Source organism: Pseudophryne corroboree, chromosome 1, assembly GCF_028390025.1.
Source record: "Pseudophryne corroboree isolate aPseCor3 chromosome 1, aPseCor3.hap2, whole genome shotgun sequence".
NCBI classification, from domain to species: Eukaryota; Metazoa; Chordata; class Amphibia; order Anura; family Myobatrachidae; genus Pseudophryne; species Pseudophryne corroboree.
Window position 1 is genome coordinate 512,835,354 of NC_086444.1, and position 285,404 is coordinate 513,120,757.

Sequence of the window (285,404 nt, forward strand, 5' to 3'; positions counted from 1 at the left end):
TGTTGCCATACATTTAAATAATCTGTATGTTTAATCCTTTGTTTCTTGGATTTTATCAGACATATCCTTAACCTTAAGTTCTGTAATACCTCTGGTTCAAAGCTGCCCACTCTAGGGAATGGTACCCTATCATTGTTAGTCATACATACCCACTCATTGCATAAAACTTGTGTGTGTGAACCATATTTTTCGCACATGATAAACCTTGCTGAGCCTTTTGGCCACAATTCTGCCTGAACCCTGTCTAAACGTCTCTTACTTGAGCAACTGGCTCCCATATTTGTGGGTCTTTTCTAATAACTTTAAAAAATTCCCACAAACACCAAAATACTCCATATAAGTAGACGGTGGAAGTATCCCTGAGCGCCTTCCACTCGCTCTCGCTGGCCAGTACAACGATACACTGTTGGTAGCAGATCGCAATGTATCCAATTTAGGGCTCCTATCAGACCTTACAACACCGTAATTTCTTTCGGTGGAAGTTCTGTTTGGAATATTTTCCTGAGAGAGGCAGCTAAAAAATTCATTTTTGGTATCTTTCAACTGGAATTGTTTGTAGGGTGAAAAACAGAAATTAGATAACTGTCCTTCACCCTTTCCAGTGAAGCCCACCAGGGAGATTTCCTGACGTTGTCAAAGAAAAACCCCTTTGTCTATACAATCACGTCTGCGTATGCTCTTCCACAGCGCATATGACACAATAATATCACGTTGCGCTGTGCAGAACAAACGGACATGTGATGCAATAGCACAGCCTATAGATACTAGTTATCTATATGCCCTACGATTGCTGTAGACTACTTTAGACCACTTCAGTTGTATGGGATACCACTTCAGACAACTTTAGTCCACTTCAGACCACTTCAGTTGTTGGTAATGTCCTGCGCCAGCGGGTGCTGCTAGTGGCCAGGGAGAGAATGGAGTCGGGCAGCAAGCCCAGAGCTGCAGGGAATGCTGTAGTTGCCGCGGTCCGCGGCTTCCGGGTTCGGGGAATCTGGCTTCCGGTTTCGTTCCACCTCCGTTCCACAGTCGTGTATTCTCCATGGATAAAAGAGCTTGAAACCTACCACATATGTGTATATCATATTATTGTTATTATTTGATCCACAATTCTTTATTTACAGAGGTTGCAATATAAAATATCTCCCAAATTCACAATGGGCTTCATATATTTGGTTTAATAAAACTGCTCTTCTCAGTCAAAGGTCATGAACAAAAACCACACTGGGGTCCACTACAATGGCATCCAATCAAAGCCATAAGCTAATTTAAGTAGCCAGTTTGTGCAAAATTCACAAATTTCATTTAATTGCGGAGTTAAAATCCATTAGAGAACAAACTCTAGACACTTGGATTCAAATCCTGAAAATGGAAAACAAAACTTACTTTTATTATTAAGCCAATTAGAAACCTCTTTAAAAATGAATGGAAATGCAATTCATACCTAGGGGTATATTCAATTGCAGTCGAAAACTGCCGTCTGTAGAAAAAACAGCAGTTTTCGACTTTTTAAGGTCGAATCCTGATTCGACCTATTCAAAGTTTTTCGACAAGTCGAGGCATTCGACTTGTTGAAAAGCACGTGGATTGGCAGAATAGCTGCCGATCCACATGTTGATGTCAAAAACGGGGCCAAATCTGACAGGTTTTGGCCCCGTTTTCGACCATCTCAATCCGACATCAAAATGATGTCGGAATGAGATGGACCCATAGGAGGCGAAGGGGGGGGGGGGGGAGTCGCAGGGAGACAGCCGGTGGGCATAAAGGGGGATTAGCGCTACATTAGTGCTGCAGCTGGATGTCACTCACCCGCAAGACCTCACGGCAGCTTCCACCTGGCTCCAGCACACTGCTGGGGCCGGGTGGAAGCTGCCGTGAGGTCGGGCAGCTGAGTGACATCCCGCTGCCGCCGGCTGTCCCCCCGCGGATCGCCCCTCCTCTCCTCCTCTGGGTCCCATCTAAATTCGACTTGAAAAAGTAGAATTTTAGATGGGATTGAATAGGGGTTGTCGGATACATTCCGACAAACAAATGTTGGAATGGATCCGACTTTAATTGAATATACCGCCTAGTCTTTTAATTATCACTTTTCTAAAAGTAATGGTTTCATGTGTCATGATGGCTGAGCGGTCTAAGATGCTGCGTTCAGGTTGCAGTCTTCGCTGGAGGTGTTTGTTCAAATCCCACTTCAGGCAATGTCATTAATTTTCTTCTTTGATCTACAGTTTCTATTTTGTGTTGCTTGTGAATAAAATGACTTTAGAATTATATAGTCACTGCAAAACTGTTTCAATTTCCACCATGAACATAATGCATCAATCATTTGATTATTTCCCCATGTTGCAATAAAAGATCACATTGTATTCTCCCTGGATAAAAGAGCTTGAAACCTACCACATATGTGTATATCATATTATGTTTATTATTTGATTGACAATTCTTTATTTCACAATGGTGGAAATCTTACAGGCAATCTAAGTAACCCTTAGAATGGGGTTCCCTCAAAGTGGCAGCTAAGTCCCTCCTTCACGCCCGGGTGACATCAGTGGCAGCTAAGTCCCCCCCACGCCCGGCTGACATCCGCGGCAGCTAAGTCCCCCCCACATCCGGCTGACATCAGCGGCAGCTAAGTCCCCTCCACGCCCGGCTGACATCCGCGGCAGCTAAGTCCCCCCCACGCCCAGCTGACATCCGCGGCAGCTAAGTCCCCCCCATGCCCGGCTGACATCCGCGGCAGCTAAGTCCACTCCACGCCCGGCTGACATCCGCGGCTGCCAAGAGTGTCCCACCCCCACCCCGGTTACATTAGCGGCAGGCAAGTTCTCCCCCCCCCCCCGCGCCATCCGCGACTGACAAGTCAAGTCCCCCCGTCCGGCTTACATCCGCGGCTGCCAAGAGTCGTCGTCATCCCGGTTACATCCACGGCTGGCAAGTTCCCCCCCCCGCCCCCCCCGTCCGACATCAGCAGGCAACCAAGTCTGTGTCGTCCCCCCCCCTCCAGCTTACATCCTCGACTGCCAAGGCACACCCCCACCTTTTCCCCGTCCGGGTTGTATCTGCGGCTGCCAAGCCCCCCCCCCCCCCCCCCTCCTCCCCTCGGTCATTCCTAGCTGGAGAATAAATCAGATTCAGCAGCATTACCTATTTTAAAGCCGCAGGGAGAACAGAGCTGCATGGGAGGTCCTGCCCCCTTCCAGGGTCGCCAACTGCCACACACAGCGCCAGCTCAGGGGAATGTCTGTGGGCTGCAGTGATGAGGCGGCCACTGCTGCATGCAGGCTGTAAAGCTGGTGCGGTGGTGCGGCGCCACCAACCTCCCCAAACTGATCGCAGGCCGTATCCACCTCCGTGTTCAAGCTTCCCAGGGAATAGATGTGTGAACTCAGCTACCAGAGGAGCGGAACCAGCGCCGTAACTAGGTGTGTGCAGAAGGGGCATTGCCCACAGCGCACACCTAGTTAGAGCGCATATTCCCCCTGTGCCGGCCCGCCCCATACGCCGACTACGCGGCTGAGTGAGGCGCCTCAGTTAGGAGGGTTGTCATGGAGACAACAGCGCCAGCGGACTTTGGCTGCGGCCGGCGCCACATTTGAATCAGATGCAGGTGTCCCATGCAGTGGCGGTACTACCGGAGTTAATAGAAGCAGCTGCCGCCGGGCGCCAGGCCTTAATGGGCACCTCCTCCATTGCTCCGGTGTCAGGGAATGGGATATATTGCCTGCAGTATCAGTCCCACATTACCCGTACCATACTGCTGTCCGTACAGGAGAGGAAGCAAGGGGCGGGTCGCTGGTGGACTCGGAGCCTGAAGCTCATTGAAGTCCGTGTCTCCATACAGGTACTATGGTGTAGGCGGAGCGGCACTCGCTGCTCCCGCCACGCCCACTTTCTTCTGTGTGCATTAGGCTCATCATCTGATCTTCTTCCCCACGTAAGATCAGCGACACAGTTCGGACTCAGAGGGAATACTATTGCTTCGGGTGGAGCAGATCTGTGTGTTTGAGAGGAGGCAAGGAGGGAATTTTTTGAATAGGGTTGTGTCTGGGTAGCTGTGTGAGGGGGATCTCATGGAGGATGGTACACTGACTGCATATGTTTCAGGGGAGGAGAACTGAGGGAGGGAGAGGAGCTGTGTTGGTGAGTGTGGGGTGGTGTCTGTGAGGAAACCAGCTATTTGGGGGGGAATCTGTGTGAGGAAGGGGAGCTGTGTGTGGAGGGATCTATATAAAGGTAGTGCTCTGTGCTGTGTGTTTGATGGGACTGGAACTGAATGACGGAGGAGAGCTGTTTTTGTGGGAGGGAAGGGGTCTGTGAGAATAATGGACAGCCGTGTGGGGGAAGGGGTCTGGGTAAGGGGGGAGAGCTGTGTGTGGGGGGTTCTGTATGAGTTAGGGACAACTATGTGGGAGGGTCTCTGAGTCAGGGTGCTGTGCCAGCGCAGTAACTAGGTGTGTGCAGAAGGGGCATACACTACACTTCACTACAGTACACTACAGTATATTACACTACACTACACCACAGTACACTTCACTACACTACACTCTAAGGGTGGTGGTGGGGGGGTGTAAGAGGGACTCTGCCTGCCGTAACGTGTAAAAGGGGGACGCTGTCTGCCGTAATGTGTAAAAAGGGGACGCTGTCTGCCGTAATGTGTAAAAAAGGGGACGCAGTCTGCCGTAATGTGTAAAAAAGGGGACGCTGTCTGCCGTAATGTGTAAAAAGGAGGCACTGTCTGCCGTAATGTGTAAAAAGAGGACGCTGTCTGCCGTAATGTGTAAAAAGAGGACGCTGTCTGCCGTAATGTGTAAAAAGAGGACGCTATCTGCTGTAATGTATGAAAAGGGGATGCTGTCTGCCGTAATGTGTAAAAAGAGGACGCTATCTGCTGTAATGTATGAAAAGGGGATGCTGTCTGCCGTAATGTGTGGCGTAATTTGAATAATTGAGACTACTGTGCACCATTACGAACTGGTATTATTTTGTGGCCACACCCCTTTCCCGTGAAGCCACGCCCCTATATATTTTTGCGTGCACTGCCGCCGGTTTACGTTAGGGGGGCGCCGATGCCGTTTCTTGCACACAGCGCTAAAATGTCTAGTTACGGCACTGAGCGGAACCCATCAGCTGTCCGAGTGTCCGTCCACCGTGAGCATGGAGGAAGCAGCCGGGACACGGGAGCTGCAAAGAGCAGGTGAGATCCTTTTCTAACTTATGCTTATGGTCTGCGGGGGTCTCAGTCACTTCCCTGGGGTCCCCACACTGCCTTGACGCTGGGAAGCAGCAGCAGCAGGCCTCCCCCGGCACCTCCTCCTCCTGGAAGGGGGGTCGGCATCTGCGGCGGGGGTTTTGGCGGGTTGTGGCAGGCGGCGATAAGAAGCCCATAGGACACCATTTTTGGGGGGTTTTACGCATTTTTCCTTTAGTACATCCCGCCCCGAGTCCCTTCCACTGCCATCCTGCCCACTTCTTCCCACCAACACTCCTATTACTTCCTGCCTGCCCCCTACTCTGCACTACTGTTACTCAAATCATGTCCCCAACCACTTCCATCCTTCCCCCTGCTACTACTCTAAGTTGGGCCCCTGCTCCCTACTACTACTACTCCCAGCCTGCCCCCACTGCTCGTTGCTACTACTACTCTTAGCCTGCCCCCACTGCTCGTCACTACTACTACTCTCAGCCTGCCCCCACAGCTCCTCACTACTACTGCTCTCAACCTGCCCCCTGCTCTCCACCACTACTACTGCTCTCATCCTGACCCTGCTCTCCACCACTACTACTGCTCTCATCCTGACCCTGCTCTCCACCACTACTACTGCTCTCATCCTGACCCTGCTCTCCACCACTACTACTGCTCTCAACCTGCCCCTGCTCTCCACCACTACTACTGCTCTCAACCTGCCCCCTGCTCTGCACTTCTACTGCTCTCATCCTGCCCCCTGCTTTCAACTATTGTGTACAGAGCTTGTGCTCCATGCCTCACAGTACACTACCCATTCTAAATAATGGGTGTAGTATGGTTTGCAGGAGGTCGGGGTCCCGGCGACCAGCATACCGGCGCCGGAATCCCGACCGCCGGCATACCGAGAGCTGGGCAAGAGCAAATGAGCTCCGCTTGCCACGCTGCGGGCACGGTGGCGCACCACGCTATCTATTCTCCCTCCAGGGGGGTCGTGGACCCCCAAGAGGGAGAAAAGATGTCAGTATGCCGGCGGTTGGGATTCCGGCGATGGTATGGTGGTCGCCGGGAGGCTGGCCGCCGGCAACCTGAAGACCACAACTAGTTAACACCCCCGTCCTCCTGAACATACAGTACCCCTTTAGGCCAGCGGGTACATACACTACCCACTTTACTACCTCTTCCTCCCCGACTCCAGGGACACACATTCTCCACCCCACACACTGGCCCCCTAGACACAGTACATCCCCACAATGGGGCAGTAACCATTAGCAGTAGCTGGCATTGGCTTGGCAGCGGTAGGAGTCTTCGGCGGGACTCAACAGACATTATGGCTGCAGTGCCTCACCAGCCACTGACCTCACCGCACGCCACTGTAATCAAAGACTGTTGGCTCATTAATGCTTACACCTCAGAATGTGCATGCCTGTGCAGTAGACAGGCTGCTATATATGAGACTGATTAGAATCTGGTAATAATAATTAGATAATCAAAGACTGTTGGCTCATTAATGCATACACCTCACTCAGAATGTGCATGCATGTGCAGTAGGCAGGCTGCTATATATGAGACTGATTAGAATCTGGTAGTAATAATAATTAGATAATCAAAGACTGTTGGCTCATTAATGCCTGCCACTCACAATGTGTGGCACAGAAAACATTTCACTGCCAAAAACATTTTCAAAGACTGGTAAATAGCAGTGTGAAGAACAACTACACTTGTAAACTTAGTTTACGGATAATTAATGATGTTGTATAAATTAGTAAGATGCTTACAGGACAATCTGTAGTGTCCAACATACAATTACTAACTCATTGAATTGTTTTCTCCAAACAGAAACCACTACATATGTATTTTATTTTTTGGGGGCCAGCTGCTTGGATGCTGCTTTGCCTTTACCACTGTCGTGAGGGTGTGTTCTGGTGGAGCGCCTTGGTGGTGAGGCCACAGGTGATACAAGTGGAATTGTAGTACCAGAACTGGTGCTTTGTTGGTGTTGCTCCTGGGAGGTTAGTGAGGGTGCATTGAATTCACGTGTTGCTGCAGTGTGATTCTCCATGATGCGGGATATTGATTCAATGAGCATTTGATTTTTTTCTAAAATGGTTAGGTAGCTTTGCTGTTGTCTGTGATGTTCATCCATTAGGCATTGTAAGTTTCCCATTACATGTGTCATGTCTGCCCGCATTATTTCCATGGTGTTTGCCATTTGCGTGGTTGGTTCTTTTTGTCGGCTGATATTTCGGCTTATTCTTTTGAGGTGATTAGGCAGGCTTGAGAAAATTTGTGTCTGTCTATGCAGGCAATCCTGATTAGTGGCCTGCTGTGTAGCCCAATTGTCCCAATACACTTGATCAGGCCCTTGTGCTACTGGTGTTGTTGGGCTGTGTTGGGGTGGTGGTGTGTTTTGCGGGGGAAGGTGCACTCACAGGTGCTGTGGGTGTGTTTGCTTCAATTATTGGCTGAAGTTGTAAAATAATTGTCTCATCCATGTCACTGTCTTGCTGGTGTGTCGGAGGGATGCTGGTATTGTTAGTTGTTTCTGGAAGGACAAAGCATTTTTGGTTAGCTAGCCATATATGTTTTACAAATGTTTAACAAACAACGGCCACTCTGCACATGTATGTGAATGCATATTGTACATATTCTGCATTGCAACAACATCACTACTGCCTTTAAAAGCTGCACATGCCTCTCTCATTGTTGCTTTGCTGTGTACATCAATGTAAAAGCAACCACATTATTTGTCTGGTATATCCTACATACTCCATGAGAAATGTGTTTGTTATTTTAAAAAGTGTTGCCTTTTACCGTGAGCGACTAAAACATCAGTATTTTTCATGTTGAAGCGAATGTATGCAAAAGAATCAACACACAACAATGTTTACAGCCTTACTCTTTGTCAAGCTTGGCCATCTGTTTCTGTTGCAGCATCTTCCAGACCACCTGCTACTGTATGGCTGTAGTGAACATACATATCTTTAATGGAGGCGGGAATCTACCTTCCACTTTGTGGCCATTTTGTGGTTGGTGTTCTTCTGTACGTATTGTTGGTTGTGCCGTGTCTCCAGTTTATGAATGTAAAATAATGGTTAATTTATAGATGACTAATCTATTTTTAAATTTTAGATGCCTACTCACCATCCAGATGAGGGGAGTGTGGTTTGCGTCTTGGTGGAGTGTCCAAGACTTGGCGTGGGTGTTTGGAAGAAACTATTGAAATTCTTTGTGGCGGTGTAGACTCCTGTGGTTTGGACAGGACATCCGACCTTGGTCTCTTGGGTGCCACATGTGGTCGCTTTTTGTGGGGTTCAGGAGGCAGTCTTCTGCTCGTAAAGCCTTGTGTTGAGGGACCCATTCTTAAAGATAAAAATATTGTATGTCCATTCCTTAACAAACATAACATGTACTACAATGGACACTTTACCTGCTGCCGCAGCATCATCAGATGTCGTGGGACTTACTGGAGGTCGGCCAGTTGTGGTTTTTTTCGACACTGTACAACCAGGAAAAATATTTGGCAAATGTTGAAATTGTACAATGCAGTTGCTAAGCATTTGTGACATTATGATTATAAAGATAATAAAAACTTTTTATTTTGTGTGCTTGTAATTTTCTAATCATTGGAGCATATAAAAAAACATCTGATGTCGACCCCAGACACACAGCCATTAGCAAAACCATATTGGCCAATAGGCATGTGCACTCAGGAAAATGCTACGCATGACAAAATGGAGAGGACACAAACATGGCCCTACATTCCAACTAGATAAAACAACACTACAAAGCATATACATATTGATTATAAAAGCAAGAATCAATAATAAGAAAGTAAATTTGTGTCAACCTGTGTGATGTGTCACAACAAACACACACTAGTCCAACATCACAACAAAACTAAGGAAAACATTAAACAGATTTATTAACCATCCAAAGACATAAGCCACTGATAAAGCAGTGTTGTGATGCTTGCCGGCTGCATTTGTCACCTTCGCCAATATATGGTTGCTTATTTTTGGACCAGATTAAATGGTGCTTCAATTAGCTTGCACGTCACTGGTTTATAATTTACTTAGGCCTACTCCAGCCTATAACATCTGAACCACTGTTTGTGAAACCTTGCACATGGATAACTGCCTCAAAATACAGAGTATAGTGCATTTTGTGGCAAATGTGCTGAAGGTCAAGCTTGGTGTTTGCAAATTAAAGGCCGCCCAAAATAACAACTTAACACTCCAAATACAAAAATAAATTTTAAGACACATTTCACATACACTACTGTTATGTGCTACATTGGTTTTTTGATTAGCCATTAACAATGCCAAGGGTTTTGCTGCCGTGTAATTGAAGATGCGAGTAACGCGCTAGGCCACATGACATATATTAACCAAAATCAAAGTTAACCCAATAAAAAACAGAGTATGTTATTAACAAAAAACATGCTCACCACCCTTCCTGGGCCGATCGGAATCACGGACATGGGTTGCTGACACAACTACAGGAGGTATTAAGCTCAGCATGGGCTCCTCGTATTCAAGATATCTGGCAATGAAGGGCTGACCGCCACCGGTTTGTCGAGCCGAATTCGCCTCCTTGGCCATTTTGCACTTCACACGCCGCTTTATATCATAGTACCGTTTGCGGCACGTGTCCTCTGTCCGCTTGACCACCCCCTCAATATTTACAGCAACAACAACTTTAGCCCACAACACCGTCTTCTTCCATGATGTCACCTTTGCGGACTCCGGCCCAAATAGGTACCGCTGATATTTCATCAGCTCCCGCATCAAAGCCACATTCCAAGCATAACTAAACTTGACATTGTGGCCAGTCTTAGTAGTGGTGCGTGGCTGCAGAGCTGCTTCACTGTCACTATCACTAGAGGCTGCAGCACCAACCTCACCCACCTCCTCCACCTCACTAACCTCCTCCCTCTCACTCACTTCCTCCACCACACTCACCTCCCCCACCTCTGAGTCAGACATAATTAGGATAAACAACAATTTACACTGAAAAAAAAAGACAAAACAACACACTCCTCCACTACACAACACACACAAAATCTGACAAGAGACTCTAAAAAGACAAACCAAAAAGAAGCAAGACTACAAGAATGACAAGACTACTTTCAATCACAATACAACACTCAGAACTCGCCAAAAATACTACTCAAAATCACACCTACTCACCAAACTCCACAGCACAACCTCTCTCCTCACCACTAACTAAACCCACGAGGTGCGGACGGTTTGGGGCATATTTATATTGTTGCACACTGACACTCCTACATCTGAAACACAACCAATCACGAACAAAGGTTAAAATCGAAAGTAAAAGTGGAAATGCGGCCGTAGTTGCAAAAAAAACCTGCCGCGTTTAAAATAGTCACAATCCATGGAAAAAACACAAATTCACGACCGAACAAGTGATTTGCGGCCAGAAAAAAAAAACCTCGAAAAACATCGCCATCAGAAAATACGAAAACAAACTCGACAGCATAGTAAATTAGCGTAGTTTCAAAAAGTTGCATGAAAATGCGTCCGATAAAATTCGAGTTTAAACTCAACACAAAGTGACTCAAACACGAATATTAGTAAATAAACCCCCTTGGTTTCCTATCAGTCTAGATCAGAATTAGTACTTTCCTAATTTGTAGTTTTGCTTAATTTTATTTTATTATACACTTATGCATATCCTTTAATTCATATTATATTTTTTATACATATATGTAATGTCTTTATCTGTGTTTGTACATGTATTTCCATATTAATTTTTTAATACATTATTTTTCTCCAACTAAGTTAATTTTTCCTCTCTCTGTTCTGTAATTATATCATTATGTAATACAATGTAGATTTAAATATATAGGTTGAGTATCCCTTATCCAAAATGCTTGGGACCACAAGTATTTTGGATATCGGATTTTTCCGTATTTTGGAATAATTGCATACCATAATAAGATATCATGGTGATGGGACCCAAATCTAAGCACAGAATGCATTTATGTTTCATATACTACTTATACACACAGTCTGAAGGTAATTTTAGCCAATATTTTTAATAACTTTGTGCACAAAGTGTGTGTACATTCACACAATTAATTTATGTTTCATATACACCTTATACACACAGCCTGAAGGTCATTTAATACAATATTTTTAATAACTGTGTATTAAACAAGGTTTGTGTACATTGAGCCATCAGAAAACAAAGATTTCACTATCTCATTCAAAAAAATCTGTATTTCGTAATATTCCATATTTCGGAAAATTTGGATATGGGATACTCAACCTGTATTAACTCAATTCTGGTTTTATATAGACATCAGGTTACAAATCCGTTGACCAATATAATCCTTTTTCTTTTATTCGATTGTTGTGTTTAACGCATCAGATTTTCTTTCGTTCAGGAAGCACTCCGCTCATATGCGCTTTCTTTTCAAGGTCACTGGGACATGCCAAGTGCTGTAACTAGAGACAGCTCCACCACTGCTGACTTCACCAAGTCATCGGGACCTGTAAAATATACCACTTCAACTGCCTTAGGGGCAGATTTATCAAAGCATGGAGAGCAATAAGCACTAACCAAACAGCTCTTCCCATTTTTCAAACACACACAACCTCTAACACGGCAGTTACAGATCTGTGCTCATTCATATTTGCTGCAGTCATGATAAACAGCCTCAATTGGCATGCCAGGTCGCGTGAGAATCTTCTAGCGTTGGGTGTTTCTTTTTTGCATTGTTGTTGAAAATGCAGCTTTGCAACAATACACTACAACTAGGACGCGCAAGGAGATTGTGCTTATTAATTTGATATCTGACACTTGTATATCTGTGTGCGACTGAGTCTCTGAATCTGTATATGACATGCTACAATGTACAGTAGCAGATGCAGGTTTTTTCCAATACAAGTTCTGCTCCATATACAGACTCATTGCATTGCAACCAAGATACATTTTCAGCAGGAAAAAAAAACAACAACCTAAAGTTAGCAGAGTTTTACAGGACCTGGCGGCTTACTCATGACAGTCATCTCACGCTGCATGGTGTATTGAGGATAGACGTATGATTACGCATCGGTAGGAGCTGAATGGTTGGTACTTTATCACTCTCAACTTTATCTGTCTCCAGGCTTTGATGAATCTGATCCTTAGTCAAAAACAACTTACTTATCCACTGTGAGTTTTTAACAACCCCTGCCACAAACACATTGAGCAGGTGTTCTGGGTTTCAGTTTCCATCATGTCGGTCCACTGCACTTGCTCCTGGACATACATACAGACTGAACTGCTTAACCTGCCTATCTGTCCACAATAGAATCTTTCAGTGCAAACTAGGACAGCTGAGATACTGCAACATATAGGGTTGAGCATAAGGCTCCCCTTGGGTTTAGTCACAGCTTCAGTAGAGCAATTTGAGAGAGATGCTGAGAGCTGCGGAACATATAGACCTCATTGCTGCCAATTGCATCTTCCAGCTGGGGCTCTCCAATTACAGCAATTGGATTACTGTAGTGACAGACAAAACACTTAGACCAAATTTATCAAGCCTTGGAGAGTGATAAATTGCACGGTGATAAAGTACCAGGCAATCAGATCCTAAAGGCCAGTACTCACGGCCCGATTTGGGAGAGATGTGTGCTGAGCGAACCGCTCAGCACACATCTCTCCCGGCGCTCAGCACAGCGCGATCTGTGCTGAGCGTGCGGGGGGAGACGGGGGGGCCGCTCATTTCACCCAGCGGGTGAAGTGAGCGACCCGCTAGATTGGCCTGCATGCAGGCCAATCTAGCAGCAGCGATAGCGATGTGCGGGGCCGTGCATCGCTATCGCTGAGGGGGCTACACACGGAGCAATGTTGCTGAAAATCTAAGCAATCTAGTCAGATTGCTTAGATTATCGCTCCGTGTGTACCCCCCTTTACTGCCATGTTACACGCTGTGTTTAAAAAAATGACAAGAGCCGATTGGTAGGTAAATTTTCACTGCAATTTATCACTATTCAAGGCTTGATAAATCTGGGCCTTACTGTGTTAACTATCTTACATTACGGCTCTCTATCGCAGAATTAGTGATAGCTCTTATTTCTGTCTCTGCATTTACATCTACCTGCATTATATCCACTGATGGCAGTGTTAACTAAGATAGTGGATTATATTCAAAAAGGTTCATGGTATCTGCTCCCTCAGGTACAGCTGTATTACCACTCTGTTAAGGTAATTTCGAAGCATCACGATCTATGTTTACAAGAACAATTCTACACATTTCTACCTTAAGGGCTGTATTCATGGCACGATTTGGGGAGAGATCTGTGCTGAGCGTGCGGGGGGAGACGGGGGGGGGGGGGCGCTTATTTCACCCAGTGGGTGAAGTGAGCTACCTGCTAGATTGGCCTGCATGCAGGCCAATCTAACTCCAGCGATAGCGATGCGCGGGGCTGCGCATCGTTATGAGGGGTACACACGGAGGGATCACTGCTTAAAATCTAAGCAATCTAGTCAGATTGCTTAGATTTTAAGCAAGGATCGCTCCGTGAGTACCCCCCTTTAGTGTGCATGCTTTACTACACTACGGTTTTATGTTACAGTATTGGCTTTTGATGGTGGTTAGGTTACTACTTACTGCATGTGATTGTTTGGCCACGCTAATGAACTGAACATTTACTAACTAATCAGTGTCTACAACTCTGCTGTACTAACCAGTTTAGTACATGACAGCATATATTTATTGATCAGTGACTTTTTTTTCTGGCTATGCTTTCAACAGTGCTCTATTTACATCAAAAAAGAGCACTGATTATTTTTCACAAGGACAGACACATTAACTTTTTGTTATATTGAGATATCTGAGAAGAACTTTTTTTTTTTTTTTATTAACCGGTTATTTATCAGTCTGTGTGCACAAAGCTGTTAATTTGTTGTATCTGTTGTCTTTATTTTCTTTTTTTTATTGGAAATTGGAACTAAGGATTCAGTGAATTTATTTGTAGTTTTCTTGGCACATAAAACAGATGTCTGTTCAGCCAGGAACCTCAAGGATTGACTGCATCAAATTATTTTGGTGGTGTTCCAATGTAAAAAAGACAGTAGAGGAGAAACAGAGAATCCCCTCCCCCCACCAAAGCCCAGTCCAGACATGGTGCTGTCCATAGTATGAGGCAGCTGTTTGAGGAAGCCCCTTCTGGTCTTCCCTAGTACAATGCAGGGTATAACTGCAGGTCTGACAAAACATGGTAAGGAGAGACTGTAGCTGCTAACTGCAGTAACCAGTGTATCCCTGAGTGAGAAGCTGGACACCCACATCAAATGGTCCCCGAGAGACAGGGGACTTACGTGAACACCCCCATTTGAGAGACTAAGAATCAGAGCAGGGAGGCAATAAATTAAACAAAGGGCTGATTGGTGGAACGATGTAGGGTGTAAGGACATGGCAAAATACAAATTATAGGTTTGTAGAAGTGTCTACTCCTGGACAGAGCCCTCTACACCCTTTGCCAAGGAATACCAGTGTTTTCCAAGTAGGATGAAATCTAAATTACACTTTAATGATATTAAACAAACAGATTATGAACCTTTATCATGAGGCCTTACTGTAGACAAACCACATGGCCCTAAGTAAGCACTGCTATTAGGTAGTGTAGTACTGCTGACGGGTTGGGATCCTGCCGGTCACCATACAGATGCCAGGATCCCGGGGTTTAGAATGCCGGGGAGTGGGAGCGCAATGAAGCCCCTTGTGCGCTTGGTGGCAAGCTGCATTTGCCACAGGTTCTATTCCCACTCTATGGGTGTCGTGGACACCCACGAGTAGGAAAACTTCCTGTTAGTCGGCTTGCCGATTGTTGGGTTTTTGAAGGGGCAGGATGCAGGTGTCGGTATTGTGACGCCGGTCACATAACTACATCCCCTGCTGACACCAGAGAAGCCTTGACACAGCTCAGCAGCTTTTCCATGTATTTGCAAATTCATGTAACATATCTATGAAATTCGATTACAAGATAGATTCAGGTATTGTTGCAGGTATTAGTCAGTGTGTTGGGGGGATACCAGGGGGGAGGAAAGCATCCTCTCCCTCTGTATTTGCTGTGACCCCTCCCCTTTTCTAGCACCAAATTATCTCCAGAATTATTGAGCTGCTGCCACTGTTTGTTTGCATGTGTGAGAAGGCATTGAATGGTTTCAGCATTTGGACGGCATGCTGGTCCTTGTAGTGGTAATGGAAGATTTTAGGGGTGGCTCTCAGGTAAGCTAGCTCTCAATATGGATATCATTTTGTATGAGCCTTTATCATGAGGCCTTACTGTAGACAAATCACATGGCCCTACCAGATAGGTTCAGGAATTGTTGCAGGTATTGGTCAGTGTGTTGGGAGGATACCAGGGGTAAGGAAAGCATTGCCCCCCCCCCTCTGTGTTTGCTGTGACCCCTCCCCTTTTCTAGCACTAAAGTATCTCTAGAATTACTGACCTGCTGCCACTGTTGGTTTCCAAATTGATTAATGACGGATATCTGAGGGTTCCCTTGACCTCCATTGCATGCCTGTCGCATGCCACATATTGTTACCTAGACTGAAGTAAAGTCCAGATGGGGAATGTAATAGCTTGCGAGAAGTACGAATTGCAAGACTTACATAGAAACATAGAATTTGACGGCATAGAAGAACCACTTGGCCCATCTATGCTGCCCATGTATAAAAGTTACAAGCAGCGACTGCATACTTGCTTGCTATTAAAAATAAAAAAAATTCAGGGAGATTGTGAAAGTAACAACTATAAGCACGTACATGTACTGCTACATCATAAAAATTACTTACATCAAATGTAACTGAGCCCCAAAGCAGTTCGTAAGATCTACGTGATGATGACTTTGTGCAAGTTCTCCCATATTTTAATTTTTTTTCAGCTGTGATCATATATACAGCTTTAAAAGAATGGGAGAACTTGCACATCTTGATTCCCGCAGGCTATTACATTCCCCAAGGTCTGCACCAGTGAGAGCAAATATCAGATTTCCAATGGTGACAACTCTACTTCTGAGTAACATTATTTGAACATAAAGTGGATTCCTGTATTCCATAGTTAAAATTAAAATGTAATCAAAGTTGTAATTTAATCAGTTTATTGATAAGAAAATCTAAACAGACTGGCAGACTAAACATTTACAAGTCTAACTTTGTAACAGTCAAACTGACTGGTCAATTTTAAAGAAGTTTGCAAACCAAATCATTGGAGACAAAATAACACTAAAAACAGCCATGATTTCCAAATTGCTTTGCATTCTTACAAGGCAAGTTTAAGACATTTCTGCAAAAAGGCACTTACAAAAGGACCATTTTCGGAATGTAGTTTCTAAGCATGGTATCTTTTGTCATAACAATCCTATACAACAAGGATGGCCAAACTTTGATTATAAACATCTGGACTTCTAAATATCCAAAGCATTATATGAGCTGTTAGTTCAGAAACAAAGTGTGTTTAAAGTACCTCTGTCGTACAAGCTGTGTTCCGAACCTAATCCAACACATTCAAAAGCACAAATTATCATAAAACCACATGATATATTAAACAGACAATACAACTTTTCATTATGTAACCCTATGAGTTGTATTTACATTGTACCAAATAGCCATTCTGTAGATGTATCTTCCAGTTTGAATTAAGTATTCAAGCATCTGCAGTATGTTAAAAAACAAGTTAATTACACGGAACAAAGAGTGCAAAATGTCTGTATGTACCTGGCCACAAAATAGGTTTCAACAACTTAACAAACGGCAGGTTTAAGCAACAGTATATAAAACAATCTAAGTTCATGTATATATTTTGAAATGAACTGTACATTTTTAACCAGTAGATCTTTTGTGCAGCAGTTCACAGCTCAGTATCTCTGTATTTAGATGGTTGTGCATAAAATCCACGTTTCGATTGGTCAGCCAACTGGCGTCGGTACTCTGCTTCCTCTTCGTCACTTCCATAACTTCCTGCCTTATCTAAGTAGGACCAGGTCGGAGGCTTCTGAGGCTCTGGAGGCCGAGAACTTGAGTGGGGGAAACACAATCAGGTAAAACGACCATCAATAAAATATTGTGCATTTATTAAAAAATTATAACAGATAAAAGCATTTGCTTTGTACTGCTGTAAGAATTGTTTAAGAAACATTTTAGTACCATTAACTTTTGCTTGAACAATAGAATATTAATGTATTAATGTATATCTGTGCATGGTCATACAGCTATTGTATATTTATGCAATTTAGCAGGAAAACATTAACTTTATTACATTTCTTCATTTGATCAGAATTAGTCTAGGCCAGTGGTTCCCAAACTTTTTGGAATCACCGCACCCTAGAGTATCAGAATTGTTTTCACGGCACCCCTAGGCCAAAAGTTTCTTATTGCGAAATGTAGAAATATTAAAATTACATAAATTGTGTTTATATGTCATCTTTATGTTCAATTGTGTTGTGAGGGGCAAGATTTGCTTCTGTTTGTCCACATATGTTATGATAGGAAAAACCTGCGCTGGTGGCTGTCAGTTACATTGACCATAAATAATTTGAAATAGTGCTGGACCAACAACCCGAGGCACCCCTGAAAGTGTCCCAAGGTACCCCAGGGTGCCGCGGCACACAGTTTGAGAACCACTGCTCTAAGCATTGGGAATAGCATAAGGGATTATTATCTGGTGAATGCCTAATAACTTTGTTGACTGTATATACAGCAGTGAGCTTTGAATAAAATTGAAGAGAAACCCGACGTCACAGTTTTTGGATTTCGAGTGTAGTCATTATGCCTTGTATCCCTTAATACTACCTGCATTTGATCAAATCTTTTTTATATGCTATTATTGTTTAGATTTATATATTTTAGTGATGAGTGGTTCAAATTCAGAGACATAAAACTGAAATGAATTGGGGGGTTTTAAATAGAACAGAGTTATTTTCTCAGACAACTAGGATCTGGTGAGTTTTGGGATGCATATAGAGTCCCTCCCTCATGAGATGCATATAGAGACCCTCCCTCATGATCTGCAGAGGTTGTGGGCCGTAGCTGTCCAGTAATACTAGTCACCAATAAAGAGAGTTGTAGACATCTTTAACCTTTGTCAGGGTCAGACACTAGCAACTGCAATCATGCTCCTGTCACTGTGTATGTTTGTCAGACACTAGCTAGCAACTACATTCTGTAAACAGGCTTCTGTGTACGCTACTGCATGTTTGTTAGAACTTGAAGCGAGATGTTTTCATAATGGTAGCTATCCACACTGCAATATTTTTTTTTTAAAGTACATTTTTGAGATGCAGCGTATATTACTTTATTTACTGGGTATAGCTATCTTGTCAGGTGCTCTCCAAATTAATAAAAGTTGAAAAATAAATGTTTTTCTTGTTTAAAAAAAAAATCTAAATTCTTAATAAACCTGCCTGGGAACAGTCCCACAATTCCCTATTTTATTGTATGTTCACTCGGTGTGGTGGCAGATACATAAAAAATAAGTAAAAAATGCCAGTGATCATGGATCAGTCAACAGAAGAACAGGGGCAACCCAGTTATAGTGCTGGCAGTCCCAGTGCTTCAACATCCACTAAAGAAATCCAAGATGAAAGAAGGTGAAAGGGCACATCAAACCTAGACAGTATTTCCAAATCTTAAAAAAATAATAATAATCACCTAACTATGAGGGGAGAGGTTACTGCCAAAAAACATCAAATTTCCAACATGCCATACACCACATGGTCCTGCTACTGCACTTTTCAAGCAGTAAAATAATCACTGAGCACTGCCAAAGCCGGCCCCAATCTCTATCGGGTAATCAAAGCTTCAGCCCCACCCCCACATGCAGGCACTGATCACCAATGCAGTCTATAGGTGTATCGGTGCATCTTCCCCCTTCCTCCTCACATGGACCGCACTGACCTCCCGGATGCAGTACCCCTGTAGGTGCACTGCTATAGGGTCATAGAGTTTATGAAACTACCACCTTTCTGACACTTCTATGCCACTATGTTCCATAGATGTGCTATATATACACGTTTAAACTGTCAAGTGCTTGTGCTGCTGCTCTGTCGCTTCGTTTAGACAGCCAGCTGCAGTCGTTGGCCAATATTGGTGAAAACAATATTGTGAGTTGTGAGGTTGCCAAAATTGACTGGAAACTATTATTATTGATGAATGCAATTAATTTACATTATTACTCATTTTTATAATTATATTTAATGGATAGATACCAGTTTAGACTTTATTTTTAATTCATTGGTTCTATAATTCAAATAGATGCAATTATTCTAAAAGAGGCTTTTATTGTCATTCACTTATTAAGTTACTGAAAAAGGGCCAACCAACATCTCTCCATATAAAAACTCTCTGTTTCACTTGCACTTCCTGAATTCAAAACCATTCCAGAACAATAAAAAGACTAGAACACAAAGACTAAGCATACCACCAAACCACTGATAGCTGGACAGGTAGATCAGAAGACAACACATCACATCACATGAAAGTACTGAAACACTGCCTCCTTGGAGTTCGAAGGGTGACTTCACAAGGATGGCATAACTAGACAAACCGATATAACCAGGGAACTAGAGGGGAAGGTTGAGATTTAGGTGGAGATGTACTAAGCAGTGAAATGAGTGGAGAAGTGAGCCAGTGGAGAAGTTGCCAATGACAACCAATCAGCTGCTCGGTATGATTTTAAAGTATGCAAATTACAAATGCTACTTCAATGCCGATTGGTTGCCTTGCTCACTTCTCCACTATTTTCACTGCTTAGTACATGTCCCTCTCAATCACAATGCTATCTTTGGAACTTGAGTCTAGATGTTGTTTACAGAGATAGTAAGCATATGAAGATTTACCCATTGCAAAGTACAAGGTCTTTTCTTCATGGTTTGAGCCATATGTTGGTCATTCACAGCTTTCAAATAAGCATTTACTGTAATTTTAAATCAGAAATGCCCAGGCAGGAACTATTAGGATTTTGTGGGAAGTTGACAGATTGTCTTGACCCTATCCTTTTCACCTCAAAAGCCCACCAAATACCGGTCCAAGCTATTCCATATAGGTGGCTAAATGGACTAAAGAAGTTTGCAAATCAGGTAGAAAGCTGCCTGCAACCAGACCATAAATGGAAAGGTCAATGACAGACTAAATGAGAAATATTTACCAGGAAGGTTTTTTGGGCCCTCCACCTGTTCATTGCATATGTAGGCAGGATATTCAATCCAGAGACTATGTGATGGATAAGAACCACATCAGCTCAAGCATTATCTGGAGGTTCTCAGTGCCTGCAAGTGTCGACTGAGACTTTAGTCTGGTGCGTACGACAGAGACCTACATCCCTTCCTCATTACAGGTAGTCGGGGGTCTGATCTGATTTGCAACTGAGGCCAAAGAAATATTTTGCAGGTTTGTAAACTAAAGACAAATGTCATACCTTGCTGGCTGGGATCGATTCGGATCCTGTTTCTGTGGCTTTATAGGTACAGCATAAATATCAGGGAGTTTCTGTGCCAGCTCCAACTTAAAATAAAATAAAATACAGAGACTTCAGATTTTAAATATGCAAAAAAAAATGTAATTGATGCAAAACAGAGGGAATTATAGGGATGCAACTGACAGGAGTAGATGGAAAGTATACAAGACTGATAGAAAGGTGCAAAAGAAGAGAATGGACAGAGCTGTGGGAGAAAATAGTAGGTGTAGATCAAAGTTTTCTTTATGGTTAAAGCGTCCATCCTGAATCAAGCCGTCAGTTATCTAAATTAAAGGTAAATTATTTCCTAGTAGACTAAATACAGGTCTATTTTTGTTAACAGTAAGATTTTGGTGTCCGCACAAATTTGCGGAGGGTCACATACAAAAGTATGAATCATCTAGTTATGATAATGATTGGTTAAGTTAAAGTACCATTAAACTGGACACAAATGCAGCTATTTTACACCTAAATAGGTCTAGAATTCGCATATTATTTTCCCCAAAATAATCACCCAAACTAATCAATACCAAAATACATTGTGTGCTATTTTGATGGGACAAAGCTGAATATCCTGTCACTGCACTGGCCTATGTGTAGTCATTAGACAGCACATTCTATTAATTTGTCTGATCAATTATGCATCCAGATAAGTTCTGTGGTTGGGCTGAAAAAAAAGACCATAGCATTATATATGGTGTGATTAGTCAAGATGTAAAATATAAATAAATAAAAAAGGAGAGATTGTCACAGATATTGAACAAAGTGAATTGAATTCTAAACTTCGCCATGCCATTCACTCTGTTTAACAAACAGAAATTGTCCAAAAATCTATTCTACTGAATAAATGTGGCTTCTTCGTGGTCATTCTGACAACTATTTTTTAAGCTTCTGCAACAGTACTGTATATGAGGGTTTTGCGGAAATGACCATAAAGAGATAGTGGCAGTAGGCTAAGCCCCATGGTACTGGGTGGCAGATTTAATCGTTGACCTATATGTATGTAACTTGTATGCAGGGCCGGTGCTAGATTTCTTGGCGCCCTAGGCAAAGCTTCACTCTACCACCCCTGCTTTCCCCAGTGTGTGCGTTCAGTAGTTACACACACCCTATTACCACCGCACCAACATAAAACAGAATTTTCTGAACGCCTATCGATGTCAACACACTTGCCGGCAGAATTACACACAATGGTGCCACCCCACAGTCAATGGTGGTCACAAAATACTGTACCGCCATGCTGTGTGGATACAGGCAGATATAGCTCTGGTATTAATTTTGCTAAAACTCTGATTTCACCCTACCCTACCGTCCATTAGTAGACCACCTCACCTTACCCTGTGTGCCCGCTCTCCAGGCTGCCATTCAACCTGTGCTACCTCCCAGTGCCGGATTAAGGCTAGTTGGGACCCTGGGGCAAAGAGATGTGGGGCCCCCACCCACCCATCCCCACTGCTGTCACTACTATGCTCCTTAGGGGAGCAGGAGAGAGTGAGGGGAGTAACAAAGAGGGTGTTAGGGGTTAGGGAGAGACAGGGGAATGGGGAGTAGCGTGGGAGAGATTGAGAGTATTAAGGAGAAAGATGTGCGAGAGAGGGTGTCAGGGTGAGAAAAAGAGAGAGGAGCAAGAAAGGGGGGGGGGGAGAGAAATGGGGGTCAGAGAGAGAATGAGGGTTTAATGGAAAAAGGGGAAATAAGAGAAAAAGAAAGGGGCTAGAGTGAAAGAGAGGGTGTCAGGAAGAGAGAGGGGAGTGAGAGAGTGAGGGTGTCAGGCAGAAAGGAATGAGAGAGGGGAGAAAGGGCATCAGGTAGAGAGCGGGTGTCAGACAGAGAGAGAGATGGAGGGTAGCGAACAGCAGTGTGAGAAAGAATGTCGGGGAGAGAAAGAGAGAGCAGGGAGCAGGAAAGAGTGAGAGTGTCGGGGAGAGAGACAATGTCAGAGAGAGGGAGAGAGACTGTGTAAGGGAGAAAGAGAGGACAGAGGGCCTAATTCAGACCCGATCGCACGCTGCAGTTTTTAGCAGTCGTGCGATCGGGTCTGAACTGCGCATGCGTGTTACCCGCAGTGCGCATGCGCGTCGGTGCCGGGGGTCGCCGGACAGCGACGTCTTCTACGAAGAACGCAATTGCACCAGCGATCACAAGAAGATTGACAGGGAGAAGGCGGACCTGGGCGGATACTCACCATTTCCTGGGAGTGTCCAGACGAACGCAGGCGTGCCTGGCCATTTCCAGGGAGGGATCCTGACGTCAGCTCCACGCCGGATCATCGCAGTGGGCGAGTAAGTCCTGAGCTGTGCAGAGACTGCACAAACTTTTTGTTTGTGCAATTCTCTGTACAAGCGATTGCTCCCCTGCACAGTCCTAACCCCCTTCCCTGTAGGTGACGATTACCTGGTCGCAGCAATGCAAAAAATGGCCTGCGTGCGACCAGGCCTGAATTAAGCCCAGAGAGAGAGAGAGAGAGAAAAAGTGTCAGAAGAAGAGAGAGAGTAGTGTCTGGGAGAGGGAGAGAGACAATGTGGGAGAGAGACACTACCTGATTCTACAGCACTGGTCTCTGATGGGGGCGGGCACTTCACGGATTTAAGCCCCGCCCCCTAAACACCCGCAAATCGCGGCACAGCATGCTCTGCTGTCTGGACCTAGACAGGCAGGGCAATGTTTACCGCAGTGAGGGGCCCCTGGGTGATCCGACCCTGCTACTGTTGGAGCTGGCATCTATAGTGTGAAGAAATTCCTACAGCTGCTCATTACCGCTACACTGGCTGCATTATTGCTCGCAGCCCGCTGCTTCTGCTGACTTCCGGCTTCTGCCTCTGTACTACTGCTTCCAGGGCTTCCTGGATCCTCAACTGCATCATACCCAAGCACTTCTTCAAACCGTGGCAGCCAGTGGCAATCGGTGACCTCTGGACCCATCCTCCACACCTCTCTCCGTGACTGCTGCTATTGTCTGGTGCCCCTGTGAGGCACTTTACCGTCAATGTACTGTAGGATGCCACAACTTCCGCTCTTCCCTGGGTCCCTGAGGCTGCCTCTTGGTGACACACCAGCAGGAGCTGTGGCTGCCGCAGGTCTCCTGCTATTCTCTGTGCTATCGCTGCAGCTGAAAGTCTGAGACATTCTGAACTTTTTTTTTTGCTAGCAGGAAAGTGCAGCGCCCTCTACGGGCTGCCGCCCATAGGCAGCTGCCTAAAGCTGCCTAATGGTAGCGCCGGCCCTGCTTGTATGCTTGGTACAGGTTTAAACGGGTGGTCTTCAGTATGCCGGCGGTCGGGCTCCCGGCGACCAGCATACCGGCGCCGGGAGCCCGACAGCCGGCATACCGACACTTATTCTCCCTCGTGGGGATCTACGACCCCCCCCCTGGAGGGAGAATAAAATAGTGTGGCGCGCGTAGCGCGCCACCGTGCCCGTAGCGTGGCGAGCGCAGCGAGCCCGCATGGGGCTAATTTGCGCTCGCCACACTGTCGGTAAGCCGGCGGTCGGGCTCCCGGCGCCGGTATGCTGGTTGCCGGGAGCCCGACCGCCGGCATATCGTAGTGAACCCGTCTAAACAATAGGTTGTATTATAGATTAATGTTTTTGCAACTCAGTTCCTCTTTTCAGTTAAAACACAGGTGCTTAAAATTATACAGAAATAAACCACAACAAAAAACCTTCCTCTCAGTAATTCCTTACCCGTGCATTTTGTGCTTCATGTAGCTCCTGTATCCTTTGCTGCCTCGCACTGTGGTCCATTTTCTCAAATATTTTTACTTTCCCCAAAACAGATTTTGGAGTATTTGATTCATTTTTGTTCAGCTCATCATCGTCCATTACCACAGGAGTATTAACAGAAACTGTAGGTTTCAGTATGGGCTTTGCACCAAACACAGGTTTAGCAGCTGTGGGTGGAGGCATGGCCTTGCTGGATCCTCCTGAAGTTCCACTGCTAGCTACACTGGAGCTGTTTCGTTTAACATCATAACTGTAAGTAGAGTCGGAGAGTTCCTCATTGTCTTCTACTTTGACCTATTAACAACAAATGCAAATAGATTTAAATAACTGTCACATACAGCACTTGAGATATTTAAATTCTTTTCATCACATTAAATATTAAGGGGTTAATGCGGAATTGGCTGCAATTGCTCCCAAAATCGCAGAAATATAAAGAATTCAGGAAAAAAAGATGCAAAAGTTGCAGCTTTAGCAAAGTATATAATCTGGGTTAAAGGCAAAAGAAAGAGGTCCTACAGTACAGAACCTCTGTCTTTTCTCTATTTATTTATATTACGTACTGTTTCCCAAATTAATTGGCCAATCGTGTACTAAGGTACTGATTCAGAGGTGGACACTATTGTCGCCACTGCTGAGACTTTGTGACACAATAGCTGTACAACAATATGCCAATGCCACAGGAGGCATCTTGTGTACATATACACCTCCTGCCGACTTCTCTGCTATGGTGCTTTTTCCAAGGACACAACATCAGCGTGAACATAGGACATCTGATACCCCTTTCAGACAGACAGCTTGTAACCCGGGATATTACACATGAGCGCGCAGTAACCCGGGATGCTGTGCGGTCAGAAAGGGCCCGGGGAAATATCCTGGGTAGCGCCCAGGGTTGAATACGGATTCAACCCTGGTCGCTGTGCAGTGTGAATGGGTTGCCGGGTCAATGCGACCTGTTTCCCGTTCACACTTTATGGAGGGGCGGCGCTTGGAGATCATTTGATCTCCAAGTGCTTCCTCAGCACGCGTCACCGTTGAAGTCATCAACCCGGCAATATGCCAGGCTGGGGACGTCAGCGTGAGAGGGGAAGCACCAGTGTACAGCTCCCAGGTGCGACCCACCATTTGCGGACTGAAAGGGGTATGAGTAACCTTCATGTTACTCTGGCTGCCCAGGGAAATCACACTGCCAGGGCCATTCAATGGCTTCGAGCCCACTCATAAAACGAGGCAAAATTCCACCAAATTTTTTAAATGTTCCCAGTCACTGCTCCCAAACGTCAGCAGCATATCAACAATACTGTGGCTTTTTGGGCACTGTGACCAACGTCACAGACATAGATCTGCATATGAGCAGTGCGCCGCCTGCGCAGATCTGCAAACATCAGAGATGTACGTAAATATCGAATTTACTCAAATCTCTGAATCATACATTAAGTCACTAATAGTGTACTAAGCTAGAGCTAGGTACCAACAACATGTATTTGCACCTGCAAATTATATGGCTCGGCTAAGTGTAAATCCAGCTCTCCATCGGTCTGCACCTGTAAGCAATTATGATTCATGGCCTTACTGTACTTGGAATAGGTTAGTCCTTCCCTCCACTGTACTTCCACTTCAGACACAGACAGTTATACCAGAAGTATCAGATTCATGGAAATCTGCATGGGCGCTTACAAATGTGTTTTCTGCTCAGAGCAATTTTACGCTAGACAAACTAGCATAGGTCTCACTCTGCATCAGCACCTGAGTGTTTAACCATTCAACGTAGAAAATCAATAACTTGGAGCAAAAAAAGTGTCATTTATAATGTACAATGAGCCTTATTCAGGTTGGTTAGCAAACAAAAAAAGTAAGCAATCATGTAAAACCATGTTGGTCAGGTTGGGCAGATGTAACATGTGCAGAGAGATTTAGATTTGGGTGGGATGTGTTCAAACTGAAATCTAAATTGCAGTGTAGAAATTAAGCAGACAGTCTTTACCATGCACAGAAACAATATAACTGACCCACATCTAAATATCTCTGCACATGTTACATATGTCCCACCTGCAGTGCAACAAGGTTTTGTCCAATTGCTTACTTTTTTGGTTTGCTAACAACTCTGAATAACTCCCAATGTACTATTAGATGTATATACCTTGGGTGGTTCCGGTTTAAATGATGGAGGTGGGCTGGGCTCTCTGAGGACCTCTCTACTTCCAGCTTTTTTCATTTGACTTCTTACCTCTGCAACTGGCTTTACTATAGGCTGAGAAAATAATAACACAAGGGCCTTAATAACATTGACAAATACAAATAGTTGTACTGAGCTGAGCATGCAATCACTGCAAGCCCAAAGCAAAACTTGGAAACTGTTAAACAAAGTCTATTCACTAATATGTGTTATTAAAATGTAGCAAAAATAAAAGAATGTTTACTGAATTTGCCAGAATGTAGGAGTTATTATGGTGGCCTTGGGATAAATGTAATAGGATCAGAGTTTGGCAAATGTATAAGTTTAGCGCTAAACTCGCACATTTTGCTGAATTCACAAATGTAATAGGGTGCTGGAACATGCAACCTTGCACGTTTTCTACAATCCCAAAACTCGCATACAACCCGGGCAATGTAATAGGGTGCGAGTTTATAACTCGCATATGGGGGTTAATTCAGAGTTGATCACAGCAGCAAATTTAGCAGTTGGGCAAAACCATGTGCACTGAGAAGGGTCAGACATGACATGTGCAGAGAGAGTTAGATTTGGGTGGGGTGTGTTCAAATTGAAATCTAAATTGCAGTGTAAAAATAAGCCAGCCAGTATTTACCCTGAAATATAACCCACCCAAATCTAACTCTCTCTGCACATGTTATATCTGCCCCTACCTGCAGTGCACATGGTTTTGCCCAACTGCTAACAAATTTGCTGCTGCGATCAACTCTGAATTACACCCATAAAACATTACCAAAACTCCCAAAAACAAAATACCAGCTTTTGGCTGGGGAGTTTAGACAGAAGCATCCACATATCAGTGAGATCTTAGTTATGAAATAAAAAAAATAAAAAAAAGTCAGCCAATCCTGGTTGAAAAAATACATGGAAAAATTTGACTGAGGTCCCCGTGTATTTTAACCACAAGCACAGGGCTTTTAGACGTATCCAGGTAGCAGTCCCCCATATTTTTTAAACTGGGCTCCACTATCCAGATCTCCTCTGACTCCCCGGACCACATTCAGTGATGCAGTGGTCTGTGACTGCCGGAATCATGTCATGCGAATGGCATTCTGGAGCACATATGTCGGTGATCATCAAAGTGCGAGGAGGGGAGCACTATCCGACTGGACTGTGCAACTGCAGAGAACAGGTGCAGCAGAGGTACTAATCGTCAGTTCCTCAAGAGAGAGAGAGAGGGAGAGGGAGAGGGAGAGGGAGAGAGAGAGTGTGTGTGTGTGTGTGTGTGTGTGTGTGTGTGTGTGTGTGTGTGTGTGTGTGTGTGTGTGTGTGTGTGTGTGTGTGTGTGTGTCTCTCTACTACTGGGAATGAAGACCACTGGAAGAAATTTGGGGGTCTGTTGCCAGTATGTGGGTAATGGGGGCGTGCAATACACCACATACATATATTTAAATATTTTATGTAAGAATTTTATATATATATATATATATATATATATATATATATATATATATATATATATATATATATGTAATGTAAAATACTTTCTAAACTTTATTTGATAAAATTTTAAAAAATGACAATTTCTGAGCACTTTTGTAAGAAAAAAAAGTGTGGTTAACATTTCTTTTTTCCAATTAATCAGACTCTTATGCCTTCCTAATACCCCTTTCACACTCTGCTTTGCATCCGGGCAAAAGCCGGGTAAACAAGTGCCATGTGTCATTGTAAAAGGGTCGACCCAGGTAGTGTGTGCCAGGTCCATGACCTTGGTCATGACCAGGGTTATTCCGGGGTCTCAGCCAGATACACTGCTTTTGTGAAAGGGGGACCCAGGTTAAATCGACCCGAGTTATATTTACAAGCTGCTCATCAAAAGTGCATGCCTCATCGTTGTGAACCTGTATAGTGCACTTTTATTGCCTCACACTAGTGATGCAGGACAGACAAGTGCAGTGTGAAAGGTAACGGCCCAGGAATAATCTGGGTCCAAGGTGAGGTGTGAAAGGGGTATGAAGAGCTGTAACATGGGTGGAAACAGGTGTTCATTAACCTGGCTCGAATGCAGGATTTAGGTCTGAAAGCGCTAGAATTAACAGTGTGGTGGTAAATTACTGGAATGATTTACTTCCTTTGGCAAGAAAACTTAAAAACATTTTTTTTGCATTAGAAAACTTCAAGTCATAAAACAAATTTGTTATGATAAAGCATTAGGGGCCCATTTATCAACAAATTTTAACATTGTAATTATGCAGAGACTGCTATTTCTGCATAATCTTATATATAGTCCCAATATGTACGAACAGCATAATGCAGATGATCTCCAGAAGGTGTATTAGCATTGCCAACAGCAGTCCCTATTATCATCAATAGGGACTATGGTTTATCTCCTATTTTGGCTCCACTGGTTTTACGCCATGTTCATATTGCGTAAACCGCTTTATGCCTATGCAGTAATGTAATAATTGCACTATTGCCATCAGCCTCAACTATAATTTTAAGAGGTGAAGAGGAGGTAGGGAAAGGCTAAAGCTTGCAACATCATCACTAATCCACTGCTGTGTTTTTACATTTTGTCTTTTGTACGACTCCAGAATCCATACCTCTTCTGGACGTACAGGTTCAGATGATCGACTGATAGCAGAAACTGGAATGGGATCATCAGCGGGTTCATCTAATTCATTATCTGTGTATGCTCCTCCTTCACCATCAGTATCTTCAAAGTCACTGATTAATCGGCTGTCACAACTTAAGTAGTCTGCTCCCAATGCGGTGAGATAGGACATGCGGTCATCATCATCATCCAATCCATCTGGCTGTGAGTGTCATCGGAAAAAAGGATACAATTTTAACTTTAAAAAAAAAAAGATTCAAAAGTATAAAACAAATGTTCTAACATATTTAAATGCTAAACTACATTAAAAAGAGACTTCTCAAGCAATGAAAAAAATAAAAATTCTGTAGTAGTTACAGGAAAAGGTCCAGATGCTAAAAAGGATAATAAAACTCCACCAGATTAATACATTTAATTTATTAAAGTGAATTGAAGTAACTACTTAATATGGAAACAAAAAAAGATACACAACACGCCCCCACACACCAAAAAAATAAAAATAAATCACATCTACCTTTCCTTCAGATACCCAGACAGCTTCTGTCTGTTGAGTTTTGATCACGTCCTTCAAGCTTCCATACCAGCTGTCATTTGAAGAATTTAAATTAATAGTTGCTGTAAGAAAAAGCAAAAGGAAGTGAGTCAGTAAAACATTAAAAACACTTCCTGACAGAGAATTCAAAACATCTGACAACTGTTGCTCCTCCTTACAGTTAACATTATCTGGACACCTAGGATAATGGACACAAGACATTAGCAGAGTACAGAAGCAAGATACACAAAATTGTAGTTATAGTTGCTCTAATCAATTTATAGGACCATCAAAGGTGCATGTAAGGGAGGGGTTAATCTAGACTAGAAAAAAATAGGATTTTATTACCTACCGGTAAATCCTTTTCTCCTAGTCCGTAGAGGATGCTGGGGACTCCAAAAGGACCATGGGGTATAGACGGGATCCGCAGGAGACATGGGCACACTAAAAGACTTTGAATGGGTGTGAACTTGCTCCTCCCTCTATGCCCCTCCTCCAGACCTCAGTTATAGGAACTGTGCCCAGGGGAGACGGACATTTCGAGGAAAAGGATTTTTGTTAACCAAGGGTGAGAAACACACCAGCAGCTCACACCACAAAACACTGTACAACATGGTTTACAAGCAATACCAGTTAACAGTATGAGCTAAAAACAGCAACAAGCTGAATATAACCGATACACAACCTTCATGTAACCAAAACAACTACTATCAATACCACTGCAAGTACCAGTCCGCACTAGGACGGGCGCCCAGCATCCTCTACGGACTAGGAGAAAAGGATTTACCGGTAGGTATTAAAATCCTATTTTCTCTTGCGTCCTAGAGGATGCTGGGGACTCCAAAAGGACCATGGGGTCTATACCAAAGCTCCAGACCGGGCGGGAGAGTGCGAACGACTCTGCAGCACCGATTGAGCAAACATGAGGTCCTCATCAGCCAGGGTATCAAACTTGTAGAACTTAGCAAAAGTGTTTGAACCCGACCACGTAGCTGCTCGGCAAAGTTGAAGCGCCGAGACTCCTCGGGCAGCTGCCCAAGATGAGCCCAACTTCCTGGTAGAATGGGCTTTCCATGACTTCGGCAACAGCAATCCCGCCGTACAATGGGCATGCTGAATCATATTACAGATTCAGCGTGCAATAGTCTGCTTGGAAGCAGGAGCCCCAAATTTGTTGGTAGAATATAGGACAAACATAGCCTCTGATTTCCTAATTTGAGCCGTTCTGGCGACATAAATTTTCAAAGCTCTTACGACAACGAGAGATTTTGGCATCGCCACGGCATCCGTAGCCACAGGCACCACAATAGGTTGATTTATGTGAAACGAACAAACCACCTTCAGCAGAAATTGTTGACAAGTCCTTAATTCCGCTCTATCCACATGGAAAATCAAATAGGGGCTCTTGTAAGACAAAGCAGCCAATTCCGACATCCGTCTTGCGGACGCCAAGGCCAAAAAAGCATGACCACTTTCCAAGTGAGAAATTTTAACTCAACCTTTCGCAAAGGTTCAAACCAGTGAGACATAAGAAATTGTAACACCACGTCAAGATCCCAGGGTGCCACAGGTGGCACAAACGGAGGATGGATGTGCAGCACTCCCTTCACGAAAGTCTGAACCTCTGGAAGGGCGGGCAATTCTTTCTGCAAGAAAATAGATAAAGCTGAAATTTGAACTTTAATGGAACCTAATTTCAGGCCTGCATCCACGCCTGCCTGCAAAAAATGAAGGAAACGACATAGCTGAAACTCCTCCGTAGGAGCTTTCTTGGCTTCACACCAAGACACATACTTTCTCCAAATACGGTGATAATGCTTCGCCGTGACCTCCTTTCTAGCCTTAAGGAGAGTGGGGATGACTTCCCCGGGAATACCCTTTCGAGCTAGGATTTGACGTTAAACCTCCACACCGACTAACGCAGCCGCGGTAAGTCCTCAGAAGACGCATGGCCCCTGTAGTAACATATCCTCTCTGAGAGGAAGAGGCTAAGGATCTTCTATGAGCAATTCCTGAAGATACAGATACCAGGCCCTCCGTGGCCAATCTGGAACGATGAGTACCGCCTAAACCCTTGTTCTTCTTATGATCCTCAACACTTTTGGAATGAGTGGAAGTGGAGAGAACACATATACCGACTGAAACACCCACTGAGTTACCAGGGTGTCCACTGAACTGGCTTGAGGGTCCCTTGACCTGGAACAATACCTCAGAAGCTTCTTGTTGAGGCGAGACGCCATCATGTCTATTTGAGGAATTCCCCAACGACTTGTCACTTCTGTAAAGACCTCTTGATGAAGACCCCACTCTCCTGGATGGAGATCATGTCTGCTGAGGAAGTCTGCTTCCCAGTTGTCCACGCCCAGAAAGAATACCGCTGACAGAGCGCTCACGTGCTTTTCCGCCCAGCTGAGAACTTTTGCAGCCTCCGCCATCGCCACTCTGCTCTTTGTTCCACCCTGGCGGTTTATGTACCCCACCGCTGTTACGTTGTCCAACTGAATCAGGACAGGTAGACCCCGAAGAAAGTGTTCTGCTTGCAGAAGGCCGTTGTAAATGGCTCTTAATTACAGAACGTTTATGTGTAGACAAGCTTCCTGGCTTGACCATTTTCCCTGGAAACTTCTTCCTTGTGTGACTGCTCCCCAGCCTTGGAGACTTGCATCCGTGGTCAGCAGGACCCAATCCTGGATCCCGAACCTGCGTCCGTCTAGGAGGTGAGAACTTTAAAGCCACCACAGGAGAGATATTCTGGTCTGGAAGATAGACTTATTTTCTGGGTGCATGTGCAGGTGAGACCCGGACCACTTGTCCAACAGGTCCCACTGAAACATCCGGGTATGAAACCTGCGAAACAGAATGGCTTCGTAAGCTGCCACCATCTTGCCCAGCACCCAAGTGCATTGATGAATCGAAACCCATGCCGGTTTCAGAATCTACTTGACCATAGTCTGGATTTCCAGAGCCTTTTCCGCTGGGAGAAATAATTTCTGCAGTTCCGTGTCCAGAATCATGCCCAGGAAAGACAGCCGAGTTGTCGGAATCAACTGTGATTTTGGCAAATTTAGAATCCAGCCATGTTGTTGTAGAATCGTCAGGGAGAGAGCCACTTTTCTTAGCATCTGCTCCTTTGATCTCGCCTTTATCAGGAGGTCGTCCAAGTACGGGATAATTGTGACACCCTGCTTGCGTAGGAGTACCATCATTTCCGCCATTACTTTGGTGAAGACCCTCAGGGCCGTGGAAAGACCAAACGGCAACATCTGAAATTGGTAATGACAATCCTGCACCGCAAACCTCAGGAAAGCTTGATGCGGAGGATATATTGGGACATGTAAGTAGGCATCTTTTATGTCAACTGACGCCATAAAATCTCCCCCTTCTAGACTGGAGATCACTGCTCGAAGAGATTCCATCTTGAACTTGAAAGTTTTAAAATACAGATTGAGGGATTTTAGGTTCAGGATCGGTCTGACTGAGCCGTCCGGCTTTGGTACGACAAAGAGGCTCGAATAAAACCCTTCTCCCCGTTGAGACGGGGGTACCGTGACAATGACACTCTGTTGACACAGCTTTTGTATCGCAGCACTCACTACTTCTCTTTCTGGGATAGAAACTGGCAAGGCTGATTTGAAAAATCGGTGGGGGGGGCACCTCCTGAAACTCCAGTTTGTACCCTTGGGACACTATGTCTAACACCCAAGGATCTAGGCCCAAGTGAAACCAGACCTGACTGAAGAGTCGGAGACGCTCCCCCACCGGTACGGACTCCCGTAGGGGAGCCCCAGCATCATGCGGTGGACTTGGCAGAAGCCAGGGAGGACTTCTGGTCCTGGGAGCCTGGCACTGCAGGCGACCTTTTTCCCCTTCCTCTACCTTTAGAGGCAAGGAAGGATGACCCTCTTCCTTTTTTGTATTTATTAGGCCGAAAGGACTGCATCTGATAATGGGGTGTCTTTTTCTGTTGTGCAGGAACATAAGGAAGAAAGGATAACTTACCCGCTGTAGCCGTAGACACCAGATCAGCGAGGCCGTCACCAAACAAGACACTACCTTTATATGGGAGAGCTTCCATAGCCTTCTTAGAGTCAGCATCAGCATTCCATTGATGAATCCACAGCGCTCTCCTGGCCAATACTGCCATGGCATTGACCCTTGATCCCAAAAGGCCAATATCCCTCGCCGCATCCTTTAGGTAAGCTGCAGCGTCCCTGATATAACCAAGAGTCAAAAGAATGTTATCCCTATCCAGGGTATCCATGACAGATGCCAAATTATCAGCCCACTTACCAATAGCACTACTCACCCATGCTGATGCCACGGCAGGTCTGAACAGAGCACCCGTAGTGACATAAATGGACTTTAAGGTCGTTTCTTGCTTACGATCCGCAGGGTCCTTAAGGGCAGCAGTGTCGGGAGACGGAAGCGCCACCTTCTTGGACAGCCATAATAGAGCCTTGTCCACATTGGGAGAAGACTCCCACTTTTCCCTATCATCAGAGGGGAAAGGATAAGCCATTAGAATTCTCTTGGGAATCTGCCATCTTTTATCAGGAGATTCCCAAGCTTTTTCACAAAGAGCGTTCAGTTCATGAGAGGGGGGAAACGTCACCTCAGGCTTCTTTCCCTTATACAAACAAACCCTTGTATCTGGAACAGCAGGCACTTCAGAAATAAGTAACACATCTTTAATTGCCACAATCCTGTACGGAATACTCTTAACCAATTTTGGATGTAAAATGGCCTCACTATAGTCGACACTGGAATCAGAGTCCGTGTCGGTATCCGTATCCGCCATCTGGGTAAATGAACGCTTTTGTGACCCTGAGGGGGCCTGTACCTGAGACAAGGCGTCCTCCATGGATTTTCTCCACGTTTGTGTCTGAGAATCGGATTTATCCAGTCTTTTAGTCAACAACGCAACATTTGCATTCAATGTACTCAACACATTCACCCAATCAGCAGTCGGCGGTGCAGACAGAGTCACTCCCAACTCCTTATCTACGCCCCCAGCAACATCCTCCGGGGAGGAGCACTCAGCCTCAGACATGTCGACACACATGTACCGACACGCACAAACACTGGCTATAGGGGACAGACCCACAGGGAAGCCTGTTAGAGAAACACAGAGGGAGTTTACCAGCTCACACCCCAGCACCTATTTCAGTACTGAAATCAAATATCAGATGTCTGCGCTGTTCATAAAAGGGTTAATAGCACCAAATTACTGTGCCCCCCCCCCATTTTGCTCCCTGTTACTTGTTCAGGAGAGTGGAGGTCCGGGACAGCGTTCTCTGCCGCCTGTGAAGAGAAAATGGCGCTGGTAAGCTGTGGGGGCTAAGCCACGCCCTCACTGGCGCACTGTATTCCCGCTCAAAATCTTAATATTTATACTGGCGGGGGCTATAATTTAGTGCCTAGGCACTTATAACATATATACTTTGCCAGTTTTATCCTTCAGTAACATGCTGCCCAGGGCGCCCCCCGTGCCCGCTGCACTCTACAAGTGCCGTCTGTGTGTGGGAGCGTGGCGCGCAGTGCGACCGCTGCGTGGTACCTCGTTACTGAAGTCTTCTGCCGTCACTGAAGTCTTCTGTACTTCTTTATACTCACCCGGCTTCTTTCTTCTGGCTTCTGTGAGGGGGTTGACTGCGCAGCTCCGGGAACAAGCAGCTAGGCGCACCAAGTGATCGAACCCTCTGGAACTAATGGTGTCCAGTAGCCTAAGAAGCAGAGCCCTTAACTCAGAAGAAGTAGGTCTGACTTCTCTCCCCTCAGTCCCACGAAGCAGGGAGCCTGTAGCCAGCAGGTCTCCCTGAAAATAAAAAACCTAACAAAGTCTTTTCAGAGAAACTCAGGAGAGCTCCCCTAGTGTGTGTCCAGTCTCTCTGGGCACAGAATCTAACTGAGGTCTGGAGGAGGGGCATAGAGGGAGGAGCCAGTTCACACCCATTCAAAGTCTTATAGTGTGCCCATGTCTCCTGCTGATCCCGTCTATACCCATGGTCCTTTTGGAGTCCCCAGCATCCTCTAGGACATAAGAGAAAGGAGATTTATGTTCTTACCTGTTAAAATTATTTTCTTCAACTCCAAATGGAACACAGGAATAAACTGGGTATAGGCTGGTAAGCTGGAGTCTGGGTACCGAACAGTTGAGATTTTTCCCAGCAGCCCAGGATCCCTCTCCCCAATACCCCACTCCCACCCCCACCCACAGGTATCCAGTCAAAATAACGAACCCAAGGCAAGGAGCAAGAGGAAGGAGAAGGCAGACCGGCACATGCAGTTCAAAACACACAGTGTATGTGAAAAGGGGAAACAGTAATAGTGCAAACAAAAAACCAAGCCAGGTAGATCAGAGTGGGCACCCTATGTTTCCTATGGATTAAAAAGGGATTTAACAGGTAAGAAGATAAATCTCTTTTCCTTTTTAGCCATAGTGAATAAATGGCATAAGCTTAGTGGATAGACAACCATCTGGCCAAAGTCTGCTTAGTAGCTGGCCAGCACCATTTGTGAAAGTCATACAGAACAAAGAGAATACGTTTTATAGACATCCAAGGAGGCCTCCTCTGGTAAAGAATCCAGACCATGATCTCCTGATATCAAATCTGGAAACTACCTTAGGGAGATAGCCTAATCACGTCCTAAGAACAGCCAGGTCCGAAAAAAAAAAAAAAAGGTGAGCGACAAGACAAGGTGCTAAAGTCAGACACTCTATGGGCCAATGCATTGACAAGGAAAAATACTGTTTTCCATGTAAGCCAGCAGATGTCTAATGTGTCCAAAGGCTCAAAGGTGGATGATGAAGAGCATGAAGAACCAAAGATGAGTTCCATGGAGCCATCGGGGGAGCAAATGATAGTTGCACATGGAGGACACCATGCAAAAAAGGTCCGTACATCAGGCAAAACTGCAATCTGCCGGAGGAATTGAACAGAGAGAGATAAAAACTGTACTTTAACAAGGGAAGGCAGAGGCCTAAATCCATACTTGCCTGCAAGAAATACAGGACTCGCGAGTGTCAGAATGATCTAGGGTTGAAGCCATCCATCGAATACCAGCTAAAGTAGGTCATTTAAATCCAGTGATAAATCCTGACAGAAGATGCTTTCCAGGCATTAAGCAAGGTACAAATGACCGACCATGAGAACCCTTTAGCTCTCAGGAACAATGTCTCAAGAGCCATCCCATATTACGAAGTCCGCCGCCGAATTTTGGACCCCAGGAATGTAAGCTGCCAACAGAACTGGAAGATGAGGTTTTGCCCATTGAACAATGAGACTCACCTCATTCATGGTGCACAGACTGCGAATTCTGTCCTTATTGTTTATGTAGGCGATGGCTGTCACATTGTCGGACTGCACCTGAACAGGTCAATGCTAGGCAAAGAGCTCTGTAGACAGCTTGAAGCTCCAGAATATTGATTGGTCAGTGGCTCTCCTGAACTGTCCACCTACCTTGAAATGTTCGACGACATGTCATCCCCCCTCCCTGAAGACTGGTGGATCCACCACAAAAGGGAGTGACGTACCTCTTGAGAGAAAACAATAGTCTGTGACCTGAGTTTCAGATGGGACTTGTTGCAGCGGGTTAGAATCTCCATTTGAAGAGGACAGGAGTGAAGCTGGATATATATCACCATGTTAAAGGTGGAGACTGGAGAGCCCAGGATCTGCATGCAAAAGTGTACTGATACTTGATGGTGGCCAAAAAATGAAAAAAAGTTGGTCTGTAAGGACCAAAGCCTGTCCAAGGGAAGGAACTCCCGCTGGACCATGGAATCCAGTAAGACTCCTGAATGTGGCATCTTCTGAGATGTATTTAAACCAGTTGATGATCTATCCATAATGCTGAAGGAGGTCCACCGTGAGACAGATGTGATCCTTGTGGACATCCGTTGACTAGGCCAGGAGACGAAGGTAGTCCAGATAAGGCTGGATTTTGACTCCTCTGAATCAAAGATGTGCTGTCATGACCGCCACCTGTGGAAAGTTCAAATGGCAATGCCTGAAACTGAAATTGTTCCTCCTGTACTGCAAACCTGAGGAAGTGCTGATGACTGACCTGTATGGGAATATGCAAGTAGGTATCATGCATATCTAGGGATGCCATGAAATTCCCCTGGTTTGCATGTACAAATAAACAGTAGTCTGTGCACATAAAGTAAGGAAAACAAACAGACACAGAATAGAGGCTAAACACAGAATGCACTAAAATGTAGCGCCCATGTAGAAAATAAATATAGTACTCTTAAAGACTTAAAAATACATGCATACAACATTCAATGCAAAAGACCAATGGGGAAATAGCAAATAGCGCCCAACAATCCAAACCCAACAGAGAAGGAAGGAGCTAAATGTACAACCTGACTTGCTAGAGTCAGGAAGAAAGCAACCCATGCTTCTCTCTGTTGAGGTGCTGAGTGAGGCAATGTGCTAAAAAGACTGCCGCCCAGCGTCTCATGAAGGGAGAGAGAGAGAGAGAAGTATAAACAGTGGCAAGATGCCTTCCGGAGGGAAAGCTCCAAAGGCGGGCGGGTAGGACGGGCTATCAGGGAAAGTCTACCTCCCACATATGGCCTGGAACCCAGGGTAATGTCCACTACACAGTATAGTGCCCTGCTACCATAAGAATCACCCTGGTGGTTTATTGGGGGTGTGGAGACAACCTGTACCCCCACTGCCAGCAACACCGGTGGTGTACCTCACTTGCATTGACAGCCGCAATGTGTACGGCTCCCTTTCCTGTACCGGCTGCAGCTTCCTTACTGTGTTCTGGTACATGGCCTAAGTCATTGATTCAGTCACCAGTGCTGTGGTCACCGGCGCTGGGAATAGTTGGAGTGGCAGTATGGATGCCTCCGGCGCTGACTCATTGCCTGCTTGAGTAAATGTAAAATAAAAGTGAAAATAAAAGAAAAAGAAAAACATATGAAGAAGCTGCTTAAAAGCAGCCACTGTAAAAACAATGCCCTTCTCCACGAGGCAACAAACGGAAACTGGATGCCTGTGGCTGAGGGGCGAGTATAGGCATTGCTGGACTGGCCATACGGTACTTCTGGTAAATGCCAGAAGGACCGATGGGCTGGTTGGCCGGTCCGTCAACAGAGAGCTAAGATGGCTACTTGCAGCGCAGCTTACGGTTCTCTGGTTTGTCTCCCACTGCCACCCATTGCTAAGCAATATGGGGGCATGTCATGAGTCCATGTCCCCTAACTCGCGGCACGCCTCCATGAGCAATTACCTCGTAACCCTGTTACGTTGCGCGTACCCCATTGCTAAGCAATATGGGGTCATGACACAAGTCCACAGCCCCTGACTCGCAGCACAGCCCATTAGCAGTGTCTGTGCGCACCTTTTACATCGCACATGGATGCCGGGGCCGAAAAGAGGTCCCAGTCCATCCCTGGGTATAGGGGATAGGGAGCCTGGGCTGCTGGGAAAGAAAGCTTAACTGTTTGGTGCCCAGACTCCAGCCTATACCCGCTATTATCCATGTGTTCCCTATGGCTAAAGAACAAAAACAAATTTCCCCAGCACACAATAATGGCCCAGCAAACGAAACATGTATCCTACATAATAATAGCAATGCAAAGATAGCAGTTACATACACATTCAAACATATGGTAAAACACCAACCACCGCAGGGTGTTTCTGCTCTGGTGGTTTAACGCTACATGATAATTGCACCAACTCTGGGTAATGCATTTATGTATTTCTAAATTGAGCCTCATGCACTGAAAAGAAATGATACCGAATGTTGTGGTTTTTTTGTTTTAAACATCAGCTACTATTTAAATATTTAATTCACAATCATAAAAAACGTAAATGTGAGGAGCGCTTATGAAAAATTAAAACTAAACTATCCGTATGTATAATATATAGATAATGGTGAAGAATGTATGTAAAAATTTATATAAAAATGCCATACCTGTAAAATAAAAATGGTTAGTATAGCGTTTACAGCTCCTTTATGAGTAATTGGGGAGCAGTGAGTCCATGCATTTAGAAGGCGGGTTCCGGTGTATGAAATGTCGGTGGCTGGGGCCACATACGAGTGATCAGAGGGATGCAAGTTGACTACCTATCCCTAGCTTTTACTAACCTCTGGCGACATCGATCCTCCCACCTGCTGGTTCCCTCACTCTTCAATGTGAATTTGAGCACTGGTGGTCAGCATAGCGCTTTGGTGTCACTGAGCGTCTTGCGCGCGGCGTCTAGTGGGTTTCCAACGCGTTTCGGGCTTGTAAGCCCTTTGTCAAGGATACCGCCCCTGATCTGGGATCTCCTTTTTATAGTTAAAAGGTCTCTGTTTTAGTAGTATAATTAAAAAGCAATTAGCTTATTAGGTAAAATATAGCAGCAGGAGCGGGATAGTTTATAATCCCCATCACCTGTATTTATATCAGGTGTTAACCTGCATAAAAACGTGCATCAAAAATGTATCAGGTATTGCACTAAGGTGTGTAAGTTTATTGAAAATATAGTAATGATGTGAAAAATAGAAACAATAAATAGAAGATTGTTGAAGACTATGTGTCCATTATTTGTTACAAAAAGGCATCTAAATCGAAGTCAATGTTTAATCCATTGGGCTGCAAAGTTTGTAGAAAAATATCCATTTGGTTTTCTTTCTTGGTAATTCTTTACAATAGTCTCCACCTCTCCAATTTTTCCCATAAATTTAAGGTCTGTTTGGTTTTTATTCTTGACATCCAGAAAATGTTTTGAGAGGCTGTGTGTTGTTAGTCCTCTTTTTATATTATTAAAGATGTGCTCTGCAATTCGGGTTTTAATTTTTCTCTTTGTTTGTCCAATGTATTGGAGCCCACAGGAGCACTCGAGTAAATAAATGATGCCTTCTGTATTGCATGTGATTTTTTTTCTTTCATTTTGTATTCTCTGTTTGTGACGTTTGAATGAAAATCACAAATTCACAATCATATCAATCATTCTTGACAGTTCCAGTATTTTGTCTTTATATTTTACACAGTATGGAATATAGCCCCATGGAGGAACAATATGACACCTGCTACTGTTGGTAAGTAAAAAAATAAATGAACAGTCCGCTTTTATATGAAGGCTATATTTTTAATCATAGGGATTGTGTACTAATATTCAGGCCCTTATGGTAAGCACCAGTGTCACTAAAAGTCATCTTAATATAAAGGAAAGCAGTTTGTGAAGTATAAAGAGAGACTGCAGATGGATAAGGGAAGTTTTGCATACATTGGAAATGGACTACAATGTGATACTATTACTTTGCTTTAAAACAGTCCAGTGACAGGGTAATATAATTTGGTTTAAAAATGTACTGACCTGTAATAAGATGAGCACATGTCTTCTTCAGCTTATTTGCCTGGTCATATAACTTGCGAGAACTTTTGTTTGACATCGGACACAATCTATTTCTCATAGTTTTGACTCCTTGCTTGCTGTCAGGGATGAACAATACTACTATAGGGAACCACTGAGTATAGTTTAACAGGTCTACTGCTTTAGGGGTCACATCCATTAAAGCATGTTTATCCTTGTAAATAGAAAAAAGTTAAAGTATATAAATATTAAAAAAACATGAACCAGGTGACGTAAAAAAATTTTTTTATTAAATCCTTTATTAATACGGCTTATTTTCCCACTCCCGACCACCAGCTGCATATAAAAGCAATGTAAAAGTTACAGCAATTCTGGGGATCCTCTATTAGTGCTACGGATTTAAGCTTGGGAATCTTGGACATGGGAAACTTAGACAAACCCCATCTTGCAGAATTCTGTTTACAAATAAATATATAGATAGATGCCACAGCTCCGGACCGCCTACTCCCCCTTGGGGCTCCTTGCTCCGGTGCTCTCCACTAGGGACAAAACACCAATGCAGAGAACAAACAGAGACAGCCCCCTGAAACTTTGTAGAAAAATCAAGCTGGTGTATTCAATGTTTCGTTGAAGTGCTGATGAAAGGGAGCATGTCCCCGAAACATACAAAACGACGTCCCGTTGTGATCAACGTTTCAATGAAGTATTTGTGCCTTTTCATCAGTAAACTCACATATCAGTATCCTGATGAAAAGACACAAATAAAGCGTTGAAACGTTGATCACAACGGGACATCTTTCATTTTGTATTTAGCTGTCTAGAGTGCCGCCACACGCTTCCATACAACCGGACCCTGCCGGGCTCGTCAGGGTTTCCAGGAAGGCACCAGGACGCAATTGTTGAGTGAAGCAAGGGAGCGTTATGTGTGTATTATATGTATAATCTTTCTTGCACCCCTATTGTCCATATGTAAATTAAATGTTAAGAAATTCCCCAGGTGTTTTTACTGATATGCTTGGGTGTGGTTCCTGTCTCTTTAAAAGAGTGGGACAGGTCCTAAACACATTATAATAGCATGCTGTGTATTTAAAATCCAAAAGATGCCTGTGAGCATTGCTCAGATTTGTGTAAGTCAGTGTAGGGACTGACCAAATGGGAATTAGGCGAGTGCTGAATTTGTATGATTGATTTATATATATATATATATATATATATATATATATATATATATATATATATATATATATATATATATATATATATATATATATATATATATACATACATACACATACATACATATACATATACACACACATACATATACACACATACATATACATATACACACACATACATATACACACACACACACACACAATGCATCTTAGGTTCGGCACTCAGCTCAGAAACCGAAGAGGTACAAACACAAGGTTTGATAATCAACCTTTCAGTGCTTTATTGGCACTATCATCAAGATACCTATATATTATATAAAAACAGTTTGTAACAACTAAAACTTGTGCCATGCATTGGATATCCACTGGGCAAAGAAATTACTTAAAGGAATGTCATGAACATGCAATCAGGAGCCCGTGCTATCTTATCATATGTCAATTCTACTTTACATGTAAAGCATAAAGGCAGCAATAAGAAAAGTCCATCCATAGTAATCATGTTAGAATTCACAATTTAACCTAAATCTTCAGGCATAACAATTCCTTTACATAATACCAAACGGATTGGCTGTTACCACTTACCTGTTCAATGATCTGTCTAACTGTATTCAGCCGCACTACTCCATTCGACTTGTCTGAACCAGCATCTTTAGGCTCAGTCTCTGGAATAGTGAAATAGAAATAATGCTCACATTTGTTCTAGACTGTATACTATAATAAAACAGACTGGCACTGCATGTGTGAACAGATCACCACTTACTGGCTATTTGATATAGATCTGGCATGTCGTTTGCAAGTTTCTCCATTGCTACATCTGAAATTGGCCCAAACACCACAACCGGTCTTTTAAAGCCAGCTGCAACAAGAACACCAACATAACATTAGTTGACATTTCCAGTTAATGTCACTACAAACTGAAATAGCCATAGGCCCATGTGATCTTTCTAGCAAAGTGTTATAGCGGTTACCTCTTCAATGGCAAATACTAATTGATGGTGGAAGAAACGTGTGTGTACATACATACATACATACATACATACATACATACATACAAACAAACAAACAAACATACACACATACACATATATATATACATATATAAACACACACATATATTGCATATCTATATATTTGGGCAAGACACTTTCACCTTTGTCTTCTCTACATAACTATGCTGGCTGCTCATTGTATTTATATATCTATCTGAATTTATATACAGTCTGTACCTAAAGAATCCTTGTGACGCCTTATAAATAAAAGAGAATAACAGTGGCTGACCATGGCTAACATTTGAGTAAAGTTTGCAAAATAGATTTCAGATTATTATTTTTTTAACTTTTTGAAGAAAAATAAACATGTAAATGCTCTCTCATACCTTCCCGCAGCAGGACTCTCTCATAGGAAGGGAATTTGGTGCTGATCCATGACATGGACGTTAGGTCATCTCGCCCCTTTTTTGCATTCTTTTTTGCCCCTGCCCTTTGGCCTCGATTTTTCCAGAAGTCTGCCCTGTCCCCAGCTGCCCCTCTCTGTGCATTCTGCACACTGGCCAACTGGTCAGCTCTAAAACATAAAAGCATAACTACACTATAAACACAAATTATGGTAGCCAAGTAATACGCATCGCATCACACACTCACACAACAAAATAAAGCTATCAATTTGAAGGATATGATAATACGACATGTATCAAATGTAAATACACACAGAATATTAAATATTCTCTGGCTGTAGTTCTTTAAAGTAGTTAATGATTTAAAAAAAAAAAGAAGCACAACAATAATGACAGAAACAGCCATCTAATGCTGGGTACACACTGGACGATAGATCAATAGAGCGGACGATTTATCACTTGCAGATTGGCAGGTGTACACAACGTCGTTCACAGACATATTGCATCATCCATGCAGCACAGCCGATGCTACCTGATTTACCGGCAGGTATATCACTGCATCTGGCTGTGTGTACATACAAATGCTGCAGGGACTGACACTACAGCTGGGTGGTCAATTTCAAATGGCCACCTAGCTGTGATATTAGGACCGACATATCGAGTGGCCGATTGGTAGGTGGGTGTAAATTATGTATTTGGCTGCTCGGGTTGGTGCAACGGCGGGTCAGGGGACAAATCACTCCAGTGGGTACCCAGCATTAGGAACATTAATGATCCTGATATAAATCATCATGGGCTGGCATGGTACCAAAATAATGTACAAATTAAATCATACTGTTTATGCAACAATTTATTTGTTATGAATTCAGGTGTCAGCAATACACCTGCTCTTGAGAAAACCCATGCACTTCAGGACTGACAATGTTATAATTCACAAGCATGCATTACAAGTTGAGTATCCCTTATCCAAAATGCTTGGGACCAGAGGTATTTTGGATATTGGATTTTTCCGTATTTTGGAATAATTGCATAGCATAATGAGATATCATGGTGATGGGACCTAAATCTAAGCACAGAATGCATTTATGTTACATATACACCTTATACACACAGCCTGAAGGTCATTTTATACAATATTTTTTATAACTTTGTGCATTAAACAAAGTATGTGTACATTCACACAATTCATTTATGTTTCATATACACCTTATATACACAGCCTGAAGGTCATTTAATACAATATTTTTAATAACTGTGTGTATTAAACAAAGTTTGTGTACATTGAGCCATCAAAAAACGAAGGTTTCACTATCTCACTCTCACTCAAAAAAGTCCGTATTTCGGAATATTCCGTATTTCGGAATATTTGGATATGGGATACTCAACCTGTATATATATTAATATGTAATACAATCTTTGTGTATCCAAACTTGTGTGTGCTTTTATATTTTGACCTTCATTTATTTTTAACAAATTCAAAGATAAAGGAGGATATAAGGAAATCAATCAATTAGAATCATGTGGACAACTGTTCTAATTAGCTCAGATTGAAAACAGAGCTCATCCAGTTTCTAATAAAAGCATAATACTGTAAGGACAGAATTGCAAGAAGAAGCATTGCAGTGGTGAAAGGAGTGAGGTCTCCTAGACCAACTGTTCTCAACTCCAACCGTCAAGTGCTCCCAGCAGGTCATGCTTTGTGGAATTCTGACTGTGGGTACAGGTGGGATGATTACTATCCCAGCGCCGAGTGCAGGGGATACGGTGCACTAATTGGAGTTCCTGGTCACTTTACGAAGAAAACGGCACACACAAAAAAACCTCAAGTCAAACTTTTTCCATGGCGACCTAGTCCATGGCCGTGTTGACCTAGTCGCTGTCGACCAATAGTGGTCGGCCTAGTTACTGTCGACCCTATGAACCACACCCCTTGAGGACTGAAGTTGAGAACCACCATCCTAGATGGTACGCATTCACCATGTCAGCACCCAGAATGTTGAATATTAGGATGCTTACATGGTTAAAATGCCAAAATCTAACAGGTTAACTTGGACAAAATGTGAACATATGACATGTCGACATTGCCACTGGGGTTAGATTTAAATATTGTTAACCTGTTACAAGTCAACATTAAACATGCTGATAATAGGATTTTGGTACTTACCAGGTAAATCCTTTTCTTTGAATCCATAGGGGGCACTGGAGTACTCTTGGGATATGGACGGCTTCCGTAGGAAACAGCACTGAATATTTAAATTTAGCACACTCCACCCCTCCATATCCCCGAGTACCTCAGTGTGTTTTTTACTGAGCCGAACAGGAACTATAGAGAGGTTGACAATGGAGTATTACATATAACATAACGGACAACAACGAAGTTGACACATAACGTTACTGACAACTAAACAGTTGACACCATAACCAGCACTTGATAATTTGAACCAGTCGGTGAGAGTGTGTTACCATAAGATCCTCAGAACTTACCACAAACCAGGTAAAACTGCTCTGGGTGAGCGTCCAGTGCCCCCTATGGATTCAAAGAAAAGGATTTACCTGGTAAGTACCAAAATCCTATTTTCTTTTTCATCCACTAGGGGTCACTGGAGTACTCTTGGGACGTACCAAAGCTTCCCCCGTGGGCGGGAGAGCTGTTTGGCACCTGTAACACTAGGCGGCCAAAGCTAGATACTGATGCCGCAAACGTATCAAACTTGTAAAAGCGCACAAACGTGTGCACTGAAGACCATGTAGCCGCACGGCAAAGCTGCGTCGTAGAAGCTCCCCGACCAGCTGCCCATGAAGTTCCCACAGAACGTGTGGAATGAGCTGTTACTGATGTAGGCGGCTGTAACCTAGCATGAAGGTAAGCCTGACGTATGGTCAGTTTTATCCATCTGGATAAGGTTTGTGTAGACGCTGGCCAACCCATCTTGGCAGCATCATAGAGAACAAACAACGTATCCGTCTTACGAACTGAAGACGTTCGGGATACATAAACGCGTAATGCTCGTACCACATCCAGAGTTCCAGAATGTGCTGTCAACAGAGGAACTACTATTGGTTGATTGATGTGAAAAGATGACACTACCTTTGGTAAGAAAGCGGGATTCGTCCGAAGTTCCGCTCTGTCATCATGAAACACCAAATACGGTGGCTTGCATGACAAGGCACCCAAATCTGAAACACGCCTTGCCGAAGCTAAGGCTAGAAGAAAAATTGTTTTCCAAGTGAGAAACTTTATATCCACTTGCTGTAAGGGTTCAAAATATGAAGACTGTAAGAAATCTAAAACCAAAAACCAGATTCAAGTCCCATGGCGCTGTATGTGGAATGAATGGAGGCTGTACTCTGAGGACACCCTGCAGAAAAGTGTGTGTACCGACGGCAACAGAGCCAATCGTCTTTGAAAATAAATTGACAACGCAGATACCTGCACCTTTAGTGTAGATAAACGCAGTCCTCCATCCAACCCCGTTTGTAGAAATAACAGAAGACGGGATAACTTGAAAGATGATGTCGGAAACTTACGAGTTTCACACCAACCTATATAGGCACGCCAAATTCTGTAATAATGAGCTGCCGTAGCTGGCTTCCTAGCTCGTAACACGGTTGGTATAACCGATTCTGGAATGCCCTCTCTTCTTAAGAGGGCGGTCTCAACAGCCGACCCCCCGTCAAACGCAGCCGCGCTAAATCGGGGTAAAGGAACGGACCCTGTTGTAACAAGTCCGGACGTAGAGGGAGCGGCCAAGGTTCGTCTGCGAGTAGTCCGCGGAGATCCGAGAACCAAGCTCTTCGAGGCCAATGAGGCGCCACTAGTATGACTGTGACAGACTCTCTTTTGATCCGTTTTAGCACCAGAGGGAGTAACGGAAACGGTGGAAACAGATACACAAGACTGTACGGCCACGCGACGGTGAGAGCATCCACCGCCACTGCCTTTGGATCTCTCGTTCTGGACACATACTGGAGCGTTTGGTGATTGTGTCGAGACGCCATCAGGTCCACCTGAGGATAACCCCACCACTGAACCAACATGTGAAACACTTCTGGATTTAATGCCCATTCTCCTGGATGAAAATCCCGACGACTGAGATAATCCGCTTCCCAGTTGTCCACTCCCGGAATGAACACTGCCGACAATATCACCTGATGGCATTCCGCCCAATTGAGGATTCGAGCTACTTCCCGCATTGCCATGCGGCTTCTCGTTCCTCCTTGTTTGTTGATGTATGCGACCGCCGTCGCATTGTCTGACTGCACCTGGACAGTGTGAGACCGAAGCATGTGCACTGCTTGTCGTAGCGCATTGTAAATTGCGCGGAGTTCCAGGACATTTATAGACAGCAATCTTTCGTGATCCGCCCAGAGACCATGGAGCTGACAATTTTGAACTACAGCTCCCCAACCTCTGAGACTGGCGTCCGTCGTTAGAATTATCCAATTCCAGCCGCCAAACAGTCTCCCTGCGGTTAGATTGTGTTCCTTGAGCCACTAGAGCAGAGACACCCTTGCCCTTGGCGACAACCTCACCCTGTGGTGAATCTGCAGATGCGAGCCCGACCACTGTGCGAGCACATCCAGTTGAAATGGACGTGAGTGAAATCTTCCGAACTGAAGCGCTTCGAAAGCTGCCACCATTGTGCCTAAGAGGCGAATGCACAAATGTACCGACACTGTGCGTGGCTTGAGCACTTATTGTACCAGATGTCGTAGAATCTGTACTTTCTGTTGTGGTAGGTAAATTCTTTGATTGACCGTATCGAAAATCATACCTAGGAATTGCAGGCGTTGAGACGGAATTAGATGTGATTTCTTGAAGTTGACAATCCAACCGTGGTGAACCAGTACATTGTACGTTAGCAGTGCATGTTGGAGAAGTATGTGTTGAGACGGGGCTTTGATGAGCAGATCGTCTAAATACGGAACTATTGTCACTCCCAGGGATCTGAGATGAGCTATCATCACAGACATCACTTTGGTGAACACCCGAGGCGCGGACGATAGGCCAAACGGTAGAGCCTGAAACTGGTAATGGTTTTGGCCTATCGCAAACCGCAAGAATCTCTGATGAGGCTGCCAAATCGGAATGTGTAAGTACGCATCCTTGAGATCTAGCGCAATCATGAATTCCTTTGGCTCTTAACCCGCAATCACGGAACGCAGAGATTCCATCTTGAATCTGTAGTAAGTTACGTACCGATTGAGACCCTTTAAGTTCAATATTGGTCTGACTGAGCCATCCGGCTTTGGTACCACAAACAGACTGGAATAATAACCCTGACCCTGTTGATGTACAGGGACCGGAATCAAAACTGCTGAATCCAGTAGGGACTGAATGGCAATTTGCAGAACCGCCCTCTTGTCGTCCGACAGAGGCAATCCGGTCTTGAAAAACCGCAGTGGCGGAAGACAGTCGAACTCTATTTTGTAACCTTTTAACACTAAATTGCGGATCCACCCATCCGCGGATGTCTGGAACCACGCCAACTGGAACGTCTGAAGGCGTGCTCCCACAATCAGAGAACCGAGATGGGCTGGTAGCCCGTCATGCCACTGGCTTGTCGGTAACCTTAGCGTCCTGACGACTTGTGTTGGTTTGTTGGAAACCACGTCCACGACCACGTCTACCAGGCGTGGCTGTTCCTCTGCCACGTCCTCGAAAGGACTGAGGTCTAAAGGATTTGAACGAAGGTCCAGAGTACCTCCTTCTTGGTACCGGTGGAGGCAATGGTAAGAAAACCGACTTTCCTCCCGTAGCCTCAGCAATCCATGTGTCCAATTCAGGACCAAACAACTTCTTGCCATCGTAAGGTAACGTCTCTATACCTCGTTTGACCTCTGCCTCCGCTTGCCAAGCACGCAGCCAGAGTGCTCGTCGTGCCGTAACTAGCGACGATGAAATACGAGAAGTGAGCTGACAGACGTCAGTAGAAGCTGTACAGAGATACTCTGCAGCCTCACACATTTGATCAGCAAGAAGTATAAGGTGTTCGTCATGTAAGGCAGACTTAAGTTCTGTTATCCATACTATGAGCGCCTTAGTGACCCAGATACCAACCAAGCCAGGTCTCAGCAGCACTCCTGCTGCTACATACATGGACTTTAGCATAGTTTCTATTTTGCGGTCTGAAGGGTCTTTAAGCGTAGTAGCCGCTGGCACTGGTATGGTTAATTTCTTTGTAAGCTTCGACACTGACGAATCAACTATTGGTGGATTCTCCCATGTACAGGTCACCGAGTCTGGAAACGGGTAACTAGACTTAAATCTGCGAGGTATAGAAAACCGTTTATCTGGAGTCTGTCGTGTTTCTACTAACATCTGATTAAGAGACTCCGACACAGGAAAACTTATTGGAGTTCTTTGTCGTTTAGTAAATACGACCTGATCATTTGTGAGAGGCTCCTCAGTTTCTGTAAACTTCAGAGACTGACGCACCGCTCTGATGAGATTATCAATGCCGGAACTGTTAAAATCCTCACTATCTGACTCCACTTCGCCCTCCCCACCCTCATCTTGTGCCGTGAGGTCTGGCATGGAATCGTCAGAATGCAACATAGCAGAAACGGGTAAATCATAAGACATATGAAATTTATCCCGTCTACCCAAAATGGATTTGGACCTTTCGCAAGGCTGAGAGACCTCCGGTAGTTCTGGCGGTCTCACCCTAGACTCAGCTCTTGCCGTTTCCCGCTCCTGTCGAGCGGCGGTCAATTCTGATTGCAACCCAGCCAGTACATTGGCTAGCATTTCCCAAGGAGGGTTCGGGGAGGATATTGGCTTTAAAACCGGAGCCGAAATTGTATTCTGAACCGAATCCACAAAACATACTGTACATGTGGTAGATCCATCCGGTAACACACTGCTACAGACTTTGCAATTATGCTTTTTAGTTTTTGCTGGTGCCTTACTCATTATGGTGACAGACAATACAATACACAAAAAACAGACACTTGCACGACTCAGTAAAAATAGTACGAAGGTGTCTCTATATATATATATCTGGCCAAGTGCAGTACACGTGGCCAGTACTATGAAATGTGATCCCAAATTCCCTCTAACACCCCTGCGCCTCCGGTGGAGTAGAGATGTAGCACTGGAACGTTCTGGAATCACAGAGGAAGACACAGGAAGCATGGTTAAAAATGGCTGCCATGCTTAAAGTTATAATCACAATACAGGTTACCACCTTAAAGTGACATTTATCCTGCGTAATTAACCCTGCAGCCTAGCATACTGCTGTTGCTGCAGGGTATCACCCCTCGTGCCGCTTATTGTATATCACCGTAATGCCCCCCCCCCCTGTACTCCGTGCAGTGCGGGCGGCAGCGAGCAGCGTGTGGGGCCGCCAGCGGGAGCCGGGTATTGGGAAGCAGGGACCGACAGCGGGGAGCGCGTATTGAAGCGCTCTGAGCAGCGCCGGATCAGCGGTGAGGGCCGGCGACGGCCGGAGCAGCGGTGGGGGCTGGCGACGGCCAGAGCAGCTGTGGGGCTGGCGACGGCCGGAGTAGCGACGGCCGGAGTAGCGGCGGCGGGCTGTAGAGGGATCCCGGCGTCAGCATATAAACAATGTCCCCACACAGCGGGGCGGCAGCTGACCGCCCCGTTCCACATACCTTCACTCCTGCTGCTGTGGTAAGGCTCCGACGGGGCTTCTCAGTAAGCGCCGGCCAGCCTGTGTGCAGGAGATCTCTGTGTGGCTGTGAGGGAGCTCATTTAGTGAGGACCGACACGCCACTGCTGCTATCAGCAGCCTTGCACTATCCCTGACCCTGCCTTTTGGAAGAGGGAAAGGGATGTGTATAAAATAGAAAAAAAAATATCCTAAAAAAAAAATATTCAAAGTAATTGTGGACTCAGCCACAGAGCTGTTACTACTTCGAGCACAGAAAAAACACTGAAGTACTCGGGGATATGGAGGGGTGGAGTGTGCTAAATTTAAATATTCAGTGCTGTTTCCTACGGAAGCCGTCCATATCCCAAGAGTACTCCAGTGAACCCTAGTGGATGAAAAAGAAATGTACTCTGTCAGCATTATGTATGTAGTAGCATACTGTATGTTACATTATAGCCACCAACAAAAACATATGTATCCTCTCCTAGACTGTCATGCATATTACGTGCACAGTTCTGTTTGTTGGGAGATGTCACCAGAAAGTTTACTTTAAAGATAAACTATCCTTTAAAATGACAACAACAAAAAAGTGCTTTACTAACTGCTAAACATATAGATAATATAGATAATAATTATCCAACTAGTCTGATGTATACATTTATGAAGAAAAAAACGAGTGAAAATATTAGCTAAGATTTTTTGTACAAGCTACAAATGTGAAATGTAACAAAAAGTCAGCTGGGAAGTAAAAATGTTATAATGAATACCTGCTTTTACTTGGAATAATGCCTTTTTCCAGCTCATTGGCAATTCTAACGGCCAGCCAGCTGCCCAACTTCCCATCATATAATGTATCAACCACCCTGAAAATCTCGCCTCTTGTGAATCCTAGGAACTGTGGAGCTTCCTTTTCATATTCAAAATGAGTCCTTATGAAGAATGAATCTCCTCGGCCACAGGCAAGAATGTTTTTGTATACTATAAAGAATGGAAAGGAGTGTTAGATTAGAGTTCTATCCAAGGATCAAAGAAATGATTTCTATCAGTAGTAAAGAAACGCAACTTGTTCAGTACTAACAATTAGCTAGGGCTGTCCATATTCATCATCACTGTGAACTTGCATCAACCCTCCGACACCTGTGGATCTGCCTCAATTGCATATATGAAAATCCTTAGTGTACTTGCTCTGCTTTAGACTGCCCCCTCACTCCACATTGCGTCTCAAAGGAGACAAACGGTCAGAAGCGAACAAATCAGAATATACATTAGTGTCTAATTTCCAATGTCTACGTACATTATACACTAAAGCATATTTTATGCTAAACAAACCTAGCCCTAAAAGGATCTATTTAGCAAATATAACGGAGATCCTAAATAACCATTTGATATGTACATGCTAATAAACGGCCTGATTCAGATGTGGTTGGAGGTGCAATTCGCTGCTGCTTACACGGAAGCAGCAGAGATGCACTATTATGTTAATGCAGCAGGAGGCAACTGACATAAGTAGACGCCTCCTGCTTGCATTAGTGATCTGTGCTGCGCCCCAGGGGCGCAGCATTGGATCACCTGAGACACCAGTGGACAGCTGCATGACCCATGGGGGTTGTACAAACCAGATACCGCAGTTACTACAAAGAGGCCAGGAAATCTCCTTCTTCCAACAACGATCTTCATTTTTTTACCAAACATCTGCCTTCACCATTCCGCAGTATAAAGTTCTCACAGAACAGTAAAGAATTCTGTTTATAGCTGCAGCAGTTACTACATTTGTGGTATGAGCCATTAACATTTTATGACCACTGATTACTATTCTTTGAGCACAGACTTCCAGGTAGTTTTTTTTTTAAACTAATAGTTAACAATCCCTCAAACAGTTTGCCAATCATAGATATTAAGGTGATCATTCTAAGTTGCATGCAAAATGGCTCTACTAACTTATGCTAATACAAGGTTCCATTTAGCTAATGCAGGGGTCGGTGCATCTGCAAGTGGAAAAGCTGGGAGGCCCACTGATTTTACACCATCCACCACAAATGTTATCATTAGTATCTTGCACCAACCCAATGCTACGTCTCCATACGCATGAGAAAGAACTGCATGGAGATTTAGAAAGACTCACATTGTTGCGGCCCCAAAATACCCAATTACATGGAAAGACAGGTCCGACCAAGTTGCGTAAATTCTTATCTGCGAGTGCGCTGTATGAAAAAAACTTGCCATTTGCACCAGCAAAAACAGATCCATTTGAATTTTGTAGGAAATCTTTTAACATCAGAAGAAATTATTTGACAATAAGTGAACCTACTGAGGACACACATATTTGCTTCATCCAGTCCAGATGTTTTATTCTCATTAACTTTATCCAATCTTTTTAAGCCTAAAAAGTCTGTCAGCCATGATTGCATCTTTGGTATGGTGTTAGGAGCATTATTATACTACATATAAACATTCCTTTTGTACAGGGGTCAGAAAAAAAAAACCTATGTGATTCGGTCATAAGTGACAATGATAACTTGTGCATTGTGAGATACATTTTTGCGAATCCTTTAAGAATGGGGTTAAATATTGGAAATTGTTGATTTAGAATACATGTAATGCAAAGAATTAACTTGTTCTGTTGAGGGCAGTTTAAAAAGTTTTGTGCCCAGTAATTTCCCTGCTAGTGATTCTTGCAAGCTAAAAAAAAAGTTAAAAAAAAAAAACAACGAGAAAAAGATTCTACAGTCGACAATTGAAGAAAAAAAGAAGTCATGAAATTCTCCATTTAATAGCCACAGTAGTAATAATGCAATATTACCATCATATTTGCTCTGGACTAAAATGGTTACTTCGTCTCCTTTTGGGATTTCCAACAAATAAAGAACAGCATCTTCTCGAACAATGCATCGGAAATCCTGTGTGTTTACCTATGATACATGATGAAACAGAAATAGGAAAATAATTCACATTTCCACCACTCTCCATGACTATATAAAACTAGCCTATATTTTCAGTCTCACTTTATATTTGCCTAATGTAAACATTAAGTGATGAATGCATTCAAAATATATTTGTTCTATGACATCAGCTAGTTTCTGTTTGTATTATTGTTCCAACTTCCAATAATCAATTTTTCCTCTCCCAAACCTTTATTGTCAATCATATTGAGATATTATAATCCAATCAGACTATAATAGCTGGGTGGCGTGACCTTGTGGTAAGGGATGTGTCAGACAATCTTGTGCATGAGACAATTTTGTGATAATACTAACAATAAGTATATATATATATATATATATATATATAGATAGATATATATATATATATATATATATATATATATAGATATATATATATAGTGAGCCTTTTTGTTATATACTCTGCTTGTGACATGAAGATACACATGGAACCAAGTTTTTGTGAATAAATGACTTTATTGCATATATTATAACAAGTCTGGAGAGTGCTATCTTTCCCCACGGTTAATGTGGAGAAACGCTGTACTCGTACTATATATATATAGATATATATAGATATAGATATAGATAAGGCTATCAAATGACCGGTTCTTACTTTACTTATAGTAGACAACAGGAGCCTAATCAGAACTTTTTAGGCAACTTGTCTTGTAGGTCTTCTTTGTCCTTTGTCCTAGACTACTCAGCCAAAAATGGTCAACATTATATGTTTGGTAAGGAATACCCAAGTAAGTATTTTGCAGGACATCCGTGATTTCTCCCACTGCTGTGCATAAAGGGATTATTTCTCTTTGAGGCAACTGTCTCCCCTCCCCATTTAGAGATTATAAAGTCAGTGACCTATTTCTGGTAAAGCGCAGATGAGAACTACCTTAATATGACCATGCTACACTAATTTGCACAGTAACCCCACTGAGAAAGCAGTTTCCAAATTCAAAAACAGATCACTCTGTTTTAGCAGCTGGAGACCAAGGTATCAAATCATATGGTTTCCAGGTTCATTGCTAAAACCAAATCCCAGTGTTGCACTGGCCCACCAGAGTACTGGGGAAATCCTTCATGAGCACACCTTGCACACTGTTCCCTGTAACCTTTGCACGGACCACAATATTATTAGGTCACATCATCAAAGTCATCAGCAGAGGGGAACTGCAGAGGGAACAGGTAAGTAAAACCAACATGGCAGTTGGAAAAACATTATAGGAGGGGGGCCAAGTGATGATAACCACAGAGAAGGTGTGTTTTGCAAGGGGGAGTGGTGACAACGATAAGGATGAGGTAGGTTGAGTGGTAAGAACAGATGAGGAAGGGTTCACTCATTGTTAGCATTTTCAAGATGTCATGTAGCTATCCTTTTCGCCAAACAAAACTCTAAGACCCAGTGCAAATTCACACGGGATAAAATTATAGTCATGCCCTTGCATTATGTCCACTCTGGCAGGATGGGTTGGAAACCCTCCCTAGAAATCCTGCATTAGCCTCTGTCATACTTCTGCTCAACCACACCATGTATTCTACGCATTATGTTGAAAATAGGATTTTAATACCTACCAGTAAATCCTTTTCTCTTAGTCTGTAGAGGATGCTGGGGACACCATTAGAACCATGGGGTATAGACGGGATCCGCAGGAGATATGGGCACTTTAAGACATTGAAAGGGGTGTGAACTGGCTCCTCCCTCTATGCCCCTCCTCCAGACTCCAGTTATAGGAACTGTGCCCAAGGAGACGGACATTTAGAGAAAAGGAATAATTGTTAAACTAAGGTGAGATACATACCAGCTCACACCTCAATCATGCCGTACAACGTTGCATGCAACAGAACTCAAGTCAACGACATGAACAATGTCAGCAATGGGCTGACTATAACATGACACAACCTGTGTGTAACCATAACTAATAACTGCAGATACAGTACGCACTGGGACGGGCGCCCAGCATCCTCTACGGACTAAGAGAAAAGGATTTACCGGTAGGTATTAAAATCCTATTATCTCATACGTCCTACAGGATGCTGGGGACACCATTAGAACCATGGGGTTTCTACCAAAGCTCTAGAACGGGTGGCAGAGTGCGGATGACTCTGCAGCACCGAATGACCAAACTTGAGGTCATCATCGGCCAGGGTATCAAACTTGTAAAACTTTGCAAAAGTGTTTGAACCCGACCAAGTAGCTGCTCGGCAAAGTTGTAACGCCGAGACCCCCTGGGCAGCCGCCCAGGACGCGCCCACCTTTCTGGTAGAATGGGCCTTCATCGATTTCGGTAATGGCAATCCAGCCGTAGAATGAGCCTGCTGAATCATAGCACAGATCCAGCGTGAAATAGTCTGCTTGGAAGCAGGAGCCCCAACCTTGTTGGGATCATACAGGACAAACAGAGCCTCCGTTTTCCTAATCTGAGCCGTCCTGGCGACAAATTTTTAAAGCTCTGACCACGTCAAGAGACTTCGACTCCACTAAGGCGTCAGTAGCCGCTGGCACCACAATAGGTTGGTTTATGTGGAACTATGAAACCACTTTCAGCAGAAATTGTTGACGAGTCCTCAACTCTGCTCTATCTTCATGGAAGATCAAATTAGGGCTTTTGTGAGACAAAGCCGCTAACTCAGATACCCGCCTTGCGGATGCCAAGGCTAACAGCATGACCACTTTCCAAGTGACGAATTTCAACTCCACCTTCTGTAAAGGTTCAAACCAATGTGATTGAAGGAACTGCAACACCACTTTAAGATCCCATGGTGCCACTGGGGGCACAAATGGAGGTTGGATGTGCAACACGCCTTTCACGAAAGTCTGAACTTCTGGAAGGGAGGCCAATTGTTTTTTAAAGAAAACCGATAAGGCTGAAATTTGTACTTTAATCGAACCCAACTTTAAGCCCGCATCCACACCTGCTTGTAGAAAATGGAGAAAGCGTCCTAACTGAAATTCTTCCGTAGGAGCATTCTTTGATTCACACCAAGACACATTTTCTCCAAATACGGTGGTAATGTTTAGACGTTACTCCTTTCCTAGCCTGAAGAAGTGTGGGAATGACTTCACTGGGAATACCCTTTCAGGCTAGGATCTGGCGTTCAACCACCAAGCCATCAAACGCAGCCGCGGTAAGTCTTGATACACGCACGGCCCCTGCTGTAACAGATCCTCTCTTAGAGGAAGAGGCCAGGGATCTCCTATGAATAATTCCTGAAGATCTGGATACCAAGCCCTCCTTGGCCAGTCTGGAACAATGAGGATCGCCTGAACCTTTGTTCTTCTTATGATCTTTAGCACTTTTGGAATGAGAGGAAGTGGAGGGAATACATACACCGACTGAAACACCCATGGTGTCACCAGTGCATCCACTGCTATTGCTCGAGGGTCCCTCGACCTGGAACAATATCTCTGAAGCTTCTTGCTGAGACGAGATGCCATCATGTCTATTTGAGGAATTCCCCAAAGACCTGTCACTTCTGTGAAGACCTCTTGATGAAGACCACACTCTCCTGGATGGAGATAGTGTCTGCTGAGGAAGTCTGCTTTCCAGTTGTCCACTCCTGGAATGAAGACCGCTGACAGGGCGCTTGTATGTCTTTCCGCCCTGCGGAGAACCTTTGTGGCCTCTGCCATTGCCGCTCTGCTTTTTGTTCCACCTTGGCGGTTTATGTACACTACTGCTGTTATATTGTCCGACTGGATCACTACGGGCAGATTGCGAAGCAGATGTTCCGCTTGAAGAAGGCCATTGTAAATGGCCCTTAACTCCAGAACGTTTATGTGTAGACAAGTTTCCTGGCTTGACCATCTTCCCTGGAAGTTTTTCCCCTGTGTGACTGCCCCCCAGCCTCGGAGACTCGCATCCATGGTTACTAGGATCCAGTCCTGGATCCCGAACCTGCACCCCTCTAGGTGGTGAGAGCTGTGCAGCCACCACAAGAGTGAGATTCTGGTCTTGGAAGACAGAATTATTGTCCAGTGCATGTGCAGGTGGGATCCGGACCACTTGTCCAACAGGTCCCACTGAAACACTCTGGCATGGAACCTGCCAAACTGAATGGCCTCGTAGGCGGTCACCATCTTCCCCAGCAAACGGGTGCATTGATGGACTGACACTCTTGCTGGTTTCAGAATTTGTCTGACCAGGCTCTGAATCTCTAGAGCCTTTTCCACCGGAAGAAAAACTCTGTAAATCTGTGTCCAGAATCATTCCCAAAAACGACAGCCGTGTCGTCGGAACCAACTGTGATTTTGGCAAATTTAGGAGCCAATCGTGTTGTTGTAGAACTGCCAGGGAGAGTGTAATGTTCTGCACCAGTTGGTCCCTGGATCTCACCTTTATCAGGAGATCATCCAAGTACGGGATAATCGTGACTCCTTGCTTGCGAAGGAGAACCATAATTTCCGCCATCACTTTGCTGAAAATCCTCGGAGCCGTGGACAGATCAAACGGCAACGTCTGAAATTGGTAATGACAATCCTGAATTGCAAACCTCAGGTAAGCCTGATGCAGAGGATAAATGGGAACATGTAAGTAGGCATCCTTTATGTCCACCGACACCATAAAATTCCCTTCCTCCAGACTGGAGATCACTGGTCGGAGAGACACCTTCTTGAATTTGAATTTTCTTAGGTAGAAATTGAGGGATTTTAGGTTCAGATCGGTCTGACCGAGCCGTCCGGCTTCGGGACCATGAACAGGCTCGAATAAAAGCCTTCTCCCCATTGTGACGGGGGAACCTTGATAATGACCTGATTGTGCAACAACTTTGTATTGCGTTGCATACAACCTCCCTGTCCGGAAGAGAAACTGGTAAGGCTGATTTGAAAAATCGGCGAGGAGGAACGTCCTGAAACTCTAGTTTGTACCCCTGGGACACTATTTCTAAAACCCATGGGGTCCAGGTCCGAATGAACCCAGAACTGACTGAAGAGTTTGAGACGTGCCCCCAATGGTGCAGCCTCCCGCAGAGGAGCCCCAGCATCATGCGGTGGATTTGGCAGAAGCCGGGGAGGACTTCTGCTCCTGGGAACCTGCCATGGCCGGTGATCTTTTACCTCTTCCTCTAGTAGCAAGGAAGGAAGAACCTCGGCCTTTTCTGTATTTATCGGGCCGAAAGGACTGCATCTGATAGTGGTGTGTTTTCTTTTGTTGTGAAGGAACGTAAGGCAAAAATGATGACTTACCCGCGGTAGCTGTAGATACCAAATCAGCGAGACCGTCACCAAACAAGACACCACCCTTATATGGGAGATTTTCCATATTTTTTCTGGAGTCCACATCAGCATTCCATTGATGGATCCACAATGCACGTCTAACTGAGACTGCCATGGCATTGGCCTTTGATCCCAAAAGGCCAATATATCTCGCCGTTTCCTTCAGGTAGGCCGCAGCGTCCCTGATATGACCCAGTGTCAAGAGGACGCTATCCCTATCTAAGGTATCTATTTCAGATGACAAGTTATCTGCCCACTTTTGGATAGCACTACTCACCCACGCAGATGCAATGGCTGGTATGAGCAGCGTACCCGTGGTGGCATAAATGGATTTTAATGTATTTTCCAGTTTGCGATCCGCAGGGTACTTAAGGGCTGCCATATCAGGAGAAGGGAGAGCCACCTTTTTAGACAATCGCGATAGGGCCTTGTCCACAATGGGGGGTGACTCCCACTTTTCCCTATCCCCAGAGGGAAACGGATACGCCACCTAAATCCTTTTGGGAATCTGAAACTTTTTGTCAGGGCTTTCCCAAACCTTTTCAAAAAGAGTGTTTAGTTCATGAGAGGGAGGAAACGTTACCACAGGTTTCCTTTCCTTATACATACAGACCCTTGTATCAGGAACAGCAGGGTCCTCGGAAATATGTAATACGTCTTTTACTGCTACAATCATGTACTGAATGCTTTTTGCTAATTTTGGATCCAATCTGGAATCACTATAGTCGACACTGGAATCAGTGTCCGTGTCGGTATCAGTGTCTGCCAGCTGGGTAAACGAAAGTTTTTGTGACCCCGAAGGGGTCTGGACCTGTAATAACACATCCTCCACAGATTTCTTCCATGCCTGGTTCTGAGATTCCGATTTATCTAATCTCTTACTAATAAGAGCCACATTAGCATTCAAAATATTTACCCAATCAGGAGTCGGCGGTGCCGACAGGTTCACTCTCACAGCTGTTTGTGTCCCTAATACAGTCTCCTCCTGGGAAGAGCACTCAGCCTCAGACATGTCGACACACGTGTCCCAAACACCCACAGACACACCGGGTATATAGGGGACAGACCCACAGTAAAGTCTGTCAGAGGGACCCAGAGGGAGTTTTGCCAGCTCACAACCCAGTACCTAATCACCGGTTCTGAAACACTAAATGAATGCCCCAGACCTGCAGCGCTTTTATAATAACATATATTGCACCAGTATTACTGTGCCCCCCCCCTTGTTTTGCACCCTGATACTTATACAGAAGTGTGAGGAAGGACCAGCGTCTCTGCAGCCTTGTGGAGAGGAAAATGGCGCTGAGCTGTGTGAGCTGTGAGGACGAAGCCCCGCCCCCTTGATGGCGCGCTTCAGTCCAGCTTTTTTGAAATATATTTTTATACTGGCGGGGGTTAGGACAGTGCCCAGGCACTTATGTCCCCTCTTGCCAGTCCATTTTGAGGTTTTTCTGCTGCCCAGGGCGCCCCCCCACGCCCTGCACCCTGTAGTGCGATCGCTGTGTGGTACCTCATAAAGCCGTCACTGAAGTCTTCTTGATCTTCTACTCACCTGTCTTCTGACTTCTGGCTCTGTAAGGGGGTGACGGCCGGCTGCGGGAGCGAGCATCTAGGCGTACCTAGCGATCAAACCCTCAGGAGCTAATGGTGTCCTGTGGCCAGAAGCAGAGCCTTTGAACTCACTGGAAGTAGGTTATATTTCTCTCCCCTTAGTCCCACGAAGCAGGGAGACTGTTGCCAGCAGTCTCCCTGAAAATAAAAAACCTAACAAAAGTCTTTTTCCGAGAAACTCAGTAGAGCTCCTCAGTGTGCATCCAGTCTGCCTGGGCACAATTCTAAAACTGGAGTCTGGAGGAGGGGCATAGAGGGAGAAACCAGTTCACACCCCTTTCAAAGTCTTAAAGTGCCCATGTCTCCTGCGGATCCCATCTATACCCCATGGTTCTAATGGTGTCCCCAGCATCCTCTAGGACGTATGAGAAAAGAAATAAGAATCACTGTTCCTGTCACATGAGCGATTCTTTTTGCTTTTAGACACTGCCAGAAACAAGGGACAGTCACTCCGGTGAGGTGATTGGGGCAGTTATTTTACTTTGCTTCCACTACTTTGGAAGCTAGACACACTGGGTGGGAGTTTTTTTTTAGAACTGGTGATGTTGCTCATAGCAACAAATCAGATTCTACTTAACATTTATCTAACTGCTTCTAGAAGATAATAGATAGAATCTGATAGGTTGCTATGGGCAACATCACCAGTTCTAAAAAACTTCCCCCTTAGTAAATTTACCCCACTGTTTCATGGGCCACCACAATTACTTTCACCCAACGGTCCCTTCTAGTCTGGTGTTCCAGCATAAGCAAGAGAATCTGAACTGTTCACATCTTAGCTGTATGTGTAATCAGGAGGGAGTTTTTGCTCAATAAGGGGGAAGAAGCGGATTGATTGCTTTGTGAAACGACTTCACTTTACCACTCTCCAAGACTTGATACATCTACCCTTAAACATCATTAGGCACTTTAATAAAATAAGTTTACTTTTCATGTTTACCTTAAGCAGTTGATCACCCTCTTGAAGCCCTTCCTGCTCAGCAGCGCTTCCTTCCTGCACACCAGCAATAAATATGCCCACATCATTGCCACCAGCAAGGCGCATACCAACACTTTCACCTTTCCGGAATTGCATCATTTTTGTATTGGCTCTAAAAGAAAGCAAAAAGCATATTACTTTTATATGCAACAAACTCAGATCCATAAGTGCTGATGCTTGTAGAGAACTTTGATAGTTTTCAAAGAATAAATACTAATAATACTAGACACCATTCAAGCAATATATTCTGAAATTCAAGTGGCGTTAGTCCAGAGCCAGCTACAAATGAGAAAGATGATGTATAATATCATCGATAAGTTGTTTTAATTTGTGACTAATGCATTAGAACGCTGTTTTTCTAGCCAACATAGAAAGTTACAATGTTTCTGCATTTAAAATAATTAGAGAAATTCCAAAACGACAGATTAGACCTTTTTAGAACATCTGTTGTTCCATATTTATTTTGTATATCTACAATCACATAAAAATAACGAGATCTCATTTGTCAAAATAATAAATAAAATAGAAAATATTAAAATCAAAGCAATAAAGGAACTTTGCAGTACTGATCTGCTACTAATGAAACTGTTCCAAGTGCCAGCACTTCTCATCAAATGACACAATTATTTCTGTATACCTACCCGTAGATCTCCACATCTTCTGAACTTGGTTCCAGAAACACCTTGGGAGTTGTTCTAGGCTTTTCTACTGTATAGGATTTAAATATACATATATTAAATAGTTAAAGATACAATAAAATCCCTGTATCCCGGGTTTCTAAATGATACATACTGTGTATACACACAAATTTGAGGAGTGAAAGAAAATAAGGACATCTCTATGAACTAAAATTTCTAAAGACAGTTCTTTATGGGCTCCAGGAGTCCATGCCAGAGATAATAACACCCATTTTATCTTTTTTTTTTTATAATTTTGTTTTTGTTTTTCTAAATAATAACTTTTTTCCCATTTTATCTCTTTATCCCATAAGTGTCCAGATGTTGCTAGTCATCCTGTGCATATGAATGGCTGTCTTGCCACAGAGATGACTCAAAGAGTTTGAGCCCAAACAGGTTCTACACCTATCCAATACCTTCAACAGCAGGAATATGACTGCAAACTCTGTGGTCTGTATATTGGTTTTCTGATCTAATTAGTTCACAAGATAACCCTTTAAATAACACCACAAATATGTGCAAGTCCATGGTTCTGGAAATATAGCTGTTAAAAGTAAAGCGCCAATTTGTTTCAAAGCAAAACCAGGTTGGCTTTGCCGTAAAATAAACTGTGGTTTTAAATTTAGACAAAATCTCACAGGTTCCCGAAAATCGGAACCCATTACATAAACCCTATAGTTTTATGACAGACTGGGAAACTGCAATCCACCCATCTTATAATGCATTTTTATAGTTTCTCCATTGATTTCCAGTTTCTTAACCACTTAACTGACAATTTGTTTTGCCAAAAACCGCTCTGAAATAGTCAGGGTTTTTTAGGAGTGAATTAGGTGAAGAACATGAATTTAACCCTATCCCAAATGATTTTAGTTAGAAAAAATAAATATTGTTTTTGACTTTTTCTCTTCAAACATCGAAACATCGATCGGGAACATAGCGACCATTGGAACATCGGAAACACTGCGGCCATCGTGGCTTTAATTATGAAAGACCAGGTCATACAAAGCACTTGCAGGCATGGTCGCATCTGATGCGACCATGCCAGGCAAATGTTTAAAAGACTCATATGTAGGAATTCATATCCAATAAAAGAAAGTGTTCAAACAGAGGGATGTGGTACAAAACATCAACATTCATAATGTCAACGTGGATGGGATATCGACAGTTGGCATGTTGACAATGCAGTTTCCTGTAAACTGACAAACTAGCCCTAAAGCTACAATCAGCAAATTTCGCCAATGTGATTTTTGGCATTCTGAATGATAGGAATCATGATCGCATATGCACATACCTATACCCAGGCTAGCCTTCAAGCCTAAAATCAACACACTGGGAAAAATTATCTTGCGCAAGCAGTAGGGGTAGTAAGCTTAATTGCTATATATTCTATACACCTATCTATACGACTATCATGTCATGTGAAAGCAGTATTATTGTTAAGATAAATGTGGAGGGATTAGGTTTTTTAAAAATATATGATTAGGAGTGTCGCTGATCAATGCAATATCTATAGTAATCATCAATCTGCTCTGATCCCATCTCTGACGAGGATGGATATGAGTGTTTTGAGTGCGCTGGTCCCTTACAGCAATATGGCTTCTTTGAAAAACCTTGACAAATTTTAAAGAACTAAAGGGGACATTTACTAAGCAGTGATAAAAGTGGAGAAGTGAGCCAGTGGAGAGGTTGCCCATGGCAACCAATCAGCATTGACGTAACATTTATAATTTGCATACTATAAAAATATACAGAGCAGCTGATTGGTTGCCATGGGCAACTTCTCCACTGGTTCACTTCTCCACTTTTATCACTGCTGTACATGTCCCCCTAAGATCAATAAATTTAATGTAAAGACAATTATTATAAGATGGATGTGGCTAATTTAAAATCCAAATTGATATGTATGAAAGGTGAAGTGTATACAGAAAATACAAAACATATGTAGTTGCTGACCTGGAAATTCCTCTAAATAAACTGCATCTGTGCTGGTCTCTGGAACCCCTGGGCTTACTGCAACAGGAGCAGGTATTTCAGCCTGATTCATCAATTTAAAAGGAGTGGGCATGGCTCCCATCTTGGCAAGTCTTTTGGGTGGATCCTCTTTAGTGCTAAAAGCAAGGATAAAAAGAAAACAATTATCTATATATGCAACATTATTTGGCATCATGACTTTTTTAAAAAGGAAACAAAGGCCTACATTGGTAAGGTAACTTCATTACAAAGCCCAAACAATACCGCCTGGTAATTGTATTAATACGTTTCTTACATTGGTTGTTCTTTCAGCTTTTCATTGGAGGAATAAGAGTCTGAATGCTTTGATCTCCTGTCCTCTTGAGGAGAGTAGGAATGATTGGACTCTATCTCTGATATATCTGTATAACATAATATAAGTCAAACACAGCATGGTATAAGTTAATAATATACATAAAAACAAACAATAAACAAAACACATTCCCAAGTTTCTTGGTTGGTTGATTTTTTATTAATTTTATTTTGCATTTCTGTATTGTGTGGCAAAGGAATTTTTTATTCTTTAATCAGAAGAAAAATATTAAATATGAGACATTTACAAGTACATAAAAGGCCCTGCTTCACATAGCAACCTAAAATGCCATTTACATTTTAAAAACTGTACTGGAAAAACTCCCAAACATTTTCAGTAAATGCTTTGTACTCTGAGACATATATACATGTACAGCACTCACAATAGTGTAAATAAGGTTTCTAGCAATATTTAAGATATAGACCAAATAAAAGATCTTAAACTACATTAAAAGTGGACAAAAATAGAACAATTCGATCCTATGGCACCTGAATTTTCTTTAACCTCTATTACATTCCCCCACATGCCAGGGGATGTCTGTGGACCTCAGTTAAGTTGCACTCATTCTGTGATGTGTGGTCGTAGCGCGCTGGGTAAGGGATACCGGCGGTTGGGATCCTGGCAGTCAGCATACCGGCGCCGGGATCACAGCCGCCAGAATGCCGGCAGGGGTGCAAGGGCAACGAAGCCCCTTGCGGGCTCGGTGGCTTGTTACGCTCGCCACAGATTCTATACCTACTTTATGGGTGTCGTGGACACCCACGAGTGGAAATAGCCCTCACCCCCTGACGGCAATGTAAATGTGGCTTGCTCAATATTAATGAGCTGTAGCTAAATGCATCTATTTAAACTAGCAAAAAGCTATGGTTTCCACTGTAGATATCACAAAAGATGTATTTCTGCTAAATCAATGAAAAACTCACCTCCTATGTCAGAGTCACTATCATGCACAGAAGGTATATTAATCAGGGTTTGCCTAGAGTCTCTCTGCACAACCAACTGTAGTTTCCCTCTTGACTTTTCAATTATTTTCCGGGCATCCACTAAAGATATATTTTCTGTCACTGTGCCATTGATCTGTAGCAGAAAAAAAATTCAATAGAGATGTGGCTACTAAAGTTTCACAGTAACATTATTGGTTCATCATTTAACAGACCTACAGTAGTTAAATTGGCAATAATCAAAACATGAATTAGGGTATATATACTGTAAATCATGTAACAATGTGGAAAGTAAGTTGGAGTATGGGATTCGTGGAGAATAGGAAGTTATAAAATCGTAAATGTGAGCAGTGCAAAATGCCTAAAGATGGAAGACAAACATAGTAAAACGCTATTCTCATGAACATACTGCAAAAATGAAAAAATATCAGGACAGTTTTACAAATACAAATAAAATCCTCTCCTCCCATGCTTTTTAATTCTTTAAGTAATAAAAAAGAAATCAGGTTATTGTGACTAAATACAATGAAAGATATGGTTTAGTTGATCAGCTAAATAGGAAGTTTTCTATTTAACAATTTATTTCATGGTCTGTAGCTTTCACCTAATACTTTCATGCTTTTTAATACAACAACAACAATAATAATAATAATAATAATAATAATAATAATAATAAATAATATATAATTAAAGTGTTAGAATTGGATTAGACATATTTAATGGGGTGATATTCTTTCATAGAGCAATGTGATTTGTAGATGGAAGATCATTGACTTGCCCCTTCGTATATTGCTAACATGCATAACATTTTTCTTGCAATACTATCTGCACTTAATATAAATTGATGTTTTGTTAGGTACAAAAGGGTAAGGCACAGGGTTTATATACAAAGTGCAGGCAATGTTTACCCCTACAAACAAACCACGAACGATCATATAAAATTGACAATGGCGTGGCCAAGCTTGCGGCCGGGCTGGACGTGTCCTACAGGAGCTCCTGAGCATTTATTCTTCCCAACTTTCTCAACTCACTGAGGGCTCCACATTCACCCTATTCATTGCCCCTCACCCTTTTCTACATGTTCCGACTGAGATATGAGGTCCACAGAGCCGAAGGATGTCTCCAGTGCTCTAGCAGTTTGTGGCCTGCTCGATTGCCCAAGGCCTGGATGGGGCCAGATCTGGCAGCGCGACTTCTGGGTGTGAAGTCGCAATCGTCTCATCCGCAGCACTGACGCAGCCATCTATCTCCTGCTGCTCCCCCTCAGGACCCAGCATCGTCCTTCAGGCAGTTTCTTCCCCGCTGCAGAGGCTCTCCCATATTCCCGACAACCGGAAGACCTGGGTGGTGTGGCCGCGCACGCCCACATCCTGTGGGGATTCCCCAGCCTGATCCTGTTCACTGGAGACTGTCTGCAGTGTAGTTGGGGGGAGCTGCTGCAACTGCCACTATTGCACAGCACCTTCTGGTTTAGGGCTTACTCCCTGAGCTCACGGAGATCCAGCTGCATCAGGCAGTGACTGACGCTTGGCTGAGCTACTAACAGAGGTGGTGAGTGCATTTACCTCTCCCTTACAGTTGTCCCAGACAAACCACTCTGCATGGGCAGTCTCCCAATCCAATACCCCCTGGGACAGACACTACGAGTCTGGATATTCCAGTGATAAGAGCCCCTCTGATGTTGTCATAACTGTACTTACTGTACCTTCTTCCCCTGAACTGGTGCTGTTGAGCCCTGTATTATATATGCACTATTTCCACCACTGAACCCTTTCTTTTTTATCCCAATACATTAGTGTCCTCTGAGGACCATAACTAATATAGCACAGGTCACATATATAAATATATTTTTGTTTTCAAGTTAACTTCACACTATTGCTCATCTCTTCTATGTAGTACACCTGCTACGTGAGATGTGACAAGTAACCCACCCCACCTGAAAATGTGGTTGCTTGCTCTGTGATGGCTGGCTAGACATTTACCTCTGGGGATTGGTGCTCAATATTAGCTCTCATATGTAACATCTACACAGTTGCATTCTACCTGATCATTCTACGCCTTACTTCACATTTTTCCATAAATATGATCAAGGACGGAAAAAACAAGCACAAAAAAATAAGACCACTCTCTTCCCGAGGTCTCTGCATCTCAATCAGATATGAGGCCTTTCTCCAACCCACTGCCTCTAAACAGGGCCAAGAAATAGATGTCCCATACCCTCTGAGCCCGTCCTTCGCTGACAAATTGGTCCTCCAACCTTCCTCCAAAATTGGAAGTGAGCTTAAGGATATCCTCCCTTACATTAAAACACTACCAACTAAACAGGACCTGCAAAACACCATCATATAAGTAGCAGCGTCTGTTAAATGCGATCTTTCTCTACTCTGTGATCGACGTATATACTTAGAAGAGGGCCAAGAATCCCGAGATCCAGCCCTTTCTAAGCTGAAAGACATTATTTCTACTCAGTCGGCTGAGCTGCAATCCTTAAAATCTAGACTAGACAACGTGGATAACAGAGGGAGGAGAAACAACATCCATATTAGAGACCTCTCGAGGATGTCACACTCAGGCTTAGTCAATGTCCTGACAGAGATTTTTAGTAAGATCCTAAGCATTGACTCGAATGATAAAATGATCTATGACAGAGCTCAACGAGCCCTTCAGCATTGCAGACTCTCCTCTGATAGGCCTAGAGATGTTATCTGCCATCTGCATTTTTTTCTCAAAAAGGAGGGGGTAGTCATCAACAGTGACATAATTCATATCTATTAGGTGTTTTCCTGGCACAAGTTACAACAGGGTAGAGCCTTGAAACCACTAACAGATGCACTCCGCAAGCGTCAAATAAAATAACGTTGTGCCTTCCCCTTTCACCTCCAAGTGGCCTTCTCTGGTAAAATACATTCCTTACATGGGACATCTGTACTTTCCTTCTTTTACTGTACCTCTCTTAGCAGACTATTAAGTAGTTCAGAAGACGACTAAGAAGCTCACCTGATCATCCTGAGTCTGAGGCTACCTAAGGATTTTGTTAAGATATGCCTTCACAAGCCTTTCTACAAGTGTTCTCTCAGACGAGACTGGGGTCATGAAATTTGTACGTATCTTTTCAACATTTATTTTTCTACTGGACTTTTTGCTTCATATTGCTATTGTTATTTTCTCTCATCCATCTCTCCAGAAGTGATGTAGACCTCCGGAAAACCTCCCTATGGTTTACTCTCTCCCCTATGGGATAAACCTTATTACTATTTTCACTAATTTATTGGATGTCAATCTTTTCTACATACCTTCTTTGCATAATTACATATTGATGTGTTTTTTACACTGTGTTCTTAATAAATAAGATAGCTTTGTTTTTGTTTAATCTCATTTACTTCAGGAGCCATGTTTGATACCAATCCCTTCAATCCCTTATGCCCCCCTACCCTCAACTTGTGTTATTAACCAATTGGATATTAGATTATGTCGCTCACCCCAGTGTCTCGGATGCAGAAATATAATTGTTAATGTACCTTAATTTGCTTACCTATTTATTTTCCCCTTTTCTTAGTCTTTCCTGCCCCCGATCTATTCCCCCCCCCCCCTCCCTCTCTTGGTACAGTGGACCACTCAAGAGTCCCATACCCAATTTAGCAAATTACTACTGATGGTAAACTCATAATTATTTCTATCAACGTGGTCCAAATTGCTTCAGTCTTTATGGGCATGTAAGATTGATGTGGCCGATATTCAGGAAACTCATTTCAAAATTGGTCCACGGACCCTTTCTCTATGTGTCGGTCTCTTCCCTACTGCCTTTTTTACCAACTGTTTAGATGGGAAGTCCAAATGGGTGGCAATATTGTTCTTCCAGAGACTTCATGTTACAGACGTCACTAGGCTGGTCTCAGGTAAGCTTCTACTGATAACATGCTAGATCTTTAACCAGGCCTTTACATTTATTAATTATGTTCCTAAATAAACCCAACATACTTTTCTCAAGCCCAACCTTGACCATTTTAATACTCTGGCGAAAGGCATTATAGTCTTGGGTGGAGATCTCAATTACACTTTAGACACTGTCAATAACTAACCCCAATTTTCTAATGCCAAATACCATCAAGTTAGGGGGAATTTTTCATGCTCCCCAGCCTTCAAAGACATAGTCGCCCCTATTCCTTTCTATGCCCTTAGACCTTATGCTTTTCCATAGACTCACAAAATTCAATTTTCCTGTCCAAAGTAAAGTATTTGACAGGATCAGTTGGACTTTTATGTGGTCTGTCCTCAGCCACGTGGGATTGGGTCCTCTTGCTACCCATAGAATCCTGGCACTTTAAGCAACCCAATCGGCCAGAGTTCGAGTCAACAGTACCATGTTACACTCCTTCCTTATACAAATAGCACTTGTCAGGATTGCCCCTTATCTCCACTGATTTTCGTTCTTTGCATAAAGACTCTAGCGAGAGCAATTAGAGCCAACCCTCTCATTTCTGGCATCCATGGTTGGAGGGGAGTATCACAAACTTACATTATTTGCTGATGATTTCTTAGCCACCGTCTCTCACCCACACTTGATGCTTGATTTTGAGATATTTGGGCATTTAAAAAACTAAGATTAACTTCTCGAAGTCTATGGACCTTAACTTCTCCACCTCCCCATTTACCTGGAATCCTTTCCATATTACTTACTTAAGGATTAATTAACTAGAGACCTTTTGCAACTGTTCCACACACTTTACCCCTCTTTTATCCTCTATCTGCTCTGATTATCACAGTTGGCACTTGCAGCAGTTGTCTTGGATTGGTAAAATCAATGCGGTTAAGCTAAACATGTCCCCCAAGCAGCTTTATGTCCTTCAAGCCTTACAGATAACTGCACCCGATTTCTGGTTTCATTCTTCCATTCCCTGATTTGGTAATTTATTTGCTGCATGAAAAGACCTAGAATCCGGCGTGAGGTACTATCGAACCCAAAACAGACAGGTAGCCTCCAACTACCAGGAATTAAATTATATTACTATGTCATACACCCAGGGCTGCCATCAGAAATTGTGGGGCCAAGGGCTGATAAAATAGGCAGGGCACACACAGACCCTCATAGGAAAACAAAACATCACACAGGCCCCCCATAGGAAAAACAAACGTTACACAGGCCCCCCATAGGAAAAATAAAACACCTTAGCCCTCATATGAAGAAAAAAAAAATTACATAGGCTTTGCATGAAAAAAGCCAAATGCACACACATGCACCTGCAGAAAAAATACAATACACACAGGCTCCCGTAGAAAAAAAATGAAATGCATACAAAGGCCACTGCAGGAAAAAATATATGCACACACAGTTTTCATAGGAAAAAAAACTAAACGCACAGACAGGCCCCCGCAGGAAAAAAAAATTAACGCACACACAGGTCCAGCAATTAAAACTCAAGTGCGCACACAGATCCCTGTAGGAATTAAAAAAAAAAAAAACACACATACACACAGGCACAGGCACCTATAGGGAAAAAACTGCTGTGGCGTGCTTCATGCTACCGCTTGGCTTTAGTGGCTAGTGTAGAGACAGGGAGCAGTGACGGCTCTCTGCTCTCACAATTACAGAGCTGTCTGTGCCAGCACCTCCTAAATGGCTCCTCCTGTCACTTCTGTGCACTCAATAGTCAATACCACAGCATCCGCCCTACTCCACTCCGTCGAGAAAGTACCAGGCCGAGGACTCCGTAAGTCCAACTGTGTGTGCCGGCCACGGCTGACTGCAGTGTCTGCGGCTGCCACCCCGAGTCCTGTCCTCTGAACAGCCACAGCGGTAGGCTGTCAGAATGTATGAGAGGCGCACAAGGATCAGTCAGTGCCGGAGGCATCGGGAGACGCTGGCGGGTGGGCAGCAGCCTCAGGTCATGAATCAGTCACTACACACTGACTGGCTGCGTATGGTATTGTGGTCTGAGACCTTGCCACACGCAGCTGGTACTATGTGTAAGCCAGCCAGCTATGGTTGTAGGAGCCAGAGGCGGGACCCCTTGTGTCCTGGCCTGGGATTGCAGTCCCCGCTATCCCCCCTTGATGGCGGTCCTGCATACATTACTAAAGTTCTGGAATGGACCAGGAATAGGGACATAAAGCAATGGATTGTTAAAGAGGGTAACTGCATGAAACAGCATCCTGAAATTGTACCGTGGTTGCCTTTTTTCCCAAAATGTATGCTCACCACCCAATGATATCCCCCACTCTTTCTGTCTGGAAAGTTCTTCTGCATCTCCATGTTGTGCCCTCTGGCTCACTGTCCTTTTTCTTAGCTAGCACTGTTTCCCACCAAGCCTAAATCCTACCCACTTTCTAAACTGAACATATTCAGGCAGCTTTAGAGTTGACCAGATGGTGACTGTGTCAAATATTAAACAGTTTTCATAGATTCAAGATAAATGGACTATTCCCCACACCGTTTTGTGGAAGATTTTGCATATTAGAAATTTTCTTACCACATACAATAGGATAACTATGACCGGGACGGACCTAAACCCCTTTGAGAAACTCTGTGCTCTCTATAAACTGCTTTTAGAAAACCATTCCCAGGGCTTAGGGAAAAAGATCTGTACTTATCATTATCTGTTTAGGAGTGGAAAATTATCTTTCTCAATGCTCACTCTAGCTCCATCTGTATTGCTGTGAAGGAAACCCAGTATAAGATTTTAAGGCAATGGTATAGATACCATTGCTATACACCATGCTCGCCTCCATGTTTGGCTATTCCTGGGGGTGTTCCACTAGTTTAGCTACTCTACTTCAAATCTAGTGGGAGTGTTCACGCTTAACTAATTTTTTGACTGATGTTATTACTATCTCCCAGCAAAATTGTAACTATATCCTTGGCTAATGACCCTGCTTTCTTGCTTCTTAAATATTCTCCTATGCGGTTTTCCACATACAAAAAGTAATTTCTTCGTCACCTGGTAATGCGGCTTGCTCGGTTATTCCAGTACGTTAGAATTCTACTTTACCCCTTTCACATGATTGGTTATTTTAGGTCAACGGAGGATATTCTAGTTTCCTCAACAGAAAAGCCATATGACGTTACCAGTACCTGGTTTCCGTGGCTAGAATATAAGGCTTTGGCTGACTACAAAACTTACATGTCCGCGACTCTACCAATGGAGTAACTTGAGGTCCCCGGTTTCTGAAACTTTTCTACCAATTATTCCCTACTACTTTTAACTTTATGATAGTTCACTTCACAGATGCTGGTCTCCTTACTACTCTTTCCCCTTTTCCATCCGCCCTTACTTACCCTACTTAGCTTCTTGTTCTCTTCTTTTTCTTACCATGTATGCTATGTAACTTTCTAGATAGCTTGCAATGTCACTCACGACTTATTTCTGTTTTACTCATGTATTTTGCATTATAGACATAAAATGATTTGTTTATTTTGTTTGTATGCATTTTCAATATTTAATAAAAACAGAACATACAAAAAAATGGAAGACTGAACAAACTGAATTTTCTCTAGAATTACTTTAAATCTTAATCTGTGTTTTTTTTTTTTTAATTTTAACACACTGGAAATACACTGGAGTTACTTAAAAAAAAACATATAAAAGAACTCACTTTAAGGACAATGTCTCCTTCATTCAAGATACCGTCTCTCATAGCTAATCCAGTATCAGTCATTTCTTTGATAAATATTTGGCTACCAAGACGCAAACCATATTCTGATAGAAATTAAACATATGAAAAGTTTGTTACTTATCTGTAAGTATTGTGTGTATGCATTATCACAAAGCATTTATCAAACATATCTATACATATAAATTTAAGTCCAAAAAAGAATATTGTAAAAACTAGTACATTACAAAATTAATATCATTACATAACACATTACTGAAAATAACATAATTACTTGGAAAACAGTAGAAAAGAGTGCCCAGCTCGGGGGAATACAAGCAAAGAATGTAAGAAACTAGTAGTCTCAGAATGGGATGATTCCCATTCTTCACACCAGAAGAAAGGGAATCATCCCCAAAATGTTACAAAATAAAGCACGCCCCATGGGGCTTTTATGCACGTTATTCCCATCGTTTAGGCAGTCCCTGAGTACCGCCTACCACAGTGAACCTTTGCATACGAGGGGCATTTACCCCCAGGGGAGGGCACCGGAGCCGGGTAAATAGAAGTCTGGAGTGCCGGAAAACATTGCTATATATATATATATATATATATATATATATATATATATATATATATATATATATATATATATATATATATATATATATATATATATATATATATCAAATTTAGCACAAAAATCTGCCCACATGCTGGGCACCTGTAGAATGGACAGATTTTGCTTTACCGTCTTACCTTCATTCTGTTTCTTTTTGCTGAGAAGCACACTGATGGGTTTTTCTTGCCCCTTTCGTGCAGAATTTCTGTATGGTTCAGGCGAGGGGCTGTGGGATTCAAGTCTCTCACGGCTGCGGCTAAGTAATTCCTTTTCATTCCTGTAATCGGGTTGGGATCTTCTGTTACTTACTCGATCTGGGCTAAGGTCTCCACTGTAGCTACGTTCAAATGATTCCTCCCTGTCCACACTTCTTCCCCGATCCCTCTTGTACTTGCGCTCCTCGCTCAAATCCTGACCGGCACTTCTGTCTTTAATACGTTCTTTTCTGTATCCTTGCTCATCATCTAGATTACGTTCTCTACTTCTCTCACGGACATAATCTGGATCCCGATCATATGAGCGACCTCTTTCTTGGTCTCTACTATAGCTTCTGTCTGGGCTGGATTCTCTGCTGCGGCGACCATTACCACTCTGCCAACTTTCACTGTAACCACTGTGTGCACTTCTGCGGTCAAAATGTCCATCATCATCCATGATGTCAAAAGCTCTAGGTTCAGGCTCAGGAGTGGGGGATCGCCTCAATGCTGTAACCGGAACTTTGCAAGGTCTTTTCACTACCTGTTTCACAATCAAAAGGGGTAAATAAAGTAAAACACTGATGGTTATTCCAAATATCCTGACAACTCTCAAAGTTGAAAAATAATCTTAAATTTGAGCTATGTATGGTCTTGTTTTCAGTTTTGCTATATCCAGTAATCACTGACACCACCACCTGACACCTGCCTGTACAGAACCCCTCAATTCAGACACCACCACCTAACATCCCACTTTTACTAACTTGGCCATTTTACCCTAGCCAAAGTACTCCACGCATAGTTTTTCCTGGGGCTATTCCAATCCACTTATAGACTTAAAATACTCCTAAACACTAAATACAAAAACTGAAAAAGAAAAAAAAAAATGTTTTCATAAAAGCACCACAAAGATGAAACACAGATGTGTCCTCTTACATTCTTGCTGCAGTCACGCTAAACAGCCCCTGAAGTCACGCCATGCCATGGTGGGACTCAGTAGCACTAAGCGTCTTTATTTGCATTTTGTTTTAATCAAAAATGTGTCTTAGATGCAAAGTAATGTAATAGAAGGCACAAGCAGCTTCTGCTGATTAAAATTATATGCGGCATGCCTATATTCTGTGTGTAACTGCGGCTCTATCTGCATCCGAAATGCCACATTACAGTGTTTTCCAGGAAAACACTCAAGCATAGCTTTTTGTATGCAAATACAGTCGCAGTCACACACAGAGTATGATATCAATTTTAATCAGCAGAAGCTGCTTGTGCGTCCTATTACATGACAGTGTTTAAGACGTATTTTCGTAGAAACAACACAAAACAGATACTCAGCGCTACAGAGCTAAAAGGCACTCACGCGTTATGCGTAACGTGACTTGTAGCGCATGGAGCAAAGATGTAAGAGGACACATCTCTACACTGTTAAGTATTTACTACAGTTCTGTGAAAAAAAGAAAGTATTACCTCACTACTTCATTACGGGATGGGGCTGGGTGACCGGCGGTGGGGATTCCAATGGTCAGCATACCAACCCCGGCCGCAGAAAGCAGATGGGGGGGTGGAGGTGGTGAGCGCAACAAAGCCCCTTGCTGGCTCAGTGACCGCCGGGATCCCAAGCACTGGTCACATGAACGAGTCCCCTTTATTACACATAGCTAAGTACCTTCTGCACCTTTAAGTAAATGGGATAGGATACAGAGAGAGCACAAAAGGCAGTTATATGAGCTACTCTAAATTTGACAACCGGTCAGTCTCTGACTGCTGCTGTGCAGTCTATTTCATGGCTACCTGCTACAAATGAGTACAGAAAAAAAAATCATGATGTCTAAACATGAATTTTATTTCAAGTAATGCACAATTTTTTTATTATATTAAAGCTACATTTCATTTGCAGGGTGTAAAAAAAAAAAAAAAAGCTTCCTCTTAGACAGTGTCATCACAATAGTTAAATGAAATGGTTAAAGATAATCTTTTCCAGTTCTACACCACAGAAATGGCAGAGAAGGATAAAAGAACAGGTCAGTGAAAATGTAATAAGCAACAGGGAATGTTGTTTTAATGCAAAAAAAAAAGAAGAACTTGCATATTAAGGGCACTGAATTTATTTTTTCCAATATAAACATATTTATTCCCCACAGCACTCATTCCTAAAGTTTCAAGTGCTCTAATACCACAATGGTTAATACTGCAGTCTTACAGTGCTGGGGTGTAGGTGTTCAATTTCCTCTATGTGGAGTTTGCGTGTTCTGCCTGTGCGGGTTTTTCTCTAGGTCAGGCTAGGTGATCTCTTTGCATCCCACACTATAAAGACTTTCTGGTAGGATGGCTGCTGACAAAATTAACTCTAATACCCAGTGGATGTTATATAGATTGTGAGCTACACTGGGGCAGTGATTGATGTATGATTAAATATTCTATGGAAAGTGCTCCATATGAAGGAAAATATCTTAAATAATAGCTGCTGACACTCTTGTTTGGGGAAAATGCTGCATTAGGATTGCTGCTGGTAAATTTAAATCTTACAATTAGGTTTACTTGAAATTGCTTTATTTTGAACACTAGAGTTTAGAGAAAAGTTTTCACAAGTCATACTCAAACAATGTAATAACTGATCTTGAAAAAAATTCAGAATCCTGAAAACCAGAACAGAGGGACTTAATGTACTTACAATCACAGCAGTTTTTCCACACTTTCTTAATTGTTGCACAGCAAATGAATGGAGTACATTTTCCATAGGTGTTCCATTAACCATGACCACTCTGTCATTCTCTCTACAATAAAATAAAATAAAAAATAAATAAAAAAACATAAGAAACTCCAATCAAAGAAAACAGGGGTGTTATAGGGCAGTAGAGCTTGTGTAATGGTTGGTATTGCTGCCTCCCAGCACTGACGTTTCAGATCCCTACCACAGCCCTACCTGTGTAGAATCTGTATATTCTCCCTGTGCTTGCGTTGGTTTATTCCCACACTACAAACATATACTAGGTTAACTGACTAGCAAAAGAGATTTATATCCTACATACAAATATAAACTGCAATTTCTATTATAATGCAGGATGTAAATATCCTCTGTTGGCCTATTTGCTGGGGGAATTTTTTTCTTGTCTAAACTAACCCCTCCCTTAGATGCACATGTTGTGGGCCAATAAACTGATTTGAGCTACTTTCATTCTGTGCATAATGGAATAACTGTAAGCTCCACTGGGGGGATGTGGATCATTGGGTTGACCAGAATTAGTTCAATAATCAGTAGGTTGACATGGTCAAAAGGTTGAGATGTAAATGGTAGACTGTACAAAAAGGTGACAGGTTCAAAATGTCGACATGGAAATAGTTGACAGAAAGGTCAACACTTTTGTTTTGGGTTTTTTGGGTGCCATTTTCTATGTTAAACCACATGTGACCACAGTTAGTGTAGCGCTTTACTCACCAAGCTTCAATGTTACTATTCCCAATTGTAATCCACGTGGATGGTAAATGATGAAAAGTCGTAAAAAATGTATTATAATCAAAGAAAATTTGTGACGACCATACGTCTGTCGACCATTTGAACATGTCGACCTTTTGTGCCTGTCAACATAATGGATGTAGGCCTAATGACTGTTTACCTGTCATACAGATAGTCCACTGGGGTAAGGACTGATGTGAATGGTCAAATATGATCTACAAAGCGCTGCAAAATATGTATGCACTATGGGTCTAATTCAGACCTGATCACAGCAGCAAATTTGTTCTTTAATGGGAAAAACCATGTGCACGGGGGGGGGGCAAATATAACATGTGCAGAGAGAGTTAGATGTGTGAATTGGGCCCTCTAGACATAGCTGATAGTAAATAAATAACAGTCAGAACACCAATTACATTTATTCTTGAAAACTCTGCACACAGCATGTGGAGGATGGAGTTTGGGGGGCATTGATGAAGGTTAGAGCTCTGGAATATTCATACATAGTGGCAGATGCTCAATTAGCTTAGTGATATCATTCAGGTGCTTTAAAGGGAGGGGTATTTCTAAGCAAGAAAAAAAAAAGGTATTTTGTTCCCCCCAGCAGCTACCCACCTTGGAGCAACCCCAGAATGCTCCATATGGCATGTCAGGGCCTGCACTTCCTACTAATGCAGGAGCCTCTCTGTCCCTCCTTTTCAAGCACCTGAATGATATCACTAAGCTAATTGAGCATCTGCCACTATATATGTCGGTTGTGAGATGCAGAGAGGTTCCTGCATTAGGAGGTGGTACAGGCCCTGACATGCCATATGGAGCATTATGGGGTTGCTCCAAGGTAGGTAGCTCTTAGCTTAGATATATTTAAGTAAGGAGCCATTATCATGTGGTTCCTTGCTGTTTAATCATAGACCCAGATTGGGGTAATGGAGGTGTGGGGTGTGGTGCCTCTGGACTGGCTGAGCTGGATGGCTTTAGTGTGGCATACCTTTACATACTATTAACACTTACTAATTTTTTTTAACACTATTTCTCCATTTTAATTACATCTCATTTTTGTATCACTTCCTTTATAGCTTCGGCTTCCTTACAATAATTTATTAACACTATAGTTTTTTCACTGGTATGCTGCACTGGGATTTCTTGCTTATGCTGATTTTTTGGGGTGCCACACCCTGCACCTAGATATAGCGCTAGGGACCCCAAATATACAGAGAGGCCTTGATGCGGCTTTGGGGCTTATTCATACATTTGTGCAAATATATGTAACCGAGATCTCTGAATTCCAATATTGTGTGGGATTTAAATCTGGTTACGGTGATCATTCAGGGTGCTGGGGGAAACAAAATGCCTTTTTTTTTTCTAGCTCTAGAATATTAGCAGAAGAGTAAGATGAGGTTCCAAGAAGATTGTGCCATTAAACACCTTTTTATATGAAGCATCCATTTGTGTAACTTTTTTTATATAAAAAACTACTTACAGTTGACAATCGATGAAGTTGATTATTTTATTACAAACGTCATTCACATTGGTCCGGAGCTATGCCGCCTATTTTTTCATTTTGTCATATTTCTCCCTCTTTATCTCATAAATACAACATTTAAATTATTTCAGTAAAAATACTCACAGTAGGTATCCATCAGCGGGACCACCAGGAAGCACATCAGAAATGACAATAGATGGTTCACCATTATCAAAGAGGGGGTTATCTTTTCCACCAGAAACTGCAATGCCAAAGCCCTTTTTGCTATCCTGTAAAGTAGATGTTGCAAACACAGAATATTTTTATTGGCTTATGAACCTGCGAAAACTGACAGGAACACAAGTAATAAGCAGACACTTTTTTTTGCAGCACCAGAACAATTATTAACATTTATTGTTTAGGTGTACCTCCTGCAAAGTTAACGTAACCCTCACTTTATTTTTACTAAGAAGATATCTTCCTATTAAAAGGGAAGAAACCATGCCATTACCCTTATTACAGTCAGCATAAAGTTCTCACGTAAGGTAGGAGTGCATCCCAAAGTCCCATGTGCACTGCCTGGTGTATGAATAGTATAATTCTGGTAATTTGGCAGTGCCATAGCCAAAGAAAATCCTACAATCTCTCTTTCTACAATTTGCATCACTATTTATTTATTGTTTTAATTAGCTGGAATTCTGCTCTATTCCATAAAAAAATAAAATAAAATAGGATTTTAATCACTTACTGGTAAATCCTTTTCTCGTAGTCCATAACGGATATTGGGGAGACTTAGTACGATGGGGTATAGATGGGTTTCAAAGGAGCCACTGCACTTTAAATTTCTTCACTGGGTGTGCTGGCTCCTCCCTTCTATGCCCCCTCCCACAGGCAGTTATAGGTAAAACAGTGCCCGAAGGAGAAAGGACATACTTAAAAGAATGAATATAACAACAAATGAGTGGTGAGATTTATACACCAGCACACCACTAACATAAAACAACCAGCAAAGGCTGGTAACAAAACAGCAATAGCTGAACAGGTAACCATAAAAAGAGAACCTGCAGAAAAGTCAACGCACTGAGGCGGGCGCCCAATATTCCTTACGGAACACGAGAAAAGGATTTACCGATAGGTAATTAAAATCCTATTTTCTCTAGAATCCATAAGGGATATTGGGGAGACTTAGTACGATGGGGATGTCCCAAAGCTTCCAGAAGGAGCGGGAACGTGCAGAGACTTCTGCAGCACCGCCTGCCCAAACTGGGTATCCTCTTTGGCCAGGGTATCAAACCTGTAGAACTTCACAAAGGTGTTCTTCCCCGACCAGGTAGCAGCTCGGCATAGTTGCAAAGCCGAGACTCCACGGGCAGCTGCCCGGGAAGACCCCACCGATCTTGTAGAATGGGCCTTCAGAGACTGTGGAACAGGTAAGGCTGCCGACACATAGGCCTGATGGATAGTAAGCCTGAGCCAACGAGCAATAGACTGCTTTGGGCAACCCTTTGTCTGTGCATCATATAGCAGGAACAAAGAATCCGTCTTTCTGATCCAAGCCATTCTCTTGACATAGATCTTCATGGCACACACAGCATCCAATGCCTCCGGAGGAGCAGAAGTGCCAGAACCTGACGGAACCACAATAGGTTGATTCAAGTGGAATGCAGAGACGACCTTCGGCAGGAATTGCTGCCTAGTCCTGAGCTCCGCTCTGTCCTTGTAAAGACCAAGAAGGGACTTTTATATGATAAGGCCACAAATCTGAGACACGCCTAGCAGAAGCCAGTGCCAACAACATCACAGTCTTCCACCTGAGGTACTTGTCTTCTACTGTCATCAGTGGTTCAAACTAGGAGGACTGTAGAAACTCCAAACACAACATCCAAATCCCAGGGTGCCGTGGGCAGCACAAAAGGAGGTTGTACCTCTTGAAAAAAAGGTCTGAACTTCTGGCTACACTGCCAATTTCTTCTGGAAGAAGACGGAGAGTGCTGAAATCTGGACCTTAATGGAACCCAGGTGTAAGCCCTTGTCCACACCAGCCTGCAGGACATGTCCCAAGTTGAACTCCGCAGGCGGGTACGTGCGGTCCTCGCACCAATAGACATATCATCAGATATGATGATAGTGTTTTGACGTCACAGGTTTCCTGGCCTAAACCATGGTAGCAATGACCTTCTTGGAAAGGCCCTTGGGAGCTAGGATGTTCTGCTCAACCTCCATGCCGTCAAACAAAGTCGCCGTAAGTCCAGGTAGACGAACGGTCCTTGTTGAAGATCTCTTCTTAGTGGTAGAGGCCAAGGGTCTTCGACGGACTACGCCCTCCGAGGCCAGTCCGGGGCAATCAGAATTGCCTGGACTCCTTGATTTCTGTTCCGCTTTAACACACTTGGGAGCAATGGAATCGGAGGAAACAGGTAGACCAGCCTTTTAGGCTAAGGTGATGTCAGTGCATCCACTGTCCTCGCCTGAGGGTCCCTGGTTCGGGAGCAATACCAACGAAGCTTCCTGTTGAGTCGAGAAGCCATCATGTCTAATTTGCGGGCAGCCCCACCGGTCGATAATCTGCTGAAACACCTGATGGTGGAGCCCCCACTCTCCCAGGTGGAGATCATGACAACTCAGAAAGTCCGCTTCCCAGTTGTCTACTCCCGGAATGAAGATTGCTGACATTGCTCTTGCATTTCTTTCTTCCCAGAGGAGTACCTTTGATACCTCTTGCATGCAGTTCCTGCTTTTTGTCCCACCTTGCCGATTGATGTACGCCACTGCTGTGGCATTGTCCGACTGTACCTGGATCGCGTGATCCCACAGTAGAGGAGAGGGCCTGAAGCACAGCACTGTAGATCGCCCAAAGTTCCAGAATGTTGATCGGAAGGAGGGCTTCGTGAGCTGACCACCTGCCCTGGAACTGAGTTCCTTGGGTGACAGCTCTCCATCCTCTCAGACTTGCATCCATTGTGAAGAGGATCCAATCCTGAAACTCTGGCCTTCCAGGAGATTGGAAGACTGCAGCCATCACAGGAGGGAAATCCTGGCCTGAGGTGATAGCCGTATCATCCGGTGCATCTGAAGATGTGATCCGGACCACTTGCTCAGGAGACCCAATTGAAATGTTCTGGCATTGAACCTCCCATATTAGATCGCCTCGTATGAGGCTACAATTTTGCCCAACAATCTCATGCAGAGATGGATGTATATTCGAGCAGGTCTGAGAAGTTGCGGACCTTCTCCTGGAGTGTTCTCGCCTTGTCTTCTGGGAGGAACACTTTCTGGTTCACAGTATACAGCAACATTCCCAGGAACAGGAGCCTCTGAGTTGGTTCCAGGTGGGACTTCTGTAAATTCGGTATCCACCCATGGTGCGACAGGAGCTTAATAGTGTGGTCTATATGAAGCAGTAGAAGCTCCCTGGATCTCGCTTTTATCAAGAGATCATCCAGATAAGGGACAATATTGACCCCCTGGACCCGGAGTTGGAACATCATCTCTGCCATCACCTTCATGAACACCCTCAGCACTGTGGACAAGCCAAAGGGAAGCACCTGGAATGGGTAGTGATTGTTCAGCACGGCAAACCTCAGGTAAGCCTGGTGAGGTTGCCAAATTGGGATGTGGAGATAGGCATCCTTGATATCCAGGGAGACCATGAACTCCCGGTCTTCCAGGCCCGCAATCACTGCTTACAAGGATTCCATCTTGAACGGAAAAACCTTTAAGTAAGGGTTCAAGAATTTTAGATTCAAAATGGGTCTTACCGAACCGTCTGGCTTCGGGACCACAAACAGGTTGGAGTAGTAACTCTTTCCCTGTTGTTGCTGTGGCACTGAAAAAATGACCTGGGTCTGGACCAGCTTTCGGATGGCCTGTTGCAGTGTAACACGCGTATCCTCCAAAGCTGGTAAGCTTGATTTGAAAAACCGTTAGGGAGGAGCGCTGTCGAACTCCAGCTTGTAGCCCCGAGAAATAAGGTCCTGGCAGGAGCCTTTCCAGATGCAGCTGAAGTGACACAGCTGAGCTTCCACCTCGAGATCCCCTCGGGGTGGGCACCATCATGCGGAGGCCTTGGAGAAAGCTGAACCTGTGCTCTGATCCTGAAAACCGGTAGTTGCTGATTTTCTTGTCTTACCTCTGTTGCCTCTTGCTGCATTAGAGGCACCTCTGGCCCTAGAGCAAAATCTGTTAGACTGAAAGGACTAAACAGATGACCCTGGGTAGGTACGCCTAGCTGGCGAGGCCCCAGAGGGGAGAAACGTGGATTTCCCCGCAGTAACCTTAGAAATCCAACTCAACCCCGAAGAGCCATTCCCCAGTAAAGGGGAGAGATTCTACACTGCGCTTGGACTCTGCGTTCCCTATCCATTGATGCAACCATGAGGTCCTAGCATTGATATTGCCCATCTCCTTGAGAAAGTCACACAGGACGCGTGCAGTGTCCTGAATGTGCTTCAGGAAAGTTACCATAGTGACCAGGGGCATATACCCGGAGAGGTCCTCCTGAATTTGAGTAGCCCACGTATGAATGTCATGGGTCATCCAGCAACCTGCTATGACTGGCCTTTGCGATATACCTGCGGCTATGTAGATAGACTTTAATGTAGTCTCTATTTTTCCCAGGGCAGGCAGCACCGCCTTTTTTTAGACCGTCGAGAGACTGATACATCAACCCCCGAGGGTTCTTCCCAGAATTTCCTACCTTCAGGAGCAGATGGGAAAGTGTGCAAAAATCCTTTTGACACTTTGTATTTTTTGTCTGGATTTTTCCAGGCTAACTTAAACAGGTCATCTAACTCTGCAGAATCAGGGAAAGGGACATTAGGCTTGTCCTCTGTAAAGATAAATGACTGCTGTGATGCAGCGTCCTCTAGAGGGAGTTTTAAAACATCCCGTATAGCCAAAATGAGGGGTTCAATACCCTGTGCAGAAGTGGAATCCCCACTAATGGGATCCAAGTCCTCCCCATCCTCCTGTATTTCTGAATCAGAGAGTAAGGCAGTAAACCACGGTTTTTTGGTCCTGAGTTAGAGAGGGGGGGTTGTGTAACATCAGCCCTGGCAGCTAGGTCTGCAACAGCCTGCTGTAGTAGCTGAGTTTTTTGAGCATTGGCAGTGAGTTGTGATGACATGTCAGACATCATATTTTTAATAGCACCTAGCCAGGAAGGCTCTCTCCCCCAGCCCCCTCACTAAGTTGTGAAGATTGACTGCATTATTCACATGATACAGAATCAGTTGATAAGGGAGAGAATCTGGTGTGGCATACACTGCACAGTTTGTGTTTACCCTTGTTCACAGTAAATCACAAGGACATACACACAGACAGTAAATACTCAGCTAGCCTGCCTCTACTGTATGTGAGAGGGAGATGTATAGAGAGAAGAGACCAGCACACCCCAGCTACACAGCCCCAGTGAGGCTGTCAGCTTGTTATATCACAGTGAAAACCTAGGAGTACTGTCCTTTAGAGGACGCACATTGTGTACAATAGCGGCTCTCCCCCTTTGCTACACCCTGTAATAGTTTTCAGCATGTCTTGAGTGTCAGGAGGAGCTGTGTGTGTCTGCTGCTGCAGTAAGCAGAAGGCGCCAAAATGCCGCTGGTCCCGCTCTGAGGTAGCTCCGCCCCCCCAATGGCGACGCAGTTGCAGAGTTTTTTATACTGGCAATGTCTCCCAAAGTGCTTAAAATCATCACACAAGTGCTAGTTTAAGCCATTACTAGCCAGTTTACACAGGGGGCTATAGCGGGTACCCCTCAGGAGGGTCCCATATGCATCTCCTGCGTGTTATACGCACTTTGAACTGGGGGACCACCCTAGCGGGGCCTCCGGTTTGTACTCACCACTGTCGTCACCTTCATGCAAATGTTAGGGGTGTACGGTGTGCTGCGATTGCGACAGCTAAGGCGCAGTGCCCCGCTGAACAAACAATCTCTCAGGACGGTGGTCCTGCAGCGGGGAATTGGCTCTGGCACCTTGCAAGGCTGGTGACCACCCCCACCCCTAACTCCCACGGTGCAGGTATGCTGTTACCCAAACAGCATATCGAAAACAACAAAGATTTAAAATAAACTCTCTAAAGCTCCAGAGTGTGCATCCTCTCCTGAGGGCACTTTTTTGTAAACTGCCTGTGGGAGGGGGCATAGAGGGGAGGAAAATGAGAGACGTGAGCCTAAACAATGTAGAAGAGCTGAAGGCCACTATTGAAGCATCCTGGTCTTCCATAACGCCACAGGCTGATAGAATCCATGCCACACCGCATTAAGGCAGTAATTCATGCAAAAGGGGCCAAAACCAAGTACTAAGTACATATGCATGACTATACTTTTCAGAGGGCCAACATTTCTGTATTAAAAATCCCTTTTTTTATTGATTTTATGTAATATTCTAATTTTCTGAGATTTTGGATTTGGGGTTATCTTAAGCTTCACCTTTTAAAGTTGAATTACTGAAATAAATGAACTTTTGCACAATATTCTAATTTTCTGAGTTTCACATGTATTAGGTTTTCCAAAGAAACTTATGTGAATGATCACCGAGGGAAGTGTAAGGGAAAGTGAATGCTAGAGTGCCCACTTACCACTCTATTAAAAAGGTTGTTGAGCATCACTGCAACAATTGCTAGACATGCACACTGCTCCTAGACACCCAAAAGTACTGGAATATATCAACTTGTTCTGCAGCTGGGAGAGGAGAGAGCTGTCTACGTTTGAGGGACTGTTTATACTGCCAGGACAGGAAAAGGTAGTAAAACCAGCTTCTGAAAGGATCAGCTACTAATTCATTCTATAACACAAACATTTGTCTGGATTGGTGTTGGCAATGAACAGCTAAACACAGGTAATGGTTGGGTACCAAAGAAGTACATTGGGCTAATAGCAGTAGTCCCTAATCAACAATGGTTTCAAATCGAACACTTGTGTATAGTGTTACTTCTAGAGAACAGAAAAACAATATCATGTAACTTACAGGAGGCACCATTCAGGCAAGTTCATGCATAAATATTATCACAGATAAACACACCAGTGACCCCCTTTATATCTACCATTTCTAACTTAATTAATCATTAAGCATGCTTATTGGCATGTATCTTTACAGTGCATTTTAAGGATTATATATTTGGGCAGCAGATCTACACACTGTACAGATGCAAATTAAGCAAACACACTGATTATTTCAGTAGCCAAAGGCAAAATAGTTCAATAGTGTCACAAAATACCAGACATGTGAAATCATGCAGCAGGTGTTTGAAATGAAACTAAAAGCAGCTTTTAGTGCTCACCTTTTGCAAGGTCACTGTGTACTGCTCCCATATGAGCTCTTCCATGCTGGTGGGCTGGATCAAAGGAGAAGGTAAACAAATATTAGGCTACAAATAACAGTCCACCATGCAATTTTGTACAGGTCTATACAAACAGTAATATTTAGGGAGCTATTTATTAACGCTCAGAGAGAGACAAAGTACTAGCCAATCTGCCTCTGCCTTATATTTTACAGGCTGGGTTTTAAAATTGCCAACTAGGAGCTGATTGGCTAGTACTGTATGTCTCACAATATTATCTCTCCGAGCTTTGATAAACACCCCCTTTTGTCATTATAACTACAACATGAGGATAGATGGTGGTGCACTTACATAAAATAAAAGAATCCTGTACAATACTCCTCTATCCAATTGAATTTAACAACGAATTAATGCTACTTTCGAGCCATGTCGCATTCCATATTTATTTTTTTGTGTTAAAATGAATGAAATAATAATGATAATGTTTTTATTTTGCAGTTACAAACTTAAGGAAAACATTGTGAGGGCAAAAGAGCTAAAATCTTTGTATTAATATTTAACTTTTCTTGTGACACATATGGTCAAAAGTGATGCAGAAACAAGGGCCTTTGCGAATGTATGCTTCTATTCAGTACTACCACATTTAGCCCGCCACATGTTTTTACAGGTGCCAATTTTAGATACTATTAATAGTATAGGATGAGATCACCGGATTCAGTATGATTTACCGGCGGACGGGATGACGACTGTCAATATCCCGACAGTGGCATCCTGCCCACCAGAATGCTGGCAGCGGGGCGAGCACAAAGAGTCCCCTTGCGGGCTTGCTGCGCTCGCCACAGGATCTATTCCCACTCTGTGGGTGTCGCAGACACCCACAGGTGGAAATAGTGCTGGTGCGCCGGGATTCCAGCTGGCAGCATTGTCTGCTGTCGGAATTCCGGCGTCTGTATCCTGACTGCAACACAAAAAATATTTTTTTTTTAAATGTATTTAATTGAAATAGGTGTTGTTATTATTATGGCTATTAGCAGGCAAAAAATAAATCAGCCTTATTAGTAAATAGACCCAAAAGGGATACATCAATCGTCTGGAATGTGCAGCACAATGTTTAGCTACAGTATGGTACTCAAACATCACACATTTTCTGGTACACCTCTATGTGATGCCTTCACCTAATTGTTCTGGGACACATTTTGAAGCCATTCTGGAGCCCCCAAATTGGAGAATTGACTCAGCTTAAATGTCTCTACTCTGCGCAACACCTGGTCATGGAAAAACAGCATAAGTGAACAGTTCTCTCTAAAGCCAAAATCCTCACACAAGTATCAGTTGGGGCTTGTTCCCCGTGCCTCATCTACAGTTACACCTCATTGCTGCCCCACCCTACGTGGTTCTCTATAAAGTCCCAGTAACAATTCAGTAGAATTTTCAAAGGATCCCACTGACATATATATAAAAAAAAACACTTAAATATAGAGAAGCGCAGTAACTAAAGAAACCAATCATATTTTTCATTAACAATAATTACAACTTATGCAGATTAAAAAGATCCATTCCAAAACTTTCACAATGATATGTCTTATATGTAATTGAAGATTTCTTTGAACTGTGTGGTTATTTCTTATATAACAGACAATATACTATTAGTCATATCCATTTAAAAAGATATGCATGATTGCCAGAGAGATAGTTTTACACAAAAAAAAAAAACCAACACACTGGCTCAGGATTCCTGCGGAATGAAAAAAAAAAAAAAAAGAAAGAGAAAGTTACCCAGGACTGCAGACTCTTACACTTTGAATGTAGTGTTTATTAGGGGCTATATAAACCTATCATGCGTGCCGCAATTTCCACTTAATGTTGAGGACTGTGCAAATGGACAAATCATCTGCAAACTGTAGTTGTTGAACAATATATACATTGTATCACAAACTATATTAACAAAATATATGCTGGGTACACAGCACAGTATAAGATTTTGCCAAACGATGCCAACGACTAGACTGAGTCAGACGGAGAAAAATATCCAGACAACTGGTGATCTATAGTGTACACGCTGTGAACTTGCTGTTGCTGCATATGTGTTCGCTACAGTGAGCATCCTGCGAGTTCAGGAGAGGATGGAAAGAAGGCAACTACACATGCAAGCATGTCCTGCCACAGTCCATGTTGCTGTGAAAGGCATGCTGAGATGTGTAGTTCCACAGCAAATGAGGTGCCACACACTACCTTCCCCTGCTCTACCGAGATAATGCCTGTTTGTCTGCTGATGAGCCGAGGGAATTCACATCATAGCAGAATAAATATAAACATGTTTATGAAAAACGATAGTCAGACATCGGGCAGAGGTCCGTGCACACTGCACTTTCTGAACAATACCAAAACAATAGGATCGTGCAGCACACGCTACACCTGGAGCTGATCCAACGGGTTTTAGACAGACCGTCGGGCCCTGATGCTGCGTACACACCACAAAATTATCAGGTCGAGCCGAGAATTGCATAGCATGTGCCCAGCTTAAGTCATACAATCAGGAAGAGGATAGAAGGGTATGGGTCGTTGGGTCGACTCGACTTCAGTTGTCGGCAGTCATTAGGTCAACCACTGAAGGTCAGCATGCATTAGGTCGACAGGTCAACAGGTCGACATGGGTTTTTAGACTTTTTTTGGTGTCGTTTTCTTCGTAAAGTGACGGGGAACCCCAATTAGTGCACCGTGTCCCCTCGCATGGCGAGCAAGCTTCGGGCAAATGACCGTTCCCAATTGTAGTCCACGTGGATCGTAAAGTATGAAAAAGTCAAAAAATTTAAAAAAAGATGTGGAAAACTCATGTCGACCTGGTACATGTCGACCTAATGACCATATCGACCTAATGCACGTCGACCTTCAGTGGTCGACCTAAGTGGTGTCGATCTAACGACCGTATCCCGGTTAGAACTGCATATTCCATTCACTGTCCTTCTCTGCAGCAGTGTAGATTTTCAGGGAAGTACAAATCTCTTTATTATGCTACTGATATTTTCTTACGTCTAATTACTTATACTGTAGACCTGGTTTCTATATCTGCTTTCATTTGTAATTATAGTCAGCAATAATGCCACAAAGCTCTGTACGAGCTCCTTAGAAGGTGGTAGAGTTGTAAAATAAAATAGTGGCAGAAGTCCCTGTGCATTATTTTTTAATATATCTCAGTAATTGGAGTTCAATAGACTAGTACAGGTTGAGTATCCCTTATCCAAAATGCTTGGGACCAGAGGTATTTTGGATATCGGATTTTTCCGTATTTTGGAATAATTGCATACCATAATGAGATATCATGGCGATGGGACCTAAGTCTAAGCACAGAATACATTTATGTTTCATATACACCTTATACACACAGCCTGAAGGTCATTTAATATAATATTTATAATACCTTTGTGTATTAAACAAAGTTTGTGTACATTGAGCCATCAAAAAAACAAAGGTTTCACTATCTCAGTCTCGCTCAAAAAATCCTGTATTTCGGAATATTCCGTATTTTGGAATATTTGGATATGGGATACATAACCAGTATTAGTGCCGTTACCTTTTTCACCAAACATATTCCTGTTTGGTTTATTTTTCTATCTTCTGCAATCCATACCTACTAAGACAATCTAAATGTTCACTACAGAGAGAGTTTGGAGATTTATTTTCAGTGAGAAGTGTATTTAATTTTAGTTGTTGAGGTGTTTTTTTATTTAACAATACAACACATTGCAATTTCAAACATCTAGGACCCCACATGTGATGTGCTAAACACACAATATATATATATATATATATATATATACATACACATATACATATACATACATACACACACATATAATATATATATATATATATATATATATATATATATATATATATACATACATATACACACCCATACATACACACAGTATATTTATTATTTTCCATTATATTCTCACCCTCAGATTAATAAAGTGCATGAAGTTTTGTTTACCTCATCTTGGAATCTGACTGTCAGCTTTCCAGGCCATGAGTAAGCGCGGCCCCTCTGCTGTTTTATGCCTGAAGACAGTTTCCGAACAGGCCTGCTGTCTATCTGCATTGCATGTTGTGTTGTGGACAGTTGTAGAAGAATACAAGGGAAAAACCACTATCATCGAATCCAATGATTTCATGTTAATAATTACTTTAAAAGGCCCGCCTCTTGTAAACTGCACTTTAAGTAATCTGATCCTGCCTGTTTGACAGGTCAATAGCACAATTTGGTTTTCAAATGCAAAAAGAGTCTACAATATGGGTAATTGAACAAGGTATATTCAAAAAAATATATATAATACATTTTTAGAAAGAGTCTACTGTTTCTTTAACCCTTTTGGTGCTGACACAGGTGATAGGCACCTACTTTCTATAGACAAACAGTGCACTGATCTGAGAAACAGGAAGGGAATCAACATCCTAATGATTTTTTTTAAGAGTGTTATACTAGGGTCGCAGTTAAAATGCCAAAGGACGGTATACCAGCGGTCAAAACACCAATGCCGGAATCCTGACTTGCGGCCAAAATACCAACGTCAAATGGCAACAAAGGTGGGATTCCTGGCGTCAAAATACAAACGCCTAGAATCCAGAACATTCTCTCAGCAGGACGCACTGGCGTCATGTCGCGCGTGTGGTAGGGGTTAGGTTTAGGCACTTAGACGGGGAGATTTTGGTTAGGCGCCCACAAGGGAGGATTAGGCACCCACAAGGGAGGGTTAGGGTTAGGAACCCACAAGGGAGGGTTAGGACTAGGCACCCACAAGGGAGGGTTAGGGTTAGGCACCCACAAGGGAGGGTTAGGCACCCACAAGGGAGGGTTAGGCACCCACAAGGGAGGGTTAGGCACCCACAAGGGAGGGTTAAGCACCCACAAGGGAGGGTTAGGCACCCACAAGGGAGGGTTAGGGTTAGGCATCCACATGGGAGGGTTAGGCACTCACAAGGGAGGGTCAGGGTTAGGCATCCACAAGGGAGGGTTAGGCACCCACAAGGGAGGGTTAGGCACCCACAAGGGAGGGTAGGGTAGAAGACAGGTGAAGTTTAGGGTGTTAACTACGGGGCTGTCAGGTTTTTGATGGACGGGATGCTGTTGTCGGTTTTCTGACCGCCAGCATCCCGTCCATCGGGATTACATACTGAACCTTTATACTACTACGAATAATGTTTATTTATATAGTTGCTTTTCTTCTCAAAAGACTCAACTCTATATGTTAAACATTATCACACCATAAGCAGTAATATTTTTTCCTCCATTATTACTTTTAAAGTAACATGTTAGTCAAGCAGTACTGCACTACACATTACATCCTTACAGTGTGTTCTTACATAAACAGAGCAAGGTCAGAGACTGAAAGAATGCCTTTATTGCTCTTCTCTGAGAACACACACTGTCCTGATTCTTCACAAGAGCAGCAAAAAATAAGTATTGTACTATATGAGCGTCCATTTCACATAGCTCCATATGCCCCTTTATAAGACTATGATGGAGGAACATGAGGCTATGTTTGGGTCATACATATTTTTTTTCTCATCCACATTACAAAAAATTAAAATAAAAATTACCATACTGATTATAAAATAGACATCATTTGTCCCATGGGGATGCGGTCATGTGACCGGCGCTCAGGATCCCAGCGATCACCATGCAGACGGTGGAATCCCGACCGATCACAATGCCGACACACATGGTATATTCCCACTCGTGGGTATCCACAACACCCTGTCAAAGTCGAAAAATATTGCGGTACACACATCACGTACGAACTACACACAGATGGCCTCCGCGCGTGTACTTGTTCTGCTGTGCGTGCACATATTCGCAATTTGCGTATGGTCTCTCCCGCGGTCGTGCGCATCAGCGCGTGGTGTGGGTATTTACGGTAGTTTGTGAACGCATGGAGAGCTATCAAAACATATTACATATTTAATCCAAATAGTGCACAATGTACACATAGTCCCCCTGCACCACACCAGAAAATAACAACAGTTTAAATGGTTTCAGAACAAGGGGATTCACCTTTACAGAATAGGAGGGGACAGAACAAGGTCATAAGGTGGTGTTTGGTATCCAGCTGTAGGGTATTTTAAGGGTAACATTCCGATGTTGGTTTGAGGAAGATCGCATGTTCCTGCGGATAGTTATGTGCAAAAGCAGAATATAGATATGAACTGTATTTACTGTACATTATGTATGCGGCGGGAATCGAGAGGAGACCACCCACAAGAGCAGTTAGAACAGACATCGCCTACCAATTCAAACCGACCTATGACCTCTCCTGTACTGTAAAAGTGCATTCCTGCGTCCAATGGACAAAGGGATTACAGTATCCATTGTATTGCTTTTGGAAGAATTGTATAAATAAAGCCTGCTGCAGCCTGGTCTGACACAAGACTCACAATGTTATCTATTAGATTACGGAGGACCGGACCAGGAAGCGCATGCGAATATACTCACGTATGTACCATTGACTGTACCATTATTCTGTTATATTGTCTTATATTGTATTGTATATATTGTAACCCCCTTTCAGCAATATTACGCTGTGGTGTCGGAACCCAGTGATTTAACTACAAATCGGTGTTGTGTCTTCCTTTCCCCGCTAAGGTTTAAAAGTGTATTAGTAACGCATTGCATTGCTGTATAAGGTTTAAAGCGTATTCATCGGGTGTGTACGCGCCGCGGGTGCATTGTACTGTCAGCACGGCGTTTGTACACAGAGTCCGTACATCGTACGGGACTCTGTACGCTATTAGTGTAAAAAGTACGTAGTGTGTGTACCAAGTATAGCGGCCGCAGCGGCTAAGGTTTAAAGTGTGTTTAGAGTGTATAGAAGGTATAGCTTTTTGTTCCTGTATATAAATCGACATTATCAATTGGGGGCATCGTCCGGTTTTCCACATATCCACAGCCTAACAGGTCACAGCAGACTTAACCGATCAGCAAAAGGGTGGACAGGTATCCTACGTATCCTTTTCTTGGTCGATGGATGCACTGAGAAACCCTACTTATTTGCTGATTAGATGACGTCTGCTCTGTATGGTTTGTAGGGATGCTGGTAGAACTCGTAAGGTGAACAGGAAAAAAAAGCTATTTAAAATCTGTGAATTTATTTTTGGCGCCAAATGCGTACACAACAAAAGCGTACACCCATACTCTTTGTACACCTACTCACATTGTTGCCATAGGACTGATTGCTAGATTCATAATATAAATATTAAGGAAGTAAGTGTAAAACACAAACGGAGGCTGGCCTAGTTATAAAGGTTTATACAGAAAGAAACTGTGTGGCGTGTTAAGTGAGCGATTATAGTTAATATTGCTCACATTTATAGAAATTGTGTGAGTTGTTTTATTGCGTCCGCATATTGGTACACGTGGTACGGAACGTGAGGACAGCGTACACAAAAACGTACACGTGGCACAGAGGTACGCAAGCTTGCGTAGCGTTGTGTGCGCAGAATATAACCACACGATAGTTTGTTTAGTTTAAAGGTGGGACAGTAGCCACGCTACAATAGAACAAGATTGCCCAGTTTCCAAAGTTTAGTATAAAACTCTTATTTACTGTATTGCCTCTGGGAGTAAAACTGCTTATCTGAATGATAATTTTCTGTACAGAAAAACCAAGTATACCTGAGTGAGCGAACATAGGAGTGAGTGAAATTTGAACCCCGGAATTCGGGATCCCGTCGTTTGGTACATCAAGTGAGTGGAGACTTGGTGGCGTGAGGCGGCTGACTCACGTTAGTATAAGGTTTAAAACGCAAATCGTGAGGTAATTTGTAAAGGAGCGTGATAGTGCATTATATTGCGAAGTATTGAAGTTAAAAGGTTTTTGGTATTACGCTCCAGACTGATTGCTAGCCTCGGTAGTGAACCTGAGGTCACGGTTGATGTAGCTGGTATACCATTACCTTTTCTTGTAGACACAGGGGAGGCCAAGTCAGTGTTAAATTTGACTGTAGGTATAAAAACCAATTGCGGCAATGGGAGTAACAGGAACAGTGCAACACTACCCTTTGAGTAGACCTGCAGAGATTACGATAGGGCCCTTGCAAACCAAGCATTCTTTTTTGCTGGCTGCAGCGGCTCCGACTAACCTACTTGGAAGAGATTTATTGTGTAAAATGCGGTGTGTCATATACTGTACTCCTGAGGGTGTCTTCTTGGATATACCTGAGAATCACGTTCAGGAAGTACAAGATATATTAGACACCCCTCAAAGGCTAATGTCGCATTCTGCTGTTATAGACAAGTGTCCAGCAAAAGTAGAGGAAATGATCTCACAAATACCAGGTTCCCTTTGGACCAAAGATGGACAAGACACTGGATTGATGGCAAATGTAGCTCCGGTAGTAGTGCAAGTAAAAGATGGTAGGATGGCTCCAAAAATCCCCCAGTATCCTCTGAAGCCAGAGGTAGAATTAGGAGTGTACCCCGTCATAGAGTGGTTGCTACAACAGGGCATACTAGTCAGGACATCCAGCACAGCCAATAGTCCCATCTTCACTGTAAAAAAGAGTGGGGGGAGGGGTTACAGGCTAGTGCAGGATCTAAGGGGGATAAACAAGATAGTTGAGAGCCAATTCCCCGTAGTGCCAAATCCAGCTGTCATCCTCATGCAAATTCCCCCTACCGCAAAATTTTTCACTGTCATTGACCTCTGTTCTGCCTTCTTTTCTGTCCCTCTGCACCCTGACAGCCAATACCTCTTTGCATTTACATACAGGGGAGTACAGTACACCTGGACTCGTCTCCCCCAAGGTTTAATTGACAGCCCAAGTATTTTCTCCCAGGCTTTGCATGACTGTTTACAATCCTTTCAACCTGAGAGTGGATAAGTGCTAATACAGTATGTCGATGACTTATTGTTGTGTTCTGATTCACTCGAATCATCCTTGAAACACGTAACAGCTTCTGTTTCATCTTTCCCAAACAGGACAAAAGGTTTCAAAGGATAAGTTGCAGTTGTGCCGGACCAGGGTAAAATATTTGGGACATTGCTTGACTCAAGGACTTAGACATCTCACCGCTGATAGAATACAGGCGATTCGCGACATGACTCTGCCACAAACCCAGCAACAGATCCGCACTTTCCTTGGAATGTGTGGGTACTGCCGAAAATGGACCCCAGGGTTCTCCATGCTTGCTTTACTTTGCAAGAAATGGTCTCTTCGAACAAACCAGATCGGATCTCGCACACAGATGAGTCCGAACTGGCATTTGAGAGAGACAAACAGTGCCTATCACAGGCACCTGCATTAGGTATGCCAGATTATGGGAAGCCCTTTGAATTATACGGTACAGAAAGTGCAGGGTGCGCGGCAGGTGTCTTAACCCAGAGACATGGTGATGCCAGCAGGCCGGTAGCTTACTACAGTGCACAGTTGGACACCGTAGCGCGGTCTCTCCCCACATGCTTGAAAAGTGTTGCAGCGATAGCTTTGCTAGTAATTAAAAGCGAAGACGTAGTGTTAGGACACAACCTGACCATCCATACACCTCATGCAGTATCAGCCTTACTAAACTCCGCCCAAACCAGACATGTCTCATTGACACGATTTACAAAATGGGAATTATCACTGATGGCCCCTGTAAACATCACCATTAAGAGATGCAGCGCTCTAAATCCTGCAACTTACTTGCCAAGTGTGCCTGGACAGGTACAAAGGGTGGAGGATGAGAATGATGGTGAAGGAGGATTTAGTGCAGAGACTGATACGCATGATTGTATGGGATACCTGAATCAGACTTTCACTGCGAGACCTGACATCAGTGACAACCCACTGGAAGGCGTAGACTTTACCTTTTACACTGACAGTAGTTGCCACAGACAGACAGAATCGGGAGACTTGTGTACTGGATACGCAGTTGTAGACGACAGAGGTATCATAGAAGCTGAACCCCTGGGCCCACCGCACTCAGCACAAGTTGCTGAGCTGGTCGCCCCAACCAGAGCGTGTGAATTGGCCAAGGGTAAGTCAGCTAATATATACACAGATTCTAGGTATGCCTTTGGAGTGGTGCATGATTTCGGGGCCCTATGGCGCCTCAGAAATTTCATGACGGGAGCTGGCACACCTATAGCGCATGTGTCCCACATAAAAATGCTTCTAACAGTGATACAAGAACCAGAGTGACTGTTATCAAGTGCAAAGCACACACTAACAACCAAGACCCAATTTCACTTGGTAACAGCCGGGCAGACGAAGCTGCTAAATCAGCAGCCAGCACCCCCATACAAACGAACATCACATCACTGATGACATTCAACATAATCAACACACAAAAATTAATTGAAATGCAAAATTTGTGTTCCTCACAGGAAAAGGCGGTCTGGAGGTCAAAGGGGTATGGCCAGGAGTCCTCAGGACTCTGGACAGGTGGACACGGTAAGCCAGTGGCCCCCAGAGCATATCTTCCAGGTCTAGCTGGGGCGGCACACAGTCTGACTCACCTAGGCAAAGAGGGTATGCGCAAGCTAGTGAGAGCCTACTGGTGTGCGCCAGGATTCTCTTCTCATGCAGGTAAGAGAGCAATGACATGTTTTACTTGCTTGAGGAAGAATATTGGAAAGTCAATACCAACAGAGCCATACCTTATCCCTCCGACAGACGGACCTTTTCAGGTAATACAAATTGATTTCATACAGTTACCACCCTGTAGGAATTTAAAATGTGTTAGTCTGTATTGATGTATTTTCCAATTGGGTAGAAGCGTTCCCTGCTGCCACAAATACTGCTACGTTCACTGCAATGAAAATTGGCCCTCATTCCGAGTTGATCGGTCGCAAGGCGAATTTAGCAGAGTTACACACGCTAAGCCGCCGCCTACTGGGAGTGAATCTTAGCTTCTTAAAATTGCGACCGATGTATTCGCAATATTGCGATTACTAACTACTTAGCAGTTTCAGAGTAGCTCCAGACTTACTCTGCCTGTGCGATCAGTTCAGTGCTTGTCGTTCCTGGTTGACGTCACAAACACACCCAGCGTTCGCCCAGGCACTCCCACCGTTTCTCCGGCCACTCCTGCGTTTTTTCCGGAAACGGTAGCGTTTTCAGCCACACGTCCCTGAAACGCCGTGTTTCCGCCCAGTAACACCCATTTCCTGTCAATCACATTACGATCGCCGGAGCGAAGAAAAAGCCGTGAGTAAAAATACTTTCTTCATAGTAAAGTTACTTGGCGCAGTCGCAGTGCGAACATTGCGCATGCGTACTAAGCGGATTTTCACTGCGATGCGATGAAAAATACCGAGCGAACAACTCGGAATGAGGGCCATTGTGCAGGAATGTGTGTGTAGATATGGTATCCCTAGAATAATTGAAAGCGATAGGGGTACCCATTTTACAGGTGAAGTCTTTCAGGTTATGTGCAAACTGATGGGAATTAATAGCAAGCAGCATACTCCATACCGACCACAGGCGAGTGCGAACGTGGAGAGAATGAACAGCACTATTAAGAACAAGCTGAGCAAAGTGATGGCTGAGACTGGATTGTTGTGGCCAGAAGCTTTGCCACTAGTATTGTACAGCATCAGAACCACTCCCAGGTCCCCCCTTAACCTATCACCCTTTGAGATTCTTTTTGGCCGACAACCTCATGTAATGATAGACCCCCAGGATGATTTGAAATGCAATAATGAAGTGACTGTGAAATATTTGGTTGGGATGAGCCAACAGCTGAGAAATCAAAATAGAAATCTAAAGCTGGTGATTGCTGACCTAACGAACAGTAATTGTCATGACATTAAACCTGGGGATTATGTAATGATTCAAAATTTTCTACGCTCAGGTTGCCTCATTGACAGGTGGGAAGGACCGTACAGAGTCTTGCTAACCAGCACAACAGCATTAAAGGTTGCTGAAAGAGAGACTTGGGTCCACTCGTCCCACTGCAAGAAGGTCACTGACCCGGAGAAAACTCGTGACAAAGAGCAGAGTGTAGAGAACCTCGTATCACTAGAGTGTTTGTTCCGGGAAAGCTGAGAGGCAGGACTGTTGAGACGGCACCTGAGCGCGGAGAACAACAAGACCAGAGATGGTTGTCGCACCAGTTCTTCTTTTTCCACCTCCCACTACCCTCCTTCTCTTTCTCCCCCCCCCCCCCCTTCTTGTCTCCCTTCTCTTCCCTTAACAAGATGGATCTACCCCAAGAGACTGCGTTTCGGGTTTTCCTGTTAATCCTGTTGTTGACCAGGACAGTCTGTTACGGTGAGGGTACCAGAGAGGTCGAGCAAGGATCTGGAATGGGTACTGATGGCGAGGATGGATTTGTAGAATCTCAGGAGCAACACATCACTCGAGCAAAGGCGGGTATCAGAAAGCGCTCTGGTAGTCAGGGAGCTCGGAGGCACTGTGAAGGGTTATTGTCTGGGGAAAATTGCATTTGTAGGAATTGTGAGAACATAGTCGAGGATGGGTGCATCCAGAGATGTCAGTCCAGCCTTAACATCGACATGGACAGTCATCCATTGAGTGATTACCACTCACTAGTGGGTAAGGTCTTAAACCAGACAGAATGCTGGGTGTGCTCACAAGTACCTCAAGGTCAGAGCAAGTCAGGATTAGTACCGTACCCTTTAGCAATAGATGAGGTACTCGAATTGCGGGGTGGGAGACCGGTGGACAAGAAATTCAATATTTCTAGGCCCCCTAGTTTGAAGCTCCACCAGTATCATGTAGATAGATCCTTATTGTGTATTAATATTTCCAATTACCGAAAACCGGGAAATTGGGAAGTGACGTGGAATAACCAGACAATTACCTTTTCACACAGAGCTGATAGGATACCCATAGACTCTGAACTTGTACGCCAAATAGCCAACAGTGGAAGATATTTTTGGTATAGGTATACTCGTGAAAGCAAGACCATGTGGGTTGGAAAAGTATCGCCAGGGTATTGTGCTCATATCATCCAGCCCGATACTTGTACTGAGCAGATGGGAGAACTAGGGATTGGGTTTTTCACGTGGAAAGTTTGTAAATATGGTGATGTCAGATTCTGTTCCCTATGTTCTCCCGGATGATGCCTATTTTGTATGTGGGAGGAAGGGCGTACAAGTGGCTTGCCCCGAGCTCAGAGGGATTGTGTCATATTGGGAGAGTACTGCCAGAGGTCATGACCATAACCCATGATAAGATGAGAGAGGTTCACCGCAGTGCTCAGGCTCCTTATACTCATACTCACTATGAACACATCGTCAAGAGACACCTCATAGATAGGACAGAGCACGCAGCCTCTGATTTGATCCACGAATCCACCGAGATTCAATTCCTTCTTGCATTAGACATCACCCGTACTGCCAGAGGAATTATAAATTATAGGTATATCCATGCGCTAGCGAACTTGATAGATAATATCACTGAGATGTATGACGACACCTTCAGGTATACGGGAAGAGAGTTACAAGCTTACAAGAAGGAACTGATCCAGCACAGGATGGTCCTTACTTATATCACGGCCGTGATGGGTGGGTACTGTGTCACTTTGGCAACTCAATATGGTGTGAAGTGCTGTACGTATATTACAAACAGCACTGATGACCCAACCGAGATTATCGATCAAAAGATGGACGATATCTTGCAGTTGAAGTGGGAGTTCCGGAGGAGACACAACATTACCCTGACGGCTGTGGGTAATGAGCTGACCGGCTGGGTCTCATGGTTGAACCCACGAAATTGGTTCTCAGGATTAAGAGAGTGGGCTCAAAATGTTGTTATGAGTGTACGGAAGTTTCTCCTTTGTCTCCTGGGAGTCGTCATAATTATTGGCTTGATATTTAGGTGTGTTCGAATTCTGACGCGGCGAAAGCACGGCACAAAGCTGATGAGTCTAAGGAGCGAGGGCATTGTTTTAGCAGCAGATTTAATTTACGACCCATCCATACAGAGAGTGTTATGAGAAGGATTGCAAATGAATTCCATGGCCTGTTTCTTTCACCCGTTTTTCTTTTGTCTCCCCCTCTGCCCAGATACACCCATCCGGAAATACATCAGCCCTACCCAAGAATGTAATGTAAATGTTTATGTGAATGTATTTTAGATATTTGTCTTATCTTCATCTCTACAACCTCCAGTTAATAGCACACATAGTCGACAGGTGATATCCACATATACTAGCACTCACATATGTTCCCCCTCCATGTATCATCAACTAAATGTGCACCCCATTTGTTGGAACAAGAAGCCGAAAAGAGCTCGGTAGTGTTTGTTGGCCCATTTACAGACCCTTAATACGGGATGAGAAGGATTTAATGTATACTTCACAATACCTCAAAGCTTATTTAGAACATATACGGCACGATGATACATGCCCCTCAGACATGGATTCATACATACATGCTTTTTACTATCCCACTAGGTCATACATTTCCTACCTACCACTCTCCCCCGACCATCCAAAACTTCTGTAGATATTGTGTAGATATGTTTCTGTTTAGTGATTAGATAGTGGCAGTTATTGGTGACTGCCAAAGGGTGGACTGTCAAAGTCGAAAAATATTACGGTACACACATCACGTACGAACTACACACAGATGGCCTCCGAGCGTGTACTTGTTCTGCTGTGCGTGCACATATTTGCAATTTGCGTATGGTCGCTCCCGTGGTCGTGCGCATCAGCGCGTGGTATGGGTATTTACGGTAGTTTGTGAACGCATGGAGAGCTATCAAAACACATTACATATTTAATCCAAATAGTGCACAATGTACACATAGTCCCCCTGCACCACACCAGAAAATAACAACAGTTTAAATGGTTTCAGAACAAGGGGATTCACCTTTACAGAATAGGAGGGGACAGAACAAGGTCATAAGGTGGTGTTTGGTATCCAGCTGTAGGGTATTTTAAGGATAACATTCCGGTGTTGGTTTGAGTAAGATCGCATGTTCCTGCGGATAGTTATGTGCAGAAGCAGAATATAGATATGAACTGCATTTACTGTACATTATCTATGCGGCGGGAATCGAGAGGAGACCACCCACAAGAGCAGTTAGAACAGACATCGCCTACCAATTCAAACCGACCTATGACCTCTCCTGTACTGTAAAAGTGCATTCCTGTGTCCAATGGACAAAGGGATTACAGTATCCATTGTATTGCTTTTGGAATAATTGTATAAATAAAGCCTGCTGCAGCCTGGTCTGACACAAGACTCACAATGTTATCTATTAAATCACAGAGGACCGGACCAGGAAGCGCACGCGAATATACTCACGTATGTACCATTGACTGTAGCCATTATTCTGTTATATTGTATTGTATATATTGTAACCCCCTTTCAGCAATATTACGCTGTGGTGTCGGAACCCAGTGATTTAACTACAAATCGGTGTTGTGTCTTCCTTTCCCCGCTAAGGTTTAAAAGTGTATTAGTAACGCATTGCATTGCAGTATAAGGTTTAAAGCGTATTCATCGGGTGTGTACGCGCTGCGGGTGCATTGTACCATCAGCGCGGCGTTTGTACACAGAGTCCGTACATCGTACGGGACTCTGTACGCTATTAGTGTAAAAAGTACGTAGCGTGTGTACCAAGTAGAGCGGCCGCAGCGGCTAAGGTTTAAAGTGTGTTTAGATTGTATAGAAGGTATAGTTTTTTGTTCCTGTATATAAATCGACATTATCAACCCATAGAGTGGGAACAGAACCTGTGGCAAGCGCAGCATGCCACCGACTCCGCAAGGGGCTCTGTTGCACTCGACCCCGACAGCATTCTGCTGCCGGGATCTTGCGGTCAGTATGCGATCCACTGGGATCCCAGGCGCCGGCAATGCATTACCAACCCGTCCCATGCATGCTACAATACAGTCATTTTAATGGTCCTTTAAAAAAGGGGGAGGGGATTTATCAAAGCTTGGAGAGAGATAAAAGTACCAACCAATCAGCTTCTGTCAATTTGGAAACACCACATGCAAATAGCAGAACCTCATTGGCTGATGCTTTATCTCTCACAATGTAATCTCTCTGCCGAGCTTGAGGTTTTTTTTTACCAAATGATGATTATCAGGTGCATATCCCCAGGGGACATTTTATGATGTACACCTGCTCGTGAAAAGCAGATATAAGGCCAAGTGCTTCAATGGCTACTAAAGGTGTGTACACATGGTGAGATTAGGGCTAACCCCGATTCTCACTATGCGATAGGGGCTAGGTCGGTATCGCAAGCACATAATGAGTGTGCCTGCGATACGGACTATGTGCGATTTTGGCTAAGTGTCAATTTTGACTGTTTTCTGTGAGATTGTCAAAATTGACTTGCCTGCACAGTCTATCTAGGCTTGTGATGGCGACCGCGCATCAGCATCGCATCGGGATTGCAAGGTGACTTTCACCTTGCGATCTGCACTAACTTTTCTTACGATTTTGACTATAGTCAAAATCATAAGAAAAAATCTCACTGTGTGTACACACCATTAGACCAAATACTAGGATGGGGAATAAATGTTACCTAAGTGACTTAAACCATGTAATTATTGTTGGTAGTAGATGGGGTGATATAAGAATAACCGAAACTTCAGATCCCCTGGCACTTTTCACATAAGTGTCTCAGAGACTAATGTGAAAAAAAAAAAACATCCAACGAGCAGCAGCTCTGTTAGGTGAAAGCAGCTTAAATCAGAGGAGAATAATCAGAATTGTCCAGGCAGACTGTAAGGACGACAGTGGTTCAAATAAACATGCATTACAACAATGCAGCATTATGATATCATGTCAACAGGGACAAGAAACTCTAAGGAATGTTTTCAGCACCTTACTAAATCTAGGTTGTTCTGGGGGCAATTGTGGATATACTATTTATTATTAGAAAGATGTATTTAATAAAATAGTCACTGAATGACCTTACCATGCACTACGTCACACTGCTGTATGTAGTAATGGAACAAAAGAATTTGGCATCTGTATAAAGTACGTATCCCAGATTTTATGCTATATTGGTATTTGCAGAAAAGGGGATTTTAACCACTGAACCATAACTGTAAATTATGTTAAACAATGACCAGACATCACACTGCAATATCAGAACATGTTCATCAACAAGTATTCAAGATGTAACGAGATACTGGACAGTTTAAGTGCAAAAAAAAACAATAAGTAGTAAATGCTTTCTCTGTATGAAATACCAACACCGGAATCCAGACATTGCTCGGAATACCGGCGCCGGCATCCAAACAAGGTTCACAAACCTACCTGACAGCCAGGATCCCAAACAAGTGTAAGGTGGGCCACCGGAGAGGTAAGCTGCAGGGAGGGGGGGTTAGGTTTAAGTGAGAGGGACGCAGGCCCTGAGCAGGTAGCAAAGAGTGAGAGCACCAGTGGTGAGAGCGTGAGAGGTGCAGGGGATGAGCGATGGATGCAAGTAGTATGAAATGCAGGGGGTGAGAGTCAAGCAGGCCCTGAAGGGGTAGCAGGGAGGTGAGGGAGGGATGGGAGGAGTGAGAGGTGCAGAGGGTAAATGAGAGAGAGACTGACTGTGATGAAACACAAAGGAGAGCATGTGGAGAGAGGTAGAGAGTTACCTGGGATGAAGATAGTGGCACATAAGGTGACTGGCAGCCCCAAGCCCCCCTGCCATTATATTCAAATTTTCATACCCCCACCTCTAAACTCCCACTTAGGCGGTATCTGAGTACTTTACAGCTGCTAATAGGATCGCATGGCACTATCCTATTAGCCCGGATGCCGGAATCCTTTTCCCCTAATGCCGCCACTTATCGAGGATTATGCTTTGGGATCCTATGTGTTTCCTATGTTGATGACTGGTCCAATTTCGGCTGATCAAAACGACCTCTAATTGGATACCGCGATAATGACCATCACTCATTGACCGCGATATCCAGCCATTTTGAATGGCCGAAACGGCATACGGGCTAATAGGATACCGCCCGTAGAGAGCTGTATCTGCGCGCAAAGAAAAAAAAGAGCAAGTCATTTTGCACATAAACCATGTTGCAATGCAAAGGGTGCAAATATATTTATTTTTTTGTTTTGTTTTTGCATGTAACAAAACACCTGCATGTTTTCCACAAATGGTGGACATACTGCAATTTGAGTTTGAAGAAGCCCCTCCGAAATCTAAATATCTCTGTACATTTGGGAAGGGGGGAGGATTCCATTATTGTTTGGGCGCTTATAGGTAATTGGCTCCCAAAGGTAGCTAAACAATTGTTTGCAGATTGTGCGTGATTTCTGCTCACAGCCTTCTGTCGGCTGTTTGGGAGCTCAAACTGCCATTTTGAGAGTGCTTACCAGGACTTTGCAAAGGTTTAGCTGCCTTAAACATCTAAATCCTGTGGATATATGGGTCAAGCACGATGATAAGTAATGCAGTTGCACCCGACTGCCAAAACAATTGAATAGCTCCATAAAGCTCCCATTACTTATCGCTGCCCAAAATACAACTGATTTACCACCTTTTTAAATCTGCCCCATCTACAGAACAACTAGGTGCAAAACTCTTAGGAGGGAATTCAATGCTTTTATTACATGGCGCTAATTGAATGGTCCCTGAAGTAGCAATTTATTGTTTTGGGTGCCCATTAATTATTGCGATTCTCACACCTAAACCCATGTAAATTACTAGTTGGGGTGCCTAAATCATGGGCTTTTTAAACAAATCTCTGCTTACCAACTCGGAGGCTGCGAGCTGAAAGGTGTGCACCTACTGCATTTATGTCTGAATGGAGCAACAATTGAATTGCTATGTCGGAGGCTCATTACCCACTTGCCTGGGATGCTCTCCACACCGGCAAGTGCCTTATACGATCTGGTCGCACAGGATGCAATCAGTCATAAAGACAGCGTGTGCAGCTGCAGGGAAAAGAAACTTCCAGCTGCTGCCGCTTGGTACCCAGGCTCTAGGTTGACCATGTAAAGGTCGACAGTCTTTAGGTTGACAACTAATGGTCGACATGCAGTAGGTTGGCATGGTCAAAATGTAAACATGGGCAATAGGTTGACATGCTTATGGTCGACACACGTCGACAAAGCTTTTTGGGTGGTTTTTTTTTTAGCATTTAATCAACTTTTTCATACTTTACCAACCATGTGGATTACGATTGGGGATAGTAAACTGTGCTGGGTGCAGCAGAACGAGGCACCTTGCCCGAAGCATGGCAAGCAAAGCGGGACACGGTACACTAATTGGGGTTCCACGTCCTTTGATGGTGAAAACAACATAAAATAGCAACAACTTGAAAATGTTGTGACAACCATTTTTGTTTCAACCTTATCAAGTGTTGACTTTTTGATCCTGTTGACCTTTTCTATTGTCTATTTTTTAGTTGGCGGACGTCCGATGGTCGCAAATATTTAAAAAAAATATATATATATATTTTTTTTTGTTTTTAAATAAAATCATTTTGGAAAAGTTTAAATACATGGGGGTAGCTGCAATTGCGGTCGAATTCCCAAAAATGTCAAAAAAGGGACATTTTCGCCCCCCCAAAAAAAAAAAAATCCACAATGCAATTCAGTACTTTTCGTCAAAAAAAAAAATCGGACTTTCCAAATTCGACTTTTTGAAATTCGACATTTGACAAATTCGACATTTCTGCAATGGTACAAATGCGGCATTTCGACAAAAGTATATTCAATTGAAGATTGTAAATTCGACAACAGTGCTTTTAGACAGTAAATTCGTCATTTTCAATCCGCCTCACTTTGCTGGCGGAATCTAATAAAAAAATTTAAAAACATGTTTTTTTGTGTGTTTTTTTATTGGTAATAGCATATCTATTTACATTAGAAGGAATTAGGTACTTGGTTTGTCTATTTAGGAGGCACAAGTATTTTTTATATATTTTTGAAAATTTATATTTTTTTTTATGGAATGGGTTAAAAATCAGAAAAAAAATGCGTGGGGTCCCCCCTCCTAAGAATAACCAGCCTCTGGCTCTTTGAGCCGGTCCTGGTTGTAAAAATACAGGGGGGGGGGGGGGAATGACAGGGGATCCCCCGTATTTTTAGAACCAGCACCGGGCTCTGCGTCCGGTCCTGGTGCCAAAAATACGGGGGACAAAAAGCGTAGGGGTCCCCCGTATTTTTGGAACCAGCAGCGGGCTCCACTAGCTGGGGAGATACTGCCACAGCTGGGGGACACTTTGATATCGGTCCCTGCGGCCGTGCCATTAAAACCCCAACTAGTCACCCCTGGCCGTGGTACCCTGGAGGAGTGGGGACCCCTTCAATCAAGGGGGCCCCCCATCCAGCCACCCAAGGGCCAGGGGTGAAGCCCGAGGCTGTCCCCCCCATCCATGGGCTGCGGATGGGAGGCCGATGGCCTTTTGTGAAATGAAAGAATGTTGTTTTTTGCAGCAGAACTACAAGTCCCAGCAAGCCTCCCCCGCAAGCTGGTACTTGGGAGAACCACAAGTACCAGCATGCGGGGGGAAACAGGCCCGCTGGTACCTGTAGTTCTACTGCAAAAAATACCCAAATAAAAACAGGACACGCACACCTTGAAAGTACAACTTTATTACATACATGTCGACACACACACATACTTACCTATGTTGACACGACGTTCGGTCCACTTGTCCAAGTAGAATCCACGGGGTGTACCTGAAAATAAAATTATACTCACCAAATCCAGTGTCCAGTGATATTTGTAATCCACGTACTTGGCAAAATAAAAAAACGCATTTACCCGATCCACACGGACTGAGAGGGGTCCCATGTTTACACATGGGACCCCTTTCCCCGAATGCTGAGACCCCCTGTGACTCCTGTCACAGAAGGTCCCTTCAGGCAATCAGGTAGCGCCACGTCCTGGCACTCTCCTGATTCCCTATGCGCGTCTTAGCTGGCAGACAGCGCATCGCACAGCACCTCCATTAGTTTCAATGATGGGAACTATGCGGTCAGCGGTGGGGTGACCTCACCGCTGACCGCAAAGTTCCCACCATTGAAGATAATGGAGGGGGCTGTGCGATGCGCGTCTGACAGCTCCGACGCGCATACAGCCAATCAGGAGAGTGCCACGACGTGGCACTCCCTGATTGGCTGAAGGGACCTTCTGTGACAGCAGTCACGGGGGGTCTCTGCATTCGGGGAAAGGGGTCCCATGTGTAAACATGGGACCCCTTTCAGTCCGTGTGGATCGGGTAAATGCGTTAATTTGTTTTGCCAAGTACGTGGATTACAAATATCACTGGACACTGGATTTAGGTGAGTATTAAGTTTATTTTCAGGTACCCCGGATTCGTCGACATTGGAGACGTGGCAGTTGGCGTGTCAACATAGGTAAGTATGTATGTGTCGGCATGTGTGAAATAAAGTTGTATTTTCACGGTGTGTGTGTCCTGTTTTTATTTGGGTATTTTTTAGCAGAAGAACTACAGGTACCAGCGGGCCCGTTTCCCCCCGCATGCTGGTACTTGTGGTTCTCCAAGTACCAGCTTGTGGGGGAGGCTTGCTGGGACTTGTAGTTCTTCTGCAAAAAACAATATTCTTTCATTTTAACACACAGCTATCAGTCCCCCATCCGCAGCCCTTGGATGGGGGGGGGGGGGGACACAGCCTCGGGCTTCACCTCTGGCCCTTGGGTGGCTGGGGGGGGGACCCCTTGATTGAAGGGGTCCCCACTCCTCCAGGGTACCCCGGCCAGGGGTGACTAGTTGGGTATTTAATGCCACGGCAGCAGGGAGCGGTAGAAAAGTGTCCCCCGGCTGTGGCATTATCTGTCCAGCTAGTGGAGCCCGGTGCTGGTACAAAAAATACGGGGGACCCCTACTCTTTTTGTCCCCGTATTTTTTGCACCAGGACCAGGCGCAGAGCCCGGTGCTGGTTGTTAAAATATGGGGGATCCCCTGTCATTTTTTCCCCCGTATTTTGGCAACCAGGACCGGCTCAAAGAGCCCGAGGCTGGTTATGCTTAGGAGGGGGGACCCCACGCAATTTTTTTTCGGGTTTTTTACCGTTTTTTTTACATTTTTAAAAATCGAATAAAAATCCGTCAATTGGCCTGTTTTTCGACAGCGGGACTGTCGAATCCGGTTTTTATTGAATATGTCGAATTCCGGCACCCGCCGGCCGGAATTCGACGGTCGAATTGTGTCGAATTAAAAAACGGGCGAAAAATTGCCGCAATTCGCCCGGAATTGCATATACCCCATGGTCTTTACCTAATTCACACAAAAATTTAAAAAACCCTGACAATTTGAGCATTTTTTGGGGGGAAAAAAATTGTCAGTGTAGTCATTAATTAGCGTTGCATAAAAAATAACAACAGTTAACCCCAACATTACATTTTATAGCTTGCGGAAGAGTGATTTCTAGAGATGAGCGCCTGAAATTTTTCGGGTTTTGTGTTTTGGTTTTGGGTTCGGTTCCGCGGCCGTGTTTTGGGTTCGAACGCGTTTTGGCAAAACCTCACCGAATTTTTTTTGTCGGATTCGGGTGTGTTTTGGATTCGGGTGTTTTTTTCCAAAAACACTAAAAAACAGCTTAAATCATAGAATTTGGGGGTCATTTTGATCCCAAAGTATTATTAACCTCAAAAACCATAATTTACACTCATTTTCAGTCTATTCTGAATACCTCACAATATTATTTTTAGTCCTAAAATTTGCACCGAGGTCGCTGTGTGAGTAAGATAAGCGACCCTAGTGGCCGACACAAACACCGGGCCCATCTAGGAGTGGCACTGCAGTGTCAGGCAGGATGTCCCTTCCAAAAAACCCTCCCCAAACAGCACATGACGCAAAGAAAAAAAGAGGCGCAATGAGGTAGCTGTGTGAGTAAGATTAGCGACCCTAGTGGCCGACACAAACACCGGGCCCATCTAGGAGTGGCACTGCAGTGTCACGCAGGATGGCCCTTCCAAAAAACCCTCCCCAAACAGCACATGACGCAAAGAAAAAAAGAGGCGCAATGAGGTAGCTGTGTGAGTAAGATTAGCGACCCTAGTGGCCGACACAAACACCGGGCCCATCTAGGAGTGGCACTGCAGTGTCACGCAGGATGGCCCTTCCAAAAAACCCTCCCCAAACAGCACATGACGCAAAGAAAAAAAGAGGCGCAATGAGGTAGCTGACTGTGTGAGTAAGATTAGCGACCCTAGTGGCCGACACAAACACCGGGCCCATCTAGGAGTGGCACTGCAGTGTCACGCAGGATGTCCCTTCCAAAAAACCCTCCCCAAACAGCACATGACGCAAAGAAAAAAAGAGGCGCAATGAGGTAGCTGTGTGAGTAAGATTAGCGACCCTAGTGGCCGACACAAACACCGGGCCCATCTAGGAGTGGCACTGCAGTGTCACGCAGGATGGCCCTTCCAAAAAACCCTCCCCAAACAGCACATGACGCAAAGAAAAAAAGAGGCGCAATGAGGTAGCTGTGTGACTAAGCTAAGCGACCCAAGTGGCCGTGTCTAGGAGTGGCACTGCAGTTTTCTAGCGAGAGGATGAGTGCTTCCATCCTCATGTGAATCTGAACCACTAGCCATGAACATAGGCCAGGGCCTCAGCCGTTCCTTGCCACTCCGTGTGGTAAATGGCATATTGGCAAGTTTACGCTTCTCCTCCGACAATTTTATTTTAGGTTTTGGAGTCCTTTTTTTACTGATATTTGGTGTTTTGGTTTTGACATGCTCTGTACTATGCCATTGGGCATCGGCCTTGGCAGACGACGTTGCTGGCATTTCATCGTCTCGGCCATGACTAGTGGCAGCAGCTTCAGCACGAGGTGGAAGTGGATCTTGATCTTTCCCTAATTTTGGAACCTCAACATTTTTGTTCTCCATATTTTAATAGGCACAACTAAAAGGCACCTCAGGTAAACAATGGAGATGGATGGATTGGATACTAGTATACAATTATGGACGGGCTGCCGAGTGCCGACACAGAGGTAGCCACAGCCGTGAACTACCGCTCTGTACTGTGTCTGCTGCTAATATATAGACTGGTTGATAAAGAGATAGTATACTCGTAACTAGTATGTATGTATAAAGAAAGAAAAAAAAACCACGGTTAGGTGGTATATACAATTATGGACGGGCTGCTGAGTGCCGACACAGAGGTAGCCACAGCCGTGAACTACCGCACTGTACTGTGTCTGCTGCTAATATATAGACTGGTTGATAAAGAGATAGTATACTCGTAACTAGTATGTATGTATAAAGAAAGAAAAAAAAACCACGGTTAGGTGGTATATACAATTATGGACGGGCTGCCGAGTGCCGACACAGAGGTAGCCACAGCCGTGAACTACCGCACTGTACTGTGTCTGCTGCTAATATATAGACTGGTTGATAAAGAGATAGTATACTCGTAACTAGTATGTATGTATAAAGAAAGAAAAAAAAACCACGGTTAGGTGGTATATACAATTATGGACGGGCTGCCGAGTGCCGACACAGAGGTAGCCACAGCCGTGAACTACCGCACTGTACTGTGTCTGCTGCTAATATATAGACTGGTTGATAAAGAGATAGTATACTCGTAACTAGTATGTATGTATAAAGAAAGAAAAAAAAACCACGGTTAGGTGGTATATACAATTATGGACGGGCTGCCGAGTGCCGACACAGAGGTAGCCACAGCCGTGAACTACCGCACTGTACTGTGTCTGCTGCTAATATATAGACTGGTTGATAAAGAGATAGTATACTCGTAACTAGTATGTATAAAGAAAGAAAAAAAAACCACGGTTAGGTGGTATATACAATTATGGACGGGCTGCCGAGTGCCGACACAGAGGTAGCCACAGCCGTGAACTACCGCACTGTACTGTGTCTGCTGCTAATATATAGACTGGTTGATAAAGAGATAGTATACTCGTAACTAGTATGTATGTATAAAGAAAGAAAAAAAAACCACGGTTAGGTCACTGGTATATACAATTATGGACGGGCTGCCGAGTGCCGACACAGAGGTAGCCACAGCCGTGAACTACCGCACTGTACTGTGTCTGCTGCTAATATAGACTGGTTGATAAAGAGATAGTATACTACTAATATTATATACTGGTGGTCAGGTCACTGGTCACTAGTCACACTGGCAGTGGCACTCCTGCAGCAAAAGTGTGCACTGTTTAATTTTAATATAATATTATGTACTCCTGGCTCCTGCTATAACCTATAACTGGCACTGCAGTAGTGCTCCCCAGTCTCCCCCACAATTATAAGCTGTGTGAGCTGAGCAGTCAGACAGATATATAATATATATAGATGATGCAGCACACTGGCCTGAGCCTGAGCAGTGCACACAGATATGGTATGTGACTGAGTCACTGTGTGCTGTGTATCGCTTTTTTCAGGCAGAGAACGGATTATAAATAAAAGTGGTGGTCACTGGTCACTATCAGCAAAACTCTGCACTGTACACTACTGAGTACTCCTAATGCTCCCCAAAATTAGTAAATCAAGTGTCTCTCTAATCTATTCTAATTCTAAACGGAGAGGACGCCAGCCACGTCCTCTCCCTATCAATCTCAATGCACGTGTGAAAATGGCGGCGACGCGCGGCTCCTTATATAGAATCCGAGTCTCGCGATAGAATCCGAGCCTCGCGAGAATCCGACAGCGTCATGATGACGTTCGGGCGCGCTCGGGTTAACCGAGCAAGGCGGGAAGATCCGAGTCGCTCGGACCCGTGAAAAAAAACATGAAGTTCTGGCGGGTTCGGATTCAGAGAAACCGAACCCGCTCATCTCTAGTGATTTCTCTAATAAATCCATCCATGTCTAATATATGCGCCTCCTACTAAATCCAGACATGCAGTTATTTACACATAGTATGGAGCAAATCACAAATCAATAACCAGAAGCAACAAAAAACAAATGAAAACACTAACCACATTGTCTACTTGCTGATTAACAAAGTCTCACCAGAAAAACAAAACACTTAGCATAGAATGTCCACACAGTATCTACCCTCCAAGCCAGTGCACAGGCAGAAACAATAGAGCTATTCTTGTCATGCAAACACTGCTTCTCTTGACTGGTGTACAATTCATTCCTGACATGCTTTCAATCCAATTAGTATAGAAACCTTGACGGGAAGAAATTCAGATTTGTAAACTACTAAGAATAAATAAATGTTTCTGCCGACACATTAACATTTGTTTGATCTTTTCCTAGACAACAGTCACTTTGGCTTGGACTGTAAAACAGATATGGCTGTACTTTAAAATCAATCAATCGTAATATGCACATTAGAACGCAGACCTCTTGCAAGAAGTGCAAACGAAACAAGAATCTCATTCTATGGCTGCTTCTTGTGCAGCATCTTCAAAGAATAAGTACTGTAATGCTGCCCTCCACATAAACTCAACAGTTTTACACCTTTATCTAAAGCCCACCTGTCACTTGCACACGTAGCATTATTAATAAGTACTATTTTTGCTATACTACAGAGATTTTTTAGTGGGGAATTTGTGTGTGGGCACAAAATTATTTCTGCTCACACCCACCTGAGGTGGCGAGCAGAAATGCACAAAAAGTTTAGCTTTTCGGCACTTAAACAGCAGTTTCGTCAGCGTGTCCAGTAGTTTAGATGGGTTTAGCCACTTTGCACGGCTAAACCTCGTGAATTTGAGCATAAGCAAAGGGCGACTATTTGCATAACAACTAAATAGCTCTATCGGGTGTCCTTTACATAGGGGTGCACAAAAAAGAACACCGTGCATCGTAGCTTGCTGCACATGGGGCTGCATAGTCATAGGGTAATGGGGTATCTATTCAGATGGTCGACAATATTAAGGTCGACACTTATTGGTCGACATTGGCATGGTCAACATGGACAAAAAAGGTCGACATGAGTTTTTCACATTTTATTTTCTTTTTTGGAACTTTTTCATACTTTACGATCCACGTGGACTATGATTGGGAATAGTAACCTGTGCCGAGCGCAGCGCTGGCGGAGCGAGGCACCTTGCCCGGAGCATGACGAACGAAGCGAGCCATGCGAGGAGACGCGGTGCACTAATTGGGGTTCCCAGTCACTTTACACAGAAAACATTAAAAAAAAACAACAACAACCTCATGACGATCTTTTCATGTGTCGACCACATACCGGAACCGGAGTCCTCATGCTGACCACTGTCTACTGTCGAAAGCACTTCAGAGGTGAATTTGGGGATTAGGCCGCCCCCAGGCACAACATTAACTGTCACCCCCCATCATGTCATTGCCCCCTTCATGTTGGCGAGTCCCAACTGCCAAAGCAGAACTAACCTCACTCCCTTCCACCACCACGATAATCTGACCATTGCCCTCTCCTCCCTCACCAGTTAAAAAATAGGTTGCAATGACAAAAACAAAATAAAAAAACAGCTGTCCATCAGCCTCGTAGGGCTCTCATGCAAGTGAGCATGCTGTGCCACCCCCTCAGCAGGAGTCACCCCTAGGTGGGGTGTGTTCAAACTGAAATCTAAATTTCAGTGTAAAAATAAAGCAGCCAGTATTTACCCTGCACAGATACAATATAACCCACCCAAATCAAACTCTCTCTGCAAATGTTATATCTGCAACCCCTGTAGTGCACATGGTTTTGCCCATTAGAGTACAAATTTGCTGCTACGATCAAGTCTAAATTAGGCCCTTCTCTATTTAGGTGCCCACTAACTACATACATACATACACTGGTAAAAAAGAAAATAGGATTTTAAAAACCTACCAGTAAATCCTTTTCTCGTAGTCCATAAGGGATATTGGGGACAGATTAGTACGATGGGGTATAGACGGGTCCAAAGGAGCCAGTGCACTTTAAATTTCTTCAACTGGGTGTGCTGGCTCCTCCCCTCTATGCCTCCTCTTACAGGTCAGTTATAGGTAAAACAGTGGCCAAAGGAGAATGACATACTTGAGAGAAGGAACATAACAACAATAAGTGTGGTGAGAGTTACATACCAGCACACCATAACATAACACAACATAACAGGGCCAGCAACAACTGGCAACAGGAACAGCAACAGCTGTTCAGGTAACACCTAACAGAGAACCTGCAGAAAGTCACCGCACAGAGGTGGGCACCCAATATCACTTATGGACTACGAGAAAAGGATTTACCGGTAGGTATTTAAAATCCTATTTTCTCTAGCATCCATAAGGGATATTGGGGGAACATTAGTACGATCGGGATGTCCCAAAGCTTCCAGAATGGATGGGAATGTGCGGAGACATCTGCAGCACCGCCTGCCCAAACTGGGTATCAAACTTGTAGAACTTCACAAAGGTGTTGTTCCCCAACTAGGTAGCAGCTCGGCATAATTGCAGTGCCGAGACTCCACGGACAGCCGCCCAGGAAGACTCCACTGATCTCATATAGTGGACCTTCAGAGACTGCGGAACAGGTAAGGCTGCCGACACATAGGCCTGTTGGATAGTAAGCCGAGTCCAACGAGCAATAGACTGCTTTGAAGCAGGGCAACCCTTTTTCTGCACATCATACAGCACGAACAAGGAATCAGTCTTTCTGATCCGAGCAGTCCTCTTGATATAGATTTTCAAGGTGCGCACTACATCCAATGCCTCCAGAGGGGCAGAAGTGCCAGAACTGGACGGACTCACAATAGGTTGATTCACCTATTCACCACCTTCGGCAGGAACTGCTGTCTAGTACGGAGCTCCACTCTGTTCTCGTAAAAGACCAAGCAGAGACTTTTACACTATAAGGCCCCCAATTAAGCAGAAGCCAGGGCCAGTAACATCACCGTTTTCCACGGGAGTAAGTTTTCTTCTACCATCATCAGAGGTTCAAACCAGGAGGACTGTAGAAAACGTAACACCACATCCAAATCCAAAGGTGCCGTAGGCGGCACAAAACGGAGGTTGTATGTGAAAGCACCCCTTGCAAAGTCTGAACTTCTGGTTGAAAATTGGTTGTAGAGGGAACCGCACAGATTGAAAGAATTATAATTTGTCAATAATAGTAATAGTCTGAAAACAACTGATAATAATCAATGAAATTACTTCATAGTCAGGTAACCAAGCACCTTATGACTTTTCTTCACCTATATAGTGTATATAGGTTAACCCTCAGTGCAGTGGCGGTTCTTGCCACGGGCAAGCGGTACTTTTGCCCGGGGCGCCGCCTTCCGGAGGGCGCCGGCGCCATCCGGAGGGCGCCGCACCAGGGCAAGATCCGCCACTGTGCCCCCCGCAGTGCCCTGCTGTGCCCCCCCGCTTTGAAGGGAACCAGACGCGTAGCGTCTAGTTTCCCTTCATTGAGAGGACCTTAGTTGTGCGGTGCGCGATGGCGTCATCGCGCACCGCACAGCAAAGGTCCTCTCCATGAAGGGAAACTAGATGCTACGGTCTAGTTTCCCTTCAAGTAGAGGACCTTTGCTGTGCGATGCGTGATGACGTCATTGCGCACCACACAGCATAGTGGCACACACACTAGGGGTCATAATTGACCTCTAGTGTCTATGCTGTTCTATGGGAGAGACGTAATAACGTCTCTCCCATAGATCGAAGAGAAGAGGGGAGAGGAGAAGAGCGGCGCCGCCGGCGGAGGGGGTCTGGATCAGGAACGGGGATGGTAAGTATACTTTTTATTTATTTATTTTCTTGCAGCGTCGTGACCACGCCCCCAATTGAAGCCACGCCCCCATATTTTGCCCGGGGCGCCACAAGTCTTAGAACCGGCCCTGCCTCAGTGGTGCCCCCCAGAGTCAAAAAATTTATCAAAGTAAATACAAAAGAGGCAGAAGAACAGTAGACTCTTGTTGGGGAGCACTCAGTTTCAGACATGCAGAGATTTGTTATAAATATCTGTTAAGCTCATCATTTTTTATTAGTTTAAGGTTAATAATATGGGAGTTCAGGTTTTGCCAATACGTGCAAAATTATAAAAATATATTAAACATGATAAATAGCTTTGGCTATGATAAATAAATAGCCGGATTCCTGGTGTTGTAATTAGTGTAATTCTGAGGTATACTCAATGGGGGTAATTCCAAGTTGATCGCAGCAGGATATTTTGTAGCAGTTGGGCAAAACCATGTGCACTGCAGGGGAGGCAGATATAACATGTGCAGAGAGAGTTAGATGTGGGTGGGTTATTTTGTTTCTGTGCAGGGTAAATACTGGCTGCTTTATTTTTACACTGCAAATTAGATTGCAGATTGAACTCACCATACACAAATCTATCTCTCTCTGCACATGTTATATCTGCCCCCCCCCCCCCTGCAGTGCACATGGTTTTGCCCTACTGCTAAAAAATTTCCTGCTGCGATCAACTTGGAATTACCCCCAATAAAGTGGTATCTTTGTGTTACAAAAAGGTTCTTATGACCATCATTTGATCTGCATAAGCAACTTTAAAGAAAGGTTATTGCAGAGGATTGAATCATAGGTCATGTGTCCAATTGTCGGTGTCCTGTTTTTATATGCTACTTCCTGTTAGCAAGTGAGTGGATCTAGTAAGCAGCCATAAATTGCAGTACCTGGGTGTTCCAAGGTGGTCTCCCATCCGAGTACTGGCCCGGCCCTCCACTTCTTGGCTTCCAAGATCAGATGAGATTGGGCATCTCCAGTGGGGTATGACCGCAAATTGCTGCGCTTAGACCTCTCGTCTGAATAAACAGTGGTAACAAGCCTTAATATTTATCAAAAAAATGGAAGGAGTATATACTATTACTCAATTTAAGCAGTAACTGCTTCCACTTATGAAATAGTCTGTGCAGTGATCACTGCCCGATAAATATTTTCACATGTGTATTGATGATCACAAGTGAGAGTGCAGGGAGTAGTACTAGATTTCCTGCTTTAGAAGTAACACAGTACAGTGATTATGGTCTCTAGGATTGTGACCATAAATATACCACAAAAGTATGATAAATCATAATATTTCTATATACCTGGAATTTGAAACAGTCCTCCAGGGATAACAATTCCTATGTCATAGGATTAGTTTAATGCACCTGTATATGCATAAACATGGGATAATGTGCCACAATATAGCTCATATACTGTTAGAGCTGAGAATTAATACCACAAGCTGAAATTTAATTACTGTTGGCGCCTAAAGTTCAATGCCATACACAGTATAGTCTCTCATTCAATGCTAAAAATAGCAATTCATGTATGAACCAAGAAACTCAAAACATAGATTAATAAGCCACAGTATAGCCCATATACCGTTAGGGCATAGGGTTCAGTGCCACACACAATAATTGTGGCTGGAATTTGATATCTCTTATTTGATGCCAAAAAATGGCAATTCATATACAAGGCGAACAATCATAAGCAGCAATTCATATCTGTCCTTTGTTCCCCACATTCAATCCGTCTCAAGATCATGTTACATGCATCTAAAAAACATATCCAAAATACGACCATACCTTACACAAGACACTGCTAAAACTCTAATCCACGCTCTCATTATCTCCCGCATTGATTATTGCAATAGTCTCCTAACTGGTCTTCCCAAAACGAAACTCTCACCACTACAATCCCTTCTGAATGCAGCGGCGAGGCTTATCTTCCTCGCTAGACGTTCATCATCTGCAGAGCCACTCTGTCAGTCCCTCCATTGGTTACCTGTACTAAGGGCCGGTTCAAGCCCGCTCTGCGCCTCGAGCAGGAAACGGGGGCGTGGCTTAATACAGGGGGCGTGGTCAATTACGCCCCCTGTACAGTAGTAGCGCCGCTTAAATGCTGAGCGGTGCGCGATGACGTCATCGCGCACCGCACAGCAAAAGGTCCTCTCCACGAAGGGAAACTAGACGCGTAGCGCCTAGTTCCCTTCGTGGAGAGTACCTTTGCTGTGCGGTGCGCGATGACGTAATTGCGCAACGCTCAGCAAAGGTCCTTTCCACGAAGGGAAACTAGACGCTATGCGTCTAGTTCCCTTCACAGGAGGCACAGCCGGGGGACACAGCGGGCAGCGGAGGGCACAGCAGTGGCGGATCTTGCCATGGTGTGGCGCCCTCCGGAAGGCGCCAGCGCCCTCCGGAAGGCGGCGCCCCGGGCAAAAGTCCTGCTTGCCCGTGGCAAGATCCGCTACTGCCTGTACTCTACCGCATTCAATATAAAATACTTTTACTCACACACAAGGCCATTAACCAAACTACACCAACGTACATCACTTCGCTTATCACAAAATATCTCCCAACCCGACCTCTTCGCTCTTCACAAGACGTGCGTCTCTCATCCACACTCATTACTCGCTCCCACTCACAACTGCAGGACTTTCATTGGGCTGCACCCACTCTGTGGAATGCCCTACCACGCACAATAAGACTCTCCTCTAGTCTCCAAACCTTCAAGCGTTCCCTGAAAACTCACCTCTTTAGGCAAGCGTATCAAATTCCAGAACCGCCCACATAACTTTCATAAACCTTCCTATCAAATTGCATCCACTCTGTACAGTCCACACATATCCTCACATGTCTTCTCATTCTATGCAATAGATAGGCATATGTACACAAGGAAAGGTGCTATTTCCCTATAGATTGTAAGCTTGCGATCAGGGCCTTTCTACCTCGGACTGCTATCACCCAGTTTGTTAGTGTTATTTCAAATTGTAAAGCGCAAGGGAATTTGCTGCGCTATATAAGAAACTGTAAATAAATATCACTCAGTGTAGCTGAAAAGTTCATTTGCCACACAGTGGTTATAGCTGAAATAGATACAATTTCCTATTCAGTGCTCAGTATAATGATACATGTGTTAAATGAAACAATTCACATGTAGCAATTCAGATGCCATGAAAAACATTCACAGATAACGGTTGCTGAAAAAATAATAACAGGCTTTCATTCAGTGCTCCAGAATAGCAATTCCTATGACAGAACACACAAGAAACTCATCTATAGTCACTCATAATTTCTTCCAATAGATATGCAGAAATACAACCAGTATTTGGACATGAGCAGAGAAAAGTGTATATGCACATTAATGATTATTAGCATGCTCTGAAAAGATAAACGTAACATATGCAAATATAACACTGAGTTAAAGGATAGGGTATCTTGGATAATTGGTGATATACTTCTAGAAAGTGTGAGTGTGGATCTGTGAATAATCACAATCACATGTGTGTCTCTTATTATACGAGTGACAGCTCCAAGGAGACATACCCACGCTGTATATGATGGTCTGCTTCTGAGAGACACACAATGTGTAAAAAAGAAAAAAAGATGTAATTATCTATTATGCATACGATACCAATAGTCCTGCTGTCTGCTCAGTGTGGCCAGACTGCGCTACTATTCCCAGCGGGGTGACACTCGTGGTGCATATTGAGCACACTGGTGTTACCTCTGTGCTGGGAAGTAAAGCGCTCTGGCCGTGGCGTCCGGGCTGTATGAATGCAGATGTCCGGAGAGGAGCTCCGGAGCCGTAGGCTAGTGACTGTAGGATGGCTCCCGGCGTTCCCGTTCCCGGAATCAACGGCTAACTCCATTCACGTTCCCGGAATCAACGGCTAACTCCGTGTGCGCATCACGTGATCAGATTGTCCCTTCCCTGTGATCAAGCTACCACTGCGAAACGTACGTCAGGGAAGGGACAATCCGATCACGTGATGCGCACACGTGGCCGGAGTTAGCCGTCGATTCCGGGAACGTGAACGGAGTAGCATTGAATGAGAGACTATACTGTAGGGCTGGCCAAACCGGTGCTCGAGATCTACCAACAGTTCATGTTTTCCAGGCCTCCTGGAGATCTGTAGAATTGTCAGTTAGCAATGAATGCAGCACATCTTAATTACTAATGACTGCACCTGTGCACTAGCTAGGTGGTCTGGAAAATGTGAACTGTTGGTAGATCTCGAGGACTGGTTTGGCCAGCCCTGCTATACTGTGTATGGCATTGAACTTTAGGCGCCAACAGTAATTAAATTTCAGCTTGTGGTATTAATTCTCAGCTCTAACAGTATATGAGCTATATTGTGGCACATTATCCCATGTTTATGCAGACACAGGTGCATTAAACTAATCCTATGACATAGGAATTGTTATCCCTGGAGGACTGTTTCAAATTCCAGGTATATAGAAATATTATGATTTATCATACTTTTGTGGTATATTTATGGTCACAATCCTAGAGACCGTAATCACTGTACTGTGTTACTTCTAAAGCAGGAAATCTAGTACTACTCCCTGCACTCTCACTTGTGATTATCAATACACATGTGAAAATATTTATCGGGCAGTGATCACTGCACAGGCTATTTCATAAGTGGAAGCAGTTACTGCTTAAATTGAGTAATAGTATATACTCCTTCCATTTTTTTGATAAATATTAAGGCTTGTTACCACTGTCTATTCAGACGAGAGGTATAAGCGCAGCAATTTGCGGTCATACCCCACTGGAGATGCCCAATCTCATCTGATCTTGGAAGCCAAGAAGTGGAGGGCCGGGCCAGTACTCGGATGGGAGACCACCTTGGAACATCCAGGTACTGCAATTTATGGCTGCTTACTAGATCCACTCGCTTGCTAACAGGAAGCAGCATGTAAAAACAGGACACCGACAATTGGACACATGACCTATGATTCAATCCTCTGCAATAACTTTTCTTTAAAGTTGCTTATGCAGATCAAATGATGGTCATAAGAACCTTTTTGTAACACAAAGACACCACTTTATTGAGTATACCTTAGAATTACACTAATTACAACACCAGGAATCCGGCTATTTATTTATCATAGCCAATAGCTATTTATCATGTTTAATATATTTTTATAATTTCGCACGTATTGGCAAAACCTGAACTCCATATTATTAACCTTAAACTAATAAAAATGATGATCTTAACAGATATTTAAAACAAATCTCTGCATGTCTGAAACGGAGTGCTCCCCAACAAAAGTCTGAACTTCTGGCAGGATAGCCAACTTCTTCTGGAAGAAGACAGAAAGAGCTGAAATCTGGACCGTAATGGATCCAAGACGTATGCCTTTATCTACTCCAGTCTGCAGGAAACAAAGAAATCTTCCCAAGTGGAATTCTGCAGACGGATATGTGCGTTCCTCGCACCAAGAGACATATCTCCTCCAGATATGATGATAGTGTTTTGACATCACAGGTTATCTGGCTTGCACCATAGTGGCAATTACCTTTTTGGAAAGCCTTTTGTGAGCTGTTCCGCTCAACTTCCATGCCGTCAAACAAAGCCGCCGTAAGTCCAGGTAGACGAATGGTCCTTGCTGAAGATCTCTTCTTAGCGGTAGAAGCCAAGGGTCCTCTACGGACATGTCCAGAAGAGCCGTGTACCACACTCTTCAGTGCCAATCAAGATTGCTTGCACTCCTTGATGCCTGATCTGCTTGAGCACCCTTGGGATCAACAGAATCAGAGGAAATAGGTAGACCAGCTGGTAAGGCCAAGGTGACATCAGTGCATCGACTGTACTCGTCTGAGGGTCCCTGGTTCGCAAGCAATAGCAGCGAAGCTTCATGTTGAGGCGATAAGCCATCATGGCAATCTGTGGGTAGCCCCACCCGTCGACCACCTGTTGAAACACCTGAGGGTGCAGTCCCCACTCCCCAGGATGGAGATCGTGGCGACTCAGGAAGTCCACTTCCCAGTTGTCCACTCCCGGAATGAAGATTGTGGTCAGTGCTCTTGCATGTCTTTCTGCCCAGAAGAGTATTCTTGACACTTCTTGCATGCAGGCTCTTCTTTTTGTCCCCCCTTATCGATTGATGTACACCACAGTCGTGGTGTTGTCCGACTGAACTTGGATCGCCCGATCCCAGAGCATTGGAGAGGCCTGAATCAGAGCATTGCAGATGGCCCGAAGTTTCAGGATGTTGATCGGAAGTAGGGCCTCCTGGGCAGATCACCTGCCCTGGAACTGCGCCCCCTGGGTGACAGCTCCCCATCCTCTCAAACTCGCGTCTGTCATGAGGAGGATCCAATCCTGAATCCCAAAGCGACGACCTTCCAGCAGGTTGGAAGACTGTAGCCACCACAGGGTTGAAATCCTGGCCTGGGGTGACAGCCGAATCATCCAGAGCATCTGAAGATGGGAACCGGACCACTTGTTCAGGATGTCCAATTGGAAAGGTCTGGCATGAAACCTTCCAAACTGTATCACCTCATACGAGGCCACCATCTTTCCCAACAATTTTATGCAAAGATGAATGGATACTCGAGCAGGTCGGAGAACCATGCGAACCATTTCTTGAAGTGTTCTTACTTTGTCCTCTGGGAGGAACACTTTCTGTGCTACTGTATCCAGTAGCATCCCCAGAAACAGGATCCGCTGAGATGGTTCCAGTTGGGACTTCTGCAGATTGAGGATCCATCCGTGGTGAGTCAGAAGTTGGATAGTGCAATCTATGTGGGGCAATAGAAGCTCCCTGGAACTCACTTTTATCAGGAATTCGTCCAGGTATGGAATTACGTTGACAACCTGGACCCCGAGCTGAAAACATAATTTCCACCATCACCTTCGTGAACACCCTCGGAGATGTAGACAGGCCGAAGGGTAACGCCTGAAACTGGTAGTGATTGTTCAGTAGGGTGAACCACAGATAGGCCTGATGAGGAGGCCAAATGAGAATATGGAGGTAAGCGTCCTTGACATCCAGGGACACTATGAATTTGTTGTTCCAGGCCCACAATCACTGTTTTCAAAGATTCCATCTTGAATTTGAAAACCTTTAGGTAAGGATTCAAGGACTTCAGATTCAGAATGGGTCTCACAGACCCGTCTGGTTTTGGTACCATGAACAGACTGGAGTAGTAACCTTGTCCTTGTTGTTGCAGACCTGGGACTGGACCAACTTGTTTATGGCCAGTAGTAGTGTACCACGCATATTTTCCAAAGCTGGTAAGCCGGATTTGAAAAATCATTGGGGAGGAGCACCGTCGAGCTCCAGCTTGTAACCCTGAGAGATAAGGTCCCTTACCCAAGCATCTTGGCAGGAACCGTCCCAGATGTGACTGTAGTGATGTTACCGAGTTGCCACCACGAGATCCCCTCGGGGTGTGTGGGCACTGTCATGCTGAAGTCTTTGTGGAAGCTGAACTGGTGCTCTGTTCCTGGGAGCCGGTGACAGCCGTTTTCTTAGGCTTACTTCTGGTGCCTCTAGCTGCATTGGAGGCCCCTCTGGCCCTAAATCGAAATCTGGAGGACCGAAAGGACTGAGTAGATGGGCCCGGGTAGGGACGTCTAGCAGGCGGAGGCCCCGAAGGGAGAAACGTGGATTTCCCAGCAGTAGTTTTGGAGATCCATGCGTCCAATTCACCTCCAAAGAGCCAGTCACCTGTGAATGGAAGAGATTCCACATTACGTCAGCAATCCACTGACGCAACCATATGGCTCTGTGCACCGACACAGCCATAGCCGTGGTCCTAGCATTAATATTGCCAATCTCTTTAAAGGAGTCACAGAGGACCCTAGCCGTGTCCTGAATATGTTTTAGGAAAGTTACAGTAGTAACTAAGGACATATCACCCGAAAGAAGACCTTCCTGAATTTGAGTAGCCCAGGAATGAATGGTATGTGTCATCTAGCAACCTGCAATGACCGGTCTTTGAGCTACACCTGCAGCAGTGTATATAGATTTCAGAGTGGTTTCCTATCTGCAGGGACCTTTACTGTAAAGGAACCTGGAGCAGGAAGTACCAGGCAAGAGACTGAGATGTCTACTGCTGGAGATTCTTCACAGAATTTCCTGCCTTCAGGGGCAAAGGGGAATGTATGTAAAAACAGTTTGGACACCTGATATATATCATCTGGATTTTTCCAGGCAATTTTAAATAAATCATCCAACTCCTTGGAGTCAGGAAATGTGACTGTCAGTTTGTCTTGTGGGAGGAAAAATTACTGCTGATTATTAGCATCCTTCAGGGGGAGCTTTAACACAACCCGAAAAGCCAATATGAGGGGTTCAATACCCTGTGCAGGGGTGGAATCCCCGCTTATAAGGTCCACATCATCCTGTATATCATCAGTATCTGATAGAAGTGCAGGTAAAGCACGTTTTTGTGCACCTGTAGTGGACAGTGGGGGATGTTTAGTAACTAGATTTGCCACTGCTTGTTGCAGATCCTGAGTTTTATTGGCATTTGCAGTGAGTTGAGATGACATATCAGACATCATAGTTTTGAGAGCCCCCAGCCAGGAGGGCTCTGGACCAGGGGCTGGCTGGCAACTTTCAGCCTGGGGGGCAGACTCAAGCAAGTGGCCCAGCTTTACACAGCGAATGCAGTGAGAAAATGGCCCCAGAACACTTAAATTGCACTGCCCCCCTGCCCAGCCAGCCCCTGCTCTGGACTCTCCACCACATTGTTATCAGCATTTTGTGATGACTGACTACACTGCTCACATGATAGTGAACCAGATGAGCTAGGGGAAAATCTAGCATTACACACACTGCATAACTTCTGTTTTACCATTGTGAAGAAGAAAAACAGGTATAATGCACATACAACACAGCCTGAAATACAATACAAGCCTGCCCTATTGCATGTGAGAGGAGACACAGGAGAGAAGACACCAGCGCACCCAATGCTGCACAGCCCCAGTGAGGCTGTCAGCATTTCACATGTACATATAAACAGTGACACTGTCTAATGAAAAATCCCTAAGAGGGATGATATTTGTGCACAATATAGCAGCTCTCCCCTCTACACCCGGTACCAGTGATTCAGCATGTGACCGTTATGGAGGGGCTGTGTGAGGCTGCTGCTTATGCAGAGGAAGGCGCCAAAAAGCAGCTGAGCCCGCTCCGATAGAGCTCCGCCCCCCGTTATTGCGCTAGAACTATTGTGTAATCTTTATACTGGCCATGTCTCCTAAGTGTTTGTAGCCTCACATAAATGCTTGGTACAAGGTATTTAGCCAGTCTCACGCAGGGGCCACAGCAGGTCCCCCCAGGAACGACCCGTACGCCTCACCCGAGCTTCTGCCACACAGTGAACCGGGGACCCCCATAGTGGGGCCCCCGGTGTGTACTCACCATCGATGATCACATTCAGGCAGCGTTAGGGGTGTGCGGCATGCTGCGGCTGTGACAGCCAAGGCGCCATGCCCCGCTGAACAAACAGCCCCTCAGCGGGGAAGCGGTCCTGCTCCTCAAGAGGCCGGTGACCGTGCCCACCCCCCTAACTCCCCTGGTGCAGGTATGCTGTTGCCCAAACAGCATACCTAAAGAAATAAAAGTTTAAAAGAAATTGAAGAAAAAAGAAAAACTCTGGAGCTTGCAGAGTGTGCATCCTCTCCTGAGGGGACTTTTTTCTAAACTGACCTGTAGGAGAAGGCATAGAGGGGAGGAGCCAGCACACCCAGTTGAAGAAATTTAACGTGCACTGGCTCCTCTGGACCCATCTATACCCCATCGTACTAATCTGTCACCAATATCCCTTATGGATGCTAGAGAAAAATTACTAAGCACATCACTTTTATTGTGAATAGAAAATATACAGTCCTCCTGACATTTACTTTTTAACTGTGACACGCTTTGGATTCAGGAAAACTGCACAGCAGCACATATTAAATTAAACGGAAAATCACATATGTGATGTCTCATTTGGTAGAATGGCTTTTATCTTCACATTTGCTTACATGTGCTTATCTTGCTTTAGGAACACATTTTTAAATGTAGAATTGTGACGTCAGTTAAAGTAGGCTTTGGGCCAAATGTAATTGCACATGGGTTGTTGATAGTTCTGATGTATCAACAATTTAGCCGCAAGATTTTTTTATTTTATTTTTTATGTTTTGCCTTTAAAACAAATACCATTGATCTCTGTAGTCCAAACTGTGATTTTATTGGCATGGTTTTGTAATTGACATTGAGAAAATTAGAACACGTTTTTCAAGTCTTGAAAGTCGGTTATCTCAGAGGTGAGTTGACAACGTAGGATGTATATAAAAATAATGGAAACAAATAATTCAATGATGTAGATGTAAGTAACATTTCAGAATGAGCAACGTGGGAATGGTACATGAAATTAAGTTACCCAATCTGGAAATGGGTGCGACCAGGTTGGGGGTCGGTATTACATCATTGATTCAGGATCTACAGGCTCAAAATAGGAAGGAGAGTAGGCACAAAATGACAGTCACAATTCCCTAAGTTTGCTCATAACCTGCACAAAAATCTTTTTTGTATAATTGAGAAAATTATATTGTTGAACCTATTAAATCTTCATTTTTTTTTTATGTGCGCGAAAGTTACATTTGCCTTTTCTTATCTATGAAGTGTTAACTTGGTGTGTGTTTTATTTTTATTAAATGTGCTCAATGAATTTTATAAAATAAGCCATTTCTAATACAGTCTATAAGCTATACAGCATCAGACTGACATAAAATACAAATATTTAATGTATGTGGAATGCTTTTGTAACACAAACCGTTCTTTTAGTTTTATACAATCCACTCCATACAAAACCTCACTTGCACACACACAAAGCCAGTAAGGAATGGTATGTGTAATGTAAGGAGCAAAGAATATAGTCGTGTGAAAAAAGCAGTACAACCTCTTTCAACTGTTCGGTTTTTGGGTTTTTTTTGGGTGTACTTAAGAACATACTGTTATTTTATAGTCTAATTTAGCAGAAATAATGAAGTCATTTTTTTAATCGGTTTATTGTGTTGTATTTTAGATATATTTTGCATCATTCCTTGAGAGTATTGGCTTGGCCTTTACAAAACTTTGATTCTTTTTAATTCATGTAGATTTAGTAGTGTTCTTAAGAACAATGGGGGTCATTCCGACCCGCTCGCTGCAGTTTCTCGCAGCGATCGGGTCGGAGCTGCGCATGTACTAGCGTCGTTGCCTTGCGATCGCCTCTGAGGCAGAGGCGGTCGCTGGGCGGGAGGGGGCTGGACGGTGGAGTTAAGCCGCCGTTTAGGGGGAGCAGTCCGGCCAACGCAGGCATGGCCAGACCGTTGGGGGGGTGGACCGCGGCGGCTGCGTGACATCACACGCAGCCCCTGCGGGCCAGGGAGCGACGAGTAGCTCCCGGCCAGCACGCTAAAGTAGCGCTGGTCGGGAGCTACTCTTGAAGTGCAAAGGCATCGCCGCTGTGCGATGCCTTTGCACTTCTGCAGGGGGACCGGCACTGACATGTGGGGTGGAATAGCTCTGTGCTGGGAGTCCCCACACATGTCAGTGTGAATGATCGTAGCTGTGCTAAATTTAGCACCACTACAATCAACTCGGAATGACCCCCAATGTCTTGTTGCATGATTATCAATATGTCCGAAATATAGCCTAATTTTTCACTAAAATACTCTTCGAATAAAGAGCAAAGTGCTCATAATGATTGTAAGTTATCCAGATACTTTGGCTCCATCCATTAGGGTTAGGCACCATCAGTGAGGGGTTAAGTTTAGGCTGTAGTAAGAGAGGGTAAGGGTGTGAGGGGAAGCATGCTTCGGGATTCTGAACAGAGGGTTGGTATTCTGACCGTCTGCATCCCACCCACTGGCATTTCAGGCCAAACCCATATATATATAATTTTATACACCAATCAGACATAACATTAAAACCACCTGTCTAATATTGTGTAGGACCCTCTGTGTCTCCAAAACCATGCTCTGATCCATCATGTCATGGACTCCACAAGACCTCTAAAGGTGTCATGTGGTATCTGGCAACTGATTATTTAAGTCCTATAAAATGATGAAGTGAGGACTCTGGGAAATTTGGAGGTCGAGTCAACACCTTGAACTCTTTATCGTGTTCCTCAAGCTGTCCCTGAACAATTTCTGCAGTGTGGCAGGGTACATTGTTCCACTGAAAGATGGCACTGCATCAAGAATATCGCTGCCATGAAGGAATGTTCTTGGTCTACAACATTGATATCTAAACAATGTAACATCCACATAAATGCCCAGAGTTTCTCTGTAGAACTTCGCCCAGAGCATCGCACTGTCTCCATCAGGTTGCCTTCTTCCCACAGTGCATCCTGGTGCCATCACTTCCCCAGATAATTGATGCACAAGCACTTGCCGTCCACACAATGTAATAGAAAATGTGATTCATCAGACCAGCCCAGCTTCTTCCTTTGCTCCATCACCCAGTTGTGATGCTTGTAACCAGTGGTGGATTTTTCACTAGACACGTGGGGCATATACCCAAATCTAACTCTCCCTGCCTCACTTGTTGTGCCCATTAGAGTAGAAATTTGCTGCTGCGATCAGGTCTGAATTAGGCCCAAAATGCAATCTGGCCTGTCCAAATCAGGAATCATAGGTCATAGAGTTTACATGGACATGGCAAATGCTTCTACATGTTTATTTATTACCAGTTATTCATATAGCGCACGCATATTCTGCAGCACTTTACAGAGAATATTTGTCCATTCACATCAGTCCCTGCCCCAGTGGAGCTTACAATCTATATTCCCTACCACATGTACACACAGACACATTCACGCTAGGGTTAATTTTTGTTGGGAGCCAATTAACCTACCAGTATATTTTTGGATTGTGGGAGGAAACCGGAGTACCCAGAAGAAACCCACACAAGTATGGGGAGAATATACAAACTTCGCACAGTTAGGGCCATGGTGGGAATCGAACCCATGACCTCAGTGCTGTGAGGCAGTAATGCTAACCATTACGCCATTCGTACTGCTTGGGGGGATTCAATGGTTTCCCCCGGTGGTGCTGACTAATGGGCACTGACAGAGCAATTTAATTGTTGCTACATTCAGGCGCCCATTATCAGCAACAGATACATTTCTACTCGCAGCTTCCCAAGGTGGTGAGCAGAAATTACGCAAAAAGTGTTCTGTTTGGGCACCAATATGGCACTTTTCCTGTTGCACCCAGCGTTTTAAATTTGGGTTTAGCTGCGACAAGCATGGAAACAAATTGGGGTCTTGCTCCAGACCAAGCACTAACTTGTTAGTTCAGGTGCAAGATGAAATAACCAGAAAGTGATTCTGCCATCTCTTCCTACACTTATCAACAGAACAAGGCTGTACTGTGGGGGTCATTCCGAGTTGATCGTTCGCTGACGATTTTCGCAGCGCAGCAATCAGGTTACAAAATAGAAAAACTGCGTATGCGCCCACACGTCGTACAGGTACAAAGAGCATCGTTGCTGTGCAATGGTTCTAGCGAAGAATCCATTTGCACAGTCGATAGCACGGAGATTGACAGGAAGAGGGCGTTTATGGGTGTCAACTGACCATTTTCTGGGAGTGGTAGGGAAAACGCAGGCGTGCCCAGGCGTTTGCAGGGCAGGTGTCTGACGTCCATTCCAGGACCTCCGACGCTGGATTCATCGCACAGGATAAGTAACTACAGGGCTAGTCTTGTTTTACACAAAATGTTTGTGTACCGCTCGGCTGCAAAGGCCTTCGCACACTTGCAAAGCAAAAATACACTCCCCTGTGGGCGGCGACAATGCATTTGCACAGCTGCTAAAAGTAGCTAGCGAGCGATCAACTCGGAATGAGGGCAAGTACACAAAATGCAAAGGCTACTGTATTTTCAATGAACTATACAGAAAACTATACAGAATGTATTTGTAAAATGCATCATGTTTTGTTGAATATCTGTCTGGAACGTACAGTGGACCTGCCACCTACACATAATAGAGACAGCCCCACTGGCAGTTAACAGACCTGAAAATGCAGACATGAAGGTAGGCCAGAAGTAAGAAAAGCCTGGAACACTTGAGAATATAGGAATAGTTAGGTTGTGTTACCACTTTGCAGGTCACTAGTAATACCTCAACTTTCCAATACAGTTCTAGAGGTCATTAACTCCAAAAGCACATTTATTAAATTATAGCAATAGTCGAACCCATACAGTTTAGGGGGCAGTAGGGACAGAGGTGATATTGTAATTAAATGCAGACATTTAAAGTGGTATTAATAGAATCCATGAGTATAATAGTTTTAAAAATAAGATGACTTCTACGATCATGGGTCACATTTTTTGACCCATGATTGAAGGAAGACTGAAAAGGTAATATAAGGAGGAATATTTACAGGAAAGGTGACAGCTCACTACAATAACTTTACAGCACATGTGGTGGGCACCAGGTGGGACTTAGAGGGGGCAATTACAAGCCTATCCTGAGACTCAGGAGTGGTAGACTATGAAGGGGCAGTAGTATATTATTCAGTATTTATTTTAAATATCACAATTTTCAGTTGTTAGGATTTACACAGTATACAACATGAATAATTTCTAAACCACTTAAATGACTAATATTTTTCCAAAAATGTTCTCAAAATTGACAAAAAAAATTTATTATTATAATCAAATTAGGTTAATAAATAGCCATTTAAACCTGATTCAATAAAAAAAATTGTCAACAAAAATTTTAAACAAGTTTAAATAGCTATTATGTACATAGGGAGGTATCCAATTAGCTGCGGTGACTTTCCGTTGCTAATGAATTCACTGGGGGCTATTCGATTAGCCTTGATATGGGGCACTTATAAGGGATTATACTCAAGCACGCCAAGTGTAATCCCCGATAACAAGCCGTCAGAGCCTTGATAACACATGGCTACCAGAAGTTATCCCAGATCACATGTGTTTTGACCCCCCCCCACACACACACACACACACATTGTGATTAAAAAAAAAAAAACAGTTTTGAGGACATTTAATAAAATAGTTTTAGCAAATAAATACATTTAAAAAAAAACTATACAGAGTGGGGGAGGTGATATATCGGACAAAGGGGGATCGGTGGCAGGGGGTACGGAGAGTTGAGGATAGAGAAGGAATGAAGCAGTGTTGGGGGAGGAGAGAGACAAGCTGGTGCAGTTGTCATAGCAGGGTTGGTGCAGAAAAAGAGGTGGCGGGGTCAGACAAAGCAGGGCAGGGTGCTTTTCTGTAAGCTGGCAGGGATGGCAGGGGTAGGGACAGGTTCGTGCACAGAAAAACAGGCTCCTATTGGTCCATGTGATAAACACATCAACAGAAAAGTTTGCAAAGGAATCATAATAAGGGATCATGCAGGAACAACCCCCTTGGCACCACTATGTGCATCATCTCCTTTTGCCATCAATGAGCATACAGCCTGTTGAGCACCAAGAAGCTGTTCTGCAGAGTGGCCTGGGTTTCCCTTTAGTAACTCAGAAACCTTGTACAAAAAAATAATTCAAATAATGTAAAAAAAACAGACATCTGGCTACTGACAATATGTGCTAAAATAGATGTAAAAAAAACGAAGAACAAAACATAAACAAATGTACAAAAATATAAAGAACATACTAGGTGGGTTATGTTTCTGTACAGAGTTGACCCAGAAGACTGTATTAAGGAACAGGTCCACTTTAAAGTCAGATATAAACGAACAGTTGTCATAGTGATCTATTGACCACATATTTAGAGGATGTTTAAAGTAGGACAACTGTAATTTTTCTTTGTGAAAATAAGAGCACATCACAATAAATTAACATCTCAGTCTCCAAACCTCTATTACAACGCCTCACAGAAAAGTCAAAAGCATAACTAATTCCTCTAGAATTGTATATAAACATTATTTATAATCAAATACACTTATATTAACGATTGTGTGCCGATATAGTTTTGCACCATTGTTATTGAAATTGCATAAACTGCAAGGACATTACAATGTAACACATTCATCTTTCCATGTTGCATCAATGTATCGCCGTCCTTTAAGAGAGGAAGCAATGTATCCTTGTGGTGTCACAATACCTGCAGTAAAGTACAGGATCAGCACTCACACCAGAAACAAGTGCATTATAGATGAGGGTACAGACTGCACTGCAGTATTCTCATGTAGTAATGGATCCCTGGAAATAGGACTTGCTTTAGCACATCTATAATCAGAAATCCCGGCCAAATGATCACCCTAAATGCGCTCACATGTAATCAAACATTATACTAAAGTTTCATGCACTTCCAGACAAGTTGTAGCAGTAGCACCCATCCCCCCTCCTTCCCAGTCTATGCTGGGAATCGCCCCCTCCCCGATGTTTGTGCACATGATCACCTAATGGCTTTCCTTCTACCTGCAGACATGACAGGGCTCACCTCTGCCAGACATAAGACGGAGGTGTGCTGCAGAGTACTTACGCCAAACCATGCGGATAGATCCTTGCTATGCGGTTGGGGTGGATGGTGAAATAACCTGTCTCCTCTCATGGGCATTATTACAGTATGGGATGTGCTGGTTGCAAGTACTGTAGTAGCCCGACGTCTGCGTATTCCAGCACGCTGATCTCTACTGCATTTGCGTATTTAAACTAAACGTAGACAGAATCCGGTGCAGGCTGGTGACTTCTATGTTACTTTTGTGTGGCTGCACTGCAGCTGATACAACCTGCTCTCCTCCCTGTTCCCATGCATTCACCGTGTGTACAGGAGGAGGAGGACTACTGATCCCTCCTCAGTTGTTAGCCAAGTGTAAACTCCCCAGGGGCAAGCTTCCAGCGGGCCTGTACCATCACACAAAGAGGGGTGTCTTGCATCCTTGTTAAATCAAGAACGGTGGTTGCCAACCTGTAACACGACTTTTGCTGACGCTCAAGCGTTAAACAATGGAAGCTAAAAGCTGTTTGCTCTAACACGTGCATTCACCAGACTACAGAGAACTTCTTGTTACTGTGCTGGAAGTGGTGACCTCCAGAGCTAGTGGCTTAGTCCAAGTGCTCAAAAGCTTGGAAGTTTCAAATCAAACAGAGGGAGGGGATGTTACACCCTGCAGTGTCCGTGCTCAAGTGGGAGAGGGTCACCAGGTCCTATTTAGTATGATCACACTTTGTTTGTGCGTGTTCAGCTTGCAGCCTGACTGGGAGTCGGGAGATGTACATTAGACTTGAAGTAACCAGAAATGGTCACTAGTTATTAGAGCCGGCCATATGCATAGGCAAACTAGACAATTGCCTAGGGCATTTGATATGCCTAGGGGCATCAGCAGCTTCTGCTGATTAAAATGATATGTGGCATGCCTATATTCTGTATGTAGCATTTCATATGCAGATACAGCCACAGTCTCACACAGTATATAGGCATGCTGCATATCAGTTTAATCAGCAGAAGCTGCTTGTGCATCCTAGCCACATAACAATGCAAATAAGATGCATTTTTATAAAAAAAGGTGCCCGACGTTAGCATTGATGCAATATTTGGGAGGACACATCTGTAGCCAAGCAGAGGTCACAGTGTTAGTGGCAGTGTGAGTGCTGTGTGCATGTGAGTGGGTTGGTTGTGCAGTAGTGTTTGGAATATGTGTAAGGAGCATTATGTGTGTCATGTAAAAATGCATTAATAATGTGCAACATATGTGTAAGGGGCACTAGATGTGTCATTATGTGTATAAGGGCATTAATAATATGCGGCATATGTGTAACAGGGTACTACTGTATGTGTGTCATTATGTGTATAGGGGCACTAATAATGTGCAGCAAATGTGTAGGGGGCACTATGTGTTTCATTATGTGTATAAGGGCATTAATAATGTGCGGCATATGTGTAAAAGGGTACTACTGTATGTGTGTCATTATGTGTATAGGGGCACTAATAATGTGCAGCAAATGTGTAGGGGGCACTATGTGTTTCATTATGTGTATAAGGGCATTAATAATGTGCGGCATATGTGTAAAAGGGTACTACTGTATGTGTGTCATTATGTGTATAGGGGCACTAATAATGTGCAGCAAATGTGTAGGGGGCACCATGTGTGTCATTATGTGTATAAGGGCATTAATAATGTGCGGCATATGTGTAAGGGACATTCTGTGTAAAAGGGCATTAATAAAGGTTGTCATAATGTGTAAGGCACATTATGTTTATAAGGACATTAATGTGTCTCATGTGTAAGGGGCATTACTGTGTGGAATTATGTGTATAAATGCATTACTAATGTGTGGCATTATGTGTATAAGGTGCTCTACTATGTGGCATTGCGTATAGAAAGGGCACTACTGTGTCGTCTAATGTGAATAAAGAGCAATAGGGTGTGGTGTAATGTGAATAAGGAGCAATTTGGTGTGATGTAATGTGAATAAGAGGCACTACTGTGAGGAGTAACGTTTATAAGGTAAAGTGATACTACTGTGGGATGTAATGTTAATTATGACACTATCGCATGATCAAATGTGAATAAAGTTGCAGTACTGTGTGGCGTAATTGGAATTGGGGTTACTATTGTGTGGCCATGCCCCTTGCCAGCAAAAACACACCCCTATTTGGGCTGTGCGCCAAATGTGCGAACTGTTCCTTTTTAAAATATAGGGGGTACAAACACCAAAATAAGGACTGCTACGGGTGAGGGGTGATGGTGCTGGGAAAGAGGTGCAAGGTCAGAGGCGGAACCAGCTGTGGTGCTAGGGGGCACCAGCCAAAATCTTGCCTAGGGCATCATATTGGTTAGGGCCGGCTCTGCTAGTAATGAATAGCTTTATATATATTATTCATATTCAAATGGTGATTAGAATTGGCATCATTGTAAGGTGTTAAAAGTACAGGAGGTGGGAGATTTACTAAATGTCGACTTTGGATGATTTGCCATTTTTCTTTTGGGGGGGAGGGTGGGGGGGGGGTTACGAAAAAGCAATGATTTAGCTAATCATGCAGTTGCATGTCAAATGCGACTTTCAACTCTGAATTGCCGCATATCACCATTGCTACAAACATTGGTGGTCATTCCGAGTTGATCGCTAGCTGCCGTTGTTCGCAGCTCAGCGATCAGGAAAAAAAATCTGCATTTCTGCGCATGCGTACGGGCCGCAGTATGCACACGCGAAGTACTTTCACACAAAACTATGCAGTTTTACACAAGGTCTAGCGGTGCTTTTCTGTTGCACGAGTGATCGGGGAGTGTTTGACAGGAAAGGGGCATTTCTGGGAGGTAACTGACCGTTTTCCGGGAGTGTGCTAAAAAACGCAGGCGTGTCAGGTAAAAACGCAGGCGTGCCTGGGGAAATGGGGGAGTGGCTGGCCGAACGAAGGGTGTGTTTGTGACGTCAAACCAGGAACTAAACTGACTGAAGTGATCGCAAGGAAGGAGTAGGTCTGGAGCTACTCAAAACCGGCATGAAAATATTTATGAGCAGTTCTGCTAATCTTTCGTTCGCACTTCTGCTAAGCTAAGATACACTCCCAGAGGGCGGCGGCTTAGCGTGTGCACTGCAGCTAAAAGCAGCTAGCGAGCGATGAACTCGGGATGAGGGCCATTGTCAAAATAACATTGGTATCAGTGGCATTTGCACATTTAATAAGGAATATCTTTGCAAAATCGCTCCATTTTATACCAGAATCACGACAAAATCGCCCCTCAATGCACTGGCTTTTTTTTTTTTAGTGTGTTGACATATGTGAACCAGTTTTTGCCCAAAGTCCCAACTAAAGCCCCTCAAAAATCACAGAAAAATGCACCACTTATAAAAGGCAAAAGGCGCAAACCATTATAATTAACACTAAACCAATCAGAATGCTAATAAAAGGCCACCAGGTTACGTGCAGCACTCACTTTCTGTGATTTCATATTTCCTGCACCAGTTGATTGCTTGGGGATTTTGTTGCATGACGGCGACTTGTGGTGCAAATTGAGGCATGAGTTGGTTTGTGCAGCCATGCGACTTCTAAAGCATTCTACGACAAATTATAGCGCATTCAAATGTGACTTCCCACGGGAAAGCCGCAAAATTAACACCAATCGCAGATGCAAAAAAGGGACATAAAGCCAAAGATCAAGGCGCAAGTGAAAAAAGCTTGTTAGTAAATGTGTGAGTTTTGTTGCTGCGATTAAGGGCAGGATGTAATCAGTAGCGGATCTTGCCACGGGCAAGCAGGACTTTTGCCCGGGGCGCCGCCTTCCGGAGGGCGCCGCACCATGGCAAAATCCGCTACTGTGCCCCCCGCCGCTGTGAAGGGAACCAGACGCTACGCGTCTAGTTTCCCTTCGTGGAGAGGATCTTTGTTGTGCGGTGTGCGATGACGTCATTGCGCACCGCACAGCATTGTGGCACAGACGCTAGGGGTCATAATTGACCTCTAGTGTCTATGCTGATCCAAGGAGAGGAGCGGCGCCGGCGGAGGTCTGCAGCGGTCTGGAATCAGGAGTGGGGATAGTAAGTATACATTTTTTTTTCTCTTTCAGTGGGGCTACAGGGGGCACAAATGGGGGCGTAACTAACCACGCCCCCGTAAGAAGCCACGCCCCTATCATTTTGCCCGGCCAGACACTCCTCCGTTTCTCCAGCCACTCCCGCGTTTTTCCCGGAAACGGTAGCGTTTTTTCACACACACCCATAAAACGGACAGTTTCTGCCCAGAAACACCCACTTCCTGTCAATCACATTACGATCACCAGAACGAAGAAAAAACCTCGTAATGCCATGAGTAAAATTCCTAACTGCATAGCAAATTTACTTGGCGCAGTCGCACTGCCGACATTGCGCATGCGCATTAGCGACTATTCGCTCTGTTGCGACATAAAAATAACGAGCGAACAACTCGGAATGACCCCCATTATGCAGACACAGAATATAATGTCAGATGCTATATTTTCAGAGGAAATGTATGTTTCTATTAAAAGAAGATGGGTATAAATGATGGCGTCCTTGTATGATACTGTTAAGAAACAATACAGTGATGATTGAAAAATAAGCCATGCACAGCTAATATTAGGGTTGTAGTATGGTATGCCGGCGGCCGGGCTCCCGGCGACCAGCATACCGGCGCAGGGAGTCCGGCTGCCGGCATACCGACAGCGTGGTGAGCGCAAATGAGCCCCTTGCGGGCTCGCTGCGCTCGCCACGCTGCAAGCATGGTGGCGTGCTACGCGTGCCATGCTATTTTATTCTCTCTCAAGGGGGGTCATGGACCCACACGAGGGAGAAAAAGTGTCGGTATGTCGGCTGTCGGGATTCCGGCACCGGTATACTGTGCGCCGGGATCCCGACAGTCGGCATACTGAAGACCACCCAATATTAGTTACCAAAGAAATGATATGGTGGATTTCTAGGCATAACATAAATACTGCCTCCTTTATGTTTCCCCATTATGGTAAATTACTTTGTGCCGGATTCAGAGATACATGCAAATCTGTGATATCACTTGAAGGTGACATGCAAAAATATGCTGATGGTTCAGCCAACATCTTGTGCACAGACACCCACTGCTGGCTTCTCACATCCACCGCTCACATACCATCGGACGCACATCGGTCGTATGTCCGGACCTCTGAGAAACCTTATGGTGTCTCAGACTGAGCGGCTCTCCTAAGATACCGGGGCCTCTTTAGCTGCGAACGGATTTGCAGTGGCTGACTATGGGATGCTCAGATCGTAGTACCGACACACCTGCATTTTTCTAGCCAACCGTTACCTCTCCCAAACACTGATTACTTGCCACTCGCTTTGAAAATGAATCCTGTGTGCATGTACTATCACTATTCAATCACTGCGCGTGCATAGTGTCACAACGTAGCTCCGCTGCGTCCAACATCGAGTTTGCGTACACCTCAGAATAAGGCCCTAAAATACTTAGTAAAGGGTATCTTGGATGAAATAGTTCTCTGCCAGCCCAGAAAAGTGTGCCTTTACATATTTGCAGGATTCTTGCATATACCTTGCAAATAGATAGAACGGTTATAGGAGGTAGGGGTAGTGATGACCATCGATGTTTGATGGTTTTAAGCCATCGGCAGAAACCCATTGATGGTTGAGCCATTGATGGCTTTGTATTGACATGGTCAGACCTGCAACATCGGGCCGCCAGCTCTGATGTTCCTCAGCATTGAGCCGCTAGTGCCAATGTTCCAATATAGGTGGCCGGCCATCGATGGTGGAAAAACAAAAACCACTTGTCATTGGCCATAGACCATTGATGGCTGCAAAACAATCCTAGGTAAGTGGCATTTGAGATAAAATAAACTTGTGTATGCATAATTGCAAACAGATGCAGGCCAGGACACATCCCTCAAGGATAAAAGCGGGAAATGGAAATAGAATTATAAAGAAGGTTGGAGGAGGAGGGTACTATCATCCTATGACTCTCCATTCCCAGTATAAGACAGGAACTCAGTGAGTGCCATCCATGCTCTGTTTTATGGGAGGGAAGACAGAGGAGATGATACAGTCCATCCGGAAAGTATTCACAGCGCTTCACTGTTTCCACATGTTATGTTACTGCCTTATTCCAAAATGGAATAAATAATTTTTTTCCCTCAAAATTCTACACACAATACCCCATAATGACAACGCAGTGGCAGCATCATGCTGTGGGGATATTTTCAGCGGCAGGAACTGGGAGACTAGTCAGGATAGAGGGAAAGATGAATGCAGCAATGTACAGAGACATCCTGGATGAAAACCTTCTCCAGAGCGCTCTTGACCTCAGACTGGGGTGACGTTTCATATTTCAGCAGGACAACGACCCTAAGCACACAGCCAAGATATCAAAGGAGTGGCTTCAGGGCAACTCTGTGAATGTCCTTGAGTGGCACAGCCAGATCCCAGACTTGAATCCAATGGAACATCTCTGGAGAGGTCTGAAAATGTCTGTGCACCGACAATTCCTATCCAACCTGATGGAGCTTGAGAGGTGCTGCAAAGCGGAATGGGCAAAACTGCCCAAAGATAGGTGTGCCAAGCTTGTGTCATCCTATTCAAAAAGACTTGAGGCTGTAATTGCTGCATCAACAAAGTATTCAGCAAAGGCTGTGAATACTTATGTACATGTGATTTCTTGTTTTTTTTTATTTAAAAAAAGAATCAGCAAAAATCTAAAAAAAAAAACAACTTTTTCATGTTGTCATTATGGGGTATTGTATGTAGAATTTTAAGGGGGAAATTCCATTTTGGAATAAGGCTGTAACATAACAAATGTAGAAAAAGTGAAGCGCTGTGAATACTTTTTGGATGCACTGTAAGCAGTTGAAGCAGAGAGAAAAGGTAGCAAAATTCAGGTAGATCAGGCAGTATGTATGCAGTTGTTGTCACGCTCGGCGTAAGTTGGGGCTTTGACAACTGAGTTTTGGCTGAAGGGACAACTACCTGTGAGGAGAGTAAATGAAGTGGCTGAATGTAATTCCTCCTCATGGGGTGGAGGCCAAACTAATTGTTAACGATGGCCGGAGAGCGTAAAGGAAAAGGAGGACTCCGTAGGAAGGAAACTGTAGTTTTAATGAATAACAGGCTGTACACGAATATTGGAGAAATTGACGAAACTGGAAGAATTAGAGTCTTATGGTTAAATGACTTGAAGAGTGAAGCTGAAGAACTGAAGACTGTGATTAAAAGACGAGGCTGAAGAACTTGGACTTTGAAGAAATGAAGACTTGTGATTTGTGATTGAAAGACGAGGCTGAAGAGCTTGTACTTTGAAGAAATGAAGACGTCTGCGAGAACGTCCGTTAGCACCTGGAGCTCCTCTATGACCTGGGACCCCATGAGCGCTTCCACAACTGGCGACGGACTTAGACAGCAGGACTGCAGCAGCATTTAGGTAACTGATAGATGGGAGCAACCAGGACCAGGGCACAGGAAGTAACCTGAGAGCACAGAGCTGGAGAACCTTTCACAAGGAGGTAACTTGAAGCACTGGTAATATCCCTCTGGGCCAGCCCAATTTTGTAAGGGGAGAACATGCAGGATTGGCTGGTCACAGAATGGGAACTTAATTGGTAATGCTCTGGTCTCCAACATGGCTGCCCCCAGCACAGGAGACATACTCAGCTGTTAGCACACAGCTTTAGCCAGCTTCTGACTCTGACATACTATACTATGTCACATTAGAGGAACTTACCGCAGCGATCCCCGCCGCAGCGCCCAGCTCTCCAGACCCTCGGCCCCATAGCCCTCGGCAGCCGCACATCCATCCAGGAGGACCCACCGCCAGCAGCTCCCTGCCACCAAAAGCCGCGCCAACCAGTGGGATGGCAACCCCCGGGAGCACCCGCCGGAGGTAAGGCTCCGGAGCCTGACAGTTGTGTGTATATGTAATCAGGTTATTCTCTGCTTTCTTTTGTGTTGGTCGCACCTACTGTTGATTAGTGCCACTTTCATAGTGGGTTTCCATGACCACATTATGGGGGTTATGCAGACACATACAGAATACAAATGTTAAATTGCAGTGTAACTGCAAATATTAAAATACAATCACTCTGTTGCATATACACAAGATTGAAGAGTTCTAATTAGCAAAATATAAATCATATAGTATTTCCAATTCCATAATCCTAATGCTGATGTGGCTAATTTACAAGAGTTGCTAAAATGTATCACGATATGGATGTCCAGAGCAAACAGCGCTGATGAACGTACCATTCTCTTATTGCACTGGACACAGGTTTTAAGCATACCAAAACTTGAGCACAGGTGACTTAGGGCCTTCTTAAGAAATGGACTCGATGCTGATGTTCCACGCAACTGAGCGATTATTGGCAGACTACGCATCTGCCGTGATCACATTGCACATGTATCAAGGTGCCGCTGAGATCCCACTCTTAGAGTAAGGTTTTAACCACACAATTCTTGAGAAAAAGTGACCGTTTGGGGGAGTTAATGGGGAGTGCTTGGAAAAACGCAGGCTTGTCATGGCTATTTTCCATCCGTGTATCTGCCAGTAGCTGCAAGCTGTTACGTGCAAAGACATGGCGCCTGTGTCCCTACTGCCATTTCCAGAAAGTGTATTTATAGGGCTACCCTTAAGCTCTTTTCATTTCTGAGCGCTAACTTCACTTGCTGATATTGGCAATTGCAAAGCTGAAAAAATCTCACTTGCAACCGCTTTAGCGTCCATCTCTGAATCAGGCCCTTAATTAGTTTTCAGTCAATTTGATTTAACTATCTGGACTCAAGCACGGATATACTTTAAAACCATGGACTGTAATGGTGGAGTTTGGGAACCTCTGTACTGAAATTAGAGACTGGCTGGCAAAGGGGCAGGGGGGCATCTGCTCCCTGGGCCAGTAAAATGTAAGTGATCCAGGGCAACCTGGCTGCAGGAGTCAAAAAGAGGTCCTCCTACTTCCGTTTAACACCCCCCCCCCCCCCCCCCCCCCTTTGCTTGGCTGCTGAACAGCAGGGGCTAGCAGAAAATGGCTGCCCCCATAGCAGGCTATAAGAAAATAGCCACCGCTGACCAAAGGCCACAAGGCAATCAAGGTGGCTGCTTAGGGCCCTGTGGGTCTCGGGGGGGCACTGATATGACTGTATGGAGGGCATTTCTGGTTGGCCACGACCTCCGCCGAATATGTCAGCGCTGGGCCGGCTGAATACTCCTGGCAGGCTGCCAGAGATTAAATAGCTGTTGGGTGCCGGCTTCAGCGCACGGCTGTGTCTCCAGTCCTGCAGTATTGTGCGTGTGACCCATCATGACACACGTGTTTATGACATCACACATGCAGAGAGAGGAGCCTAAGCGTGCACAGAGAAAAACATGAGCTTTTCCAGTGTACTTTATTACAGTATTTCTCTGACGTCCTAGTGGATGCTGGGAACTTCGAAAGGACCATGGGGAATAGCGGGCTCCGAAGGAGGCTGGGCACTCTAGAAAGATTTATGACTACCTGGTGTGCACTGGCTCCTCCCACTATGACCCTCCTCCAAGCCTCAGTTAGATCTTGTGCCCGGCCGAGGTTGGATGCACACTAGGGGCTCTCCTGAGCCTCTAGAAAGAAAGTATAGAATTAGGTTTTTTATTTTCAGTGAGACCTGCTGGCAACAGGCTCACTGCAGCGAGGGACTAAGGGGAGAAGAAGCGAACTCGCCTGCTTGCAGCCGGATTGGGCTTCTTAGGCTACTGGACACCATTAGCTCCAGAGGGATCGACCGCAGGCCCAGTCCTTGGTGTTCGGTCCCGGAGCCGCGCCGCCGTCCCCCTTACAGAGCCAGAAGCAAGAAGAGGTCCGGAAAATCGGCGGCAGAAGACATCAGTCTTCACCAAGGTAGCGCACAGCACTGCAGCTGTGCGCCATTGCTCCTCATGCACACTTCACACTCCGGTCACTGAGGGTGCAGGGCGCTTGGGGGGGGGCGCCCTGAGCAGCAATAAAAACACCTTGGCTGGCAAAAATACCACAATATATAGCCCCAGAGGCTATATATGTGGTAAATACCCCTGCCAGAATCCAGAAAAAAGCGGGAGAATAGGCCGCGGAAAAGGGGCGGAGCTATCTCCCTCAGACACACTGGCGCCATTTTCTCTTCACAGTGCAGCTGGAAGAAAGCTCCCCAGGCTCTCCCCTGTAGTTTTCAGGCTCGAAGGGCTAAAAAGAGAGGGGGGCACTAAATTTAGGAGCAATATTGTATATACAAGCAGCTATGGGGGAAAATTCACTCAGTTATAGTGTTAATCCCCACATTATATAGCGCTCTGGTGTGTGCTGGCATACTCTCTCTCTGTCTCCCCAAAGGGCTTTGTGGGGTCCTGTCCTCAGTCAGAGCATTCCCTCTGTGTGTGCGGTGTGTCGGTACAGCTGTGTCGACATGTTTGAGGAGGAGGCTTATATAGTGACGGAGCAGATGCCGATAAATGTGATGTCGCCCCCTGTGGGGCCGACACCAGAGTGGATGGTTAGGTGAAAGGTATTAACCGACAGTGTCAACTCCTTACATAAAAGGGTGGATGACGTAACAGCTGTGGGACAGCCGGCTTCTCAGCCCGCGCCTGCCCAGGCGTCTCAAAGGCCATCAGGGGCTCAAAAACGCCCGCTCATTCAGATGGCAGACACAGATGTCGACACGGAGTCTGACTCCAGGGTCGACAAGGTTGAGGCATATACACAATCCACTAGGAACATCCATGACTTGATCCCGGCAATAAAAAATGTGTTGCACATTTCTGACATTAACCTCTAAAAATGGGTTTTTATGTTTGGGAAGAAAAAGCAGGCAGTGTTTTGTTCCCCCATCAGATGAATGAATGAAGTGTGTGAGAAGCGTGGGTTCCCCCTGATAAGAAACTGGTAATTTCTAAAAGTTACTGATGGCGTACCTTTTCCCGCCAGAGGATAAGTTACGCTGGGAGATATCCCCTAGGGTGGATAAGGCGCTCACACGGTTGTCAAAATAGGTGGCACTGCCGTTTTAGGAACGGCCACTTTGAAGGTACCTGTTGATAAAAAGCAGGAGGCTATCCTGAAGTCTGTTTTTACACACTCAGGTACTAGACTGAAACCTGCAGAGCGTGCTGCTGCAGCGTGGTCGGTGACCCTGTCAAACATACTAGTTTGCTAACATGAGAACATATTAAAGACGTCGTCTTATATATGAGGGATGCACAGAGGGATATTTTGCCGGCTGGTATCCAAAATGAATGTAATGTCCATTCTGTCAGGAGGGTATTAGAGACCTGTCACTGGACAGGTGATGCTGACTTTAAAAGGCGCATAGAGATTCTGCCTTATAAGGGTGAGGAATTATTTGGGGATGGTCTCTGGGACCTCGTATCCGCAGCAACAGCTGGGAACAAATATTTTTACCTCAGTTTTCCTCACAGACTAAGAAAGCACTGTATTATCAGGTACAGTCCTTTCGGCTTCAGAAAAGCAAGCGGGTCAAAGGCGCTTCCTTTCTGTACAGAGACAAGGGAAGAGGGAAAAAGCTGCACCAGTCAGCCTGTTCCCAGAATCATAATTCTTCTCTCGCTTCCTCTGAGTCCACAGCATGACGCGGGGGCTCCACAGGTGTAGCCAGGTACGGTGGGGGGCCGTCTCAAAAATTTCAGCGATCAGTGGGCTCGCTCACAGGTGGATCCCTGTTTCATTCAAGTAGTATTTCAAGGGTACAAGCTGGAATTCGAGATGTCTTCCCCCCCGCCGTTTCCTCAAATATGCCTTACCGACAACTCCCTCAGGCAGGGAGGCTGTGCTAGAGGCAATTAATAAGCTGTATTCCCATCAGGTAATACTTAAGGTGCCCCTACTTCAACAAGGACGGGGTTACTATTCCACACGGTTTGGGGTACCGAAACCGCATGGTTCGGTGTGACCCTTTTTTATATTTAAAATCCTTGAACACATACATAAAAAAATTCAAGTTCAAGTTGGAATCGCTCATGGCGGTTATTGCAAGCCTGGACGAGGGGGATTACATGGTATCCCGGGACATCAAGGATGCTTACCTGCATGTCCCCATTTACTATCCTCGCCAGGAGTACCTCAGATTTGTGGTACAGGATTACCATTACCAAGTCCAGACTCTGCCGTTTGGACTGTACATGGCACCGAGGGTGTTACCAAGGTAATGGCCGGAATGATGATACTCCTTCGAAAAAGGGGAGTTTTTAATGATCCCGTACTTGGACAATCTCCTTATAAGGGCGAGGTCCAAGGAGCAGTTGCTAGTCGGGGTAGCACTATTTTGGAAAGTGCTACAACAGCACGGTTGGATTCTAAACAGTCCAAAGACACAGCAGTTTCCTACGACACGTCTACTGTTCCTGGGGATGGTTCTGGACACAGACCAGAAATAAGTGTTTCTCCCGGAGGAGAAAGCCAAGGAGCTGTCATCTCTAGTCAGAGACCTCCTGAAGCCAAAACAGTTATCGGTGCATCATTGCACGCGAGTCCTGGGAAAAATGATAGCTTCCTACGAAGCAATCCCATTCGGCAGGTTCCATGCAAGAACTTTTCAGGGGGACCTGTTAGACAAGTGGTCCGGATCACATCTTCAGATGCATCGGCTGATAACCCTGTCTCCAAGGACCAGGGTATCTCTACTGTAGTGGCTGCAGAGTGCCCATCTTCAAGAGGGCCGCAGGTTCGACATACAGGACTAGGTCCTAGTGACCATGGATGCCAGCCTTTGAGGCTGGGGGGCAGTCACACAGGGAAGAAGCTTCCAGGGACTTTGGTCAAGTCAGGTGACTTCCCTACATAAATATTCTGGAACTGAGGGCCATTTACAATGCCCTGAGTCAGGCAAGGCCTCTGCTTCAAAAGGCCGGTCCTGATCCAATCAGACAACATCACGGCAGTCGCCCATGTAAACCAACAGGGCGGCACAAGAAGCAGGATGGCGATGGCAGAAGCCACAAGGATTCTCCGATGGGCGGAAAATCATGTGTTAGCACTGTCAGCAGTGTTCATTCCCGGAGTGGACAACTGGGAAGCAGATCTTCTCAGCAGACACGACTTCCACCCGAGAGAGTGGGGACTTCATCCAGAAGTCTTCCAAAGGATTGTACACCATTGGGAAAGGCCACAGGTGGACATGAAGGCGTCCCGCCTCAACAAAAAGCTATAAAAGATATTGCGCCAGGTCAAGGGACCTTCAGGCGATAGCTGTGGACGCTCTGGTAACACCGTGGGTGTACCAGTCGGTTTATGTGTTCCCCCCTCTGCCTCTCATACCAAAGGTACTGAGAATAATAAGAAGGCGAGGAGTAAGAACGATACTCGTGGTTCCGGATTGGCCAAGAAGAGCCTGGTACCCAGAACTTCAAGAAATTATATCAGAGGACCCATGGCCTCTGTCGCTCAGACAGGACCTGCTGCAGCAGGGGCCCTGTCTGTTCCAAGACTTACCGCGGCTACGTTTTGATGGCATGGCGGTTGAACGCCGGATCCTAAAGGAAAAGGGCATTCCGGAGGAAGTCATTCCTACGCTGATTCAAGCCAGGAAAGATGTAACTGCAAAACATTATCACCGCATATGGCGGAAATATGTTGCTTGGTGTGAGGCCACAAAAGGCCCCAACAGAGGAATTTCAACTAGGTCGATTTCTGCATTTCCTACAAGCAGGAGTGTCTATGGGCCTAAAATTAGGCTCCATTAAGATACAGATCTCGGCTCTGTCGATTTTCTTCCAGAAAGAATTAACTTCAGTACCTGAAGTTCAGACATTGTAAAAGGAGTGCTGCATATTCAGCCCCCGGTTGTGCCTCCAGTGGCACCTTGGGATCTCAACGTGGTGTTCAGTTTCTTAAAATCACATTGGTTTGTACCACTAAAAACCGTGGATCTAAAATATCTCACGCGGAAAGTGGTCATGTTATTGACCTTGGCTTCGGCCAGGCGTGTATCAGAATTGGCGGCTTTGTCATATAAAAGTCCTTATCTGATTTTCCATATGGAGAGGGCAGAATTGAGGACTCATCCCCAGTTTCTCCCTAAGGTGGTATCAGTTTTTCACTTGAACCAACCTATTGTGGTGCCTGCGGCTACTAGGGACTTGGAGGATTCCAAGTTACTGGACGTAGTCAGGGCCTTGAAAAATTATGTTTCCAGGACGGCTAGAGTCAAGAAAATTGACTCGCTATTTATCCTGTATGCACCCAACAGGCTGGGTGCTCCTGCTTCTAAGCAGACTATCGCTCGCTGGATCTGTGACACGATTCAGCAGGCGCATTCTGCGGCTGGACTGCCGCATCCTAAATCAGTGAAAGCCCATTCCACAGGGAAGGTGGGCTCAGGCTGCCCGAGAGGTCTCGGCTTTACAACTTTGCCGAGCTGTTACTTGGTCAGGGGCAAACACGTTTGCAAAATTCTACAAATTTGATACCCTGGCTGAGGAGGACCTTGAGTTCTCTCATTCGGTGCTGCAGAGTCATCCGCACTCTCCCGCCCGTTTGGGAGCTTTGGTATAATCCCCATGGTCCTTTCGGAGTTCCCAGCATCCACTAGGACGTCAGAGAAAATAAGATTTTACTCACCGGTAAATCTATTTCTCGTAGTCCGTAGTGGATGCTGGGCGCCCATCCCAAGTGCGGATTGTCTGCAATACTTGTAAATAGTTATTGCTAACTAAAGGGTTATTGTTGAGCCATCTGTTGAGAGGCTCAGTTGTTTTCATACTGTCAAACTGGATATAGTATCACGAGTTGTACGGTGTGATTGGTGTGGCTGGTATGAGTCTTACCCGGGATTCAAAATCCTTCCTTATTATGTCAGCTCGTCCGAGCACAGTGTCCTGGGGTGGACGTTGTTATTTTAAGTACAGTTTCTAACATCCGCCTGCTATAATCAGGGTTGGGGGGGGAGGTCACTGACTGATGATATATCAATATGCCATATACTCTATTTTAAGTACTGCTGTGTATAGACGTTGGGGCAGGCTACAATCAGTGGGGCACTGATATATAATCATTACAATTACATATAATACAAAATAAGGAGGAAAAAATCAGGAATGAAAATATAGTGCTACGGATTGTTTAAGGGAGGGGACCCCAAATTGGTATCTTGTTGAAGGCCCTATGAGGTCTAAATCTACCTCTGACGCCTGCAATTTTTTCTGCCACATCTATTTTGCCATTGCCGTGCACTGGTAGAGAAACCGGGGCCACTTGATTGCATTTGCCCCCCAGGCTAAAAGTTGCCAGCCAGCCCCTGACTGAAGTATTATACATATTGGACGGACTCACTTTTATGTCAAGGACTGACTTTGACCATCATGAGCTGGCGGAGTTCTGTAATATTATCTCTGCATACAGCTTATAATTTCACATAAAAATGATTGATTATATTCTAATGAACTAAGGGGTCTGTCTAGTAGGAATAAGTCCCTTTTCTTGTGTTTTGTTTTTGCAATAAAACTTTTTTGTTTTCAACTTCTCAAAATGTTTGTCTCAGTGCGCTGGACACTGGCATTCACTTTTCGGGTCCAGCAGCACCCGCTGCTGAGGTCTCCTGCAGGCTCCCTTCCTCTGACTTCTGTGATCCGGCGGCCATGGCTTGCCACTCTGTGTAGAATTTAAAGGGCCAGGTGCACCAAAGTGTGACTTCACACTCGCGCAAAATTTTAAATTCCTCCCTATTTAAGTTTGTCTCTGAGCACTTTTCAGTGTCACAATGTAGACTCTAAAACCTTGCTCCAGCATAAAGCCTTTTGCTTCCCAGCATTCTGTACCCCGTTCTTGGATCCTCCCTTCCTTGTGCCCTGTTCCTAGTTCTTGCCTTCCTTCCGTGTGCTCCGTTCCTAGTTCCTGTTATCCTAGTGTCTGCTCCTGACTCTGTACCTGTCCCTGACCTACCTGACCAGTTCCGATGCTGTGTCGGTCGTCTCTGTATTTAACATTGCACAGCAAATCCCTACACCAGCTCCAGTATACACCAGCCCCATAGTTGGAAACCCAGATAGAGGGCTGCGACCTACATGTTGAATGTAGTGAAGCCCAAACCAGAAAGGAAAGCAAGAGATACTGGGCCATTTCAAAGTAATTAACATTACATATCTACTGTTTCTTACGTGAACAATACTGCAAAACTTCTAAATAGATGGAAGATGTATAAAATGTACTATTACAAGATAAGAGGAAGAGGAATTTAATGTGCATTTATAAGTGTAATTTACTTTATTTGCTGAAAAACTTACAGTAGGTTGACATTTAATAAAAAATTCTGGTCCAATTTGCTGTAACTAACGTTACATGTAATGAGTGTTTAAAAGTAACAGCCTTTGTTACAATTTAATTACAATTTAATTTTCTGCTTCTCTATATAGTTTATGTAAATGCCATTTTTTTCTCTTTAGTACAGCACTAAATATGTGGATAAATCATGTGGATATATTTATTTAAATTAAGTACCATTTTCAACAGTGTTTAAAATATAATACAGGAAAAATTGTTCTCTTTATAGTATAATAAGAATAAACTCAATTCTACTTGGTAAATTAGAGAAGTAATGTTTCTCACACATTTTTTAAAAGTTAGGACTACATGCCATGAATGATTAAAAAATCTCAGTATTAACTTTTTGTTACATAAATTTGTTAAATTTGTTAAATGAGGAAAATGGCAACTTTTCTTTTACAATAGCGATAGTTCTACATGATATTATGTTTCTATAGTTAAATGATGTACCATAAATTTTCAGTTGTTTATGCTTAATATTTATTAAAACAGTTATATTATGGCCCTCATTCTGAGTTGATCGCACCAAGCAACTTTTTGCTGCTGGTGCGATCAACTAATCTCCGCCTATGGGGGAGTGTATTTTAGCATAGCAGGGCTGCAAACGCTTGTGCATCCCTGCTATGCTTAAAAAGTTTCCTGCAAAACAAGACCAGGGTAAGAGTTACTTACCCTGTGCGACGACTCCAGCGATGAAGGTCCCGGTCCTGACGTCTGATATCCGCCTTCCGTTCACCTGGACATGCCTGCGTTTTTCTTACCACTCCCCGAAAACATCTGGAAACGGTGATTATCCGCCCTGGAACGCCTCCCACCTGTTCTTCTTCTTGCGATCGCCGCTGCGATCACATTTGTCACTGGCGGCATCATTGCCCAGCGACGATTGTCGCCAGGCAATGACGCGAGTGCACAATGTGTCCGCCGCGCATGCGCATTTCCAACCCGTTTGCACCACAGCGAAGACCTGCTGCGTGCGAATGGATCAGAATGACCCCCTATGTGATATAACTAATATCAGATAATATAACTGTTACAAAAAGAATATACATTATACTCTGTGCCGTGTAACAATAGACATTTAACAAAACTAAATATTACATGGCAAATCAGAGCAATAATGTTTGCCACGCAATTTACGTGGCTCTGCCAAAGTACACAGTCAATGTAATCTTTTTCAGGAAAAACATAATACTCCCATAAGACCAGACTACCTTTGCTTTTCAATTATTGTACAGTAAGAAAGTTGCCATTACTGATACTTATAAAGTTTCCAATGTGCAGTAGTGTTTGTGATCCCCTTTAACTGTGAGGTACTTCACTACTACAAAAGAGTTCACAGATAGAACTGTGACCTTAGGGCCTGATTCACTATGCATCACTATTGAGGCTGAGTTTGCGATTTTCACAAATATGCTATAGCTAAAAATTGCATGTGAATAGCCGTCCAGAAAGGATATAAGACCCCCACTGATGCATTCGCAAATCTGTGTATGCATTAGCAGATTCGCAATGCATACGCATAAAATGAGCACCATCGACAGTTGCGGCTGACCCCAGCACACTCAAATCTATGAGAATGCAGTCACACCAGGCGCCATATTTTTGAACGCAGCGTTTGCAGATGACGTCAAATACATGCTCCGAAAATGGCCAAGACATGCCTGCATTTTCCCAACCACTCCCCAAAAACACTATGTTACCACCCACAAACGGTCACTTCCTGGCAATCAAAATGCGTTCTCTTTACAATTAGGCTACATACGCAGTGCAATTGCATTATACCCTTCGTGCACGTGCAATGCTTTCGCAGCACATGCGAAGTCTGACGATTATCGCTCACTGCGTGCAATCTCACATTTACAAATGGTAGTGGACCAAGGCCTTAGGACCTTATTCAGTATCAGTTGCAGTTTTGCTACTGCCTAGAATCGCAATGCTGGGGGCTGCCCAGCACAGGGTAAGACTGCCCAGCATGCTAATGGCCACCAGTGATGCGATCGCAATTCAACTGAGATCACATCACAGACCCCACAAAACAAGGGTAGCCACCTGTCTGTGCAGCATGGCTGTGAAGGCAGGCAGGTATCCGGTCTCTAAGTCAACAGTAACTAGGTCGACAATGTCTAGGTTGACCACTATTGGTCGACAGTAACTAGGTCGACAGGGTGCCTAGGTCGACAGGGTCTTTAGGTCGACATGTTCTAGGTCAACAGGTCAAAAGGTCGACATGAGTTTTTCACAATTTTTTTCTTTTTTTGAACCTTTTCATACTTAACGATCCACGTGCACTACGATCGGAACGGTAATCTGTGCTGAGCGAAGCGGTAGCAGAGCGAAGGCACCTTGCCCGAAGCATGGCGAGCTAAGCGAGCTATGCGAGGGGACGCGGTGCACTAACTGGGGTTCCCGGTCACTCTACGAAGAAAACGACACCAAAATAACCTTAAAAACTCATGTCGACCTTTTGACCTGTCGACCTAGAACATGTTGACCTAAAGACCCTGTCGACCTAGACACCATGTCGACCTAGTTACTGTCGACCAATAGTGGTCGACCTAGACATTGTCGACCTAGTTACTGTTGACCTTCCATACCACACCCGGCAGGCACAGGGCGGCCATGTTTTTTTTGTTGCAGCAGCCACGTGGGATCCTGTGTGTGTCACCCCAAAAATGGCCTAAACCCACCCATAATTACGTCACCACTCCCCACACAATGCTGCTTCATCACCCCGCAAACGCCTGACAGGCATTTGCATCAATGCAATGTGATCACACATCCTGGGTCGCGCACGTGTAGAAAGGGCCCTGCGCGTGCACACTGGCCCGAAAATCATCCAGTTTTGATTGCATTGCAGTATTAACTGCTACTGAATAAGGCCATTAGATTCAACTTCTTGGGTATTGGACGTGTTTGTACTGATTGTCGTCACATACCATGCATTATACAATAATTGGCTATAAAAAAAAATTCTTACTTTATACAATAATTTGGCCCAAAAAAATTGTTGACTATTTTTCTGTCAACCATTGTGGCATCAACCTTTTCACCCTGTCGACCTTTAATGTTCTGAACAAATGTAATTATCTGAAGCAGTCTAGTTACTTTAATCCAGGGGGTCCCATGTTCTGAACTTGAACCCAAAATATTATTCTACCATATAATTGTCAAGATGTACTGGGTGATGACTCACTCCTTATAGCCCCTACCCCCTCCACTAACAGTCACTAATGCTGTAGCATGGACCTCACTCTGCCACAGAGCAGTGTCATCCTGGGAACCAATTAGTGGGAAACACAGGCAGCTCACATCACAGTGCCGATAGCTTATACATACAGCATGGTATATCTGTTAAATGCAACAATAGCATATGTTTCATGTATGAGGCCCTCCATCTATTGCTGGCTCTGTCTTTGTAAACAAAAAATATATATAAAAGCACAAAAAATGTCTAAATGCATATGTAACATTAGTTACCATTTTTAAGATAAGCCATTTTTTTTAATCAATAGACAATGAGGTATTGGTTAGATGTCTAGAAGCCTCATTAACCTTATAGTATCTAAAAATTGTACATCTTACACAGCTGAAGGAAACTTATTCATGTTTAGTAACTAACATTACAAGCTAGTGTTTTTTTATAATCTGTTTTTTATTGAGAAACATGCAAACACATAACAGTGTGGAATAAAAGCATCAGCACATAGGTATAGACACTTGACACAGCGAGAGACAACACAACCAGAAAACAGTAAACAGATCATATAGTGAAAGAAAGAAAAAAAGTCCAGTCTAGATTGCTTTGCACAGTATGAGGTCATAGGGTCACATTAAACAAAGGGTATTCCAAACATAATAGTTATTAAGAATGGGGGAGGGGTGTAGGGGGGTTTAACTAAGGGAGAAAGAGCAGAAAGGAAATGTAAGAAAAAGAGAAGATCAACTCAGTTCACACAAAGCCATAAACAGGGTAAGCCCAGCAAGCAGTCTAGCGGGCATTGACTTAGCCATTTGGTTTAGCGACATAATCTTTATAGGCCCTTGAGGCCTTCTAGTCTGTCCTGGGGAACTAAACTCAGATAATTTATCAACAGAGGTCAAGAGGATCTCTTCCATAGTTTGGAAAGAGTCCATCCTAGTAAACCAGGTTTTGCATGAGGGTGGGAGGGGAGATCTCCACAAAATAGGTATGGAGGCACAGGCAGCATTGCTCAGATGGTGAGTTAGACAAGGTAGAAGAAGAATAGTTCAATAGCCAGACAGCAGGAGTAGTAGGAATTGCCATATCAAGTATAACAGAAGAAGTCGCTATAACATCATCCCAAAAAATGCAAATGAGTGGACATTCCCATCAAATATGTAATAGGGTCCCCATCGCATTTCAACATCTCCAGCAGTTTGGGGATGACTGAAGTGTACATAGCTTGTAGGAGATCTTTAACCTTGGTCTCTCTCACTTGAACACACACCAAGCTTCTGTAAATCATAAGAAATATAATCTCCCAATCTTTATCAGACAATGAAATCCCCAGGTCTTTTCCCCAAGCAGAGGTCGAGGGAGGGAGGGTTAAGGAGTCAGTGTTTTGTACAAGTTTATATAGGGTAGACACAGTGTGCCGGGGGTCACAGGGGCTGACACAAAGTCTTTCAAAAGCTGATAATTCACGAGACGCCATTGGGATTCTGGTACCTGAGGTTAAATAATGTCTGTCCTGCAAGTATTTCCAGAAGTCATTTTGAGGCAGTAAAAAGTTTCACACCTGAGGATGATACCAATTGACCAACCCTGAAGAGTCCCCCTATCGCCCACCCAGAAAAGTGTGATAAGGCAAGGACCTGTAGGAATTCTACATTTCCTAGGAAGGATGCCGGGGGGCCAAAGTCTGAAGAGACGTAAGATCGGCGACGTAGACTCTTCCACGTGGAAAGGGTGAGAGAGATGGTTAGAAGGGGAAAAGGAGGTTTAGGTGGGGCAGGGAGCCAGGGAAAAATTTCAGGATATTGCTCCATGTAGACACCCTCCAACTCTACCCATTTTTTGGTCTCCCAACATCTGGTCCAGTGCAAGATCCTATTCAATAAGATCGCATGATAATACATTTTTACGTCTGAGAGTTGGAGACTTCCACAATGTACAGGCCTCGTCAATATGGATCGTTTGAGTCGTGGTCTCTTGTGAGACCATACAAATTGTTGAATTGGGAGTTGTATGGACCGGAACCAGGAATCTGCAACAAGTATAGGCAGTGTCTCTCTAGACTCTAGAGAGTGTACAGAAGTTTAGGTAAGGTATTAATTTTTATGATGTTCACCCACTCTAGCCAGAAAAGTAGTTTTAGATGCCATCCGCTAAGGTCAGTCCTTAGTAGTTTGACAAGGGGTTGAAAGATCAGGGAAAACAGCTGGGATAAGTCACAAGGTAACTGACCACCCAAATAAGTTATGTGTGAAGATTTCCATGTAAAGGGGAAGGAATTTTTCAAGGTGGCTACCATAGTGAAAGAGGCCGAAGTATTCAATGCACATGATTTAGACATATTTACTTTGAAGTTGGAGAGGCAACCAAAGACATCTAAATTCATGCATCAGGTGGGGCAGGGAGGATGTGGGCTAAGAGATTATAGCTAAAAGGTCATCAGCGAACATAGCTAATTTGTATTCCATGTCACCCACCTTTAAACCAATAATTTGCTTGTTTGCTCTAATAGCTCTGGCCAGGGCTTCTATGCAGGGGACAAAGATCAAAGGGGACAAAGGGCATTCCTGTCTGGTCCCATTGCTTATGCTGAAGGGGTCGGAGAGCAGACCGTTGACACAAACCCGCACAGTAGGCATGTGATAAAGTGCCAGAATCTTATGAAGTGCTTGCGGACCCAATTCAATGTGCTCCAACACAGACCTCGTAACGCCAACCAACCCTATCGAAAGCCTTTTAGGCATCTGTGGAAAGTACTATGGCCCTCATTCCGAGTTGTTCGCTCGCAAGCTGCTTTTAGCAGCTTTGCACACGCTAAGCCGCCGCCTACTGGGAGTGAATCTTAGCTTATCAAAATTGCGAACAAAAGATTCGCAATATTGCGAAAAGACTTCTCTGTGCAGTTTCTGAGTAGCTCGAGACTTACTCTGCCAGTGCGATCAGTTCAGTGCTTGTCGTTCCTGGTTTGACGTCACAAACACACCCAGCGTTCGCCCAGACACTCCTCCGTTTCTCCAGCCACTCCCGCGTTTTTCCCAGAAACGGTAGCGTTTTTTCACACACTCCCATAAAACGGCCAGTTTCTGCCCAGAAACACCCACTTCCTGTCAATCACATTACGATCACCAGAACGAAGAAAAAACCTCGTAATGCCGTGAGTAAAATACCTAACTGCATAGCAAATTTACTTGGCGCAGTCGCAGTGCGACCATTGCGCATGCGCAATAAGCGGAAAATCGCTGCGATGCGAAGAAATTTACCGAGCGAACAACTCGGAATGACCACCTATAGTGGCATCTACCCTTTCAGGGAAGAGTATGGGGCCCGGCGGCTTTACTGCTGTTTATTACAAAACATTAAAAACTTTACTAGCCCCCAGGTTTCTTCAAGTGTTCAACTCTGTCTCTGCAGACACCCACTTTACTTGTCAATCCCTAGAGGCCCACATAATGGTGATTCCCAAACAAGGAAAAGATCCCTTGGTGTGTTCCAGCAACAGACCCATATCCCTGCTGAATGTTAATATCAAATTGTTTGCGAAACTAATGGTAAACAGATTAAATTTGGTTCTTCCTTACTTGATTCATAATGACCAGGTGGGCTTCGTTCCTGGATGTGAGGCTAAGGACAATACTACCAAAGTCTTGAATTTGATCCATTTGGCCTCCCAGGGTCTAACGCCCACTGCTTGTTCTACTTCTGTCAAGGTAAAAGGTTTTTCCAAAGCTTCTCTATCAGAGAGTGAAAGGGTGGGAAAGTTGAATAATAGTGTCTGACACAGGATGCAATATTTGTGTCATAGAGAACCTTTCCCATCCTTCAGACTACTAATAAACGAGGACGTCCGCTGGGCATGTAACGCCCGGCCGGGCTAGTAGAAGACCCGGTTTGTTACCCCACTCATAATATTTAGTATTACACTTTCTAATGGAGAGTTGAACACATTAAGGATTTTCCGTAATTGTGCCCTTGCTTTAACCAAGTCCTAGTCTAGTCTAGCCGCGAATATACTTAATGGGGAGCAGAATAAAACAAATAATCACGACCAGTCGGGTTAAGAACCCTATAAGAATCTGCCAGTTGTAGTTCTACAAGCTAGTTATAGTGATGTTTACCTTAAGTTTTCAGCTACAGACACTGATTTCTCTTGCATGTGAATACATGTGGTCAACCACTAATAGTAACACCACCTAGTGATAAATTGTGAAACTCCCATTGGCAATGTGGGAAAATCAAACATTAAATTGCATCCCTTATCAACAGTTTCTTCTTTAGAATAATCTTAACTGTACATAATATTCACTCTACTTAATATTGTAGAGACCAAAATTCTATTTATGATTAACGTTGACCCATCTATGACCTAATTTGTGGGACACAGAAAATGAATATTGAAGAAATTAAATTTTTTACCATTTTTTTTTCTTTTGTGTGTGTAAATGGCCCGACTGCTTAAAAAATCCTAAGATTATGTTGAAATTGTTAGTTACTGGGGGTCAGTCTGTTAAAGAGAAACTGTCAACAGTCTAACCTTTACCCAGGCTACAAATAACACACAGATAAAAAAAAATGTTTCTATTCCTGTTCGTATCCAACTGGATTTCTGTATGTCAATGTGTTATCCTTTGTATACAATAAATACTGTGGCTCTCTTTGTCATATTAATCTACATTTAATAATTGTCTGTCTTTGGGTTCTTAATGTATTCACATGCCATACAGAGTTGTTTATTATGCTTTTTCCCTCATAATCAGTGGTGCAAGTATGCGGGTACGCTCGGGTACAGAGTACCCTTAAGAATTTGGCAGCGGGTACGCAGTACCACCTGCCACACACTTTGCACCCCTGACCGCCATTACCACAATTATAATGCATCACAAAGCATCCTGGAGGCATTACTATATATTGTTATCAAATTGGGGGCATTACTATATGTATTTATTATACTGGAGGCATTACTATATATTTCTAGCCTTGCCCCCAGAGTCCAAAAAAAGGGTCTGTGTTGTGTGGCCAAGCCACTAGTGTCATGTAGCCACTCCCACTAGTGAAATATGGCCACGCCCCTCACAACACATGACCACGCCCATTTTTCGGCACTCAGTACCACTTAGAAAATATTTCTACTTGCACCACTGGTCATAATTATAACACTGTTCATAAATTCAACTGTAGAAAAAAAACCTTCCAGATCGGCTGTATTTCAGTAGTTATTTTCTTATTTCTGATACAGAGAACCCAGCAATGGCAGTTGATGTAATCAGAGCAAATAGTATATGCCAATGTTGAGATTATGGGAACATTTTCTACACAGTGCAGTTCAGTTTTCAAATTCAGAGATCTCTAGATGATGGTGTATCCGCCTTTTCGTGTACTGAGGTTTATGTGTGCAAAGCTGTGCTTTACAGCGGATAAAGTACTTTTGGATTAGTTTTGCTGTTTGTGGCTTTATAATGTTAATTGAACTATGATAAAAAAAACTAGGGATTGTCATACAATTTGTGAAGTACAGTCGTGGGATTATTTAGTAGTGATTACCACTGCATTTAGAGTATTTTCAGTCTGTATTTATTTAAGCAGAAATGGCCTTTTCGTAATCCTTTATATAATGTGATTTTCATCAAAATATTTATGTATATTTTGTAGTGTTATTGTCCTGATATACTGGCTAACAATCCAAAATTTGCCTAACCTGAACACAGAAAAAAATGTGTAGTAGATCTGACTCAAACGTCTCATTTTAATAAGTAAATCTACCTATTGGTAGGTTGCTCCCACTTGCCTGCATAATACAGTGAGTATGTGGGGCATGGAATCAGCAAGATGTTTTGTTTTTATACAATAAAATAGAAGCTTTCAAATATATCAGGAACTTCAATAAGGTGAAGAGAGTGTGTGTGTGTGTGTGTGTGTGTGTGTGTGTGTGTGTGTGTGTGTGTGTGTGTGTGGGGGGGGGGGGGGGGTAGGGGAAGGGGGGGGGGGGTCATTAGAATAGACCAAGAGGAGTAGCCCTTAAATTGAAGGATATTAGTTTAAGAGAAAATTTAAGAGACAATCATTTCATAGGGTATATCATAGACTGAATCACAGCCCAACAAAAATGCTAGAGGCAAAAATACCTATAACGTTTCAGACACAGTCTGTATTTGAATATTAAGAACAGAAAAGAGCAACCCAGATGAAACTACTAAGTCTTATCTGCCACTAATTTTATGTTTACATATAATCATACTTGCTTACTCTCCCGGAATGGCCGAGAGGCTCCCGAAAATCGTGTGGCGCTCCCGTCCCCCCGAAAAAGTGGGCAAGTCTCCCAGCCGAGTACCCACCGCCTGCAATCCCGCCACATCCCCTAGCAAACCCCTGGTGGCGCAGTTCAAAGTGGGCACTCTGGGGGTCAGATGAAGTGATTTGCTTCATCCCAGCCCCACCCCCTGCCTTGCAATGCCAATATTATCGGCATTGCTAGACAGGGGGTGGGGCCACAATGACGTGATCATGCAACCACGCCCCCAATCCCGCCCCTAAACATCATCCTCCATCATTGCCACGCCCCTGCTGCTCTGACCTGGCTGCCTCCTCCCGGAGGGGGCAGCCAGATTGTCGGTAAGTATGCATATAATGCAGAATTAGGGCATTCAAACAATGCTTTTCTGCACGAGCACATATATATCATGTTGATGGAGTCACTCTAGAGCTTTCCTAGCCTTGTGGGTTGGTAATAAAGCTGATTTGCTGATAGTTGGGGTTATTCAGAGTTGTTAGCAAACCAAAAAAGTTAGCAATTGGGCAAAACTATGTTGCACTGCAGATGGGGCAAATGGAACATGTCGTACGAAAGTGATGTTCAGACAGGCATTAAATCCAAGATCTGCTTGTATCTAGCAATCCAATGTCTGCCACACCACTACCCAACTGGATTGAACAAAGGGCTCATGTGTTTTTTCCAAGATCCTAGTCTACACATCAGCTTGACAAAAATGTAATGAAGGATTCCTCAACCCATGCAGTTGTTTTCCAAACATGTTGAGTTCATGGTTTATGCTTAATAGCCTGCTGAGGCTTCCTTTTTATTTTATCTTTTTCCTTACGCCTGACTAAATACAAAGGAGGTAAACTTAAGTAATGCCAAGCTTTAGAAAGTTATGGATTTTAGTAAATTGGAATGCGTGTTATTTATGAGATCATGATCAGATATATATGTATATATAACAAATATCATTTTTTTACAGCATAACAAGAATAATAACATTATTAAAACAGTTTTAGCATCTGTGATACCTGGTGTAGTGATCTGCTGCGAGATATCTTGTGCCTTGGTCCAACAAAATGTTTTGGTGGAGGGTTCCAGTGTGGGTTAGTGTACCATTCGCATGCACTGGGTAAAACTGTACTCCTTTCCCTACAAAAGCAAATTGTATATATAAGTAAATAAAATAAAAAAAAGATATAATGGGTGATGTCACTTATAATATGACATTCTTTGTTTCTGGGTTTGTTTGTTTGTTTGTTTGTTTTTTTTAACTAAAATAGTAATTAGGTTACGTGTTAACATGTGAAAAAGTCCATTGAGATCAGTTTCAACATCATACTACTAGAGATGGCAAAAGTCGCTAATTTCCAGTTCCATTTGAATCCTTTTAATGCCATTGTTTTTATAAGGACTGATTTATACATTATGCTTATTTATAATCCTGTTCTATGCAAATATTCCTATCTTCATTCTCTTGGTTTATTAATGCATTATTGGAAAGGATTAGGCTGCTCTTGTCCCCTCAACCACTCTACTGTACATGCACCACGGCAATTGCATCATCATGGGCTTCTCAAAAATACATTTAGGTGCCAGTGCAGTGACATCACCAATCCACAGGCCTCCTATGCCAGTTTGTCCACTTGTGTGTAATGACTTAATCCCACACGTACACACAGGATTGAAAAGTCTGGTCCTCAGATCGTGTCGCAAACCTAGGTAATTAGCAAAAAGTTTCTTCCCACAATGATGGGACTGCTATATATGGGATGATACTACAGTATATGTGTGTGTGTGTGTGTGTGTGTGTGTGTGTGTGTGTGTGTGTGTGTGTGTGTGTGTGTATATAATTTGCAAAGAATGAGGCGGCACTCAGGAGTCTATGGTGAACAGGTGAACTCTGTCAAATGGAACTTTATCAACGTTTCGGGGTGCAAGCACTGTGTGTCCTGAAGACGGGGGCTTGCACCCCGAAACGTCGATAAAGTTCCATCTGACAGAGTTCACCTGTTCACCATAGACTCCTGAGTGCCGCCTCGTTCTTTGCAAATTACATACACCCAGACTGCCTAGTCTGGGAGGGAAGGCACCGGAGCAGGAGCTTTGCTCGGATAGCCCACGGGGGAGTGCCAGACAATTTGCCCAGTATATATATATATATATATATATATATATATATATATATATATATCAGAAACTGGTATTGTATTATCTAGCTTGAGCTATTTTATATTATATGTGCTGTGTGTCAGATTATGTTGGGCATGTATTTTGCAGAATGTATGAATGAGAAAGATATTTCTATATGCATTGTGATTGTGCTATCAATTGTAAAATAGTATTTTAATACATTCACTGTCATATGGATATTATGAAAAGGTTGATATTATTGATGTTATTTAAGTGGTAAAGAATTGGAATAAGTGTGGTCTAAATAGCACAATAGGAAATGATGCTACTAACGAGGTGTAATAGCAAGAGTTCATGGGTAGTAAATATATAGAGGTCAATTTATTAAGGCTTGGAGAGAGATAAAGTGGATGGAGATAAAGTACCAGCCAATCAGCAACTAACTATCACGTTACAAAATGTCAGGAGCTGGTTGGCTGGTACTTTATCTCTCTGCATTATATAAAAAGTAACGTGCAGGTAAAAATGTACAGAATCACATATTCAGTGTTGTACGTAGCTCTAGGTGTGAAGGCATCTGTGTGTATGCCTGGTTTGATACTAGTCATCATCATCATCATCATCATTAGCTTTCACTTGCACCTGCACTAAGGGGGTCATTCCGAGTTGATTGCTAGCTGAAAATGTTTGCTGCGCTGCGATTAAGTAAAAAAATGGCACTTCTGCGCATGCGTATGTGGCGTAGTGTGCACGAGCGACGTACTTTTACAATGGCCAATGTAGTTTTACACAAGGTCTAGCAAAGCTTTTCAGTCGCAATGGCTGCCGCAGAGTGATTGACATAAAGTGGGCATTTCTGGGTGTCAACTGACCGTTTTAAGGGAGTGTTTGGAAAAATGCAGGCGTGCCAAGAAAAACGCAGGCGTGGCTGGCCGAACGCAGGGCGTGTTTGTGACGTCAAATCCGGAACTGAATGGTCTGAAGAGATCGCAAGCGCTAAGTAGGTCTGGAGCTACTCTAAAACTGCACAATTTTTTTTTGTAGCTGCTCTGCGATCCTCTCGTTCGCACTTCTGATAAGCTAAAATACACTCCCAGAGGGTGGCAGCTAAGCATTTGCACGGCTGCTAAAAACAGCGAGCAATCAACTCGGAATGACCCCCTAAGTTCAGAAGAAATGTCTCAAACAGGCATATTTTTGCTTATATCCAGGTCTGCATGGGACGCATTTATGTGAAGACGCCATCACTGAACTTTGCATATGTGAGTGTTTCCCGTTACAACCACTTTCACCTAATGGTAAGTTAACATGATAAATATTGAGGAATTTTGCAATACATGTACTTAGAATATTATACATTTCATTTTCCTTAAAACAGATAGCCAATCAGGAATACTGTTGTAAGAAGGTAACATAATTTGGATTTTTTTTTTATTGATGTAACAGCTTGAGGAAAGTTTAGGGTGCCTGGAGTAAGATATGGAATTCTTTCCATAGATTATAACTGATAACCTTAAGGTCACACCAATGTCTGAGTTATATGCACATATACCATAAATGGTGTTATGTAGAATTAACAAAATCCCCCTTGGGAAATTGATCATTATTAATAAATAATTATTGAAAGGCAGTAAAGTGATGAGTTGGATAAGTACATTCATAAATTCCTGTAAAACGTCTCCAAAAATAATGTAACCATTACAAGAAATAAGTAAAGGTTCTTAAAAAGCTGTAGTTTGCCAATTTTGACATACAGTACAGACTCTATGTGTCCTCATACACTGTTGCTCAAGTTGCAGCAAATAGCCCCTCTCTGCGCCAGATCATCGAAAACTTGGCCATGCCATCTCACTTAAAATCGGGATCTTATTTACATAAATAAAGCAACTGGGAGTGACAACACTACATTGCTGGATGGTACTGTGTGACATGTGTATATCTGTGTGCAAGTGAGTCTGAATCTGTGTAAGAAGTGCTACGATGCAGCGACGGCAGCTTTACTCAAGCCAAGATGTGAATAAGATGTAAAATTGAAAGAAAAATACAGTACGCTACTCTACCAGCGTCTCAGTCCCGCCGGGTATCTCATGCCAGTATAGCATATTGAGCTCAGGTGTTTGAGGACACATCTGTGTGAACCTTTGGTGGCCAGTAGGAGAACTGGCTCACCTAACTGATGTAGTGGTTAGAAATAAAGAGCAGTGGACTCATAGATGTGCTAGCTAGATGTGCTAAGAGGTGGAAATGTATGCTATTCTGAAGGTTAGGATTAGTAATAATAAGGGCTCCTGTTACAAGCCGCTAGTGGCGTGTTTGTATTACTACACTCCAGCAGCAATATTCCTGCATGTATCCCTGTGTTCAGCCTCAGCTGCTGCATAATTAGTAGTTTGCCTCTGTGTGTCTAGCTGTCCAGTTGCACGTCCTCTCTGGATTCCTGGGGTTGATTGGAGCATCCACATGTAAATTCCCTTCCTGGTCACTCCCAATCTGCTGGTGATTGTCCCTGCTACATGTGAGAACCGGTCAGCCCTGTGAACTCCTGAGATTCAAATACCCTGTCTAGATCGCTTCCCTGGTTGAATCCAGCTTGCCTAGAATTCAGGTTTTGTGTGGAACTTCCACACAGACTCTTGCCTTTTGCACTTATTTTATTATTGTTACCACCTCGTGCATTGTTGCATTTATATACGGTTTCATTGCGTAAATCACCCTGTGCATTGTTGCATTTACATACAGTTTGTGTTAATTATTATTCCAACCTGTGCATTGTTGCACTCACATTAATTCGGTTAAAATCTCTGTCTAGCATTGAACAGTGTTATCAAGGTTGTGTTCAGTGAACATCTTACCATACTGCATTTACTCTTGCCCAGCCTCCAATAGTCACCTTGTCCTTACATAAGACGTGGGGGCATCTGAGTACGGGGTGGATCTAATTCACCCTGGAAAGGTGGCTGCGAAAGGTGAAGCCTAGCATCGCAGGAGGCTAAAAGACTGCTGGGCAAGGGTAATTACGGAGCGTAACCAAGAACCACCTGGTAACCCTGAGAACATTGTAGTCCACGTAACAGCTCCATGTACTAATACACCGCTTACCGCAGAGAAAAAAGCAACTCCTGCTTCACCTGTTATAGGTTGATAAAGCTGATTATCTTTACAGGAATGAAAGCTATACCTTAAACACACCTTAAACCTTTAGCCGCTGTGGCCACTATACTTAATTCACACTACGCACCTTTTAAGCTATCAGCGTAAAAGGGTTCCGTAGTGTACGGACTTTGCGTACACACGCCGCGCTGACGGTACAAAGTACTCGCAGCACATACACACCCAGAGATACACTTAAAACCTTCTACAGCAATGCAATGCAATAATAATAATAATACACTTTAAACCTTAGCAGGGCAATGAGCACACGACAGCAATTGTGATTAACCGCTGGGTTCCGACACCACAGTGGATTATTTCTGAAAGGGGGTTTACAATACAAATTATACACTACAAATGCAAGACAATATATATAACAGAATAATGGCTACAGTCAATGTACATACGTGAGAATATTCGCGTGCGCTTCATGGTCCAGTCCTCCGTAATCAAATAGATAACGTTGTGAGTCTTTGTCTGGCCGGCCTGCAGCAGGCTTTATTTATACAAGTTTTCCCAAAGCAATACAATGGATACTGTAATCCCTTTGTCCATTGGACACAGGGATGCACTTTTACAGTACAGGAGAGGTCATAGGTTGATTTGAAAAGGTAGGCAATGTCTTTCTCAACTGCTCTTGTGGGTGGTCTCCTCTGGATTCCCGCCGCATACATAATATACAGTAAATACAGTTTATATCTATATTCTGCTTCTGTACATAACTATCCGCAGGAACATGCGATCTTCCGCAGACCAACACTGGAATGTTTCCCTTAAAATACCCTACAGCTGGAAACCAAATACCACCTTACAACCTTAGTCTGTCCCCTCTTATCCTGTAAAGGTGAATCCCTTTGTTCTGTAACCATTTAAACAGCTATAACTTTCTGATGTGGTGCAAGGAGACTATGTGTACTTTGTGCACTATTTGGATTAAATATGTAATGTGTTCTGATGGCCCTCCATGCGTACACAAACTCTGCCGTAAATACCCATACCACGCGCCGATGCGCAGGACCGCGGGAGTGACCATACGCAAAGAGCGTACATGTGCACGCACTGCAGAACAAGTGCACGCGCAGTGGGCATGTGTGTGCAGTTTATACATGCTGTGTGTTCTTCAATATTTTTCGACTTTGACAAGGTATGAAGCAGGATGTGGCTACTGTAGTTGTTACTAAGAAAAGCCCCGCCGAGGAGAGTGACTGCACTCTCTGTGTACTCAGCTCCTTCCTGAGTCCTGTCCTGTGCAGCTGCAACATACATATTTTTAATAAGCAAACTTAATTGACAACCAGCAAAAGTGACAGAGAGCTAATTTCCTACTTCTTCAGTGAGGGGAAGTGGTTTCCAGCAGCTAGAGGTGAGGAAGCTGCACTGGAGAAGACACCCAACGGTAAGTGACCTCTCTCCTAAGTAATAGCTGGGTCACTTAATGCTGATTTTTGCAAGTGTATTAAAAATAAAAAACTAAGAAATCACATGTACATAAGTATTCACAGCCTTTGCCATGAAGCTCAAAATTGAGCCCAGGTGCATCCTGTTTTCACTGATCATCCTTGAGATGTTCCTACAGCTTAATTGGAGTCCACCTGTGGTAAATTCAGTTGATTGGACATGATTTGGAAAGGCACACACATGTCTATATAAGGTCCCACACTTGACAGTGCATGTCTGAACCCAAACCAAGCATGAAGTCAAAGGAATTGTCTGTAGACCTCCGAGACAGGATTGTCTCGAGGCACAAATCTGGGGAAGGGTACAGAAAAATATCTGCTGCTTTGAAGGTCCCAGTGAGCACAGTGGCCTCTATCATCCATAAATGGAAGAAGTTCGGAACCACCAGGACTCTTCCTAGAGCTGGCCGGCCGTCTAAACTGAGCAATTAGGGGAGAAGGGCGCTAGTCAGGGAGGTGACCAAGAACCTGATGGTCACTCTGTCAGAGCTACAGCATTCCTCTGTGGAGTGAGGAGAACCTTCCAGAAGGACAACCATCTGCGGCAATCCACCAATCAGGCCTGTATGGTAGAGTGGCAAGACGGAAGCCACTCCTTAGTAAAAAGCACATGGCAGCGCGCCTGGAGTTGCCAAAATGCACCTGAAGGACTCTCATACCATAAGAAACAAAATTCTCTCATCTGATGAGACAAAGATTGAACTCTCTGGCGTGAATGCCAGGCACCATGTTTGGAGGAAACCAGGCACCGCTCATCACCAGGCCAATACCATCCCTACAGTGAAGCATGGTGGTGGCAGCATCATGCTGTGGGGATGTTTTCAGCGGCAGCAATGTACAGAGATATCCTGGATGAAAACCTGTTCAGAGTGCTCTTGACCTCAGACTGGGGTGCCGGTTCATCTTTCAGCAGGACAATAACCCTAAGCACACAGCCAAGATATCAAAGGAGTGGCTTCAGGACAACTCTGTGAATGTCCTTGAGTGGCCCAGCCAGAGCCCAGACTTGAATCCGATTGAACATCTCTGGAGAGATCTGAAAATGGCTGTGCACTGATGCTTCCCATCCAACCTGATGGAGCTTGAGAGGTGCTGCAAAGAGAAATGGGCGGAACTGGCTATAGATAGGTGTGCCAAGTTTGTGGCATCATATTAAAAAAAACTTGAGGCTGTAATTGCTGCCAAAGGTGCATCAACAAAGTATTGAGCAAAGGCTGTGAATACTTATGTACATGTGATTTCTTAGTTTTTTATTTTTAATAAATTAGCAAAAATCTCAAAAACACTTTTTGTCACGTTGTCATTATTGTGGTATTGTGTGTAGAATTTTGAGTGAAAAAATTAATTTATTCCAGTTTGGAATAAGGCTGTAACATAGCAAAATGTGTAAAAAGTGAAGCGCTGTGAATACTTTCTGGATGCACTGTAAATATTCAAATATAGGAAGAAACGGCAGATTTACTAAGCACTGGAGATTGATAAAGAGGAGAGATATAAACTACCAACCAATGAGCTCCTAACTATCATTTTTCAAACACAGTCTGTAACAAGGCAGTAGGAGCAGATAGCTGGTACTTTATCTCTCTCCACTTTATCACTATCCAAGGTTTGATACATCGACACTTAAGAGTTGTCACAACATTTCCCCTTGGGCAGCTAACATTGGGGCAGCTATGATCATTCACACTGACATGCAGGGGGACGCCCAGCACAGGGCTAGTCCGCCCCGCATGTTAGTGCCGCCCCCCACCCGCAGAAGTGCAAAGGCATCGCACAGCGGCGATGCCTTTGCCCTTCAAGAGTAGCTCCTGACCAGCGCAGCTTTAGCGTGCTGGCCAGGAGCTACTCGTCGCTCCCTGGCCCGCAGAGGCTTTGTGTGACATCAAGCAGCCGCCACGGCCTGCCCCACCAAACGGTCCGGCCACGCCTGCGTTGGCCGGGCCGCGCCGCCGTCCAGCCCCCTCCCGTCCAGCGACCTCCTCTGCCTCAGAGGCGATCGCTAGGCAACAATGGCTGGCATGCGCAGTTCCAACCCGATCGCTGCGTTGCGAGAAACTGCAGCGAGCAATCGGGTCGGAATGACCCAAATTGTTCAGAAGGAAGCCTATGGCAAGGTCTTGGTTTTGACAAATGTACTACATTTATGTTAATTTCTATCTCAACTAGTAACCAAAAGCATTTTTACCAGACTACACCTCCCCCTGATACACAGGGCCTTTACCATGGCTAATTACCTCCCCAGGGGCTATCCAGTTATCCCTGATGCCGGCACTTATCAGGGATTCAAATTTGTGATAAGCTTACATTTACCTCTCGATCGCGGATGCGAAAACACATAGGTCCGCAAGTTTTCCGCAGGTGGTTTTGCCTGAAATTGGAAGATTATTGGGGCGGAAAAAACGGGGGCTAATTGTATATCCTGTAAAAAAATGGTGAAAAAAAAACCTGCTGGCCTACACACACAGAAGCTGTAAACTATTCAAAATCAATTGCAAATTGAATGGTGCATTCACCAACACCTTGTTAAAAAGAGCTGGACGTTGTATCCCTATAGCACCACCTCTGATGAAGTTGACAACAACGAAACGCGTTGGTGTATGTTGGCTGTGTCCACAACATAAATGTAAGCCATAATCAGTACGAGCTTGTATCCTACTTTAGGGTAGTACAAAGAGTGCCATTTTCCATCAAGCAGTCAAAGTAATAACAGATCTTTAGCCAATGGTGCATGTAAACAGTCGATTGTAAATGTATTTTTAAAAACTGTTTTATTATTATTATTATTATTATTACCAGTTATTTATATAGCGCGCACATATTCCGCAGCACTTTACAGAGAATATTTGGCAATTCACATAAGTGCCTGCCCCAGTGGAGCTTACAATCTATATTCCCTATTACAGGTTCACACTAGTGTTAATTGTTGTTGGGAGCCAATTAACCTACCAGTATATTTTTGGATTGTGGGAGGAAACCGGAGTACCCGGAGGAAACCCACGCAAGAACATGGAGAATATACAAACTCTGCACAGTTTGGCCATGGTGGGAATTGAACCCATGACCTCAGTGCTGTGAGCCAGTAATGCTAAACATTACACCATCCGTAGTGCCCTTTTATGAAAAATATGTCTCAATACATCTGTAAGATTTTATTATATACAAACCTGTGTCACTGTCAAGTACATATTTGATATAAAGTTATATTAACACATCTAGGTGACATTAGTACCATTTACAAAAGTTTAACATATGTGGTTACATGTAGGATAGTCACCCCCTTGTGCCTATCAAAGCACCCTCTTGAATAGGTTTATTTGGGATATTGTATAGGATAAAACAGTAATTGGTGGGTTTATTTCAAGAGGTGCTGTTAATAATATCACCTAAATAACATATTAAGATTGTATAACACATTAACAGAACATGCGGAAAAGGAATTATTCTTGATTTGAGAATATATATAGTGGCAAAAGGGGCAGTGTGCTACAAAGCAGCCAGGGATGTTTAGTTGGCAAGCCTAGGGAAGTTATACATTTGAAAGGTAAAATGTGTTTTAAATGACTATTGAAATGCTGTTGCTGCAGCAGGTTGGCATCATGTCTGGCCAAACAAGAACACCTGTAAAAGCCTCTCTTTTAAAGACAAGGAGGGAGTGTGGTTTGCCTTTCAATCTGGGAAATGGGGGGGGGTTGTCTGGGGTATTTAAGGCCACTGCCGGCCATTCGTCAGTATGAGCGATGCCAGATAGTGGCTGGTGACTAGGTGACTGTCAGTGAGTGGCAGGGCTGTGAGCATTCTACTTTGTGAAAAGTCTTGCAGTCATCCAAAATAAATAAACAGTGGTGAAGGAGTCCAGAATCAGCAAATCAGTTTGCTTAAGGAAAGAGGGGTTTCAGATTGGGTGATTAAAATATAGAGGATCTCCCATTTCACTTTTGTGAACAGAAGGAATACAGGCACCAGATGTACCACTTCATCACAGAGCAGGGTTGCCGACAATCCGGCTGCCCCCTATGGGAGAGGGCAACCACCTCGGTGAAGCAGGGGGCAGGGTGGGCATGATGCACCATAGTGGGTGGGGCATGACTCAGGATAGGAGCACGTACAGGGGGTGTGGTGCTTGTGGTTGCATCATTGTGGCCATGCCCCTGCAATACAATGCCAATATTACAGGCCTCGTATAGCATGGCATGGGCTACAATGACTCAGTATAGGAAGAATCACATCATTAGGCCCGCTCGAACTTCCCACTTGTGGTTTGTAAGTAGGCAGATGAAGAGGGCTGTGTGGCAGGGAAGGAGGGGGGGGGGGGGGGGAAGCGCACCGCTGCAGAGACGTGCCCACCTTTCTGGGGGACCGAGAGTGGCACCCAAATTTCAGAAGTCTCCCAGCTGTTTAGGCAAGTATGTCACAGGGGAGTTGGCTGTGGTGGAATTAGGGTAATTTAATGTTTTCATTTGGAAACTATGTATAATTTTGGACACAATGAAAGCAAATGAAGCAAGCATATCCTGCTTCGGATACTGGGTATATGCTGGGCAGAAATTACCTACAATATATCTATAGTGTCTTAGGATAGAGCCAGGAAATAAATGTAAAAGGGCTATGGCAGGGAAAACAAACACCCGTAGACTGGTCACCCTCAAGATGAGATACTCTACTTTTAACCAGAGGGGCCGAATTATTGGGCAGCACCAGTACATATGCCAGATGTCTCCTGCCTGGCCATGCTTATGTCAATACAATCAAGACTGTGAAGGAGTCACATACAAATGATGATATAGTTTCATGTACCGTTCAATATGGGTAACACACTTAGGGCCTAATTCAGACCTGATCGCAACAGCAAAATTTTTCTCTAATGGGCAAAACCATGTGCACTGCAGGTAAGGCAGATGTAACAGGTGCAGAGAGAGTTAGATTTGGGTGGGGTGTGTTCAAATTGAAATCTAAATTGCAGTGTAGAAATGAAGCAGCCAATATTTACCCTGCACAGAAACAAAATAACCCACCCAAATCTAACTCTCTCTGCACATGTTATTTCTGCCCCACCTGCAGTGCACAAGGTTTTACCCATAAGAGAAAGGTTTTGCTTTTGCGATCAGGTCTGAATTATGCCCTTAGACATTTTGAAGCCTGAAATAAACAATTGAACCCAATAGAAACATAGAATTTGATGGCAGATAAGAACCACTTGGCCCACCTAGTCTGCCTCTTTTCCTTATCCTTTAGGTAATCTCAACCCCTTTTGATCCTTAGTTCTTTGTAAGAATATTCATATGCCTATCCCAGTTAGCCAGGTCCAAACAAATATCCAAGTCCCGTTCCCTTTTCATTTGTACACGTATCTTATTAGGCTGACATTTAGTTATTATGAGGAAAAATATCAATACTATATACCATCTCTGTGGGACACTGGGCATAAAAGGGATGGAACAGCCCAAAGGGCAGCAGATAAATAGGGAAATGTTTGAATCCAATACCTAATCTGAAGAAACTTTTAAAACAAAGTATGTTTTTTGAAAATAAATATCAATGTCAGGAGGAGGTGAAAGACATATTTCTGCAAGGCCCTCATCTTATGTTGCAAACTACAAACTGCAGTATGTGTTTACAAATTGTACCAAGAAAAATGTGCAACCCTATTTATCTACGGAATCCATCAGGATTCTGACCGTCGGGATCCCACTATCGGTCTCCTGACTGTCGGGATCCCAATTGCCTGTATTTTGACCACAACCCAGGAATGCAATGAAGAGTACGGAGGTAGAGATATTTATAGTATGGCATAGAATACCAATTATATATTGTGCACAGTTTTTAGTAGTGAATTATTATTCTGTTGCTACACCATCCTTTTAAAAAATGTGTTTGAACAATTATATGTAAAAATGCCAGGGTGGGACTGTATAACATGCAGGTCTGTCTTAGACAGTACTTTGTATGAATTGTTAAGATGTGTACCTGTCCAGCAGTATAAAATTATGCTGAAATATTAGTAACTGTGTATTTTTATTTATTACAGTAATTTCAAAGAAATATAATGGTCATACTTGTGCACATTATATTCCAAAATAAAGGTTCATGAAGTTAAAGAGCTTCACATTTTCCATTAATGATATACTGCACAGGATCTCAAACTCGGTCCTCAGGACCCCACACAGTTCATGTTTTGCAGGTTACCTGTACATTTTTAAAATGTGACAGTTGGTGATACACAGTGCACCTGCCAGGGGACCTGGAAAACGTGAACCGTGTGGGGTCCTGAGGACCAAGTTTGAGAACCACTGATATACTGTATATTACTTGTAGATTTATACAATTTTATTCCTAATAGGTACATCTTTATTTCTTATTGTATTTCCCTTTTGAAAGATTAACATTATAGTTCCAGTAATAATCCACATATACATTCCGGATTTCTTGGTTGGTTGATTGATATATATTATGCCAACATACTTCCTGAAACAATTTTGAGATAGTGAAACTGCGGCTTTAAATGATAACAGACAAACTCACCAAGTGATTTAAACATTTTTTTTAAAGTACAGACAATAACCCATCTCTGCCCCATTTTTAAACAACAGATGACAATATTTACACCTGGTGTATGCAAGATTTGCTATTTACACAATGATACAAATGCATGTAGATAAATAGGGATAGTAATAGTGAACTAATGTTTTCAAATGCCTAAAATCTGAAAGAATAATACAGAAATGGATGGAGCACAATGGAGCAGTTCTGACAAGATCATCTTACCCTGAATACTTCCAGAGATTTGCATGTCTTCCTTCTGGTAGTAGCTCTCTCTTATTCAGTGGGGTGATGCCGATGGCAGCTTCTAGAATAGTGAAATATTTTTTGTACCTCATGCTGACTGTGCCACTCCAACTGTGCATCAAGCTATGATCCTGTGAAACTTCTCTTACAGCTGTTATGTGCTCCTCTCATTTAATTAAAGAGCGCATAATGAGTTAAACCAAATCTTCTCGTAATGCTGCCTTTCAAAACACATAGTGGAAATACAAAAAGCCCTAAAATGAGTGTGGTGTCTGTAACGTCACTCTTATATAATTCCAGTGATCTTGCAATAAAGCCGTAATGAAAATTCTGTGCAGTTACAATCATGTTTGTAAGCCTTGCCATACAGACTAGAACTCGATTCACTAATCCCTAGATAAATCTTTGAGGTCAGCAATCTACCAAGTGCTATGTGTCTCTGGCAATAGAGAGCAAATTGCACATTGCACATTTTAGTGACATACAGGATTTTTATCTGAAAATGTACCACCAATATACAGTATATTTACTGTACGTCAAGTAATTATTATTGCAAGAACACCAAAGACAAAATATCAGCTATGCACAATCATACATGTAACATGCTTCTCACAAAGCAATTACATTTTGCTATGTTCTATCATATAAAAATAGTGCTTTTTTTATTTGCTTTGTGTTTTTTTTGTTTATTTTTTTAGTTACTATAACGTGTTACAAAAATTGAGAATGGAGCTTGAGCAATTATTTATTAATTCATAATTTTAACTGGAAGTTGGGCAAATCGTAACACTTTAGCTGTTTGCTTGCCCTGATAAACTGCTACAGTGCTATGCAGTAAGATGTATCTATAGGGGGGGTACACAAGTAGCGATTTGTAGTTATTTGCTTAGAAACTAAGCACACATCGCTCCGTGTATAGGGTGCAGACGACAGCGATGCGCAGTCAAGCGCATCGCTATCGCTGGCTTTAGATTTGGCATGTGAGCGTCCCCCCCCCCCCTCCTCCCTCGCTCAGCAAACATTGCGCTGTGTGCTGAGCTCGGGGAAAGATGTGTGCGGAGCGTTCTGTGATAGATTGCTCAGCACACATCTCCCCGTGTGTACCACCCTTATGGCACACATATTTTTTGGGGGAGGGGGGGGCAGGGAGTGCAGTTGTCCCTATGGCCAAAGACTTACATTACCATTACCTAAATGGATGTATAATCAATTACAGGTTGAGTATCCCATATCAAAATATTCCGAAATACAGAATATTCCGAAATACAGAATTTTTTAAGGGATACTGAAAAAGTGAAACATTTGTTTTCTGATGGCTCAATGTACACACACTTTGTTTAATACACAAAGTTATTAAACATATTGTATTATATGACCTTCAGGTTGTGTGTATAAGGTGTATATGAAACATAAATGAATTGTGTGTATGTACACAGGCCCAGCGCTACCCACTCAGCAAGGTCTGCAAAGCAGGGAGGCGCTGGGCTAGAGAGGCGCTCTCCCTGCTCTGCGACCTTGCTGATATGCAGTGTTGGTGCCGGCTGCCACAGTGTGCGCCTGTCACACTGACAAGCAGCAGCGCCGGCAACATGAGCTCTTCACACACTTGTGTCAGAAATCTCCCACCCTCTGCTTGATCCTCCCCGCTGCCCTTGTTAAGACTGGCAGCAGTGTCGCCCCTCCTCCCTTCCCTCTCCTCCCCTCTGTGACTGAAGACACAGCAGCCATCAGCACCACTCACCCCTCCCATCCTATAAGCGGTGGATTCAAGTATGAACACAGAGCATCAATGAACATACAGGAAGTCACATGCTGTACACCTGACTGTGCACTAACTGGAGGAGCCAGCAGCCACGGGAAGAGGAGCAGCACTAGCAGCCAGCCACAGCCACAGTGCCACACAGAGGAGGTAGTTCTGTTGCAGGGCAAAGGGGGAGGAGAGAAACTTTCATATTAATGTGTGCTGGGGGGTGTCAAATTAATGTGTGTTGGGGAGGGGGGTGTCATATTTATGTGTGCTGGGGAGGGGGGGATGGTCATAATACTGTGTGGTGGGGGGAGGATCATATTAATGTGTGCTGGGGAGGGTCATAATAATGTGTGGTGGGGAGGGGGGTGCATATTAATGTGTGTTGGGGAGGGGGGTGTCATAATTTAACACAAAACTTTGTAGATTTACACAAGGTCGAGCAACGTTTTTTCATCGCTCGTGTGATCGTAGTGTGATTGACAGGAAGTGGGTGTTTCTGTGCGGAGTGTGCTAAAAAATGCAGGCATGCCAGGTGTGAAAACGCAGGAGTGGCTAGAGAAACGGGGGAGTGGCTGGCCGAACGCAGGGCGTGTTTGTGACGTCAAACCAGGAACTAAACGGACCGAGGTGATCGCAGTCTAGGAGTAGGTCTGGAGCTACTCAGAAACTGCATGAATTTTTTTAGTAGCAGTTCTGCTAATCTTTCGTTCGCTATTCTGCCATGCTAAGATACACTCCCAGAGGGCGGTGGCCTAGCGTTTGCAATGCTGCTAAAAGCAGCTAGCGGGCGAACAACTCGGAATGAGGGCCAATATGAGGAAATGACAACATATTTGAAAGGGTGATTACATGTTTTTTCTATGCATTTTAATAAGTGAAAACGTGTGGTAAGAGATTATTGCACAATTTTCTAGTTCTCCTTTTTTTCTATATATTAAAGTGTGCTGTCACCTGTCTCTTGTCATCCACTAACTCTCCTGTCACCCACTGACTATAACAGGGCCGTAACTAGGGGGGGCTAGGGGGGCATACGCCCTGGGCGCCGGATTTGTATGGGCGCGAGATTCCAATTCAGCACCCTCAGACAGCTGCAGTAAGTCCCCACTGTCTGAAATCTCTGCTTTCTCCTTTGCCGGCATCAGAGATTTACGGATCCATTATGCTGTCTGCTGCAGTCTAGATCAATCGACTGCAGAGCAGCGTATAGTGAGCGTGCCAGATCCCGGCCAGCAGCAGCAGCATATATCACACTGACAGCGTGCAGGAGGATGTCCTATGAAGCTCTCTGTAGCAGCACAGCCCACATCCCAGGCAGCAGTCTCCTATCCTACAGACGTAACCCATGTATGTACAGTGCTATTATATGGGTCCTCTATCAGTATCTGCATACTGTCTATACCTGTAGCTGCAAACATCTCTAGTGCTTATTAGGGTCATTAGATGGCTCTATGCAGTGGGATTTTTTTTTTAATTCACCAACTATCTTTTTTAAAGCTAATTTAATATATTCTGTATGATGCAGTCTCTCTCTCTCTCTCTTTGTTATACCGGCACTCACATGCTCACACATAGAATACTTCGCCAAGTGTTCTCCAGTTGTGCTGCCCTCAGGCAGTGCGTCTAATAGCGCCGCCTTTTAACAGATATATATATACATACACACACACACACACACACACACACACACATTTCTTAAACCACCACTGCTCCATTAGTTGCTGCGCTGATCGCACTGTCAGGATTAACTGTTCAACCCCCCTAAAACAATAATCTAGATCCGCCCCTGCCTGCACGCATTACTGCTGTGTAGCTCAATATGTATATGGGATACTAATGTGCAGTATATTGTGAATAGGGGGCTCTATTGTGTAATATAATGTGTGGCGTAATTTGGATTTATTGTTTTTTGTATGGGGGGGGGGGGCGGCAAACTACTGCCTCGCCCCGGGTGCCGAAAATCCTAGTTTCAGCCCTGACTATAATCCTCTCGCCGTCACCATCTCTGTCCTGCCGTCCTCTCTTTGTCACCCACTGACTGTCACCCTCTCTGTCCTGCCATCCTCTCTCTGTCACCCACTGACTCTCGCCCTCTCCCTGTCACCCTATCTGTCTTTCCATCCTCTCTCTGTCACCCACTTACTCTCACCCTCTCCCTGTCACCCTATCTGTCTTGTCATCCTCTCTCTGTCACCCACTTACTCTCACCCTCTCTCTGTCACCCTCTATTAACATTTCAAACTATGAGACATGTCAAGAGGATGTACAGATGTGTGTCCCCTCAGCTTAAAGGCTAATCATTGTAAAGGGGACACATTTGCTGTAATAAGCTTGCCCGTGGGTGTGGAAGCACCCGCGATCCATATGGTGTGTACGCTCCTGCGAACCAGACAAAGCTTGCTGCAGCTAGTCGCAGGCGTGATGCAGCTGCTTGTGGGTAGGATGACAGCGGCCACATGTGTATTTGTAGGAGGGCGCAAAATTTATAGTTTACAGGAGGGCGCCAAACACCCTAGCACCGGCCCTGTATGTACACAAACTTTGTTTAATGCACAAAGTTATTAAAAATATTGGCTAAAATGACCTTCAGGCTGTGTGTATAAGGTGTATATGTAACATAAATGCATTCTGTGCTTAGACTTAGGTCCCATTGCCATGATATCTCATTATGGTATGCAATTATTCCAAAATATAGAAAAATCCGATATCCAAAATACTTCTGGTCCCAAGCATTTTGGATATGGGATACTGAACCTGTAATTGAAAGTACCCACTTTGTCAGAGGGAGAAAAATGTACAAAGCAAGTAAGGATATTATATTTAAAGCAGTTTTGTGCTTTTTAGCTACACATAAAACTAGAAGTAGATGGTCTCCTCTGACCAGTGTTAGTGGAGAGGCTTTTCTTAGTATGTGATCTCATAGTGAATAGAAATACAATATACAGCATATTAATCAGAACATGAAAGTAGGGGCATATTGGCCATAGTGATCAATAGGAAATTCCCCACTGCACCAGATGCCTTAAAGGGCCGCCTATTGGTCGGTGAGTTATTTATTTTTAACTCTCTTCTGGGGGGAAGTGGGGGGGGGGGGCATTGGTTGAGGGTGCAGTGAGATTGGGAGTGTTTTGTGGCAAGGAGAGGGTATGGGGCGCAAATCAGGAGATGTACATTGATACAGGGATTGGCCCTGTGCTAAATGTGGCAACCCTGACAGTGACACACTTGTTTGACAAACAAGCAGCCAGCCTGCTTGTCATTGCAGAGCAGAATGCAGAGTTTTTAACCTTGGTAAGTAATGCACCCCATACACTTGTGCGATTGCACTTGACGCGATATCAGGCCCGATTTCCCATGAAGCTCACCTTGAGATAAATCGCATCGAAAGTGCTTTTTTTGTGTATTTCATTTATTGCACGCCCCTTGCGACCAGGGTGGAGGGGAGTGTCCAGGAAATGAGCTAAATACGTCACAGATCGCACATCGCAGTGCGATAAATCGAATGTGGTAAAAACAGCATGCGATCACACGTGCGATCCGATAAATATTAAGTGCAGCACATAATATCTTGAGACGCAAGATTTGACCGACGTGCCCGCGCATCGCTTTGCATGGTACATAAAATGTGCATACAATCAGAGCTTAAAATGTATGGCATAACAACCATATACCACAAGACAATGACATAGCAGATAATCATAGTGTGGAATTCAATTGTTTGAAAAGTCGATTGGGTGTCTGCTTTTCCTGCCTATTAGATAGGAAAAAAACAGACATCCAACTGACTTTTCAAATAATTGAAATCCCCTCATAATGTCTCAAAAGACAGGCCATAGTATCAGACAAAAAAATCTAAAAAGGATGGTTACAGTAAGAACAAATGGCATAAAAGAAAGCCACAAAAAGATAACCAAATAGAACATAACCAACTCATCTCCCAAATCCACCCACCCCACCCGAGTTTCGGTGTATGCAAAATGATTTTTAGTATGTGGGATTGCGTATCTTTGTCTAGGGAGTTTATATACACTTCCCACTTCTTATGAAAATGTTTAACTCCAGTTTTAATCTGTAGCTTTCCTATCAAGATACAAAAGTCTCAATAAGGCCGTCTTAACTGAGGAAACAAAACGGAGGACTCGAAGATGTCCAACATCTTAAAATCACTTTTTTGGTGATAGTCACAATAATTGTTAAGAATAGAATAATTTCCGCCCCTCTACCCTGTAAATCCCCATTAGGAAAATTTGCACAAAACATGGCAAGGAGGTCTTTAGTAAGTCAGAGGTGACATATTCCATTAATAAACATTAAACATTAATAAACATCATGATCTTGTCCCAAAATTTCCTTATTCTCCCACAATCCCATATACTATGAAAATAAGAAGAATGCAAGGTTTTAGCCTTTAAATGTGCCTCTACCACTCCCGGCACAATATGTCTCCTTTGGGCATGGGAGAGATAAGCACGGTGTAATGTTTTCAGATGGACTTTCTGTAACACAGCAGAATGTAAGATCTTCATAGTTTTCTCCATATGTTTAAGCAGGACTGTGCGGAATATCAGTTTCCCATTTCTTGGCAATCTCCGTCCGTCCATACCAAATCTGATGTGCTGGTAACAAATCTGGATACAGAAACCTGATTTTGTAAGGTATGCAAGCACATAATGTAAATAGAGACTGCAAGACATCAGGCACGGCAGGGCACAACACGGGCTATAAAAGAGATTGTGCATAATATCGTGCCTGGAGAAACATATAAAAAATCACTATGAGGCAGGGAGAATTTAGAAAGAGACACCCCCCCTTCCCGAATCAAAGATGTCTTTGATGGCTGCAATTACTTTATGTTTCGATCTCAAAAAAACACTATTGTCTAACCCTGTCTGGAATTTTGGGTTGCCCCAAAATGTAGATTATTTAGAAACTGTATATTTGCGACCCAGCTTCCGGTTAATAGACAGACATGTTGCAAAGGTGTCAGCATATAGAGCATTTTCAATTACAATGGGGTAGGGGGGGGGGGGGTGCAAAGAAGTATGAGAAACATGGAGGAGGTCCACTGGGGGGAAGGGATGAAACATCGCCTCCTCTAGAGCTTTCTGAGTGTAATGTTCACTACCCTGACACCAATCCAATAAATAGCGAAAAAAGGTGGAGTGAGAGAAGTCAAAGAGATTAGGAACTCCCTGACCACCCTCAGTTTTACGTAAATACAATTTGTGTTTAGCAATGCAGGATTTTTTACCCCGCCAAAGAAATTTGAAAAACTCCTAAGATACCTTTATTTATTGGACATAACAATGGGGAGCATCTGAATGCAATATGAAACCTTAGGAAAAATAATTGAATTCAATATGGCAGCCCTGCTCAACAGAGACACAGGTAAGGAGCACCATGTATCCTGCATACCAAGAATACTTTAAATAATGGGAGTAAAATTGGCAGTATATAGTCATTGAATACAACCAGAAATCATAATACATAAATATTTAATCACCTGTGATGTAACTTTAAATTGACTGAGTGATTGGCAGGAAAGTGAGGCGGAATGAGGACCTTTGACATGCAATACTTCAGACTTCTGCAAATTGACTCTATAGCCTGCAAAGGCTCCAAAAAGCCTTAAGTAAGATACTTAAGAAAGTTAATAAATAAAGGTAATTTCTTTTATACTGTACTTTAAGTAGAGATATAATACTTAAGTACTACAATTCTATATACTTTGATGGGCTTTATGCCTCTTTATGCTATACATATTAGTACCTACAATATGTGTCATTTATAGCATGATGCCCAGCTTGCAAAAGGAGCTTGGATCAAACTCAATATTTAATGCTAGAAGGCCTAATTATTTAATAAAGGAACACCATCAGTGTATAAAATAGAATAGAACTCACCATTATTCTTGACAATAAGTTAAAGGGGAATCCCCATTAGTATTTACAATATATAGTTCATTTTAAACATGTACAGCCAAGAATGAAAGAGTTAATATTACTAGATAGTTGAATCTCAATACCATCTACACAGAAAAAGATAATTAAATTCAAACGGCCAATTCTATGCACATTGAGCAGATATCTGGTGTTTGTATTAGAGATGTGCACTTGAAATTTTTCGGGTTTTGTGTTTTGGTTTTGGGTTCAGTTCCGCGGCCGTGTTTTGGGTTCGACCGCGTTTTGGCAAAACCTCACCGAATTTTTTTTGTCGGATTCGAGTGTGTTTTGGATTCGGGTGTTTTTTTCAAAAAACACTAAAAAACAGCTTAAATCATAGAATTTGGGGGTCATTTTGATCCCAAAGTATTATTAACCTCAAAAACCATAATTTCCACTCATTTTCAGTCTATTCTGAACACCTCACACCTCACAATATTATTTTTAGTCCTAAAATTTGCACCGAGGTCGCTGGATGACTAAGCTAAGCGACCCTAGTGGCCGACACAAACACCTGGCCCATCTAGGAGTGGCACTGCAGTGTCACGCAGGATGGCCCTTCCAAAAAACACTCCCCAAACAGCACATGACGCAAAGAAAAAAAGAGGCGCAATGAGGTAGCTGTGTGAGTAAGCTAAGCGACCCTAGTGGCCGACACAAACACCTGGCCCATCTAGGAGTGGCACTGCAGTGTCACGCAGGATGGCCCTTCCAAAAAACACTCCCCAAACAGCACATGACGCAAAGAAAAAAAGAGGCGCAATGAGGTAGCTGTGTGAGTAAGATAAGCGACCCTAGTGGCCGACACAAACACCTGGCCCATCTAGGAGTGGCACTGCAGTGTCACGCAGGATGGCCCTTCCAAAAAACACTCCCCAAACAGCACATGACGCAAAGAAAAAAAGAGGCGCAATGAGGTAGCTGTGTGAGTAAGATAAGCGACCCTAGTGGCCGACACAAACACCTGGCCCATCTAGGAGTGGCACTGCAGTGTCACGCAGGATGGCCCTTCAAAAAAATACTCCCCAAACAGCACATGACGCAAAGAAAAATGAAAGAAAAAAGAGGTGCAAGATGGAATTGTCCTTGGGCCCTCCCACCCACCCTTATGTTGTATAAACAGGACATGCACACTTTAACCAACCCATCATTTCAGTGACTGGGTCTGCCACACGACTGTGACTGAAATGACGGGTTGGTTTGGACCCCCACCAAAAAAGAAGCAATTAATCTCTCCTTGCACAAACTGGCTCTACAGAGGCAAGATGTCCACCTCATCATCATCCTCCGATATATCACCGTGTACATCCCCCTCCTCACAGATTATCAATTCGTCCCCACTGGAATCCACCATCTCAGCTCCCTGTGTACTTTGTGGAGGCAATTGCTGCTGGTCAATGTCTCCACGGAGGAATTGATTATAATTCATTTTAATGAACATCATCTTCTCCACATTTTCTGGAAGTAACCTCGTACACCGATTGCTGACAAGGTGAGCGGGGGCACTAAACACTCTTTCGGAGTACACACTTGTGGGAGGGCAACTTAGGTAGAATAAAGCCAGTTTGTGCAAGGGCCTCCAAATTGCCTCTTTTTCCTGCCAGTATAAGTACGGACTGTCTGACGTGCCTACTTGGATGCGGTCACTCATATAATCCTCCACCATTCTTTCAATGGGGAGAGAATCATATGCAGTGCCAGTAGACGACATGTCCGTATCCGTAATCGTTGGCAGGTCCTTCAGTCCGGACCAGATGTCAGCATCAGCAGTCGCTCCAGACTGCCCTGCATCACTGCCAGCGGGTGGGCTCGGAATTCTGAGCCTTTTCCTCGCACCCCCAGTTGCGGGAGAATGTGAAGGAGGAGATGTTGACAGGTCGCGTTCCGCTTGACTTGGCAATTTTCTCACCAGCAGGTCTTTGAACCCCAGTAGACTTGTGTCTGCCGGAAAGAGAGATCCAAGGTAGGTTTTAAATCTAGGATCGAGCACGGTGGACAAAATGTAGTGCTCTGATTTCAACAGATTGACCACCCGTGAATCCTTGTTAAGCGAATTAAGGGCTCCATCCACAAGTCCCACATGCCTAGCGGAATCGCTCTGTGTTAGCTCCTCCTTCAATGTCTCCAGCTTCTTCTGCAAAAGCCTGATGAGGGGAATGACCTGACTCAGGCTGGCAGTGTCTGAACTGACTTCACGTGTGGCAAGTTCAAAGGGCAGCAGAACCTTGCACAACGTTGAAATCATTCTCCACTGCGCTTGAGACAGGTGCATTCCACCTCCTATATCGTGCTCAATTGTATAGGCTTGAATGGCCTTTTGCTGCTCCTCCAACCTCTGAAGCATATATAGGGTTGAATTCCACCTCATTACCACTTCTTGCTTCAGATGATGGCAGGGCAGGTTCAGGCGTTTTTGGTGGTGCTCCAGTCTTCTGTACGTGGTGCCTGTACGCCGAAAGTGTCCCACAATTCTTCTGGCCACCGACAGCATCTCTTGCACGCCCCTCTCGTTTTTTAAATAATTCTGCACCACCAAATTCAAGGTATGTGCAAAACATGGGACGTGCTGGAATTTGCCCATATTTAATGCACACACAATATTGCTGGCGTTGTCCGATGCCACAAATCCACAGGAGAGTCCAATTGGGGTAAGCCATTCCGCGATGATCTTCCTCAGTTGCCGTAAGAGGTTTTCAGCTGTGTGCGTATTCTGGAAACCGGTGATACAAAGCGTAGCCTGCCTAGGAAAGAGTTGGCGTTTGCGAGATGCTGCTACTGGTGCCGCCGCTGCTGTTCTTGCGGCGGGAGTCCATACATCTACCCAGTGGGCTGTCACAGTCATATAGTCCTGACCCTGCCCTGCTCCACTTGTCCACATGTCCGTGGTTAAGTGGACATTGGGTACAACTGCATTTTTTAGGACACTGGTGAGTCTTTTTCTGACGTCCGTGTACATTCTCGGTATCGCCTGCCTAGAGAAGTGGAACCTAGATGGTATTTGGTAACGGGGGCACACTACCTCAAGAAATTGTCTAGTTCCCTGTGAACTAACGGCGGATACCGGACGCACGTCTAACACCAACATAGTTGTCAAGGCCTCAGTTATCCGCTTTGCAACAGGATGACTGCTGTGATATTTCATCTTCCTCGCAAAGGACTGTTGGACAGTCAATTGCTTACTGGAAATAGTACAAGTGGTCTTCCGACTTCCCCTCTGGGATGACCATCGACTCCCAGCAGCAACAACAGCAGCGCCAGCAGCAGTAGGCGTTACACGCAAGGATGCATCGGAGGAATCCCAGGCAGGAGAGGACTCGTCAGAATTGCCAGTGACATGGCCTGCAGGACTATTGGCATTCCTGGGGAAGGAGGAAATTGACACTGAGGGAGTTGGTGGGGTGGTTTGCGTGAGCTTGGTTACAAGAGGAAGGGATTTACTGGTCAGTGGACTGCTTCCGCTGTCGCCCAAAGTTTTTGAACTTGTCACTGACTTATTATGAATGCGCTGCAGGTGACGTATAAGGGAGGATGTTCCGAGGTGGTTAACATCCTTACCCCTACTTATTACAGCTTGACAAAGGCAACACACGGCTTGACAAATGTTGTCCGCATTTCTGTTGAAATACTTCCACACCGAAGAGCTGATTTTTTTGGTATTTTCACCAGGCATGTCAATGGCCATATTCCTCCCACGGACAACAGGTGTCTCCCCGGGTGCCTGACTTAAACAAACCACCTCACCATCAGAATCCTCCTTGTCAATTTCCTCCCCAGCGCCAGCAACACCCATATCCTCCTCATCCTGGTGTACTTCAACACTGACATCTTCAATCTGACTATCAGGAACTGGACTGCGGGTGCTCCTTCCAGCACTTGCAGGGGGCGTGCAAATGGTGGAAGGCGCATGCTCTTCACGTCCAGTGTTGGGAAGGTCAGGCATCGCAACCGACACAATTGGAATCTCCTTGTGGATTTGGGATTTCGAAGAACGCACAGTTCTTTGCTGTGCTTTTGCCAGCTTGAGTCTTTTCATTTTTCTAGCGAGAGGCTGAGTGCTTCCATCCTCATGTGAAGCTGAACCACTAGCCATGAACATAGGCCAGGGCCTCAGCCGTTCCTTGCCACTCCGTGTGGTAAATGGCATATTGGCAAGTTTACGCTTCTCCTCCGACAATTTTATTTTAGATTTTTGAGTCCTTTTTTTACTTATATTTTGTGTTTTGGATTTTACATGCTCTGTACTATGACATTGGGCATCGGCCTTGGCAGACGACGTTGCTGGCATTTCATCGTCTCGGCCATGACTAGTGGCAGCAGCTTCAGCACGAGGTGGAAGTCGATCTTGATCTTTCCCTATTTTTGGAACCTCAACATTTTTGTTCTACATATTTTAATAGGCACAACTAAAAGGCACCTCAGGTAAACAATGGAGATGGATGGATACTAGTATACTTATGGATGACGAGCGACTGCCGACACAGAGGTAGCTACAGCCGTGGACTACCGTACTGTGTCTGCTGCTAATATAGACTGGATGATAATGAGATAAAATTAAAATATATATATATCACACTAGTACTGCAGCCGGACAGGTATATATTATGTAATGACGGACCTGCTGGACACTGTCTGTCAGCACTGCAGACTCCTAAAGTAAGCTACTAGTATCAAGAAGATAGAAAAAAAAAAAACCACGGGTAGGTGGTATACAATTATGGATGGACGAGCGACTGCCGACACAGAGGTAGCTACAGCCGTGGACTACCGTACTGTGTCTGCTGCTAATATAGACTGGATGATAATGAGATAAAATTAAAATATATATATATATCACACTAGTACTGCAGCCGGACAGGTATATATTATGTAATGACGGACCTGCTGGACACTGTCTGTCAGCACTGCAGACTCCTAAAGTAAGCTACTAGTATCAAGAAGATAGAAAAAAAAAAACCACGGGTAGGTGGTATACAATTATGGATGGACGAGCGACTGCCGACACAGAGGTAGCTACAGCCGTGGACTACCGTACTGTGTCTGCTGCTAATATAGACTGGATGATAATGAGATAAAATTAAAATATATATATATATCACACTAGTACTGCAGCCGGACAGGTATATATTATGTAATGACGGACCTGCTGGACACTGTCTGTCAGCACTGCAGACTCCTAAAGTAAGCTACTAGTATCAAGAAGATAGAAAAAAAAAAAACCACGGGTAGGTGGTATACAATTATGGATGGACGAGCGACTGCCGACACAGAGGTAGCTACAGCCGTGGACTACCATACTGTGTCTGCTGCTAATATAGACTGGATGATAATGAGATAAAATTAATATATATATATATATATCACACTAGTACTGCAGCCGGACAGGTATATATTATGTAATGACGGACCTGCTGGACACTGTCTGTCAGCACTGCAGACTCCTAAAGTAAGCTACTAGTATCAAGAAGATAGGGAAAAAAAAAACCACGGGTAGGTGGTATACAATTATGGATGGATGAGCGACTGCCGACACAGAGGTAGCTACAGCCGTGGACTACCGTACTGTGTCTGCTGCTAATATAGACTGGATGATAATGAGATAAAATTAATATATATATATATATCACACTAGTACTGCAGCCGGACAGGTATATATTATGTAATGACGGACCTGCTGGACACTGTCTGTCAGACTCAGCACTGCAGACTCCTAAAGTAAGCTACTAGTATCAAGAAGATAGAAAAAAAAAAAAACCACGGGTAGGTGGTATACAATTATGGATGGACGAGCGACTGCCGACACAGAGGTAGCTACAGCCGTGGACTACCGTACTGTGTCTGCTGCTAATATAGACTGGATGATAATGAGATAAAATTAAAATATATATATATATCACACTAGTACTGCAGCCGGACAGGTATATATTATGTAATGACGGACCTGCTGGACACTGTCTGTCAGCACTGCAGACTCCTAAAGTAAGCTACTAGTATCAAGAAGATAGAAAAAAAAAAACCACGGGTAGGTGGTATACAATTATGGATGGACGAGCGACTGCCGACACAGAGGTAGCTACAGCCGTGGACTACCGTACTGTGTCTGCTGCTAATATAGACTGGATGATAATGAGATAAAATTAAAATATATATATATATCACACTAGTACTGCAGCCGGACAGGTATATATTATGTAATGACGGACCTGCTGGACACTGTCTGTCAGACTCAGCACTGCAGACTCCTAAAGTAAGCTACTAGTATCAAGAAGATAGAAAAAAAAAAACCACGGGTAGGTGGTATACAATTATGGATGGACGAGCGACTGCCGACACAGAGGTAGCTACAGCCGTGGACTACCGTACTGTGTCTGCTGCTAATATAGACTGGATGATAATGAGATAAAATTAAAATATATATATATATATCACACTAGTACTGCAGCCGGACAGGTATATATTATGTAATGACGGACCTGCTGGACACTGTCTGCAGAATGCGTTTATAAAAACACCACACGACGAGTGTTTAACTTTTTCAGGCAGATAATCACAATATACTGGTGGTCAGCAGACAATCACAATACTGGTGGTCAGTGGTCACTGGTCAGTCACACTGGCAGTGGCACTCTGGCAGCAAAAGTGTGCACTGTACTTAAAATATGTACTCCTGCTATAACTGCTCCCCAGTCTCCCCCACAATTAAGCTGTGTGAGCAGTGAGCACTCAGCACAGTCAGATAATGATATACAGTATTACATATGATGCAGCACACTGGGCTGAGCACAGATATGGTATGTGACTGTGTCACACTGTGTATCGTTTTTTATCAGGCAGAGAACGGATTAATTAAACTGGTGGTCACTGGTCACACTATCAGCAGCAAGTAGTACTCCTCCTAATAATATGCTCCCCAAAATTTGTGTCTCTCTCTAGTACTCTAGTCTAAACGGAGAGGACGCCAGCCACGTCCTCTCCCTATCAATCTCAATGCACGTGTGAAAATGGCGGCGACGCGCGGCTACTTATATAGAATCCGAGTCTCGCGATAGAATCCGAGCCTCGCGAGAATCCGACAGCGGGATGATGACGTTCGGGCGCGCTCGGGTTAACCGAGCAAGGCGGGAAGATCCGAGTCGCTCGGCCCCGTGTAAAAAAAACTGAAGTTCGGGCGGGTTCGGATTCCGAGGAACCGAACCCGCTCATCTCTAGTTTGTATCACCCACAATAGGCATTGGATTGCATGAGGACATGAGGGCTTTATAGGGACTGGTGTAGAGGGGAAGAAGAAGCAACTGATTAGATCATCTAGGGAGGAAATATAAATGGAAAAGAGAAAAGGACCAAGAACAGATGCTTGGAGGACACCAAATGGTAGCAGAAGAGGGGAAGTAGTATAATTGTGAGGAGAAAACTGAGAAGGAGTGGTCAGAGAGGTATGGGGACAGCCAGGAGAGAGCAGTGTTATGAAGACCAAGTGAGTGAAGAATTTGCAAGGGAAGTGGGTGGTCCACTTCAAAAGTGGCAGAATGGTCAAGTAGAATGAGCAGAGCGTAATGACTCTTAGATTTGATGGTAAGAAGGTAATTAGAGACTTTAATGAGGGCAGCTTCTGTAGAGTGGAGAGGATAAAAGCCAAACTGGAGTGGGTCAAGCAGCGAGTATAAGAAAAGAAAGGTATCAAGCTGTTTGAAGACAATCCGCTTAAGGAGCTTGCAGGCAAAAGTGAATAAAGAGATGGGGCGGTAAATAGAGAGCACATCAGGTCAAGGGTTTTTTAAGACTGAGAGAAACAAGGGCGTGCTTCAATAGAGTGTAAATGGTGCTGTCAGGAATCGGTGTTCAGTGGCATCTCACTTACCAGCGTGCTGGTGTGCAGGCCTCTGGAGGTCACTGCCCCAGTCTGTGGCTGCATGAATGCTCTGTCCGCGGGCACGGTGCCCATTGTCATTGTGTAGCCCTGAAGTCCCACTAGTGTGTACCCACCATCTGTGCAGCATGGGCGCCGCCATGACACTTGCGGTCAGCTGACCTGCAAACACCCAATCCTGCGCTATGTCTGCACGCATGATTCAAGCATCCAATGCCTGCTGACCAGGGGGTATAAATCCAGAACATTGGCTCAGTCTCATTGCCTTGAACAATGCGTCACATCCAATGTACAGCATCTCCTGGCTCCAGTCTCCTGTCTCCAGTGATTTCCTTGCTCCAGTGTCTCCGTGGAACTACAGGCTCCAGCCATCCTGCTCTTTCCACAGTCAGCTTTCACCTCTGCATGCAGTAAGAGACTCTCTCCAGGTGCTACTTACCATTCTCACCTGTGTGTTGTTTATCTGCGTTCAGCACTGTGCTATTCCATCTGGCACTTAAAAACAACCATCTTGCAATTTACAAACTGTCTCCTGCTTTGGCCTTGCTTAGCTTTGTGGACTTGTGCATATATACAGACTGTGTGAATCTATTGCTGTTGGTTTCCATACCATTCTCAGTTGTTTACTATTGCCTGTGTTCACTGTTATCAGCTGCATTACTATCGTCTGCATATTTGATCCTGTTACCATCGACTTCCAAGTCAACCATCGATGTCTGCCATCGGCTTCCAGGCCGGTCATCACTGTTATTAATTTCACTGGTTTACAGATCATCACCTGTGACTGTTGTTATTACTCTGTCAGCCTCTTTGCTCAAACCATCAGTATTGTTATTGTGCTTCAGTGACTGTTCATACCTCTGTGTACTAAATAAATATCATTGCGCACATGCGCAGGAATCTTCTACAGCCTCCTTGTTTCCTCCACCGCACCACCACTGACCCACTAGTGCCCCTCTGGGTACAAAGTTACAGACCTGACAGGTGCCTAATGAGAGAGAGAGGTTAAAGAGGTGAGCAGGAAATGAACAGGCAATGGGAGATATGGATTGAAGGCGTCAAGAGGGCACACAATCTAGTATGGAGGTGGATGGGGGTGATGATGACCAAAATATGGCCATGACTTCATCTTCAGAAACTGGAAAACAAGGAAGTTAGAATTGACAGGTTGGATATGCAAGGAGGAGAAAAGTCAAGAGTGGAGAAGACTTGATAGGAATGAAGAGGAGGGCGTGGTGCTACTTGATGTCCTGGTGTATAGATTCAATTTTGGATGTTAAATAGGTGACGAAGTCAATGGCAGAGAGTGATGGGGGGGAGGGATGGGGGGGGGCAGAGGAGGGAGTTCAATGTAGCGAAGAAGCAAACGTGGCTGGATGACAGAGAGACTATAACTGTTTTGAAATAAGACTGTTTGGAGAGTGAAAGGGTAACACTGTAAGCAGAGAACGTAAATTTGAAATGGAGGATGTCTGCAAAGAAGCACAGCTTTCTCCAGTGTCGCTCATTGATTTAATGATACTTTAGCATGTTTGGAATGGAAGTGTTGAGGTGGATCTTTGCAAGTGAGTACTGATAGCAGGAACATCAGAGTCTACAGTAGAAGCACAACCTGCACACTGAATAGCTGGAGGAGATATTACCATTTTGTCACAAAACCTATGGCTAAGTACTTGTTTTTCTCATCATGAATTACTTGATTCTACTCCTAATGGAGAAGTTAAGGATTAAATAACTTTATAATGGGTAATATAATGTTTAGATGATTCAGGAGTATTCTGTAAGTCTTGTAAATGTACTTTGTAAATGTACTTTGTTTTTTGAGACTTGGATTATGTGATTTAGGGGGTTATTCGGAGATGGACGCAAATCTTGCGTCCCACAGCAAGATCTGCGTCCATCTGCTCACATACTGGGGGTTGCCCAGCACAGGGCAAGGTTGCCCATAATGTGTGGCGCCGCCTCACGATGCATCCGCAATTTAATTGCGGACGCATCGATTTAAGGTTGACCCCTGCCTGCACAGCCTGGTTGCGCTCGCAGACAGTCCACCGGCATTTTTTTGTATCTGAGTGGCTGCGTGTGACATCATGCAGCCACCCTGAAAACGCTTGCAACATGCCCCCATTTTGGCCGCAACACTGAAACACCACCCCCGAATGCGCACCACTGTCAATCACTTTGCGCCCACATCCTTCCAGGAGAGAAGGGTTGGGCACACGCACTGTGGTGTTTACATGGTATCTCGGGAAGGGTTAAAATACCACTAGTCGGGATCCGGCAGTCACAATGCCGATGCCGGGATCCCAACTAGCGGAGAAATGCTGCCGCCGGAATACTGACGACACAGGCTATTCTCCTTTCTCTATCGTCCTAAGTGGATGCTGGGGTTCCTGAAAGGACCATGGGGAATAGCGGCTCCGCAGGAGACAGGGCACAAAAGTAAAGCTTTTACAGGTCAGGTGGTGTGTACTGGCTCCTCCCCCTATGACCCTCCTCCAGACTCCAGTTAGATTTTTGTGCCCGGCCGAGAAGGGTGCAATTCTAGGTGGCTCTCATAAAGAGCTGCTTAGAGAGTTTAGCTTAGGTTTTTTATTTTACAGTGATTCCTGCTGGCAACAGGATCACTGCAACGAGGGACAGAGGGGAGAAGAAGTGAACTCACCTGCGTGCAGGATGGATTGGCTTCTTGGCTACTGGACATGAAGCTCCAGAGGGACGATCACAGGTACAGCCTGGATGGTCACCGGAGCCACGCCGCCGGCCCCCTCACAGATGCTGAAGCAAGAAGAGGTCCAGAATCGGCGGCTGAAGACTCCTGCAGTCTTCTTAAGGTAGCGCACAGCACTGCAGCTGTGCGCCATTTTCCTCTCAGCACACTTCACACGGCAGTCACTGAGGGTGCAGGGCGCTGGGGGGGGGGCGCCCTGGGAGGCAAATGAAAACCTTTAAAAAGGCTAAAAATACCTCACATATAGCCCCAGAGGCTATATGGAGATATTTACCCCTGCCTAAATGTACTAAATAGCGGGAGACGAGCCCGCCGAAAAAGGGGCGGGGCCTATCTCCTCAGCACACGGCGCCATTTTCTGTCACAGCTCCGCTGGTCAGGAAGGCTCCCAGGTCTCTCCCCTGCACTGCACTACAGAAACAGGGTATAACAGAGAGGGGGGGCAAAATAAATGGCAATATATTAATATAAAAGCAGCTATAAGGGAGCACTTAATCATAAGGCTATCCCTGTCATATATAGCGCTTTTTGGTGTGTGCTGGCAGACTCTCCCTCTGTCTCCCCAAAGGGCTAGTGGGTCCTGTCTTCGTATAGAGCATTCCCTGTGTGTCTGCTGTGTGTCGGTACGTGTGTGTCGACATGTATGAGGACGTTATTGGTGTGGAGGCGGAGCAATTGCCAAATATGAGGATGTCACCTCCTAGGGGGTCGACACCAGAATGGATGCCTTTATTTGTGGAATTACGGGATAGCGTCAACTCGCTTAAGCAGTCGTTTGCCGACATGAGGCGGCCGGACACTCAATTAGTGCCTGTCCAGGCGCCTCAAACACCGTCAGGGGCTGTAAAACGCCCCTTGCCTCAGTCGGTCGACACAGACCCAGACACAGGCACTGATTCCGGTGGTGAAGGTGACGAATCAACCGTATTTTCCAGTAGGGCCACACGTTATATGATTTTGGCAATAAAGGAGATGTTACATTTAGCTGATACTACAGGTACCACTAAACAGGGTATTATGTGGGGTGTGAAAAAACTACCAGTAGTTTTTACCGAATCAGAAGAATTAAATGACGTGTGTGATGAAGCGTGGGGTGCCCCGATAAAAAACTGCTAATTTCAAAGAAGTTATTGGCTTTATACCCTTTCCCGCCAGAGGTTAGGGAGCGCTGGGAAACACCTCCTAGGGTGGACAAAGCGCTAACACGCTTATCAAAACAAGTGGCGTTACCCTCTCCTGAGACGGCCGCACTTAAAGATCCATCAGATAGGAGGATGGAAAATATCCAAAAAGGTATATACACACATGCAGGTGTTATACTACGACCAGCTATTGCGACTGCCTGGATGTGCAGTGCTGGGGTAGTTTGGTCAGAGTCCCTGATCGAAAATATTGATACCCTGGACAGGGACAATATTTTACTGTCGTTAGAACAAATAAAGGATGCATTTCTTTATATGCGTGATGCACAGAGAGATATCTGCACACTGGCATCACGGGTAAGTGCTATGTCCATTTCGGCCAGAAGAGCTTTATGGACACGACAGTGGACAGGCGATGCGTAGAGGAGTTATTTGGGGTCGGTCTATCGGATTTGGTGGCCACGGCTACGGCCGGGAAATCCACCTTTCTACCTCAAGTCACTCCCCAACAGAAAAAGGCACCGACCTTTCAACCGCAGCCCTTTCGTTCCTTTAAAAATAAGAGAGCAAAGGGCTATTCATATCTGCCACGAGGCAGAGGACGAGGGAAGAGACAGCAACAGGCAGCTCCTTCCCAGGAACAGAAGCCCTCCCCGGCTTCTACAAAAGCCTCAGCATGACGCTGGGGCTTCGCAAGCGGACTCGGGGGCGGTAGGCGGTCGTCTCAAGAATTACAGCGCGCAGTGGGCTCACTCGCAGGTAAATCCCTGGATCCTGCAGATAATATCTCAGGGGTACAGGTTGAAATTAGAGACAGAGCCACCTCGCCGTTTCCTGAAGTCTGCTTTACCAACGTCCCCCTCAGAAAGGGAGACGGTTTTGGAAGCCATTCACAAGCTGTATTCTCAGCAGGTGATAGTCAAGGTACCTCTTCTACAACAAGGGAAGGGGTATTATTCCACTCTTTTTGTGGTACCGAAGCCGGATGGCTCGGTAAGGCCTATTCTAAATCTGAAGTCCTTGAACCTGTACATAAAGAAGTTCAAGTTCAAGATGGAGTCACTCAGAGCAGTGATAGCGAACCTGGAAGAAGGGGACTTTATGGTATCCTTGGACATCAAGGATGCGTATCTCCACGTTCCAATTACCCCTCACACCAGGGGTACCTCAGGTTCGTTTTACAAAACTGTCACTATCAGTTTCAGACGCTGCCGTTTGGTTTGTCCACGGCACCTCGGGTCTTTACAAAGGTAATGGCCGAGATAATATTTCTTCTTCGAAGAAAAGGCGTATTAATTATCCCATACTTGGACGATCTCCTAATAAGGGCAAGGTCCAGAGAACAGCTAGAGATGGGTTTAGCACTATCTCAAGAGGTGCTAAAGCAGCACGGATGGATTCTGAATATTCCAAAATCCCAATTAATGCCGACAACTCGTCTGCTGTTCCTGGGGATGATTCTGGACACAGTTCAGAAAAAGGTTTTTCTTCCCGAAGAAAAAGCCAAGGAGTTATCTGACCTGGTCAGGAACCTCCTAAAACCAGGAAAGGTGTCTGTACATCAATGCACAAGAGTCCTGGGAAAAAATGGTAGCTTCTTACGAAGCAATCCCTTTCGGCAGATTCCATGCAAAGGGATCTGTTGGACAAATGGTCAGGGTCGCATCTTCAGATGCACCTGCGGATAACCCTGTCGCCGAGGACAAGGGTATCCCTTCTGTGGTGGTTGCAGGAGGCTCATCTATTGGAGGGCCGCAGATTCGGCATGCAGGATTGGATCCTGGTGACCACGGATGCCAGCCTGAGAGGCTGGGGAGCAGTCACACAGGGAAGAAATTTCCAGGGAGTGTGGTCGAGCCTGAAAAAGTCTCTTCACATAAGCATTCTGGAACTAAGAGCAATCTACAATGCTCTAAGCCAGGCGGAACCTCTGCTTCAAGGAAGACCGGTGTTGATCCAGTCGGACAACATCACGGCAGTCGCCCATGTAAACAGACAGGGCGGCACAAGAAGCAGGAGGGCAATGGCAGAAGCTGCCAGGATCCTTCGCTGGGCGGAGAATCACGTGATAGCACTGTCAGCAGTATTCATCCCGGGCGTGGACAACTGGGAAGCAGACTTCCTCAGCAGACACGACCTTCACCCGGGAGAGTGGGGACTTCATCCAGAAGTTTTCCACATGCTATTAAACCGTTGGGTAAAACCAATGGTGGACAGGATGGCGTCTCGCCTCAACAATACACTGGACAGGTATTGCGCCAGGTCAAGAGATCCGCAGGCAATAGCTGTGGACGCGCTGGTAACACCTTGGGTGTACCAGTCGGTATATGTGTTTCCTCCTCTGCCTCTCATACCAAAGGTATTGAGGATTATACGGCAAAGAGGAGTAAGACTAGTGGCTCCGGATTGGCCAAGAAGGACTTGGTACCCGGAACTTCAAGAGATGGTCACGGACGATCCGTGGCCTCTACTTCTGAGAAGGGACCTGCTTCAGCAGGGTCCTTGTCTTTTTCAAGACTTACCGCGGCTGCGTTTGACGGCATGGCGTTTGAATGCCAGATCCTAAAAGGAAAAGGCATTCCAGAAGAAGTCATTCCTACCTTGATAAAGGCAAGGAAGGAAGTCACCGCGAAGCATTATCGCCGTATTTGGCGAAAATATGTTGCGTGGTGCGAGCAGCGGAGTGCTCCGATGGAGGAATTTCAACTGGGTCGTTTTCCTACATTTCCTGCAATCAGGATTGTCTAGGGGTCTCAAATTGGGATCTATTAAGGTTCAAATTTCGGCCCTATCAATATTCTTCCAAAAACAATTGGCCTCAGTCCCTGAGGTCCAGATTTTTATCAAAGGAGTACTGCATATACAGCCTCCTGTGGTGCCTAAGGTGGCACCGTGGGATCTAAATGTAGTTTTAGATTTCCTCAAATCCAATTGGTTTGAACCACTAAAGAATGTGGATTTGAAATATCTCACATGGAAAGTGACTATGTTACTGGCCCTGGCTTCGGCCGGGAGAGTATCTGAACTGGCGGCTTTGTTTTATAAAAGCCCTTATTTAATTTTCCATTCGACATAGGGCAGAGCTGGGGACGCGTCCGCATTTTCTCCCTAAGGTGGTATCAGCGTTTCACCTGAACCAGCCTATTGTAGTGCCTGCGGCTACAGACGACTTGAAGGACTCCAAGTTGTTGGACGTTGTCAGAGCCTTAAAAATATACATTTAAAGGACGGCTGGAGTCAGAAAATCTGACTCGCTGTTTATACTGTATGCACCCAACAAGTTGGGTGCACCTGCTTCTAAGCAGTCGATTGCTCGTTGGATTTGTAACAAAATTCAACTTGTACATTCTGTGGCAGGCCTGCCACAGCCTAAATCTGTTAAGGCCCATTCCGCAAGGAAGGTGGGCTCATCTTGGGCGGCTGCCCGAGGGGTCTCGGCATTACAACTCTGCCGAGCAGCTACGTGGTCAGGGGAGAACACGTTTGTAAATTTTTACAAATTTGATACCCTGGCAAAGGAGGACCTGGAGTTCTCTCATTCGGTGCTGCAGAGTCATCCGCACTCTCCCGCCCGTTTGGGAGCTTTGGTATAATCCCCATGGTCCTTTCAGGAACCCCAGCATCCACTTAGGACGATAGAGAAAATAAGAATTTACTTACCGATAATTCTATTTCTCGGAGTCCGTAGTGGATGCTGGGCGCCCATCCCAAGTGCGGATTATCTGCAATACTTGTACATAGTTATTGTTAACTAATTCGGGTTATTGTTTAGGAAGCCATCTTTCAGAGGCTCCTCTGTTATCATACTGTTAACTGGGTTTAGATCACAAGTTGTACGGTGTGATTGGTGTGGCTGGTATGAGTCTTACCCGGGATTCAAAATCCTCCCTTATTGTGTACGCTCGTCCGGGCACAGTACCTAACTGGAGTCTGGAGGAGGGTCATAGGGGGAGGAGCCAGTACACACCACCTGACCTGTAAAAGCTTTACTTTTGTGCCCTGTCTCCTGCGGAGCCGCTATTCCCCATGGTCCTTTCAGGAACCCCAGCATCCACTACGGACTCCGAGAAATAGAATTATCGGTAAGTAAATTCTTATTTTTGTGGGAGAAGATAACCTGTGGCAAGCACAGCGAGCTACCATGCCGCAGGGTGGTGAGCGCAGGGAGCCCGCAAGGGTTTTTTTTAGTGATCACCCCGATGCCAGCATTACAGCGGATGGGATCCCGCTGTCGGGATCATGACAGCCAGGATCCTGTCCGCTGGTATTTCATACTGATCCCTTTATCTGCATTGGCCATGTTGTTTTCCCATAGTCTCTTAATAAGCCTTGTGCTTGAAACAGTAGTACAGACTGAGATGCATAGGATTGTGGGTATTGCCAGATGCAATAGTGTTTGATAAAGGTTGCATAGTAATAATGGCAGGATTTTATCAGTTTTGATTAGTATTAGTTTTAATCTAAATGAAGTCTTATTTATATTTAGGCTGTATATTATAATAATCCATTAGTTTTATTGATGGAGTTTTGGTTTTCCAAGATGATGCTACCTACACAAAGAACATGTAGTTTCACCTTACCCCCTTCAGACCATGTGCTTAGACTTTTGCAGAAGTTTATAGATAAGTTTTGAAAAGGAACTGGTAGTTAATAAATAAGGGAATAGAGTGTTATCTGTTTTGCAAGTTAAATAGATAAACGTTGGGAAATGCAGTAGTATTTGCATTATGCATTTGTATTGTGGGCAGTTGTAATATACAGCAATTGTATTAGATGGAGGATAGGGTATATTTGTAGACAATGGATCCAAGCTATGAGGCACCAATGAATGCCACCATAAACTCACAACTTCCTTCATATTATACTCCACCCTTCCACACCTTCTTTGTACGTCTACTGTATCTGTATGTATCTTTATCCTTATATATACATACAAAAACAAACACTGTATTAAACATAGAAAACTGTAACATAAACACTGTATTAAACATAGAATCATATGCGGCTGGATTTGCAAGGGTAAAGAGAGGGACGCAGCAAACATTAGCACACCCTTGTTAAATAGCCCTGCGATTGAAGAATGCGGCTATACTCTGAAAGCAGAGGTGTCACTAAGGTTGGTGGACTCGCAGTGACGTGCGGTGGGGTGAGGCAGGTGAGGCAGAGCCTTTCCTGTCATACTAACGTTTGCGCCAGAGTTTTGACAATATAAAGTATATGAAATATGCAAAGAATATGTTTGAAATATCTTCTTTGCATTATTCTAATCATTTTTATAATCAAAACTCTGGAGTAAAAAATCTATGGCAGGTGAGGCAGTGCCTCACCTGGCTAACTTTTCCGCACATCTTTGATCAAAACTCACCAATTTTCCAGGAGTTTATACTGCTGCACCTGTGTATAATGTCCAGATGTACCCTTTGGCTCACATATTGTGTGTAAATCTGGATCTGGTGCAAGCCAGTGCCTCCTGAGCCGTTTAGCTCACCGCACGTCCCTGGGGTGGAGGATGCATACCGCACCAGGTGTCACCCTCTGACGGGGTGTCAGCAACATGTCGGCTCATCCTCATTAATTGGGAGTGTGGGGGTTGTACTGTGACATTATCGTGCAGCGCCCAGCTCCCGTCACTGAGGATGAGCCAGCATTGCAGGGTGAGTCTCTGGGGGCTGGCCAGCATCTTCGGGAATGCTAGTCATGCCCCCGGAGTTATAAAAATGAGGCATGCCATGAGGCCACCCCCACTTTCTTCAAGACCATGTCCCTCTTTGGTGACACACGGGTAGTGGTTATTCAGTGTACCAGGTGTTGCCGATCACAGTGAAGCTACTGTCTGAAAGCAGCTTTTTGAAGGACTGTCTGCATTTTTGGGCGTAATAAATAGGCTCCTAAATTCATGGTATTATAGATGATAATATATTAGATTATTATTATTATTATTATTATTATTATTATACAGTATATTAGATTATTATCTCAACCTTTTAATGGAGATATACAGGCATTTTATAATACCAAATGCACTTTTGATTATATTTTTAATTTTATTGGCCAACCTCCTTATTACGCAATATATGCATAATTATGCAGTTACACGCATAACGTGTATAACACATACGCGTATAACAGCACAACAGCTGATAAAAGACATGGTGGGGTATTTTTACGAAGCATTGGGTAAAACCGGGCCTTTTGATCGTGTTTAAATCCAATATTTAAAATGGTGCTGCTTATATGGCTAGTAAAAGCATTGTCCTTTTAAATATCGGGCATAAACACGATCAGAAGCAGCGGGTTTTACAACCAATCGCTTTGTAAATAAACCCAGGTAGCTCATAGACTCCATATATCTCCTTCAGTGAAACACCTTTCACAGAAATATACATACATTACTGCAAACATTTAATTTAGCTAATGTACAACTGAGTGCTTTGAATTTTTTAAAAGTACATTGTCTGAAATTCTGGAACACAATAAAAGGATTGAATCCTCAATATTTCAAAGAAACCAAGGGGGAAATTTACTAAGGTGGGAGATTTTTAGAACTGGTGATGTTGCCCATGTCAACCAATCAGATTATATCTATTATCTGCTAGAAGCAGCTAGATAAATGGTAAGTAGAATCTGATTGGTTGCCATGGGCAACATCACCAGTTGTAAAAATCTCCCACCTTAGTAAATTTACCCCCCAATCTTATACAGATAACATCACAGCAGTGTACTGAAACAGAATCTGTCTGGAAAACTCTGTCAGTGAAATGTATACTAGAATTCACTAAATCCTAATGTCAGTGTTGTATTCTATATACGAGCAGGGCCGACGCTAACATTAGGCAGCTGCTTAAAGGCGGCGGACACTGGGGGGCGCTGCTGAGTACACAAAAAAAAGAAAAAAAAAAGAATATGTATTTCAATTATGTCTGGGACTACAGATGACCAGGGCTGATGCAGGAGCCCCCAGCACTGCACTCTCACCTATCAGTGTGGTAGAGTTAGCAGCAGTGGTGGCCACACCGTCCCTCTCCTTCAATCCCCCTAGTTTCCCCCAGGTGTCATCCATGCCACTACTTTGCCCACCACTACTGGCTGCGCCTGTATAGCCATCCCCTCTCACCACCTGATGAACTACTGGACTGCGCTGTTATACAGGAGTAGCCAGTGGCAGTGAGCAGAGAGATAGGGTATCCCTGCAGCTACCCTCTCTCGCCTGGAGCCACCCCCCTGTTCTGAGCATTGCGCCACAGCAAACAGTAATTTAACAATTTTTTTGTAAAGAGGGATGTGGCCATGCCTTTCCAGATTGGGCCCTCACAGTTCTTGGTGGCCGTGTGTTGGGGGCGGGGGGCTTGTGTGAGTATATATATTTGTGTGTCTGTGTATGTGTGTGCAAGCAAAGTTACCAACTTTGTTGATGTAGGAAAAGGAGATGGATTCTCGATATCGTAAGGCCATGCCCCCTATGTCTGCATTTCACGTCCCCTTCACTCATCATGCTGGGGGCAGCTCTGCACTCCAGCAGCTGCTGGGCTACCCACAACCTACTTAAGGCACAGAATGCCCATTCACTCCTGCCCTGCAGGCTGCAGCACAGCTAGAACAGCAGTGTTACACAGTGTCTTACAGCATCCCGTCCGCTCTTGGGACACTGCAGCCCACATGTTGGGCAGCCGGACAGTACCTGAAAAATGGGACTGTCCCTCTAAAATCAGGATGGCTGGGATGTGTGGCATGAGTGCTGAGAGGAATATAGAATTTAAAATATCTGACGAGCTGGTAAATGTAATGAAGTAGCTCTGTTAAATTATAATGCAGTATATAAACAGAGTGCTGTGTATATGTATTATGAGTGCAATATCATTTTTTATTAAAAACCGCTATAATGTTTATAGCCTTTTTGATTGAAAGTGCCATTCCGGATTGTGTGATACAGGATTCCAAAGGATGTGCCTTTCCGAGTGGTTGCATCCAACAGGCCATAATCTACGTTACCCTATGTTCCTACTTGTAGATGTTTTCCTCCTTGCTCCAGCTGGTCTCCTGTGTGCTTGCTTGGGTAGTTCAATGTTCCAGCATTCCAAACTTCTGCTTTTAGATTGCTTACGCTGCCCAACACATTTTATGCATGTACACTTTGTCAAGGATGCGTAGTTGGCTCTGAGGTTACTTATTTATATTTGAAATCTTAAAATAAATGTTTTTATTTTTTGTTAACAAAAGGAAGTTCTTTCCAGGAATTAGTCATCGGGAAGAGCAGTAAACTCATGCCACTAGTAATACCCCTTTCACATCGCAATGCCGGGTCGGTCGCACTCGGGAATTGAAACTGGGTCCTTCCCAGGTGCGACCCAGCATTAGACCCTTACACATTGCCTTCCCGACCCATCAATATGCCGGGTCAGGTTGCCAACGGGGGGGCGGAGGTATCGGGAACGGAGGCAGAGGGGGTGCTGGGAGATGATCTCCATGCCACCTCTCCCTATGCAGTGAACGGGTCCCGGGTCGCATCGACCCGGAAACCCGTTCACACTGCACCTGACCCGGGAATAATGCTTCTTTATTCCCGGGTTGAATTACCGGTAAGGCAACCTGGTAATTCATCACTGGCCCCTGTCACACCACACAGCGACCCGTGTCGACTCAGCAATATACCGGGTTGATACTGGGTTATTTGTACGGTGTGAACGGGGTATAAAAGACTTGTCAAGGCAGCTCATTAGACTGTAATGTATAAGAATGTCTATAAAAGATATATGTGTTAAAAAAAAAAAAATATATATTTATATATATATATATATAAAACTGTATATGTTTTAAACTTTTTTTTATAAAAAATATGCTTCTACAAAAAAAGTTAGAATTCTATAATTAGATTTAGATCATGTGGATGTAAGTCTTCAAGTAATATATCCATCGTGTTTCATTTTTAATTATTTCTGACAGCATACTTCCTCCTCTCCAGTTTTCATTTATTTTTCATATCCTCATGAACTTCAGGGTGGATGGATCTTTATTATAAAATTCTGAGTAATGCTGTGAAATGCTATGTGTCTGTAGATCTCTTCTTATGTTATCCAAATATTCAGCTATTCTTGTTTTTAATTTTCTTTTCGTTTGACCAACATATTGGTGTCCACAGGGGCATTTAAGAGGGTAAACCACTACTTTTGCTTTGTATGATTTATGGTCTATTAATGTATATATATTTTTTTGTTTGATTCGAATGGAATTGAATGATGGACTTTGTTTGTTTTATTTTTATACATGCCATGCATTTTATACATTAAAAATGTCCTTTGTTGTAGTTGGGTTTGCAATGGAATAAAACATTTTGTGAGTCTTGTCTTAAATTTCTTTTGTTGATAATTCTCTTTTTTTTTTTTGGCAAAAGCTATAACAACTGATTATCAAGTTCGAGAATGTGCCAGTGGTTCCTTAACATTTTCTCAAGAAGTTGGTGATGACTATTGTATTGCTTTATAAAGGCAATATGAAAATCCTTTTTTAATTCTTTCTGTTTGTACTGGGTCATGGAACTGTTATCTGTTTTTGCTATGTGTTCGATTTGTTTTTGTAGCTGTTTTTTGTTGTAGCCCTTTTCTACAAACTTTCTTTTTATGCTTTGACTTTGAATGAGAAAGGTCTCTTTTTCTGAATAATTATGTGTTATTCTTCTGAATTGTCCGCCGAGGATATTCTCGAGCCATTTTCTGTGATGGTAACATTTTGTGGATAATGCATTGTTGTTATTATAGTGTTGTTATTAATGAAGATCTAAGAAAATCACCATTTCTTTCCTTGTTGTTGAAGTAAATTCTAGACCATAGCTACTATTATTAATGTATTTGATCAATTCTTTTAGTATTGCTTCAGGTTTGTCCCATATAAGAAACAGGTCATATATACCTGTGCCAATATTTCTGTATAGGTTGTGGTTCCAGGGTTTTTTTCCTCCCAACTTTCTACAGACATATTCACATAACATGTAGCAAATGATGTGCCCATTGGTGCGCCCTTTATTTGATTGTAAAAGTCTCCATTATACCAGAAGTAATTGTGATGCAGTGTAAAATCAATTCCATCAATTAAAAAGATTATTTGATCATTCGGAGAGTTTGTCAATGAAGATAAGAAATGGTGTGTTGATTCACAGATTATACCATGTTTAATAGATGTATATAACAATATTACATCACTTGTACATAAGATGAAACTGTCTTTCCATTGTATTTAATTTATTATTTGTAAAATTTGCATTGTATCTTTTAAATAACTTTTTTTGTTGGCAGACTAGATCTTGTAAAAAATAATCACTGCACTTTGACAAATTTGATGTTATTGAGTCTACCACAGATATGAAGGGTTTTCCCAGTGGGAAGGGGGTTTACTTAAATCTTTATGACGTTTTGGGAGCTGATAAAACATGGGGATTTTCAGATTTTGCATATAGAGAAAGTTGAACTACTTTTTACTAATGATTCCTAGGTTTCTAAGATATTTGTCAACTCTGCATGGAATTTCACTGTTGAGTCTTCTTCTAACTTCTTATATATTTGCCTTTTCCTGCTTTTTTTATTTGCTCTTTGGTTTCAGTTCTGTCCATTAAGATCTAGTATTTTGTAGATTCCCCTGATTTTTTTAAATGATTCCTTAATCAATTTATATGGGTTTTCTTTTGTAGAGTCAAAGTGTCTTGAATTATAAGGTTGATAGTCTTTTTATTTTATTTGGAATAGGCTTTTCCATAATTAGTGGTTCTAGGCCCTCATTCCGAGTTGTTCGCTCGCAAGCTGCTTTTAGCAGCTTTGCACACGCTAAGCCGCCGCCTACTGGGAGTGAATCTTAGCTTATCAAAATTGCGAACGAAAGATTAGCAAAATTGCGAATAGACACTTCTTAGCAGTTTCTGAGTAGCTCCACACTTACTCGGTAACTGCGATCAGTTCAGTCAGTTTTGTTCCTGGTTTGACGTCACAAACACACCCAGCATTCGGCCAGACACTCCCCCGTTTCTCCAGCCACTCCCGCGTTTTTCCCAGAAACGGTAGAGTTTTTTCGCACACACCCATAAAACGGCCAGTTTCCGCCCAGAAACACCCACTTCCTGTCAATCACATTACGATCACCAGAACGAAGAAAAAACCTCGTAATGCCGTGAGTAAAATACCTAACAGCATAGCAAATTTACTTGGCGCAGTCGCACTGCAGACATTGCGCATGCGCATTAGCGACTAATCGCTCCGTTGCGACAAAAAAATAACGAGCGACCAACTCGGAATGACCCCCCTAATTTCAAGACACCCTGTGGTAATGGAATCACCAGGTGGCCAATGAGTATTGTAAAACTTTAATAGAAAACTGAATTTTGAAGTAATATATAAAAATCTGAATAAATAATCAAACGTTTTTACTTTTTTCAGTAATAGAATCAACTTTACGGTTCTACATTTTATTTTAACCATAGCACGGAGAGAGAATTATTTATAGCTGTTAAATTGCCTAATTTGCATTATATTAACCAGGTTTTGAGATATTATGTGATATTTTAATCACACCTATATTTCCTTGCTTTATATGTAAATGGGTCATTCAATGAAATGTAGGACACAATACATGAAAATTAAATTTCACATACTGGTTAACATTTTAGTATATTTTTGCTGCTAAAAAAATCATAGTATAATGTGTGATAATTGAAAATCTATATATTTATCGCATATCGATTTCCTGTGTTCGTAAACAGTGAACATATATGGAATTTATTGAAGTGGATGCAAGAATGGCTAATTTCCATGTTTTTTGTTTTTTTTTGTAAACACATTTTTATTTAAGTTTTTTCAAAGTACAAAGAGACATACAGCATTGCCAAAAGGAAGAATGATGCAGGATATGTGAATACTGCATTTTTACAAAAAGAAAAGCATATCAAGGTATATAATGATGCAGCAATATAAAGGTGCAAAACAGATCTTCCCCAAATCCTGAAGACAAGGCACATAACAGTCAGTGTAAAGTAGTAGGGGGAAATCTGGAAGACTAGATTAATTAAATTGAATTAAAGTAATGCATACTTAGTCCCCTGAGTACAATATTCGAGGGCCCTTATCTCCATCTCCTGATGGGGTCAGAAGAAGCCTCGGGAAACGACATACAATATACCTCAGAATAGTCAGAGGGGAGAAAAAGTGTTCCTCAACATTCCCGTGTACTTATCAAGTGTGATCATAGATCAGAAAGAAGGAAAGAAGGAAAGAGTTAACAAAGAGAGAAGGAAAGAGGTGAAAGGAAAAAGAGGAAAGAGGGGGTGGGGAGAAGTGGGGGTGGGGGGGTATTTTTTTGGACGGCGGTCCAACTTACATTTGCTCACCGGTACCCTCAGAGACAACACTCAGCCCCCTATCCGGCACCTAATCACGCCAAGAGATGGACCTAAGCACTGAGAGGGGAGGGGGGGGGGTGGAGATTAGGCTGTGTGGGATTGTGAGATATCTTGTTCAAATATCTTCATAATCTGTGAATACGTTTCAGGGGGTCTAGTGATGATATAGGGTCTCCACTTTTTGAAAAAAGTGCCCATTCCCGATGTGAAATTGGGCAGCAATGAGTATCGCTCAAAGTATAACAACTTCATTAACAAATTATGCATCTCCCCCATAGAGGGTGAAGATCTAGAAATCCAGGATTTCAGTAATACCTTTTTCGCTACGGTGACCAGTATTGTCAGAAAAGGCACGGGATGAATCTTGTCAGAGGGTAGAGACCATCTGTCAAAATTTGCAAAGAGCAACGGGATAGGATCCATGGGTACCACTAGGGAGAAAGTAGAGTTAACAAAATTCCGCAACTTATACCAAAATTTCTTCACTGTACCGCACTCCCAAAAGTTATGGAACAAAGTGGCCGAGGAGTGGTGGCATTTCGGGCAGGAGCCAGTCTCTTCTTGTACAAAAAAGCTGCATTGTTTTTGGGATATATATGCCCTATGTATTGTTTTTATATGGGTTTCCTGAAGGGCGGAAGTGTGTAAAATTTTTAAGGTATTATGATAATACTTAAAAATAGTATCTCCCGTTATAGCTACACCCAGGTCCTTTTCCCATTGGGTAGCCATGGACCTCCACGCTGACAACTTACTTGAGGAAATGAGTAGACGGTATATTTGTGATGTTTTATAAGATTTGTTCAGAAATTTTGTCACTAACAGAGCCACAGGGTCAGGGAGATCTCCGCAGGGCATAGAAAGGGGCAAAGATTTAATGTAGTGGGAGAGTTGTGCATAGGAAAAAGCATATGTCTTTGAGACACCATACGTCTCTTCCCAGTAGGAAAAGGGGAGAAGATGGCCCCCCGGGTCGAAGACCTGGGAGGTGCTGCGTAATCCACGTAATTTAAGTCTATGAAAGTGAGTGCTATGGAGGCCCGGAGGGAACATAGGGTTCCCCCAGAGCGGTATCCATTTAAAATTCAAGGGGTTCCTACCCAACCGTTTGCTAGAGGCCCACCAGGCATCATATGTGTCCCTAAAATAAGGGTTAGAGTATAATCCAGAAGGCAATTTCGTTTTGGGGGTAAGCAACAATGCTCCCGGGGCATAAGGTGCAAATAGAGCACAATCTAACTCGTAATCCGTGTAGAAGTTCGTCTCCAACAGCCAGTCCAGCATATATCGGAAGAACAAAGCACGAGAGTATTGGAGCAAATCAGGAAAACCCCAACCGCCACTAGTCTTTTGCATTTGGAGTTTTTGTCTAGAAATTCTGGGCTTTTTGGATCTCCATATAAACTTCTGGAAAATGGCATACAGCTCCCCCACATCCCTAAGGGAGAGGCGAAGCGGTAGCATCTGCATGCAGTATGTCAGCTTAGGCAGTAGTATAGTTTTAATAACTTCCATTCTGCCCAGCAGGGACAGAGGAAGAGTACTCCAATTCTTCAGAGACTTGCCAAAATGAGTGAGCAGTGGGGCATAATTCAGTTTGTAAAGGGCAGAGAAGCACTTAGGGATCAGAATACCCAGGTATTTAATATGCGATGGCATAATCTTAATGGAGTTTAATTCAGCAGAGGCCGGAAAGATAGGGGGGGGCCTGTGATCATTAATAGTTCTGATTTATCTACATTAATCTTGTACCCTGAAAAAGTGCTGAAATGGCGAATCATATTAAAGACCTGAGGGATCGAGTGAGTCGGGTCAGAGAGGAAGAGCAGCATATCATCCGCAAAAAGGGCTAAACGTAAGTCAACCCCACCTATCCCAATTCCAGTGTACAGAGGGGAGTGTCGGAGAGTTAAATCTAAGGGCTCCAGTGCTAGTACAAATAACAAAGGGGATAATGGGCAACCTTGACGGGTGCCTCTCAAAATTGGGAAAGCCCCCGACAATATTCCATTACAAACTATTTGTGACGATGCCCCAGAGTACAAGGTTCTTATGAGATCTATGAAGCGGGGTGGAAAACCAAAGCGGGCCAAAGTGTCATAGAGATGGTCCCAGTGTACCATATCGAAGGCCTTTTCTGCGTCAAGAGATAGTATGGCTCTCGGCACTTCGGGTCTGGCACACTGGGATGCACCCACCACCGCCAAGACTCTCCTAATATTTACTACTGGGTTCCTACCCTTCACGAAGCCTGTCTGGTCAGCGTGGATGACATTTGGAAGTATTAGTTTAAGCCTTTCGGCAAGGATTTTTGTCAGAAGTTTGTAATCGATATTGAGGAGAGAAATTGGTCTATAGGAGCTCGGATCAGAGGGGTTTCGGCCGGGTTTTGGAAGTAATCTCAGAACTGCGGAATTAAAGTAGGGAGACATTGATCCCGAGGTCATAATTGTATTAAAAATCGATGTGAGGACCGGTGTTATACTGGGGCTGAGTAGTCTATAATAGTCCGGGGTGAGGCCATCTGGCCCCGGGGCCTTGCCAGACTTTAGCCCTGAAATTACCTTCTGGACCTCGACTTCAGTGATAGGTGACAGGAGAGAAGTACCCTGGGCTGTAGAGATCTGCGGGATAGGATGGTTTTCCCAGAATGAGGAAGAGTCTGCCGTAGGGGCAGGAGGGGAAGAGTATAAGTCTGTGTAAAAAGATTGGAGGATGGAGGCCGTCTGCTCATTCGTAGAGGACCGGGAATCATCCGCCAATTTTAGTGGTTGAATAATGGATGAAGGGCGCTGGCCTTTTAAAAGGTTCGAGAGCGTTTTGCTAGATTTGTTTCCATATTTATAAAATCTATACTCTTTCCGGAAAGTGTAATTAGCCTCAAGTTTAGAAAGTAGTGCCTCAAAGAGAGTCTTTGCCTTGGCATATTCTAATTTATTGTGGGTAGATGGTGTCTGTTTAAAGTTAGTAAACGTACATGTGAGGGATTGTTGTGCCATCATATAATCCTTCAGTAAGGCTTTTTTGGCTGTTAGAGTGTGAGCAATAATGTTGCCTCTAATTGTGGCCTTGGAGTTTAGGGGGGTTAGTAACAGAAGTGTCAGCGTTATGAAAAGCAAAATCATCCCAGCTATCTCTAACCCTCTGGCGTAGGGGGACGGAGGAGACGAGAGTGGGGGGACACCTCCATGAAATAAAGTTTTTCTGGGAGGGTGTCAATTGTAGCTCCACCCATATAGCTGCATGATCCGACACAGAGATGGGCTCAATTTCAGAATGGACAACTTTGGGTAGCAAGAACTCAACAGCATATAATCAATGCGGGACAGGGTACCCTGTGCCGCAGACAGACACGTAAAATCCCTATCAGTTGGGTGCATAACCCTCCAAATGTCCATCAGCTGTAACTTCCTAGCCAAGGCGGGCACCCCAAATTTCGACGGGTTATTTCCATGTTCAGACGGGAACTGTTTGTCTAAATGTTTCGAGGAAATCATATTCCAGTCCCCACAGACCAGAAGCGGGGTGTCCGCCATTGGTGTAAGTTTGGTGAGTATAGTTTGCAGAAAGCGTTTGCTGTAGACATTTGGAGCGTAGACATTACACAGTGTATACAGTTGGTTATTATAGAATATCTGGCATATGGCCCATCTACCCCCCTCATCGGCAAGAGTAAACTTAACCTCTACTGGGACAGATTGTTTAATGATAATTACTACTCCCCTGGTCTTTGAGAAGGATGCAGATGCTATGACCTTCCAACCCAGGGCATTCAACCTGTCGGTGTCCTAGGATAAGAGGTGGGACTCCTGCAGGAATACTAGATCTGCATGAAGTTTCTGCAAATATATAAGCACCTTTTTTCTTTTTTGTGGGGAATTTAGTCCTCACACATTCCAACTACAGATCTTAAGAGAAGACATAAACCCACAAGGAAAAGATTAGGAAACATAGGAGACTTATAATAACCCTTGCCCCCCTATAGGTGACAATAATACTTATTCGAGAGAGCGCCGTCCTGGGAGGTAGAGGGGGGGAAGGCAAGAAACAGGAACAGTAAGAAAGGAAGAACAGTAATTGAGAGAAGAACAAAAACAGCATAAAACGCATATTGACATTCCGGTTGTTTAGCCATAACATAGTTGCCAAACAGAAATCACACAACAAAATTTTCATGGGGGCCCCCAAAAATACAATCAATACGATCCCACCGCTGGCCCGCCCACCACGCACCGCTACGCCCTGTTTGAAAAAGCGCGTGCATAGCAGTCCCTTTCAGTAAGAAGCCCTGCACCGGAACACACAACAGCCTGGTCACTTACAGAAAGCTATAAATATCAAGGTCCAATCACTGACATCAATGCAGCAACAGTAGCAGGTTTTCAAACTAGGAACCATGATCCACAGAAGAGGTGCATATAAAACAGTCGTCAGAAACCATATAGACCGTGTAACGAATGGCAGCGACAAAACGTAGTTACAGCATCAAAGGCCGTATCAGAGCAGATGGTGATGTATCCAGCCGGATTCAGGAGCCACACGTATCAGAGACAGTCATTCACTGAAAAACATTTGGAGCACATTAGTCCTGTGAGTGAGAGTCGTCATCTGGCAAGTGTAGAAACGCCTCTGCGTCCTGCACGGATAGGAAGTCCTTGAAAGAGCCATCTCTACAGATACGCAGTCTTGCCGGGTATAACAGCGCAAACTTTTGGTGTTCCCGGATAAGCTTTGAGCAGAGGGGGGAGAATTCCTTCCTGGCTTTCATCAGCTCAGCCGAGTAGTCTTGGAATATTAAAAGGGGAGTGCCCTTCCCAAGAAATAGGGCGCTGCTTACGGGAAGCTTGCCAGAGGATTTCCTTATGTAGGTAATTTAAAACCCTGAAGATCACAGCCCGGGGTCTGCTGCCCTCTTGTGACCGGAATGGGCCAAGGCGATGGGCTCTCTCTATAACGATGTCGGCGCATTCATTGCTAACTTGCAGTAAACTTGGCAGTGTATCTCTAACAAAAATAAGCAATTCGGAGCCTTTCACCGTTTCTGGCAGCCCTATGACACGCAGGTTCTGTCGTATGGCCCTGTTTTCCAATTTGTCTGTCTTATTGTGTAAGTGGTAGCAGGCTTCAGTATTGAGACTCACCGCCTTTTTTAGATTAGCTATATCTGCAAAGCATTCCCCCATTCTGTGTTCTGTAGTGGAGAGTCTCTGGGAAAATTGAGCCAGTTGCCTGTTTATATCAGCGGTTTGTTCTTTTAGGAGTGGCCCCATTGTGTCTTTAATTGCCTGCACCATAGCAGTGTAGGTAATAGGAGAGTCTGAGACAGCCTGTGAGTGCAGCACAGGGGGAGGGGGGGGGGGGGGGGCTTCTCTCCACCGGGATGTCACACAGCAGGAGGGGAGAAGAGGGTGCCCCAGCCGGGGACGGTATGGGAGAGCCTGGGGAGCGGGGGAGCCGCTAATGCAGCGTGCGGTGTACCTGCTGCGGCGTCCGCCGCCATTTTAACTTCTGTGCGGCGCCACTCCCTCTCCTTCTCTTTCTCCTTCTGGGCTTTTGAGCGTGGCATGAGCGCCGTGAAATAGCGCTCCATGCGCTGTAGGGCGGTCACGGGCGGCACGGGGACCCAGCGGGTCAATCGCGGGAGGCTGTATGGCCTTGAAATGGCTCAAATAGGCTGGGGGTCCGGGAGCTCCGCTCAGCAGCAGCCTTCCATGCGGCGCCCGGAACCGGAAGTCTCAATGTATTTTTTAAACATACTAGCTACATACCCATACTTCACTATGGAATTTCAAGTTATTTCCATGCGTATAACTTTCATTTTGACTTCCTGGTAAACTACATTTTTAGTCTGTCCTTCAGGCTGGAGAATGGCCAGGCTGTCTGGAACAGGCAATATACAACTGGCCATGGGAAAAGCAGTCACTCCTCAGATCCACACCAGCCACTTTCAAACTCTGCCCCTGAGCTTTGTTAATGGTCATGGCGTAGCAGACCTTTACTGGGAACTGCAGCCGTTTGAACTGGAAAATGGTAGTCTGATGGGATCAGAGGAATTCTCGGAATGAAGACAGTTTCAAGTGGATGCTAAAGAAGCCCCTAACAATCCTCCAATTTAAAATGAAACAAAAATCGACAGATCGGTAAAAGAATCGTTTAAAAAAAATTGTTTTTAAACTTAGATTAACATGCTGCTAAAAATATATACACCTACTTAGGCACTTAATTTGATAATGTTTGTATGCAAAAACCAAATCTAAATCTTATCTGGATGAAAAGATAATGAGGATTTTATAAGAAAAAAACACATTTCAAACTTTTTCACCCCTTTCGAGGTGGACTTTTGAAAAATACTTTCTTAGTGGGTGCCTACATCACAAAACAAAGCTACTGTCCAAATTCAAGTTCCTAGTCCTCATGGTTTCGGAGATTTTGTGATGAGTCAGTGAGTCAGTCAGTGGTATTTGGCTTTTATATATGTAGATTTATATGGCCATCATCACCAGATTAATTTTTTTATACATGTTCACAGTTAATCAGGAAGATAAAAAGGAATAAACTGATTAATTCAAGTGGATTCTACAGGTTTGAGTAATTTGTATCAGAGCCCTTTGACCAGGGACAGAAATGTAACGTGAGTCACATTGGTACGTAACATGATTCAAAACTGATATTAAGTATAGTTTGGTTAACATTCAGTTTCTTGTTATATATAACAATCATATTGTAAAAATAATTAGGAAAGCAAGATTAAATAAATACATAAGTTCTCTCAGTTCCTATGTTCATTCTGTTGTAACATGAGTCATGCATATAAACAATAAAATGTAACTACTAATAGTGTATATATTTTTTCTGCTTCTAAGCATTAATTATGACTACCTAAACCATATGTTAAAATGTTGACTTTCAGATTCATTTTTGCACTTGGTGAACATCTAAAAGTTAACATGCAATGGAACGTGAGTCACATGGATTGACCCAAATTTATGGAAGCCTGCCCATAATATTGATTTCATTCAATGATCACTGATAATTTAAAGACTCCTAATAGATCATACATAAAACTTGTTTTCTTCTATTAGCAAAATAGAGCACTTCAATTGATCAATAGTGCCAATATCTTGTAGCTGTGTTGACTTTTTTATGTTTTAGGAACAGTGGAACTTATTCAGCTTAAGGTGGACTTTTGCAAATTTAACAAAACTGCAACTGCTATCACTGGCTTGCTGGGGCCCGGCCAGTACAGGGCAAGGCCACCCAGCATGCTAATGCCCACCAGCGATGCAACTGCAATTCAACTGCGAACACATCGCATACTCCGCAAAACAAGGGAAGCCCCCTCGCTGCAAAGGCAGACGCAGCGCGCCCATCGTTCCCATCACGTGGCCGCCCTGAAAATGGCCCAGACCCGTCTGTCTTCTGTCACCACGCAACGCCACCCCCAACCGCCCTGCGAATACCTTTACCTATAAATCAGGCTGAGGTGTTCGCATTAGGGCTATGCAGTCACATTTCCCGGGTCGGGAACCTGCGCATGTGCACAGTCCTGAAAATCAGGAAAATGCAACCTGAATAAGGCCCTGTGTCCATATTTACATGAAATTGCCCTTGGGGCATTTCAATATAGTATATTATGAATTTGGGGCACTGATGCAGGCATATTATGGATTAAAAGGAGAAGGGGCAGTGGGTGAAATGTTGCCTAGGGCACCCAGAAACCTTACACTGGTCCTGTCCCCTTTAAAATGTAAGCTCTCACGAGTGGGGCCCTCAACCCCACTTACTTAAACCATCCTCGACTGCACCTTATCCCACGGTTTTCTTCCACTCTGATACTTATGTCAGTATTATTTACCCTATACTTGTCCTATATTGGCTTCAACTGTAAATCTCTATTGTCCTGTTTTGAGTTTTAATTTATGTACTCTGTAATTGTGCGCTGCGGATCCCTTGTGGAGCGATATTAATAAAGGATAATAATAATAATAATAAATAGTATACCTTATATATCAATAAGACCATTTTAACCCTAAACCTAGCCCAAATACTAATCCAAGTCCTAACCATAAACCTAGCTGTATATCTAAATCAATATACAGTCTTAAAAAATACTGTAAGATTGCAGCTCAAATTTGAACTATTTAAAATAGTTTTGAAAAGTTTTCTAAGTGGCATTAGTGTGATACTGGCCAACAAATGTCTTACGGTGTCCATGTAACAGCTCTTACATATAATCATATGTTTGGCATTCTATTGTATGCTCTTCAGAAGGTTTGCCACCTAGCAATAGCTCGTGCTCTAACACTAATAATGAAGCAGAACCTGCCCAGCAGGCTAGGTTGTGCACAGGTCACATGCATAATAGCAGCTGTGAGGAGCTACTGCTCATTGAATAGTGTTTTCTCTCAGTACTGAGGATGGAGGACACAATGTCAGTCCCTGCCACAGACACACTGCAGTTTTCTCTAACGTCCTAGTGGATGCTGGGGACTCCGAAAGGACCATGGGGACTAGCGGCTCCGCAGGAGACTGGGCACAAAAGTAAAAGCTTTAGGACTACCTGGTGTGCACTGGCTCCTTCCCCTATGACCCTCCTCCAAGCCTCAGTTAGATTTTTGTGCCCGAACGAGAAGGGTGCACACTAGGGGCTCTCCTGAGCTGCTTAGTGAAAAGTTTAGTTTTAGGTTTTTTATTTTCAGTGAGACCTGCTGGCAACAGGCTCACTGCACCGAGGGACTAAGGGGAGAAGAAGCGAACTCACCTGCGTGCAGAGTGGATTGGGCTTCTTAGGCTACTGGACATTAGCTCCAGAGGGACGATCACAGGCCCAGCCATGGATGGGTCCCAGAGCCGCGCCGCCGGCCCCCTTACAGAGCCAGAAGACTGAAGAGGTCCGGAAAATCGGCGGCAGAAGACGTCCTGTCTTCAATAAGGTAGCGCACAGCACCGCAGCTGTGCGCCATTGCTCTCAGCACACTTCACACTCCGGTCACTGAGGGTGCAGGGCGCTGGGGGGGGCGCCCTGAGACGCAATAAAAATACCTTGTTTGGCAAAAAATACATCACATATAGCTCCTGGACTATATGGATGCATTTAACCCCTGCCAATTTTTCCATAAAAAAGCGGGAGAAAGGCCGCCGAGAAGGGGGCGGAGCCTATCTCCTCAGCACACTGGCGCCATTTTTTCCTCACAGCTCCATTGGAGGAAGGCTCCCTGACTCTCCCCTGCAGTCCTGCACTACAGAAACAGGGTAAAACAAGAGAGGGGGGGCACTAATTTGGCAGATAAATATATACAGCAGCTATATCAGGGAAAAACACTTATATAAGGTTATCCCTATATATATATATAGCGCTCTGGTGTGTGCTGGCAAACTCTTCCTCTGTCTCCCCAAAGGGCTAGTGGGGTCCTGTCCTCTATCAGAGCATTCCCTGTGTGTGTGCTGTGTGTCGGTACGTTGTGTCGACATGTATGAGGAGGAAAATGGTGTGGAGGCGGAGCAATTGCCTGTGTTAGTGATGTCACCCCCTAGGGAGTCGACACCTGACTGGATGGTCTTATGGAAAGAATTACGTGATAGTGTCAGCACTTTACAAAAGACTGTTGACGACATGAGACAGCCGGCAAATCAGTTAATACCTGTACAGGCATCTCAAACACCGTCAGGGGATATAAAACGCCCGTTACTTCAGGTCGATACAGACACTGACACGGACACTGACTCCAGTGTCGACGGTGAGGAAACAAACGTATTTTCCAGTAGGGCCACACGTTACATGATCACGGCAATGAAGGAGGTTTTGAACATTTCTGATACTACAAGTACCACAAAAAAGGGTATTATGTGGGGTGTGAAAAAACTACCCGTAGTTTTTCCTGAATCAGATGAATTAAATGAGGTGTGTGATGAAGCGTGGGTTTCCCCCGATAAAAAACTGCTAATTTCTAAAAAATTATTGGCATTATACCCTTTCCCGCCAGAGGTTAGGGCACGTTGGGAAACACCCCCTAGGGTAGATAAGGCGCTCACACGCTTATCAAAACAAGTGGCGTTACAGTCTCCTGATACGGCCGCCCTCAATGAACCAGCTGATAGGAACCTGGAAAATATCCTAAAAAGTATATACACACATACTGGTATTATACTGCGACCAGCAATCGCCTCAGCCTGGATGTGCAGTGCTGGGGTGGCTTGGTCGGATTCCCTGACTGAAAATATTGATACCCTGGACAGGGACAATATATTATTGACTATAGAGCATTTAAAGGATGCATTTCTATATATGCGAGATGCACAGAGGGATATTTGCACTCTGGCATCAAGAGTAAGTGCGATGTCCATTTCTGCCAGAAGAGGGTTATGGACGCGACAGTGGTCAGGTGATGCGGATTCCAAACGGCATATGGAAGTATTGCCGTATAAAGGGGAGGAGTTATTTGGGGTCGGTCTATCGGACCTGGTGGCCACGGCAACGGCTGGGAAATCCACCTTTTTACCCCAGGTCACCTCTCAGCAGAAAAAGATACCGTCTTTTCAGGCTCAGTCCTTTCGTCCCCATAAGGGCAAGCGGGCAAAAGGCCACTCATATCTGCCCCGGGGCAGAGGAAGGGGTAAAAGACTGCAGCAGACAGCCTCTTCCCACGAACAGAAGCCCTCCCCCGCTTCTGCCAAGTCCTCAGCATGACGCTGGGGCCTTACAAGCGGACTCAGGCACGGTGGGGGCCCGTCTCAAGAATTTCAGCGCGCAGTGGGCTCACTAGCAAGTGGACCCCTGGATCCTGCAGGTAGTATCTCAGGGGTACAAATTGGAATTCGAGACGTCTCCCCCTCGCCGGTTCCTGAAGTCTGCTTTACCAACGTCTCCCCCCGACAGGGAGGCGGTATTGGAAGCCATTCACAAGCTGTATTCCCAGCAGGTGATAATCAAGGTACCCCTCCTACAACAGGGAAAGGGGTATTATTCCACGCTGTTTGTGGTACCGAAGCCGGACGGCTCGGTGAGACCCATTTTAAATCTGAAATCCTTAAACACTTACATAAAAAGGTTCAAGTTCAAGATGGAGTCACTCAGAGCAGTGATAGCGAACCTGGAAGAAGGGGACTATATGGTGTCTCTGGACATCAAGGATGCTTACCTCCATGTCCCAATTTGCCCTTCTCACCAAGGGTACCTCAGGTTTGTGGTACAGAACTGTCACTATCAGTTTCAGACGCTGCCGTTTGGATTGTCCACGGCACCCCGGGTCTTTACCAAGGTAATGGCCGAAATGATGATTCTTCTTCGAAGAAAAGGCGTCTTAATTATCCCTTACTTGGACGATCTCCTGATAAGGGCAAGGTCCAGAGAACAGTTAGAGGTCGGAGTAGCACTATCTCAAGTAGTACTACGACAGCACGGATGGATTCTAAATATTCCAAAATCGCAGCTGATTCCGACGACACGTCTGCCGTTCCTAGGGATGATTCTGGATACAGTACAGAAAAAGGTGTTTCTCCCGGAGGAGAAAGCCAGGGAGTTATCCGACCTAGTCAGGAACCTCCTAAGACCAGGCCAAGTGTCAGTGCATCAATGCACAAGGGTCCTGGGAAAGATGGTGGCTTCTTACGAAGCGATTCCATTCGGCATATTCCACGCAAGAACTTTTCAGTGGGATCTGCTGGACAAATGGTCCGGATCGCATCTTCAAATGCATCAGCGGATAACCCTGTCTCCAAGGACAAGGGTGTCTCTCCTGTGGTGGTTACAGAGTGCTCATCTCCTAGAGGGCCGCAGATTCGGCATTCAGGATTGGGTCCTGGTGACCACGGATGCCAGCCTGAGAGGCTGGGGAGCAGTCACACAGGGAAAAAATTTCCAGGGCTTGTGGTCAAGCATGGAAACGTCACTTCACATAAATATCCTGGAACTAAGGGCCATTTACAATGCCCTAAGTCAGGCAAGGCCTCTGCTTCAGGGTCAGCCGGTGTTGATCCAGTCGGACAACATCACGGCAGTCGCCCACGTAAACAGACAGGGCGGCACAAGAAGCAGGAGGGCAATGACGGAAGTTGCAAGGATTCTTCGCTGGGCGGAAAATCATGTGATAGCACTGTCAGCAGTGTTCATTCCGGGAGTGGACAACTGGGAAGCAGACTTCCTCAGCAGACACGATCTTCACCCGGGGGAGTGGGGACTTCACCCAGAAGTCTTCCACATGATTGTGAACCGTTGGGAAAAACCAAAGGTGGACATGATGGCGTCCCGCCTCAACAAAAAACTGGACAGATATTGCGCCAGGTCAAGGGACCCTCAGGCAATAGCTGTGGACGCTCTGGTAACACTGTGGGTGTACCAGTCAGTATATGTGTTCCCTCCTCTGCCTCTCATACCCAAGGTACTGAGAATCATAAGAAGGAGAGGTGTAAAGACTATACTCGTGGCTCCGGATTGGCCAAGAAGGACTTGGTACCCGGAAATTCAAGAGATGCTCACGGCAGACCCGTGGCCTCTACCTCTAAGGAAGGACCTGCTCCAGCAGGGACCATGTCTGTTCCAAGACTTACCGCGGCTGCGTTTGACGGCATGGCGGTTGAACGCCGGATTCTGAAGGAAAAAGGCATTCCAGATGAAGTCATCCCTACCCTGATCAAAGCCAGGAAGGATGTAACTGTGCAACATTATCACCGTATTTGGCGTAAATATGTTGCGTGGTGTGAGGCCAGGAAGGCCCCTACAGAGGAATTTCAACTGGGTCGATTCCTGCATTTCCTGCAAACAGGACTGTCTATGGGCCTCAAATTAGGGTCCATTAAGGTTCAAATTTCGGCCCTGTCAATATTCTTTCAAAAAGAACTAGCTTCAGTTCCTGAAGTTCAGACGTTTGTCAAGGGGGTACTGCATATACAGCCTCCTTTTGTGCCTCCAGTGGCACCTTGGGATCTCAATGTAGTTTTGGGATTCCTAAAATCACATTGGTTTGAACCACTCACCACTGTGGACTTAAAATATCTCACATGGAAAGTGGTAATGCTGTTAGCCCTGGCTTCAGCCAGGCGTGTATCAGAATTGGCGGCTTTATCCTATAAAAGCCCTTACCTAATTTTTCATACGGACAGGGCAGAATTGAGGACTCGTCCTCAATTTCTCCCGAAGGTGGTTTCAGCATTTCACTTAAACCAGCCTATTGTGGTGCCTGCGGCTACTAGGGACTTGGAGGATTCCAAGTTGCTGGACGTAGTCAGGGCCCTGAAAATATATGTTTCCAGGACGGCTGGAGTCAGAAAATCTGACTCGCTGTTTATCCTGTATGCACCCAACAAGCTGGGTGCTCCTGCTTCTAAGCAGACGATTGCTCGTTGGATTTGTAGTACAATTCAGCTTGCACATTCTGTGGCAGGCCTGCCACAGCCAAAATCTGTAAAAGCCCATTCCACACGGAAAGTGGGCTCATCTTGGGCGGCTGCCCGAGGTGTCTCGGCTTTACAACTTTGCCGAGCAGCTACTTGGTCAGGGGCAAATACGTTTGCAAAATTCTACAAATTTGATACCCTGGCTGAGGAGGACCTGGAGTTCTCTCATTCGGTGCTGCAGAGTCATCCGCACTCTCCCGCCCGTTTGGGAGCTTTGGTATAATCCCCATGGTCCTTTCGGAGTCCCCAGCATCCACTAGGACGTTAGAGAAAATAAGAATTTACTTACCGATAATTCTATTTCTCATAGTCCGTAGTGGATGCTGGGCGCCCATCCCAAGTGCGGATTGTCTGCAATACTTGTACATAGTTATTGTTACAAAAATCGGGTTATTATTGTTGTGAGCCATCTTTTCAGAGGCTCCTCTGTTATCATGCTGTTAACTGGGTTCAAATCACAAGTTGTACGGTGTGATTGGTGTGGCTGGTATGAGTCTTACCCGGGATTCAAAATCCTTCCTTATTGTGTACGCTCGTCCGGGCACAGTATCCTAACTGAGGCTTGGAGGAGGGTCATAGGGGGAGGAGCTAGTGCACACCAGGTAGTCCTAAAGCTTTTACTTTTGTGCCCAGTCTCCTGCGGAGCCGCTATTCCCCATGGTCCTTTCGGAGTCCCCAGCATCCACTACGGACTATGAGAAATAGAATTATCGGTAAGTAAATTCTTATTTTCTTCATTGAAAGTTCAAATGGACCTCAGAAAGTCCCACAAAAGGCATATTACAGTTTCATCTTCATAATAGGAATTCATTTTAGGAGGGAAAAGGGAAATATTTCTAAAAATCCTCTGGAAGATGAATTCCTGTCAGATTCTGAGATAAAATCTGATACAGACCTCTTGAAATCTACTCTAGAGGTAAGTACAAGTGCAATTTAATTTCCTGGTATTGCCCATAGCAGGCAAGAGAAACTTGTCTGAAGCAGAGGAATCTGTCCTGCCCATTACAGGCATAGCTTCTCTGCCCAGAGCAGGCACCATTCAGATACCCATTCACAGGTGAAAGGGTCTCCACAAAATAACCAAGCAGCGGCTACTTTAACCTTTCACCATTCCCTACTACCTCACAGAGTGCAGACACACACATATGAGGAGGTTGTTAGGTCTGCAGCATTGTCTAAGAAGGGTGCGCAATGCGAACGGCAGATGACAAGAGTAGCCATAGTAGGTAGTGTTCCCCCTCAAACACTGTACTCATCTCACTGGGCTATTCAGGAAATTCAGATGTATACACATTTGCAAAACGGCTTTCATAATCTCCTTAAATAAGGAAGATGAATCGGTACTTAGAAGCATACTGGTCTCACAGATATACCTGCTCTTTTACTTCTGAGTTCGACCCAACACTAAAAGCATTAATGGGTGACACAAATTTGACGGGCTCCTCAGATATAGCTCAGATGAAAATACATATAAAAAATAACTGATAATTGGTCAAATGTTTAACTATATCACTAATACTAGAAGGTCAAATGTCTTACTATAGCAGGTCTTTCAGGGCTTACTCTCTATCCTATGGAATATACAAACATAATGGACGCAGACCTGTTTGTTAAATCCTATTACAAAGCCAGAAATTCCTTAGCAGATTTAAAATTTAAAAACAATTCAAACTCTGCAACATAGGCTGCGCTTTCAATAGGGAAATTGTATGCCCAGAGCAAGAGGTATGACCCAACATTATTCAAGCTACACCAGACCTCAAATACAAGGATTTGCATCTATAGCAAGAGGAGCCACACATGCAGACAGGAACGCCTCTAACAGAGACTGCAAACCAGATAATGGGGCTAATTCAGTAAGGATAGCAAATTCTGCTAATCAGCAGAATTTGCTATCTTTTGGATCGCATGCTGTGGGCCGCCCGTGGCTGGGCAAGGCTGCCCAGCATGCTGACCGAAGCCTCCCCCAGTTGAACAAGCAGAAATTGTGGCACGTTTGCAATTTATGCTTGTTAGCAGAAACTGTGGGAGCATCCTGCCGGCGCAGCTTAGCTGCGGCCGCAGGAGACTCGCCGCCAGATGTCATACAGCCGCTGCGATCATGCCCATGACACGCCCCATTTGCCCCTTTTCGCCCACCGTTCGCGCTGCCCCCGCAACGCTCCGTCTCCTCCCTGGAAACGGAGCGTTGCCACACACCACCTGCACCGCGACCACCTCTGCCTGATTGAAAGGTAGAGGCAATCGCTTTCTCTGTGCCCCCCCCCAGCAAAAATTCCGGTTGGATTGCACACTGCCCGATGTGTGCCCGGCGCCACAGGGAGATGCCAGGCGCCCGATGAGATTGTGTTACCAGCAGGCGCCTAGCTCCCTCTCCATAGCGGCAGCCGGAGGACGGAGCTCACTACTGAGCTCCGACTTCCGGCTCTGGCAGTGTGTGGCGCTATGGGAGAGACGTCATGACGTCTCTCCCATAGTTCCGAGGAGCGGTTGTCGGACGGAGGGCAGCGATCTGGAAGCAGGAGCGGGGCTTGGTAAGTATTGGGGGTTTTTTTGTGTGTGTAAGCGGCTTCTACAGGGGGCCTTACCAGAGGAGGCTAAACTACTGGGGGCATAACTACTAGGGGCTAAACTACAGGGGGGCTAAACTATTTGGGGCTATAACTACAGGGGCTATAACTAATGGGGGCATAACTACAGGGGGCTTTACCACTGGGGGGGCATAACTACAGGGGTTATAAATACAGGGGCTAAACTACAGGGGGCATTACCACTGGGGGCTAAACTACAGTGGAGCCTGCAATCATCCCATAGATTGCTAGCTCCACTGAGACAGGTACTGAGGTGAATGACTGAAATATTCATTATACGGTATGCATATGTGCACAAGGTACTAATGCATTTTGTTTTTCATTCTGGGGGGGGGGGGGGGGTGCATAATATATTGTCATCCCACGGAGCCAGACTGGGACTTTAAGGCCAATCACACAAGCCACATTTATTTACATGTCTGAAGCAACAACAAAAAGTCTTCCAAAATCTAATCGCACAGGGAGTGCAATTATTCTCTATGAGCCTCAGGATTGCATCTTATTGATGGTACCACTACTGACCCATACTTACCTACTCTCCCGCAAGTGCCGGGAGACTCATGATTTCTTGGGCAGTCCCTCACACCTACAGCAGAGTGGCCAGAATTTCCACATCCCACTCGCTTTCTAGTGAAGTGGGCAGGATGAGGAGATTATACCGGGAATTGTGGTGCCATGTGGAGAGTGCAGCGCTAAAAGACGCAAATTCGCATAATTTAGACCCTCCCTGCAGACCCGCGAATCACTGCATTTTGGGGGTGGAGTTTAGTGATGTGTAGCCTGGTCTTGCCCCACGCATGGCTAGCAGCATCTCCTATCCGGGCTTCTCCCAGAGAGGAGATTTTAAATGTCGCCAACTATTACAGACCCTACAGTAGTGTAAACTTAATGGAGAGAGTACAAATGCGATGCAGGAGGTTGTATTCCTGTGGCGTTGTGATGGTGTTCCTACATGGGATGGTCTCATCGACTGTGGTAGCACATTCTGCTTTGTGCTACTGCACATACTTCTGTCTCCATAGAGACCTTTTAACAGTGCTGCTAAGTCTTTTTCATTAGTAAATTGTACTTAGTTTACATGTTTAAATGTAAAGTTTTGTAGTGGCTCCTTCAATGAGTGCGATCTCCCAATGCGGTCCTCGCACTATAAAAGGTTATGCACACCTGTTCTACAAGGACTTATTCCAGTTGAATAGCTAATCCTTAAGCTATAGTCTCCAAAACTGTAATAAATTGTGCGCCATCTATATTGACTGTGAGTTAGACAAATTATATTCAAACAGAGATAATCAGGGACAATAATTGTTTTGTCAATATGCATTAAATGTGCCATTATTATAAATTGTCACTGCACAAGGAACATTCTTCAATCACCGCCTGATCACAAATTGTAGTGCTGAGCATTTTATTCTTTTGTCTAGTATCCTTGTAAATCAGACAGAGATTTCAGGTGGCAGCTACGCTCACTTTATAATAGTTTATAATTTTTCTATTTCAATTCCATATTTAGTGCCTTAAGATTTGACCTATTCACACGTTTTAGAGTTAAACCTCAGGTTTTGGCACTCTGGTAAAGAATACAGAACATACTTGCCAGCTTCTATAATGTCCCCTCCAGGAGAGGTCCCAGAGAGGAGATCCAGGTGATCACAGTGAGGGTTAGGACCAGGAGTTTCATCATTAGGCCCACCCCCTCACAGCATAATGCTGCAAATCGTTAGTCTGAGAATCATGTCACCATGTCAATCAGATCCTAACTGCCATGTTACAGGCTGTGTTTGAAAAATGACAGTTAGGAGCTGGTTGGTACTTTATCTCTCTCTAAGGCTTAGTAAATAGACCAACTTCCTCAGGAGCATAAGATATGCTCCTGAGGAAGCGGGCTGCTTTTGAACCAGTAAAATGCGTTGAGCCTGAGATTACTCTTTTAAAGCCATCTGGACTCCTGGAATCCAAGCACTGGTATCATTTGGACTTTTTCTTCTCCATTGGACATTTAAGTGCAGCGTCCTCAGTACCTGGATCACCGCTTCAGCAACCACTACCTCCTTGTAACATGGAGAGATCATTGGGGACTACTACTATAAAGATCTGGTAACATTGCTGATGAATAGTTACATACTATGGACACATATTGGAGAGGGTCCTAGCCAGAGCCTGTTGATACATGATATAGGAATTAACAGTGGCATTTTCTACCAGGCCCGTAACTAGTTGTGTGCGGAGGGAGCATCGCACTTATCGCTGCAGGGTAGGGGGCACTGTTGGTGTCACTTGTCAATTATCTGTTTTAATTACTTTCACTTGCAGCTTCCCCCCTTTTGAAGCTCAGCATCTCCTGACGCCCTTGTCTCCTACCCTGACTCCTTTTGTCGCTCCCTATACAATATTCATCAGCTCAACTTGAGATTTCTTTGTAATTCAATCACACAGTCCTTTATTACATTTCAAGATGCTGACATACCCGGGATTCAAACCTATTGCCTGTGGCATTGCAGTCAGACAATCTATTCATTGAGCTATCTGCCCTTGCAAAGAAAGGTAGATAATTCTAAGATAGAGAATTCTAACTATTTGAAGCTTACCTTGTACTTTGTGAAAAAATGATTAGCATTGTGGCTGAGCAGATCTATGTAGTGTGTGGCTGCAAGGGATTGGATGTGTGGCTGCACACTACATACAGTAGATCTGCTCAACTGCAGTGCTGATTACTTTTTTTACAAAGTACCACTAGCTTCATATAGTGTTCATAGTTTTTATGCAGGATCAAATAGCTAAATGAGTAGGGCGTTTGATTAGAATTAAACAAGTTATAGGTTTAAATCCAGGGTATGGAAGTATATTGAAATGTGTTATTTAATAAAGGGTATTGTAACTGAATAACAACGAGCTCTCAAGTTAAGTGCATGAATGTGGTATAAAGAGGATCTGTGTCCAAATCCATTTTTTTGCAGTGGTCTACAAATGTGTGTGTATTATAAAAATGTGTGTGGGGATCAATCTTGTCATGCCCATTTCCCACAAGGTATGCGCCTTGTGTCCCCATTGAAAAAAAATGGGGGAAGGGAGGGGAGGGGGGGGGGGGGGGGGCAATTCTCTCTCTGGCACGGGCCAGGCCACCATAAAGTCTAGTTACGGCTCTGTTTTCTACATATGGAATCTTATATCTATGAAAATAGTGTGGCACATTTTAACATCTGTTATTTTATTATTTTTAAGCTAATAAATTGTATATCTTGACACAAACCATCCCAGTGTTACTTATTGTCAGCAAGCGCTGGTGTATACCTGTTTCTATTGTTTAACCACTGTCCATAGGCTATTTTGACCACCCCCATACCAGCTTCTGTTGACAGCGCACTTGAAATATTCTTTAATTTTGCATATTAGTAAATAAACCACTTAATTCCCTAAATGCCTTAGAGCATTAGTATTTATATGCACCTTGTTTGAAATGTCAGATATTGTTAATATACTCCCATCCAAGGGCATAGCTACCATAGGTGCAGGGAGTGCAGTTGCTGTGGGAGCCAGAGCCGAGAGGAGCTCATCTTCCCTGTAAAAAGTTACATGTGTGTTATGTACATTTTTAACCATTGGCTGGTGTGGCCGAAGACCCCAACCCACATGGAGAAAATGGCTGCCGCAGCACTGGAGGGGTGGACCTGCAGCCGTGGCAAGGATAACTGTTAACCACCAATGCGCTCGGAGTAGGGAGCTACTACATCCAAGATTTAGCCCCGGACATCAGGGCTATATGAGGACAGAGCCGCCTAACAGAGGACAGGAATCGCCAGCTCCCAACATGGCTATTGGAAAAGTTAACCCCCGGTGCAATGCGATTAAGGATCCACCAGGTGTGTGTATGTGTATGCCGCAACCCCGGACCCTCTCCGTCAGCTGCAATAATGCTGTACACCTAGGAGCTCCTGCAGCCAGGCACACACCCGGGGCTGCAGCTGCAATTATGGGCTATACGCTGGGCACCCCCAACACTAACGGGGCTACAGAGCTATGCGATGAGCTGCAGCCGCGGAGGGAGCCCAGCGCTGGGCACATAAAAGTATAAATGTTTAAAATAAGCTGTACAAAATATTTTATGGTGCAAGGCGCTGCAGCCTGGCCTGATTATGTGCAGTCTTGTGCAGGGCACCAGGCACAAAATATCTATAGATGTGTTTTAAAAGTCTATGCGCAGCACTGAGCTGGTGAAAGCAGATCCCTACCTGCAGTATTGTGCTGTGATTAAAGCCCACAAATTATATGTTCAGTGCATTTTAAAATGTATTTTAAATTAATATACACTGCACTTACTGGTTTCCTGGTGGTCTAGGGCTGCTGGAACCGCCTGCCTCCCTCCCAGGAAAATGGAATGCCTTCTGCTCTGGCTTCCCGACTGAAAGTAGCATGGGGCAGCAGGGGAAGGACTAGCCAACACAGCCAGCTAAATGTTTTCATGGAGCTTCAAAGAGCTTCCATTCTGTGAGCAGGAAACCCTGCAAGGGGATCTTGTCTGCCCATCTCTGGAGCTTGGATTCAGGATAGAGGTAGCAGGCTTGGACCCCTGGCTAATTCCTGGAGGAAGTTTTTGGAGGGAACTTTTTTTCCTCACAGACATGGTGGCACCAGGGAGTGACTAACCCGGCAGGGTGTGTGTGTGTGTGTGTGTGTGTGTGTGTGTGTGTGTGTGTGTGTGTGTGTGTGTGGGGGGGGGGGGGGTTAAAGCACAAAGGAGTGATCACTCCCCGCTGTCCAAAGTGTGCCCATAGTATGCATGCCTCATGCACTTAAATTGATTGGTTGAAGAGAACAGGGCGGAGCTGCCCCCTGTGGTATTGTGTGTTGGGGTAAGAATAAAAGGAGGGCTGAGAGCCATGTGTGTATGTCTGCTGTGACATAAAGAGAGATAGGACTGGTGTAAACATCTTTTGTATGCTGTTCCCCCTGGCAACAGGGGAAGGTATTTTTTAAGACTGCTATTGAGCAAATAAACATCATTGCCTCAAGACGAATGCCTTCATCTTGCGAACAATAGGAATGCAACAAATGCAGTCCCGTTCTTAACCTGTCCAACGGTAAGTCCAGCGTCTCCAAGCTCCGCATTCTGCCAAGATACCGTGCAGACCTGGTCCAGGTCAGCAACCAGTGGGGGTCATCCGACGTCAGTCAGCAGGTGTGGCAGAAGCCTGTTGATGCATATGTAGCAGCAAGCAGTATTCAGTTGCCGGGTTTAGGAGCTGTGGGCAACATCCCATCTTAAAGAGAACTCCCATCTTAGTAAATTTACCCCTATGTGTGTATGTATGTATGCATGCATGTATACTGTGTCTGTGTGTATGTATGTGTGCATGTATACTGCGTATGTACGTATGTATGTGTGCATGTACAGATATACTGTGTATGCATGTATGCTAATGTACGTGTGTGTATGGCGGTCTGGCACTCCTCTGACATACAAACTGATACTCAGACGCACTCTGCATTGAATTGTAATCACGGTAAAAAAGGCAGAGGCCCGTAACCCCAACACGTTGGTATGCTGTGACCTTGCATCATTATAGTTGTTTTTTTCATCGAATCTGGGGGACCCTGCCTTTTTTACTGTGTGTGTGTGTGTGTGTGTGTGTGTATGTATATATATATATATATATATATATATATATATATATATAAAATTATATGCATACATACATACATACATGTACGGAAACCCCCCTGTGAAAATCCTGCGTTTGCCACTGTCTCTCCTGCCCCATCCCCCATCATCTGTGCAGTAAATGATTAATTAGCAGAAATGACTGTTCCAGGTCCTACATGCTGAGCGGAAGATAGAACACCCCCTACTGCCTGCGGGACATCAAAGCTGCCACTGATAACACCCCCACCCCTACCGCTGGAGGATGGGTAGGGGCCCCAGTGCATTGCTTTGCCCAGAGGCCTACACAGCTGTTAAGATGGCCCTGGGTGGTAAATAGGGGGCCTTGCAAACTTTTGCCTTGGGGCCTACAATATAACTAGTTATGCCTCTGGACCTGCTCATTGTAATATGGTATAAAATTAACTGGAGGGCATTAAACTACTGTATAACATAATATGAACTGGAGCCCTGTAATGTGGGATAATATGAAAAGTATGTACTATAGTGTTGCACAGTATGAACTGGGGCACTGTAATGTGGCACAATATGGAGGCACTATAGTGTGGCATACTGTATTATGACTGGGAAACTGTATGTCATAATGTGAATTGTGGACACTGTGTGGCATAATGTGTACTAACAGCTCAACAATGAGACATAATGTGAACTAGACCACTACTATGGTTCATAACATTAACTGAGGCACTGCTATGGTTCAGAAAATGAACTAAGTGGCAAAAAATGAACAGCTGCTGCAGAGAGGTGTCTGTAGAAACATTGGGTCAGGGTCCCTTCAAAATGTTGCTATGGGGCCCACAAAGTTCTGGCTACGCCCCTGCTCCCATCATTCCAAACAAAACCAAAATGAGGATTATTGACTAACATTGTTGCAAATATACACTAAAAATATAGCAACTAATCAGCAATAACCAGTGCTAGTACAGAAATTTCAAATGACTGCAAATATGGGAAATTGTGGATTACAGAGACAATGACTTCCCTACCCTAAAACCAGCATGCTTAAATGCTGATATTGTATACCTGTGGTTCCAAGAACAAAATGATTATTATGTTGGTGAAACTGTAAAAGTATTAAAGGTAGTGCCTATATTCAAAAAGGGAAGTAAAGCTGAACCAGGTAATTATAGACCAGTTAGTCTTACATCTATAGTGGGGAAAGTATTGGAAGGTATTCTAAGAGATAGTATTCAGAAGTTCCTTGAAGTCAATAAGGTAATTAAAAGGAATCAACATGGGTTTATGAAGGACAGATCCTGTCAAACCAACTTACTTGGCTTTTATGAAACAGTAAGCGCAAACCTAGATCAGGGTAAAGACATGGATGTAATCTTTTTAGACTTTGCCAAAGCGTTCGATACTGTACCACACATGAGACTTATCTACAAGCTACAAGAATCAGGGCTAGGAAGCACAATATGCACTTGGGTCAAAAACTGGTTAGATAATAGGGAGCAGCGCGTTGTGGTTAATGGATCTTTTTCAACTTGGACTGAAGTGCTAAGTGGTGTGCCGCAAGGCTCAGTATTAGGACCGCTATTGTTCAATATTTTCATTAACGACCTAACAGAAGGTCCAGACAGCATGGTGTCAATTTTTGCAGATGATACCAAATTGTGTAAGGCTATAAATACAGAGGTAGATGCCGAGTCTCTTCAGAACGACTTAGTTAAATTAGAAGCATGGGCAGCCAAATGGAGTATGCACTTCAACACAGACAAGTGTAAGGTAATGCACTGTGGTAACAAGAACAAAAATTACACCTACCTACTAAATGGGGTAAAATTAGGGGATACTGTACTGGAAAAGGACTTGGGTGTCCTCATAGATAGCAAACTAAGCAGTAGTACCCAAAGTAGGACTGCAGCAAAGAAGGCTAATAAGATATAAGCATGCATAAAACGGGGTATTGATGCTAGGGACGAGAGTATTATACTCCCGTTATATAAATCACTAGTGAGGCCACACCTTGAATACTGTGTACAATTCTGGGCACCGTACTACAAAAAGGATATCCTGGAGCTAGAAAAGGTTCAGAGGAGGGCGACCAAACTAATTAAGGGAATGGAGACAATGGAATACAAGGAAAGGCTTGAAAGACAAGGCATGTTTACATTGGAAAAGCGGAGACTAAGAGGGGATATGATCAACATCTACAAATATATAAGGGGACAATACACAGAGCTTGCGCGGGACCTGTTTTTGGTTAGATCAACACAGAGGACTCGTGGACACTCGCTCAGGTTAGAGGAGAGGAGATTCCGCACAATACGGCGTAAAGGCTTTTTCACGGTAAGGACAATACGTGTTTGGAATTCCCTGCCTGAGGGAGTTGTAATGGCGGAATCTGTCAACACCTTTAAGAATGGGTTAGATAAATTCCTAATGGATAAGGATATCCAGGGGTATGGTGCATAGTCATGCATTATAGTTACTATAAATAGGGATAAAATGCAACGGCTGACAGCAGCATCAGTCAGAAATTTTAATCAAATCATCATGCATAGGAGACCACAAATAGGTTGAACTCGATGGACAATTGTCTTTTTTCAACCTCAGATACTATGTTTTTTATGTTATGTAACAATGTATCTAGACTATTGTATAAACTGAAACCAACCAAATGCGGAATCCACTTTATCTCTTCATCATATAACTATGCAAAGGTAAAATAAAAGTTGATGGTAATGTTTGTAAGCAATTTCACTGTCATACATGTCTGACATTTGTGTCATAATTATGAGTATGTCACATTAACATGCTCTTTTTCCTTGCTAGTAGTAGACATATATAAGATTTGAAGACTATAAACACATATTATCTATCAAACAAATTAATCCAGTACAATTGATTTTTATTTTATAAAGTCTTTATTTTGAGAAGAACAATTTCCTCAACAAATAGGGGTAATCATACAACAAAGTTTCCTTGGTACAGTCTGTGTTATACATGACTTCAATAATAAAGAAAAAGTCACAATCCTGTCAGTTTGTTGATCATGTATCAGGTGAATATCTATATTCTTACAGCCAACAAATATGCACATATAAACAGTGGATAATCATCCGTTTTCTACAGTTGGAGGGGGTTGGTAAGAATTTGCAAACTAATAAACAATAGTGTATGCAAATGTATAATTAGATATGAGACCGTTTATATGAAAGGCATGAGTCTTATTATATTTAATTTGGGGGTACCAGTGTAGCATAATGCGGGGTGTATTTAAATTCCATCCAACTGAACCACGTTGCTACATAGGGGTGTATTCATTAGATGTCGAATCCTTTTTGACGGAAAGGATCCGACATCTCAGTACTCAATGAGCGGCCAAATCAGCACAAGACAATGCCAATCGGACTTTTTTAAAGTCGGATTGACATTGTCGGAAACGGGGCCAAAACCTGACGGATTTGGCCGCGTTACCGACAAAACACGCTTAAGCCGCCAATTCACGTGCTTTCTGACAAGTCGGAATTCCCGACTTGTCGGAAAAAAGGAGCCAGCATTGAATAGGTCGGAACCCCTTCCGACCTAAAAAAGTTGGAAACTGTCGTCTTTCCGACAAGACGGCAGTTTCCAACTTCAATTGAATACCCCCCCATAGTCTGAGTGTTTCTCCAAAGCTGTATAGAATCTATCCTCCATATACATATAGAAGTCAATTCTCTGACACCACTCCCAGATCGTACATTTGATTTTTACATAAAACAGTGACATTTTAGGAAGAATAATTGTAACCTTTGTTCATATTGTTGATATACAAACAGTAATTGAGGCATACATTCAGGCTTGACGACAAATGACACTTTAAGCATAAATATATACTACCGTTGACAATTAATGTAAATTCTTGGGAGTCTAGTAGCCTAGAGTACCCTATGGGCTAGTGTACTGCAAATTGTACTGAAGAGGGATCTTCTGGATCCAACTCCAATGGCCCCGTTGAAGGTCCAGCTGTGAAGGACTGGAATGAGGAAGTAGACGCCATCACTCTGCTTCCATATGTTCGCCAGGATGGGCTCTTATTAAAGTCCGTTTCCCAGCAAAAGCTTATTGCTAAATTTATTTGAAAATTTAGGTGAAACAATGTATCACATCCCCATTCAGCTTCATTAGCAAAAGTGCGTAAGTCGCTATTTGGTGATTTCCGCACTTCTGAGCATGCGCACACACCGCAGTGTGTCCAAACTGTTTGCGGGGCAGGCCACGGTGGCTGCGTGATGTGAGCGATCCTAAGCCTTCCTTAACAGCCAGGCTGCGAAGGCAGGGGGCTACCCTAAAGATGCAAGCGCTTTGCTGTTTAACGAAGCGCTTGCATTTTAGTGGGCAGGAAGGACCTGGCATGCGGGGCCGCCTTGCCCTGTGTTTTCACAAAACTACAACTCATGCTGAGTAATGTGTTCTCTATTTCTATTATATTTTACATTTCTATAACGCGTGAGGAACAAGTAACACAAGAATCATCAACAGGACATTTTCTCACAGTTTGGTATGATTTAAAAAAGTAAACTGTCATGTACGGTAACAAGAGCGAGGAGATGGAATGATGGGAATTCAGTTGTATAAAAGATCACAAAGAAGATGCTTTGGGTTAATGTATGTGTGGCCTTGCCCTGTGCTGGGCGAACCCCAGCATGCAACTGATAGCAGTCGCAGTTTTGCTAAATTATGGGAGACGCTGATTGGCTGGTACTTTATCTTACAATTTCATTACTCTTTCAGCTTTGATAAATACTCCCTTAGGCAACGGCCACACATAGCGGCCAAACGGGTGCCGTTGGCCGGGAGGGGGGTTTTGTGTGCACACGGATTCTGTTCGGTGGGATGCCGCAGAACAGGATCCGGCCAGTGACACACAGGATTTCAATGTAATGTATGTGTTCACATTAAAATCTCGCCGTCATGTCATCCAGCCCGACCGCAGCATGCTAAACGGGACCCGCTAGGCCGCTATTTGTGGTCGTAGCCATAGTGTTCTAAGTAAACAACACATTTTTATGTAAACGAAGTATCAAAAATAACAGTATCTTATTTGTAACTACTTTAGACATAGCTTTGTCAAGAATAACGTCATGAAATGTGTCTCAAGCAACACCCAGTTTCAATTCTTGGTATAATCATATGAAGTTCAAAAAAGTGTATTTTAATATGCCCACATCCCTTACAAATGCTATATGAGAACCTAATAAAACATGTCACTGTAGTGGTTATTTCAAATATGTTTTGTTTTTTATTAGAATAACACAGGATGAAAATATAAATGTATAGGTAAGGTCCAAGTGGGCTAAGGGACCTTTTCCACCAGGAGGGAGGAGTCACAACACAAGGGGGAGGAGCTATGCCAGCAGGATAGTTCCTCTACTATCCACGCCACCAACTATTACCTTTAGTAATCAGGCCCGCGAGGGTACTTTTCGGGTACCCTGTTTGCCCGTAGCTCCTCCCCCTGGTGACGTGTCTCCTCCCCTAGGTACGTCAGAAGGTCCCCTCTCCCACTCCAATATAGAATCAACCGTATAGGTAACTCTATTTTCTTATGTATATGTATGTAATATATACAGTGGCCAAAGTTGTAGTATGAAAAATGTTAGTAAATGGAATTGTAATTAGTATTACAATGAAAGCAATTACAAATCAGTGATAATTTCACTAAGGATTTTGCAATATCCAAGTTCTTCCCTTATTTCCTGATCCTGAAGTGCACAGAATTTTTTTTTCTTTTTTACTCCCATGATGTGAAATATACAGCATATACACGAAAACGCACGTATCCTACACTTAAACTGTCTTTTTAACTGACTGATCAAACATGAACCTTATGCCTATTTTGGGTAGACTCTACCCTAAGGAATATAGTGTATACTGAAGGAATATTAAAAAGAACAGTCACAGAATAAACTGCAAAGGCTGCAAGCTGGGACTTGCTGAGTTATGCCGTGAAACCAGTTACATGCTAAACCAGCACATACTAAACAAATTGTATATATATTTATCCTTTAGCAACTACTGCACATAAACAGCAATACAAACTCAGTTGAAAAGAACAAAAATCAACATTTCCTGTAAGCAAAAGGCTGCGTAGCGTCATGTGTGGCCTCTAGGGCCATTTATCAGGTAAGCATTCAATAAGAGGTATAGATGACACGGTTTGCTTATAATCACTATCACTTGTTCGTATTCTAATAACAGCAAGTAAAAGAGTGACAGCATTAAAACTTTTCTATAATATCATCTACAGATAACAGCAGAATTACAGCTTGGAACAGAAAGCTCTAACCTGCTCAAGTTGTGTTGAATTAATTGCACTCACCTTGCAGCTCCTGACAGTGCTTGAAGGATGTATTTAAAAATGAATAAAATAGTCCTGAATACAGTAGAAAGCCACCAAACAATCCCTAAATAATATCCTTATTCGCTAGCACAGTGTCCTTAAGGAGTCTTCTGATTTAAGTTTCTCCCGAAAAGGGTGTGTACTGCCTGAAGCAGCCAGGGTGGAGAATGTGAGTGATCCAGGAAGCTTCCTGTTTGCAGAACAGTATATGGTGTGTGACAGTGAGCGTACAGCCAGCGTTAAGGGGAGGTGTTTATGGGTCATAGGTATTACTCTATCTACAGCACAGTCAGGCAAGTGCCTGGTTATTAGTTAACTACACAATAAAAGACTCAAATCAGCTTCTATACTTACAAAGTACTGTAAGGACCTGTTACTGTAAGGTACTGTCAAGCTTTTTTTTAAAATAAATTATGTAAAAACTAGAGATGTGCGGCTGGTACCTTTTTTGTGTTTTGGTTTTGGTTCTAATTCCATTTTCGTGTTTTGGTTTTGGCTTGGTTTTGGCAAAACCACCCTTTCGTGTTTTGGTTTTGGTTTTGGATCTGGATGATTTTTGAAGAAGAAAAAATAAAAACAGCTAAAATCACTGGTCCCCAAACAGCACATGATGCAAAGAAGTAAAAGAGGTGCAATTAGGTAGCTGGATGGCCAAGCTAAGCGACACAAGTGTGCGGCACAAACACCTGGCCCATCTAGGAGTGGCACTGCAGTTATAGACAGGATGGCACTTCAAAAAACTAGTCCCCAAACAGCACATGATGCAAAGAAGAAAAAGAGGTGCAAGATGGAATTGTCCTTGGGCCTTCCCACCCACCCTTATGTTGTATAAACAGGACATGCACACTTTAACAAACCAATCATTTCAGTGACAGGGTCTGCCACACGACTGTTGCTGAAATTACTGGTTTGTTTGGGCCCCCACCAAAAAAAAAGCAATCAATCTCTCCTTGCACAAACTGGCTCTACAGAGGCAAGATGTCCACCTCATCATCATCCTCCGATTCCTCACCCCTTTCACCGTGTACATCCTCCACACTGAGTATTAATTCGTCCCCACTGGAATCCACCGTCACAGGTTCCTGTGTACTTTCTGGAGGCAATTGCTGGTAAAGGTCTTCCCGGAAGACTTTATAATTCATTTTGATGAACATCATCTACTCCACATTTTGTGGAAGTAACCTCCTACGCCAATCGCTGACAAGGTTACTGGCTGCACTAAACACTCTTTCGGAGTACACACTGGAAGGGGGGCAACTTAGGTAAAATAAAGCCAGTTTGTGCAAGGGCCTCCAAATTGCCTTTTTCCTGCCAGTATTCGTACGGACTGTCTGACATGCCTACTTGGATGCTGTCACTCATATAATCCACCATTCTTTCAATGGTGACAGAATCATATGCAGTGACAGTAGACATGTCAGTAATCGTTGGCAGGTCCTTCAGTCTGGGCCAGATGTCAGCACTCGCTCCTGACTGCCCTGCATCACCGCCAGCAGGTGGGCTAGGAAATGTTATCCTTTTCCTCGCAGCCCCAGTGGCAGGAGAAATTGAAGGAGGAGCTGTTGACGGGTCACGTTCCGTTTGAGTTGATAATTTACTAACCAGTAGGTCTTTGCACCTCTGCACACTTGTGTCTGCTGGAAAGAGAGATACAACGTAGGTTTTAAACCTAGGATCGAGCACAGTGGCAAAAATGTAGTGCTCTGATTTAAACAGATTGACCACCCTTGAATCCTGGCAAAGCGAATGAAGGGCTCCATCCACAAGTCCCACATACATTGCGGAATCGCTCCGTCTTAGCTCCTCCTTCAATTTATCCAGCTGCTTCTGCAAAAGCCTGATGAGGGGAATGACCTGACTCAAGCTGGCAGTGTCTGAACTGACTTCACGTGTGGCAAGTACGAAGGGTTGGAGAACCTTGCACAAGACGGAAATCATTCTCCACTGCGCTTGAGTCAGGTGCATTACCCCTCCTTTGCCTATATCATAGGGGGATGTATAGGCTTGAATGGCCTTTTGCTGCTCCTCCATCCTCTGAAGCATATAGCGTGTTGAATTCCACCTCGTTACCACCTCTTGCTTCAGTTGATGGCGGGGCAGGTTCAGGAGTGTTTGCTGGCGCTCCAGTCTTCGGCACGCAGTGGCAGAATGCTGAAAGTGTCCCAAAATTTTTCGGGCCACCGACAGCATCTCCTGCACACCCCTCTCATTTTTAAAAAAAATCTGCACCACCAAATTAATTGTATGTGCAAAACATGGCACGTGATGGAATTTGCCCAGTTGTAATGCACGCACAATATTGGTGGCGTTGTCCGATATCACAAATCCCCAGGAGAGTCCAATTGGGGTAAGCCATTCTGCGATGATGTTCCTCAGTTTCCGTAAGAGGTTGTCAGCTGTGTGCCTCTTATAGAAAGCGGTGATACATAGGGTAGCCTGTCTATAAATGAGTTGGCGTTTGCAAGATGCTGCTACTGGTGCCGCTGCGGGAGGCCATACATCTACCCAGTGGGCTGTCACAGTCATATAATCCTTAGTCTGCCCTGTTCCACTTGTCCACATGTCCATGGTTAAGTGGACACTGGATACAACCGCATTTTTTAGGACACTAATGACTTTTTTCTGACGTCTGTGTACATTCTCTGTATCGCCTGCCTAGAGAAGTGGATCCTAGATGGGATTTGATACTGGGGACACAGTACCTCAAACAAATCTTTAAGTGACGCTGAACAAATGGTGGATACTGGATGCACCTTTAACACCAACATAGCTGTCAAGGCCTCAGTTATCTGCTTTGCAAAAGGATGACTGCTGTCATATTTCATCTTCCTCACAAAGGACTGTTGGACAGTCAATTGCTTACTCAAAGTAGTACAAGTGGTCTTCCGACTTCCCCTCTGGGATGATGATAGACTCACAGCAGCAACAACAGCAGTGGCAGCAACAGCAGGCATACCACTCAAGGATCCTACGGAGGAATCCCGGTTAGGAGAGGACTCCTCAGTCTTGACAGTGACATGGCCTGCAGGACTACGGACAATCCTGACTGAGGAGAAAGTTGACGTTGAGGGAGTTGGTGGTCTGGCTTGCAGGAGCTTGGGTACAGGAGGAAGAAGGGATTTAGTTGTCAGTGGACTTCTTACGCTCTTGCCCAAAGTTTTACAACTTGACACTGACTTCTGATAAATGCGCAGCATATGACGTATAAGGGAGGATGTCCCTAGGTGGTTTACATCCTTACCCCTACTTATTACAGATTGACAGAGGCAACAGATGGCTTGACACCTGTTGTCCGGATTTGAGGAGAAATAATTCCACACCGAAGAGGTGGCTTTTTTGGTAGATTGCTCAGGCATCACAATGGGCTTCTTCATCCCAAGGACAACAGGTGTCTCCCCCGGTGCCTGACTTAAACAAACCACATCACCATCAACTTCCTCCTCAGCGCCAGCAACACCCTTATCCTCATTCTGGTGTACTTCAACAGTGACATCTTCAATTTGAATATCAGGAACTGGACTGTGGGTGCTCCTTCCAGCACTGGCAGGGGGCGTGCAAATGGTGGAAGGAGCCACCTCTTCCCATCCAGTGTTGGGAAGGTCAGGCATCGCAACCGCCGACACAATTGGACTTTCCTTGGTGATTTGTGATACCATCTCAGAGCGCAGTTCTTTTCTGTGCTCTTTCCAGCTTAACTCTTTTAATTTTTCTAGCGTGAAGCTGAACCACTAGCCATGAACATAGGCCAGGGCCTCAGCCGTTCCTTGCCACTCCGTGTTGTAAATGGCATATTGGCAAGTTTACGTTTCTCCTCAGACGATTTAAATTTCTTTTTTTGGTTCTTTTTACTGAACTTTGGCTTTTTTTGGATTTTACACGCCCTCCACTATCACATTGGGCATTGGCCTTGGCAGACGACGTTGATGGCATTTAATCGTCTATGTCATGGCTAGTGGCAGCAGCTTCAGCACTTGGAGGAAGTGGTTCTTGATCTTTCCCTATTTTATCCTCAAAATTTTTGTTCTCCATTATTTTTTGGGAGTTATATGAGACAATATGCGGCACAAGAATGACTACCACTGGTCTGATGCAGCCCAACAGGTTGTTAATAATAACTAGGTGCTTCATCGCGCCCTTCGGGCGCTCTTCACACCGTCGCAAGGGGCTACGCCCCCTTAACCCTTGCATGCCTTTCTGGGGTTTAATATTTGTATTATATGGAGTATTACCTGCATTCCTTTGTTAGTGGTTAAATATTGCACAATGAAAGGGCGTGCGATGGTGAAGGAGGCGCAGCCCCTTGTGACGGCGTGAACAGCACCTGCAGGGCACGATGTACAGAATATAGCGGGTGCGGGGGGGACTGCGGATGGTGTCTGTAGATGCTGCGGGTGGAGGGGGGCAGAAGTGGGGGTGGGGCCCGGATGGGGAAGGTTCGGGAGGTGCTGCGGGTGGGGGAGGGGCAGAAGAGTGGGGGATGCATATGGGGGAGGGGTCCGGAGGCACTGCAGGTGGGGGAGGGGCAGGGGTTGTGGATGGGTGAAGGGTTCCGGAGGTGCTGTGGGATGGGAAGGGACGGGAGTGCCGGGGGTGGGGTAGGGGACCGCAGGCACCATGGGTAGGGTAGGGGCAGGTACGGGTGGTGCGACGGATGGGAAAGGAGGTCCGGAGGTGCTGCAGGTGGTGGAGGGGCAGGTGCGGGGGTGCCGTTGGTGGGGGAGGGGTGGGTGAGGGGGGGACCGCGGATGGAGGAGGGTGTCTGCAGATGCTGCAGGTGGAGGGGGGCAGGTGTGGGGGGAGACATATAAGGGGGGTGAATGGTGGGTGGTGAAGGGGCGGAGGAGTGGGAGCTGCGGGTGGTGTAGGGGGTCTGGAGGCACAGCATGTGGGGGAGGGGTGGAGTGCCGCATGTGGTGGAGGGGAAGGTGCGGAGGTGTGGTGCATTGGGGAGAGGTCTGGAGGCGCTGCGGGTACTGTACATGCCATAAAGGGTAGTTGGAGGGTATGCAGTAACAGGGCCAGGACAGGGGTGACAGGGTCAGAACAGGGTTGACGGGGCCAGGACAGGGGTGACAGGGTCAGAACAGGGGTGACGGTGCCAGGACAGGGGTGACGGGGCCAGGACAGGGGCGACGGGGCCAGGACAGAAATGACAGGGACAGGATAGGGGTGACAGGGCCAGGGTAGGAGCGGCAGGACCAGGACAGGGGTGACGGGGCCAGTATAGGGTTGACAGGGCAAGCACAGGGGTGACAGGGCCAGGATAGGGGTAACAGGGCCAGCATAAGGGTGACAGGGCCAGGATAAGGGTGAAAGGGCCAGGATAAGGGTGAAAGGGCCAGGATAAGGGTGGCAGGGCAAGGCCAGGGGTGACAGGGACATGACAGAACACAGGACACGGGAGAGATTGGTATTAGGGACAAAACAGTGGTGACAGACAGATGTGTCTTACCGGAGTCACTGCTGCTGGCTGCTGCTGTTCCACTCCAACCTGTTGGGATCTGCTGCTGCTGGAGACTTGGCATGGCTGACTCTCTCAGGCTGGAGTCCTGCTTCCTCTGCCCGTCCGCATCCCTCCCCCCTCCTCAGTCACACACCGCAGACCTCGCGCAGCTGCCGGGCACTGTGGTAAGGTGAGACTGGAAATGACTGGTTAGCCCCCAGGAGATGCGGCGGCTGGAGGGAGGAGGGGGTCATAGCATGCACGTGGCGCGGACCTCGCGGCTGCCCGGCACTGTGGTAAGGGGAGACTGGGAGTGACTGGTTAGCTCCCAGGAGACGCTGCGGCTGGAGGGAGAAGTGGGTCGGAGCCTGCAAGCAGCTCGGATTTCTGCAGCGCTACCCGCCAGCTAAAGTGTGTGAATAAGCTGGGCGCACCTCACTGCGGTTGGCAGCGCTGCAGCTAGCGGTGGGGTTGCCGGGGCTGGAGATAACAGAAGCTGCAGCTAAGAAGCGTGGAGTGTGCCAGAAAGTGACGCTCCTCCGCGCCAGAGAGACCCTGCTGAGTATGCCGATGTGGGGGGTCAAGCACACAGTGAGCCGGTGCCCGTCTGTCTGTATGACATACCTCTCACACACCCCCATACCTCCCAAATGTCCCTATTTTCGCGGGACAGTCCCATTTTTTGGGGTCTGTCCCGCTGTCCCACCCGCGGGTCGCAGTGTCCCGCGGTGGGGGGGGCAGTTGGAAAGCTCCTGTACTCGCTGTTCTGCTTAGCAGAGCAGCGGTGAATAGTGGAGACAGAGGGAGAGGGGGCATTAGGGGGTACGGATTAAGGGGGGGTTCCAGCAGCAGAGCCGGATTAAGCTGGGGGGGGCAGGGGGTACGTACCGTTGACCCCACAGTTTTAGGGGCCCCCCCGGCTGGAGTAGCTCTGTCCCAGCTCAGAAGCTCCCCCCCCCCCATACTGCCAGCAACAACGGCAGCATTGTGCTACAGTCAGCACACGCTGCTGCGTGTTGGCAGGTCTGTGGTGTTACAGGGAGGCAGCAGTCTCCCTGCTTTCTTCTGCCTGTGCGGGTGTGTAGGGAGGAGCGACCACCTCCTCTGTATTTAGCCCTAGCTGAGGGGCAAAAATCCCATAAAATAAAAATAAAAATATCGGAATTTGCATAAGGGGGCGTGGCCGCGCGTCCCGCGATTAGGCCACGCCCCCAACCCCACAGCAGGCACAGCAATGAGATAGGGCTCCCCTGTCTCAAGTGCCCTGGGCCCCCCGGACTCATAATCAGCCCCTGGGGGCATGCCAGCAGCTCACAGAGTGCTGGGCATGCCCCCTCACTGACGAAAACGGGAGCCCTCCCGTGAAGCCACGCCCCCTTTTCGCCGAGTGTGTGTCCCTCCTTCTGCCTGAAGAAAGCTCCTGCAGAAAGCTGGGAGGTGTGCACCCCTGCCTGTGCCATGCCCATACCATCTGCTTCTGCTCCTAGTCTCCTGTAGATTTGGCCAGATCTGTGACTCATTTGACTAACTCCGCCCAGTGTTGTGACTCCGCCCAGCGTTAGCAAATGAATCACAAAGTCACAGATCTGGGCTATTATATAGGAGATATAATTGCAATTTGTTATAATGCAGCAGTGGATATATATAGCAGCAGCGTATATCGTCACTGGAATTACTGATGACACAGGACACACACTACCACTGGTCTGATGTAGCCCAACAGGTTGTTAATAATAATATAATTGTAATTTGTAATACTGCAGCAGTGGATAAATATAGCAGAAGCGTATATCATCACTGGAATTACTGATGACACAGGACACACACTACCACTGGTCTGATGCAGCCCAACAGGTTGTTAATAATAATATAATCACCAGCCGATCGCAAGGAGATTGACAGGAAGAAAGCATTTGTGGGTGGCAACTGACTGTTTTCAGGGAGTGGTTGGAAAAACGCAGGCGTGTCTAAGTGTTTGCAGGGCGGGTATCTGACGTCTATTCCGGCCCTGACAGGCTGAAGTTATCGCAGTGGCTGAGTAAATCCAGGGCAACTCAGAAACTTTTTTTGTACCACTCGGCTGCACATGCGATCGCACACCTGCACAGCTAAAATACACTCCCCAGTGGGTGGCGACTATGCGAACGCAGGACTACAAAAAACAGCTAGCGAGAGATCAGGTCTGAATTACCCCCATGGTTTTGCCCATCTGCTAACAAATTTGCTGCTATGATCAGGTCTGAATTAGGCCCAATAGATCTACACCAATAAGGTTTACAGTCAATAGGTCTAACACTAATGGTAGACATTCATTAGGTCGACAGGGACAAAAGTTCGACAGGGTCAAAAGGTCCATATAGAGTAGGTCAACAGGGTTAAAAGGTCGACATGGAAATGGTAGACAATTTTATTATTCAACTTTTTCATATTTTACCAACTACATAGACTATGATTGGGATTAGTAACCTGTGCCAAGAACAGTGGTAGTGGAGCAGGTCACCTCGCTCGAAGTTCGCTCGCCATGCGAGGTGACGCAGTACTCTAATGGGGCTTGTTTGAGGCAGAAAAGTGACAAAACACCCCAAAAAAAGGAGAGTTATGGAAGAATTACCATTGTTAACTTTCTTTCTGCGAGGTACATTGGGTTCCACAGGGAAACATCGGGTGTAGCATGGATCTTGATCCAGAGGTACCAACAGGCTAAAGCTTTAGGCTGTTCCATGATACATTGAGGCCTCCTCTATAACCCCACCTCCAGACACTGTGAACTCAGTTTCGTTAACCAGTCCAACGCAGGAGCAGGTAAGAGAGAAGGTAGATGTTAGTCACATAGAACCACATTTTCACGACAGGAGAAGGGACCAGCAGCTAATGCCATATAAACCCATAGAAGCTAGGTGCGTCAGGGTGGCCGCCTTGTGAAACCCAATGTACCTTGCAGAAAGAGAGTTAACAATGGTATGTCTACCATAACTCTCCTTTTCTGCAGCAGGTTACATTGGTTTCCACAGGGAAACATCGGGGATGTCCTAAAGCAGTTCCTCAAGGGAGGGGATGCACCTTAGCGGGTATGAGAACCCAGCACCCGAAAAGGAAACATCCTGGGAGGCAGAAGTATCAAAGGCATAGAACCTAATAAACGTGTTCACAGAGAACCACGTAGATGCCTTGCACAATTGTTCTGCGAACACGCCATGGCGAGCCGCCCAAGAAGGTCCAACAGACTGAGTAGAATAAGCATTAATAGCAGCAGGAGCTGGGAGAGCAGCCTGCACATAACCTTGTGCAATCACCATTCTAATCCATCTGGCCAAGGTTTGCTTATTCGCAGGCCAGCCACGTTTGTGAAAACCAAACAAGACAAAAAGGGAGTCTGACCTCCTGATAGAGGCAGTACTCTCCACATATATATGAAGAGCCCATACCACATGCAAAGACCGCTCTTTGGAGGACAAATCAGAAGAGATAAAGGCCGGAACCACAATCTCTTGGTTAAGGTGAAAAGAACTGCCTGGTCACAATTAAATATTAGAAAGGGTGGATGACAGTGCAATGAGGCTAAGTCCAACACCCTTCTAGCAGAGGAAATAGCCAGTAAAAACAAGAACTTGGCCGTGAGCCATTTAAGGTCCACCATCTCAAGAGGTTCAAATGGAGACTCTTGCAGGGCGTTCAGGACAACAGACAGATCCCATGGAGCCACAGGAGGGACATAGGGAGGCTGAATCCGTAAAACACCCTGAGTGAATGTATGAACGTCAGGTATAGACGCAATTTTTCTCTGAAACCATACTGACAAGGCAGTGAACCTTGAGGGAGGCCAGAAGTCCAGGCCTCTTTGCAGAAAAGCCAGAATTCTGGAAGTTCTGAATTTGTATGCACCAGGTGAAGTAAGTATTCCAGACCCTGTAATAAATCAGAGCTGAAGCCAGTTTACGGGCTTTTAACATAGTTTGGATGACCGCCTCAGAGAATCCTTTGGCTCTCAGGAGTAGTGCTTCAAGAGCCATGCCGTTAAAGCCAGCCAGGCCAGGTCCAGATAAAGACAAAGGCCATGTACGAGGAGGTCTGGGCGCTGAAGAAGTAGAAGAGGATGCTCTGTTGATAGACCCTGCAGGCCTGAGAACCAATGCCATCTGGGCCACGCTGGAGCAACTAGAAGTAGAAATCCTCCTTATTTGAACTTCCGCAGGACCCTGGGCAAAAGTGACACTAGAGGAAACACGTAGGGCAGCCAAAAGTTCCATGGAATTGCCAGTGCATTCAAGAACACTGCTTGAGGATCCCTGGTCCTTGATCCGAAGACCGGAACCTTGTGATTGTGTTGACACGCCATCAGGTCTACGTCTGGTAGGCCCCACATGTCCACTAGGAGTTGAAAGACTTCTGGATGAAGACTCCACTCTCCAGCATGCACGTCCTGGCGACTGAGAAAGTCCGCTTCCCAGTTTAGGACGCCCGGAATGAACACTGACAATATTTCTGGCAGATGGCGCTCCGCCCAACGAAGCATTTTTGACACTTCCATCATAGCCATGCAGCTTCGAGTGCCGATTTGATGTTTTATGTATGCCACCATAGTGGCATTGTCTGACTGTACTTGAACTGGCCTGTTCTGTAATAGAGGCATGGCGAGAGCCAATGCATTGAACACAGCCCGCAACTCTAAAATGTTTATTGGGAGGAGTGACTCCTCCTTGGTCCAGTGACCCTGAAAAGAGTGTTGCTCCAACACCACACCCCATCCCCTCAGACTGGCGTCCGTTGTCAGCAGGACCCAGTCTGCGATCCAGAAGGTATTGCCCCTACTCAATTGCTGGTCCTGTAGCCACCAGTTCAGCGACAGACAAACCTCTGGATTCAAAGTGATCATGTAAGATCTGATCCGCTGTGGTAGGCCGTCCCACTTGGAAAGGATTAACCTCTGCAGAGGGCGAGAATGAAATTGAGTGTACTCTACCATGTCGAATGCCAATACCATCAGGCCAAGTACTTGCATCGCCAAGTGTATCGATACTCTGGGGCAACAAAGGAAGTATCTTATCCTGTCTTGAAGTCTCAGGACTTTTTCTGGAGACAGAAACAGTCGTTGACTGTGTGTGTCCAGGAGTGCCCCCAGGTGCACCATGCTCTGAGCTGGGACCATCAGTTGCAGATGACTGAGGAGGACATTGTGGGAGTTTGCCAGTATCAGCAAGTCGTCCAGATATGGCAGGATCCTGACTCCATGGTGATGGAGATGGGACATCATTACAGCCATGACCTTGGTGAAGATACGAGGAGCCGTAGCCAGTCCAAATTGTAGAGCCTGGAACTGAGAGTGGAGGTTGCCAATTGCAAACCGCAGATACAGCTGATGCAACATGGCAATAGTTATATGTAGGTACGCATCCTGTATATCCAGGGATACCATTTAGTCTCCAGGTTCCATAGCCAGTACAATTGAGTGCATTGTTTCCATACGGAACTTGAACTCTCTCACAAACTTGTTCAGTGATTTGAGTTGAGTATAGGCCATAAAGACCCATTGGGTTTCGGATCTAGAAACAGGGTCGAATTTGCACCTTTAACGTATTCGAAGGAATAACCGTGGTGCAAAACTGGCCAGGGGGAAGTCTCTTGAAGGAGACTGCGTACCCGTGAGAGACAACTTCCCGCACCTATGCATCTGAAGTGGTCTTTAACGAGACCTGGGTGAACTGCAGAAGTCGGCCTTTCACCCTGGGGTCCCCAAGGGGGAGACCCGCCCTGTCATGCGGCAGGCTTGTCTTCTTTAGGAGTAGGCTGACGGGGCCACCCAGGACTGCTTTGCCTTGGGCATAGTGGGTTTGGGAGCCCGAGAGTGTCTCAGGTATGCCTGACCTTTTGCTTTCATTTGAGGCCGAAAGGAACGAAAAGTGGTACCTTTAGCCTTCTGTGCAGAAGGATTAGTATTTGGGAGAAAGTCAGTCTTAGCAACCACCAATTCAGACAAAATGTTATTTAGGTCTTTCCCAAATAAAATGTCCCCCTTGAAGGGGAGTACCTTTAATGTCATTTTGGAGTCTAGTCCCACCTTCTATGACCTCAACAACAGAATACAGTGAGCCAGGATAGACATAGTCGACGTCTTGGCTGCCAACACACCCATCTCAGAGGACGCCTCCTAAATATAATAGGTGGCGGTGGTAATATGAGACAGGTATTGTCTGGCATTGTCAGATATATCCTCGGGCAGCTCTTCCTCTGATGCCTGAACCCATGCTTCAATTCCTTTTGCAGCCCAAGAGGCTGCAATAGTGGGCCTATGTACTGCACCTGTAAGGGAGTAAATGGACCTCAGGCATCCCTCCACGCGCTTATTTGTCGGTTCCTTCAGTGAAATGACAGTGGTGACAGGCAGAGTGGATGACACCACTAGGCGGGTGACATGAGAATCCACCAGCGGTGAATTTTCCCACTTGTTACGTAACTCTGCAGGGAGAGGATAGCGAGCTAAGGCCCGTTTAGACAGAGGGAATTTCTTCCCTGGATTAGACCCAGGCTCCTGCCTGATGTCCACCAAATGGTCGGATTGGGGTAATAGATTTTCTCTAATGTCCTAGAGGATGCTGGGGACTCCGTAAGGACCATGGGGATAGACGGACTCCGCAGGAGACATGGGCACTTTAAGAAAGTCTTTAGACCTGGGTGTGCACTGGCTCCTCCCTCTATGCCCCTCCTCCAGACCTCAGTTTGATACTGTGCCCAGAGGAGCTGGGTGCTTTTCAGTGAGCTCTCCTGAGTTTGCTGATAGAAAGTATTTTGTTAGGTTTTTTATTTTCAGGGAGCTCTGCTGGCAACAGACTCCCTGCATCGAGGGACTGAGGGGAGAGAAGCAGCCCTACTCTTTGAGTGCAGGTCCTGCTTCTTAGGCTACTGGACACCATTAGCTCCAGAGGGATTGGTACGCAGGATCTCACCCTAGCCGTCGGTCCCAGAGCCGCGCCGCCGTCCCCCTCGCATATCCGGAAGATAGAAGCCGGGTGAGTATGAGAAGAAAAGAAGACTTCAGAGGCGGCAGAAGACTTCATGATCTTCACTGAGGTAACGCACAGCACTGCAGCTGTGCGCCATTGCTCCCACACGCCTCACATACTCCGGTCACTGTAAGGGTGCAGGGCGGGGGGGGGGGGGGCGCCCTGGGCAGCAATATAAGCCTCTTATTTGGCAAAAGGAGCATATATACAGCTGGACACTGTATATATGCAGGAGCCCCCGCCAATTTTACACTTTAGCGGGACAGAAGCCCGCCGTCGAGGGGGCGGGGCTTCTCCCTCAGCACTCACCAGCGCCATGTTTTTCTCCACAGCACCGCTGAGAGGAAGCTCCCCGGACTCTCCCCTGCTTATACCACGGTAGAAGAGAGGGTTTTAAAGAAGTGGGGGGGGGGGCACATAATTCGGCGCAGATAATAACAGCGCTACTGGGTAAACATTAAATTGCTGTGTTTTTTCCTGGGTCATAGAGCGCTGCGGTGTGTGCTGGCACACTCTCTCTCTCTGTCTCTCCAAAGGGCCTTGTGGGGGAATTATCTTCAGATAAGCATTCCCTGAGTGTGTGGTGTGTCGGTACGTGTGTGTCGACATGTCTGAGGTAAAAGGCTCTCCTAAGGAGGAGATGGAGCAAATGTGTGTGTGAGTGGTGTCTCCGTCGACAACGCCGACACCTGATTGGATATGTGAAATTAAGTGCTAAGGTAAATTTATTGCACAAAAGATTAGAGAACAGACAGTGAATCTACACATGTCTGTCCCTATGTCGCAGGGACCTTCAGAGTCTCACAACGCTCACTATCCAAAATAATAGACACTGATATCGACACGGAGTCTGACTCCAGTGTCGACTACGATAATGCAAAGTTACAGCCAAAACTGGCAGAAAAGTATTCAATATGTGATTATTGTAATAAAATATGTTTTGCATATCACTGATGACTCATCTGTCCCTGACACGAGGGTACACATGTTTAAGGGGAAGAAAGCTGAGGTAAATTTCCCTCCTCTCATGAAGAAAAAGAGTGGGAATCTCCAGACAAGAGACTGCAGATTCCCACAAAGAATTCTCACATATGGAAGGTTTACCTTACAAGGCTGAGGAATTGTGTGAAGATAGGCTCTCGGACCTGGTCTCCACAGCTATAGCTGGTAATTCTGATCTTTTGCCTTATATTCCCTCACAGCCTAAGAAAGCACGACATTATCAAATGCAGTCCTTTCGGTCGCAGAATAACAAGAAAGTATGAGGAGCGTCCTTTCTTACCAGAGGTAAGGGCACAGCTAGTTCCCAGGAACAGAAGTCCTCCCCGGCCTCTACTACATCCACCGCATGACGCTGGAGCTCCACTAAGGGAGTCCGTCCCAGTGGGAGCACGTCTTCGACTCTTCAGCCACATCTGAGTTCACTCACAGGTGGTTCCCGGGGCAATAAAAATTGTTTCTCAGGGTTACAAGCTGGAATTCGAAATGTGCCTCCTCGCCGGTTTTTCCTTATCGGACCTACCGGCTTCTCCCCCAGAAAGGGAGATAATATTTAATACAATTCACACATTGTATCTCCAACAGGTGGTGCTCAAGGTTCCCCTCCTGCAACAAGGAAGGCGATATGACTCAACCTTGGCTGTAGTCCCGAAACCGTACGGTTCGGTCAGACCTATTTTAAAATTAAAATCTCTGAACCTATACGGGAAAAGGTTAAAATTTAAAGTGGAATCATCCAGAGCGATCATCGCCAGCCTGGAAGGGGGGGATTTGATGGTGTATCTAGACTTAAAGGCTGCATACCTTCATGTTCCCATTTATCCACCCCATCAGGCGTACCTGACAATTGCGGTACAGGATTGTCATTACCAATTTCAGGGTAATTGGCGGAAATAATGGTGCTCCTACGCAAGCAAGGAGTCACAGTTATCCGATACTTGGACGATCTCCTAATAAGGGCGAGATCAAAAGAGCAGTTGTTCAACAGCGTGTCACTTTCGCTGAAGGTGTCACAGCAACACGGCTGGATTCTCAATTTCCTGATGTCACAGTTGGTTCCTATAACTCGTCTGCCCTTCTTGGGTATGATTCTGGATACAGACCAGAAATGGGTTTACCTTCAGATAGAGAAGGCCCAGGAACTCATGACTCTAGTCAGGGGCCTACTGAAACCAAGACAGGTGTCAGTGCATCACTGCACTCGAGTCCTGGGAAAAACATTCCCTTAGGCAGGTTCCATGCGAGGACTTCAAATGGGACCTACTGGACAAGTGGTCCGGGTCACATCTACAGATTCATCAGTTGATCACCCTATCCCCCAGGGCCAGGGTATCTCTCCTGTGGTGGCTGCAGAGTGCTCTCCTTCTAGAGGGCCGCAGATTCAGCATTCAGGACTGGATCCTGGTGACCACGGACGCGAGCCTCCGAGGCTGGGGAGCAGTCACACAGGGAAGAAATTTCCAAGGTCTTTGGTCAAGTCAAGAGACTTGTCTTCACATCAACATATTGGAACTAAGGGCCATGTACAACGCCCTGCATCAAGTGGAGACCTTTCTTCGCGACCAACCAGTTCTGACCCAGTCAGACAACGTCACCGCAGTAGTTCATGTAAACCGCCAAGGCGGCACAAGGAGCAGAGTGGCGATGGCGGAAGCCACCAGAATTCTTTGCTGGGCGGAGAATCATGTAAGAGCACTGTCAACAGTGTTCATTCCGGAAGTGAACAACTGGGAAGCAGACTTCCTCACCAGACATTCGTCCTGGAAAGTGGAGACTTCATCAGGAAGTCTTCGCACAGATTGCAGTTCGGTGGGGACTGCCACAGATAGACATGATGGCGTCCCGCCTCAACAAAAATCTGCAGAGTTATTGCACCTGGTCAAGAGACCCTCAGGCAGTAGTGGTAGACGCCCTAGTGACACCGTGGGTTTTCCAGTCAGTCTATGTATTTCCTCCTCTTCCTCTCATACCCAAGGGTTGAGAATAATAAGAAAAAGTAGGAGTGAAAACAATCCTCATTGTTCCAGATTGGACACAAAGGATCTGGTATCCGGATCTGCAGGAAATGCTTACAGAAGATCCGTGGCCTCTTCCTCTAAGGCCGGACCTGTGGCAACAGGGCCCATGTCTGTTCCAAGACTTACCGCGGCTGCGTTTGACGGCATGGCGGTTGAACGCCGGATCCTAGCGGAAAAAGGCATTCCGGATGAGGTCATTCCTACACTGATAAAGGTTAGGAAGGACGTGACATCTAAACATTATCACCGTATATGGCGAAAATATGTTTCTTGGTGTGAGGCCAGGAATGCTCCTACGGAAGAATTCCATCTGGGCCGTTTCCTTCACTTCCTACAACTGGAGTGAATTTGGGCCTAAAACTTAGGCTCCATTAAGGTTCAGATTTCGGCCCTATTCATTTTCTTTCAAAAAGAATTGGCTTCTCTCCCAGAAGTTCAGACTTTTGTGAAGGGAGTGCTGCATTTTCAGCCTCCTTTTGTACCTCTGGTGGAGCCCTGGGACCTTAACGTGGTGTTAAGTTTCCTTAAGTCACACTGGTTTGAACCACCTAAAACGGTAGAGTTAAAATATCTCACTTGGAAGGTGGTCATGTTATTAGCCTTGGCTTCGGCTAGGCAATTGTCGGAATTGGCGGCTTTGTCTCATAAAAGCCCCTATCTGGTTTTCCATGTCGATAGAGCGGAGTTGCGGACACGTCCTCAATTCCTGCCTAAGGTGGTATCATCCTTTCATATGAACCAGCCTATTGTGGTGCCTGTGGCTACGCGTGACTTGGAGGACTCCAAGTCCCTGGATGTGGTCAGGGCTTTGAAAATTTACGTAGCCAGAACGGCTAGAGTTAGAAAAACAGAATCACTGTTTGACCTGTATGCTGCCAACAAGCTTGGCGCTCCTGCTTCAAAGCAGACTATTGCCCGCTGGATTTGTAACACCATTCAGCAGGCTCATTCTACGGCTGGATTGCCGTTGCCTAAATCGGTTTCATTCCACTAGGAAGGTGGGCTCTTTTTGGGCGGCTGCCCGAGGGGTCTCGGCATTACAGTTGTGCCGAGCTGCTACTTGGTCGGGTTCAAACACCTTTGCAAAATTCTATAAGTTTGATACCCTGGCTGAGGAGGACCTCATGTTTGCTCAATCGGTGCTGCAGAGTCATCCGCACTCTCCCGCCCGTTTGGGAGCTTTGGTATAATCCCCATGATCCTTACGGAGTCCCCAGCATCCTCTAGGACGTTAGAGAAAATAAGATTTTAAACCTACCGGTAAATCTTTTTCTCGTAGTCCGTAGAGGATGCTGGGCGCCCGTCCCAAGTGCGGACTACTTCTGCAATACTTGTATATAGTTATTGCTTACATAAGGGTTATGTTATAGTTGCATCGGTCCTGAACTGATGCTATGTTGTTTCATACTGTTAACTGGGTAGTTTATCACAAGTTATACGGTGTGATTGGTGTGGCTGGTATGAATCTTGCCCTTGGATTAACAAAATCCTTTCCTCGTACTGTCCGTCTCCTCTGGGCACAGTTTCTCTAACTGAGGTCTGGAGGAGGGGCATAGAGGGAGGAGCCAGTGCACACCCAGGTCTAAAGACTTTCTTAAAGTGCCCATGTCTCCTGCGGAGCCCGTCTATCCCCATGGTCCTTACGCAGTCCCCAGCATCCTCTACGGACTACGAGAAAAAGATTTACCGGTAGGTTTAAAATCTTATTTTTAACCACTTTCTGCCATTTAAACATATCAGTTTTCTTAGCCACAGTAGTGGAATCCTCATCATCACTGATTTGTAGGATTTGCTTAATAGCAACCACAAGGGCAGGGACATCAATTTGCAATGGAGAATCCTCGTCAGTAACACCTGGTTCAGTGTCTGACAGAACAGTATGCTCCCCCTGCTCTTCAGATGAAACATCTGAGAGATTAGTGGATTGTGAGGAGGAAGCAGCCCGCTTAGATGACCCAGAGACATGAGAGTGACCTGGAGTAGATTTTTGTCTGACCAAGGAATTTAATTGCTGCAACTGGCTAGACAAATTTTCTGCCCAAGGTGGATTAACCATAGGGACAATTTGTGGCTGTAATGGCACAGGTAGTCCCACCAGAGTACCCACTAGGTTTGTGAACACAGCCCAGGGTGGCTCCTGATTGGTTACATGAGCTGTGGACTGACTGGGAGATGTATGACACATAGTACAAAGACCATCATACACAGCTTCCCCTTTTGGTAAATCTTTGGTGCATGCTCTGCATGATGCAGGAGTATCCACAGACTTACTGCCTTTCTTGTTAGACATTATACACAAATGCAACAACAGAGCGACTATGGGGGTCATTCCGACCCGATCGCTCGCTGCAGCTTATTGCAGCGCAGCGTTCGGGTCGGATCTGCGCCGGCACATGCTGGACGGCTGAAGGCCATTGTTCCCTAGCAATCGCCTCTGCCTGATTGACAGGCAGAGGCGGTCACTGGCCGGGAGGTGTCTGGAATTTAGCACAGCTACGATCAACTCAGAATGACCCCCTTAATACGATAAAGCCAGACAGAGATCAATACCTGCGAATAAATCCGTTAGTATATGACTGTAGACACCGTACACAACACCAGCGATTAAGGCCCTGATTCCGAGTTGATCACACCAAGCAACTTTTTGCTGCTGGTGCGATCAACTAATCTCTGCCTATGGGGGAGTGTATTTTAGCATAGCAGGGCTGCGAACGCTTGTGCAGCCCTGCTATGCTAAAAAAGTTTCTTGCAAAACAAGACCAGCCCTGGACATACTTACCATGTGCGACAGATCCAGGGATGATGGGCACGGATTTGACGTCAGACATCTGCCCTCCGTTCACCTGGACTTGCCTAACTGCTCCAAGCGGTGAGTTGCCGCCCCGGAACGCCTTCCTGCAGTCAATCTTCTTGTGTTCGCCGCTGCGACTGCTTTCTTTGTAGTCAGCATTGTTGCCGTCCAGCGGGCAACGACGCGCGTGTGCTTTACGGCCCCCACGCGTGCGTAGTAGTGACCCGGTCGCAGCTGTGCGAACGAAAGCATGCTGCAATCGGGTCGGAATGACCCACTAAATCTGGTATTATGTAACTGAGTACACAGTAGAATACACGTAATGAGTAAATACTGTGACGCACTATATATATGACCCTGACTTACATAGTCCCCTAGGGTACAGAATATAGTGATAGATATATCTGGGAAACACTGAAAGTGAAACCAGACAGCAGACACAGACACACACAGTCACAGGCAATGCAGATAATTATTATGACAATAAAACTGCAGTGGACTAGTATATATACAGATATATATATATATATATATACTAGGTGCTTCATCGCGCCCTTCGGGCGCTCTTCACACCGTCGCAAGGGGCTACGCCCCCTTAACCCTTGCATGCCTTTCTGGGGTTTAATATTTGTATTATATGGAGTATTACCTGCATTCCTTTGTTAGTGGTTAAATATTGCACAATGAAAGGGCGTGCGATGGTGAAGGAGGCGCAGCCCCTTGTGACGGCGTGAACAGCACCTGCAGGGCACGATGTACAGAATGTAGCGGGTGCGGGGGGGACTGCGGATGGTGTCTGTAGATGCTGCGGGTGGAGGGGGGGCAGAAGTGGGGGTGGGGCCCGGATGGGGAAGGTTCGGGCGGTGCTGCGGGTGGGGGAGGGGCAGAAGAGTGGGTGATGCATATGGGGGAGGGGTCCGGAGGCACTGCAGGTGGGGGAGGGGCAGGGGTTGTGGATGGGTGAAGGGTTCCGGAGGTGCTGTGGGATGGGAAGGGACGGGAGTGCCGGGGGTGGGGTAGGGGACCGCAGGCACCATGGGTAGGGTAGGGGCAGGTACGGGTGGTGCGACGGATGGGAAAGGAGGTCCGGAGGTGCTGCAGGTGGTGGAGGGGCAGGTGCGGGGGTGCCGTTGGTGGGGGAGGGGTGGGTGAGGGGGGGACCGCGGATGGAGGAGGGTGTCTGCAGATGCTGCGGGTGGAGGGGGGCAGGTGTGGGGGGAGACATATAAGGGGGGTGAATGGTGGGTGGTGAAGGGGCGGAGGAGTGGGAGCTGCGGGTGGTGTAGGGGGTCTGGAGGCACAGCATGTGGGGGAGGGGTGGAGTGCTGCATGTGGTGGAGGGGAAGGTGCGGAGGTGTGGTGCATTGGGGAGAGGTCTGGAGGCGCTGCGGGTACTGTACATGCCATAAAGGGTAGTTGGAGGGTATGCAGTAACAGGGCCAGGACAGGGGTGACAGGGTCAGAACAGGGTTGACAGGGCCAGGACAGGGGTGACAGGGTCAGAACAGGGGTGACGGTGCCAGGACAGGGGTGACGGGGCCAGGACAGGGGCGACGGGGCCAGGACAGAAATGACAGGGACAGGATAGGGGTGACAGGGCCAGGGTAGGGGCGGCAGGACCAGGACAGGGGTGACGGGGCCAGTATAGGGTTGACAGGGCAAGCACAGGGGTGACAGGGCCAGGATAGGGGTAACAGGGCCAGCATAAGGGTGACAGGGCCAGGATAAGGGTGAAAGGGCCAGGATAAGGGTGAAAGGGCCAGGATAAGGGTGGCAGGGCAAGGCCAGGGGTGACAGGGACATGACAGAACACAGGGCACGGGAGAGATTGGTATTAGGGACAAAACAGTGGTGACAGACAGATGTGTCTTACCGGAGTCACTGCTGCTGGCTGCTGCTGTTCCACTCCAACCTGTTGGGATCTGCTGCTGCTGGAGACTTGGCATGGCTGACTCTCTCAGGCTGGAGTCCTGCTTCCTCTGCCCGTCCGCATCCCTCCCCCCCTCCTCAGTCACACACCGCAGACCTCGCGCAGCTGCCGGGCACTGTGGTAAGGTGAGACTGGAAATGACTGGTTAGCCCCCAGGAGATGCTGCGGCTGGAGGGAGGAGGGGGTCATAGCATGCACGTGGCGCGGACCTCGCGGCTGCCCGGCACTGTGGTAAGGGGAGACTGGGAGTGACTGGTTAGCTCCTAGGAGACGCTGCGGCTGGAGGGAGAAGTGGGTCGGAGCCTGCAAGCAGCTCGGATTTCTGCAGCGCTACCCGCCAGCTAAAGTGTGTGAATGAGCTGGGCGCACCTCACTGCGGGTGGCAGCGCTGCAGCTAGCGGTGGGGTTGCCGGGGCTGGAGATAACAGAAGCTGCAGCTAAGAAGCGTGGAGTGTGCCAGAAAGTGACGCTCCTCCGCGCCAGAGAGACCCTGCTGAGTATGCCGATGTGGGGGGTCAAGCACACAGTGAGCCGGTGCCCGTCTGTCTGTATGACATACCTCTCACACACCCCCATACCTCCCAAATGTCCCTATTTTCGCGGGACAGTCCCATTTTTTGGGGTCTGTCCCGCTGTCCCACCCGCGGGTCGCAGTGTCCCGCGGTGGGGGGGGCAGTTGGAAAGCTCCTGTACTCGCTGTTCTGCTTAGCAGAGCAGCGGTGAATAGTGGAGACAGAGGGAGAGGGGGCATTAGGGGGTACGGATTAAGGGGGGGCTCCAGCAGCAGAGCCGGATTAAGGTGGGGGGGGCAGGATGTACGTACCGTTGGCCCCACAGTTTTAGGGGCCCCCCCGGCTGGAGTAGCTCTGTCCCAGCTCAGAAGCTCCCCCCCCCATACTGCCAGCAACAACGGCAGCATTGTGCTACAGTCAGCACACGCTGCTGCGTGTTGGCAGGTCTGTGGTGTTACAGGGAGGCAGCAGTCTCCCTGCTTTCTTCTGCCTGTGCGGGTGTGTAGGGGGGAGCGACCACCTCCTCTGTATTTAGCCTTATCTGAGGGGCAAAAATCCCATAAAATAAAAATATCGGAATTTGCATAAGGGGGCGTGGCCGCGCGTCCCGCGATTAGGCCACGCCCCCAACCCCACAGCAGGCACAGCAATGAGATAGGGCTCCCCTGTCTCAAGTGCCCTGGGCCCCCCGGACTCATAATCAGCCCCTGGGGGCATGCCAGCAGCTCACAGAGTGCTGGGCATGCCCCCTCACTGACGAAAACGGGAGCCCTCCCGTGAAGCCACGCCCCCTTTTCGCCGAGTGTGTGTCCCTCCTTCTGCCTGAAGAAAGCTCCTGCAGAAAGCTGGGAGGTGTGCACCCCTGCCTGTGCCATGCCCATACCATCTGCTTCTGCTCCTAGTCTCCTGTAGATTTGGCCAGATCTGTGACTCATTTGACTAACTCCGCCCAGTGTTGTGACTCCGTCCAGCGTTAGCAAATGAATCACAAAGTCACAGATCTGGGCTATTATATAGGAGATATATATATATATATATATATATATATATACTGTGTATATATATAAATATATACATATATATATATATATGTATACATACATATACATATATATATATATATATATATATATAACACAAATATTCAGAGTGCGCACAGATACAATGGCATAATTAAAATTGAAATAATTACTCAAAGTAAAATCCAACCAGCATAACCGGAATGATAGAAAGATTATTTTTATTACACGTTAAAATTTGTCATACACGTTGTTCCATAAGCACAATACATATTTATGCAGAAACAGTGTATGCTATATATATCTCATAAAACCCAAGATTAGATTAGATTGTGTCCTCCAAGATTAATGAAAGTTCACAAGGGATCTAAATAGATTAAATAATGTTCATGGTAATTTCTAACAGTAATATTATAATCGGTCCGATTATAATATTACTGTTAGAAATTACCATGAACATTATTTAATCTATTTAGATCCCTTGTGAACTTTCATTAATCTTGGAGGACACAATCTAATTGGTCATTTGCCCCATAATTAAATGTAAGTATCTGAATATACCTTAAATACAAATTGGGCTGCAATGGGTTAAATCCTTATCAGTAGCAAAAAATCTGTGTGTTCCATAGAAAGTACCTACAAGGAACCACAATTAAGGAGCAGCTGATTAGAAGTTCACGAGAGTTTTTAGTATCATTATGTAAGTAATAATCAACCCTCTAGCTGGTATATAGTTAGCTTGATTAAATCTAATTAACACTCTCTCTCCATTAGAGATATATATCGCGTTTTAACACTCTTCACAGTGAGATCATCTTGTAGGAAATTTGCTAAAGCATTATTCCAGTAAGTATGATATTATATACCTAAGAATAGATTTGAGAATATCCCTCTTTCCTCAACATCTAGTTCTCTTGATTGTAGAGATATGTTTATCAACTTTAATGTCACACCATGAGGTATTTCCCATATCCCTCTTGTTTTTTGATATATTGTGAAATGAATCTATGAAGTGAACTGGTTGATGAAGATATGTTACTGTTTTGATGTATCTCATTTGCTCTTTTTTCTCCTCTTCTCTCCTCTATTTACCCTACCAGCTGTGACTTGTACCCCTGATGAAGTCCATAATGGACGAAACGCGTTGGGTTTTATGAGATATATATAGCATACACTGTTTCTGCATAAATATGTATTGTGCTTATGGAACAACGTGTATGACAAATTTTAACGTGTATTAAAAATAATCTTTCTATCATTCCGGTTATGCTGGTTGGATTTTACTTTGAGTAATTATTTCAATTTTAATTATGCCATTGTATCTGTGCGCACTCTGAATATTTGTGTTATATTTTATCCATCGTCTCCCACTAGCAGGGAGACTTTTCAAGAGGTGCTGCCCTATCCTTGGTACAGCGCGAATTAAGGGTATTGTTGAATATATATATATATATATATATATATATATAAATAAATAGAAATAAAACACAGCACGGTCCTAGACTGGAGGTATATTTCAAAATACTTGTACAATATATCCTGTAATAGGTACACTTTTTCTTAACTAACGCTGTCTGTATAAAGACATGTAGAATACTCAAGTGTTTGTAAAGTCACAGCGCTGTATACAGGCGGCTTTACAAAGGAGACCTTGCCCTGCAGTCCCAGAGACCAGCCGCAACTATGCTTAGAAAATGGCGCCCAGCATCTCAGTCAGGGAGTGAGGGAGAGTGTGAGGCAGATCCAGGGCGGGAAAATCTGCAGTAGATGGCGCCCTGGGCCAGGGAGAGGCTACAGCGCCAGCTCCCCTATGCTGGACTTCCACCCCAGGTACTATCCAGCCTTATTAAATGGGGCATTAGTACACATGACCTGTGCTCTATTGCCCTGGTGGCCTAGTGGGGTCCATGCTCTGTGACAGTGTCCACGCCAGCGCTGCGACCCGTCTCCCCAGAATGGAGACGGAACACGATTTAATGGTGGGTCCCATCTGGGGGACCCTCTTACCTCCTCCCCGTAGCAGCCACGTGAACCAGGAGAATGACTGCGACCGTGTGCCTAAAGCCGGAGCATCTCGGCTGCAAGTACCTGGGAACAGGCCGCGGGAATATGCGGTGCCACTTGGGAGGTGATTAAGCTGCAGCGCTGAAGTGTCACCATGACATACAGCGCTGACAGCCCAGTTTTGAAGAAATTTTCTGCCAGAAAAAAGCTTTTTCAGGGCTGCCCAGTGCAGCCCACCTGTTAAGTGACCTGCTGGTGCAGACACCAACTGAAACTAAGCTCACAGTGCCTGGAGGCGGGGGTATAGAGGAGACCCCAATGCATCCTGGGACAGCCTAAAGCTTTAGCCTGTTGGTGCCTCTGGATCAAGATCCACTCTACACCCCAATGTTTCCCTGTGGAAACCAATGTAACCTGCTGCAGAAAAAAATAAATAAATTGGTGACTACTTTCTTTGTGTCGACCTTTTCAACCTTTTTTTATCCTGTCAGCCTTTTCCACTGTCTACCTATTTTATGTTGACCTTTAACCCTGCCGACCAGGGGCGTCAGAACATTTATAGGTTGGGAGGGGCAAGAAAGATCCTCATTTTGGTGCCCCTGTGGGTGGAGCCACTGGGGAGGAGGAGGCAGTACTACCGGGACAAAAAGGAGGCCGCACCACGGTGGGGAGGATACATCTCTGTGCAACCCCCCACCGCGACCCCCGCACCGACACATCACCCCCTGGCTACAATGCCTCTTAGGGAAGGAGAGAGAGTGAGGGGAGTGAGAGAGAAACAAAGAGGGTGTCAGGGAGAGAGATGGGGAGTGAGTGAGCGAGAGAAAGAGGGGAGAATGAAAGAGATGGTATCAGGGAGAAAGAGAGGAGTGAGAGAGAAAGAGTGTCAGGGTGAGAGAGCGGGTGTCAGAGGGGATCCGGTCGGGAGCCTGGCAGTCAGAATCCTTCCCCTGTCGGGATTCTAACTATTGGGATGCCGTGGTCTGACCACTGGCATTCCGGCCACCGGCAATTTAATTCCATCCCTGTCAGAGGGAGGGAGGGAGAAAGAACGGGGAGCAAGAGAGAGTGTCAGGGAAACAAAGACGGAGATACATAGAGAGAGAAAGAGTTGTCAAGGAGAAAGAGGGTAAGACAGTGTCAGGGAGAGAGAGAGAGAGACACTACCTGAACAGCACAGCTACAGGTCTCTCATGGAGGTGGGGCTTTCCATCATTAGGCCATGCCCCCTAAACAGCCGTGATTCGTGGCAGTGCTGAGTGTTCTAGTGCTGGACGTCTTCCCTGGTAAGGTGGGGTGGGGGGTAGCGTATAGCCCGTGTGAACAGGGGTGTAACTAGAACTTTGTGGGCCCCATAGCAAAATGTTTAGGTCTCCAGAGAGAGATAGTGACTACAGGGACATAGATACAAAGAGAGTGGCTGCAGGGACATAGATACAGAGAGTGGGAAGGGACAGAGAGAGAGTGCCGACAAAGACATAGAGACAAAGATAGGCAGCAGGGACTTTGGGACAGAAAGAGGCAATAGGTGAATAGAAACAAAGAGAGGCAGCAGGGACATAAGTACAGATAAAGAGGCAGCAGAGACATAGGGACAGAGAGAGGCAGCAGGGACTTAGGGAGATGCAGTAGGGACAAAGAGAGGCAGCAGGGAAGTAGGAACAGATAAAGGCAACAGGGACGTAGGAACAGAGTGAGGGGCCGCAAGGACTGAGTGAGGGGCCGCAGGGACATAGGGTCAGAGTGAGGGGCAGCAGGGACATAGGGACAGAGTGAGGGGCAGCAGGGATGTAAGGACAGATGGAGGGGCAGCAGGGATGTAAGGAGAGAGAGGGGCAGCAGGGACGTAAGGACAGAGGGAGGGGCAGCAGGGACATAAGGAGAGAGAGGTGCATCAGGGACGTAGGGATAGAGAGGGCCAGCAGGGATGTAGAGACAGAGAGAGGCAGCAAGGACGTAGGGATAGAGAGAGGCAGCAGGGGGGTAGGGACAGAGAGAGGCCGTAAGGACAGAGAGAGGCAGCAGTGGTGTAGGGACAGAGAGAGGGGTAGCAGGGAAGTAGGGACAGAGAAAGCGAGCAGGGGCATAGGGACAGAGAGAGGCAGCAAGGGCGTAGGGAGAGATAGAGGCAACAAGAACATAGAGACAGAGAGAGGCCGCAGGGACAGAGAAAAGCAGCAGGTGTATAGGGACAGAGAGAGGGGCAGCAGGGTTGTAGAGGCAGCAAGGATGTAGGGAGAGATAGAGACAGAGAGAGGCCGTAGGGACAGATAGAGTCAGCAGGGATGTAGGGACAGAGAGAGGGGCAGCAGGGATGCAGGGACAGACAGGAAAAAACACACACACATTGGCCTCCATGGGGAAAAACACATACATTGGACTTCACAGGAAAAAAAAACCACATACATTGACCTCCACAGAAAAAAACAAATACATATACATTGGCCTCCACAGAAAAAACACACATACATTTGTGTCCATAAACAAACACACATTGCTCCCTACAGGAAAATAAATCAAATTGTACCCTACAGAGAGAAAAAACAAAATCACAGTGAAAACAAAATAACATTGCTCCCCACAGTGGAAAAAAAAATCACAAAACTCCCCACAGTAAAAAAAATTGGATTTTAATACCTACCGGTAAATCCTTTTCTCTTAGTCCGTAGAGGATGCTGGTGAGGCTTCAAGAACCATGGGGTATAGACGGGATCCGCAGGAGACATGGGCACTCAAAGACTTTAAATGGGTGTGAATTGGCTCCTCCCTCTATGCCCCTCCTCCAGACTCCAGTTATAGGAACTGTGCCCAGGGAGACGGACATTTCGAGGAAAAGGATTTATTGTTAACTAAGGGTGAGATACATACCAGTTCACACCACAAACACGCCATACAACATGGCATTAGCAAAAAGTCCAGTCAACGGCATGAACAAAATCAGCAACAGGCTGACCATAACTGAAACACAACCTTTGTGTAACACAAGCAATAACTATTAACAAGTACTGCAGATAGTGTCCGCACAGGGACGGGCGCCCAGCATCCTCCACGAGCTAAGAGAAAAGGATTTACCAGTAGGTATTAAAATCCTATTTTCTCATACGTCCTAGAGGATGCTGGGGGTGCTTTAAGAACCATGGGGTTTATACAAAAGCTCTAGAACGGGCGGGAGAGTGCGAATGACTCTGCAGCACAGATTGACCAAAAAAGAGGTCCTCCTCAGCCAGGGTATCAAACTTGTAAAACTTTGCAAAGGTGTTTGATCCCGACCAAGTAGCAGCTTGGCAAAGCTGTAATGCCGAGACCCCTCGGGCAGCCGCCCAGGATGAGCCCACCTTTCTAGTAGAATGAGCCATCACCGATTTCGGTAACGGCAATCCTGCCATAGAATGAGCCTGCTGAATCGTATTACAGATCCAGCGTGCAATAGTCTGCTTGGAAGCAGGAGCCCCAATCTTGTTGGGAGCCCACAGGACAAACAGAGCCTCTGTTTTCCTAATCTGAGCCGTTCTGGCAACATAGATTTTCAAAGCTCTGACCACATCGAGAGACTTCGATTCCGCCAAGGCGTCAGTAGCCAATGGCACCACAATAGGCTGGTTTACGTGAAATGACGAAAACAATTTTGGCAGAAATTGCTGGCGAGTTCTCAACTCCGCTCTATCTGCATGGAAGATTAAATAGGAGCTTTTGTGAGACAAAGCCGCCAATTCAGACACCAGCCTTGCGGATGCCAAGGCCAACAGCATGACTACTTTCCAAGTAAGGAATTTCAACTCAACCTTATGCAAAGGTTCAAACAAATGAAATTGCAGGAACTGCAACACCACATTAAGATCCCATGGTGCCACTGGGATCTGGATACCAAGCCCTCCTTGGCCAGTCCGGAACAATGAGGGTCGCCTGAACCTTTGTTCTTCTTAAGATCTTTATCACCTTCGGAATGAGCGGAAGTGGAGGGAACACATAGACCGACTGAAACACCCACGGTGTCACCAGGGCGTCCACCGCTATTGCTTGAGGGTCCCTCGATCTGGAACAATATCTCTGAAGTTTCTTGTTGAGGCAAGATGCCATCATGTCTATTTGAGGAATTCCCCAACGTCTTGTCACTTCTGCAAAGACCTCTTGATGAAGACCCCACCCTCCTGGATGGAGATCGTGTCTGCTGAGGAAGTCTGCTTCCCAGTTGTCCACTCCTCGAATGAAGACTGCTGACAGAGCGCTTGCATGTTTCTCCGCCGAGCGAAGAACTTTTGTGGCCTTTGCCATCGCCGCTCTGCTCTTTGTTCCGCCCTGGCAGTTTATGTACGCCACTGCTGTTACGTTGTCTGACTGAATCAAGATGGGCAGACCGCGAAGAAGATGTTCCGCTTGCCGAAGGCCGTTGTAAATGGCCCTTAATTCCAGAATGTTTATGTGCAGACAAGCTTCCTGGCTTGACCATTTTCCCTGGATATTTATCCCCTGTGTGACTGCTCCCCAGCCTCGGAGACTTGCATCTGTGGTCATCAGGATCCATTCCTGAATCCCGAACCTGCGCCCCTCTAGGAGGTGAGAACTGTGCAGCCACCACAGGAGAGAGATTCTGGTCCTGGAAGATAGGTTTATTTTCCGGTGCATGTACAGGTGAGACCCGGACCACTTGTCCAATAGGTCCCACTGAAACACTCTGGCATGGAACCTGCCAAACTGAATGGCCTCGTAGGCCGCCACCATCTTCCCCAGCAACCGAGTGCATTAAAGAATCGACACTCTTGCCGGTTTCAGAATCTGTTTTACCATGTTCTGTATTTCCAGAGCCTTTTCCACTGGAAGAAAAACTCTCTGTAATTCTGTATCCAGAACCATAAATAAGAACGACAGTCGTGTCGTCGGATCCAACTGTGACTTTGGCAACTTCAGGAGCCAACCATGTTGCTGCAGAATTGTCAGTGAGAGTGTGACGCTTTTCAGTAATTGCTCCTTGGATCTCGCCTTTATCAGGAGATCGTCCAAGTATGGGATAATTGTGATTCTCTGCAGGAGAACCATCATTTCCGCCATAACCTTGGTGAAAATCCTCGGAGCCGTGGACAGGCCAAACAGCAACGTCTGAAATTGGTAATGACAATCCTGAACAGCAAACCTCAGGTAAGCCTGATGTGGAGACTATATGGGAACGTGTAAGTAGGCATCCTTTATGTCGACCGACACCATAAAATCTCCCTCCTCCAGACTGGAGATCACTGCTCGAAAAGATTCCATCTTGAATTTGAATTTTTTTTTAGATAGAAATTGAGGGATTTTAGGTTCAAAATCGGTCTGGCTGAGCCATCCGGCTTCGGGACCACGAACAGGCTCGAATAAAAGCCTTCCCCCTGTTGCGACGGGGGTACCGTGACAATGACATGATTTTGACACAGCTTTAGTATTGCAGCGCATACTACCTCCTTTTCTGGAAGAGAAGCTGGCAAGGCCGATTTGAAAAATCAGTGAGGGGGCACGTCTTGAACCTCCAATTTGTACACTTGGGCTACTAATTCTGATACCCAAGGATCCAGGGCCGAGCGAGCCCAGACCTGACTGAAGAGTTGGAGACGTGCCCCTACCGGTGCGGACTCCCACAGAGGAGCCCCAGCATCATGCGGTGGATTTGGTAGAAGCCGGGGAGGACGTCTGCTCTTGGGAACTTGCCACAGCCTTTTCCCCTATTCCCTTTTACTCTTCCTCTCGTAGCAAGGAAGGAAGACCCTCGTCCTTTTTTGTATTTATTGAGCTGAAAGGACTGCATCTGATAGTGGGGCGTTTTCTTTTGTTGTGCAGGCACATAAGGTAGAAATGATGACTTACCCGCGGTAGCCGTAGATACCAGGTCAGTAAGGCCGTCACCAAACAAGACACTACCGTTAAACGGCAGAGACTCCATAGTCTTCTTAGAGTCAGCATCAGCATTCCATTGATGAATCCACAATGCCCTCCTAGCCGAGACTGCCATGGCATTGGCCCTTGATCCCAAAAGGCCAATATCCCTCGCAGCTTCCTTTAGATAGGCTGCAGCGTCCCTGATATGACCCAGTGTCAAGAGCACGCTATCCCTGTCCAGGGAATCTATTTCAGATGACAAGTTATCTGCCCACTTTTCAATAGCGCTACTCACCCATGCCGATGCAACGGCAGGTCTGAGCAGCGTACCTGTAGTGACATATATGGATTTTAGTGTATTTTCCTGCTTACGATCCACAGGATCCTTTAGGGCTGCCGTGTCAGGAGACGGAAGCACCACCTTTTTGGACAGCCTCGATAGAGCTTTGTCCACCGTGGGGGTCGACTCCCACTTATCCCTGTCCCCAGAGGGGAACGGATATGCCACCGGAATTTTCTTGGGAACCTGTACTTTCTTGTCAGCATTTTCCCAAGCTTTTTCAAAAAGCGCGTTCAGTTCATGAGAGGGAGGAAACGTTACCTCAGGTTTCTTTCCCTTAAACATGCAGACCCTAGTATCAGGAACAGCAGGGTCTTCCGTAATATACGTCTTTTATCACCACAATCATGTACTGAATGCTTTTAGCCAGTTTAGGATTCAATCTGGCATCACTATAGTCGACACTGGAATCAGAGTCCGTGTCGGTGTCGGTATCTGTATCCGCTATCTGAGTAAATGAACGCTTCTGTGACCCCAAGGGGATCTGTACTTGTGATAATGCATCCTCCATGGATTTCCTCCATGTCTGGTTCTGAGACTCAGATTTATTTAATCTCTTATAGGCCCTACACACTCGGCGATGTGCCGCGGAGCTGCCCGACCGCCGATACGGGCAACGGGCCACCTGGCGGCGGGGGGGGCGGTGACGGGGGGAGTGAAGTTTCTTCACTCCCCCCGTCACCCGGCTCCGTAGACTTGCAGGCAAATATGGACGATCTAGTCCATATTGGCCTGCATGCACAGCCGACATGGCACCAGCGATGAAGGAGCGCGGGGACGCGCATCGTTCATCGCTGGTGCCTCCACACTGCACGATATGAACGTTATCTCGTTCATTAATGAACGAGATCGTTCATATCGTGCAGTGATATCGGCATGTGTGTAGGGCCCATTATTCAAGCGAGTCACGTTTGCATTCAAAACACTCAACATATTTACCCAATCAGCCGTCGGCGGTGCCGACACGGTCACTCCCACAGTCTTTTCTGTCCCGCCTCCAGCCTCCTCCTGGGAAGAGCACTCAGCCTCAGACATGTCGACACACGCGTACCGACACCCACAACCACACTGGGGCTATAGGGGACAGACCCACAGCAAAGCCTGTTAGAGAAACACAGAGGGAGTTTTGCCAGCTCACAACCCAGCGCCTATCCCGGTACTGAAAGTATTAAACAATGCCTCAGACCTGTCAGCGCTTTTATATATATATATAAATCAGCACCAAAATACTGTGCCCCCCCCCCCCCCCCCCCCCCGTTCTGCCCCCTGTTACTTGTACAGCAGTGTAAGAGGTCAGGACCAGCGTCTCTGCAGCTCTGTGAAGAGAAAATGGCGCTGATTAGAGCTGTGAGGGCTAAGCCACGCCCCCTAAATGGCGCGCTTCAGCCCCGCTATTTTTCAATTTTTTTATACTGGCGGGGGTATGGTTTTTAGTGCCCAGGCACTGTAAGCCTCTTTTGCCGGATTATTATTGAGGATTCATGCTGCCCAGGGTGCCCCCCCCCCCCTACGCCGTGCGCCCTGCGCCCTGCACCCCGCTGTGTGTGTGGGAGCATGGCGCGCAGCGCGGCCGCTGTGCGGTACCTCAAAGCCATCACTGAAGTCTTCTGATCTTCTTCTACTCACCCGTCTTCTGACTTCTGGCTCTGCAAGGGGGGGTGACGGTGCAGCTCCGGGAACGAGCATCTAGGCGTACCTAGCGATCAGACACTCTGGAGCTAATGGTGTCCAGTAGCCTAAGAAGCAGAGCCCTTGAAACTCACAGAAGTAGGTCTGCTTCTCTCCCCTCAGTCCCATGATGCAGGGAGCCTGTTGCCAGCAGGTCTCCCTGAAAATAATAAACCTAACAAAAGTCTTTTTCTGAGAAACTCTGGAGAGCCTCTCAGTGTGCATCCAGTCTCACTGGGCACAGAATCTAACTGGAGTCTGGAGGAGGGGCATAGAGGGAGGAGCCAGTTCACACCCATTTAAAGTCTTAAAGTGCCCATGTCTCCTGCGGATCCCGTCTATACCCCATGGTTTTTGAAGCATCCCCAGCATCCTCTAGGACGTATGAGAAAAAATAATAATAACATGGCTCCCTACAGGGAAACAAATAACATTGCTCCCCACAGTCAGAAAAAAAACATTGCTCCCCACAGTGAAAAGAAAAATCACATTGCTCCCCACAGTAAAAAAAAAAATTACATTGCTCCCTATAGGGAAACAAATAACATTGCTCCCCACAATTAAATCAAAATCACATTGCTCCCCACAGTGAAAAGAAAAATCACATTGCTCCCCACGGTAAAAAAAAAAAATACATTGCTCCCTACAGGGAAACAAATAACATTGCTCCCCACAATGAAATCAAAATCACATTGCTCCCCACAGTAAAAAAAAAAAATCACATTGCACCCTACAGGGAAACAAATAACATTGCTCCCCACAGCGAGAAAAAAACACATTGCTCCCCACAGAGAAAGAAAATCACATTGGCACCACGTGTTGGGATTGTTTTGCCGGCAGTTGGGATCCAGAAGGTCAGCATACCAACCCCAGGATCCCGGCTACCAGAATGCCGGCGTGGGGGGGGCGAGCGCAACGAAGTCCTTTGCGGGCTCGTTGGTTCACCACAGGTTCTATTACCACTCTATGGGTGTCATGGACACCCACGAGTGGGAATAGTCCCTGTGTGTCGGCATGCCGATCGTCGGCATTGCCAGCGGTCGGGATTCTGGCATTAGCATCCTGACCGCCGGGATCCCGACTGCCAATCATGTGACCGCATGCTAGCACCACAGGGAAAGAAAATCACAATGGCCACACAGAAAAAAGAAAATAACAAACATTGGCCCCTACCTGTCGGAAGAAGGGCGCTAACTGTCTTCCCTGTCCCTCAATGGTGTGATTGCTTACAGGCATTCAGGCTGGTGTACAGACAGACTGGTGGCAACATGGCTGTGAGTGGAGAAAGACCAGGATAGGGAAACTGATGTGGGGAAGGGATGAGTGCAACAGATGGGATGGGGGAACTGTAGCTATGAGGGAAAAGAGACAACAAGGAAAGGAAAACTGGTGTGGGGGACAGGGGAGGTGCAGATGGGTGGGGGGAGTTTGGAGCCATGAGGGGGAGAGCACAGTAAAGGAGTACTATTGCGGGGGAGGGGGTGGTTGCGGGGTCGCAGGTGGGGGGTGGAGTTTGGAGCCATGAGGGGGGCACAGTACAGGAGTACTGGTGCAGGTGAGGAGGGGGTCAGGGGTGCCACGGGTGGGGGTTGGAGTTTGGAGCAATGATGGGGGAGAGGACTGTACAGGAGTACTGGTGCAGGGGAAGGGGAGCCGGGGGTTCCGCGAGAAGGGGGGTTGGAGTCTGGAGCAATGAGAGGGGAAGAGCACAGTACAGGAGTACTGGAGGGGGGGACGCAGGTGTGGGGAAAGAGTTTGGAGCCATGAGGGGGGATCGGGGGTGCGGTCTAGTGGTGCAGGGGAGGGGGGGCGGTCAGGGGTGCCGCGTTTGGGGGGGACGGGACAGTACCGGAGTACCGGTGGGGGGGAGGGGGGTACCGCGGGTGTGGGGGGGGGGGACAGTACAAGAGTACTGGTGTGGGGGAGGGGGTGCCGCGGGTTGGGGGGGAGGACAGTACAGGAGTACTGGTGTGGGGGAGGGAGTGCCGCGGGTGGGGGGGGTGGGGGGGGACAGTACAGGAGTACTGGTGTGGGGGAGGGGTTGCCACGGGTGGGGGGGGGATGGGGATGCCGCGGGTGGGGGGGAGAGGACAGTACAGGAATACTGGTGTGGAGGAGGGGGTGCCACGGGTGGGGGGGGGGGCAGTACAGGAGTACTGGTGTGGGGGAGGGACAGTACAAGAGTACTGGTGTGGGGGAGGGGGTGGCACAGGTGGGGGGGACAGTACAAGAGTACTGGTGTGGGGGAGGGGGTGCCGCGGGTGGGGGGGGAAGACAGTACAGGAGTACTGATGTGGGGGAGGGGGTGCTGCGGGTGGGGGGGGGGCAGTACAGGAGTACTGGTGTGGGGGAGGGGGATGCCGTGGGTGGGGGGGTTAATGCCGCAGGTGGGGGGGGAGAGGACAGTACAGGAGTACTGGTGTGGGGGAGGGCGTGCCGCGGGTGGGGTGGGGGGTCGGAGTTCGGAGCCACGATGAGGGATAGAAGATTACAGGAGTACTGGTGTTGTGGGAGGGGGGGGAGCTGCGGGGAGAGCCATGAGGGGAGATCCGAGATAGGTAACAGGAAGGATAGAGACTGGAGAGGGGAGAAGAGAGGTGGGCTGTGAGTGATTGATCTGGGGAAGGGTCAGCCTCAGACTGGATCAGACATTGAATCAGGAGGGAGGCGACCTGCACCTCTGGCTCCGCCCCTGCCGGCATTGGAGGCGGCCGCTGTGGAGGGCAGGGAGGGAGAGTGGATCGCACCCACTACTTCTGCGGGGTGAGAGACTGAGGCTGAGCTGCCACTGCTCAGTCCCTGCATTGCACGGAGCCTGAGGTTGTGATGTGCGGTCTTTCAACGCTCCTCCTGCATGTTGGCGCCTCTCGTGTTTGGGGGGGGCAAGCTGCCCCCCCCCTGTTCTGACGCCTCTGCTGCCGACCTAATGCATATCTACCTTTAGTGATAGACCTATTGACTGTAGACCTTTTTAGTGTAGATCTAATAATCCACACCCCTGCCATCCAGGATGCAGAGACCAGCACTATTGCTTACCTGTGGCAGCAGCATTTGTGTCTGGAATAGCACCCTGGAGCCCAGAGGACCCCCTGCGCACTCAGCTCTTTCCTGGTCCTGGTGGCCTCGCAGTCCCATCATGTCACCATGACATCACATGTTCAGGGGGCAGTGCTAACATCATTGGCATTTCTATAATGGGTGCAAAGTGTGCAGTGCACATCGGTTCCTGGGAGGGCCCACACCACACACACTGCACCCGGAGTACATCGTTGGGCACTGCAGTCGCAGCAAAAATTGCAGCCAAAATGGCCACTGCACATGCGCAGTAGTCAAATTGGTCTCTGGAACATGGTGGGCACCATGTTTCCGGATAACTGTGCACGCACAGTGGACTTTGGCACAATGCCGTAGACTACTGCGCTATGCAGAGGAGGGGGCCCATCCGGAGCCCCCTCCTCTGTTTAAATGCCCCTGGCAGGCATAAGGTAGAATATCATCCTCCTAATGGCCTGCACTAAGGGGCTGACTGGCAACTTTTAGTCTGGGGGAAAACACAATCAAGTGTGAGTGAGAGAGTGAGAGAGACTGTAGGGGAAAGGGAGATAGTGGAAGAAACTGCAGGGGAAAAGGGGACAGTCGGCGAGAATGCAGGGAAAGAGGGAAACAGTGGAGGAGACTGTAGCTGCCAGACACAACACTGTGCAGTGCGCAATAGCCTGATGCTGACAGCATGGAGGTCGGCAGAGAAACCTCCCAGGCTGTGAGGTATATTTATACACGCAGCGCAGCATCGGCCCTAGTAATGTAGAATTGTATAGGCCAAATGGGGCAGATGGCACCCTGCCCATAGAACATTTATTTCTCCTAAATTGTCATACCACTCTGAGGGGCATATGTAAGAAGTGTCGATATGGGGGAGAAGTGGTACCGCTTCTCCCCCATGCGCCAGTGTGTGCTAAATGACAGGGGTGTTTGGCGCTGCTTACCTGCAAGATAGCATGCTGATATGCAGGGCAATGTATGAACGGTTTGATACCTGCAGCTATCAATTTTGACAGCTACAGGTTTCTTTGCCTATATACCACAGCCAGGGACAGCGCTGTCCCTGGCTGTGGTGGCTGCCGCGACTCCGGGATGCATGTGAGACCTCATGAGACTTGTGAGATTTTGCGCATGCCCAGTGAGCTGGCTGGGGGGTGAGAGACTCAACGCATCAGCACTAGGCTAAAGTGCTGTGGCCCTTGACAGGCATCACCGGAGGGGGGAGTTTTCGCTCCCCCTCTCCGGCAGCCGAAATATTAATACATCTCGTCACTAGTGCTTCACCTCGGTAAAGAGGTTTCCCCCTCTAACCGCAAGGTCAATTGGGGAGGACCCTTGTGGTTTTTCCAATTAAGCAGTTCTCACCATAGGAATGAATGGAGCTGAGCGTCTCCATTTATTAATATGGGTAAACAGTGATAGGTTGAGCCCTGGGAGAGCAAAGCCAATTAGGAAGCTGTTGCTATAGCAGAGGCTCCTGATTGGCTGCCGAATTCCTCAAGTGACATTAGTCATGTGGAGGCCCGGCAGTCGCATAGTACAAGTGTATGTGTAAATATGCAATAGTACTTGTCTGCTTTGGTCTGGGATTTTTGCAGTTTGACATTTTTTTAACCCTGTGCATGCCTACATGGAATGAAGAGGACCGATCTACAAGGGAAATAGGCAAGTATAATATTTATATATATGTTTTACAGGTGACCTGTGGATTTCTACATGGACAAGTGGATGTGAATGACTACGTGGGATGTAGGTAAGTATATGTAAGTTTCAGTGTGTAAGTATGTTTTATTAAAGTTTTACCGAGTAAGGTGTGTGTGTCTTGCCTTTATTGCAATATTTATTTAACAGTAGAACTACAGGTACTAGCATACCCTTTAATGCCCCACATGCTGGTACTTGTAGTTCGACAAGTACCAGCATGCAGTAAAGGCTTGCTGGGAGTTATAGGTCCACTGTAAAAGACAATATTTTATCTGAATTTAACTTAATGGCTATCAGCCCGGCACCCACAGGTGCTGGGGACAGCCTCTGGCTCCAGCCCTGGCCCTTTGGTGCCTGGGGAGGCGGAACATTTATTGGCGGTGTCCCCACTTCCCCAGGGAAAACCGTCCAGGGCTAACTAGTTGGGGGGTTATGTCACGGCCGCAGGGACCTGTATAAATGTATCCCCTGGCTATGGCATAATCTTCTTGACTAGTGGAGCCCGGTGCTGGTTTCAAAAATACGGGGGCCCCCTACATCCTTTTTCCCCTGTATTTTTGGAACCAGAACCAGTCCAAGAGCCCGGTGCTGGTTCTTAAAATACTGGGGGACCACTATGCATTTTTTTATCTGGGACCAGAACTAGCTCAAAGAGCCCAGGGCTGGTTATGTTTAGGAGGGGGACCCCACGCAATTTTTTTTCCAGATTTTTTAACTCTTTCACACACTTTACACAATGAAGCCCTGCATGGCTCTCAATGATCCAGTAGGAATTGTGTCATAATCGGTACTGTTTTACAAAACAGGATAACGAATGACATAGACATTGAATTGAACAAACATGGTAGTTTAGTAAATGACCAAATTTGTTTTCAAAAAGTTGAAATTTTAAACGGCCGATGTCAGCCGAGATTGATCTTGGCTGAAATCAGCTGAAATGCAGGCGTTTAGTAAATTTACCCCATAGTGTCAGGACAGAATGATGAGTTATAGGACTTACAGTAGTTAATTCATAGTGTCCAGGAGAGGTAGTGAGCAATGTTGAAAGAGGAGTGCACTACTGCACAAACTTAAGTCTTCCTGTTCTCCAGTGATGCTTCCTGCCATGACCCAAGATGGCTGCCAAGGCTATTACTGTGCATGTGCAGAGCCATCATGAGATTTTGTACTGTGACATGATGGGAGACAGGAATCTACTTAGCTCCTACGAGAGACCTGGATATTACTCTGCTTTAAAGCTACCCATTTGCAGTACACACTCACTGGCTACTATGCTCAAGCTCTGCTCCATTACCAGTGTTCCATGTAACAGAGAGTAAGACTGTATTGCTATACCTGCTATCTTTCAATAAACCTTATTGATAGTGTCATCCGCTGGTGTGTGCATATAACTCTGCAAGCAATGGGTATTTCAGTGGGTGAGATATGGTGCCAGGGAGTGGTGGTGGGAGAGGAGTATGGGGCAGATTTATTAAGCTCGGTGAAGTGATAACGTGGAAGGTGATAAAGGACCAGCCAGTCAGCTCCTGTAATTTTTCAAACCCAGCCTGTGACATGGTAGTTAGGATCTGATTGGCTGGTCCTTTATCACCTTCCACTTTATCACTTCACTGAGCTTAATAAATCTGCCCCTATATCTCCGAGTGATGGATGGTGGTTTGTTTGCACATGCAGGTTCCGCTTACCTTATGTGCTTTTACCTGCCTCAGTTATAACATCATCATCTTCCCAATGCCAACAACTGTAGAAACTGTATATTCAGTTAGCGCTGCTTTGTGGGTATTATGACTGCATTTGTTGCATTGTTTATATAGCTTGTGTCTGCAAAAGCAGAAAGATATTTTTATTTTTAATTGGCCTAAAAATACTCACCCAGAACCAGGGCCAGATTAATAATGGGGCAGATGGAACTACAGCTCCAGGCCACCACATAAAAACAGGCCCATCATATGACAGCATGATGATGACCAGCCACCAGCTGGCCACATGGATGGCCATAAATCATAATGGTTAAAACTGCATTTCTATTTTCCACACAAAATCATGCAAGTTTTCTTCTTTTATATATTTAGGGAGTCATTGGGGCTTATAGTGTACAGTGTCTACCAGGGCTGCCATCAGAAATTCTGGGGCCTGGGACTGACAAAATAGACAGGGACCCTCCATTCCAAATAAAAGATTCTGCCGCAGTGCTCCACCACTATGTGATGCCATATCATTGTGATATTACATATAGGTGGAGTGTTGCAGACCTACAGGAATGGTTCACAGAGAGCTGATGTGCAGGGAAGGCTTGTATTAAGAAGTCCTTCCTGCGCATCAACCTGCTGTTGATTCACAGACTGGTGCTACAGGTATTGGTAGGAGCCACGGGTGGGCCCCCCTCTCTGTAAGGACCTGGGACAATAGTCCCCACAGTCAGAGCCGGCCATAGGCATAGGCAAACTAGGCAATTGCCTAGGGCATTTGATATGCCTAGGGGCATCAGCAGCTTCTGCTGATTAAAATGATATGCGGCATGCCTATATTCTGTGTGTAGCATTTCATATGCAGATACAGCCACAGTCTCACACAGTATATAGGCATGCTGCATATCATTGTAATCAGCAGAAGCTGCTTGTGCATCCTAGCCACATAGTAAATGCAAATAAGATGCATTTTCATTAAAAAAAATGTGCCCGACGTTAGCATTGAGGCAAGATTTATGAGGACACATCTGTATCCAAGCAGAGGCAGAGGTCACAGTGTGAGTGCTGTGAGTGGGTTGGTTGTGCAGTAGTGTTCGGAATATGTTTACGGAGCATTATGTGTGTCATGTAAAAATGCATTAATAAAGTGCAACATATGTGTAAGGGGCACTATGTGTGTCATTATGTGTATAAGGGCATTAATAATGTGCGGCATATGTGTAACAGGGTACTACTGTATGTGTGTCATTATGTGTATAGGGGCACTAATAATGTGCAGCAAATGTGTAGGGGGCACTATGTGTGTCATTATGTGTATAAGAGCATTAATAATGTGCAGCATATGTGTAAGGGACATTATGTGTAAAAGGGCATTAATAAAGGCTGTCACAATGTGTAAGGCGCATTATGTTTATAAGGACATTAATAATGTGTCTCATATGTGTAAGGGGCATTACTGTGTGGCATTATGTGTATAAGGTGCTCTACTATGTGGCATTGCATATAGAAAGGGCACTACTGTGTCGTGTAATGTGAATAAAGAGCAATAGGGTATAGTGTAATGTGAATAAGGAGCAATTTAGTGTGATGTAATATTAATAAGGGGCTCTACTGTGAGGAGTAACATTTAAAAGGTAAAGTGATACTACTGTGGGATGTAACATGAATTATGGACACTATCACATGATCAAATGTGAATAAAGTTGCAGTACTGTGTGGCGTAATTGGAATTGGGGTTACTATTGTGTGGCCAGGCCCCTTGCCAGCAAAAACACACCCCTTTTTGGGCTGTGCGCCAGATGTGTGAACTGTTGCTATTTAAAATATAGGGAGTACAAACACCAAAATAAGGACTGCTATGCATGAGGGGTGGTGGTGCTAGGAAAGAGGTGAAAGGTCAGAGGCGGAACCAGCGGTGGTGCTAGGGGGCACCAGCCAAAATCTTGCCTAGGGCATCATATTGGTTAGGGCCGGCTCTGCCCACAGTCCCTCCCTGATGGCTGTCCTGGTGTCTACTTGCCTACATAGCATTGGCCTTACCTCCTATGCTTCTCATAATAGGCCCTTGAACATTTTCAGCCCTAGGCGCATGGGGCCTTTAATCCAGCCCTGCCCAGTACTCCAGCATTCCTCCCAACTTTTCCATTAAGCCGCGTGTGACTCGGATAGGGGAGTGGCCTCGGGTGGGAGGAGCATGGCTTATGTTTAGTGGGTGTGGCCTCACAACATGGATCCGTTTGCCGTTGTTTTGGGGGCGTGCCCAGCGCTCCCCCGAGCAGCAGGGCAGCCCCCTGCCCACCTCCCAGCACTGAATAGATGCCGTGCGCAATGGAATTAGAAATTATTCAATATGCTTGTAAATAATAACTATATAAGCAAAGAGTAAAGTTGAGAGATTATCTTATAAATAAAATGATATTTAAAAAGAGCTGAGTGGCTAAATTGGCCTGGTGCAGAAAATATAGAAGTGCTGTATACAAATAACAGATTGATAGCATACAGTGGGATCAGTACTAAATCCCGCTGGATGGGATCCCGACGGTCGAAATACCCGCGCCGGAATCCCGACCACACAATCCCAACAGGGGTGGCGAGCGGAACGCAGCCCCTTGCGGGCACAGTGCCTCGCTACGCTTGGCACACTATTATATTCTCCCTCTATCGGTGTCGTGGACACCCATGGAGGGAGAATATGTCGGGATTGTGCCGACCGGGATTCCGGCATCGGTATTTCGACCGCCGGGATTCCGTCTGGCGGGATCTTGACCGCCTCCCCATACAGTCAGTAACTGCAGAGTAGGGATAACTGAATGCCATTATCACCTCAGCACACTGCACAAAGCCTGCATCATGTTCTCGCATTGTGGGGGTTATTCAGAGTTGATCGCAGCAGCAAGTTTGTTAGCAATTGGGCAAAACCATGTGCACTGGAGGGGGGGGGGCAGATGTAACATTTGCAGAGAGAGTGAGATTTGGGTGGGTTATTTTGTTCCTGTGCAGGGTAAATACTGGCTGCTTTATTTTTACACTGCAATTTAGATTTCAGTTTGAATACACCCCACCCAAATTTAACTCTCTCTGCACATGTTATATCTGCCTCCCCTGCAGTGCACATGGTTTTGCCCAACTGCTAACAAAAATCCTGCTGCGATCAACTCAGAATTACCCCCATGGTTTTGCCCAATTGCTAACAAAGTTGCTGCTGCGATCAACTCAGAATTAGGCTCTTAGTTCCATTTATTGTATTTCCTCCAGTTATACAAGTCACTAATATCAAGTCTCTATTATCTTATTTTGGTTTGAACTACATACAGTATATACTCTTTCGTTTTAAAATAAATCAGTTTTCTGTGTCATATTGGAAAGAATGTAATTTGTTTATTTAAAAGGGATATTAAGCCTTTATTTTAATGTAATCTCTGTATTTGTTTAATGCAAATATTAAGGGATAAATGTGTCAATTTACTGTTATTAGGACTTTATCTGATTTTAGGATGGTCATAGTAAATATTCTAGCAGATGTTGCACTTTAAGGCCAGTACTGACGGGAGAGATGTGTGCTGAGCGATCTTAACGCAGACCGCTCAGCACACATCTCTCTCCCCGCTCAGCACAGCGCAATGTGCTGAGCGAGGGGGAAAGCAGACGGGGGGCCGCTCACTTCACACAACGGTGAAGTGAGCGACCCGCTAGATTGAGCCTGCATGCAGGCTCAATCTAGCACCGGCGATAGCGATGCGCGGGGCCGCGCATCGCTATCGCTGGGGGGCATACACACAACAGATCCGTGGTTAAAATCGAAGCAATCTAGTCAGATTGCTTAGATTTTAAACACGGATCTCTCCGTGTGTACCCCCCTTTAGTCCAGTTGCCATTCTTTGATTTTGTTCTTTTTTTTAATCCACCAATAATCCTGTTAACTCTAACCACCTCACAATAGGACACTGGAGTTCGCTACTGAGCATACAAACTAATACCCTTTTCACATCGCAATGGCGTGTCGCACACGGGAATTGTACATGGGTCCTTCCCGGGTGTGACCTGCCATGAGACCCCTTTCAGATTGGCAACCCGACCCGGGGGTGTCATTGGGGGCAGGGGTGGAGACGGCACTGACATCATCAAGGGGCAAGTGCGGAGGCGGCGCTTGGAGATGAGATCATCTCCATGCCGCTTCCTTCATTGGGGGTAATTCAGAGTTGATCGCAGCAGCAAGTTTGTTTGGCAAAACCATGTGCACTGCAGGGGGGCAGATATAACATGTGCAGAGAGAGTTAGATTTGGGTGGGTGAAATCTAAATTGCAGTGTAAAAATAAAGCAGCCAGTATTTACCCTCCACAGAAACAATATATCCCACCCAAATCTAACTCTCTCTGCACATATTATATCTGCCTACCCTGCAGTGCACATGGTTTTGCCCAACTGCTAACAAATTTGCTGCTGTGATCAACTCTGAATTACCCTTATAGTGTGAACAGGTTCCAGATCGCATTGACTCGGGTTACCCGATCAAACCGCACTTGACATGGTAATAATCCTGCTTTATTCCCAGGTTGAAATCCTGTTTCAGTCCCAGGAAATAGGAACATACCCCTTTCACACAGTACCTCGACCCAGCAATATACCGGCTTATTTGTGCAATGTGAAAGGGGTATTAGATGACTGCAGGCACACTTCCTGAACTGAGGGGAGTTTGGCATGATGTCACTGCTAAGGTAGGGCAGGGCCGTAACTAGGGCAGTGGGAGGTGCAAGGCCCTGGAGGGTGGCATTAGCATGTGGCTGCAGGGCGCCTGGAATAGCACCCTGAAACCGGTAACGTGACTGAGACTGTGCTCTCCTCCCCTTCCGTCCTTCATACAGGAGCAGCTCCGGCGGCAGTAGAAGAAGCCAGTACCGGTGAGCACTGTGTAGGGCTCTGTATCTGGCACTGTGGGGGGGCTCTGTATCTGGCACTGTGAGGGTGCTCTGTATCTGGCACTGCGGGGGGGGGGGGCATTGTATCTAGCACTGCAGGGGGCTCTGTATCTGGCACTGGTGGGGGCACTGTATCTGGCACTGGTGGGGGCACTGTATCTGGCACTGGTGGGGGCATTGTATCTAGCGCTGGTGGGGGCACTGTTCCTGGCACTGCTGGGGGCATTATTTGTTTATATGGCACTGCAGTAGGGCTTTATTTGTGTATCTGTCACTGTTGGGGGCATTATTTGTGTATCTGTCACTGCTGGGGGCTTTATTTGTGTAACTGGCACTGCTGGGGGGCATTATTTGTGTATCTGGCACTGCTGGGGGGCATTATTTGTGTATCTGACACTGCTGGGGGGCATTATTTGTGTATCTGGCACTGCTGGGGACATTACTGTTGCAAAGCCACACCCACTATTCTGAGACCACACCCACTATTCTGAGACCACACCCACTTTCACAAGAATGCGCGTGGGGGTAGGGTGTAGCTCTTCTAGAAGTTTTATTTTCCGATAGTAGCTCACACCCCAATTAGGCAGTGCTCTACAACTCCAAGCCAGCGGCTCTGCCCTTAGGCATGACATCATGGTATCACTAGTTTAGGGGGTGGGGCTGGCACAGGGCAGACTGCCCTCCTAGTTCATGAGAATTTGTGATAAGTCAGTGGTATTTGCCTTTTATAGATTCGTTGCCAAGGGTTACACGCGCTGGGTGTCATGCTGGTTTTGAGGGGTTTCATGCTCTGGGATCCATGCTGGTTGTCAGGGGTTGCATGCTCTGGGATCCTTGCTCGTTGCCAGGGGTTGCATGCTCTGGGATCCATGCTGGTTGCCAGGGGTTGCATGCTCTGGGATCCATGCTGGTTGCCAGGGGTTGCATGCTCTGGGATCCTTGCTGGTTGCCAGGGGTTGCATGCTCTGGGATCCATGCTGGTTGCCAGGGGTTGCATGCTCTGGGATCCATGCTGGTTGCCAGGGGTTACATGCTCTGGGATCCATGCTGGTTGCCAGGAGTTTCATGCTCTGGGATCCATGATAGTTGCCAGGGGTTTCATGCTCTGGGACGGGTGTCATGATTGTTGCCAGGGTTGTGTAATGCTAGTTGCCAGGGCTGTGTAATGATAGTTGCCAGGTCTGTGTAATGCTAGTTGCCAGGGCTGTGTAATGCTAGTTGCCAGGGCTGTGCAATGCTAGTTGCCAGGGCTGTGCAATGCTAGTTGCCAGGGCTGTGCAATGCTAGTTGCCAGGGCTGGGTAATGCTAGTCGCCAGGGCTGTGTAGTGCTCGTTGTCAGGGGTATGTACAGCGCCCGCCAGCATCTCCCCCTCTCCTCTTCCTCCCTCCCACCCATCAGGTGCTGCTGCTGCTGTTCCCCCCCCCTCCTCCTCGTCATTACTACTCCGCTTGGGGGAGGAGTTTCGCATAATGGCTCGTTTGCATCGTAACGTCGCGTCACAAACGCTTCATTACGCAAAACTCGGCCTCCAAGCGGAGTAGTAATGACGGTGAGGAGGGGGAGCACCATGAGACACCTAAAGTGCCGCGGCGTGCTCCGTGCGACTGCACGCATCGCCCACCGTAAGAAACGGCACCGTGTCTCAATTATCAGAGGTTAACCTGTCACTTGAACTAAACATTGCCGAACCTCTCAAAGAGCGATAGGAGGAAAGGAGAGATAGAGATTTTGACTCTTAAATGCATTAAAAGAAAGCTTGATAGTCAGCAACTGCTTATCTGCTGTATAAAGGGTTCCGACAGCTCTACCAGTGACCTTAAGTGTTGTGTGAAAATCTTTACCTTTTTATCTAGAAGGAGCAGCCCTAAGGAGAGCAAGAAGCTAATCAAGGAGACCTAGGGCCCTTTAGAATAGAGTTAGCCTATCTCTGCAAACCTTATATATTTAACATACAGTGGGCGGAGCTTGGCCTGTCATGCCAGCATTTACAGCACTGAGCAGGGCAGCATCAGAGGCAGAGAAGGAGGCAGATTATTCTCCTCAGCGCCAGCCTTTTGACAGCATCAATCTGGGAAAGGCCCGTCTGGAGGTGGGGCCTGACAAAGATATATGTAAAAAAATGTAAAAGCAGTATTAAATTTGCTTTAATACCAGCGCTTTTCATCTCTTTGTGATTATACTTGAATTCCGTAGCGAAGTGATAAACTAAATGGGACAAATGGTTCTTATCTGCCGTCAAATTCTATGGTTCTATGTATTCAGCTAGTATACAATCAATGTAAACTAGTTGTCATTTCATTATAAACAGCAGATATTGATCATGATGCAACAGCAAATACTGACTAAGGGCCTGATTCGGGTTGTATCGCTATTCGCGATCGAACTGCAAAAGTTACTAAAAGGATGTGGGCGCAGTAGCGGATCTTGCCACGGGCAAGCAGGACTTTTGCCCGGAGGGCGCCGCACCATGGCAAGATCCGCTACTGCCCCCAGCTGCCCACCGCTACTGCCCCCAGCTGCCCGCTGTGTCCCGCTGCCGCTGCCCGCTGTGAAGGGTACTAGACGCGTAGCTGGGCGGTCTTGCCCTGCGATGGGCGGCCCCCAACATGCGATCACAAGGATTGCAAATTCTGCTACTTAGCAGAATTTGCAATCCTTACTGAATTAGTCTCTATGTTGCCAAATAATGGGGTCTATGTACTAAGCCTTGGAGAAAGATACAGTCATTTTTCAAACACAGCCTGGAAAGAGCTGATACTTTTTCACCGGCCACTTTATCTCTCTTTAAGGCTTAGTAAATAGACCCTAGACCAGGCATGTTCAAACTACGGCCCTCCAGCTGTTGAGAAACTACACATCCCAGCATGCCTTGACACAGCTTTAGCATTCTCTGACAGCAAAACTGTGTCAGGGCATGCTGGGATAAGTAGTTTCACAACAGCTGGAGGGCCGCAGTTTGGACATGCCTGCCCTAGACCCTCACAGTTCTTGAAATAGAACTGTCTTCAAGCACCTCCTATTGAGGGGCGCACAGTAGTAGTTACTGAAAACCTTAACTGATAGTAGCACAACCAAGTTATTTTTTAAGGAAGCACGGGGCAGTGTCTTAAAAAAAAAAAAAAAAAAAACACATTTGTAACAGGAGAGAAAGAAACATTTTACATATATTTCCTTGTTTATCGATAATTAATGTTATTACAAATCTTAAGTTTGTCTGCAGGTACAGATACTGTAGTTATGGGCAGGCGAAACTGGCTCATAGGGGTACAGGGGAAACCACCAGTGGGCCCTACTGCTGGGGGCCCACCTTCTGATTTAAGGATCAGTTTCCAGACTGTGCACTTGAATTATACATTATACATATGTTACCTTATACTGGACTATGGTGTATTTTCTACAGTGCATTGCTGTTATTAATCTGTTATTAATCTGGTACATTATCATGCATGCAGCAGCTGAATTTACTGTATATATTTATGAAGGGGCCCAGACGTTGCACTCTCTAATGTTTAGTCAAACACATGAGGTGGCAGGCCACACCCCTAACATGGGTCCCTACCACTGCATTCCCCCAGTGGGCCCTACATGCCCCAGTCTGACACTGGTTATGGGTATGGGACTCAGGGTCGACACCTATTGGTTGACAGTAGTTAGGTCGATACTAGAAATAGGTCAACACAGTCATTAGGTCGACATGAAAAAAGGTCGACATGAGTTTTTCATGGGTTTTTTGTGACGTTTTCTTCGTAAAGTGACCGGGAACCCCAATTAGTGCACCGTGTACACTCGCCATGCTTTGGGCAAGGTTACCGTTCCCAATCATAGTCCACGTGGATCGTAAAGTAAAAAAAAGGAAAAAAATGTGAAAAACTCATGTCGCACTTTTTGCATGTCGTCCTAATGGTCGTGCTGGCATATATATAGTGTCGATCTATTCACTGTCGACCAATGGGTGTCGACCTAAGTGGTGTCGACCTAGAGTCTGGATACCGCTGGGAGCCATTATAATAGCCCAGTTATATTTATTAACATAATTTTCCTTTTTATCTGTACTTTTAGCTTTCTTTTTATAAGTTCCTCATGCTGGAAGCTCTGTGGCAGCCCTAGGGTAGTGCCCTTCCCTGCTGCAGCTTATACCTAAGCAGGTAGGAGGTGGGGACGACTTCAGACCGGGAGCTTGACTCTGGGTTCCTAACAGCATAGAGACGCATTCTGAAAACATCACTTCTGATAAGAAGCTACTAGCTGCTACAGAACTTCTCCATGCCAGCAGCTGTCACTAATACCCCTTTTCCACTAGCTCAAAACACACGGGTAAATGCACGGGGGCGCGCATTTACCCGTGTTTTTTGCTAGTGGAAAACACGAGTTCAACCCGGTAAGTTGTGCAGTGTAAACGAAAGCCGTGTCGATGCGACACGGCTCCCGTTCACAGTCTATGGAAGGGCGGCGCTGGGAGATCATGTGATCTTCCAGCGCTGCCGTTGCCGCGTCGCCAGCAGCGTCACCAACCCGGCAATATGCCGGGTTGGTGAGCGCAGTGGGAAAGGGGGCTGAGCACGGGCCGCAGCCGGGTAGCACACGTGTCAGGCTCCCGGCTGCGACCCGTGCTCTAGAGGTGGAAAAGGGGTATTAGTGTGGAAGCACTGCAGAGACATTATGTACACGTAGCCAATGCTAATGGCTGGACTGCCCAGGTTTGGTAAAAAAGGGTCTCCAGTGCTATGCAATCCAGTTATTTACTCAAACCTCCTAACCACCCCAATTTTAGCAGGAAAGTTCTGCTTTTCTGCACTGTTCTGCTATCCCAACACAAGCTGTATCATCCCAGGGTGGGGGGGGGGGGGTATGGGTGATAGGTTAGGATGCCCCCTCTCACCCGCTGCTCTACTTAGGCGAACAAGCGGTGAACAGATGCCATGCATATGCGTGCAGTGTCTATTCACTGGAGGGTGAGACTGGGGGCATGTCCAACAGCTGCCCTAACGCTGAGCATGCCCCAAGAAAACAAGGGACATGGCTTTTGGGTCACACACCCTTTTCTGGGCACACACAAACGTCATAAACACCACTTGAAAGTTGGGAGGCATGATTTACTTTTACTACTTATATCAACATTTTTATTACAGATCATGCACCAAGATTTACTCTATCATTCAACTAAGCTGGACTTGCAATTTGCAGACAATTAGAAACAACAACAATCATTATAAAATTACAGAGATGATTTAAATAAATGGCTGCAGCACCCTCTAGTGCTATGAAGGAGTAGTGTTATTGGTTTTGCTTTTGCATTTAAATGTGTCATGCTAAAAGGATACATAATTTTATAGAGAGGAATAGAGAATAATATGGTTTACAAGACTAGTTGGGGATGCTAGGCATAAAGTCTGTAATTTCTGCATATTTAATACAGACTAATTTACCAATTACAGAACGCAATGCTTAAAATATTTGAAGACAGAGGGGCTGTTTCTGAGTCGCAAGTAATCTGCTACAGTGTGCATGGATGCTAACAGTGGGCATCTCTGTGTTTCCCATAGGCTACAATGGCACAATGCCATCTTAGATGGTGTTAAGCTACTGGGTCAAACTTGATAAATCTGAGTTTGTAGACCCATAGAAACAAATTGGGACTGCGGCTGATATTGGAAATGGAGAGACTGCAGCAGATATTGGATATCATACATTAAGGAGATGCCTAATATCTGCATTTCCGGGGGGGTATGCTGCACATATTTAATGATAAATATGCCCCTAAACTCTTTGCAGCCAGTGTCACTGTCAAAACGCTTCACTGGTGCCACTTCTAAATCAGTGCATGGCAGTCGATAAGCCAAGAGAGAGGGGCCTGAGGCAAGTTCCCCTTCTTAATCCTGCTGTGATCCCAGCTTGGAGATTTGTGCGATGAGGGGAACAGTCCTGCTTCAGAGAGCGCTCTGGGAGTGGAGTGGGAACTGGACAGGTGCTTTCACAGGATTCGAATACTGGAACTCTGGATTCTGCTGTGCACATTTATTTGCAACATTATACAACTGCAGACTGTCAAGCAGAGCACCTGACAAAAGGAGAAGCAGCAGCAAACCAGGATGAAAGGTGGCAAGTTAGAACTTGCCAAAATCTCTAGCCTCCAAAAGCAAAAGAGGCTAGTATAAGCAAACCATATCTGGAAAGTACTCTCTTTAGAAATAGGGTGGGTTGTGGATTTTTTTTTTTTTTTTTTTTTTGAAGGTCTAAAAAAACAAAAACAAATGCAGACAGTGCCAACTGTCCTTTAACATTGGACTGAAGCCTTGAAAGCATTTGCAGATAGCCTCAAAATCCTGGACCTATGCAATCAAAAGCACACAGCTTTGGCATTTTAACAAGCCCCGTGAGGCACACAGGCAAAAGTATCAGTTCCCCTGGTCCAATTATAGACTACTTTCCAACAGTATATTGGTGGATTCACACCCTTATTTACTGAGTGATAAATTTCACTATGAGTGATAAATTGCACCACCCAATCCACTCATAACTTCCATGTCACAGGCAGTGTTTTAAAAATGACAAGAGCGGATTGGCTGGTGCAATTTATCACTCACAGTGAAATCTATCACTCCTTGATAAGTAAGGGTGTAAATGTGAAAACCTTACAAACTCTAAATGATTGAATGATCTAGGAGCAGTTTCTCATGTTGTGCTCAACAGATGTGATAGAATAAATCATGGAGCATAAACATTCATCATCTAAGGTGGCAGACAGACTGGCATTGGTGGCCCTTGCTGGAGTGTTAAGTACCAAGTAATGTTAAGTACCAAGCGCATATTCATTAGTATCACTGCAATACTAAACAAAATACGCCACTGGTGACATGGCTTGTTAATAAATGGTGCCCAATGTTTGCGAAAGGGCTGGTGACCATGGCTCTCAGGTATGTGCTGTGTAGTTAGAATCCTTTATCCTGAGCTGGGCTTTACTGCTCGTGCTGACTGGAGATCTGTATTTGGCTCCATGAAGAGAATGTAGCTGTGTACTGACTCCTTTAACAGAAAGGTTATCATTTATTAAAAGGCACTACAATTTGCCTTGCCTATTTCCTGACAGACTGCTGAGATGGATATTGCTACAGTTATCATAAATGGTTTTGCTATATAGCGAACACAGTAAATACACTGTGGTCAGTGTTAGTCTCCTATTAGCCAGCTTCTCAGTGGATTACTTTTGATTCTGTTGATTACTTCAGTGATCTTCTGTCACTTTGAGAGAGTTGACAGCCACCTAGCTTGTTAGTGTAAGTGTAAAGTGCTATAAGTCAGGTAACTGCTTTAAAGGTATTTTTGCTGATTAAGGTAATTGTTATTTAATCAACTTATGTTAATTAACTTGCAGAATCAGTGGTGCTGTGTTTTATGTAGACACCAACCTCTTTGACGTCTAAATTCTATCTCAGACTGTATTTCTCCTGTCAGATGAGGCTGTCAGGGATCAGGACCTCTCTTTACCTGGGAAGAAGAGGGCTGATGTCAATCACCAAGGAGCCAGCCCATCGGAGCGCCCTCACCTCGTGCCATTACCTCAGGATCTGCTGCTTCCCCTTCCCTCTTACCAGATGTGGAGGAGCCAGCTGGCCCGCTGGCTGTCCAGTCAGGTACCTCAGACCAACTGTCACGGTCTTTGCCTCGGTGCTATTTGTAGGGGGATATTCAAATGATTGAAAAGCCAGTTGGAAGACTTTTTTATCCCCAATAGGAAAAACGAGACACCCAACCGACTTTTCAAACATTTGAATTCCACTCATAGGGTCTCTTGCCATGGAAATTTTCAGATCACCCCACAGCCAGCTGCATAAGACACTCCCACATTATCCTTTCATTAATAGCACATAAAGTGCATCTATACACATAATTATTTACATTAAAATCCATTTATGGATACAGTATTTATTACATACTGTATAACAAAGATAATCACCTCCAAAAGCGTTACATATACATTGTAAGGATTCCTTGAGGACTGGAGTAGGGAAGCACTGAAGTAGCTGGAAGGTGGAACCAGAATTAGAAAGACTAATATTGAAGGGCTGGGGTAATTTATTGCACAAAACTTTATTGAAAAATCTTTACACAGAACACGCAGGCATCCCCTGCGGTTAGAGGAGAGTAAAATTCATACCCAGCATAGGAAACAGTTCTTTAAAGTAAGGATATGGAACTCTCTGCCAGAGAAGGTTGTAATAGTGGACTCAGTCAATATGTTTAAAAATGGATTAGATAAATTTATAACTGAAAAGGATATCTAAGTATACAGCATTTAAAATTATTGTATTTTAGAAACAGTACGAATTATGGTGTTAGATAGATTTAAAACATAACTCCATTCAGGTCATTATAGTTACACTGTAGTTGCATACAGAATAGTGTACGATTTATACTACAGGTTGAACTTGATTGACAAATTATCTTTTATCAACCTCATAAACTATGTTGCTATGTATGCAAAATACATACAATAAAAGTAGTACTCTTTTCTATTTTTTTAATTATGTTACAAACAATATTGTCAGATCAGAACTAACTTGGGTTGCCATGTTTTTTTTTTAACCACTTGCCTAGTCACATTAGATGCAATCATGCAAAGCCGGGCTTTCCCTGACACAACAATGTCCAATGTGAATGTGTCTTATTGGCCACCAGTGGCTGCTGGAAGGTTAGTCAGCAGCCGCTGAGTTTAGCATACCAGGCCGGCCATGGCCGATGTTTTATAATTAAAAAATTCAACAATAAAAACTGCTATTTAAAAGTGGTTTAGTAGAATTTTATTAACAAATCTTCATATTTGTTAACATAGTTATACTGAATAATGTTTACATAGATATTATTTACAGAATTTGATTTAAAATATTCCCAAGTTTGGGTACTTTTTTTGGAAAATATTAAAGTGGTTAATGCTGGTGGAGAGAGTATGCCGATACATCTAGAAGCAGCTTGCTGTGTGTGTCCACTTGGTGCCTAAAAAATGTCAATATTTCTTGTGAATGACACTAAGGTACCGTATATACTCGAGTATAAGTCGACCCGAATATAAGCCGAGGCACCTAATTTTACCACAAAAACCTGGGAAAACGTATTGACTCGAGTATAAGCCTAGGGTGGGAAATGCAGCTCTAGCCGTACACAGCCCTCAGTGCCATATATGCCCTCATACTGCCAGATATGCCTCCACAGTGCCTGATGTGCCAGATATGCCCTCATGCTGCCAAATATGCCCCACAGTGCCAGATGTGCAAGATATGCCCTCATGCTGCTGCCAGATATGCCCCGCATGCTGCTGCCAGATATGCCGCCTCCCCAAGTGCCAAATATGCTCCCCCAGTGCTGTTACTTACCCCTCCGTCGATCGTGCGCTGTCTTCTGAAGGAGGGACACGGAGCACACAGCGCGCGCTTCTCCTGTGTCACTCCTGCATCTCCGGCGGGTCTATTAAAGGAAGTGCCTGTTCGTGATCAGAGGTCACGAACGGGTACTTCCTTTAATAGTGCTTTCACATCGCACACTGACCCGTTTCGACACGGCAATATGCCGTGTAGATACCGGGTTATTTGTGCGATGTGAAAGGGGTATAAGTGATATCTTTAACTGCCAATCTCTGTTGACAGTAACAGGATCTAAAGATGGAACATATGGTAGTATATATGGGGTGTTTGTTTCTTGAAGTGTTATATTGTGTTGAAATTCTATCAGAGAGGATCCACACCTCTGATTAACCTGTGTGAAAAAAATATGGGATTTGTTACACCTGGAGCTCAAAGTTGGCTCAAAAAAAAAAAAAAAAAAATGGTGAAGCTCAAATAAAATGATCAACTATTGACTGCCAAAATAAATCACCATATGTAGGTAAATAATCAGCTATTGACTGTCAAAATAAATCACATGTACGTAAATAATCAGCTAATAGATGTAAAAAATAAATCACCACATATGGGTAAATTATCAGCTATTGACCGTCAAGATAAAGCACCATATATATGTAGATAATCAGCTATTGACTGTCAATCACATACATTTGGCTTTGACAAGATAAATCACCATATGTAGGCAAATAATCAGCTGTTTACTATCGAGATAAATCACCACGTGTAGGTAGATGTATGTGGGTAAATGATCAGCTATTGACCGTCAAGATAAATAACCATATGTAGGTAATCAGCTATTGACTATCAAGACAAATCACCTGCAGTTAATTCTGCAACTTGAACCTTGTGTGTTAAAAAGGCAATCAAGTTTTTATATAATTGTACTAAGACAATAATGTCAGATTTTATCGGGGAATCAATTAAAAGGTCAAGTTTTATATTATTGGCACATTCAGAATTTTTTCACTCATTTCACTTACTGTATTATTACAAAAGAGTGCTCCCAAAAAAGAGGTTTTTTTTGTCTGTCTTTCTCACTTTAAATTAAACCTGTTTAACATTACAGATTCCCCAAACTGGCATCTGGAGATAAGGAAATTACAACAATCCAATGCAAGGTCTTTAAAATCTGCAAACTTCATCCTTTGAAGAGAGCAAGAGACTAATGAATAGAAAAATAGCTATCTGCTCCTAAGCGGCCTAACATGAGTCACTGCTGGTAGCAGGAATGTTATCTAAAAAACAAACACCCCTAAAATTAATTTCACACAATCAGAATCTCTGAAGCTTCAAGAGAGTTTTAGGCAGCACGTCCATTCACTCAAAATATTCATTATACAATAGTATCTGTGCATGTAGTATTCATAACATATTGATGTTTTGATTTGCTTGCACCGTTACCAGTATGTGTTGGAGTATCAACATATTAAATAAGCCACAACTTTACAGAATAGTTTTCAAGGAGGAGTCACTTTTCTGTATTTGCTCTGGCCGCAATCAACCATAATTACACCTCTTGCAAGTACATGGGCTGTTTTCAGTCGAAGATACTCATAAATATGTAGCACCTACCCAAAAGACTTATTTAATGTCGGTTGGTAAAAATGTGAATATAGAAAAACAATTTTAAATGTAGCCTATGAATAATTGGTTTTAGTCCTCCCTTTAACTTGTGTGAGAATAATTTTTAATAAGCTGCCAGAATTAACT

General features: G+C 45.0%; 1 protein-coding gene, 1 long non-coding RNA gene and 2 pseudogenes across 6 annotated transcripts; 2 read left to right on the forward strand and 2 right to left on the reverse strand.

Moving 5' to 3' along the window:
* Positions 1–16,280: 16,280 nt before the first annotated feature.
* TJP2 (tight junction protein 2) lies at positions 16,281–231,551 on the reverse strand. 5 transcript variants are annotated; one of them, XM_063913914.1, is made up of 24 exons: positions 231,360–231,452; positions 159,117–159,237; positions 86,443–86,496; positions 79,330–79,454; positions 76,923–77,025; positions 74,198–74,798; positions 73,442–73,545; positions 65,834–65,987; positions 64,854–64,959; positions 64,541–64,695; positions 62,552–62,618; positions 61,872–62,022; positions 53,973–54,081; positions 51,940–52,150; positions 43,539–43,726; positions 42,924–43,019; positions 42,746–42,825; positions 40,989–41,199; positions 29,650–29,750; positions 29,125–29,337; positions 26,510–26,620; positions 24,334–24,666; positions 20,611–20,696; positions 16,281–17,212 (listed from the first exon to the last, which is right to left on the reverse strand). In XM_063913914.1, the coding sequence occupies exons 3-24, from the start codon at positions 86,485–86,487 to the stop codon at positions 17,047–17,049; spliced, it is 3,516 nt and encodes a 1,171-aa protein (XP_063769984.1). In that variant the 5' UTR covers positions 86,488–86,496; positions 159,117–159,237; positions 231,360–231,452; the 3' UTR covers positions 16,281–17,046. The 5 variants fall into 5 exon arrangements, with proteins under 5 accessions (XP_063769984.1, XP_063769982.1, XP_063769981.1 ...); XM_063913912.1 differs by lacking the exon at positions 159,117–159,237 and having other exon boundaries at positions 231,360–231,551; XM_063913911.1 differs by lacking the exons at positions 159,117–159,237; positions 231,360–231,452 and adding an exon at positions 132,409–132,791.
* On the reverse strand, positions 116,858–116,977 carry LOC134934805 (5S ribosomal RNA; annotated as a pseudogene).
* LOC134934722 (5S ribosomal RNA) lies at positions 120,721–120,840 on the forward strand (annotated as a pseudogene).
* LOC134896434 (uncharacterized) lies at positions 174,584–201,136 on the forward strand. The gene is made up of 2 exons (XR_010172012.1): positions 174,584–174,702; positions 200,423–201,136. It is a non-coding gene; the product is annotated as an uncharacterized LOC134896434 (long non-coding RNA).
* Positions 231,552–285,404: the final 53,853 nt, after the last annotated feature.

Coding starts and splice junctions, on each gene's coding strand:
- TJP2 (XM_063913911.1), bottom strand. CDS start 132,483: ATGCCCATGAGAGGAGACAGGTTATTTCACCATCCACCCCAACCGCAT. Junction 79,455..86,442: donor ACACAGTGACCTTGCAAAAG/GTGAGCACTAAA, acceptor TCTACTTTACAG/GATAGCAAAAAGGGCTTTGG. Junction 73,546..74,197: donor CAAAAAGAAACAGAATGAAG/GTAAGACGGTAA, acceptor AATTTCTATCAG/AATATGGTTTGCGTCTTGGT.